Source organism: Macaca fascicularis, chromosome 6 (assembly GCF_037993035.2).
Source record: "Macaca fascicularis isolate 582-1 chromosome 6, T2T-MFA8v1.1".
In the NCBI taxonomy this organism is placed as follows: Eukaryota; Metazoa; Chordata; class Mammalia; order Primates; family Cercopithecidae; genus Macaca; species Macaca fascicularis.
The window spans coordinates 6,854,323-7,142,680 of record NC_088380.1 but is presented as its reverse complement, the minus strand read 5'-3'; the positions used below and the strand labels follow the sequence as shown (position 1 = coordinate 7,142,680).

At 45.3% G+C, this 288,358-nt stretch overlaps 3 protein-coding genes and 3 long non-coding RNA genes across 23 annotated transcripts; 2 read left to right on the top strand and 4 right to left on the bottom strand.

The window, feature by feature from the left end:
* Positions 1 to 5,512: 5,512 nt before the first annotated feature.
* LOC123573919 (uncharacterized) lies at positions 5,513 to 9,552 on the bottom strand. Its single transcript, XR_010587293.2, has 2 exons — positions 8,796 to 9,552; positions 5,513 to 8,308 (listed from the first exon to the last, which is right to left on the bottom strand). It is a non-coding gene; the product is annotated as an uncharacterized lncRNA (long non-coding RNA).
* A 25,673-nt stretch (positions 9,553 to 35,225) lies between these two features.
* Positions 35,226 to 37,464, bottom strand: LOC135971232 (uncharacterized). The gene is made up of 3 exons (XR_010587292.2): positions 37,316 to 37,464; positions 35,634 to 35,707; positions 35,226 to 35,403 (listed from the first exon to the last, which is right to left on the bottom strand). It is a non-coding gene; the product is annotated as an uncharacterized lncRNA (long non-coding RNA).
* An 11,183-nt stretch (positions 37,465 to 48,647) lies between these two features.
* On the bottom strand, positions 48,648 to 92,759 carry TENT4A (terminal nucleotidyltransferase 4A). 8 transcript variants are annotated; one of them, XM_073993127.1, is made up of 13 exons: positions 92,538 to 92,759; positions 67,827 to 67,950; positions 66,735 to 66,781; positions 65,618 to 65,738; positions 62,806 to 62,913; positions 61,577 to 61,705; positions 58,989 to 59,202; positions 57,155 to 57,281; positions 56,017 to 56,117; positions 55,155 to 55,327; positions 54,514 to 54,672; positions 52,658 to 52,822; positions 48,648 to 50,938 (listed from the first exon to the last, which is right to left on the bottom strand). In XM_073993127.1, exons 2-13 carry the CDS (start codon positions 67,914 to 67,916, stop codon positions 50,744 to 50,746), a joined length of 1,629 nt encoding a protein of 542 aa, XP_073849228.1. In that variant the 5' UTR covers positions 67,917 to 67,950; positions 92,538 to 92,759; the 3' UTR covers positions 48,648 to 50,743. The 8 variants fall into 8 exon arrangements, 7 of the variants coding, with proteins under 7 accessions (XP_073849228.1, XP_045249464.1, XP_005556632.2 ...); XM_045393529.2 differs by lacking the exon at positions 92,538 to 92,759 and adding an exon at positions 91,155 to 92,375; XM_005556575.4 differs by lacking the exon at positions 92,538 to 92,759 and adding an exon at positions 91,155 to 92,375 and having other exon boundaries at positions 48,648 to 50,935.
* A 54-nt stretch (positions 92,760 to 92,813) lies between these two features.
* Positions 92,814 to 178,103, top strand: LOC123573918 (uncharacterized). 3 transcript variants are annotated; one of them, XR_006698636.3, is made up of 4 exons: positions 92,814 to 93,706; positions 95,385 to 95,565; positions 153,493 to 153,586; positions 174,069 to 178,103. It is a non-coding gene; the product is annotated as an uncharacterized lncRNA (long non-coding RNA). The 3 variants fall into 3 exon arrangements; XR_012413576.1 differs by lacking the exons at positions 153,493 to 153,586; positions 174,069 to 178,103 and adding an exon at positions 99,526 to 101,227; XR_012413575.1 differs by lacking the exons at positions 153,493 to 153,586; positions 174,069 to 178,103 and having other exon boundaries at positions 95,385 to 95,705.
* On the bottom strand, positions 143,156 to 180,416 carry SRD5A1 (steroid 5 alpha-reductase 1). 5 transcript variants are annotated; one of them, XM_045393527.2, is made up of 5 exons: positions 179,921 to 180,416; positions 160,487 to 160,653; positions 156,308 to 156,409; positions 149,730 to 149,880; positions 143,156 to 144,169 (listed from the first exon to the last, which is right to left on the bottom strand). In XM_045393527.2, the coding sequence occupies exons 1-5, from the start codon at positions 180,223 to 180,225 to the stop codon at positions 144,103 to 144,105; spliced, it is 792 nt and encodes a 263-aa protein (XP_045249462.2). In that variant the 5' UTR covers positions 180,226 to 180,416; the 3' UTR covers positions 143,156 to 144,102. The 5 variants fall into 5 exon arrangements, 3 of the variants coding, with proteins under 3 accessions (XP_045249462.2, XP_005556631.2, XP_073849233.1); XM_005556574.5 differs by lacking the exon at positions 143,156 to 144,169 and adding an exon at positions 145,781 to 145,935; XR_012413573.1 differs by lacking the exon at positions 143,156 to 144,169 and adding an exon at positions 150,764 to 150,856 and having other exon boundaries at positions 149,745 to 149,880.
* Positions 180,417 to 180,713: 297 nt separating this feature from the next.
* On the top strand, positions 180,714 to 215,307 carry NSUN2 (NOP2/Sun RNA methyltransferase 2). 5 transcript variants are annotated; one of them, XR_006698634.3, is made up of 19 exons: positions 180,714 to 180,894; positions 181,021 to 181,178; positions 181,795 to 181,899; positions 188,747 to 188,852; positions 191,159 to 191,230; positions 192,340 to 192,424; positions 193,828 to 194,020; positions 196,250 to 196,324; positions 197,737 to 197,867; positions 202,384 to 202,457; positions 203,095 to 203,225; positions 204,251 to 204,347; positions 206,739 to 206,923; positions 207,207 to 207,299; positions 208,435 to 208,570; positions 209,169 to 209,249; positions 209,554 to 209,692; positions 211,324 to 211,428; positions 214,315 to 215,307. XR_006698634.3 is itself a non-coding variant. In XM_005556571.4 (19 exons), exons 1-19 carry the CDS (start codon positions 180,799 to 180,801, stop codon positions 214,619 to 214,621), a joined length of 2,304 nt encoding a protein of 767 aa, XP_005556628.3. In that variant the 5' UTR covers positions 180,714 to 180,798; the 3' UTR covers positions 214,622 to 215,307. The 5 variants fall into 5 exon arrangements, 3 of the variants coding, with proteins under 3 accessions (XP_005556628.3, XP_073849231.1, XP_065402157.1); XM_005556571.4 differs by having other exon boundaries at positions 211,324 to 211,363; XR_012413572.1 differs by lacking the exon at positions 192,340 to 192,424.
* The last annotated feature ends 73,051 nt before the right edge of the window (positions 215,308 to 288,358 follow it).

The window sequence follows — 288,358 nt, the reverse complement described above, 5'->3', positions numbered from 1 at the left end:
CAAAATGCACTGACATTGCTTTCAAGATCTAGTTCATTTTGCAGATGGGAAAAGTTAACTTTCCCTAGGTCCAGCAAGTAAAAGCAGAGACGGGGATTTGGGGCTAGGGAGGCTGGGTCCAGAGCCCATACTCATAACAAACATGTTACCCTCTCCAAACTGTACCACCCGCGAGTACAGTTAACAGCTCATTCGGAACAACTAATATTCTCACGTGTTTCAGGAGCGCAAAGGTAGGCGAACTCGCTTCCAACTGAGCAGGGGATTTTAAGATGCGGGATCAGCACGTGTTTCAGGAGTGCAAAGGTAGGCGAACTCGCTTCCAACTGAGCAGGGGATTTTAAGATGCGGGATCAGTTACAGCAAGACAAGTATGTCAGAAGCAGAGAAATAATTCCCATCTGAGGAGTCTGTGCAAGCACAGAGGAAGCTTCCCAGGTGCCCTTCACCTGGTGCATCCCATTAGCATCCACCCTGACCTTTTTCTCCTCTCTTAGGGGAATCAGAGCTTCCCTAATTTCCAAAACAGGAGCCACTTCACTGTACCTTGCTGTAGCGGCCACACACCATCAAATGGGACTTGTCCCACTCCAACTGTCTTCTTCTCTTCCATCCTAAAAGAAGCTTCTACCCTCTTTCTCTTCTCTTCACTGACAACCTTCCTGAAAATGACGAGTTACATGTTCTCCTGGATTACATAACTAATCAAACAAGGCTTTCATTTGCCTGTGACACAGGTAATGAGAGCAGCTCTTCTTGACATATAACTGAAACAGAAAAACCCTTTATTTATTTTTTTAACTGTTATTTGAAGTTCAGGGGTGCAAGTGCAGGTTTGTTACATAGGTAAACTGGTGTCATGGGGGTTTGTTGTACAGATTATTTCCTTACCCAGGTATTAAGCCTAGTAGCCATTAGTTATTTGTCCTGATCCTCTCCCTCCTCCCACCCTCCACCCTCTGACAGGCCCCAGTGTGTGTTGTTCCCCCCATGTGTCCATGTGTTCTCATCATTTAGCACCTACTTACAAGTGAGAAGATGCGGTATTTGGTTTTCTGTTCCTGCGTTAGTTTGCTAAGGATAATGGCTTCCAGCTCCAACCATGTCCTTACAAAGGACATAATCTCATTCTTTTTATGGTTGCATAGAATTCCATGTACCACATTTTTTTAATCCAATCTATCAGTGGAAACCAAAATTAAGAGTGTCATATGCTGGTGCCTCAACGATCCACCTGAAGACAGAAAAAAAAATTAAAGGAAAAGAAAACCGGATCAACATAGAAAGATTGGATCAACATAGAACGCTTGGGCAGACTTGGATCTGACTCCCTCTCCCTCTCTTCCTTCCCTAGCCTAATACTTAATCCCTCACCAATCTTAGTAGGTTACACACACCAAGAACCCAAAACTCCCAGTTGAAGCCCTCCTTCACCTTCATGCTTTAAAAGGAAAAAACTCGGCCAGGTGCGGTGGCTCAAGCCTGTAATCCCAGCACTTTGGGAGGCCGAGGCGGGCGGATCACGAGGTCAGGAGATCGAGACCATCCTGGCTAACACGGTGAAACCCCGTCTCTACTAAAAAATACAAAAAAAAAAAAAAAACTAGCCGGGCGTGGTGGCAGCGCCTGTAGTCCCAGCTACTCAGGAGGCTGAGGCAGGAGAATGGCGTAAACCCGGTAGGCAGAGCTTGCAGTGAGCCGAGATCTGGCCACCGCACTCCAGCGTGGGCAACAGAGCGAGACTCCGTCTCAAAAAAAAAAAAAAAAAAAAAGGAAAAAACTCCTAAATGCCAGGAGTTGCAGTAATCAAAGGACACTGCCCTGATAGCATACTGTAGCCACACCATTACTTTACAATGGCATAGAGAATCTTTAAGAAATTATGTCCCAAATTTGAGCTATAAGTGTCCAAGAGTTTGAGAATTCCATCATAATTGCAACGAAGTTAGTTACACAGTTTCCATTATTTTAAGGACTACTCAGCTAAATGAGGAAATGTTCCAGCCTGGGGCCACTGAAGATGCCTCTGATGCAAAACGTCTAACGTTTGCAAGTAAAAGTGTTAAATCCCGAGTGATTCCATAGGGTAGCAGTCACCAGTCTTTTTGGAACCGGGGACCAGTTTTGTGGAAGATAATGTAACATGGACTGGGGGCAGGGGTGATGGTTTCGGGACGATTCAAGTGCATTACATTTATTGTGCATTTTATTTATATTATTATATTTAATATATAATAAAATAATTAGACAACTCACCATAATGTAGAATTCAGTGGGAGCCCTGAGCTTGTTTTCCTGCAGCTAGATGGTCCCATCTGGGGGTGATGGGAGGCAGTGACAGATCATCAGGCATTAGATTCTCATAAGGATCGCGCAGCCTAGATCCCTGGCATGCACAGTTCACAACAAGGTTCGAGCTCCTGTGAGAATCCAATGCTGCTGCTGATCTAACAGGAGGCAGAGCTTAGGTGGGAATGTGAGCAATGGGGAGTGGCTGTAAAGATGGATGAAGCTTTGCTTTCTCACTCACCTCTCGCCTCCTGCTGTGTGGCCCAGGTTCTAACAGGCCACGGACCATACCAGACCAGTCCTTGGCCTTTGGGGACCCCTGCCATAGGGTACAGGGTGTACTGATGTCGAATCAAATCATCAAACTATGAAAAAGAAAGTCAAAACATGTGCCCCGAACTTCCACTTCTAAGTGGTAGGTCACAGCCAATGCTGCTGATCTCAGGAACTAAAACAAAACAAAAGAATAAAAAATCATTTTCAAAGCATTGGAGAGATGTGGAATCAACGAGGCCTAAATAAACTTTCAGAGAGAAAAGCCAGTAAGAGGGAGATGATGGTTGGTATCTATTTTTCCCTGGAAACATCTTCCTATACTGTTAAATAGGTAGAAGACCAATGATCAGATTTGGGTCAGGTAGAAGATGCCGCTGGAAGAAGGAAAACCAGAAAAACTTTCAGTGGTGCCGTAGGGCTAGGGTGACAAATCATATCTCAGGCGAGGGCCCTGCAATGCATAGCTGATTTAACCCACAAGACATTTGCTGATTTTTTTTTTTTTTTTTAGCTGAGTAGTCAGGGGAGTGGAGGCCTTTAAAGAGCTAGGCCAAAAGTTCCTGAAAGGCAAAGTAAAATTTCTGTCAATATTTGTGACTAGTAAACAAAAAGCTTCCCAGGGAAGGGACCTGAAAAGAAATCCAGCACAAGCTGAAAGTGAATTCACACCAGGATCTGCAGTCACTCTTTAGGGGGCACCAGACAAATGTGGGTATCAAGGCTCAGCCACTGGCAAGAGGCTGCTGGTGCTGGAGACAGAAAATAAAGCAAAGACTTTAGTGTTTGTGAAGGACAAAATTTGCGTGTAGGGCATCCAACCCAACCATTCTCTCCATCAAGACCTTTGCCAAATTCTGAAGACGAGGTCAGGAGTGTGAGTGCTGAGCTTAAACTTCTCTAAGGCAAAGCTGAATCACCCACAATCATTCAGAACTCAGCATGCAAAGACTTTCCAAGCTCTCAGATGAAGCCCTGAGAACAGAGGTAGGCTGAGTCTGATCAAAACCACACCAATTCGTAATGGCTGGACCTTGGGAATCAACCTCCTCTGCCTCAGAGAAGAGACACAAAACACTTTCGTATGGACAATAATGTCATTGGAACCTCTACAGTCTTTTATACAAAATATTCAGCTTATAAGAAATTACTAGATCTGTGAAAAGATAAGACCATAGGCTCAATGTGCTTTAATGTTTTTAAAAGCAAACAACAGAATTAGTTCTCAAGTGACCCAAATTCTAGATACAACAGACAATTATTTTAAAGTAATTATGATTAACATATTCAAGAAAATAGAGGAAATGACAGGCAATAAAAATAAATAATGGCAATTTGCAAATAAGAATTAGAATTATTTTTTAAATAAACTATAGAACTAAAATCATAATATCCAAAATTAAGAATGCAATGTATAGTTTTAACAGTAGATTGGACATAAAACTGGTGAACTGGAAAGCAATGCAACAGAAAAACACCCAAACTGAATGAAAGAAACTAAAAAGAAAAAAATGGTTTTAAGAAATTAAGAGAAATATGGGATATATTCAAAATGTCTAAACAATATATAATTGCATTACCAGGGAGGAGAGAGAATGAGAAGCAATATTCAAAGAGATCATGACTAGGCCGGGCGCGGTGGCTCAAGCCTGTAATCCCAGCACTTTGGGAGGCCGAGACAGGTGGATCACGAGGTCAGGAGATCGAGACCATCCTGGCTAACACGGTGAAACCCCGTCTCTACTAAAAAATACAAAAAACTAGCCGGGCGCGGTGGCGGGCGCCTGTGGTCCCAGCTACTCCGGAGGCTGAGGCCGGAGAATGGCGTGAACCCGGGAGGCGGAGCTTGCAGTGAGCTGAGATCCAGCCACTGCACTCCAGCCTGGGCGACAGAGCGAGACTCCGTCTCAAAAAAAAAAAAAAAAAAAAAAAAAAAGAGATCATGACTAAAAACATTCCAAACTGATGAAAGACATCAACCCACACATTCAAGAAGTTCAGCAAACTTCAAGCAAGATAAATATAAAGAAAATCACACCTAGATATATCATTGATGTCAGCTTTCTAAAAATCAAGGACAACAAGAAAATATTAAAATCAGCCAAAGAAATAACATATTCCCTTCAAATGAGAAAAAAAGAAAAAAAAATTAATAGCTGACTTATCAAAAGAAATCTTAGAAGCAGAAAACAAGCCGGGCATGGTGGCTCATGCCTGTAATCCCAGCACTTTGAGAGGGCAAGATGGGCAGATCACTTGAGGTCAGGAGTTCAAGACCAGCCTGGCCAACATGGTGAAACCCCGTCTTTACTAAAAATACAAAAATTAGCCGGCCATGGTGGCAGACACCTATAATCCCAGCTACTCAGGAGGCTGAGGCAGGAGAATTGCTTGAACCTTGGAGGCGGAGGCTGCAGTGAACCGAGATTGCATCACTGCATTCCAGCCTAGGTGACAGAGCAAGACTCCATCAAAAAAAGGAAAAGGAGGGGGAGGGGCAGGGGGAGAGGGAGGGGAAATCATGGGAAAAGAAAACAATGGGAAATTTGTAACTTTATATGCTTTATTCAAGAAAAAGGAAGAAAATTACAAATAAAGAACAGAGCAGAATTTCAGTAAATTTTTAAAAAATCTTTAAAAATCAACAAGATCAAAAGTTATGCTTTGAAATGATAAATCTCTAGTAAAATAGAACAATAATAAAATGCAAACTACCTAATAAAAAAGAAAAAATGAACTATAACTACAGATCCTACAAACATTAAGAAGATAGAAGAATATTATGAACAAATTTACTCCATAAAATGTGGCAATCTGAATTACATCAACAAATTCCTCAAATACAATTTACCAATTCTAACAGAAGAATAAATAGAAAATGTGAATAGTCTGGTATACATTAAAGAAATTAAATTATTATATAATTTACAATAATTAATTATTCAGCTTATTCAGTAGATTATTGAATTTATTATTAATATTTCCACAAAAAACGCCCAGGCACAGGTGGATTTTTCATTTCACAGGAACAATTAGTAAGTAATGTATTACACCATTAAAGGACTATAAGGAGAGGAAATACTTCCCAACTTTTATGAATGAATCTCTCTCAGAACATATACTCAAAAATTTTAAAATATTAACATAGTAAGTTCAGTGATATATAAAAAAGATACCATATCATGAAGACATAGGGTTTATTTCAGGACTGGAAGAACAGTTTTGCTTTTAAAGGCAATCAGTCTAATTCATCACATCATCAGAAAAAATACTGGGGAAAAATCATGCCTTTATGTTAATGCAAAACATTAGACAGAATTCAACACTCATTCATGACTTTTTATAAAAACTCAAACTAGCAATATGGACAATATATATGGACATTCTTCGGGGGAAATGGCAAAGATCTATTTCTTGATATCAGTTATTGCGAGGGCTTCCATCTTGAAATAATTCGCTAAGCTATACATTTATTATGAGTGGGATTTTTCTGTGTCTATGATTTATTTTACAATAAAAATGTAAATAAAAAAGGAAGAAGTTGAAGAAGTTAGCAAGATAATCTGAATATCATGAATCCCATTAAGAACTTATTTTTTTCAGACTGTGATGAGTGTCTGCACCTGTGTTCACAACTGGAAATTCATTATGTCCCACATCATCTTTAAATTTAAGTGAAGCAACACTATGCAGTCTACTCTATTAAAATGACTTATTATCTTTAGATGATTCATTTACAGGTTGAGTAAGGGAAAATGTGTTATATCCTTCAATTGCATGGCTAGAATGCTGAACAAATAGGATTCCAATATCATAAATTTATTTTTGACCTATCACAATGCAATTATATATTACCTTTAATGTTCTCACGGGCCTTGCAATTTTTTGATAGGAGAGTTTGCAATTATTTGAAGAGATGCAAAGGATTGAGGGAGGGAAAGGGTATGGAGTGTATTTGGGGTGTGTATGTATAACGTGATTGTGTTTGTTTCTGGGTGATCTGTTATTATGTGAGTGTGTATAATATGCATTTGGTGTGTGTGAGGGATGTCTGTGCATATTTGTGTATATCTGTGTGTTGTGTATGTACTACATACTGTGTGTATTATGTATGTGTGGTGTGTGTGTATTGTGTGGCACATGTGGCATTGTGTTTCATCGTATTGTACTGTGTGTATTATGTGGTGTGTTTGTAGCATGTGTATTCTTTGGTGTATATGTGGTATGTGTCTGTGTTGCACTGTATGTGTGTTATATGAGTATGTGTCTGTGTTGCACTGTGTGTATGTTATATGTGCATGTGTCTGTGTTGTACTGTGTGTGTGTTATATGTGCATGTGTCTGTGTTGCACTGTGTGTGTTATATGTGCATGTGTCTGTGTTGCACTGTGTGTGTGTTATATGTGCATGTGTCTGTGTTGCACTGTGTGTGTGTTATATGTGGTATATGTCTGTGTTGCACTGTATGTGTGTTATGTGTATGTGTCTGTGTTGCACGGTACGTGTGTTATATGTGCACTGTGCAGTAAGTGAAAGATGTTTGTGCATGTATTGTGTGTGTGATATGGTTAGAAGACTACACATTCATTAACAGAGTTATTTTGAAAAACTTGTAATCAATCCAGGAAATGGCTACCCAGAAGGCTGAGTCTAGAAATCCTACCATGAAGGAATAGAAAGAGCAGGGAAAGATAAACTTGAATAGGAGACAATTTAGAAAATGAAAGCAAGATTTCTTTTTAACTGGCTGAAAATGTCCAAAAAGGAACTCATGTAAAGGGACAAGGCTTCTCCGTGTGGATACAGAAGGTAGAATGGAAGCTTGTTATTTGAAATGCAATTAGACATCTAAAAAAAAAAGCAATTTACTCCTTGCTGAGTGGAGAATTTTCAGTCACAGTGGGTAGTATGTAAGTAGAGGTGAAATGCAGAGCTATTGGGGTTGGGTAACCTCAAGATGCTCTCAACTGCGAAAGGGTTAGAAAGAAGAATAAAGAGAGTGCTAGACCATGCCCAGCCTTGCCCATCCCCATGCCCTTGCTGGCAGGTGCTCAACAGAACCATGCTCTTGGGAAGGCACAGTGAGATTATTGGTGGCTGCTCCTTGGATGGTTCCCAATGAACTCAATGCTGAGGGAATCCACTCTAATACCCTCTCCTTGAACTGGAGAGCTATTACTCAGATCAAGATACAGGCAATCTCATAATTAAAACCTAAGTGAAGAGGAAGGATCATAGATCAAGACCATCAGAAGCCAACACCATGGCATACAGCATTGTCCCAATGGGTGGTGATGGAAGTAATAAGAAGTATGGGGAGCAGAAGAAAATTTAGCTCTGCTCTTGCTTCTAACAAGGTTTCCACATATTTCCTGTGTTAAACAAGTAACTCATCTTAGATTATGGAGTCAAGGCCTATCCACTTTTCCGAACACAGCCACAAGCCCGGAGAAACCTAGAAAATAATAGTCATTAGCTTCAACTACAGGCTTTCAAAAATTATCTGTAAACACGCATGCTATTTTTTCAAAAGGCAAGATTTGGCCTGAGCAACAACACAATTGAGAGTCTCTGGCATCTCCTTTGTGTACTATGGAATACACATCCATAATCCATGCAATTTTTAGTAGTGGAATCTATCTTCTGCTTCCATCCCATTTTACACATCACTTCTGGCTCTATCCCATTCATCTTCTAGGACCTGAGGACTGGGGATGAGACTTGGCAATGCCACAGTTGCTCCTGCCTGGTACAAATTAATTTTTAGGTAATTCAATAGTGGCCAAGCATATCTTTACAACCATCCAGCTCAAGTCAGTGTGAATGCAGTGATCATGCATTCTTCAAATTGCATCAAAAACAAGCAGGTATCTTGTAGGTCCATTTCCTGTACAATATTCCTAAATGTTCAAATCTGCATTTTAAAGGTCTGATGAAACAAATTCAAGTTAATATTACTTGCTAAAAATTAGAAATGAGCACAACAATTTCCTAGCAGCTTTAAAATACCCCCAAACTGGAAACAATCCAAATGTGTATCAATGAAGAGAAAGGATAAATCTCCTGTGCAATGGAGTATGACACAGTATCTAGGTCAGTTTAGGCTGCTATAACAGAATATCATAGACCAGGCAGATTATAGAACAAATATTTATTTCTCACTGTCAGTTCTGGAGGCTGGGAAGTCCAAGATCAAGGTGCCAGCAGATTCGTGTATGAGGAGGGCTTCTCACCTGGTTTGGAGGTGGCCATCTTCTTGTATCCTCACATGGCAGAGAGAGAGAGAGCTCTACTCTCTTCATCACCTTGTGAGTGCACTAATCCCATTCATAAAGGCTCCATTCTCATGACCTCCTGATACTATCACATAAGGATTTAGGCTTCAAGACATGAATTTGAGAGGAACACAAATATTCAGTCCATCAGTCCATAGCACACAGCACACACATAGCACACATTTTCATGAAAAAGAATGAACTCCTGATGGCTGCAACAACACGAATTAGTTTCAGTGGCATAGCTAAGCGAAGGAAGCCACACAGAAAAGAGCAGATGCTGTGTGATGCCATGTATGTAAAGTTCAAAACCAAGCAAAGCCAATCTATAGTGAGAAGGTATATTGGTCCACTCTCAGGCTGCTATAAGGACATCCCCAAGACTGGGTAATTTATAAAGGAAAGAGTTTTAATTGACTCACAGGTCTACAGGGCTGAAGAGGCTTCAGGAAACTTACAATCATGGTGGAAGGAGAAGCAAACACATCCTTCTTCACATGGCGACAGCAAGGAGAAGTGCCAAGCAAAAGAAGGAAAAGCTTCGTACAAAACCATCAGATGAGCCGGGTGCAGTGGCTCACACCTGTAATCCCAGCACTTTGGGAAGCCGAAGTGGGCGGATCACTTGAGGTCAAGAGTTCGAGACAAGCCTGGCCAACATGGTGAAGCCCCACCTCTACTAAAAGTACAAAAATTAGCCGGGTGTCATGACACACACCTGTAGTCCCAGCTACTCGAGAGGCTGAGGCATGACAATCGCTTGAACCTGGGAGGCAGAGGTTGCAGTGAGCTGAGATCATGCCACTGCACTCCAGCCTGGGTGACAGAGAGAGACTCCATCTCAAAAAAAAAAAAAAGAAAATCATCAGATCTCGTGAGAACTTACTCATTATCACAAGAATAGCATGGGGGAACCACCCCCCATAATTCAATTACCTCCCACCAGGTCCCTCCCATGACATGTGAGGATTACAGGAAGTATAAGACGAGATTTGGGTAGGGACACAACCAAACCATATCAGAGGGGTCAGGGTAAACATGATTCTGGGGGCAGGGGATAGTGACAGAAAATAAGTCCAAAGAGGTGTTCTGAGGTCTGGCAATATTGTGTGTCTTGCTCTGGCTGGCGGTTAGTTACATGGATGCATTTAGTATGTGAAAATTCATGGGGCTGTACATTTGATAAATAGACCCATGGAGCCGGGCGCGGTGGCTCCCGCCTGTAATCCCAGCACTTTGGGAGGCCGAGACGGGTGGATCACGAGGTCAGGAGATTGAGACCATCCTGGCTAACACGGTGAAACCCCGTCTCTACTAAAAAATACAAAAAACTAGCCGGGCGAGGTGGCGGGCTCCTGTAGTCCCAGCTACTTGGGAGGCTGAGGCAGGAGAATGGCGTAAACCCAGGAGGCGGGGCTTGCAGTGAGCTGAGATCCGGCCACTGCACTCCAGCCTGGGGGACAGAGCTAGACTCCGCCTCAAAAAAAAAAAAAAAAAAAAAAATATATATATATATATATATATATATATATATATATAGACCCATGGAAAACAAGCAGTAAATGAGCTCAATAGGAATTTACAAATCTCCTGTAGGAGGATGCTAATGTAACACAGCCTAAATTATAATGCCATTTTGGGGAAGTTTTGTGGCCTCAAATACCATTAGGAAACCCACAGGCAATGGGAAGACACTTGGCTCAAGGCATTGGAATATCAGAATCATGACCCTTTTTGGGACTAGAAGATCTTGGAAATCATATACATCAAGCCTCTCAGTTTACAGATTTGGAAATGAGGTTCCCAAGCTTCCGTTGTTGCAAATATTGTCTGGAAGACAATGCCTTCAATCAATGGAGCTCAGCCCTGGCTACACGACAAAACCACCCGGAGAGCTTTAAAACATATTGATATCCAGGCTCACCCGCAGCCTAATTAATTTATAATCTCTGGAAATGAGGGTCCACATCAATACTTCTACCAGCTCCCCAGGTGAGTCTAATGACTGCATCGAATCATTACAGCACCCATATTTTGCTTAAATTTGTTTCGGATTACTCTGCCAGACCCTTTGCAAAGCCTAAAGCAATGGGCCCAGGAGTGGTGAGTTTTGTTCAGCACAGAGGGGATGTGGGAGGAGGAGAAGCCCAAAGAGAGGCTCAGTGAGGGTGAGGGGCCCCACCACCCGCTCCCCCCACCTTGCCTGTAGTTGCCAACACCACCTGCCTCGGAGCCAGGGAGAAATGCTCTTCCGTTCTCTCTACAAGATTTCCTGTCACTTCCTCCCAACTCACATTCAGTGGTGCCAGTTGCATAACCCAAGGAGCTGTTTTCTTAAAGTTCAAAGTCAAAATGGATCTGGCACAGCAAGAAATTCAGGATAAATTTAGTCAAGATCTCTGTTCTGGCAGCAGAGACATGGCTTTGACTCGGCTGCGCCATGAGTCCCGATGCACAGGCTGGAGGTGCACACCCAGATCTTCAACTGCAGCCACAAATAATGTCAGGTAGCGTCTGGGCCTTTCCCGCCACTCCCAGGAAGTCATTATGCCCCATCTTCGGTTTCCTCTACCTGTAGGAAGAGCTCGACAACAATGCATTTGCCACTCTCACAGGTGTGGACCTCCCAGTGGGATGTGTCCAAGCAGGATCCGGGAGGCAACTGTCAAGTTAGGAAATGAGATTCCTTGGAGGTGGGCAGGCAAACACAAAGTAAGTGCCCACCAGTTACAGAACACTCAGCACTTTATATGCATGCCTTGTTTAAATCCTTGCACATCACACGTGCAAGCCATTTGCTAATATTTTACCATCTAGAGACTAAAGGCTCAGCCCCACTGAGAAATCTCACAGAAGGTTAGAGAGAGCATCTGGGTTTGGACACAGGTCTTCGGGATTCCAGAGACCATGTGTGTTATTAACGACTCTGCTGCTTTCTAGATAGTCTTTCATTAAAATCGTAAGAGATGGAAAACTAAATAAAATATAGGTCTATTTTGCTCATTCACCCTTTCCTTTTTTCAGCCATATTTCAGTGAGGACCCACCATGTGTGAAGCACTAAATTGTTGGGGTTCGTGAGAGCTCATCACACTCACTTTTACCCAGCCAGTTTGGAACTGAGAAAAAGGTGCTGGAGTCATGCGGATAAAGATGGAAGATCCCAGCCATAGTACTGGAAAAGCAGAGTGGGAGAAGACAGCTCAGGTAAGGGAGCAAAGGTGCAGCTCACCCCCTTTTCAGAAACAACTGACCCCCAGATCTGCAAGCCCATCCACTGGGGAAGCACCTGCCCTGTGAAAGTTCTCAGAATCCAAACAGAGTCGCTAATGTTAAGAAAACCCTCACAACTAGAGCCAGGGAAGCCATGAAGAGCAGGTTCTAAAACCATATGCCTGACAACAACAACAACAACAACAAGAACAAACTCCAGAAAAACCACAACTTTGCTCAAAGACCATTGCAACCTTATGCAAATAATAATAATAATAATAATTCTGCAAGGACATCTGTCCAGCAGCTGCCTGTCCAACCTCAGACTGGTATCACCCTTGCTGTTGATCTTTGTAGCCAAGGGTAATTATCTCAAAAGTAATAATTAAGTAATCCTCCTCATTTTTTTCCAAAAAACCTTTGCCTTCCTTTATCTCCCTGAATACAGGCATAGTTTACTGCAATGTGCATATTCCCATTGCAATGCTCTCTTCTCAGATCATCATCTTTGCTTTCAGAGAGCCTCTCTCTGTTTCATGTAGGTGGACAACCCTTGCCTCATAGAAGAACAAGCAGATGGAGCAGGGTGCACCTGACCCATGCACCTTTCCTGCAGTTTCATGTCCCTGAGGTATCTAGAATAGGCGAAGCCAGAGATTGAAAGTAAATTAGAGGTTTCCAGGGACTGGGGAGAGGCAGCTGAAGGGGATTATTTAACAAGTTCAGAATTTCCGTTTGGGATGATTAAAAAGTTTTGGAAATACTAATGATGGGTACACAATATTGTGAAGGTACTTATTGTTAATAAATTTGTACACCTAAAAATAATTAAAATGGCAAATTTTATTTTACATGCATCTTCCCACACAAAAAAATAAATTCCAAATAGACTTCTGTTGATACTCCTTCTCCCCTCCAGCAACCATCCTGTCTCCTTTGAAAAGTGTTATTAGCTCTCAACGCCAGAAATTCATTCCTCCCCTCCTCTTTTCTTTTGAACCTACTTCAAGCAGCCTTTCTTCCTGCTGCTGCACCCACCTGGAGGAGGTGATGGGACAGTGTGGCCAGGGCTGCAGAGAGAAGTGGGGCAGTGATGCATGAACACCTCGCTGCTGCCAGAGTGGCAGGAAACATGGGCAGAATCTAGACAGGGGTGCAGGGGCCAGGAAGGGTTGTTGGTTTTGCAATAAAAGACACGACCGCACGTGTGTGTGCTCCTGGGAAGGATCCAGAGGAGGGGATGAATGAGGCCCTGGGGCGCGAGAAGCAGCTGCAGGTGAGACCAGCACTTCCCCTAAGGGAGGGGAGGGATGAGGCACCACATCCTGCGGCTGGTGCGTTTGGCCCTGGAGCTGCGAGGATTCTATTCTGATTGCTCCTCCTCTCTTTGCAGCAGAGTTATCAGAGCAGAGAGATAGGGTTGTGGCTGCAGAGGTCCAGGGAGAAGGCTGGAAATAGCCATTACTGAGAATAAGTGAGAGGACTGACGATGGAGCAGCAACAAGGAAGGCCCGCCTGAAGATGGTACTCGCAGGTGAAGAATGCCAGTGTTGAAACGCAATCACAGAAATACACAAATAACAAAGTCGAAAATGAAAAATGCCTACTTTGGAGACTTCATTAGTTCCCTAGGGCTGCGTAACAAATTGCCAGTAACTGGGTGGCTTGAAGAACAGATACTTTTTCTATCACCATTCTGGAGACTGGAGTTGGAACTCAAGGTGGCAGCAGGGCTGGTTCCTTTCATGCGTTCTGGGGGAGGCTGTGTCCCAGACCTCTCTCCAGCCTCTGGTGGCTGCCAGCAGGGCTTGGCGTCCCTTGACTGGAGACGCATCAATCTCTGCCTCCCTCTTCACATAGGGTTCTCCTCTCTGGGTCTCTGAGTCACTCTCCCCTCACTTGCCTTTTCAAAAGGATGCCAATCACTGGATTAGGGCCCACCCTCATCTTAACTTGATGGCATCTGCAAAGACCCTATTTCTAAAGTCACATTCATAGGCTCCAGGGCTAAGACATCAAAGTATCATTTAGAAGGACACAATTCCATGCATGAGAGGGGTACAGATGATATATCATGAGAGTGCAGAGGAGAAAAACATGATTATTCCCAACGAGGGCATCAGAGAAATCTCAGAAGAGTTCTGAAGAGAAGGTGGGATTGGTGGCTGGGCGCGGTGGCTCATGCCTGTAATCCCAACACTTTGGGAGGCTGAGGCAGGCAGATCGCCTGAGGTTGGGAGTTCGAGAAGGTGAGATTGGGACATCTGAGGCTGTCTACAATCTTAGCACATTTTTGACACACAGGTGAGCATCATTCTTTAATGCCCATTAGTGGGCACACAAATAAATAGGAATCTGGGCAGGACAAACTTCCCTGCCTGCCTCAAATCCTCGTTCGTCTCTTACTCTGTGACTGGCAAGTTGCTGAATTTCCCGGTGCCTCAGTGCTTCTATTCATGAAATAGGTATTCATGAATAGGTCCTCATGAAAAGAACATTCTCTCGGGGGGAACTTCATAATGAATCTGCTATCAGTTGTGTGTCTTGGTAACTTAGATACAAGGAGTATGTCAAACACACCAAGCAAAGGGGGTGTCTCCACTTCTTTCTGTCACAGTGGAGAGCTGGCATTCACAACAGTGAAAGGGTGTGTTGAATTTCCAGGTCATTGTGCAGCTCCTAACCATGAAGACGCCTACATTTCTCACGTTATAAACAATCTTCCCTACCAGGACAGTGAGTTGGTAAGAAACCAGGTGCCAAGCTGTCCACCAATCAAAGTGGGCATCTTCATGAGTGTGATGCACTTCTTCGTATCTAAGCCAGGAAGCCCTAAAAGTGAGGATGGAAGGCACACATGGAAGCAAACCCTCAGGGAAGGTTACCAGCTATCAAGGAAATCCTCTTCCTTATGCCTCATTGTAATGACTCATTGCTGAAGATGACATCTGTGCATTACACAAAATGCGCAATTACATTACTGAGGCACACACTGTTCACTGCCTGCCCCAAAAACATTCTTAGGCTGTCTGTGCTACTATAACCAAATACATGATAGCTATAATTTATAAACAGAAATAGAAATGTATTGCTCACAGTTCTGGAGGCTGGGAAGTCCAAGGTCAAGGCACTAGCAGGCTGTGTCTGGTGATGAGAAGAGGGGTGAGCTGGGCTTCCTGGGTCGAGCAGGGGCTCAGAAAGCTGTGAAACTCACTCATTTCCTGCATCAGGACTTCGTTCAGTCCTGGAGGAATAATATTGAAGATATATGCTTAAAATATTCCTAACACCCGCATTTCTGCATGTGTTTTCTTCCCCAAGAAAGCTATAAACAGCGAAAATTTTGCTGTAAGTTTCCCTGTGTCCTTTCTCCCTCTCTCCCTTCCTCTTCCCCCCGGAAACTAAAGTAAAAGGAATGTTAATTGCCCTTTTTTCTGTGACCAGTGGACCTTATCTATACTCCTAATTCCAGTTCCTTGTAAACATACTTTGTAAAGTCCTGTGAGATCCCGTCTCCTTTGCCATGCCGCTGCAAGGTCATAAAATAGATAAAACCTAAGTTGCAATTCCGGTTTTCCTCAAGATCTGAAACATGTCATAAATTTGTCTTTGTTTCTCACTCTGGAAACATCTTCTTTAAGGCATATTTCCTGCCTTAAAGAGTTTAAAAGGCATTCATATGATCTAACTCTGGCTACCCGTTCAGGACCCCTTCCACATCATGGAAGCTTTGTACTTTCACTCTGCTCAATAAAGCCTACAGCTTTTTCTCTCTATCGGTCTGTGTCTCTATCACTTGCCGCAGTCAGCCGCCACTCCAATTCTTTGGTGTGGCTAGGAAAGAACCTTAGATGTTACAGTGAGGGCTGCACCATCCGTCGCATCTCCCCATGGCAGCATCCTCACGTGGTGGAAGAGAGAAAATCCACTTTCTCAATCCTTGTATAAGTGCCCTCATCCCATCCATCAGGGATCTGCCTCATGACTTCATCACCTCCTAAAGGCCCCACCTCTTAATACTATTACGTTGGCAATTAAATTCTAACATATGAATTTCAGAGGGGACACATTCAAACCATAGCTCATTTCCACCTCCTCCTTTAGCAACTGAACCCCAATGTGGTTCATCCACCAGACAGGGGTCTCTTAATGGCAGAGAAGGTGGGATCATCCCCAGACGAAGCAGAAACAGGTAAGCAGTTCTAGCCAAGGAGACATAAGGGAATCTTCTAGGGGGAAGGTCTCTGAAATCATCTTTTCCTCTCCATAAAAGAGCTTGTCAAGAGAGACCCTTCTCCGACCAGCTAATTGTCATTTGCTTCTTTTCCTGTGGTCTGATTTCAGGGAGATCATTGATTTGATTGTCAAGTCACTTCAAGAATAGCAATTTCAGCCTGAAATGCAGAAGTAGAGGAGACATAGCAGAAAGGCATCTGCTCATCTGCAGAAAGACACAGCAGCAAGGCATCCTCAGAGGACCAAGGCTGGGTGGTTCTCCCCATCCTGACCCAGCAAACTCCACTGTGTGGAGTTTTCCATTAGAAAAGCCAGGGCCTATTGGCTGCAGGGTGAATGTTAGAAATAGGCTCTTGCTGTTAAAGTTAAGGCATTTACCTCTTCAGAGGTCTTCTTCAAAACCTCCTGCTATCTTCTTTCCCCAACCACACTGTTTCCCTCTCTCCCATCCCCCCAAAATGGCCTTTCCTTCAGCCAAGGCCTTTGACTCCCCTCCCCCTCACCCTCCTCTCAACAAGAGATACCCCTGAGGCCACTGTCCTTGGTTGGGAGTGATAAAAAAGGAAAAAAGAAACCTACTATTCCTGTAAAACTTGAGCTAAGAAAAATGACTGAACTGTTAAAAATCACATAACTACCTGACAAGGTGGTCCTAAATTACAAAACATCCAAAACATTGGCATCTGTTCTAATTTACCGGAAACTGGGAGATTATTCATTAAACTTTAAACTAAGCTGTTTCTATGCCTTTTGGAAAGCAAGCATTTACTGCCTGAAATTTAAGATGCTCAACACGTGCATCTCTAGGCCAACCTACATGTGAAAATACAAATTTATGCAAAATTGGGTTGCAATTATTGACTTTGTAGACTGATTCATATTCTAATTTATTTCCCGAGGGTTTGTGATTCCTACAGCAATTAAAAATACAGATTTTATGTACCTGCACAATGAGGCAACATAGCCTATATATAAGCTGATGAACAAGACCATATTAAAATTTCTCATATAGATGAAGCAACATCTTTATTAAAAAAAAAAACTATAAATCGCTGATAAGATTATATTTAGGTCTATGTTTAAATGATGGAAATAAAAACTTTCCAGTAACCAATGCTACCAAATCAAATACTTTTATAATTATAAAAGGGAATTTGGCACGATAGTTGAGCTCTTTTCAAGGTGGATTTTTATGCATATTACAAAATTGTCAGCCCTTCTTTTAATCCCATGAAACACCCATTACCTTCCAGAACATACTGGCTCCCCTGTACTCCCTCCCCACCCCACTCTCGTGAGTGTTTCTGTGTTTCTGTTGTATGTGAGCACAGGAGTCATAACTACCTGCCAATTTTCAAATCCAGGGGCCCTTTCACACCCACAAGCTCAGTCCTTCTCTCTGAAGCCTTTGTCACTGCTGGGCACCATCCTCCACAAGGGATTCAAGGCTCCTTGCCTTCTCCCTCTCTCATCCTCCCTTTCCTGCATAAGAACAGCTCACCACACCATATTCCCCATAGCCAACTTTGATCTTTTTCTTTCTCCCTGAACATGTCTCCTCCTGTGTGTCCACAGCTTCCACCATTACCAAGCAAGGCTGTAGCTCTGGACCTCTGCCCCAGCTCAGACCATGCTCCTTCTTCTCCTGGGAACACCCGCCCAGCTCTCCCACACTCAGCATAGCCAAAACCATTCATTATGTCCCCAGAAAACTTGAAACTTGTTCTTCCTAGAGATTCCTCACTGTGATTACCGAACCTATCAACTTAATGGGTCTATCATATGTGCAACACACACACACACACCCAAGATAAAGACTTCCCTAAGCAGAGATTGGCAAACGTTTTTCTATAAAAGGCCAGATAGTCCATATGTTAAGCTTTGCAACCACACAGTCTCTCAACATTATATCTTGAAAACAGTATACAAAAAGTAATGAACATAGCTGAGTTCCAGTAACACTTTATAAAAACAGGCAACAGGTCAGATTTGGCCAACGGGCCATAGTTTACTAAGTCATGCCCTAAAATATACCAGTGCTTAACAGTGGTTTATCTGTCAATGTCAGGATTCCAGGTAGTTTTGATCCTCTTCTTTATAATTGTTCTGTATGTTCCAACTGTGCTATAATGAACATGTACATAATATTTATAATCAGAAACAGGATTCAAGCTAATGTTGGAAATTAATGGCTGATATCGTGATCAGCTGTACTGATTTAAGTTACTCCTCCATACAGAGAGCCATCCTTGAAAAACCAAAAAACTGTTGCTAAATAGCCAGTAAGTAAACAGTTAATATTTGGCTTGTTTGAAGCTCCAATGGAAAGATTTTTTCTTTCACATCTTTTCTGTAATCAGTGCAGGCACTTGCGTGCACACGTGCACACACACACACACACAGACACACACACAGTGATTTTCTTGGGGAAGTGGATGAAATTCCTTTTTCCATTACATTTTCCTCAAATGACTTCCTTGTCTCACTGGCAGTATATAAGTCAAAGAAAAATTTTCTATTACTTCTTACAGTACAAACTTAGTGAGAATGGAAAAATGGGCTGAACTGAAATGTTTCTTCTCCTCCCACTTCAGTTTCTTGCACAAAGTGTGATGAAATCCTGCAGACAGGCAGAACTGGGCACACAGTAATACATGAGTTCCGGAGAGTCAGATCCCCACTCCAGCATTCTGCTCACATGTAGACAAAAGGCAATTTACCCTTTCTGTTGGATTTCTTGCTTTCACTTTCAACAAACTGATTCCTGCAATGTCATTGTTTTCACATAATAAGTTTACGCAAATCCTTTCCAAAATAATGGGTATTTTCCTTCAGAGAATTAAAATTCCAAAGGGGCTCAGGAGCCAGTTCCTAAGGGCCCCTTGAGGGGCGCCACTCCCTCCTCCTTGCTGCCAACTGTGCATCTGTGTCAGTGCAGAATCTCTCTGAGCCAGATTTCTCTGCTCTGCCAACCTTTCCTGATGGGCTCTGAGCACATCACCTGCAGCAGGTTAGGAAATCCTGAATTTGGCAGAATATCTAGAGCCCACCAACCACATTCAGTGTCACTGAACACTGGCCTGTGCTTTTTTGGACCACCTCATCTTTAATCACAAATGTCTGGTTTATTGCTCTAGATCAAGGTCTCTCAACTTGGGCACCACTGAGTTTCGGGGCCAGAGAAAAATTGTCTTTTATTGGGGGTGGGGGCTGTGCTGTACATTGCAGCGTGTTTAGCAGCATCCCCCAGTTCCACCCTGGCTGCCGGCAGTAGGCCCCCAGTTGTGACAATCAAAAATGTCTTCAGTATTACCAAGTGTTCCCCCACTGAGATCACTAAGTGTGTTGGTCATGCCTACAAACCTGAGGGTATGACAGCTCTTGTATTTAGGAAGTGTATTTCGTAAGGTCTTAGGGAATCAACTGTTTCCCTGGGAGGGGTCAGTACAGCCTGAGCCATCGGCTTCCTTGGGAGTTCACCCAGTGGTAGGTGAGCGCATGCAGAAACGCTGGGTCATGGTGCACCTGTGAAGATGACCATTCGTCCACCAGAGACTGAACTGGAGTGGCGATGGGGATCTTCACCATCCCTGTCCTCTCACAGTCAACCCCTTGACTCTGATGGTTCAAATTCGTAAGATCCCTGAGGCCAAACCAAGAGTAAACTGTGGTAAATGGGAAACCTGGGGCCAAGGCTGAACTGCTCAGGGTCTGTGAATTGTTTAAGTAGTTGCTAACATTTAAATATTAGAAAAGGTCACTTGAAAATCCAGTCTGGCCACTCTTGCCATGCATTCATACATAGGAACAATGAACTGGAGCTGGGTGGCTGCTGCCCTTCACCTCGGGCATGCCCTTTGCCACAGCCCCCACCCTGCCCTGCAGCCCCCCAAGGCAGGTTCCTCTCCTGCTTCGCTCATTTCCATCAGCTGCCCAGGGACATTGAGGTTGCAGTCCTGGTCTATGGCCTCATTTCACCATTTCTAAACCTGTAATACACATTCTCTTTTGCTCAAATAAGAAAATAAGCAGATTTCCCAGTGGAATTCAAGCCGCAAAAGAAATTTAGAAGAAATATTTGTATTGAGGACATAAAACTACCTTACCCAACTGCCCAACTCCCAAACATGCTCAAAATATAAAATCCAGTTTAATGGTCCAGTGGCCAGGTGAGTGTCCTGCTGAGGCCAGAATGGCAGGGAGGCCAAGAGACCCTGGACATAGATTTACTTGGTGCTGACTGGCGTGTGACCCATGGCATGTCCTCTGTCTGCCCTGAGCTTAGCTTCCTCCTCTATCAAATAAAAGGGCTAGAATATAGGGACCCCAAGGTTTTTTTTTAGATTGAAAAAAAATCCAGTGATTCTCTAAATCATAGATCAACAAGCTTTCCTATGAAGGGCCAAAAGGGAAACATTTGAGGCTTTGCCAGCATCACAACTACTCAGCTTGACTACCAGAGTGAAAAGCAGCCATGAACAATATGCAAATGAACGAGCACGGCCCTGTTCCGAGACTTTATTCGCAAAAGCCAGGGGCCAGCTGGATTTGGAGCTCAGGCCACAGTCTGTGGACCCCTGCTCTAAGTTAAAATGTTCACAAATTTACACGTGATGAAATGACATGTCATTTCTTTGTATATCCATAATAATTAAAAAGAAAAAAGAATTTTAAGAGAAAAAATGGCATAAAACCATACACACACTGTATCAATGTTAGTTTCCTGGTTTTGACATTGCAGTGTAGTTATGTAAAATGTAATCATCAGGGAAACTGAGTAAACAGCACAGGGTGCTTTTCCGCAACTTCCTGTGAATTTATATTCATGTACCTCACACACACTCACACATCAACCCAACACACCCACACACACACACACACCATGCTCCACCCTCATTCAGCCCTCCCCAGGGAGCCCAACCTCTCCCCCAGTTGAGGGTTGGAGGAGTAGCGGGTTGGGGGTTGCAAAGGGAAAAGGAAGTGTAGGCCATGGGGGACCCCTGGCCTCCCTTAACCCGCTCGCCCCCACCAGTCTGGTTTTCTAAGCTGCCCTATCACAAGCCAACTCACTTTCATGCAGCTGATATGTAGGCAAATTGTACATAGATTTCATTCTTTCTAACTTCATTCACACTAAACGCCGCACACACCGGGTGCTTTATTTCATCTTCCTGCCTTTACCACCACAAGTCAGATGCGCCAAGCAGTCATTCTTTGCAACAGAAGGGTTTCCTTGAATAATGTGTCACACCTGTTTCATCTTTCAATTTAATATGTTAACTTAAGAACCCACTTGCAAATTGTCAAAGATAATGCAAATTAAACCAGTATTTGTTAATTTCAAGTTACCTGGGAAGCTTGTTAAAAAGAAAGCTCAGAACTTTGCCCCCAGACTCTCAGCATCATAATCTTTAGGATCAAAAGAGTGAAACCACGTTTTTAGAAAACATTCCAGGGAATTCTTAGCACTCAGCAGAGGTTGAGCAGCCCAGCCTTAAACCCCAATTCCGATGATTGCACGTCACATCCATTGCGATCCCTCCCTAGCTTCCAGCTGTCCTGGGTCAGCAGATTTGCCCTTTCTCAGCCTGGCTCCCTCCTTCTCTAAAGGGACTGGCAACACTGGTCAGTTCTGCTTCTTAGCTCCTCTGGAACCTTAGCCAGACACAGCCACCAACTTGAGGGCTTCCAGATTCCAGAACAGTTGGAAGGAACAGCCCCAATGTCATCTCCATTCTGTCTCCACATTCCTCTTTTGGAGGAAACCTGGACCTCCCCGCTCACACGCCTCTGGTTCTCCCCACTGCTGCCTCCTCCCCTGAGGCCAGGTAGCCACGGCACAGTTGGCTAGCCTGGGGGAGCATTTCATTCCAGCTCTTTCCCAGGGATAAGCAATTTCTGGCTGCTTCTGACATTCACTCTGCAACTTTGTGCAACACTCTTCACTGCACGGACACGCATGATGTTCTGAGTTCAGACTGTGTATTAATCAGGGTTCTCCAGAGAAACAGAATCAGTAAGATATATAACATATGTGGGAGAGAGAGAGTTTGAGAGAGAGAGAGAGAGATTTTTTACAGGAATTGGCTCACGTGATTATGGGGGCCCAGAAGTCAGACTGTCTGCAATCTACAAGCCAGGGAACCAGGAAAGCTGGTGATGTGATTCAGTCTCTGAGTCCAAAGGCCTGAGAAGTGAGGTAGGGAAAAGGGAGGGAGCCAGGAGGTCTGATACCAGAGGGCAGGAGAAGATGGATGTTCCAGCTCAAGCAGAGAACGAATTCCCCCTTTCTCAGCCTTTTCATTCTACTTGGGCCCTCTGTGAATTGCACAATGCCTGCCCACATGGGGGAGGGGCGTCTTCATTTGGCTACAGATTCCAATGCTAATCGCTTCCAGAAATACCCCTACAGACACATCCAGAATACTGTCTTACCAGCTATCTGGGCATTCTTTGTCCCAGTTAGGTTAACATATAAAATGAACCACTGCGACTGCCTCTTAAAAATCTACACAACTGTCTTTAGAAAATAGCACTTAAACAAACTGTCATATTTTAAACACCAGCTATGAACAGCGTGCTAGACAAGATATATACATATTTCTTAGTTTTGTTTTGTTTTGTTTTGTTTTTGAGACAGTCTCACTCTGTCACCCAGGCTGGAGTACAATGGCGTGATCTCGGCTCACTGCAAACTCTGCCCCCTGGGTTCAAGTGATTCTCCTGCCTCAGCGTCCCAAGTAGCTGGGATTACAGGCACCTGACACCATGCCCGGCTAATTTTGTATTTTTAGTAGAGACAGGGTTTCACCATGTTGGTCAGGCTGGTCTCGAACTCCTGACCTCAGGCGATCTACCCACCTCAACCTCCCAAAGTGCTGAGATTACAGGCATGAGCCATGGTGCCCAGCCAAGATCAATATCTTTAAAACCATTAACTTTCCTATACATCTATCTGAAAGAACCAATTAGAAATGCATAGAAAAATCTCATGTGTAATAAAAAACCTATAATAAACCAAGAAAGAAACTTCACAATAAATGTTCAAGATTACAGAGAAAACTATAAAACCTTACTGACAAACACGTTTACAAGACCAGACTATGTTGTGGGAGTTATTGTATTCACAAATGAAAAGATTCAGCAGTGCAAAGATTTTAATGGAACTAGACAAGTTGAGTCTCAGAGTAATATGGAAGAGGAACTGTAGTCAGAACCTATAAAAGAAAAGAATAAAGATGGATGGTTGTACACCCTACCAGACTTCCTAAAAGGTGCTGATTCAGGAAGGGGTGACACCATCTGTGGAGGAGATAAAGCCTAGAAACTCATTTATTTGTTCATTCAAGAATAAATAACAATTGTTGCCAGGCATGGTGGCTCACGCCTGTAATCCCAGTACTTTGGGAGGCTGAGGCGAGTGGATCACAAGGTCAGGAGATCGAGACCATCTAAATATACAAAAAATTAGCTGGGCGTGGTGGCGGGTGCCCGTAGTCCCAGCTACTCAGGAGGCTGAGGCAGGAGAATGGCGTGAACACAGGAAGCGGAGCTTGCAGTGAGCTGAGATCACGCCACTGCACTCCAGCCTGGGCGACAGAGCGAGATTCTGTCTCAAAAAAAAAAAAAAATTGTTAAACTGACCAGCTATGTTTTGGGCATTGGAAGTTTGGCATTGGCAAGTTAAATCCCTACCAGTACAGCATTCACCACAAAATATGTTTCATCTCAATTAAAGTCCTAAATACAAAAAAAAAAAAAAAAAAAAAATGCCAATAAGGGAAAAAACAAAAAAGAGAATGTTGAGATAGAAAAGACATTCTAAATATGGTATAGGCTGGGTGTGGTGGCTCACGCCTGTAATCCCAGTACTTTGGAGGCCAGGGTGGTTAGATCACTTGAGGTCAGGAGTTTGAGACCAGCCTGACCAACATGGTGAAACCCTGTCTCTATGAAAAATACAAAAAAAATTAGCCGGGCGTGGTGGTGAATGCCTGTAATCCCAGTACTTGGGAGGCTAAGGCAGGGAAATTGGTTGAACTCGGGAGGTGGCGGTTGCAGTGAGCCTAGATCTCGCCATGGCACTCCAGCCTGGGCAACAAGAGCGAACCTCCATCTGAAAATAAAATAAAAATAAGTAAAATAATATATAAAGGAGGAGAAGACATCTCAACTTGTCTACTTTGAAATTTAAATAACAAACAAAGCGGGGGGCGGAGCAAGATGGCCGAATAGGAACAGCTCCAGTCGCCAACTCCCAGCGCGAGCCACACAGAAGACCGGTGATTTCTGCATTTTCAACTGAGGTACTGGGTTCATCTCACTGGGGAGTGCCGGAGGATGGTGCTGGTCAGCTGCTGCAGCCCGACCAGCAAGAGCTGAAGCAGGGCGAGGCATTGCCTCACCTGGGAAGCGCAAGGGGGAAGGGAATCCCTTTTCCTAGCCAGGGGAACTGAGACACACAACACCTGGAAAATCGGGTAACTCCCACCCCAATACTGTGCTTTAAGCAAACAGGCACACCAGGAGATCATATCCCACACCTGGCCGGGAGGGTCCCACACCCACGGAGCCTCCCTCATTGCTAGCACAGCAGTCTGTGATCTACCGGCAAGGCAGCAGCGAGGCTGGGGGAGGGGCGCCCGCCATTGCTGAGGCTTAAGTAGGTAAACAAAGCTGCTGGGAAGCTCGAACTGGGTGGAGCTCACAGCAGCTCAAGGAAACCTGCCTGTCTCTGTAGACTCCACCTCTGGGGACAGGGCACAGTAAAATAACAAAGGCAGCAGAAAACTCTGCAGACGCAAACGACTCTGTCTGACAGCTTTGAAGAGAGCAGTGGATCTCCCAACACGGAGGCTGAGATCTGAGAAGGGACAGACTCCCTGCTCAAGTGGGTCCCTGACCCCTGAGCAGCCTAACTGGGAGACATCCCCCACTAGGGGCAGTCTGACACCCCACACCTCACAGGGTGGAGTACACCCCTGAGAGGAAGCTTCCAAAGCAAGAATCAGACAGGTACACTCGCTGTTCAGAAATATTCTATCTTCTGCAGCCTCTGCTGCTGATACCCAGGCAAACAGGGTCTGGAGTGGACCTCAAGCAATCTCCAACAGACCTACAGCTGAGGGTCCTGACTGTTAGAAGGAAAACTATCAAACAGGAAGGACACCTACACCAAAACCGCATCAGTACATCACCATCATCAAAGACCAGAGGCAGATAAAACCACAAAGATGGGGAAAAAGCAGGGCAGAAAAGCTGGAAATTCAAAAAATAGGAGCGCATCTCCCCCGGCAAAGGAGCGCAGCTCATCACCAGCAACGGATCAAAGCTGGATGGAGAATGACTTTGACGAGATGAGAGAAGAAGGCTTCAGTCCATCAAATTTCTCAGAGCTAAAGGAGGAATTACGTACCCAGCGCAAAGAAACTAAAAATCTTGAAAAAAAAGTGGAAGAATTGATGGCTAGAGTAATTAATGCAGAGAAGGTCATAAACGAAATGAAAGAGATGAAAACCATCACACGAGAAATACGTGACAAATGCACAAGCTTCAGTAACCGACTCGATCAACTGGAAGAAAGAGTATCAGCGATTGAGGATCAAATGAATGAAATGAAGCGAGAAGAGAAACCAAAAGAAAAAAGAAGAAAAAGAAATGAACAAAGCCTGCAAGAAGTATGGGATTATGTAAAAAGACCAAATCTACGTCTGATCGGGGTGCCTGAAAGTGAGGGGGAAAATGGAACCAAGTTGGAAAACACTCTTCAGGATATCATCCAGGAGAACTTCCCCAACCTAGTAGGGCAGGCCAACATTCAAATCCAGGAAATACAGAGAACGCCACAAAGATACTCCTTGAGAAGAGCAACTCCAAGACACATAATTGCCAGATTCACCAAAGTTGAAATGAAGGAAAAAATCTTAAGGGCAGCCAGAGAGAAAGGTCGGGTTACCCACAAAGGGAAGCCCATCAGACTAACAGCAGATCTCTCGGCAGAAACTCTACAAGCCAGAAGAGAGTGGGGGCCAATATTCAACATTCTTAAAGAAAAGAATTTTAAACCCAGAATTTCATATCCAGCCAAACTAAGTTTCATAAGTGAAGGAGAAATAAAATCCTTTACAGATAAGCAAATGCTTAGAGATTTTGTCACCACTAGGCCTGCCTTACAAGAGACCCTGAAGGAAGCACTAAACATGGAAAGGAACAACCGGGACCAGCCATTGCAAAAACATGCCAAAATGTAAAGACCATCGAGGCTAGGAAGAAACTGCATCAACTAACGAGCAAAATAACCACTTAATATCATAATGGTAGGATCAAGTTCACACATAACAATCTTAACCTTAAATGTAAATGGACTAAATGCTCCAATTAAAAGACACAGACTGGCAAACTGGATAAAGAGTCAAGACCCATCAGTCTGCTGTATTCAGGAGACCCATCTCACACGCAGAGACATATATAGGCTCAAAATAAAGGGATGGAGGAAGATTTACCAAGCAAATAGAGAACAAAAACAGCGGGGGTTGCAATACTAGTCTCTGATAAAACAGACTTTAAACCATCAAAGATCAAAAGAGACAAAGAAGGCCATTACATAATGGTAAAGGGATCAATTCAACAGGAAGAGCTAACTATCCTAAATATATATGCACCCAATACAGGAGCACCCAGATTCATCAAGCAAGTCCTTAGAGACTTACAAAGAGACTTAGACTCCCATACAATAATAATGGGAGACTTCAACACTCCACTGTCAACATTAGACAGATCAACGAGACAGAAAGTTAACAAGGATATCCAGGAATTGAACTCATCTCTGCAGCAAGCAGACCTAATAGACATCTATAGAACTCTCCACCCCAAATCAACAGAATATACATTCTTCTCAGCACCACATCGTACTTACTCCAAAATTGACCACGTAATTGGAAGTAAAGCACTCCTCAGCAAATGTACAAGAACAGAAATTATAACAAACTGTCTCTCAGACCACAGTGCAATCAAACTAGAACTCAGGACTAAGAAACTCAATCAAAACCACTCAACTACATGGAAACTGAACAACCTGCTCCTGAATGACTACTGGGTACATAACGAAATGAAGGCAGAAATAAAGATGTTCTTTGTAACCAATGAGAACAAAGATACAACATACCAGAATCTCTGGGACACATTTAAAGCAGTGTGTAGAGGGAAATTTATAGCACTAAATGCCCACAAGAGAAAGCAGGAAAGATCTAAAATTGACACTCTAACATCGCAATTAAAAGAACTAGAGAAGCAAGAGCAAACACATTCGAAAGCTAGCAGAAGGCTAGAAATAACTAAGATCAGAGCAGAACTGAAGGAGATAGAGACACAAAAAACCCTCCAAAAAAATCAATGAATCCAGGAGTTGGTTTTTTGAAAAGATCAACAAAATTGACAGACCACTAGCAAGACTAATAAAGAAGAAAAGAGAGAAGAATCAAATCGACGCAATTAAAAATGATAAAGGGGATATCACCACCGACCCCACAGAAATACAAACTACCATCAGAGAATACTATAAACACCTCTACGCAAATAAACTGGAAAATCTAGAAGAAATGGATAATTTCCTGGACACTTACACTCTTCCAAGACTAAACCAGGAAGAAGTTGAATCCCTGAATAGACCAATAGCAGGCTCTGAAATTGAGGCAATAATTAATAGCCTACCAACCAAAAAAAGTCCAGGACCAGATGGATTCACAGCTGAATTCTACCAGAGGTACAAGGAGGAGTTGGTACCATTCCTTCTGAAACTATTCCAATCAATAGAAAAAGAGGGAATCCTCCCTAACTCATTTTATGAGGCCAACATCATCCTGATACCAAAGCCTGGCAGAGACACAACAAAAAAAGAGAATTTTAGACCAATATCCCTGATGAACACTGATGCAAAAATCCTCAATAAAGTACTGGCAAACCGGATTCAGCAACACATCAAAAAGCTTATCCACCATGATCAAGTGGGCTTCATCCCTGGGATGCAAGGCTGGTTCAACATTCACAAATCAATAAACATAATCCAGCATATAAACAGAACCAAAGACAAGAACCACATGATTATCTCAATAGATGCAGAAAAGGCTTTTGACAAAATTCAACAGCCCTTCATGCAAAAAACGCTCAATAAATTCGGTATTGATGGAACGTACCTCAAAATAGTAAGAGCTATTTATGACAAACCCACAGCCAATATCATACTGAATGGGCAAAAACTGGAAAAATTCCCTTTGAAAACTGGCACAAGACAGGGATGCCCTCTCTCACCACTCCTATTCAACATAGTGTTGGAAGTTCTGGCTAGGGCAATCAGGCAAGAGAAAGAAATCAAGGGTATTCAGTTAGGAAAAGAAGAAGTCAAATTGTCCCTGTTTGCAGATGACATGATTGTATATTTAGAAAACCCCATTGTCTCAGCCCAAAATCTCCTTAAGCTGATAAGCAACTTCAGCAAAGTCTCAGGATACAAAATTAATGTGCAAAAATCACAAGCATTCTTATACACCAGTAACAGACAAACAGAGAGCCAAATCAGGAATGAACTTCCATTCACAATTGCTTCAAAGAGAATCAAATACCTAGGAATCCAACTTACAAGGGATGTAAAGGACCTCTTCAAGGAGAACTACAAACCACTGCTCAGTGAAATCAAAGAGGACACAAACAAATGGAAGAACATATCATGCTCATGGATAGGAAGAATCAATATCGTGAAAATGGCCATACTGCCCAAGGTAATTTATAGATTCAATGCCATCCCCATCAAGCTACCAATGAGTTTCTTCACAGAATTGGAAAAAACTGCTTTAAAGTTCATATGGAACCAAAAAAGAGCCCGCATCTCCAAGACAATCCTAAGTCAAAAGAACAAAGCTGGAGGCATCACGCTACCTGACTTCAAACTATACTACAAGGCTACAGTAACCAAAACAGCATGGTACTGGTACCAAAACAGAGATATAGACCAATGGAACAGAACAGAGTCCTCAGAAATAATACCACACATCTACAGCCATCTGATCTTTGACAAACCTGAGAGAAACAAGAAATGGGGAAAGGATTCCCTATTTAATAAATGGTGTTGGGAAAATTGGCTAGCCGTAAGTAGAAAGCTGAAACTGGATCCTTTCCTTACTCCTTATACGAAAATTAATTCAAGATGGATTAGAGACTTAAATGTTAGACCTAATACCATAAAAATCCTAGAGGAAAACCTAGGTAGTACCATTCAGGACATAGGCATGGGCAAAGACTTCATGTCTAAAACACCAAAAGCAACAGCAGCAAAAGCCAAAATTGACAAATGGGATCTCATTAAACTAAAGAGCTTCTGCACAGCAAAAGAAACTACCATCAGAGTGAACAGGCAACCTACAGAATGGGAGAAAATTTTTGCAATCTACTCATCTGACAAAGGGCTAATATCCAGAACCTACAAAGAACTCAAACAAATTTACAAGAAAAAAACAAACAACCCCATCAAAAAGTGGGCAAAGGATATGAACAGACATTTCTCAAAAGAAGACATTCATACAGCCAACAGACACATGAAAAAATGCTCATCATCACTGGCCATCAGAGAAATGCAAATCAAAACCACAATGAGATACCATCTCACACCAGTTAGAATGGCGATCATTAAAAAGTCAGGAAACAACAGGTGCTGGAGAGGATGTGGAGAAATAGGAACACTTTTACACTGTTGGTGGGATTGTAAACTAGTTCAACCATTATGGAAAACAGTATGGCGATTCTTCAAGGATCTAGAACTAGATGTACCATATGACCCAGCCATCCCATTACTGGGTATATACCCAAAGGATTATAAATCTTGCTGCTGTAAAGACACATGCACACGTATGTTTATTGCGGCACTATTCACAATAGCAAAGACTTGGAATCAACCCAAACGTCCATCAGTGACAGATTGGATTAAGAAAATGTGGCACATATACACCATGGAATACTATGCAGCCATAAAAAAGGATGAGTTTGTGTCCTTTGTAGGGACATGGATGCAGCTGGAAACCATCATTCTTAGCAAACTATCACAAGAACAGAAAACCAAACACCGCATGTTCTCACTCATAGGTGGGAACTGAACAATGAGATCACTTGGACTCAGGAAGGGGAACATCACACACCGGGGCCTATCATGGGGAAGGGGGAGGGGGGAGGGGGGAGGGATTGCATTGGGAGTTATACCTGATGTAAATGACGAGTTGATGGGTGCAGCACACCAACAAGGCACAAGTATACATATGTAACAAACCTGCACCTTATGCACATGTACCCTACAACTTAAAGTATAATAATAATAAATAAATTAAAAAAAAAAAAAAAAAAGAAAAGGAACTGGGCACATAAAAAACAAAAACAAAAAACAAAAAAAAAAAACAAAGCTTTAAGACATGGGACTAATCAGAGATAGTATGTGTGATTCCTATCACAGGCAAGAGGCTAATTTCCATAGTAAATAAAGAACAGCAACAAATCCACATGGCAGATGTTCTTTCACCGCACCCAGGACTCCTGTGTTGGTGTAAACAGCTGGTGTCCATCCTATGGGGGCAGGTGTTTGGGCATTTGAAGATCCAATGCCCTCGTGGTTGCCAAATATTTTGGACATTTTCTCTGAACATCAATAAGAAGAATAGACAAATAGACAAAGACACTGAATAGGTAACTCATACTAAATGAAATTCAAATGACTAATAAACATGGAAGACATTTAGGTAATAATTAAGAAAATCAAACCTAAAACTAAATGAGATGCCCTGTCTCAGCCATCAGCATGGCCGGTAAGTATGGTGATGGTGTGAGAAATGTCTATCTGACATTGCCTCCTGGAATGTGGAATGTGCCCAGCCCCTGAATGACTGTTCAGCATGTGTATTACACTCAACATGCATTCCCTTTGTCTTTGTCCCTTTTCTGTTATTTATAACAGAATACCTGAAACTGGGATATTCATAAGAAAATACATTTATTTCTTGCAGTTCTGAAGGCTGAAGCGTTCAAGGTCAAGGAGCCACATCTGGTGAGGAGCCTTCTTGCTGACGAAGAACTCTCTGCAGAGTCCTGAGCTGGCCGAGGAGACCACATGGCGAGGGGCTGGGTGTACAAGTTCAAGTTCTCTTCTTCTTCTTATAACTCCATGATAATCTATTAGTTCATTAACTCATTAATCCATGAATGAATTATTCCAATCACCTCTTAAAGGCCCCACCTCTCAATACTGACACTGTGGGAACTAAATTTCGACAGGAGTTTGGGAGAGGATGAATATTCAAACCATAGCACCTTTTGACTCATAAATCTCACTCTTGGCCAGGCACAGTGGCTCATGCCTGTAATCACAGCACTTTGGGAGGCTGAGGCAGGAGGACTGTTTGAGGCCAGGAGTTTGAGACCAGCCTGGGCAACATAGCAAGATGCCATCTCTATAAAAAATAAAAAAAGAATAGCCGGGCATGGTGGTGTACGCCTGTGGTCCCAGCTACTGGGGAGGCTGAGGTGGGCGGATCACTTGAGCCCAGGAGGTTGAAGCTGCAGTGAGCTGTGATCATGCCGCTGCAATCCAGTCTAGATGATGACAAATTGAGACCCTGTCTTAAAAAACAAACAAACAAACAGACCAAAAAAAAAAAAAAAAAAAAACGCCTCACTTCTTTCATCTATCCCAGTGGTTCGGAACAGTCGGGAAGGCCAGTTTTTCCCCCAGGGGATATTTGACACCATGTGGGGACATTTTTGGTCGTGACAAGTAGTGCACACTACTGACACGTAGTGGGTGGAGGCCAGGGATGCTGCTAAATGCTGCTAAGCATTCTACAGCACACAGGACAGCACCCCCCAACACTAAAGAATTATCTGGCCCAATGTGTGGACAGTGTTCAAGGTGGAGACCTGATTCTGAAAAAATCCTCACACGTACACAAGAAGCCACAGCTAAGGATGGTCACTGAAGCATTGTTTGTGGTGGTAGAAAACTGGAAACAATCTAAACATCCATCAGTGATGGAAGAAGGAGGTACAGAAATGGATGCGGGCACACTGTAGAACTCCGTAGCGTTCGGGAGAGAAGGCACACTACCCAGGCTTGGAAAGGTTCAGTAACTACAAACCCAGCCTTCCATGTAATCAAGCATCAGAATGCTTACAATAGAGCAATTATGCCAGTGACTGCCCTCCAGTAGCCCAAAGGGGTGAGCTTCCACCCTAAGGAGGACTCATCACCACTCCTACCACCCTCTGAAATGTTGATGCCCCCTTAAAGGGTCAGAATGGGCATCTTGCCCCCACACACCATGAACTGAGATTTCTAGACACTCTGTTGAATGTAGAGTGACCTTTCTGCAGTTGTAGGCATTGACCACTAGGTCAGCTACGTCCATAGCGGCTCTGCCGCAAGCCACAGGTACCTCAGAGCTGAGAAGAGGACCGCGAGACCAGTTCTGAGGCCCCCTCCAGCTTCCTCAGGCACAGATTCTTAAATTGTAGTCTGGAAAAGACTGTTGATTTAGAGAACAGATGTGACTGTGCTATTATGCTCTTGCCCATTTTCATTAGCCCCAGCACCTGCAACCACAGTCCCCAGCCAGAATCCTGGGCAACACAGCAAGACGCCATCTGTACAAAAAATTTTTAAAAATAGCCAGGCATGGTGGCACGCATCTGTGGTCCCAGCTACTAAACCAGAGTTCCACAAAATAACCTTCTCTCAGGCCTTGGAGGGGGTGCCTCCAATCTAGCTATTAATGTCTTCATTAAGATCCAAGGGCTTCTGTAACAAAATACCATACTCTGAGTGGCTCGAAACAACAGAAATTTATTCTCTCACAGTTCTGAAGGCCACACGTCCAAAGTCAAAGTGTCAGCAGGGTTGGATCTTTTTGGCGGCTCTAGTGGGAATCTGTTCCAGGCCCCTCCTCCAGCTCTGGTGATTGCTGGCAATGCTTGGTGGTCCTTGGCTTGCAGACGTACACATTGCCCCAAATCGCTCCAATCTCTGCCTCCATCTTCACATAGCATTTCCCTCTGTGTTTCTCAGTACAAATTTCCCTTTTCATTAAAGAGGTCAGTTATTGAATTACAGACCACTTTAATCCAATATGACCTCATCTTAACTTGATTATATCTGCAAAGACCCATTTTCAAATAAGGTCGCAGTCACAGATTCTGGGGGTTAGGACTTCAATATCTTTTGAAGGGAATAAATTCAATCCTTAAGAGTCCTTGACCTGCACACCAGCTAAACTGAACTAGGAACCTGGCTAACACGATGCAACGTTACCAACCTGGTTCCTACCTCACAGACAAGAGGAGCTGCCCCAGCCATACCCAATGGGTTGATGTCAGGTTGACCAGTGTCATTCATATAGGGAGCCCATCAGTCTTAAGAGACAGGGGAAGACCAGCCCTAATGGTAGAATCTCCCTCTTAGCTCCATTCTCTGGGCCCAGAAGGATCCTGAAGAAACTGGAAGAGACACAATCTATGTTCTGTGTCTTAGTCCATTTGGGCTGGTATAACAAAATGCCACAGACTGAATGACTTATCACATAACAGAAATTTATTACTCAGAGTGCTGGAGGCTGGGAAGTTCAAGGTCAAGCTGCAGGCCGATTCAGTGTCTGGTGAGTGCCCATTTCCTGGTTCAGGGATGGGACCTTCCCACTGTGTCCTCATATGGCAAAAGTGGCCAGGAGTCTCTCTCAGGCCCTCTTTAAAACACTCATCCCATTCAAGGTCAGGTGCGGTGGCTCACGTCTGTAATCTCAGCACTCTGGGAGGCCAAGACAGGCAGATCACGAGGTCAAGAGATCGAGACCATCCTGGCCAACAGGGTGAAACCCCGTCTCTACTAAAAATACAAAAATTAGCTGGGTATGATGGCATGTGCCTGTAGTCCCAGCTACTCAGGAGACTGAGGCAGGAGACTCGCTTGAACCTGGGAGGCAGAGATTGCAGTGAGCTGAGATCACATCGCTGCACTCCAGCCTGGCAACAGAGCAAGACTGTTTCACAACAAACAAACAAAAACAAAACACTAATCCCATTCATGAGGACTCCACCCTCATGAGCTAATCACCTCCCAAAGGCTGCACTTCCAAACACGCTCATATTGGCGATTAGGTTTCAACATACTAGTTTGGGGAAGACACAAACATTCAGTCTGATCATTCTGTCCCAGCTTGAGACTGCAGCCAACAGGACAGTGTGAGGGCACACTGAGTGGCAGACCTCCATCTAAAAAGATGTCTAGGGAGCTCTAGCAGACACCAGGAACTCCGGGCCCCCAGGTTCCTGATTATCAGCCTGGGGTATTGCTCTGGTTCTTACATCTGAGTAGCCAATCAGAGGATTGGGGCAGGCTTTTAGAACTGCCAACCAGCCCCATCCTCTGAACTCTGTCAGTGAGGCCAGCAACTGCCATTCCAGGCAGGCAGCTGAGCTGAGGAGTGTGAAGCCACTTCAGGGGCAGGGATCTATATAAGTATGGGAAGCTAATTGTCTTGGATGAGGACAAAGTCTTGACAACTTCCAATGGACAGAATCCTTGACAGACTTTCTTAGGTTGCCATGAGGACAGGATTGGCCCCAAAGTTGGGAATCTGACTTAACTCAATCCTGTGGACTGAGTTGTCATCTAAGAAACTAGTTACAAATAAAGGCAACCATCCAGATCTTTCTAATGGAGCCCATTTGATGAGCTGTTGGTACTCCCCTCACCCTACACATGCATGGGAAGACTTCAAATAGTAGCTACTGTGACACCCTTAGGGGTTTGAAGCAGGGATTTAAGACAGGTTCACTGTGTTGGGGCCACCATCATCAGCTCAAAGGCATTTTCCTGCTAGTTACAACATGTGGTCTAAAACAGTATTAAGTTGCTTACGTTCTTCCAAATGGCAGAGTGGAGAAAGGAAGTGAATAAAAATCAACTGCAGACTCTTTCCCTCCAGCATCTTTTAACCCTGTCATGTTCTGAAGGGTCAGTGTCTTCTGACTTTCACGGTTATGGTCCATCTCACGTGAATGGGCACAGGCGAGGAGAAGGCGCACCTGAGCTGCATCTGCACCAGAAAAAGCAGAAGGAGGAAGAGCTCAGGATGAATTTCATCCTTCACACCCCAGTTGGGCCAAATCAGGAGTCTGTGACATGTTTCAGAGCAATTTTCCCAGCTTGTCCATGTACGAATCGTTTTGGCAAACAGCGAGATTTTTACCTCCTCATTTAAAAAAATACTTCCTAATTTAAAAAAGCACCTAAAGAATGGTTTGATGCATTACTTCCCATGATCACCTGAGCAACCCTTGCAGCAATTCTCTCAGCAGAATCCTTGTCCTTCACACTGTGCATTTCATCTGCTCTGTTTCCTGTGGAGGATAAGAATTTTTAATCCAAAGCAGCAGAAAGAGCTTTGTCCAAGTCACAGCCTCAGGAGTAAAACGAAGGGTACCCGGTGATGCCATGGGATGACAGAATACAACTGCCTTTGATCCCAGCACTCTTGCTGTGTGCCCAATTTGTACAATGAGCCAGAGTCTCTCAATAGTAAAGATTAGTGGAAGCGGACAGCTCTGCCAGCTTCCTGGATGCTCTCCTACTGCCTTTTCCTCCAGGGAGGATGTTTCCTCACCTGCCTGCCAGCACCTCCCCACCATCCCACCATCTCTGAAACACGCGAGAGCATCGACGCTCACTGTGGTGCCAACAAGCGCTATCACCACAGAGCAGCATGACTGTTAACCGTCTGAACACGGTGCACCACCGAGGCCACCAACGCTGCTGCCCAGAATTCAAAAATATGGACTCAGGGCCTCCAGCCTCCCCGGTTTGTTTTCACATACAAGAAGCTGGGACAGAGGGAGAAGGATGGAGCTGCATCCTCTGAACTCAGTCAAGGAGGCCAGCAACAGCAGGGGAGCTGAACTGAGGAGTGAGGTGTTCCAAGTTGAGGGAGCCCCACCTTAAAGGGGCCGGGGTTCCCTCTAAGTATGAGTATGGGAAACTAATTGTCTTGGATGAAGACAACTCCCAGTGAAGAGAGTCCTGGATTGGGTTTCTTGGGTTGCCATGGGGGATAGATTGGTCCCAAAGCTGGAAATTTGACTTAACACCATCATGCGGATTAACTAACCACCTAAGACACCACATGGCTGCAAATCCAGGCGACCATCTGGATCCTTCTGAACAAGTGTTGTCATAACCCGACACTGGAGAAAATAATCTTGTCCTGTGTAGTTGCACTGGGACAGGCTCTTGGGAGCTTGCGCCCAGATCCCCGGACTCCGCCCCACGTGCTTTTCCCCTGCTGGCTTGCTCGGTATCCTTTTATAGTAATGAACCATGCTGTGAGGATAGCACCGCATGATGAGGGCTGTGAGTTCTCCTGGGAAAATCACCAACACTGGGGGTGGTCTTCAGGACCCTTGACACAAGCCCCAGGGCCAACAACTTCAAAAACATCCACAAACTGAAAGCCACTGTAAAGGAGAAAGTGCCAGGCTCCAGGAGCCTTCCCTACACAGACTCTGGGGTAATTCAAGCTCACTCCCCATGGGGCTTTGGGGCAGACAGACCCCATTCTGCCCTCTGGTGTCCACGGAGTCCCCGATGAGCTGAACACCAAATGCTCGGAGGCCCCAGCCACAGGGATCAGTGTCCATCAGCACCCTGGTCCATTCATGGTGGACGCTCTGACCAACGGGTGGGGTGAGAAGCCTTAAAAGCAGCACACCTCAGGCCAGGGCAGGCCACACCCCCACACCCTGACACAGCCTCAGGACTTGGAACCTCCGCTTTTCCAATACCCAACATGAAGGAAAAGCCCGCCTCTGTCTGCCCGTTCTGTGTTTTCTTTGATTCTGCATGTCTGTTTGACATCCACAAGGCCAACTGTTGGCCAAAGAGATTCCCTCCTGCTACGAGGCAGCTTGGTGAGTCCCACTGTATTAGTCCTTCATATTGCTGCAAAGAAATACCTGAGACTGGGTAATCCGTAAAGAAAAGAGGTTTCTTTGGCTTGCAGTTCTGCAGGCTGCACAGGAAGCATGGCACCAACATCTGCATCTGGTGAGGCCTTGGGAAGCTTCACTCATGGCAGGAGGCAAAGGGGGAACAGGCACCTCACCTGGCGAAAGAAGGAGCCCGAGAGAGGGAGGAGGTGCCAGGCTCTTTAAACAATCAGAACTTGTGTGAACTCATAGTGGGAGCTCATTACCATGAGGACAGCAGCAACCACTGCAGAGGCATCAGCCCTCACGACTCAAACACCTCCCAGCAGGCCCACCTCCAGCACTGGCGGCCACATTTCAACATATTTGGAGGGGACAAAACATCCCAACCCTATGACACCCCCACCTCCATATCTGACACATCCAGCAGCACTCCCCGTACCCAAGTCACTCCAGGGCCAGGAAGCAGGCAACTAGAGCCCCGCTGCAGCCTGAAGCCCACCGAATGATTGGTGCTGGCGGATGCTAAGCTGCTCGCCTCCCTGCAGAGGACACCCCCCATGCGGGCTGAGGCCTAACCTCTCCCTGGCCCCCACCTCCTGTCTCCTGGCCACCCTGACACGCCGGCTAGAGAAGAGGGCTACTGTGTAATGACGAATCAGAGCAACTTGGGGACCAAGTTGCTGCCTCGTCCCCCAGCACCAATGCGGAGGCCTCGTGGGAAGGGTAGCCATGGAGCCAGCCCAGCCTGGAAGACACAAGGCGAGTCCCACCTGCCCAGCCCGCTGGTACCTCCGCCTGCAGGATGTGAAATCACAGCAAAAAGGAGACAAAGATTACTCTAAAGAGTGGAGAGAGAGAGGGCCCGGCGTGGTGGCTCACGCCTGTAATCCTAGCACTTTGGGGAGGCCAAGGTGAGCAGATCATGAGGTCAAGAGTTCGAGAACAGTCTGGCTGACATGGTGAAACCCTGTCTAAAGATACAAAAAATCAGTCAGGCGTGGTGGTGCACGTCTGTCATCCCAGCCACTCGGGAGGCTGAGGCAGGAGAATCGATTGAACCCGGGAGGCGGGGATGCAGTGAGTCGAGATGGTGTCATTGCAATCCAGCCTGGGCGACAGGGTAAGACTTCTCTCAAAAAAATAAAAAAAAGAGTGGAGAGAGAGAAAAGACAGTTTTGTGTTCTTCTGTGCTGATAAAATAAGAAATATTTATTCTCCGCCAATGTAGGTTTTGAGTGTCTACTTATAGGTCATTCACCAAAATTGCTGTTCTCTTAATATAGCCATAAACCTAACAACCAAAATAAGCCAGCTCCTAGGACCCATGGCTGGCTAGTTGGCCACCCACTCCCAACCTCTCCCATGTCCGGGAGGGATCCTCCTTGTCACCAGGCATGGCCCTGGCTTCCCGGCCTCACTCGCTCTACCCCACACAGTGCACTGGTTCCCTGAGGGAGAAGTGGTCTCGGGGTGGGGCTCCTGTAGAGTTCAGTGGCTGTTTTGCCCCCAGGGCTTCCGAGGCAGGTGCCTGGGACATTTCCCTGAGGCCTGCATGGCACCCAGCGGCTCCTCTGCATCTGGCCTGGACTCCAGCCTCCAGGGCCAGTCAGAGCCTCGGTCACCTCCTCAGCCCTTGGCGGTGACAAGGAAATGTCTGCTGGCAGTGAGCCAGGGGCCCTCCAGCAAGTCAGTGCCCAGGCAGCCAGACAGAGAGTGCCAGGGAGGGGAGAGGGAGGGAGGGAGCAGCAGAGGAGCAGGAGGTCCTAAAGGCTGCGGGCTTGGAGGGTAAGGAGAGGCATCGGCGAAGCACCAGGCAGTTGCAAAGTGCCCTGCGCCAAGGCCTGCATCTGGGCCCCACCGCTCCAGGCAGTAAGTCTCATTCTCCACCCAGGCAGAGGTCACAGAATGCCACTGCCTCAGCTCACAAGCTCATTGGGGAGTGAGATGGAAACTGGACCCAGGACCCTGCATAGGCGGCTCTCTGCTCCTGTTTCCATTCCTGAGGTTTTGAGGCTGAGCCACAGGCAGATTCCAGGGAAGAACAGACCAGTATCCTCAGGGGGCCCAGCCCCTCCACTCATCAAGCTCATGTCCCCCTCCCAGCACATTGGGGATCCTAATGGCAAAGCGGACACCAATCCCCTGCCCACACCAGAATGTGGCCCCAGAACTTGGTGCAAGTTCTATTGGGTGAGTACAAGTCTGATTTCAGCAATTCTAGCAGCTCCTCTGTGGGAACCGGTAGACTCCCCTGGGGAGCAGGAGGGACCCCAAGATCCCCAAGGTGCAGCATCTGTAGCTTCAACCTCATTGTCACTGTTAAAATTCTACAGGTTTTTCTTTTTTTCAATGGAGTGAAAAATTGCAGCCTCATGTCCCTGGGCCTTTTTTAAACCTGAATAGCTGGGGCTTTAAAAAATATTAATTCACAGTGTACCTTAGCCGGGGCTCGCCTGCTTCATGGAGTGACGTGCTGCCAGCTGCAGCAGGCGGCTGGCAGGGTGGTTTGACCACAGAGAAACTCTGCAAGGCTGAGGCAACAGCGCCCCCTTCTTCTCGAGGGTGAGACTGCGCAGCACAGCCAGAACTCCAAGGGCCTGCACCCAAGCACCAGGCCTGGCAGGCGGGAGGGAGCCCTCAGCCAGACTCCACGTGGAGGGGGTGAGGGGCACAACATGCCCACCCCGGACCCTGGGTCACCGTGCAGTGTTCCCTGCTGTGCAGGAGTGGATGGAGGCCTGGCTCACCTGAGAGGCAAGACAGACTCATCAGTAAGTGTCCTATCCAGGAACTTAAGAACTGAAATGAAACAGAACATTGGCAATCACCTGTCTCATTGTGGCTCCAAGTTGCCTTTCTCCTGTGCTGATGAGCTAGGAGGTACTTTTAAAAAATCAAAGAGGGGCCGGGAATGGTGGCTCATGACACTTTGGGAGGCTGAGGAAGGAGGGTCACTTGAGCCCAAGAGTTTGAGACTACCTTGGGCAACATGGCAAAACCCCATCTCTACAAAAAATAATAATAATAAACTGGGCATGGTGGAACATGCCAGTAGTCCCAGCTACTCTGGAAGCTGAGATGAGAAGATTGCTTGAGCCTATGAGTACGAGGTTGCCATGAGCTGTGATCATACCACTGCACTCCAGACAAAGCAAGCCTATCTTTAAAAGAAAAAAAAAAAATCAAAGAAAATCATCCAGGATGGCAACACTTGAGTGACTTATGTTACAATTAAATGAAGGACCTTAGCATTGTATTAAATTCTATTACAGACAGTGCTTGACTTAATGATTTTTCAACTTTATGATGGTGTGGAAACTGCATGTGTTTTGGAGAAACCATACTTAAGAGTACCCATATGACCATTCTGTTTTTATTTCAGTAAACCATACACTATGTGAGATTGTGTACCCACTGATCAACCTCTCTTCATCCCCCTACTCCCAATCCCTCCCAACCCGTAGTAACACCAGTCTACTCTCTATCTTCAGAAGATCCACTTTAACTCCCTCATACGAGAACAGGCAATATTTACCTTTCTGCTTGGCTTGTTTCACTTAACATAATGGCCTCCAGTTCTATCTGTGTTGCAAATGGCTGAAGAGTATTCCACTGTGTATTCATACCACATTTTCTGTATCCATCCATCCACTGATGGCCGCTTAGGTTGATTCCACATCTTGGCTATTGTCAATAGTGCTGCAATAAACATGGAGTGCAGATATCTCTTCAATAATTTTTTCTTTTGGATATATACCCAACAGTGAGATTTCTGGATCACATGGTAGTTCTAGATCAGTAGGGACACTGAAGTTCACAACAGTCTATTGTATATTTCAAAATAGATAGAATAATTCCAATGTTTTTAGCATAAAGAAATATTTAAGGCGATGGATCTCCCAATTACTCTGATTTGACCTGTATACATTATATGAACATATTAAACTATCACATGTACTAAAATATGTACACATATTACATCAATTTTAATATTAATAGAATCGGCTTGTGTTAGATGATTTTGCCCGACTGTATGCTAATATAAGTGCTCTAAGCACATGTAAGATAGACATTCGGTAGGTTAGGTGTATTAAACGCATTTTTGACTTACAATGGGTTTACTAAGACCTAACCATAAGTCAAAGAGCATCTGTAGATACCTAGATTTCAATTTTCCTTAATAAAGGAAACTTGAGTCTTAACTCTCCTTCCTGCTGCCTCTTTCAAGGTAAAATATTGTTCTTATTCACTAAAGCTCTGTTATTTGCTTGCTACTGACTTTCTTTGGCATAGAAGCACAGAGAAGCATGACTGCCTCTCCACAAGCCAGTGAAACTACATCAAGCAATTTCTACATGCCTGGCAGTGGTGATCCCATAAGGAGCAGACATCCACGCTCACAATATATTGAGTAAAGAAGATAAATTTGAAAAGTTAAATAATGACCCAAGAGAAACATGTTCATATAATGAATAGGTAATTAACTGACAGATATGGGAGCCAACACTAGAGAAGAGAAAAGGAGTCCTCGAGGCTCTCCGGGATGCAGAGCCGCACTGCACGTGGAAGGGGTGGCTACCAGAGCGGGTGGACAGAGGTGAAGGAGGAGGGAGTTACCCGGAGGACAGATGGTCCCCATTCACAGAGGACACTCGGAACAACAGGCAGGGGGCTGTCCTGTCCCTGGGGACATACAACGGGAGACAGAAGCCTCAGTGCCTCCCTACATGTAGGCACGACCCCTTCTGTGCCAGACCAGCCTTGGGTCTTTGACCACTTTGAACAAGCTAGAAATTCAGGACACGTAGAGGGGGAGACCAGACAAGAAATGTCCCAGCCGCCCTTTGTTCTGCACCCAAAACAGTGTTAAGCAGCACGTGGACCTTATCCCTGTGGTGTCACCTTTGGCCAGAGGATGTCTCCTTATCAAAGGGTCAAGCACTGTGGATCCCGTCCTGCCATTGCCTTTGAAAAAGAGTTCTGGGGCCCCCACCGGAAGGAGCCATGCTCTGCCCAGTTCTGAAGTCCCGTTCCAGGCAGGATCGTGGCCATCCCTATCCGTGCTTTGGTGCATGTCTCACGTGACAGGTCCTGTCCACGAGTGGTGGTGAAAAAAATTTCGTGAGTGAGGCCACCAGCATTTTAAAAAAATTAAATAGAACACGAAAGACAAGAGTGACTGTAGCAAGGGAGGTCATGACTTGATAAACATGAACAGTTACACAGTGGCAAAGTAAGATGAGCTCCTCTGGCAAGGCAGCCCTGGCCACGTGAACAGCGATGGCTCCCAACCTGGCCACACGGGAGACTCGCCCGGTGCTCAGAGCTCTCCGGTGTGCAGGCTCCCTCCTGACCGTTTAATTCAGTCTCTGGAGGTGAGCCCCGGCATCCATGGCTCCTGGAAGAGGTGGCACCCAGGTCTCAGCACTTCCTTCTTAAAAGCAGGGCCCTGATGTGTGCCTCCACGCGTTGTCCACAAGAAACAGCCATTGTGTACTAGGGGCTGTCCTGGGCCATTGGGGGTACACTGGCCGAAGAGGACTAAAGGATCAATGGTCCCCTGGGCGGGCCGTGGGAGAAACGGGTGCAGCTGGTGAGGTGAGTGGGAGCAGGCCTGGGTGCAGCTCAGGGAGGGAGCTTTTGGGTCCTGGAAGCACAGCCCCGGGTGCAGTTGGTGAGTGTGGCCTACGGGTGGGCACCGAGGGGCTCCTGCAAGGATAGCTCCAGGTCTTTGAATCCAATAGCAAAACAGTGTGGGCTTTTATTTTGTATATTTTCAGATTTTTTCTTTTTCCATCTCATTTTTCTTCAGTCATTCATTTTTGCCACATTTTACATAACTACTGATACATGACTGACTATTAAAAAATAGTAACAAGCCACTCAGGACAGATCAATAGGGAGGCAAGCATTCCGAGGGCAGAATGTCTCGGAAGACCTCGAATACCAGGTCCAGGGGCCAAGACTTCCACCCGCAGGGGAGCCACAGCCCGCAGCAGGCATCTGTGCACAACCAGTCCAGCCATGCTGCCCTGGGGCTATGTCTGCAGGCTGAGCTGTAAGCTCACCCGATACCTGTCTGTGACAAAGACTTTGGTAACAAAGTGGTGAAACCAGCACCCAGGTGGGGCCAGCGTTCCTAAGGGCACAGGGAAGGGACTCCCCTGAGATCTCCAGCCTGTGCCTTAGCTGGATTAGGACAAATGACCTGAGTGGAGCAGGCTCCCTTCCTGTTTCCTGACGGGCCCTTTCCGCCGTGCACAGCAACCAGGGTGGGAGTTGCAGGGCTCTGGGGGAAGCTCCCGACTCCAGGTATGGGATCCAGGGCTCTGATCAGTCCAGCAGGCATCTATGCAAACCACAGGACACCCTCCTCAACCCCTGCCCAAAAGAGTTGAGAAAATAAAAATGAGAATAAGAGTGGGAAAGAATGGGTGGTTTCCTGGCTTAAAGATGTGTTCCATGGAAAGTGAGGGGTTCCACAGGGCATCCCCCAAAATCTGGGAGAAGGGAAAGGGAGTGGAGCCGAAATTCAAGCAATGAAGCGATGTCCCCTTTTTCCTCCCTACCAGACTGCTTTAACCAGAACCACCCATATGGAGTTTCACATGAGATTTTGTTTGAAATATGCGTTTCCTGTATATATCAGTTAAAATTGTATTCAGCTGAGAGCCCTGAATATCAGTGGCATAAACAGATGCGGGTGTCTTCTTCATGCAAATGTTATATATGAACATATAAAGAAGGCCCAAAGCCTCACGACTCTGGGTCCTTTCCAGCTTCCTGCTCTGTCAGCCTTACTACACAGCTAGCCGCTTCATGATTACAACATGGCTGCTGTGTCACCAGGCATTGCACTTGAATTCCAGCCAGAATCCAAGGAGGGAAGCAAAGTACTTTATCCCAGAAAAGTTTCATTCCAAAGGAAAGCACTCTGTTGCAACCACCCCTAGCTGCAAGGATGTTATACAAGTTATCTTTTCAGCTGTGCACCCTGCTGTCTAAACAAAGTTGAGCCAGATAAAATACAGGACACCTAGTTAAATTGCCCATGCAATATTGGAACATCCACCAAAAAAGTATTCATTGTCTACTTAAATTCAAATTTAACTTGGAGTTTTGCGTTTTCATTTTCTAAACCTGGCAATCCTGCAAGTAATAAAGAAAAATGGATATTGGGTAAGTAACTAGCAGTATCTACCTACCATGCTGCCCTAAAATAGTAACCAGAGCGTCAAATGACAGCATTTATTAAATGACACTACTTTTTCTTTCAAAATGTTCGAAGCTCCAGAGCAAGAATCTTAAATACCAAATAAGCAACATTATAAATTCAAAGGCAAGAAAAAGGGAAAAGGAAAATAGGAAGCCATGTATTACAATATTTTCCCTTTTTGCCTGTCATTAAAAATGAGTTCTTCCTGCCACTCCCCTTTAAATTGACAGGCTTGGTTCCCTGCGCCGGGCCTACCAGGACTAATCACATGAGTCGATGCGGCCCAAATGCTCACGTCGGGCCTGGCACGGCTCCAGGTGCTTTATGTGCGTTTACTCGTTTAGTCTGTACAATGGCCCATTGCGAGGCTGAGGAAACTGGAGCACAGGAGTTGAGTGACATGCCCAGGGACACACAGCCAGGAAGCAACAGAAGCGAGACTTGAAGCCAGTGACGGTCCCTGGAGATCCACCCTCCCTTCTGCTCTGTGAACTGCCTGCTCACTGGTCCCCTTCCGGAGAAGGCTGCCTCTCTTATACCCGACTATTGATGACGATGATTTTTCTTTCACATTTGGAGACACTGAGAGGGAAATACCTATTTTCTAGCAGAAATAACTGCCGAGCGGCAAGATTGGAAAGGGAGGCAAAGGCAAGATCCTGGAAAGCTTTTTAAATCAAATTAAAGATTTGGGGTTTGATTTCCCAAAACAGAGAAGCTGTACTGATTATGTTAGCTGCTTTCAGCGGACACTTGAACCAGCAAGGAAAAGCCTGAAGCACAGTGAGGCTGTTACTCCCTTCTCCCCTGCCCTGCCAAATCCTTCCAGGGCTCTGCGCACCCCAGCTCCTAACTCCAGCCGTTTGGCCCTAGGCCCGGGCTCTCCGCTGGCAGGATCCTATCAATATTGGCCACAAAAAGTCCAACTGGAAGCCTCCCACGTTTCATGAGCCCACGTAGTTCCACCATAACCATTTCAACACACAGGGCCAGGCTGGTGATGCCGCTGTCCCTGAAAGGCTCCCACAGATGTGAGCCATGGGCACAAGACGCATCTTCAGAACCTGGTGAGACTCAATTATAGCGTAAGCACCAGTGTTCTGCGTAAACTCACAGCAATTTCTCTACATGTCGTCAGACAACAAAAAGGGGCCACAGGCCTTTGCAAAGAGCAGCAGCGTGGGAGCCAGGCCCAGCACGCTCTCGGGGGCCTGGCGGATGTGCCACGTGACCTTTAGAAGCCCTTCCCATCACAGGACTTCAGTTTCTCATTTTTGGGGCTGAGCTGCTCTAGCTGATTCTTAAGATTCCTCCCAACTTGAAAATTCCAACAGTGACATGGCAGGATGTGCGGAGGTCTCCTGTCTGTTGAGGAGACCTGGATTCGGTCACAGCCACCTGCACTCATTACCACAAACCTCGCTCAGGACTTGATGAAATACAAGCAGGAATGACAGGAATCTGCCTCGAGTCACATACCTCTCAACCAAGTGTGAGTGACCCCACAGCACCTATGACGACCTGAGCATTGGCTGAGCTCCAAGCGTTCCATCTCAAGAGGCCTGGGCAGAGGACGCCATATCCACACTGGCAGGAAGGAACCCTGGGCAAGCTCACCCCACAGCCATGTGGCTTCCTAGGAGACAGGACTCGACCTCCCAGTGCGACTGGTCCACACCCCCTTCCTTTACCTAAGAACCCATGAAAAGCCTTGGTTTCTTGCCCTTGCCTGGAACTCACTCCAAGACCTCTGAAGTCCTTAGCTGGCCTTCTCTAGGATCAAGTCATGGGGTAAGTAAATCTCACCATGAATGACACCAGGCGGTTTACCCTTGCAACCCAGGGCTAGCAGGACCCGGCCCTCCCAAGCTACCCCTCCCACACAGGCCCTGGAGACACAGTGCAGGCAACATATTTTGGGGCCATTCTTAAACAACAGGCATAGCCCCCGGCGTGGTGTCTGGGATGTGTGTGTGTTTAACAGGAGCCACCGTCCATTCTAGGCGATTACCTTGGACCAAAGGTAGTCAAAGTCACCTAAGGCTTGGCAAGAATCTCACAAGTTAGACAGCAAGAGGATAATGACACACACATGACAAGTTCTCAAGGCTTAGGGCATCACAGGTGACCCAGTCACAACGAAACCATATCTCGATTACAAATGTCGCCACCTCCCCTGCGTACGGTTCATGCCCAGGCCGAGGCATGCTGGGCACAGCATTTACAGAGATCTCTGGGTATCTCACGGGGTAAAGAGGTGGCACTCGAGACCCCGGACAAATCAAAAGGCATGTATAAAAGCCGGTCATGAGGGGGTTACCTGTTACCATGAAATCCAGTCCACGGGGTCCCGAGATGACGTGGTGGGCTTACTGATGTTCACGCAGTGGCCTGGACAGGTTCACTCTGCCCCCAGAAAGCCCTTACCTTCCAGTACTCGCAGCTTCCGAGGAGAGCGGGACCCAAATCTGACACCTCAGATGCCTCTGTGGGGCCTCAGGCTCCCTGGTAACGTGGTTGCTCCAGTGGCTGCTCCTGGAAGCCTCCTAAAGACAGCTCTCCTACAGGCACCAGTGGCTCAGTAGGCAGCATCACCACCCACGGGGAAATCCGGGGCAGGCCGAGAGTGCCCCCCCACAACACCCACCAGTCCCGCCTCCAACAGAGGCTAACTCAGCCACATCTCCCCACTCTAGTGCCCTGTACCTCAGCACTGTCGTGGGCTCCTCCTCCAGATGCCCCTGGCTACAAGCCCTCCAGTTCCCTCGGAGGCCCAGCTCAGCTCCTGCCAGCCCCACCCTGACCATGGCAGCTCATGCAGACCCTGCACAGGGCTCGGCCCCCTGGAGAGGCTTTCGAGTCCCACCCAGCTGCCTGCCATCTTCCCCACAGCACCACTAGGCAGTGCTGTGAGCAGCTTCTGCACCCCCTCAGGAACCAGGTGCCAAGAGGACAGGGCTACTCTGTTCTTTGGGTGGAAGGTACGTGTTTTACCCACAACACCCACCTTGACAACTGGAAGAACTCTAGAGTTGATAGTTCTACAACATGCACTCAGTTGATAGTTCTACAGCTGCACAGGCTGGGACATGCAGTTCTGTCACTTACTGGCCTAGAAGAATTCTTATACCTTTCCTTATAAATTCTAAATGTCGGCAGCGCATGGTGGCTCACACCTGTAATCCCAGCACTTTGGGAGGCCGAGGTGGGCAGATCACCTGAGGTCAGGAGTTCAAGACCAGCCTGGCCGACATGGTGAAACCCCATCTCTACTAAAAATACAAAAATCAGCCAGGCATGGTGGTGGGTGCCTCTAATCCCAGCTACTCGGCAGGCTGAGGCAGAAGCATCATTTGAACCTGGAAGGCAGAGCCTGCAGTGAGCCGAGATTGCACCACTGTATTCCGGCCTGGGCAACAGAGCGAGACTCCGAGACTCTGTCTCAAATAAATCCCAAACGTCAGTTCTCAAATAAATCCCAAATGTCCGTTGCATTTTAAGCTACACTATGATTGTTTGGTTTGTAATGTCTTGTTTGCAAGTGATGCAATGTTGACCTAAAAGAAATGAAGAAAGTAAAATGTTGCCCCTGGGCAGTCTAAGTACACAATATCACATAGCAGCTTGCCAGAAACTGCATGTAAGAACCATTTAAACAGTTTTACTGAATTTGTTAGCATCAGAATGTGAGGACAGAGAGCACGTTTCTGTTACTGTTATATAGGCCTTGTGCAAAGCCTAGAACCTCCACCCACTTTTTGTTTTTTGTTTTGGAGAAAGGGTCTCACTGTGTCGCCCAGGCTGGAGTGCAGTAGCACGGTCTCGATTGACTGCAATCTCTGCCTCCCGGGTTCAAGCATTTCTCATGCCTCACCCTCCCGAGTAGCTGGGATTACAGCTACTCAGTGAGTCACCATGCCCGGCTAATTTTTGTATTTTCACCTCCTCCTACTTTAATGGACCAGTGACAACATAATCTCCCTGCCGCAACTTGCTTTATAGGACTGGGATCATCTGCCTTCTTTTGAATCTTATTTAGAATAACTGGTTAACGTATTGCCCTAATTTAGAAATTCAAAACTGAAAATGTGGAAGCCGCTCTTACCCTTGAAAGCATACACTTGAACACAAACACAAAACTGGTTTCCAAAGTTTATTAAAAATCAAAGAATAGAAAAACTTTACATAAAAATATGTCAATTTTAGCTTCCATATTGTTGTCCACACACAAAAAAATCGAAACATGATATCTTTTGTCAAACCTGTAGCACACAACCACAGTGGTAGCCAGGCCAATTCATCTGCTTCACCATGACGGAAATGGAACATGGTACCTGTGTCTATGAATCGAGCTTTAAAATGCACACCCCACGGGACACTCACTGCCGGCCCCGTAGTGGTTTCCTTAATGTGGGTTTACAGTCAATATTGCTAATGCGTAGAGATTAGTACAGGCCTACAGATCAGTTTTTATAAATATTCTTTATCAATAGGTTCACAATTTAAATATTTTAAATATTTTTGATAACTTTCGGTCATCGAGAACTGCAGACACAGTGTGCTACTCTATTCTGGAATGCCTCCTAGAGAACCTGCAGTCGCAGCCGACAGCTCCCAATGACAGAGTGAGCCAGTCCTGCTTCAAAAGGGCAGACCGCAGACATTTTAAAGCTTGTCCTTGCTGGGCGTCCATCACATTCAGAGATCAATCTAGAACTCCCCACTGCTGCACATCCATCAGATGTCATGGTAATAAGTATCTTGTCTCGACATTCTCCACTAGTGGACTTCAAAGACCAACCTACCTGTAGTGTTTAGCAAGACCAGACCCCTGTTTTAACAACAGGAAGTCAGATGGCCTACAAGATGCAACCAACTCCCAGGACAACTGTGGTGCTCCAAAAACTCAGGGTTAGGCAGGATGGATATATTCTTGTTCAAAAAAAGGTAACAAAGACAGTGGTTGTTGTGGCAGAATACACTTGCATAGTATACCTGTATGCTTCCGACGTCGGGCGCCAGCGGTCCCGGCCCCAACGCTGGGCTGTGCTCTCCTGCGACATGATCCATTAAAACACTCCCCACGGCGCACTGGGCAGCTGAAGCACTTCTCCTAGATTTGCTCTTAACAGAACGAATGCATACGCTACAGATTCCTCAATGGAATCAACAGAATTCCTTTCTCCACATTCCTAAAACTGGGTACCACGGTCCGCAATAATAGTCACCAGACCCATCATCACAGGCTATGTCACTAAAACTGACTGAAACATTTTCCAGTTCACATTTTCCTAAAGATTTTATAATGTGACAACCCTTCTCTCCTTAGAAAGTTATACTTCTGGCACTTGAAATGCTGGATTTGTTGTCCAGTTTAAAAGAACTGAAAACCAAAACATTAAAACTCTGTGGTCAGAGCAAGACAACGGCCTGGGGCCCGACAGCAGGGCCACGGGCAGTCCGTCAGGTGGCTCTGGAGCCGAGCCCTCTGGAAAACCGTCAGGGCGACCTGACTCCTTCACTCACTCCGACCAAAAGAAAAGAATCAAAATAAAACCCCAAACCCCTCATCATGGTGTTTGTAACGATGCTCGTCAGACAACCAGCCGACACGATGACCCAACTTAGAAAATGCAGCTCGGGAAAGGACCTAAGCTTGTTTAAAAAAAATTCCCTCCTCCCTTAAATATAACTTATGTGAAAATAGGAAATTAAATAAAAAATATCTGAGTTATTGCACAAATCATAGGTTTTCAATATTTACATAGAAAAACAGTTCTGAAATTTCAAACAAAATGTGAGGGCAGTAAAACAATGACCTCCCAAGCCTATCCATGGAGGAAAGACACACGAACGGGGTTTGATCTCCTCTGCTGCTTTGACAAACAGGAAATGAAAATAGCAAACCGCGAAGGAACAGACACGGCTACCGCAAACCGCAAGCGCATGTTCACGTCCCTGCAGTTCCTGAGCCTGACCTGCCTCAGCACTGAAGGAAGAATCCTGGGAAGGCAGAAAACAACGTCCACGTTTAATAAGGCTTCACAGATGAGCACAACGAGCTGTTCTTGAAGATGGACGCGACCACCACACAAAGAAACATGCAGAGTGATCAGCGGCGGGCGTGCCGTGAGCCCGGCTGACGTGCGGGGTGCTGGTCTCGGTTCCCCTGCCGGTGGCCGAGGCCGCGGGGCAGTCTGCGGAGGGGTGGGGGAGGCCGACGCAGCCAGGAGCCATTATCTGCTGAGGCTCACGGGCAGACTGTCCCGCGTGTGTGTGTGTTTTTTCCTCCTCCATCCGGTGCGGTTATACTGGTGGTGTCCCCTGTTGCCCACAGGGGGCCGCACACCTCCGCTACCCACAGAGCTGTAGCCGCCGCCTTGGGTGTGGCCATGAGAGCCCTTCATGGACAGTTTCATGCCGTTGTGCTGCTGGAGAAAGAGAGAGACAGCAATGTTGGAGCCAGACAACAGGCACAATGCCCACGTCCTCCGGCAGTGACCACACTAAGCGCCGACGTGATGTTACGTAGGGAGGAGGGATGGACACCTGCCCTCTGGGACTTTCCAACTCTTCCATTTGACAGAAAAGTATTCTTCCCATTCCGTGACTGACTGAAGGCAACAACCATATACCAGGATCAAACCACACAAATTCAGCAGAACCTCACTTCTAACTTGTTCTACTTATCCATAGAAATAAGAAGGTCCCTGGCCAGGTGCCAGTGCCTTGCGCCTGTAATTCCAGCACTTTGGGAGGCTGAAGCAGGCAGCTCACTTGAGGTCAGGAGCTCGAGACCAGCCTGACCAACATGGTGAAACCCCGTCTCTACTAAAAATACAAAAATTGGCTGGGTGTGGCGGCACACACCTATAATTCCAGCTACTTGAGAGGCTGAGGCACAAGAATTGCTTGAACCCGGGAGGCGGAGGTTGCAGTGAGCTGAGATCACACCACTGCACTCCAGCCTGGGGGATGGAGTGAGATTCTGTCCCAAAAAAAAAGAAATAAGAAGGTCCCGGTCATGTTCTTCCCCCAACTGTGACCTTCTAGAAACAAGCGAGTCACACATGCCAGGGCCTGGTACTCTCGCCCTCAGCAGCCTGTCGATCCCGGCATGCAGCAGCCTGTGCTTGGGCTGCACCCAAAGCACATTCTCCGCACTGCAAGGTCCCGGCCAAGCAGACTGAGAGGAAACACACGCCGGCTTTAGGGAAGTCTCAGAGCAGGACAAACAGCAGGAGGAGGCTGGGAAAGCAAAGCCAAAATGCAACGAAGGAGCTGCTGTGCGAAGTTGTTCTTTCACCCTGAATGTGTCTATGGGGGATGCATAAATCCAAGAGGAAATGTTCTATGACTTAACTCCTAAAAACAACCATCATACAACACAGGGCCAAAGACGCAAGCCTCAAGAATAAAACTTTCTGGCAAAGTAGGATTAGACAAGCAAAGGAGGAGTGGAGTAGAGTAAGAGGTGTGGACACCAATGAAAGTACCGAGCATCCGCACAGCCCAAGGGAACATCACGCATGATAGAGGCTGACCTGGAAGATCCTCGTCATGGCTCTCCCAATCATTCAGGTACTTCAAGAACATAGGAACCTAACGTGACCTGTTTTTTCCGTGCACACAGCTGCACTTGTGAGGAGCCACACGGGCAGGCATGCCAGGATCCTGCTGAGGCCCAGCACACAGCTCTGCCCACCCTGATGCTTGCTCCTACCCCAGGTGGGGATCAGGCAACGTGGGAATGACAGCAGCATACATGGGACATCATGGCAAGATCTGCTCTTGGTTTTATCATTTGCTTCTTAGAAACCGAGGTATTTAGCATATAAATGAATTATATAAATGGGAAAAGAAAAGTCTTCATTTTGAGCCTTATTTCAACTTTTAGTTTTATGCTAATCAGTTCAACAGAGGAATTAAGAGATGTTTGTGGCAACCAATTAAACTGTATCTTACATCTTAAAATAGTTTAACTTTTTAAAGTTTTGTTTGGAAAGACAAGCAAACATGAGGCTGAATGACAAGAAAGCAAATTCCGTTTTCAAATGATCTCTCTGGAATTCTCTTTGGAGGAGAAAACATTCAGCACCACCTCTCACATGGCAGCTTGAACAGGTGAACGCACCAGGAAAGAGCTATACCTTATGATACAGATGAGGGCTCGAGAGCGGGTTGGGGGACGCTGAGGGAATGGCCGGGGAAGACATGTGGTGGACGGCCTTCAAAGACGCAGTTCCTTCTACACCAGCTTGTCTGCAAGGAACAGGAGCAACCCCTAGGGTCGGTGGAGGTATAGTAAACCTGGTCTAGGAAGAAAACAACAGAGACGGCCATGGGTACCAAATCAATCACAGGAAAACCATCCGGCTTCTAAAGCTCAGCACCGCCACAGGGCAGCTCATAAATGGCACAGTTGCATGTGGGCTCCATAAAGCAGTTTGTTTCACTATAACCTAACAATACTGTGCTTTGAATTAGAAATACCTCATATTCTGAAACAGCAATTAGAATATAAAGTATGCCCAGTAATCCAAGTCATAAAGTTTAAAACTCATTGAAGATCAAACGACTCAAAACATTAGCATCGTCAGAATAACAACTGTCACCCCCGTGATGAATCCACGACTCACACACTGAACTCGGGGTCAGAGACCGAGACTGGCCTGACTGGTGGCCCAAGGGGCCGTGGGACGGCCGGCAGATCCATCCTTGCCTGCTGTCCAGGTCCCGGGCTGCTTCTACGTCAGCATCACCCATTACTGTCAGCAGCAGAAGCACACTAACAAGAACCCCTTTTCTCAGACTTGCAACACTGACCTCGTTGCATCTTGGCATCCCATGCATTTACCCCAACCACCTCTGGAGATCGACTGTGGACAAGAGTCTTCTTAGATAACAACCTAGAAACCCTCAGCGTCCCTAGACTTCACGCGCGAACCACACAAGCAGCCGCAGAGTGTGGCTCTGGAGCTCAGCAGCCGCACTGGGCTCTCAAGGGCCCCAAGGCTTGTGGGTGGTTAAAACAAACACCTTTGTGACACATGGCCCAGGACGTCAGGGCCAGTGTGATGACCATAAAAAGGCAACCAAGTTTATCTGTGGTATAATTCATTTTAAGAGTGTAAATGATTGCCTCAGAATTTTACATTTATGCAGTAATTAGACACGTTATGGTGTCTGGCTGGGCCATGGCTCTGCTCATCAACTCTGTGGGTCATTACAGAGCCAGCATTCCAGAAGCTCTGCCAGAATCAGGGTGGATCCTGTGAGCATGTCTTCCCCAGAGCAGAGTGCAAAACTCCAAGTAATGAGTCAAGATACTTTTGCATATACCTACATAGTTTTATGCTCAAATTACACCCCACATTTCAGAAAATGGTTTTAAGTCAATTAACATGTTGGGTTTTATACCCACACATATTCCAGTGATGTATAATCGGAAGTAGATACAAAATTTAGTATTTATAAAATTCTCCTTTAGATTTCTAATTTTATCTAAATTTTAGAAACAGACAGTACATTCTAACAGAAAAAGCCTTAGAAAGTATGCCTAATTTGAAACATGAAAAAAGTCCAATAAGTTCACATTAAAACTTTTAAAAAAGTCTCAACACTGAGATTCTGAGAGGAAGTAGGGACAAGTGTCTGGCGCTGCCTGGTGCCCGGCTAAGTGGGTCGCGACTGAGTCGCTCTCTCAAGATGATCCTCGACAGCAGTCTCATGCTGGGGCAGTGAGGAAACTTATAGGAAGGCAGTCGACCTGGCCCCCGTGAAAAGCCACGGCAGCACTCGAGAACCAGTCTCCTCACTGCTGAAACTCTACATGGTGGGCCTCAACACCACAAAAAAGACAGGATTTCCTAGAATAAGACAGCAATGGCCAAAGACTCAAAAAGTTACTCTTCGAATTCAAAGGACCATGAATCTCTAGCGCATATCACAGCTCAGATGCCCTTCCCGGGGCCACCACCGGGAAGGGCACCAGAGGGCCACGTACCTGGCTGTTGGTTGTCATGATCAGTGTTCTGGAAGTGGTGGGCTGAGGTTTGCCACTGGGCATTGGCAAGGCGGTGGGTAAGCCGGCCATGAGAGGAGCTGGCGCTTGCAGACTGAACTGGTAAACACTAGGCGTTGTGCAGGGCGGTGTGTCTGAATCCTTGAACCCGGTACAAAAAACAACAAGGACAGCTGTACCACAAAGGTGCACTACTACTTCCTTCAAGCTATGAAAAGAAACGCCTGCCTCCAGGCTGGCTATGAAAGGTTATTTGAATTAAGTCTAACTTCTGAACGGGCAGCCCAAATCTACCCAGGCTTCCTTCAAGTAATTTCATCAAAACTGAAACAGAATGTTAAAGGAAATACAGAAGAGATACTTGGATTTAATTTTTTTTTAAATCTGTGAAGAGGATTACTGCCCTCGACAGCCGCATGAGCCAGACAGGTTCAGAAGGTTCACAGTGGGGGAAAGGAAGCCTGGTGCCGACATCACGGGGCTGCCCTCCCACCCACTCCACACACATAAAAGGAAACAAAACCTGAGCAAACCTAAGGGGGAGATTTTAAGCTCACAGCTATGGACATTTACCAGAGACACAAACTGTCCAACAGACACACGGAGGAGGGGAGGGCACTCACAACGTCACTCCCAGAAAGTGAAGACACAGATGAGGCTGAGGAGCCTGAAGACAGGAGCTGGGGGCTGGACAGCGACAAAGTCAAGCGCTGGCCGTAGGGAGACTCGGGCTCTCGGTTCTGCGTCTGCTCCCCATTGCACGTGGCTATTCGCTCTTTAATCTTGATCCTGTTGTCTGTGGAGGGAAAAAGTCTTGGTTAATAACTCCTGAGAACTGTGGCGTGGAGCCGCCCCGGCAGCATCAGTCATGGGTTCTGCTGAGCCGGGAATGCTGCTAATGTGACTGACAAACCCAACATTAGGTTTTGCTTAATTTTAAAAATTATAGTCAATTAGTTATTGGAAAACATTAAACATGCTTGTAACAACTTGGGTATGCAAATCATCTTCAAATGTGAACTTTCTAAAATCTAAATATAGATCAAGTATTTTTTATGAAAATTTGGCACCCATATAAGGATGTACTGTAAGTACAAATAAATACACACTGGATTTCAAAGACTTAGTACAAAAAATGGCTATAAAATATCTCAATCATTTTTATGTTGATTACATGTTGAAATGTTAACATTTTGACTTCAGTTGAATAAAATCTACCAAAATTATTTCACCTGTTTCTTTTCACATTTGACACGGCCCTAGAAACTTTGAAATTCTATGTGTGGCATGCATTTGAAATTCTATGTGTGGCATTGTTTCTACTGGACAGTGCTGCTCTAGATCTTATTGTGTTTTTAATTAATGCTCATCAGAAAAACTAGCTATCTTCTTAATTTGACCAATTTACCACAAAGGAATAGAGACACTTCTGCATGAACACGCCAGCCAGTGGTTAGGATGAACACAAATGAATTAATCTCTCACCCATCCCCGGCGACGGGTGGGCTTTGCTGCCCCACTTCTCTTTGATCCACCTCCGGTAGTCAATTACCTCCTGAGTTACTTTGATGATTCTTCCTAAAGTACTGCAAAGGGACATTGTTGGAGATCAACAGAGTACAACAGGTATCAGGGAGTTAGAACCCCTCTTGAGCAGTTACCTTATACCCCTAACAGATCATCTCACTAGGTGAAGGACAGTAGGAAGGGAGCTAAAATACATTTACAAATATATATGACTTCTAATGATTCAGCTCCAGCACACCCTGGATCGCAGTACATCTACCTACAGAAGACCACTGTGAAAGGCAGCTCCAAGTAGGGGAGCGTGGCCTTCCCACCCTCGATGGTCACACAGTGCTGACATTTCACCTCCCACTGCACAGGCGAGAATGGAGATGGTACTGAGATGAGTGCCCTACACGGGGCCCAGAGCTCCGCCTGAAAACACCGAGCAGACAGCGGCTCAGGAACACACAGAGCTCCAGCACCACCAGCGCCTGCAGCAGCTGCTGAGCCAGGCCTCGAAATCTGTTTATTCCATCATCCACCATGGAACAGATTTATCAAACTGTTTCAAATTCCACTCTTGACGACCACGTTACTCTTCCTTCCCATTCCTATCTCATCTCCCACCCCCTCCAATCCCACCACTACCACCACCACAGCATCATCTGGGTCAGAAGTAAATACATCTGACTACATTTTGGGACTGTAAAAATGGCCCAAAATGTAGAACAAGGGACGAGTGTACATAAGAGAAGATGGTAGGGATTGGGTGATCAGATACATTCACTTAGAAAGTGAATGTTTATGCTTTCAAGGCTGGAGAAAAAGCATCATGTTCCAAAGTTTTGAAAGCTAGAAATCACCTCTCCAAAACAAAAGACCCTGAAGAAAATGTCAAATCTCCAAGAAAGAAATTTTCAACTCTCAACCATGGATGAATCCCATACAGCCATCCCACATTCCTAGAAGGCCTTCCTTCACCAACATATCCAAATTCTACTGAAATACGACAGAACATCCCTTCATAAATTTCATGGAGGTAAATGACACAGGAAAGGGGTAACTACCATCCCACAGGCATGCTGAGCCCAGACACAGACACGCAACCCATTACCTTTCGGCGTCTCTGTTTGGATAGGACCTGGCCAGCGGTGACACGGCATGGCTGAGCACTATGTAGGCATAGTCGAAGACCTGCTTCACCTGCATGGCGCCATAGGAGCTCCGGCCAACATCATTCCCTGCAGCAAAAAGGCTATGTCAGACTCTCCCCACACGCACACCATCGTCCACATTTCAGATCTTGTCATACAAGTGACTCTGAAGCAGGCCCTCACCAGCAAAGCCCAGACAGGCGAACACAATGGGCACGCATGGCAGTTGGCACTAGCAAAGGCCCTGTCAATCACCATACACAGGGCACGGTCTGTGAGTGCCGAGGGGCCTGGTCTGCATCATCATTGCCCACGTGCTCACGGCCCACCTCATGAAGGCAGCTGCCATTCACAGACGGAGCAACAGCTCACAAAAAGCCCGCTCTCCAGGTGGCAGACATACAAGGAAGCCAAAAGCTACCATTGTGCAGACCGGAGCACCGACCCAGTGTGATAGCCGATCTGACAATCAGGAGGCCTCACAAGGCAGTCAGAAGGGCAGCTAGCCCAAAGTGCACCCCAACTCAGTCAACACTAACGGAACCTGCAGGAAGTGAATCCTTTAGAATGGAATGTGAATTCTCATGTGTGGAAAACTGGGACAGCAAATCAAAGAAATCTGTCACAGAAGTCACCAAGGAAGTCAGTCAAGAGGAGCTTACTTTTCATCAGAAAAGCACTGTTTCGAATTTTAATCTACATACAACTCATTCTTCACAATCAGGTTAAGTGTAGATTTTTTTTAAAGGACATATATTCTAAGTACCGGAATTTTATCTTTTCTAGGTTTATATTATATATCTCAATGATTATGTGGGTCTTTGTTTTTTTGAGTACATTTCAGTAGACACTTGAAGACAATGGCAATGTCTCCAATGTGACTGATCCAACAGACAAAAAGATGGATGATACACTGCCACACCGTGCTACCAAAAAAACCACTCAAGAGCCTGCATAAATCACGCCATCTACAAGCAAAAACAAAACACATCAGCCAATGTGTTTTCCCTGAGATGATCTTTAGGAAATAAAGTCAAAAGCCAAGTGACTAACAGGTTTGCGTTGTGGGATGTGTTCAACAAGATAACAATAATAAACATTAATATCCATATACGAAAAAAGTGGAGAAATACATGTCCAAATAAAGGGATTATGGCATCTACTGTTTTTCTATATTACATACTTCTGGGAAACAAATGATTTAGGATGAATACGGAATACTTCTATAATCAGAAAAAAAAAGATTTTCCTTAATTCTGCTTTATTATAGAATGTAAACAGTTGGAAAGACAAAAGTTAATTAGAAGCATTAAATAAGGATTTCTCAAAGTGTCATTATTAACTGGTTAGTATAAGAGAAACCTGTGGCTGGGCATGGTGGCTCACGCCTGTAATCCCAGCACTCTGGGAGGCTGAGGCAGGTAGATCACAAGGTCAGGAGATCAAGACCATCCTGGCTAACATGGTGAAACCCCATCTCTACTAAAAATACAAAAAATTAGCTGGGAGTGGTGGTGGGTGCCTGTAGTCCCAGCTACTCAGGAGGCTGAGGCAGGAGAATGGCGTGAACCCGGGAGGCGGAGCTTGCAGTGAGCCGAGATCACGTCACTGCACTCCAACCTGGGCGACAGAACGAGACTGTCTCAAAAAAAAAAAAAAAAAAAAAAAGAGAAACCTGCATCAAGAGCAAATGAATTGCCCGAGGCTTTCAGAGCCCCAACATAGCCCCCACACCTCCCCCCCAACCCCCGAAGCTGGCCTAGCTCCCAGCAGTGGAGGTCGGGGAGCCCTTACCTGGCAGCAGGGGGTCCTCAATGCACAGCATCGACGGTCTGTACCCGCTGGTCATGGCTTTCATGATCTCCTCTTTGGCAATATAGGCACCTCCTTCTTTGATTCTAATACCGGTTTTCAAGTAATTAAAATTTCTCCCATAGAGTTCAAAAAATTCTACAAGAAGCATTCCAAGGTTTTCATCAGCTCTCCGGGCATCAATTCTTGGATGCAACTGTAAAAGCAATGCATCCACAATTTGTATGGATTCAGGGCATGTTCTAAAGAAAATAGGATGCAACGAAGTCTGCCGTCCAGCAGCCTCTTCAAGGCAATACCAGTGAGAGGCACTCGCTCACTCACCAGCACCACGAGGAAGCCTGAACAGCAGCCTCTTCAATGAGGAGTGTTCAAAAGGAATACAATGTACTAATCTCAATTTTATTGTCGTTTAATTTTTGGAATTGTTAATCCATACAGCAAACTTCCTGCAAACACAGATACTTGATTAACCAAATATTGGCAAATAAGTTGACTATATTCTGCATAACTTAGTTGTGTGGATGGTAGATGTAATTTCAGATTCTCACCATCCTAATTTTGTTATGCTGAAGTACAACCAACAGGGGTCAGTGTTAGACTGAACAGTATGGTGGTATCACATAAAACCAGAAAGTGAAATGACTGATTTCAGCTGAGTATAGGCCATCAGTATTGCATCATAATATCTATAGCAAGCTTCCATCCTGCTTGCACACAGATGAGCACCACTCTCAGTTCAGTGCCATATCGTCTTCAAAAGCAGGCATTGGGCTTGTTCTGAACTAAACCACTGTCCACCACACCTCCTGACGGTCATAATTCTCAGCTGTCCAGACCTGCATTGCCCACATGTCTATTTAAATGAACTAAAACAAATTAATTAAAAATCCAGCTTGTTGCTCTCACCAGCCACACTGCAATACTCAGTAGCCACATGTGGCACCAAGCCCCTTGCCGGACCATGCAGAAGTGGCCGTCACCATCACAGAGAATTCTATCGGACAGTGCCAACTAGAAAGGGATGGACAAGGGCACATGAGAGAAATCCCTCAGAGAAGCACGGTGCTTGAAACTATTTATAACACAGAGTGCCAGGAGGAGCTGCAGCTCGAAAGCATACAAATGTTTTTAAGGTTCAGAAGAATCCCGGAGTTCTCTGCGTATTTCCACCACACAAGAGGAGGATTCCAATTCTGGCCTCACCTTTATTCCCTTCCTTATTCCTTGTCTTTTAGCCAAAATCACATATCCAAGAGCCTGGCCAGTGGCAGGGTGGGCCTCCTCCCCTCACTCAGTCAAGAAACTCAAATGTTGCCACAGTCACACCGCTGAGGCAGGACAAGCTCTGGGCACTGGACAGGCACAGGGATGTGGCAGTGAACCCAGGAATCTGACTCATGCTATGGTGGCCTCCTGTGGGGTCACAGGATCACTGAAAGGACCCCCTGAGGGGGTGGCAGGAGGCCCTGGGCCCAGGCACACATGGCACATGCATGATCAAAGTATTAAGTAGCTGTTGTTACTACAAGGCCATGAAAATAGTGCAAGTCAGGAGTATATTAGTAAAGAACAGAGGCCCATGTTTAGTTCAAAATAATGTCCAAAAACTATGGAAGAAAGGCTATACACTAACGGCCACATCTCAGAGGGGAAAGTGAAAACAGGACAGTGTGACTTGAACTGTAAGAAAACAGACATGGAATTCCATTTTCACTACTCTTAAAGCATCTCTGCAGAGACAGACCAAGGAAGCTGCGATCATCACAGGTGGTTACCCAGTGGTTCTACTATCATAGCATTCACGACAGTGAGAACATTACCAAATCATGAACAGAAACGGCTCACTCAGCACAATCACAAGTACAACATTAATGGTAAACATGGACAAATCCAGTTGTGCAGCTAAATTATACAGGCAAGATTCTGTAAAGAACAGAATTCTTCACTCAAGAAAATATAAACACAATACTGTTTCAATTAGAGATGATTTTAAATGTTTAAAAAGTGTAAGTACAGTTTATCAATACATCACAGCATTTAACAATATTTTTTAAAACACATCTGTTTTCTACTGACAGATTTTCCATGTTACTCAACAAAATAAGGACCACATATAATTTCAGACAAAATAATGAGGTTTCATCAATTGAGAAAGCAATCTTGTAAATCCTTTTCTCATATGTGGTACCAAACTTTATTCTGAGACAATTTTTTTTCAATATAAATCACAGGCAAGCACCAACAAATGTTTATTGTTTACCATGAAATGGACATTTCTGAATATAGAGAACTCCTTGAGCTTGCACTGATGTGCACTGGACCCACAGAACCAGATGGGCACCCCGCACTAACCGTTACACCCAGTACAAAATGAGCTACAAAGGAGCCTCCAGAAAGGTGCATTGATCAAGAGGGTTTTAATATAAGAATCAGAAATCAGCCTCTAACAAATTGAAACAATATAGTAAAAGGAGAGCAAAGGCTGCTGGAACCTACAGGACAACTGGTTGGAAAAGTCTACTCTTACACATGTCTCAACAGAAACGGTCGCAAGAAAGCATACGTACCTGTAGAAAGCTAATGGCCATTAAAATTAGGCTGTATGAGCTAATTCCACCTGTAAAAACTTCATTCAGGTCCCTCTGCAGAAGGAACTGTTTCAATACTAAAATCAAGTAAGGCAGCAATGAATATTTCTGTAAATTCCAAAAGAAAAAGATTTATTGAGTAATTACCATACTTTCAAAGAGATTTCACATAGCAAATTACACAAGACAGAAAGGAACGTTTCCTCCATCCTCTTGCCCATCTGAAGACTCTCAGTAAGTCTCAAACTGGTTGGGAGACGCTAAGAATTAATTTCCTGAGGGGCTTGTGAAAATCGAGACTGTGGAGCTCTCCCTCGGTTATGACTCAGCAGGGGTGCACCCCCACCATGAAGAGTCCACAGGCACAAAGGAACTCAAGGAGAGACCAGTGCGTTCGCTGGAGTGTTTATGTGCTTGCTACGCAGGCCGTGAGGACAGTGGGGGCCTCCGGAGCAGGAGAGCAGAGTGAGGGTGGCAAGGAAGGCAGAGCGGCAGGAGATGACAGGAGGGAGGGAAAGCCTGGCTGCTGCTGTCCGTGTTGTGCTGGGGGCAGACGTGCTCCTTCAGACCAGATGACAAGGGGGAAGGGGGAACCTGAAGGGCAAGGCCCTTGAAAATGGAACAAGACGGGACCAGATTGCAGGGGTGGATTTGCCCCTGCTAAGGACTACAATGGCCTCTACTGTAACAGGATTTGCCCCTGCTAAGGACTGCACAGTCTCTACAGTAACAGGAAGGAAGTCACGACCACCCGGGGGTCGTGAACATGGTCAGAGTCCCAAATACATCAGCTCAACCAAATCTCTCTGCCCATCCTCAGGCACTGAGACCACCCAAAGTGAGTATATCTAAGACACCTCATGATTTATCAACTTCCACTGGACCCCTGCGCAAAACCTGCCAATGAGGCACGCTGAGCTAGAAGCAGTCTCTTTGTAATAACTGGAAACAACATTTTAACAAAGCCCTCTAAAATAGTTGTCAACTTCATAAAACGGTTACTCAAGAAAAGCAAATTTTAAAAACAGCTATGTAATTTCAAAGTATCTCTAGAAATAGTATTGTAGGAGAAATAATGTAAGTGTAGTCTGTATTACAAAAGACCCCTGTGTGCAGCTGACAGCTGTCAACATCTGTAGGAGAAATGCCGCCGAGCATAAGCACTCCAGTCCTGCACTTCCGCTGCGCGAGGTCACCAAGCACAGTACCTTCATGTAATTCTTGATGAACTCCGCTGCCCGGACACCCGTCTCCATGTTAAAGCTGATGTCAACTTTCACTTCAGTCTCCTGATCTGTGAGCTTTATTATTGGTACCTGTAAAGATTTCATTTTAAGAACTGCTTTAATATGCTGGACTCTCCACAGCCAGGCATCAAAATGCTGCCAAAGCTGTACAGAGGTTTGGTGTTTTTTCTTAGTAATGAAAGGGGGTCAGAGAACATTGTCAGCATCAGTAGTCCCTGAATCCAGGACAACTCCCAGGCCCCAGCCCCTCACAGCAAGGCCCACGTTCTGTCCCGCCCCTGCAGCCCTGGATCAGCACCGGAGGTGACCAAGCATCAAGGAGGACTGAGGGGAGGGAGCTAACAGGGAACATGATGAGTTAGTCTCTGCCACGCCCACCCTACGTGCTGGGATGGGGAGAGGTGCCTGGCCCCCAACTTCTATTTGGTCGAATTTTTGAAATAATTTAATGTAACTTCAAAGCCATTTTTTAAATTGTACGTTATACTGATACTGTTTCTCCAAACAATACTGGTATTGTTTATCTACTTTGGGTTTTCACTCTTTAAGATAATTTTACCAAAAAAACCTTTCCCCTAAAAGATTCAGCAAATAAAGGGCTATTTTAGAAATACTCTCCCCAACAAGAACTGTCACCAAATGGCACTCAAAACCTGCCTGAGCAACTGTCCAGGCCACACTCACGCCCCACCGCCCACCCCACCAGTGAAACTGTGTTCTTCCAGGAAAAAAGGCAATGTTTGGTTTCCTTCAGCCGTGAAGCATTAAAAACGGAGTTCCTTTAACCAAAACAATCAGGGTCTGATGAAAGGTTTAAACACCAGTGAAAGGCAACACAGGGACGGGGCATTCAGTACACACCTATTCTGGGCTTTAATGTCTACACTTGAGGGCAAACCACCAAGGACTCAGCGTGTGAGGACAGGCCAGTGGGGCCAGAGTCACCTGGACGCCACTGCAACCACCAGACAGGGTAAGCTCTGGGGGCCAGCACATTCTAAGAAGGCAGAGAAACAAAACACTTTCCCAAAGAACTCATCAGAAACTGCTTTGGAAGAAGTCAACACTCGATGGCTATGCCTTCCCCGACACCCAGAGTTCAGGAAGCAGCTTCCTTTCCATCTCATGGACTCCTCCCCACAGTCACTCCTGGCACTCTCCTGCCCTACTCTTGCACACACTCACTCACCGCAGCAACCCCAAATCCTGAGGTGAGGAGTAACACTGGAACATTCAGTTTTGGGTTGTCCTCCCAAACAGACAAGCTTTCACCTTAAACTCGGCCCTCGCCCCGGGGCTCTTGTGCCCATGACAGACCGGCTGCATGGTGAGGACGGTCCCTGGAAAGGAGCAGTGGCAGGCTCCAGGATCTCCCTGCAGTCTACACTGGCCTTCAGGCAACAGAGGAAGAGGTACTTAGTAGCCAATATGCGACAGTAATGAGGTCACTGGGACGAAGCAGTTACTGCAACAACTGCTCAACCTACTGTGTGTCCTCAGGACAACCGCACCTTAGTTCTCTACTCCAAAGGTGGTCGCCTGGTCAGGATTCCCATCCACCTCCCCGCTGCCCCTTGGCACACACAGAGGAGCAGCAGACAACAGCGGCCTGGGCTAAACGCAGGTGCTGCCTCGCACTGCCGCCAACCCACCTTGGGCTTACTACCTCACCTCTCTGCACCTGTTTCCTCACCTGTAAAATGAGAAGAGCAACAGTGTCTGCTGGTGAGAGTGGCTGGGAGAGCTAAGTGCAATAAGGCCCATAAGCATTTGAGAAAGTGGCCAGCCAGGGCTCGTCTCATGCTCATGAGAAGAGCCAACAGCCCCTTTTGGAACCTGGGCCTGGAGGAAGCCTCTGGTGCTGCCTGCTCTCTCTGGTCCACATGACAATGACGTGAGCACATGTACTTCGTTAACTTTCACCAAGAGGTGCACCTGGTACATGTGCACTTTTCAGTGCATATATCACGTTTTAAAATTTGCCCCCAGTCCCAATCAAAAGCACCTGACAAGGAATCACCTGAGAAGCATGTGAATGCCCCCTCCCCTACCACCGCACAGGCAGGAGGAAGCTCCCGCCTTAACTGACGCTCTGCTAAACACTAGGAGGATGTGAATCACACACTACATAAGTTGACAGACAAATTTAAAAATGAAATGCTAGCCAGTCGCACAGGTGAGCTAAGAACTGTCATACGACAGGCAAGTACCTCCCAGTCACTGGGGGCTTAGAATCTTGAACTGACATAAACTTTAACAAGTACACACCAGACACAGTCTCATCTCCACACTTCCCCCAAAGAGAAGAGGCTTTTCATATATGTATATATTTTGGAACAACGAAGGAACAGCTAAGTTGTTCCTCTTGAATTTAACGTAGCAAATGGTAATCATAAAAACCATGGTTTAATCATTGAGCCAAACACTCCAAAATGGGCAGCACCTGAACGTCAGTGTCCGCTTTCAGATATGACTCTCCTTTCCTATTCATCCTAACATGAGTAGACACAATCATATATTTTCATTCCAAGAACAGTTGAATGGGCTCACAAATCCCAAAAGTTCAGACTCACTAAACACGTTCTCAGTTGGTGATCATGACTATAAAACAAAAACATAAAACACTTGTCTATACCAGAAGCAGATTAATCATCGAAACCGTGGCCAATAACTGTGTAAAATACCACGAGCTCGTGACACAGGCGTATCCTGTAACCACCTGGGATGTGACGAGGCTCCTGCCCAGTCAGAGGGGCCAAAGCCAGGCACTCACCGTAGCCTTGTCAAGGACTTTGATGGAACACGGCTCAGCCACATTGTGCTTCCGCAGGGCTTGCTCCAGCAGCTGTAAAGGAGGACGCTCCCATTTCCCGAAGACCACCAGGTCTATGTCGCTGACAGAAGAAAATGCACGTCAGCCACTGCTCCCCTTACCACAGCCTACACACTCGTGTGGGCAGGGTAAGCACCACCGCACACGTGCCTGCGTCTCCCCCAAAGGCCAAGACACAATCCCACTAGGCTATGGCCCCTAAGGAAGTGAAATGCAGTTCATAAACTACAGCAAATCCTCGCTGAACCGAAGGGAAGACTTCCATAAGATGGAAAGCAAAGGTTAAATGATTCTCCCAACAGCACTAGGTATGTGAGGGGATTCAGATGAAAACGCCTGCCCCCAAAGCAGGCTGAGGCCCTGCTCTCCCAGCACCTACTCCAGCACTACCTACACTGGATCACTCCTGCAGACTCAGGGATTCCTGGATACCCGAACCTGTTCAATTACCCATTGGCCCTGCTAACATCAACCCCCAAATCCTGAGATTAGAGCCTCTTCAGCCTCCAAATGCTAACTAGCAGTGGGTTAACAGAAGGTAAACTTTTAATGAGATAGTGCACTGAAATTTATTTTGATATCAAGAATCCTTAATGAGAAAATACCAGTTTACATTTTAGAATGCAAACTTGTTTGACATTTTCTTATCAGGTAAAAACCCTTAGAAAATACTATTTAAAGAGAATTTTGCTTGAATCTTCATTAAAACATAAGATCAATTTTTCAAACACATGTTCTAAAGTATCAGCAGAATGTTTTCTATTGCGTTTACTTCCCACAGTCCTCCCACCTGTCTTCTTCACGTTTCCAGCACCCAGCATTTTTGCACCCCAACAAATTAAGTGTGAGGCAAAATGCAAAGCAATGAATTCATAACACTAAATTAAATCTTTCTGCCAATTTCCTTCTGTAACCACAGTCTTTTCCTTCAGCTGGCCTTTTTCCCCTTAGACTCAATTACAAAGAATCTATTTGTAGCCCTTAATATCGCCCAGACACCATCCCAGCCTCTAAATAAGCACAGACACTAGCCCGTGCCATGCAGTCTGGTACTCACCTAGTTGGAAGATAGAGACCTGTACTAAAGCTGCCAAATATCTGTACCTGAAAGAAAGGGAGGTTGCTTTAAAATGTATACCACAGACCAAGCAGCCACACTACCATTACTTCTTACTCCAAGAAAGCCCTCACTATACCCTTGGGTAAAAAATAAAACTACCTTGGAAACTGATGGAGGGGACTGTGTAACAATTAACCAGAAAATTCCCTATAAGTTAAAGACGTGCCCCAAAAAGGAATGTTTAAAAACTCTAAGTTAAGAAGTGAAACAAGTTTTGTCTTCACCCTACAACCCTTCAAAGCTGAGGACTTTCCAGAGCTAGCTTTGAACCCTTCAACCTCTTCTTAAACCCACAGCTAAGGCACTGGGGCAGGGCTTTGTCCTAGGGCTCTGAAGTTTAAAGCCAAAAATATGTATCATTTTTAAAGAGGAGCAGAAAACTGGGTCGTCCTTGCCCACCGCCCACCAAGAGCACACATGCCCCTCACAGCTAGAGCACGGCCAGCCCTGCCGGTCCCCTGAGCCCAGCCAGCAGCAGGGAAGGCTGCTGAGCAGAGCCAGCCAGGGGCAGGCTTCACACCGCCTGCACCAAGCATTCCAGAAGGCCCCTCTCCACATGTCAAAAACACTTGTTCCTTCACCGCAAGAGTGGTGTGTGATGAGGGAACACTTCCAAGTTTTACAAAAATGAACACATTATATGCTACCATGTGTGGTGGTGGGGAAGCAGGGGTGGGTGACAGGGTGAAATTTCTAAATTTAAGGTGAACTTAAGAGAAACAATCACATCATTCTCCCCGCTCCAAAAAAAAAAAAATCCCTCAGCCAATGGTCCTCGCACTTGAGTGTGCGCCAGTGTCACACAGACCCGTGGCCACCGCAGGTGTCGAAGGCATCAGGTGCAGGTGGGCCGGGGGCCGTGCATTCCTAGCATTGCAGGCGACCTGGCCTTCTCAAAGCACACTTGGAGAACTGCTTTCTCGGGCAAACGGGAAAAGGTCTGTGTGGATCCAGCCGACCCATCACCACAGGGCGTTTAAATTTACTCGCACATGACTTGCGGCACAGAACCCCAAAGAACATACTCACATCAGCCGTCGGCCAAAGGTCTTTAACAACAGTTTCGATCCGTTTCACCACCTCTCTTCTCATAGCTGCTTCTTCAGGACAAGGGGACATGAAGTTATAAAAGTCAATTATTTCCTCATGTAGTCTAATGGACAAAAGAGAAAACATACTAGAGTTACAATGAAACGTCACCACGCTTTCTGTTCTGTTCTTACATTAGGATGACACTCAAACATATTTCTGGCCATGAAATTCAGTTTCATTTCTCCTCTGAAAGTATAAAATGAAAACTCTGTGTTCAACAAACTTACACAGTATGACTTAGCAACACTAAACAAGTGAATTTTGTCAATTCCAAGTATCAATAAATTTACAACTGGCCTTTAAAGATTTATCCAAAAAAAATCATCTCAGTGATTCTGCACTGAAAAAAATGAGAGAATTCCATCCAGGAAGTGTGAAAGCAGCTTTCCAATGAATGTGGCACAGTCGGGCACAGGTCTGAGGGTGGGACCCAGCTCCAGTGCATGTCCCAAGGCCCCATCAGCACCTCCCTGAGTGCTTCAGCTAAGGAGGATGGGAGGGACTGAGAATGGGCCAAGGTGTGGGGAAGGAACACATGAACAGGTAAAAAGATATGTGAGTCCTCAGGGGCCCAGCGGCCCAGGTCGCCCAAGCTACCTGGTGACCATCCACTAAATCCAGGTTCCATCTGCCAGTCTCAGCAGAGAGAAACAGGGTCCCTGGAGGCAGAAAAGTTGATCTAATTCAATACTCAAGTATTCTCTCCTTAAGAGGCCAACAAGGAGGTCAACAGCCAGATGCCTGTGGGATAGGAGTAAGTAGGGCCTCTGTCTCTCTTAACAAAAAACTAAAGCAGTGTTTTCAAGCACTAGGAGCAAGGCCTGGAAGACGCCTCATGCCGCCACCTCAAAGGTGCTGATGTCCTGTCACCCCATGGGCTCCAAGAGCTGAGGTCAGCCCTGTGGTCAGTGGCACCAGCCTATGTCATGAGTTAAGGCTGAAGCCTACACCGATGACTGCAGGAAAAGTGCTGTCGCCCTCCTTTCCTTTAAGAGATTAATTAAAGATGGAGAGAGGAGAAAGCAAATTATCCAGTCCCCAGAATTATAACAAATCAAACTCATCTGCTTCCTTAATGCTAGAACTCCTAGGAATTATAACAAATCAAACTTGCCTGTTTCCATTCTAAGTTTCACTAATCAAGCAAAGAGCAGAAGACAAAACAGGGCCAACGAACAGCTGGCAAAGTGGAAGCATATAGCACCTCTTACAGGACCCGCCAGGGGTGAGTCCAAAGGTGAGTGGCCCCACGTCAGCCTACAGTTTGGCTCTTGTGTAAAGTTAATTTCAACTGTCTCTCACCTGAAGTATCGCCACTTCCCACCCTGCCAAAAAAGTCATTTGGAGGAAGTATTCCAAACCGCCCACAGAGGGTTTAAGGCTAGGCTGCAAGCACACATGAGACTCCAGTAGCAGCAAATAAATGCTGGGCACCCTTGCTCATGAAGCACCTGCAAATCAGGCCATCCCTGCAGCCTAATTTTATCTATCACATTTAATTTAAAAAAACATGTGTCTGGATGCGGTGGCTCACGCCTGTAATCCCAGCACTTTGGGTGGCTGAGGTGGGTGGATCACGAGTTCAGGAAATCAAGACCATCCTGGCTAAAATGGTGAAACCCCATCTCTAGTAAAAATAGAAAAAAAATTAGCTAGGCATGGTGGCACGAGCTTGTAGTCCCAGCTACCCAGGAGACTGAGGCAGGAGAATCACTTGAACCCGGGAGGCAGAAGCTGCAGTGGGCCGAGATTCTGCCACTGCACTCCAGCCTGGGCAACAGAGCAAGACTGTCTCACCCCAAAAAAAAAAAAAGTAAGAAAACACGTCACCCTAACCATGGTCCCAATTCAGACAGCCACCAGTCCAGCTGTTAATACATCCCAACATTAAAATATTTTTTCCAAACTGAACTACAAGAGCTTTGAAGTAAAGCTTCTATCTTTTCAACAATTACTGAGCACCAACTACATACTAGGCATTTAACTATCTTTTCTACCTGCTCAGTAGGCCACTTTAAAGTCTGAGATGCTACCTAAAATTTCCTACCACTTAGTAATGTAAGCAGGACTAGATACGGCACGTTAGCAGGTTAATATCCACCCCAGGGAAGAGCCACAGGCCAGCCTCTCTCCATCAGCAAGAGCGTCTGGGTGGACCCCTTTACCTTCACCAGTCACTATCACTGTCACTGCAGAGCTAGGCACAGGCCTGGGCTCTCCATGAGAACAGCACTGGGAAGTCTGTCCACCTAAACCACTACACCACGTGGCCTCCTGTACCTCACAGTCCCGTTCTGAGGATAACAACAGGAGAAACTTAGAGAGATTCTAACAAAGATGCAGGCTTGGAATTATGAAATAATTGGCCCAAAGTCATGGAAGAATACCAAGGCTAGGATGCTAAAATTCTATCCACATCCCCCAGATTTAACTCATTAAAGCATACTATAAACAGGGCATTCCAATTTGTCAAAATGCCACTCCAGGTTTCTGCCTGCAGAGTAGAATGTACTGTCAACTTTAAGTTCTACCTGAAGTAACAGCAACATCAAATAGCTTTCAGGCCCTGTGCAGCCACATTCACCACCCTCCGGGGCATCCCCTACTATCAGGACATGCTCAACACTCCAGGAAAGGAAGAGTATGGAGATAACACCTGCTGCAATCTGCCTCAGACAAACAAAATTAGCGTTAACATGGCATCCGTTTTTGTCAAATGTCTGTTCCCTTGCACAGAGAGAAGAGGGGGTGGCCTGGTATTCCTCCCCTAAAACCGGAGAGATTAATGGCGAGGCGTGGCCTGCCCGTGCTCCTAGCAGAAAGGGGGCTCAGGGGAACACAGGGCCTCCTGACATTGGCATTGTGTCCAAACAATGAGGGGCACTAATAACCACACCTGTCTGAAATCTGTAATAAAATGGACCTAAAAGTGAGCAACTGTTGTAACAAATATTAGATAATAAGAGCCAAGAACAATTTTGTTTTGCCTTTTCAGAACAGAAAGGACACAGCCGGCGGCCCTGCCATCCATGCCTCTTGGATAAGGGAGTCAGACAAGAAGGCTCTGGCGAAGCGCCCCACTGGGCCCTTCCTTCCAGGAGAGCAGGGACCAGCGAGGTGCCGCACGACGCCAGGACTGCGCACGAGGCAGAGCGTGAGACTGATGGTGGCCGCAGGACAGTACCAACCATCATCATGAAGCCTCTGGGCTGACCTGCAAAGTCCCCAGCCTGCCTTCCGCTTGGCTCTTTGTGAGGCCCTCAGAAGGCGAGGGGTGGGGGCCAGGCAGCGAGGTGGAACACCGACCAAACTGAGAAACAGTGCGCAGTAAGAGCAGCCCAACAAAACCCACATGAGGGCACTGCCCAGCCGTGCCCACCCAGCGGCCTCCCTGCAACCGCACGATCCTGGAGGCCATCTGTGGATGGACGCAATGGCTCACTGCTCCATCTCCGGTGCCCAGGACAGTGCTTGCCTGTGCATGGAATGAATCAATCAAGTTTTGCTAAGATATTTTGCTGACATTGTCATTGCTCATATACATTCTCTATAAAATGACATCTAAAATTAACATTCTGAAAATATTTTACCTCTGCACTGAATAATTTGATCTGTTAGCAGAAACCATTTAAATGGCCAACTATCCCTTTAAAAATGTAAACAGTCACTAAGTGTTTTGGATTATCTCATTCAATACTAACATTGCCAGGACTTTTCACTGCCTTAGAAAGCTGTGCACATACCTTCACAGAAAAGCCTTGCTGACCACAGGCCATGCCACCAGTGCCAACTACGACATACCTCCTTTATTCATCTATGACTTCAAATACTGAATATACCCACTGCTTCAATTCTCCAAAAATCTGTTACAGAAGTACATCAATGAAAAATTTTAATCATTTCTTCTCAACAAAACAGAAATAAGTTTAGTCTTATGTTCGCACACACCAAACCTCCAGGGAATTTACAACTGGCAGGATGTCCGCATAAAAACCACACTAAAGTCTGCTATCCACAGACCAGTCATCAAAATCTTTTAAGAGCTCAATTTCAGTTCTGCTCACTAGTGTTCAGTCTCTAAATCGAAGAAATTTCTATGCATCGACCATAATAGAATATATCCCTCTACAGTGGATCACAGAGGTGGCATCTCAGAACCAGTAGGACACACTGACAGCCCGAGGCAGCCCCAAGGCCCTGCTGCCCCCCGAGCATGCCATCATCCCCGTCCCCATGAGAAAGGCTGGCGGCACGTCGGGAAGCAGTGCCAGCCGAGAGGCGGCCTGAGCACCCTCAGGCAGCCAGTGAGACCTGGGAAGTGCCTGGGAGGGCTTTCCCAGGAGGCTTCTTAGGGAAGGAGCTGGCACATAGCCCTCTGGCCTCGCCCCCTACTCCTGACACATTAGGCTGGCACTCTCCAGCTGGGGGCTGCGAGTGGCCCAGGAAACTCCTTTATGATACAAATCTCATTCTCGGCGGAGGAGCTGAATGGACAAACTGAGGTGGGGCCGAAGGACACAACTCCAGGAACACTGCCCCCAGAACCGGGGGCAGAGCTTCCAACTGCTCTGCGGTGACTTCCAGCCTCGTCTTAGATTTTGTCACTATTTTGAGTTGGCTGTGGTGTAGAAAAGAAGTAGGATCTATAAATGAAGCAAGCCTCTGATGCTTGTCTCCGCGAAGTGAAATCCTGGGACATCAGCAAGCCTCCTGCCCCACACACAGCAGGGGCAGCTTCCTGACCCATCATCATGGAGCAAACCCTGAATGATTCATTTCCTGGTTATCTTAAGAAAAAAGGAAACGGTGACAGCAGAGTTTTTTTTTTAGTGAATTTTCATTTTAATCAAGAAACTACTAGAAAACAGAATTCTGAAGCATTATTTCCTAGTGTGCTTTACTAAAAATTAGAGAATAAAGTTCATTGAAAAACAACAAAAGATCACTCTTGTTTACAATCACTACCTTGCAAGAGTCCAAACCCATCAAAAGGTAACGACTGACTTCTCCATTTAGTAAATTCCCGATTTTCTGCTTTTAGTACTAAAAAGCAAGATCAGCAATGTTTTCGTATTTATCTGGTATATGCTTGCTGCATGTATTTATGAGACCCAACTTACTGAGCTATTTTAAGAGCAAAAGAAGGATCCTACAGTTAGAGAACAAAACTATATTATTCCATAGCTAATAAAGCTATTGATGAAAACAGATGACCCATTTCAGGGCATGATTTTCGGCTTTAGAAGCTGAGCTAATGGGATTAACTGGTTTTCCAGTTTGTCCAAACTTGAATTAAAGCCAAAGCCAGGGAGGACTGGCTGGTTTTGAAGCTGGGGCCAAAGAGGTGAAGCAACTCCACCCGTCCCCTGCCTCACGCAGATAGGGCGCTTCGTATCCCTCCCAGGGCAGAGCTGGCTCCTCCTCCATCTCAGCCCCAAGGCTCTGCCCTGCCTTCCCCACAAGGCACAATTTCTAAGTTGTTCAAAAGTGACTTCTTTGTAGTCTACCGAAGGACAGGCAGCTGCACTGCAGTAGGTAAAGGACAAAGGTACTAAGGGGCACAAAGGCAGAGGTGACAACCCTGAAGCCAGGATAGCCTATGTAAAATGAAACACTTTAGAAAGAACAGTGGGGCCAGAAGAAGCACACCAAACACTTTATAATCCAGGTCTCTGGGTGGGGAACATACAGGAACATACTATGGGTTTGCTTGTCCAGGACGTTCTCCTAGACTTTAAATCCAGTAGCTTCTTTTAAGCAAAGTGATGGTCAAAGGTCTGATATTATTCAATGTTTAAGGGAAAGGAAAGGTCACAAAAACAAACACGCCCTCCTCCAATCTGGATACAAGTTGTTTCAAGCCAGGAGTGTTGGCCCAGGTCTGCAGTCCCAGCTAGTCAGGAGGCTGATGTGGGAGGATAGGCTGAGCCCAGGATTCAAAGCTACAGTGAGTGGTGATTGCACCACTGCACTCCAGTCTGGGCACCAGTGCAAGACCCCATTTCAAAAAAAAAAAAAAAAAAGGCTTCAGCACCTTAAACCCACTGAACATGAGGAGATGCACTCTGAAGAATGGGCGCTTCCAGTCTCCCAACTCACTGAAATCTCACAGCTCTCGACACTCAGGTATACAGTTCTGTCCGTGTTAATTATGTGCCTCAGTTTACCTTTAACACCCCGTTAAATCTCATCAATCCTGAATGCTAGGGAAAAAGTGATTTTACAAACTGCATGTGAGTTCAGTTCCCAGTTTTTTCCACTAAAACGTAAAATGCGACAGAAAATACTGGAAACTCACTGTTAATTTATTCTCTCCCTCTTCTCCTCCAACTCTTCCTTCAAAACCCTTAAAACGGGTGGTTTCTCAGAAATCGAAGTTCCTCACCTCAGCTCCACAATGTTCACTATGCATTTTTGCCCAAAAAAAAATGTCTCAGTGAAATATTTGGAGTTAACCACTACAATTTTGTAGATTTTATAACATGCTTTGATGCTATTACACCAAAACCACAACTGATTCAGACACTACTACGTTGCACTGATAGGGTCTGGATTAATATTTAACTTTAGGAAGAGTGGGTTGCTAGAGCAAATCTCAAGTACAGCATAATGAGGGAACGACTGCATTGCTTCTGTTTTGAGGGATCAATGATCCTCTTTAAAGCATCCATTTACTGATACAGTTAATGAGCTAATTATAAATCATTTTTATTTATTTTTAATTACATTACAAGGCAACTAATACCTGCACAAATTAGAAAATCCAGAAGCAGGACTTCAAGGCTTTTTTTTTTCCTTTCTTTTTTAAATCAAGGCTCGAAAGAAGGAAAAGGACTGAAACTATAAATGAAACCCTTCGTGTTTCTAGGGCTGCCAGTCAGCTGCTTTTAGTGTCTGCCTCAGTTCCACCCACTCTGGGCAGGGAGGGACCTATCGATGTGCCTGTCTTTCTACACAGCGGCTGTGAATGAAGCTGCAGGCTCACGTGTAAGGAGAAGGCCAGGCAAGGACCCAGGAGAATCTGCTGCGGAGGGAAGGGGCGCCTGACAGCTACCGACAGAGGAGGAGGGCGCACTCCCCTGGAGGAGGAGCAGGAGCTGTGAGCCTCCTGAGACAGCCAATGTTAACTTGGTTAAAAAGGTTAAGACTGACTACCATTCACAAAACAGCCAGGGCAGAAGGGTTCTGCAGCTTAGGAATCAATGTGGAACTCAGACCTACAGGAATTCCACTCGACAAGTGTAAGCCTTTTTTCCCCTTCCCTCTCCCACATCTCTCCTGGGATGAGCCACAGAGGATCCTGGAGCAGGTGATGTCCCAGGGCCAGTCAGAACCTCACCGGAGGGTGAGCAGAGGTGCCTTTGTGAGTGCTGGGGGGCATGATACTCTTTCACCCCAGTAGAGCAAACCCAAGCACACGGCAAATGCCATGCAAAGGTCCTGGGGCCACTCGGAGTGGGGAGAAACACCATAATCTCCTCTTCCCCTCGGAACAGAAAGTAAGAAAGGGCTTAGGTACCAGAAACTTGTAATAATTAAGCCACAGGAAAAATACTTAACTTGGGAATCTGCATTGGTTCTAAGCCCACTGCTAAAGAAGAAAATGAGGCACCAGACCAGGATGAAGCTCCACATCTCACAAACTGAGTCGGCAGATACCCCAGCAGTGGGGCCAGAACTACTCAGAACCACCCCACACTACAGGAACCACCAGGAGCAAACCCAGGGGAGGCACCCCACCTGCTTAACATGTCCTCAACCCAGCTCAGCACACACACACACACACACACACACACAAAAACCCAAGGGGTTCAATCTCCTAATACTGGAGTCTGAAGCAACCCACAGCGCAATCAAGAACCCACAGACTCTGAAAGAGATTAAGGAGAGGCGAAGAAGACGGCACTTCCTGAGCCACATCTGCTCTGGTCCACCTGCCACCCCGTCTGGCAGTGCAGCCACAGCATCACTGCTGACGACCACAGAGCACCTCTGGGTGCTCCGAGGGAACCGCGCCTGCTGTGAAACTGCATAACTGCGCCTGGAAGCTAGCTTGCTTGCTAGCTCAAGCAGCTGATCACTTTTGAAATGAAAGCAGCTATACTTTGTCTTTCCAGATATCCTTACACTGGATGAAAAATAAGAAGCGAACATCATCTTTTGGGGCAACAATACAGAGTAAGAGCCAAGAGGCTAAAAACATTAATATTCTGGGACACTACACAATATCTGCATTACCAACATTCACACTAGATCCTCCCAAATAGTCTTTGAGGCAAGTACTGCTAATTTTCATTTTACAGATGACAAAACTAAGTATTCATCAGACATATGGTAACTGGCCCAAGACTATACAGAACCAGGACTCAAGTCTCCATCTTGAAGTCCGAGCCACTGAGCTGGAAAGCACACTCAGGAAGGAACCCAACACAGAAGTAGGCCAGTCCTTTCCTAAAGAGTGACAAGATGTAAATATAACTCCAATTATTGAGAAAATTGTGTACATCTATCTATACAATATTTTAAAGTTGTTTAAAAGAGCTTTTTAAAGACAGGAGGAAATGCTAGCAGCATTTTTTTTTTAATGCAAAATGATACATTTGCTACATATTTAAAGCAGCATTATAAGTGACAAGAAATATGCTCAAATGTTAACAATAGAAAAATTATAGGTAGTTTCTGTATTTTCCACATTTTCTTCAATAAGTACATTATTGTTTTCATAATCCTAATAAATGAAGCGTAATCATTTCAGTTTTACTAATTCATACTGCAAAAGTCAAAGAGCAGACATCACTGTGCCCGTCTTAAGTCTTCTGTAAGAATTTGGGATCCCGCAGCCTTTACACTAAAGTCACACCAGCAGGGGCTCCCTCCGGGCTCTGCCACCCAGCACCACAGGACCTCGTGCTGCTGACCCTGTGTCAGCTCCTAGCCCCGCATGGCTAAGAGGCCCCTTCGGCCGTCAAGTTCTGGGTCTGGTTTAGAAAGTTATCCCATACCCCAGATTGCAGCAGTACACGTCCCTGCCCTGCCAAAGGGAAGGCCCCTGAAAAAGCTATCCCACAATCGCGAAAAACCTCCAGATGCAAAGACTAAACACCGGAAGAGCTATGTGAGGAAGGAGTTCTCTCAAGTACCCCAACCACACTAGTAAGGCCAACCACGGTCTCTCGACCATGCCAGCTCTCAAAGGCACTGCTGCCAGGGGGCTGTGCTGAGTGGGATTCCGAGGCTACATTACATAGCCTTAGTAGAAAAAATTGTTACTATTCATTGGTGATGAATACTCATTAGCTGACATTCATCATCTGCCTGCTGTGACCAGGCGCTCACTGTATGACACGCTTCACTGAGTCTGATGAAACCACCGTCACCCCATTCTACAGATGGCTCAGAGGCAAAGCACCTGCCTATACTTCGCAGGCGCCATGAGAGCCCAGGCAGCAGCTGCAGCTCTGCAGCCCCTGCCCTCCACACAGTCAACCCCCTGAGGCCCCGCCAAGATGACAGAAAACAACTATTCAAGAAAGGACTAGGGGCCGGGCGCGGTGGCTCAAGCCTGTAATCCCAGCACTTTGGGAGGCCGAGACGGGCGGATCACGAGGTCAGGAGATCGAGACCATCCTGGCTAACACGGTGAAACCCCGTCTCTACTAAAAATACAAGAAAATTAACCGGGCGAGGTGGCGGGCGCCTGTAGTCCCAGCTACTCGGGAGGCTGAGGCAGGAGAATGGCGTGAACCCGGGAGGCGGAGCTTGCAGTGAGCCGAGATCGCGCCACTGCACTCCAGCCTGGGGCATAGAGCAAGACTCCGTCTCAAAAAAAAAAAAAAAAAAAAGAAAGGACTATACAAAAGGCTGGAAATCACCAATTACACAAAGTAAGTATGACTGAGCGAGAGAGAGGGAGAGAGAAAAGAACTCACTGGATCCAAAGATGTAAGCCAATATTAAAGCACAGCAAGTAGATGGGATTCGTGGTCTGCAGTTATTTACCATGAGCCTCTGCGTAGCGCACCCGGTTGATACAGACAGTAGAGCTGTGGGCAGGATGATGATGCGGTCCCTACTCACTGAGTTTATATGGGAGGGACAGGGGGCATGATGGGGGAGATAAGTAGCCAAAATAAACCAAAAAGGTGCTAGGCAGAAATTTAAACTGGTAACCACAGCTGTGAACTTTAGGTTGGGTGCTCAAGGAGAGCCTCCCTGATACCAAGGGGCTGGAACTGAGTCTGAGATGGGAAAGGCAATGAGCAGCCAGTTGTGGAAAGACAAGAGGACAGCACTCTGGCACAAGGGACAGCAGGATGGGGCCCCCAGGTGGGACGGACTAAGAGGACACCAAGGGCACCGGCACAGCCCAAGTAGTGGAGTCTAAGACCAGGCCTGAGTGTACCTGTTCCCGTGGGCCAGCTACAGAGCAGAGAGTCCAAAAGCCTGGAGGAGATTCAAGATGGACCAAAAGGACTAAGCCCTCAGAAAGTCAGGATGCAGAGCCCAGCTGCCAGCAAAGGCCCCACTGCCTCCCGCTGAGCCTCAGCACTCCTGAGATGCCAGGCCCTCAGCCTGCCTGCAGCCTGGAAGGGGAGAAGGTCCCGGGGGCAAGGTGGGAGGTGTTTGGTGAGCAACACTAGGAAGGGCTTGGGTGAGCGACATCCGTGGCATGCCAGCTGTGTGAGGGCAACACAGCAGAAAACGGAAAGGAAGAGGGAGCCCAGCAGGGAAGAGCACAGGAGCCAGGGATCAGAGAGGAAGCCCAGGATGCCCTGCTCCACAGAAAACACCGAGTAAGGACACATCAATAAAGCACAGGGTGGACAGAGACAAGGAGCGGAACAAGAGCGAAGCAGCAACTGCACTAGGGTGGCAAGCTGGGGACCAAGGCAGGCAGAGCCCATATACTAAGAGAGCTAAGGTCACCGCTGGGAGGCTGGGCCAGGCGGAATGCTCCCACTCACAGGAAGATGGGACCAGTAGCAAAGTATCCAAGGCTCAAGAGAAACCCCCTGCCACATTAAGGCCGACCTCAGTCTACATCCGGATCCTCAAGCAAGCAACCGAGGCAGCAGCTGGGCGCGGAAGCGAGGGCGCTCAGGACAGCTGGGCAATCAAAGGCAACCGCCCATCCCTGGGGACTGGGTCTCACCTTTGATTCCACACAACCCTCCAAGCCAGAGAGGACAGGCAACATGTGTGAGTTCTGAAGCAAAGAGTGGTCCAGGCACATGGCAGATTCAAGGAGAATGACCCCAATCAGCTCTTATTTGGGACCCTGACCATTCAACACACATGACAAAAGGCACCAACAGTGGCTCCCACCTGCAAACGCAGTGGAGGACAGTGGATGCCAGGTCAAGGTGGCGCGGCACGAGTCACAGCCAGAGGACACTGCAGGATGCCACGCGGGACCACAGGGCTGAGCTGACCAGAGGCAATGCTGGGTATGTCGCCTCAAAGAAACTCACCAGAAGCATGAACCACGTTAGGAACTTAGAAACCTCAGACAGCAGTCCCAGGAAGCCTCCTGGTGATAAGCATGAGGTCTGTGGAATATGCTGCAAATCGTGGTTTCCCAGGCAGAGGCGAGACTGCAGACCCTTTAGGAGCCCGAAGTGACTGGGGTCAGATCGCGTCCCAAGTACGACATAGGGACGCAGCTGCCCCCACATGGTGCTGTTATGAGGACTTAATGAATCCACACTGGGAAGTGCTTAGCACAGGCCCTGGCCCTCAGTAAGGGCTAGGTGCAGTAGTGGTCATAACTACAAACTACAGATGCTGAAAATTCATGGACACAGAAACACCACCACTGGGCACCACAGGAGGGAGAAACAAAGGCTGAGCCTCCAACCTACACAGCCCAAGCAAACCAAGACTTCATCAAAGATTTTACTCTGATGTTTCTGCACTCAGCCACTTACGGTTTTCATGTTTTATGTTCTTAGCCTCAGCACTATCTCTCAGAAACCAGTATTTCCAACTGAAGTTAGACATCTTTCCCTTTCAAGCAAAATTAATAATTTGGCAAATTTATGTAAAGATAAGACTTTTAATGTAAGTATTTCTACTGACCAATCCATGTGTCCATCTACACGAGCCTAGAGAGGTCCTATAGTGACAGTCACCTAATTGTCCTTCTGGGTGGTGGGACTGAGTGACTTCAGAGCTTTCTGCTTCAAAAAACAAACCATGAATCAGTTTTATAAAAACAATGTCGTCATTTTTTAGTTAGCACGAAGTACTCTTAGAAACAACCTCTAGCTCTAAAGCGATCAGCAAATGGCAGTGTAAGACGGCACACACAGCAGGTGGTCCCCAGCCTCACAAAACAGCCTCTCTCCAACTGGTGATGACAGCACCAGGTCCTCCTGTTGGGTTGAGAGAAGTCACCCTCAGAATCCTCTTGGGAAAATTAGGGCACTAACTGTCCATCCCTGGAGTGTCTGAATCATTCGGAGACTGGGCAGGCCCTCAGACAGCACCAGCATCTCTCCTGAGAAGTCAGATATCACTTCTCTGGACCCAGAGATTACTGGAACTCAGCATAATTGTTTTCCTTTTTTTTTTTTTTTTTTTTTTTTTTTGAGATGGAGTCTCACTCTGTCACCCAGGCTGGAGTGCAGTTGCGTGATCCCGGCTCACTGCAACCTCCGCCTCCTGAGTTCAAGGGATTCTCCTGCCTCAGCCTCCCAAGTAACTGGGACTACAAGTGCGTGCCATCACACCCAGAGAATTGGCCAGAATGGTCTCGATCTCCTGAACTCGTGATCCACCCCTCTCGGCGTCCCAAAGTGCTGGGATTACAGGCATGAGCCACTGCACCCAGCCTGTTTTCCTCTTTATTAGCTTACCTCTTTGGACAATTCTTGCTTTGCTCTACATCTGCGGTGGCTAAAGAGGCAGGCTATGGAGTGAGACTACCTGGACTCCGACGCCAGCTTTACACCTACCAGCTGTGTGACCCCAGGCCAGCTATGCTGAGAACAGCCTCTCCCAGGAGGGTGGCAGGAGACACTGCATAAAGGGTGAGGGCTCAGTCAGGCCAGTAGAGATTACTACTGTGGCTAGGACTGTACACCACTCACTTGATGGCAGCAAAGGAAAAGCTGAGGTCCCCACCTGTTAAGGGAGGCTCTGTGAACAGCAAGTCATCTTCCCCAACCACAGGCCTTATTATTTTATTCTAAAACCAATCCTAAAAGGCTCTTTCTACTCAACAAGTCCGCAAGCTTCAGTTCATTCCATGCTTTCATCTCCCTGGACAGTTCCCATAGGTTCCCATCTTTAGAGTGTGGTCTTGGCGCTCTATCCTTCCACCCATCACACTTGTCCTTCAGCATGAACATCAGTCTCTTGTGAGTCAGAACCACAAACTCTAGATAGATTCACCTTTTGCTTTCTTCCATGAGGTAACTCGTAATGACACTTTAGAATTTCTTTGCATTTCACAGGACATGCAAGGTATCCTTTTCTATGTTTTTGGCCATCATTTCATCGTTGTCCTTCCATTTTTTATAATGTTTTACATAAGTTTAGAGACAATGCCCATAACCAAAATACATTTTACTGTGTTGCGCCACGGGCCCATCTCTGCCCATTCACAGAGGTCTTGCGTGGCTCTTCACTCCAACATACCAGTGCCCTCTCTGAGGGGGTGTGGGAAGGAGCCCAGGTTTGCACACCATGCAGACCTGCACCTGGGCACCAGCACCTTTATTTTCTAGTAGCGGCTTGGGCAAGACGCTTCAATCACTTAATGTTTAATTTTTCTTTCTTGAAAATGAGTTATTGCCCAGGATTGCGAGACTGCAGGTCAAGCCCCCAACGCAGCAGTGCTGACTGAGGCGGCTGCGCTGCCAGTCCTGCTTTGTCTTTCAACTGCCGTCAGATACAACAGCGAGTAAACAGCTCATCAGATGCTCCACTTTTCATAGAATGCAACTTCTAAGAATACTCCAGGTGACAGAAATCCCGCTGCCGCACCGCAGCCTCCCTCCAGGCCAGCTCTGGAACACCTCGAGAAAGCACGAACCCAGAGCGCACTACTGCCCAGGACTGGCTTCCCTCCGAAATCCTCAACACTCCCCAACCCCAGAGCTGTCAACTTTGTCCTGCGGTGGCTGTCAAAGCACTCCGCCACATCTCAATCTAATCTCTTTAGGAAAACAAAGCAAAAGGCCCTGTACCAACATATTTGAACCATACTTGTAGAATGAGTTGCTAGGTTCCATCCCCCACGTTAGCAACGTCTTGTTCACTGAACAGTTAGGAGTAAAGTGTCCAGATGTCAGCCGTGAATTGACATTTCCAAGTGCAGCACCTTTTGCCAGGTCATGTCAGCCTGTCAAGGCTTCAGTTTTCTATCTACAAAACAGGAGTAATATCACTCATTTCATGGGTCAGCTCTGGGAACTCAAGGAGCAAACTCACGTAGAGAGCTAAGCCAAAAGAGCCTCACACACATGAGCCACAGTGGTGCTGGTGACCAGGAAGGCTGTTCAGAGAAGGAAGTGACCGTCTGCACCATCATTAACCTGTGTGCAAAAACGCTGAGAGACCTATCACCTGCATGCTGGACTGGAGACACTCCAGGTCACAATAGTTTCTCCGTGTTGCTCTGTGTTGCGCTGCTATGCACCTATTTTATGCTTCATGTGCTATTAAAACAGCGGCTGTTTGAAAAGGATTTGCATTGGAAATTCAAACAATTTCTAGAGCTTTCACAGTGGTAACTTGCTGAGTAACACAGTTTTTACTGTTGTATGAGTTTCAATTTATTTCAGCAACAGTTACTGAATCAAACGCTGTTTCAAATAGAGTCTAAAGTTACTGCAGTTCAGAGCTGTCTAAATATATGGCCATTTAAATTTTAATTAAAAGTAAATAAAATTAAAATTCAGCTCCTCAGTTGCATTTGTCACATTTCAAGTGCTCAAAAGTCACATATGGCCAGTGGCTACTGTATTAGTGCAAAACTAGAATTATTCCATCTCCACAGGAAGCTCTACTGGACAGTGCTGTTCTAGTTGCCTTCTTAATGTTCCCTGGCCCTTAATTTTGTTTTCTTTCGCTATACACAGAATACTATGTTAAAAGCTGGAAGAGTTCAGAAAACACTTCATTCACTCCTTCTACTATGTGCACAAAATAAAAAAAACCTTAACCAACTTTAAACGAGTTACACAGAGCAGCACATTCACCCCTGACCAAATACATCGAGAGTACCCTTGCCTCTAGGGAGATGAGATTCTTATTTAAAGCTGTAGAACAGTGCTGATGTACCTTCAGAACAGTTAAAAAAAAAAAAAAAAAAAAAAACTAAAACACAAAACTAGAACAGATATTATTAAGGCATTGTTAAAATGTTTTAAAAATAGAAAAGTATCTTTCAATTCATAACACCCCTCCAGCCCCCCACTCCCACAACTCAGAACATTCAGTCTTTAGCAGTTTTCACTTTGATCTGAAAGTGAAAGCTGTATTTTCAAAAAACCAAGAAAAAGGCTTTTCCTGTCCAGCTGGCAAGAAGGACTTAATTTTTGGTTTCAATTTCCTTAAAGAGAGGAGAAAAGGGCAGTGGTGGCCTTTTTAATCTCTTGCATGACAACTCACAGAGTGCTTCCAAGTCTTTTTTTTTTTTGAGAGGGAGTCTCGCTCTGTCACCCAGGCTGGAGTGCAGTGGCGCGATCTCCACTCACTGCAAGCTCCGCCTCCCGGGTTCAAGCCATTCTCCTGCCTCAGCCTCCCGTGTAGCTGGGACTACTGGCGCCCGCCACCGTGCCCGGCTAATTTTTGTATTTTTTTAGTAGAGATGGGGTTTCACCGTGTTAGCCAGGATGGTCTCGATCTCCTGACCTCCAAAGTGCTGGGATTACAGGCTACCCGGCCTCTTCCAAGTCTTTCATGTGCTCTAAGGTGGGTGCCACAGGCTCCGCTTCACAGTTGGGGAAACTGAGGCTCAAGTTAGAAACCGTGGCGAAACCAGGCAAAGCCAGACCTGTGAGTGTGTGACATGGGCTGATCGAGCTAGGCTCTCAAGAGCCAAGCACGTGGCTCCCAGTGCTCAGAAATGGACTCCACCCAGCAGGTTTAAAGCAGAAACATCAAAATAATTCAACTTTTCATTTCCCTTAAACTACTACATTCTACCATTCCTTCAGATCAACAGGATTCTAGAAATGTTACACTGATCTGAAACCTCTTTCAAACGGAAAGATAGAAACCACCTAACACCCACATCCTAGCATTGGGAAACCAATTCCAATCTTAAGCCACGGGAGAGCCTAACTGGTTATGCACAGCAGCTGATTTAGGAAAGAAAAAGATCACAAGCCCACAACAAAAAGGCATGTCATTGATAATCAAAAACATTCCCTGCCAATAGGGACCCTCAGAGCTGCTCCTATCTAGCCCACCCTGTCAGCCGAGAGATAAACTTCTGCAGAGATCCACCCGGCCCAGGCCCGGATGTGGTCCACTCCCTGGCTCACTGCCAGCAAATGCAGTGCACATCACCAGAGTACAGGACACCAGGGACAGGCTCACAGTGCACTCTCTAGGTGGCCCAATGGTGGACAACTCATCTCCATACTTCTCCAGGCTTTCTAACTTTTCATAGTTAGGTATTAATTTTTATAATAAGAGCGAGCAGTTAAAACTAAATGGTGATGTTTTTCAAATACAGTATAGAATTTTCCTGAATGTTTTCTGCTCTCGCATTCTATATTGTAAAAGAGAACATTAGTTTAGCCACTCTCCAGGAAGGAAAGCAGATAAACTGCAACAGACTTTATTTTTTAAAATTCTAAGACAACCAACAAAAGTTTCCCTTAGCATTTGGTTTATGAACACTCCGCAGACTTGCCATCCCCCACCTGCCCTCCTGAGCTGGCAGATCCTCTTTCTGCTCTTCTTTCTTGGGAGATACATACTTAGTGGCTACCGTGTGCTTGGCACTAAGAATGCAGGCTACAATACAGCTCCTCCTTCCCTGAGGAGACTCAGGAGGGCAGTCGGGTCAGCTTTGTTATAGCAGCAGTAACTCCACAAGAGCCAAACACTCAGAGGGGCTCAGGAAGGGACAGAGGGAAGAACCATATGGGAGTTTTCTTGTCCCTCCTAAAGGAGGCACGGTGCTCTGCGGCCAAGGGTCTGGGGAAGCTAACATTCCTACGAACCTGGGCTTGCAGGACAAGTGTCCCCCACACCTTCTGCAAAGATGGACTGCTATGAACATACGAGAATGTTCCAGAGGTGACTCTTGGGTAAGTCATCGACCCCCACCTGCATAGGAATGACCCCTTTCCTAATCCAGCCAATGCAGGACACCTCACAAACAGGACTTTTCAATCACCGTAGTTTCATATATTCACACGGCTTTCCTGCAAACTTTTCTTAAACGACATATTTTAAAGAATGTCCATCTGACTGCAGCACAGAAAGGTTCTCCTGGTTATGGTGGCTGCCTGAGTTCAGCAGTAACCACCAAGCCAGAGGACAGAACCGGCAATCTGCAAGAGTCATTGCGATGGGCTGGAGTCCAGTCAGGGGAAAAGTGTTGGACAAGAAGAACCACAACCTCCTCATCAACCGATTCCACGCCAGGGGAAGTCTACCCACAGAAGAACCTCCTCCCCTCAAGGTCCTACACCCTACTCCTTGGAACCTGTGGCTCTGATGAGGTTATCACACCATGATCATGTTGTATTACTACATGACCTTCAGGTAGGGAGGTTATTTGCAGGAGCCTGACTCAATCACACAAGCCCATAGAAGCAGGGGGCTTCCATGGGCTTCTAAGCAGCTGGCGGGAAACGTCAGAGAAATTCAAAGTACCTTGCTTTGCAGATGGAATGCAGGTGGCCTTAAGAAGCTGAGAGAGCCCTACCCAATTCCCCTGCTGGCAGCTAGCAAGCAATCAAGGACTTCGATCCTGCAAGGAGCTGAATTCTAACAATAACAGGAATGCGCTGGTAAGAGGACCCTGAGTGCCAGCTGAGAACACAGCTGGCCAACACCCTTCAGCTTTGCAAAAGCCTGAGCAGAGAACCCAGCCCAGCCATCCCTGATTTGACACACAGAATCCACAAGACCATAAATGAGTGTTCTTCTACGCCTCTGAGTTTACGCTAATTTGCTACACAGCAACAGAGAACTACCACAACATAGAAATCTCAAAAATAGGATGTTGCATGAGTGTACATCCCCAGTGTTGGGAGAAAAGGCATCCTGGCCACCTCACTCAGGCACATGTTCACAACAGGTCAGGTAATTTGGGCACCTGTCAGCGCTGACCGAGGCCACCTCTCTGCCCTCCCTGAGATGCTCTCAAGGCAGGCTCAGAGTGGCAGCTTTCAAAGAGGGCGAGGCTTGCCATCCAATTCACTGCAGAGAAGAGAAAGCACTGACAAGCCAGCCACACCTCCTAGAAAGGGCCTCTCCACAGGAGCACTGCAGCTTCTTCAATCTTCTGCGAGTCTGGGTGGTCTGACTCCGCCAGCCCTCTCCACCGTTAGTCCAAATTCTGGTTGCATCCTCAAAAATCAAGTTTCTGAATTTGAATATCAAGGTTTTTTGTTTTTTTTTTCTTAAACAACCTTTTTTACTCCACAACTACAAAATCAGATCCTAAACCATATGACCTAACTGAGGCATAAAAAGTTCTTATTTTCCAAGGATAACCATTAACTCTTCTCCCACAGGACACTTACATGAATCCATTTAAAATGAAGACAAAATCTCGTATTAGTGACCAAAGACAGTTTGAGACTTTACCTGGAGACACAAAAATCTTAGAACTTTTTACTTTAAAATATTTATTTGAAATTACTTAAAAAAATTATGTCACAAACATGCATTAAATATTTCTGAGAAAAAGCAAATGACACTGTTGTTCCATCACACGCTCATAGCAGCAAGACAGACAGAACTCACTTTGCTTCACTCTGACTTCCACCGCATGAGCATTAAGCCTTTTTTTTTTTTTTTTTTTTCTTTTTGGAGAAAAGATTAGAGGCCTCTCATTCCCAGCCAGTTTAATACTCCAACCCTCCTTTTCCAGAGTCTGTCATGCCCCCCCGGGCAGCCCCTTCTCCCAGTGTCAGCTGTCCTGACCTGGCCAGTCCTCATCTATCAGTGACCAGACACGTGGTGCAAGCAGTTCTCCAGCAAAACTTTCCTCAACTCCAACACAGCCTGTGTCTTGCACTCTATTTTCAATTTCACCTTGGGGAGCTTGGCAATGGAACAAAAGACAGGAACAAGTGATGCTATTACTAAACAGGAGGAGTGTTGGAAGAGTTGATTTATGAAATTATGAAATTAATCCCTCCTCCTCCTCCAACAGTGCAGGAGCAAGTATCTGCTTAGTGTGATCATGTACACTTCTCTCCACAAGCTTATACCTCTGGGACTCAGACAGTGAAACTCAGAAAGCAAGGTCCACACGTGCCACCGCCATCCTTTACGGCAGGTCTCACGACAGCCTTTCTATGTATCCTGGACACTCACAGGAAGGTATGGGAGGGAAAGGCCCCTAGAGTGATGCCTCCCGTGCTTTGCAGCAGGCCCTGCTGAGCATCACAAGGACGTTCCAGACAGGTCACACCTGCTCTACTTTATGTCAGTGAGGCCAGGCTAGAGGGAGAGGAGGGGATCCTGGTTGCGCCTCCAAGCTCTGACTCCTTTGCAAGAAAGAATCGAAAAAAACATGCACCAAGTTGGAAACGACTCTCACCAGGGGCCTTGTGAGATACGGCTGACCATGTCCTATGCTGACAGTGGTCAGTCTCTCTCATACGTCAAACTAAGAATTTCCTTTGAGTTAACAGAAGATATTAAAAGATGAAATTAAATATCAAGAAACCTGCAGAGAGGAAGCTGCAAACACCTGCTGCACACTGCAGGCACACCTGAGATGGCACAGCCTTCGCAAGGCCAAACTCTGAATAGAAGCTGTTCAAGGCCCGGGACACCTGCACATGTCCTCGTTCAACTACACTCTTCCTGGGTCTCTGTAACACACCAGGAAGGATGTGGCCAAATATCTGAAGGCCATGCTCCCACTCTCACTTACGCAAGACTTTTAACCTGGAGAGGTTTCCAAAGCTGCTAGAATGACCATGGCAAAGTAACAACAGCTCAAAGCCCTGCTGGGTCAGGGCATGAGAGCACGTGCAAGTAACAGCAGCCAGAGGCTGGGATGCAACGGGCCCAGGGCCTGTCCACACACCTGCCCAACATCTCAAGGTCAGAAGCCCAGGTCAACAGCAGAGTTCACGCTAAGCACACCATTCCCAAAACAAAGGCTTGGGATTTCAATCAAACAATGGAGTAAGAACCAGAGTCAAAAGGAGCATTTCACCTCCTCTCCTCTGAAGGTTCTTGCACCAATCCCTGTCCTCTTTCACCTGCTTTTTCTTCATCCTACTTGAGCAGAAGGCAGACTGGCAGTCTCACAAGGCCAAGCCACCAGGCAAAGTGTCCAAGGACAGAAAACTCCTCCCCAGAAAAGGACAAATAGTGCAGGTTGCCACATGGGCTACCAGGCAAAGACCCAACTGGGTTCAGCCAGTGCTCCGCAGCAGGCTCATCCTCCCATGAGGAACGCACACTGCATTTTCAGAAGTGCACGTCCTGGGACTATATCACAACCCCAAGCAGCTTCCCAGCAACAAGATCCTTTACTATTGGTCAGCTCAGGTGTGCCTTTAAAACTCAGTTATTTCCTTCTCTAAGGCACAACTGAAAGACTTTTTGGTGGCCTTTCTCAACACTCTGGGTAAGCTGATGGCCAGAAGAAAGTTCTAGACGGAACTATTTCTTGACACGAAAAGGTTAGTTCATGTAGGACCAACGGGCCATGTGGAAATGATCACTGGGGGGACCTTACCTCCTCTAGTCATAGGCCCAACTCTACCACCGCTTAGGTTTACCTCTGAAAGAGCAGCTTGAGTAGCAGCCCAAGCAGAGGTCAACGTGCCCTTCTAGGCTCATAGCAGGTAGTCCTCACGGGCCCCTTTGGGCAGAGACAGCAGGAAGTGGATGCACCCAGGGCCATACTGGAGGCATGGTACACACCACCTGGAGACAGGCAAGGAGAGGTCTCCAGCAAAGGTGAAAAGGAAGGTTCCAAGAGCATGACTGTAGCATCAAACCAGACCTCCTGACGGGCTTCAGAGCCCTCTCTTATGCCCTACACCATACTGCCTTACAGCTGGGTTCTAACAGGTTGGCAAGGGGTGGGGCGTGGGGCCAGGGGCCAGGACCCAGGGTCATCTGAGTAGCAGAACCCTGGAGGTGTTGCTGAGTTTTAGGCTTTAGACTTTAATGTGGGGGATTGGAGATGGAGGAGGTGACATCAGAGGGTGAAGGGGAACCTGACCAGACCTGCCGGCAGAGAAGATCACCCCATTAGCAGTGATGGGAAAGGACTCAAGCAGGACGAGAGTGCATCGAAGGCACCTCCGGCTGCTTGAGCGATCTCCACAGAGGTAACGAGAGACTGCCTGAGGATGAGGTGTGGAGAGATTAAAAGGGCCAAACGAACAGCATCTGATGATTGATTGGGCGTGGGTGACGAAGAGCGTGAGAGGGGACCTGCACAACTGAGCAGGGTACTCTTATGCTCTAGGCAGGGGGCACTTGTAGGCAGGTTTCAGGGTGGGTCAAGATCATGAGATTGTCTCCATATCGTCTCTGCACCAGATCCCCAGATCCCAACACAGCACCTGACCCTAGTGGGCTCATTCACTAACAAAAGCAACACGACCTACTGAGGCTTACTAGTTACCAGGAGGAAACAGCTTGGGGAGTCCAAGTGAGATGCGTGGGGCCTGATGCGCTACTGCTAAGAGCAGAGGTACAACCCAAGACTTGCAGAGACGACGTGTCTGTTTTTTCTAGTGCTAAGAGACACGGAGCCCATGCCAGTTCCATAACAGGCTGGAAACCTAAAGGTCCTCCCAAGCGAGCCCTGAGGTATACATTACTATACATCAAGAAGAAACCGCTTCCAACCACCTGCTCTCAGAAAGTTCTACAGGTAAGAACTGGAGGGAGAGGAGTCTGCCCTCCCGCCAGTGTCTGCAATGCATGTTTACACCTTCAGGAAATTTAGAAGGCATCACTTGTAGCCCAAGCCAGGTGAAAAAAGTTACACAACATGCGGCTATTACAGTGTATCACACGCTTTAAAGAAGTATCAACTCTGTTTCCCAACATACTTCACATGAGAAACAGAGTTACAAGAAAAAGTGCACTGTAACAACTCCCAACGCCTAGCAATTGTGGTTATTCGTAGGACTCTACTGCATGTAACAACCCTCATACCCCGGCAAATCCTTCTTTTTTAAATTGGGGGGAAAAAAATCGTGCAAGGAAAATTTATCGTTTAAGTCTTAAAATACTGACATACAACCCACACATAAATTATTTCCAGACGCTCAGAAAAGCCCAAAATGGCCAAAGAGCTGCGTCAACAGCATCACACCTGAACAGCCTCACCTGGGGCAATTCCAACCCCACACACACCACCTTTGCTTTCATTCCTTGCCGTCTGTAGGTGCACTAAATATAAGTAGAGCCTCTAATTCCCTCCAGGCGGATGTGGAAGTATTTAAAATAATAATGGCATCTTCCAAAGAATAGATATATATGACACATCTGTTTTTTTCTTTGAATTAAGCCAATATGTATATACTATGCTTATGTTAACTGCAGCACGAAATTAAAGCACACAACCCCCCCCCCAATGAATCACCTCTAAATTGACAGTTAAATTTTTGTTTTAAATGAAATAAAAACGGTTAATATTTACCTTCGACGTGATCTGAGTTCCTGGTAATGCTAAATTATTCTGCAACTTAACTTAATGAAACTCCACACTTATCTACGCCCCACTTTAACAAGGGGTTCCTCACTTGCCCGGAGGCGGGGTGCAGGGGGAGAGTCGATTTCCCTTTCCAGTCTCAAGAGTAAAAAAGACAAATACCTACAGGTCCTATTCAGCAGCCCCTTTCTTGCATTGTTACTTGCAGGATCTGGGCAGGGGATCTGGGCAAGTCACTCCATTATAAAGGAGTTTCATATTAGCAAGAAAAAAAAAAAAAAAAAAAAAACTTTGAGAGCAGAGTCGGGCCTTGGCCTTCAACATGCATCCTCCAAAAGAAGCCCGGGCGCCTGTAACCGGTGTCTGCAACGCGGGCGCCGGCCAGGACCATGGTCCCCGCCCCCGCCCCCGCGGCCGCCCCGTGCACTCACCCCTGGATGCCGGGGCTGTACGCGCGGCTCTTCCACGGGGTGCCGGGCCGCGGCGCCTGGGCCCCGGGGCCGCCCCCTCCGCTGAGAGCAGCCGCGCGGCTGCCGGACAGCAGGTAGTTGAGGCCGTAGGTGCTGGCCTTGTTCTCGCGTTTCCGGCGACCCGGGTGGAACTGGTGCTGCGACGCGGAGCCAGCGGGCGCGGGGCCGCGCGGCCCGGGGTGCCCGTTGGCTGTGCCGGGGGCGCTGGGCGCGCCGTCGGCGAAGTTGAAGAAGGAACCGCCGCGGCCGCCGCCCGGCCGGCCCAGCGAGGCGCTGCTGGAGGACGACGACGAGCAGCCGGGGCTCTCGGTGCCCGACTCCGCGTTGGACGAGGACGACGACGAGGACGACAGCGACGGAGACTTGTGTAGGCGCCGCGCGCCCTCGGCCGCGGGCCCCAGCGCCGTCAGCAACGCGGGGGGCAGCGCGGCGGGCGCGGCGGGGCCAGGAGGCGGGGGCGACGCGGCGGGCAGCGCGGGGCCCAGGCCGCCACCGCCCCGCCCGGCCGCCCCCGCCGCGGCCGCCGTGTCCAGCGCCGGCGAGTTGAGGCAGAAGTAGGACGCGAAGCCCGAGCCGCCGCGGCCCACGCCCTGCGAGGTCTCCCAGATCTGCATCCACAGGGCATTGGCCGGCCCCTTCTGCTCGGGCTGGATCCAGGCCACGCGCGGATCCATCCACGCGCCGCCCCCGCGGGGCCCGCGCGCCCGCCCGCCCCGACGCGGCCCCGCCCCCGCCGCGCCCCGAGGCCCGGCCGCGCGCGCACGGACGGACGGACGGACGGGCCTGGGCTGGCGGCGGCGGGCGGGCCGAGCCCCCGGCCTCCTGCTCGAGCCGCGCTCCCGTCGGGCTCCGGCGTGGGGCGGCGGCGGCGGCGGTGATGGGCCCGGGCAGGCCGCGGCGGGCGGCTCCGGCGCTTGGCGCGTCCCAGCGGGCGGCTGCGGTCTCGGGGCTCCCGCTTCACGCGGCGCGGGGCGGGCGCGGGGGCCGCGGCGGCGGCGGCGTTCCACTCGGGCCGCGGGGAGAGGCCATCGGAGAGGGGCGGGCGGCGGGGCCGAGGGGGCGGGCCCAGGCGCCGCGCGGCTGAGGGACCCGCGGGAGGCGCCGCCGCCCGTGCGCCCAGCCCTCAGTCACGCTCGCGCCGCTGGCTCCGCGTTCCTGCGGCGGCGGCGGCGGTGAAAAGACACTCTCGGCGGCGACAGCGCGGGGGAAGGAGGGGGCCGCCGCCGCCTCCGCTCCAATGAGGGGCGGGGGAGGGGGCGGGGACGGGGGCGGCAGGAGGAAGCGCGGCCTCGGTCGCCGGGCCGCGTCGCCAGTGCGCACGCGCGGCCGATTTCAAATACTCACTAGACACCGCCGCCGTGGTTACCGCGCCTGCGCGTTGGGGTCCTTCGGCCGCGGGCGGGGTGAGGTCGGCGTCAGAAGCTACGCGACTGGGAGGGGCTGGAGGGAGCAGCGGCGGCGTTCAGCCCTTCCAGACTAGGCCGGGGTTGGGAGGAACAGGCAGCCGCTGGAAGGCCCGCACGCCGCCCTTGGCCCGCCGCGGCGTGCAGACCTGGGCGTGCAGACATGCGCGCTAGGGCTGGTGTCTCCGGGCTGCCGCCAGTGCTGCGCTGCGCGTGCGCAGGGGCGCATGGCGGTCACCGCCAGCGGTGGAAGTTTCCGCGCAGCCAGGCGAGGGCCGCGGACGACACCGCAGGCGCCTCCCCCAGCCGGCGGGCCCTGTCTCCTGACGGAAGGGCCGGCCTGGGTCACAGATCCCGCCGCAGGCTTCTCATTTGAGGGGCCGTGCAGCAGTTCACGCTGCGCTCTCCGGGGTCCGCGCGCCGGCCCACGTGCTCCCTGCACCTCGCTGGGTGAGCGGCCCACGTGCAGTGCCCGGTGACTGGCTCCGCCGCTCCGGAGCCGGGAAGGACGGGCGGCGGAGTCCTGCTCTCTAGCGGGTCTGCTTACAGGCGTTTGGTTTTCTTTTTTAAATGATTTTTTGTGTGAAAAGTGAAGTGAAAACGTCCAAGTTAATTCCCTGGGCAAAATGGGCAGTGCTAGCCGAGGAATGGCTCGTGGGCGGCGCGTCCGGCCCCCGGCTTCGATTTTTCCAGCTGCACGGAGCAGACAGGAGTCGGTAGGAAACCGCCCGCCATCCACAGCCTGCTGTTTGTCATCCCGGTGTTCCGAGCGCGATGGAAGCCGAGTTGACAATGGCACTGGAATACAGCGTCAACCACACATCCTGTGAGGTCCAAAGCAAACGCCAGTGTCGTTGATCATCGCGGTGCCCCGCGAGCCTGGGCGACGTGAGGCCCCGCGGCTGCCGCCCTGTCTTCAGGGGGAGTCTCCGCAAATGCACTCCCGGGCCAGGGCCCTGAAACCGCCTTAGCCCAGTGGCGCCCGGGCTCCAAGCCTTTTAAGTAGAACCATACTACCGGCGTGTTGTAAATGCTACCCCCTCGTCTCCAGCACAGATCAGTAGACATTACTAAGCACTTGACCCTCCAAACATCGCTCCAACAGGAAAGGTACGTGTGTTGCATACAAAGGCTTTGGGGCAAGTGGGGGTGTTTAATAATAAAAATGAATGTTTCAGACGTTTTCAAGTACCTGCGTATTGTACATGTAGAAATCATGGCGAAGGATTAGAACGTGCATTCAGTAAACTACAGAAAATCACAGACAAGTCAAACAGCCGTTATTCGGGAGCTCTTTGCTTCCCAATGGCTCAGTCCAAAATCCTTGGTCATGCCTGGCTCCTCTCGCTGTCCACAATGAACACATACTCTTGGCTCCACTGCCAGAAACATCCAGAACCCGACTGCTACCCCTCCTCCTCCCTCCACCCCTCTTTACGCCCTTTCCCACCACCTGTCCAATTTAAAGCAGTGCCTTCTAGCTGGTTTCCCACTTTCTGCCCAGCTGCTTGTGTGATCCTTTTTAAAAAAGAAAAAAGATGTTACTATTAAAAATCAGGTCATGCTACTCTTAGAATACTATGCAGCCGTAAAAAGGAATGAGATCATGTCCTTTGCTGGGACATGGATGAAGCTGGAAGCCACTATTCTCAGCAAACTAACACAGAAACAGAAAAACCAAACACTGCATGTTCTCAGTAATACGTGGGAGCTGAACAATGAGAACACATGGACACAGGGAAGGGAACAACACACCCTGGGACCTGTGGGGGGTTGGGGGAAGGGAGAGTATCAGGGTAAATAGTTAATGCATGTAGGGCTTAATGCCTAGGTAAGGGGTTGACAATTGCAGCAAACCACCATGGCACACATTTACCTGTATAGCAAACCTGCATGTCTTGCATGTGTATCCCAGAACTTAAAATTTTTAAAAAATCACTTCATGCCACTCTGCTGCTCAAAACCCTCCAGTGGCTTTCTTTCTCACTCAGCAAAATGGAACAACCTTGCTATGACCTGCAAGTCCCTTATCCCCCGGTCCTTCCCCTCTTCCCCCGACCTCACCTCCCAGCGCTTTCCCTAACCCAAACTATAGCAGCCAAAATCACAGCTGGCACCCTCCTGCCTCAGGGCCTTTGCACTTACTGTTCCATCTGCCTGGCGTGCTTTCCCCCCTCCCCATCTTAGGACGTCCGAATGGCTCTTTAGTCTAAAATGTAAACATAACCCTCAGCAGCCCCTGTTCCCCATTCGCTTTTTCTCCATTAGTTTCCTGGAGCTGTGTAACAAAATATCACAGACTGGATGGCTTAAAACAAGTGCATCATGCTCTCACAGTCCTAGAGGCTGAACGTCCAAAATCAAGTTTGAGGCCGTGTGTCCTCCGAAGGTTGTAAGGGAGTCTGCCCCATGCTCTCCTCTCAGCTTCTCGTGTTGCTGGCAAACCATGGCATTCCTTGGCTTGTTGGTGCGTCACCCAACTCTCTGACATGTCATCACATGATGTTTCCGTGTGTCATTGGCTTGTAGATGCATCACTCCACTCTGTCATCATCATCGCATGGCATTTTCCCTGTGTCCGTGTCTCTTCTAGAAAGACACCAGTGGCATTGGATTAGGGTCCCCCTTGTGTCTTCCTCCTAACCTAATTACATCTGCAAAGAGTTTCCAAATAAGGTCATATTCGCAAGCACCCAGGGTTAGGACTTGAACATATCTTTTTGGGGGATACTATACCACCTCGTTTATATTTTATCGCATTTATCATCTGTGTCCCCCACCCCATTAGAATGCATGCTCCATGAAGAGAGGATAGGAATGGCCTGTCCCTGCTGTGCACCAGCTCAAGGATTGTCTGACACATCAGTCCTCGGTGAACATTGGCAGAATGACTGGCAGCTGATTGATTGGCCCAGCAGGAATGGACACGTGCAGTTGCCCTTGTCCAGCTTCCAGGATCTGTTACACAGGTTGTCATTGTTTAGGTACTTTAAGTTTTTCTTGATTGCCTCATACTCTGTCTTAGCAGTTTGCCTCTAGCTAATCCTCCTTAATTTGGTTCACCAGCCACCAAACAACATTTTGTAATTAAAGCCGAGGTTTTGTTATTTATATGATTATAAATATTTTTATGTAAATTAAAAACAGTATACACACACATATATATATATTTAGAAAGAAAGAGAGAGAGAGACTCACTCTGTCGCCCAGGATCAAGTGCAGTAATGCAATCCTGGCTCACTGCAACTTTCGCCTCCAGAGTTCAAGCGATTCTCGTGCCTCAGCCTCCTGAGTAGCTGGGGTTACAGGTGTGTGCCACCGCAGCTGGCTAATGTTTGTGTTTTTAGTAGAGATGGGGTTTCACCGTGTTGGCCAGGCTAGTCTTCAACCCCTGACCTCCAGTGATCCACCCCCCTCAGCCTCCCAAAATTCTGGGATTACAGGCATAAGCCACTGTGCCCGGCTGCAGTATATTTCTTAATGCAATCAAGAAACAATACTGAATGTAAAATGCAGTTTTTGAGATGCTGGGCGAGGGAGATCTTTCTCTTTATCAATTTCTACAGATAAGTGCAGCCCATTCTCCTTTTGGGCCGAAACCCTCTCCTCGCTCTCTTCTGATATTGGAGGAGGAATAATATTAGAAATTACACAATGGTTTTATTGATTTGTTCCCATGAAAAAAATGGTTTACAAAGTGTATTCCATGGACTACCCATGCCAGAATTAGCAATGCTGGTCAAAATGCAGATACCTGGAGCTCACCCAATCTACTGACACTATCTAGGAGCAAGCCCAGGAATCTCTATTTTAAGTAAATTTTCTGAGTAATTCTAAAACACAGTGAAGTTTGAAAACCTCTACCTAAACCAGGGAGCCCAAATTCAATTGCTCACAGGTGCCAAATAACTGAAAGTGTGTAGGTATTAGTCAGCTACCGCTGGGTAAGAAACCACCCCAAGCTTAGTGGCTTAAAATAAGTGTTTGGTATTGCTCACAAGGCTACAAATCAACTAAGTGGTTTTGCTGCTCTGGGTCAAACACAGCTGATCTTGCTCCACTCAGCTGGCCGATCAGCTGAAGACTGGCTGAGCTACAGTAGCCTGGCTGGCAGCTGGGACACCAGAGTTGACAGAGTTGACAAGGACCATCAGTCTCTTGTTATCCAGCAGGCTGACTCAGGCTTGTTCTCAGGTGGCTGAACAGGGTTTCAGGAATGCAAATAGACATGCATGAGGCTCAGAACTGGCATGCCATCATTTCCTTACCATTCTGTGAGCCAAAGCAAGTGGCAAGGCCTTGACAAGTCAACAAGTGGGAAAGAAGCCTCCACCTCTTGGTGGAAGGAGCTGCATCACATTGCAAGGGGCGTGGGGCACTGGAAGGGGGAGAATGAGGAGGCTGAATTATGCTAACCTCTACGTTATCACATGACATCCTCCCCTGTGCATCTCTCTATGCCTTCTCTTCTTGTAAGGACATCAGTTATTGGATTTGGGACCCACTCTAAATTCAGGATGATTTCATCTGAAGATTCTTAACTAATTATACCTCCAAAGACCCTATTTCCAAATAAGGTCTTGTTCTGACATTCTGAGGACACTAGGAGGTTGCATAGTGTCCTCCCAAAATTCACCCAGAATTTTGGGAAGACCACTGTGCAATCTACTCTAGAGACTTAAATAAAACAAGAAAGTTATTTTGCTCCCATAATAAGAAATCCAGCAAGAGAGGGCCATTGGCATGGTGGCCCAGTGCCCCAGGATGTCTGAGCTGACCTGTCTGACATTTCCCTGGGTCTTTACCTGATGGCTGCTCTGGCTCCAGCTCTCATGTCCAGAGGAAGGAGGTAGGGGAAGAAGGACAGTGTCTGCTGTCTATGACCCTTTGTATCAGAAAAGCAAACTTTTTCCAAGAAACCTCATGTTAGATTTGTCCTCAAATCTTGTTGATTAGAGCTGGTTATAAGGCCACCCAGACTGCAAGAGAGTCTGAGAAATTGAGACACAGGATGAGACACAGAATGATCATGAATGACCTAAACCAGTCATGAGTATTGTTCATGCTGCACTTATGACCATGTTGAAAGAAACTGGGTCTGTTAGTAGAGAAGCAGGAAGTGGGTCTCATATCAAGCCAATGTCTGCCACCCACAATCTCATCTGAATTCAGTCCATACGAGTCTGTTTCTGAGAGCCTGCAAAGACCCTGTTTCCAAATAAGGTCTTGTTCTGAGGTTCTGGGTGAATGTGAATTTTGGGAGGACACTTTTTGGCCTACTACAGAGACTTGAATGTTCTGATGAAATCCAGTTTTCAACCTTGAATAGAACAGCCCCACCAAGAGAATACAACCCACAAGAAATGCCTCTTCTTCCCAACTACTCTAGAGCAGGATTGTCAACCAGAGCTGACTGTGTCTCCCAGGGGACATGTGGCCATGTCTGGAGACAACTTCGGATTGTCACGACTGGGGTAGTTGCTGGGCCCTGGCGTCAAGCACACACAGATGACAAATTCCATCTCTGAGTGAGGGCCCAAAGAAGCTCCCAGCTCAACAAACGGAGAGGTGTGTGATGTACACGTGTGTGCAGGGTACCAGTGGGAGACAGGGCCAGGGAACCCAGAGGTGTTGCCGGACTGATCCTAGAAGATGCAGAGTATTAGCCTAACAGAGGAAGGACATTCCAGGATGAGAAATGGCCAGAGACACAGCCCTGAGGACAGAAATTCCCCAGGGCTCTCAGTGGCCAGGGCCCGAGCATGGCAGCAGAAATCCAATGTGAGGCTGTTGGCCAAGGCCAGGCACACGAAGGGTGTGCCATGTGACAGCCCTTTTGGGGGTACCATTAAAAGATGTACCCTAAAGAGGGGTATGGTCTGACATGCATTTTAAGAAAAATTCACTTTGTCTTAACAGATGGAATTATGAGAGGGCACGATTGAAGATGGAGGTAAAGGTTAGGGGGATGGCCTATTGAGAGAAATAGAAAATCAGTAATGGGCACAGTATTAGGTATGGAAAGGATTGTTTAGGAGAAAATAAATTAGGGTCAGTCATTGTTGCTGTAAGAAACGATCTCAAATCAGGGTGGCATGACATGTTAAGAGTTTATCAGAGTGGTATGACATGTTAAGAGTTTATTTCTTATTCACTTCCCAGTCCACCACATGGAGCCTGGGGTATGGGGAAGGAGAACTCTGCTCCACACAGTCATTCAGGGATCCTGGCTCTTTCATGCAGAAGTTCTGCTGTTCCCTTGGGCCCTGGAGTTTTCAGCTAGTTCTCTGCAGAGGGCCAGCAAAGGGGTGAGAGGAAGAAATAGGATGGAACATACTGCAGGAGGTTTAGGGTCCAGGTCTGGGGGTGGCCAGCACATCACTCACACGCATGTCTTGGTGATCAGAACTCAGATATGTGGCCCCATCTAACTTGAGGGAGGCTGGAATATATAGTCCAGCTGAGAGCCCCAAACACAAAGGAACTGGGTCTGGCAAACACACCACACTGACTTTGCCACAACATGTATAGGAGGTAAAATCTTTGGGGTTCTGTAATTGATTCAATGTGGAGGAAGGAGAGAGGAAAGATCAGAGAGCTTCCAGGTTTCCACCAAGGAGGTCGGAACAGGATGCCTTAGATGTGAACACAGGAGCCACTGCCGGAGCAAGTAAGATGGTGCATTCGTTTTAAAATCACTGTGTAGCTTAACACTCACTGCCTGTTTTAATATGTGTCCTGCATTCCAGTTACTGGAGAAATGTTTCCTTTTCTTTATTTTTTTAAATGAATATAATTTACAATGTAAAAGGTCAAATAACATGAAAGTGAAACAGAAAAACCCTCACTTTTCAATATTCCTTTCTCGTCTAATGAAGACCCCTTCCCTTCTCTGTTTCTCCTGGCTCCCTGCCTTGGGCCTAAAGCAGCAACAAGAAGCTTTCCTGGGTGTTTACATTACAACACACCAGACTGCAGGCACCGCCACCGCAGACACTGCCTGCAGCTAAAGTCACCAAGTTTTCCATGCCCCCTAACTGAGGTCACTGGCAGCCCAGCACCAAGCCTCACTGTCACCAAGGGCAATGGGTTAGTAAGCATGGCTCCGCACAGGTAAGCAGTTCTAGGAAATGGAAAGAAACCCAGACCATCTGTCTCAGGGGAAGTTTGCTGGATTTTCTCTCTGTTTTAAGAGTCTTTCAACAGGGCATATTCTCAAATTTAGATTTCTGTTTTTGTTAAGAACAGTGGCTGTGGAACCAATTCACCTGACTGCCGTCATTCTGCCATTTCCTAGCTATGTGGCCTCAGGCAAACTGATTAAACTTGCTGGCCTCAGAATGGGGAAAATTGTTGTAACTCATGCTTGGGATTATGTGAAGATGAAAGGCAGGCATGGCCATGAAGTGCTTACAAGAGTGACCGGTGCGGTGTACCTATTCTGTGCGTCCTACCTGTCCGCTGTTACTTCTCCGTGATTCTTAAAGGAGCTGGAGTTTTCTTTCAGTCTTCTGCTTCTCCCATTGCTTCCTCTAACTGAAGAAAGAGTCAGTCCGTGGCTCTGCTCCATGCCTTCTGCTCTTGGTTCGGGCTCCAACTTCCCCATTAATGGAAGAGAATGGCTCTCCTGCTCCCGCTCTAATGAGCTAATTAATTTTTCTATTTCTCTAATCGTTCTCTATTCCCTGCCAAACCCTCTGGGTGTCTGTTTTGTTCTATTGTTCAAGCCCGGACTTTGAGGGTAGGCTAGGGGCATCGCTAGTCCCCATAATTGCTAATCCAGGCACTTGAGTCATTATCTTCTACACATGACACTTAACAACCAGAGGGAAGCGCAGCCTCGTGGGCCTCAGAAAGGAAACCACCCACAGACTTGTGCGCCTTCATCGCAGGCCGGGCCTTCCTTCCCCCATGGTAAGAAAGTGAAGACTTGGAGATTTGTGAGTCAAGCGATCAAGGTCAAATTGACATACTCTAGAAGATTACATGCCATGTGGAACAGTACCGGGCAGGGGACCCATTGGGACAGGGGCTCAGTTAGGAGGCTATGGCAGTCCCGCAGGAGATTCTGGAGGTGGGGGTTGAATGGGGAGCAGCATGGATTTGAATGCAGCATGGATTTTGAAGTAGAGCCAGCCATGGGGACTGAGTGGGGAGGGAGGCGAAGAGTGAACAAAGCATCCGTTTGGGTCGGTGGCCTCAGCCATGGATGAAAGTCTTATTTCCTGAGATGGGGGCCAGTGGGTGGAGCAGGAAGCATCCCTCTTTAGGAAACGCTAGGTTGGAGACGTCCCTCCTACATCCCCAGAAGACAGTTGGACACAGAGGCTTGCATTTAGAAGAGAAGTCAGTCTGGAAAGGTCCGTCAGGGAGCAAGCCCTGCCTGGCTGGCACGTAGCAGAGCTGCATGGGGTGAGCTCACCAGGGCGGGGACGGGTGTGGCAAGCACAGAGAAGCAGGGTAGGAGCAGCCTGAGGGCGTGGGGGGAGGTGGATGGGTTAGTGGGCTTGTCATTTGTCTTTGAGAATTCTCTACATGGCATTTTAAACCTGTTTAAATTTCTGAGTAGGTTTGAGGTGTGTGTTGTAAGTTTTCAAGGCCCTATTCAATAAAATATCTGGGTAATTACTACACTCAGGAAACTGGCGCAAGTCCACTGAGGCCTAAAAATAGCAAGTTTACAGACCTGTGGATTCTTTTCTCATGACAGTGAAGCCTCACGGGCCCTGCCAGGCAGCCCGGGAGGCGCAGGCCCCCCTTAGAGACACAGACAGAGGCTGGACGCAGAGCCTGGCTGGCCGAGACCTTTCCAGTGAATTCTGTGCCACCAGAAGGACAGGCGTAGGCAATGGCTGGTGCCCTCACTAGGTCACCAGTGGTCTGTTTGTTGAGAAAAATGCTGCTTGTAATTTTACTTTCCTTCTGAATTTTAGCCATTTTCTTCTGAATTTTAGCCATTACACAGATAATGGGCACAGCAGCACAAAGGCCATGGGCAAGGGTGGGGAGAAGCATGGGACAGCAACATTCTAAACTTGGTGGCATCCTTGAAAATGAGTGAGTGACTGAGGGAATCCATTTCCAAGGTTTTAATCACATACATTATCACTGGTTGTGAAAAAGTGTTTCAGCACCAGCAAAGACATGACCACAAAACCAATGTTTAGAGAAAAATACAAGAGAGGACATTATTTACGGCTGTTGCCCATTCATTTACTTCCTTTAATTGGAAGAGTGGTTTTAGCTGTGAAATGCCTCCAAGCAGCTGGGAGAACGGGGTCTCTTCCATGGGATTATTTGAGGATCTCAACCCTAGGTCCGGACTCTGGTTTACAGTTGTAGTTCAAGATGTTCATATTGGAAGGAGGGGCCAGGAGAACAAATCCTCCTACACGAAGGGGCTTGCAGTAGGTGTGTTACTGCCAGGGGGCTGTCCACAGTGTACTTAACTTCTCCTTGAAGACACCTTGAGAAAGGACAGCACATACTGGTGGTGGTCTTGGCAACCTGTCGGGCCAGGCACAGAGGCTGAGATGGAGGGTCACTTTTTTCTTTTTTTGTTTTGTTTTTGTTTTTTTGAGACAGAGTCACACTCTGTCACCCAGGCTAGAGTGCAGTGGCACAATCTCGGCTCACTGCAACCCCCACCTCCTGGGTTCAAGTGATTCTCCTGCCTCAGCCTCCTGAGTGGCTGGGATTACAGGTGTGTGCCACCACTCCTGACTAATTTTTTTGTATTTTCAGTAGAGGTGGGGTTTCACCATGATGGCCAGGCTGGTCTCAAACTCCTGGCCTCAGGTGATCTGCCCGCCTCAGCCTCCCAAAGTGCTGGGATTACAGGCATGAGCCACCGCGCCTGACCTCTTTTTTCTTTTCTTTTCTTTCTTTTTTTTTCTTTCTTTTTTTTTTTTTTAATAGAGACAGGGTCTTCCTATGCTTTCCAGGAGTTGGAGACCAGCCTGGACAACGTAGGAAGACCCCGTCTCTATAAAAAAAAGAAAAAATATTAGGTGTGGTGGTGCACACCTATGATCCCAGGATCAGGAGGCTGCAGTGGGAGAATCATTTGGGCCCGGGAGGTTAAGGCTGTGATGAGTTACGATGGCACCACTGCACTGCAGCCTGGGCAACAGAGCAAGGCCCTGTCTGGAAAAAGAGAAGGGGGGGAAGGGGAGGGGAGGGGAAAGGGAGGGGGAGGGGAGTGAGGGAGGGAAAGGAAAGGAAAAAGGAAAGGAAAGGGGCAGCCTGCCTAGCATTGCGGAAGATCCCATGCACCTCTCTGGAAGGTGGGAAGTGGTCATGATGTGTGAAAGAGCATGCTGGCCCAGGGCGTGCTTTGTTTGGCCCACTGTACGTTTTTTTAAATGTTTAAATGTTAATCTCTTTATTAGTTAGCTCTTGCTCATTTATGCTGCAGTAACAGACATCCCCATGACCTCAGTGGCTCATAGGAACAACATGACACACATTGGTGGTGGCTCTCCTCCCAGGCACTACCCCACATCTTACCTTCCGTGTTTGGGCACCCAGGCAAGAGTAGCAACCCATCTCAGTCAATGGCAAAGGAAGGTGAGACATGGTGAAACTACACATTTGCCCTCAAGATTCTGCTGGATATAGCAGTGTCATGCCAAATTCCATTTCATTGGCCAAGGCAATGTCAGGGAGCCCTTCAAGCCACATGGTGAGGGTGGGATGTATGGACCTTTGACTAAGAGGACAGACAGAACACTTGAGAATAAATGGGAGGCTCTATTTTTCTTTTTTTTTTTGACATCTTCATGCAGCAGGAATGGGAGGTTCTAATACCATCTCATGCATCCTTTGGACCAAGGACGCCTCTCCCATGCCCCATGCCCCATGCCTCTCTCTCACCATGGCCCAGTGCACACAGGGAGGTCCCAGCTGGTGCTCAGGTTCGCAGCCCCACATTAATAAATGGAGTGCTGTTTACCGCCCTCAGTCTGGCTAGCTTTAAACACAGCCACTAATAAGGTGATTGCTTTTTATCATAAAAATGCTTAAAGAGCATTGGATATTCTGACTTCAAGATGTCCAGAAACGAGGAAAAAAACTTTTCAACACTGTCAAAAAATTTTTCCCTGTCTTTGTGGCCAGCTCCCTCGGTTCTTAGATGGTTAAGTGCATCTCCTCGTGCATTTAATATTCAGGTATTCAGTGACTCTACCTGTGGTTCTCCCCATGTAGTGGGTGCAGGGTGCATGGCCAGCAATGGATGGCAGGAATCCAGCCCTAGTGCGCTTCCCATCACGGGTTCAGAATCAGGACTCATGGTCACACTCCCCGACAGCCCCAGTGTTATTCCTGTACCTGAGAGCAGGCACAAAAGCAAGGTTTTCAGGGCAGGTGTTCAATATTCTGTGTAAAAACTGTCAGTGTTACTAACAGAGGGAGCAGTGGGGAGAAGGTGAGTCACCTCGGAGGGATGCTGGTTTTGTGTTCTTCTCAACTGTTCTGTAATAAAAGAGTTTCTAGAGACCGGAAACAGCGGAAAAGATGCACCGTCGACACAAATTGTCATGTGCATTGCACACACACAGTTTCTCATTCAGGGGCATTGTCTTTTTTTTTTTTTTTAATTATACTTTAAGTTCTAGGGTACATGTGCACAACGTGCAGGTTTGTTACACACGTATACATGTGCCATGTTGGTGTGCTGCACCCATTAACTCGTCATTTACATTAGGTATATCTCCTAATGCTGTCCCTCCCCCTACCGCCACCCCACGACAGGCCCGGCATGTGATGTTCCCCACCCTGTGTCCAAGTGTTCTCATTGTTCAATTCCCACCTATGAGTGAGAACATGCAGTGTTTGGTTTTCTGTTCTTGCGATAGTTTGCTGAGAATGATGGTTTCCAGCTGCATCCATGTCCCTACAAAGGACATGAACTCATCCTTTTTGATGGCTGCATAGTATTCCATGGTGTATATGTGCCACATTTTCTTAATCCAGTCTGTCATTGATGGACATTTGAGTTGGTTCCAAGTCTTTGCTATTGTGAATAGTGCCACAATAAACATACATGTGCATGTGTCTTTATAGCAGCATGATTTATAATCCTTTGGGTATATCCCCAGTAATGGGATGGCTGGGTCAAATGGTATTTCTAGTTCTAGGTCCTTGAGGAATCGCCACACTGTCTTCCACAATGGTTGAACTAGTTTACAGTCCCACCAACAGTGTAAAAGCATTCCTATTTCTCCACATCCTCTCCAGCACCAAGGGCATTTTCCACAGCCCCTACCTCACCATCAGTGGTCCAGCCCCTGCCTGGACACCTCTGTTGGGTCCATTTGTTATGATTTCACTCTCTCCTCCCTCTCTAGGTTCTAGTATTGTCATCACCTTGCTGGCACTCTTCCCTTGGCCACCCCGAACCCCTTCAGACCCTCGGCTGCAGCCTGCTTCCACGCAGCAGAGCCTGAGCACTGCCCTCTCTGTCTGGGAAAGCTGTCCATGAGCCGCTGAAGCCCCCTCCCCCCACACACTTTCTGTCACCCCTGGAATCTGGCTCAGCTGTCCTTGGGGAGGCCCTCTCTTGTGTCTCTAGTCCTTTGACACATGGTCAGCTCATTGCAGGTTTACTCACTTATATCCCTTCATTAGCTGCCTGTACCTGGGGACAGCAACGATGCCAACTCTGTCTACTCTTGTATGGAAAAGCCCAGCAAAGGGCCTGGCAGACAGCTGTGTCCAATGCATAGTTGTTGACTGAATAAAAACAAAGCTGCTGACCCTCCCTAATCTTAGACCCTCATCTCCAGACCAGCCTGATTTTTAGCCACTCACCTACTTGCTGAAGCCTGGAACCTACCAGAGCTGGTTTGCCCAGAGGCCTTGTGCCAGCCTCGGGCTGCCTTGTCTCTGACCTGTGCCTCAGGGCGCACTGTTTCCTGGACACTCCCCAAACATCACCTTTGCCTCTCCCAGCGCAGCGCCAGCCTTCCAGGCTCAGGTCCAACCAAAACCTCTGTAAAGCTTTCCTGACCACATCGGCCTTAAAGTAATGAAATTAGGAGAGAGAAATTTGTAACAATTGTGAAAATTACTGTGGCGATTGTGAAAATGAATGATAGGGCTTTTCTTATTGCCTTGAATTAAGTTAGCTCTTCCACTTTTTAATTTCCACCCTTTTGCTCAGCATCCCCAGTGGACTATAGGCTTTGTCCCAGCAGGAGCCTTGCCCCCCAGAATCTGAGCCCTTCACTGGACCCAGCTCCACGGCCTGCAGGCAGGAAGCCCTCAGTGAACACAAGCTGGCGTGGTGTGAATTCACCCACCTGCCTCTCCACTCCTTCATGCTTCCCAGGAGGGGCAATGCAACGGGCATTGCAGCAGGCACCCCCAGCATCACAGGGCAGAAACTCTCCGCAAAAGTCTCAGACGAAACTGAGAGAGACATTATTCACTTCCAAATGCTCCAAACAGCAAAAGAGTAAGGCTGAGGACAAGAAAAGTATTGCGGACTGTAAATATTTAAGGAGTAACCAAGTCAATGCCAAGGATGCTGGGCTCTGAGCCAAACCACATTCAGGAAGAGATCAACACAGAGCACAAAAGACGTAGGTTTTCACATTTACTTGAAAATGTAAGCAGTTACTAAGTAAAAATTAAAAGATTGGCTAGGTGTGGTGGCTCATTCCAGCACTTTGAGAGGCCAAAGCGGGAGGATCACTTGAGGACAGGAAGTTGAGACAACCTAAGCAATATAGCAAAACCCTGTCTCTACAAAAATTTTTTAAAAATTAGCCAGGCATGTTAGTGTGCACCTGTAATCTCAGCTACTGGGGAGGATCACCTGAGCCCAGGAGGGATAGGCCGCAGTGAGCTGCATTTGCACCACTGCACTCCAGTCTGGGTGATAGAGCAAGACCTTATTTCAAAAGGAAAAAAAAAAAAAAAAAAAATTGAAATGGGTTGCTTGATTAGGAAAGTCATATTCATGGTCCTAAAACTTTCAGAGAAACTGTCACATATGGTACGGGAAGAGATATTCAATTTGCTTTGTCTTCCTCTTCAGATCAATCACATAATCTTTGTAAAATTCACTTCCATTCCTTTTGAATGGGACTTGTGCTTCTCATCTGGAATGATACTTCTCATCGTAAAGTTAGAAAGGGATCTTGGCTGATGTTTTTTCCAGAGAAGCTGACTGTTTTCGGGACAAAGCACTCAGCATATTTTAGAGACACAGATCATAGCACGTGTTTTCCAGAAGGCACACAGCTATTGGAGGGAGATGGGAGAAATTTCACCTCTTCCTTTTACACTGATTCTAAGCAAGAGTTTGTGAAGTTTGGAGTGTCATAAGAAATACATGCATAAGTGCTGTAATTATATTATTAGTTAAAGGCTTGATTAGTAAGACAGATGAATCCATTTCAAGTCTAAACAGTAAAATGACAAACCATAAAGGTGATTCTCAAATTATTTCATGGGGGAGATAGAAAGCTGTGTTTTAAAAGTATTGTGTTTGCAAAATGCCTGAAGCAAACAAAACATGCTGCCGAGGGAAAGGCATTTCCAGAATTCAAATTTTTGAAAGCGCTATGAACAGTTATTGCCAACACCAGCACATTATTTATATCCTGCTAGCTTAGAAGTTTTTAAAAACTAGATAAGTTTAATTTCAAATTGTAACTTCTTAGGACTGAAAGTCTCCTGATGTCTAAAATGTGACTTATAATTTCATGGAAGAAAAAAATGGTATTTATGGTAAATGTAAGCCCATTATTGGATAAATCTTCTAAATATATAAGTTTTTTTATGAGAGAAAGATATGAAGACAAAAAAAAGTTTCCAACTAGCAGATCATGAAACATAAAACAGTGGTTCAGTGGGTTAGTATAATATTTTAAGAATAATGACCAACCACTGTGAAGGGGAAAAATATTCATAGAGTACTTTTTCTGACTGTGAGTCATGCTTAGAATTTCCTCACCCAATCAAATACATATATTCATCATCTGCCTTTAAAATTCACATTTAAAACATTAATGCAGGCTGGGTGCAGTGGCTCATGCCTGTAATCTCAGCACTTTGGGAAGCTGAAGCAGGAGGATCACTTGAGTTCAGGAGTTCAAGACCAGCCTGGGCAACATAGGTGAGACTGCATCTTTACAAAATAAAAATTAAAAAATTAACCAGATGTGATGGCATGTGCTTTGTAGTTCCAGCTGTTCCAGAGGCTGAGGTGGGAGATTGCTTGAGGAGTCTGAGACTGCAGTGAACTATGATTACACTGCTGTACTCCAGCCTGGGCAACAGAGCGAGACCTTGTCTCCAGAGAAAAAACAAAACAAAACAAAACTTTAATGCATTTTGAATTTATTTTGTGTAAGACATGAGATAGGAAATTTATTTTTTTCTAAATGATAATTCATTCCAATATACTATTTCTCCAATTACTGAGATAATGATATCATAAATTCTTACAGAAACTTGAATACGTTTCTAAAGTTTCTATTGAGTTCCAGTGATTGGTCTATTAATTTATTGACCAAAAAAATACTGTTTTGATTATTAGACTGTAAATTGATATGTTTACTACCTAGTAAGAGGATACTTCTCCTCAAAAATTTAATGTTATTTTACTGAAAAAGTTTTGTATATTCAAACAAATGTATTATTCTAGATAAATCAGGATAATTTTGGTAAGTTCAAGAACAAAACCCCAATGGAGTTCTATAAATTTAAATCTATTATATTACATTTTTAAATTCTATAAATGGATTTTATCAACTTGGGCTAACTACGCATAAGAATTAATACAGGAAGTCCTAGCCAGAGCAATCAGGCAAAAGAAAGAAAAAAGACATTCAAACTGGAAAAGAGGAAGTCAGAACTGTTTATTCATGATATGATTATGTACCTAGAAAACCCTAAAGACTCCCAGATCTCATAAATAAACTCAGTAAACTCTCAGGTTAGAAAATCAGTGTAGGCAAATCCAAAGCAATGCTATACAACAACAATGACCAAGCTGAGAATGAAATCGAGAACTCAGTTCCTTTTACAATAACCACAAAATAGCTAGGAGTATGCTTAACCACAGAGGTGAAATATGTCTACGAGGAGAACTACAAAATGCTGCTGAAAGAAATAATAGATGATACAAATAAATAGAAGTACATTGCATGCTTATAGATTGGAAAAATCAATATTGTGAAAATGACCATACTGCCCAAAGCAATCTACAGATTCAATGCAATTCCTGCTAATATACCAGCATCATTTTTCATAGAATTAGAAAAACAATCCTAAAATTCACAAGAAACTAAAAAAGAGCCTGAATTGCCAAAACAATGCTAAATGAAAAGAACAAATTTGGAGGCATTGTATTACCTGACTTCAAGTTATACGACAAGGCCTATAGTAACCAAAACAGCTTGTTATTGGTATAAAAGTAGATGCATAGACCCATGGAACAGAATAAAGAACCATAAATAAAGCCAGATACTTACAATCAATTGATCTCTGACAAAGCACACAAAAACATAAACTGGTGAAAGGACACCCTATTCAATAGACGATGCTGGGAAAATCGGATAGCCACATATAGAAGAATGAAGCTCGAGCTCTGCCTCTCACCATATACAAAAATTAACTCTAAATGGATTGAAGACTTAAATCTAAGACCTGAAACCATAAAAAAGTTCTAGAAGAAAACCTAGAAAAAAACTCTTCTGGACATTGGCCTAAGCAAAGAATTTAAGACTAAGATCCCAAAAGCAAATGCAACAAAAACAAAAATAAATAAATGGGATGTAATTAAACTAAAAGGCTTCTCCACAACAAAAGAAATAATCAACAAAGTAAACAGACAACCTACACAATGGGAGAAAATATTTGCAAAGTATTCCTCTGACAAAACTAATATCCAGAATCTACAGGAACTCAAACAAATCAGCAAGAAAAAATATAATCTTGTTAAGAAGTGAACAAGTGAACAAGTGCCATTAGACAATTCTCAAAAGAAGACATACATGCAACCAACAAATATATGAAAAAATGTTCAACCTCACTAATCATCAGGGAAATACAAATTCAAACTACAGTGAGATACTACCTTACCCCAACCAGAATGGCCATTATTAAAAAGTCAAAAAACAATAGATGTTGGCATGGATGTGATGAAAAGTGAACGTTCATGCATTGCTAGTGGGGATGTAAATTAACACATTCTCTATGGAAAACAGTTTGGAGATTTCTCAAAGAACTAAAAGTAAGTCTACCATTCAACAGAGCCATCCCTCTATTGTGTATCTACCCAAAGGAAAAGAAGTCATAAAATCAGAAAGACAGCTGGACAAGTATGTTTATCGAAGCACAATTCACCATTGCAAAGATATGGAGTCAACCTAAGTGCCCGTCAAACAATGAGTGGATACAGAAAATATGAGAGAGAGATATATATATGTAAATACTACTCAGCCATAAAAAAAATGAAATAATGTCTTTTTCAACAACTTGGATTGAACTACAGGCCATTATCCAATGTGAAGTAACTCAGGATTGGAATGGAAAACCAAATATCGCATGTTCTCACTTATAAGTGGAAGCTGAGCTATGGGTATGCAAAGGCGTACAGAGTGGTATAGTGGACACTGAAGACTTAGAAGTGGGGAGGGTGGATGAGCATGAGGGATAAAGATCTACCTATAAGGTACAACATACACTACTTGGGTGATGGGTACAATGAAATCTCAGACTTCACCACTGTACAATTCATCAGTGTAACCCCAAACCACTTGGACTCTTAAAGCTATTGAAATTAAAAATTTAAAGTTAAAATTAAAACATAAAATTCAAAAAATAAACATAGGTTTGGTACCTATAATATGTAAGTAGCTTTAATAAATTAAAAGATTATAAACAATGCATTAGAAAGGAAAATATGTAAATAAATCATGCATATCCATACTATGAAATCCTATGTAGGAGTTAAAAATGAGATATAACTATACAACCGTAAAAAGAATTCCTAAATGTGTTCTTGAATGGAAAGCAACCTGGGGAATAACATGTTCAGTATGATTCTATTTTTATGAAAGCTATATGTTTGTGTTTAGATGTAAATGTACAACTAAAAGTATGTGAAGTTGCCGATGAGTGTGAGCATGAGAGAGGCTTAAAATTATATTTTATTACGTAAATTTGTGGTTCTATCATTCAAAAAAAGTAATTAATACAAGTCTCGAATCCAGAAGAATGCTGTCTTATTCAAAACTTTTCTGTCTTGAAGTAAAGTGTTAATTACTTTGCAGTAACTGCATATTTTTTAGGTTTATTGCTAGTATTTATATATTTTTTAAGGAAAATATGTAGTTTTTTTAGCTTTTCAAGTTATTGGTGCTATGTTGGAAAAATACTGATTTCTGTGTCTTGGATAGCTAACCAACCATCCAATTAGAATTTATTATCAATTAAAGTAGTGTTAATCAATTGATTCCCTTGGATTTTCCAGATAGCCAATCAAATCATCTGTAAAGACAGAAAATATCATTGCCTACTTTGCAGTATGCAACTTCATATTTTTCTCACTGCATTGTCTAAAATCATTAGACAATGCAAATCAATGATGAACCATATGAGTAATAGTAGGCATTTTCTCTTGTTCTTGATTTTAATGAAAATAATTATATTCTGTAATTGTTAAATATTCTTTAGTTGCTGGTTCCAGTAGGTTATTACATTATTAAGAAAATGATATTCTATCCCTAGTTCTAGAAGCTTTTTAAAATTCAGAAAGAAATACTCTCAAATACCTTTTTTATATTTACGAAAATATCCTATGGTCTTTCTTGACCTTTTTATTCATTCAAGAATTATAGAGAGGCTTCATTTATGTTAAATCACATTCACGTTCAAGCAATAAAATTTGTTTAGGTTTGTTATATTATTACCAGACTATACCACTAGACAATATACACTAATATTTTATTAAAGGTTTTACTTCTGTGATACTCTGTAGTTTAAATCATGGCATTTGTTTCTTAAAGATATCATCATGATTATTTGTAAGAATTATCTGGCCATTCCAACATTGAAGACAGATTTTTGATAAATTTTAAATTTTCAAGAGCCGTTTCTGGTGTTCTATTTCTTAACAAATTCATTTGAATTATTTGCACCTTCATAACAAAATATCTATTTCATCAGAGAGTTCAAGTTTATATAGCAGCTAGCATGTTAGCTTAGGGAAAATAAATGATACAGATATTTGATTAATGTAAAAGAAGTCATGAAAGGAGGATAAAGGAACACAAAGCAGGTGGATCAAAATAGTAACATGGTAGATACAAACATAACTATATCAGTAATTGTGTTAAACATAAATTGTCTAAATGCTCCAAGAAAAAGATTTAAGATTGTCAGTTGAGGCTATTAAAACCCAGCTATATGCTGCTTCCAAGAGATAATGATTTAAATATCAGGATACAAAAAGATTGAATGTAAAATGATGAGAAAAGATATGCCAGGAAAACCAAATCAAAGCTAGTATAAATATACATTATATATATATATGCTTTTTTTTTTTTTTTTTTTTTGAGATAAGGTCTTACTCTGTCATCCAGGCTGGAGTGCAGTGGTGCAATCTCAGGTCCCTGCAACCTCTGCCTCCCAGGCTCATGCAGTCCTCCAACCTCAGCCTCTCAAGTAGCTGGGCCACAGGCATGCACCACCACACTCGGCTAATTTTTTGTATTTTTGGTAGAAAAGGGGTTTCACCATGTTGTCCAGGCTGATGTAGAACTCCTGGAATCAAGTGATCCACCCACCTTGGCCTCCCAAAGCACTGGGATTATAGGCGTAGAAAGCTAGTATATTTATACTAATATCAGACAGAATTGACTTTAAGGCAAGAAGTGTTACTAACAATAAACATTTGAAAATGATAATGGGGTCAATTCACTAAGAAGATATCATAAATTTTAATCTGCATGAATCCAATAACAGAACTTGAAAATATATGTAGAGCAAAACTAACAAAATATGAAGAACAAGTAAATAAATTCACAACCATAATGGTAGATTTTAACACAAATATTTCAAAGCAGATAATTTGAATAACACAATTAGCAAGTTTGGCCTAATTATCATTTATAGAATACTGCACTCTAAATCCATAGTATATACATTCTTTTTAATTGCACATGAAACATTTACCAGAATTGATTATAGCTGGTCAGTAAATCAAGCTCCTAAAATTTCAAAAAGTTTAAATAACGAAGATCATTTTCTCTGGCCACAGAGAAAGTTAGCTTGGGAAAAAAGAAACTGGAAAATCCCCACTTGTGTGAAAATTAAGCTCTACAGTTCTAATAAGCTATGGGTGAGAGAAGATATCAGAAGGAATATTAGAGACTATTTCAAACTGAGTGATAAAGACTGTTGACATAGCAAAACCTGGCAAAGATTTTAAGCCACTGATATGGTTTGGCTGTGTCCCCACCCAAATCTCATCTTGAGTTGTAGTTCCCATAATCCTCACTGTTGTGGGAGGTACTTAGCGGGAGGTAATTGAATCCTACTGTTCTCATGATAGTGAGGGACTCTCATGAGATCTGATGGTTTTATAAGCTTCTGGCATTTCCCCTGCTGGCACTCATTTCTCTCTCCTGCTACCCTATGAAGAGGTGCTTTCTGCCATGATTGTAAGTTTCCTGAGGCCTCCCCAGCCATGCAGAACTGTGAGTCAATTAAACTTCTTTTCTTTATAAATTACTCAGTCTCAAATATTTCTTCATAGCAGTGTGAGAATGGACTAAAACAGCCATTCTTAAAATAAAAATGCGCAACCTGAATTCATATATTACAATGGAAAAAAAAAGACTGAAAAGTCGATTTTTAGTTTTCATTATAACCTCGAGAAACTGGAAAAAAAATAACAAATTTTTAAAAATAGAAGAGGCCGGGCGTGGTGGCACATGCCTGTAATCCCAGCACTTAGGGAGGCCAAGGCGGGTGAATCACAAGGTCAGGAGTTCGAGACCAGCCTGGTCATAGTGAAACTCCATCTTTACTAAAAAAAATAAAATAAAAAAATACCTAAGCATGGTGGCGGGTGCCTGTAATCCCAGCTACCTGGAGGCTGAGGCATGAGAATCGCTTGAACCTGGGAGGCGGAGATTGCAGTGAACCAAGATCCAGTCACTGCACTCCAGCCCGGGTGACAGTGCAAGACTCTGTCTCAAATAAATAAATAAATAAATAAATATAGAAGAAAGAATGCAATAAAAAAACAAGGGCAGAAATCAATTAAATAGACGGCAAATATGCAACAGAGATAATCAACAAAGAAAAAATGCTCATTCTTTGAAAATGTTAATAAAATTGATCAAGAAAAAGAAAAAAGGAAAACTATATATAACCAACATCAGGAATAGAGAAAGGGAAATTACTATACATCCTACAGCCACCAATCTTACACAAAGTCTTTCAGAGAATGAAGAAGAAGATGCAGCTTTCAAGTCACATTTGAAGCCAGTGTAACCTTGAACCAAAATCTGTCAATTATGTTACAAGAAAGGAAAATTATGGGCCAATGTCTTTAAGGACTATAGATGCAAAAATCCTAAATAAAATATAAGCTAAATCTAGCGATATATAAAAATAATGATACATCAGGTCTAATGTGAGTTTATGACAATATAAGATGGGTTTAATATTTGAAAGTCAATCTGTGTAATTTCTACATTAACATAAAAAGGAGAAAAAATATGATCATCTAGGTAGATACAAAAAAAAATTTTTAAATAAGATTTAACACCTATTTGTGATTAAAAAGAAAACACAAAAAACTAATGGAAATCAGAAATAGAATGGCAAATTTGTAGTTTAATTTAAAAATTAACAGAAAACTAAAGTAAACCTGTTAATGATAAAATATTAAAACTTTTTCTCATGAAATTAGAAATGAGACACAGATATCCATTATCACACTTCTATTTGCCCTTATATTGGAGGTCCTATCCAGTGTGATAAACCAAGAAAAATGAGTAAAGGCAAAAGAATTATAAAGAAATAAATAAAACTCATTATTTGCTGATAACTAATTGTATACATAGATAATCCAAAGAAATCTACACAGTATTCAAATCAATAAGCAAATTTATAAAGGGTACACAATACAAAGTCAGTACACAAAACAATCAATTGTATTTCCATATACCAACAGTAAATAAGTAGAACATGGATTTTAAAAAATATATTATTTACATTATCATAAAAATAAAATACAAATAGATATATCAAAAGATATATAGGACTTTTACGCTGAAAACTGCAAAACTCTTCAGAGAAATTAAAGAATATTTATGTAAATGGAGGAAGACGTCATCTCCATGGATTGGAAAAACCAGTATTGCAATCTGTCGCCCAGGCTGGAGTGCAGTGACGCAGTCTCGGCTCACTGCAACCTCTGCCTCCTGGGTTCAGGAGATTCTCCTGCCTCAGCTTCCTGAGTACCTGGCATTACAGGTGCCACAATTCCCTCAAATTGATCTGCGGGTTAAATGCAGTCCTAAGTAAAACTCCCACATTATTATTGTGGAAATTAGCAAGCTGATTCTAAAATGCATATAGAAATGCAAAATGCTAAGATTAGCCAAGAGAATCTTGAATTAAAAGAACAAAATTGTAGACCTCTGTTCCCAGTATCTTCCTTCAACTTCCAGCCCGTTAGTATCAGATTTTGTAGGCATAACTCATAAATGGCACTTGCCTGCGTGTGTATGTGTGTGTGGTGCTTTTTGTTTGTTTGTTTTTTGTAGAGATGGGTCTTGCCATGTTACCCAGACCAGTCTCAAACTCCTGGACTCAAGCAATCCCCCTGCCTCAACCTCCCCAAATGCTGGGATTACAGGCATGAGCCACTGCTCCCAGCCAGTTGCTTGTGCTTTGTTTTAAGGAACTTTCTGAAAGTTTTCTTTCTTACATGGATACTTGTACCATCTATTTTTTTAAAATCTTATTGATAAATTTTTGCTTACTTCTATTATCTTGTTCTTTGGATTTATCTTCCCTTTCCTTATTGTTTCATCCTTTGTCTTTTAATTAATTTTTTGCTGTTGTTGAGGAGGCATTTTATATTCTCTACTACTTTGAAGTTGTATATCTTGGCTTTTAATTCTAGAAATGGTTATATTGGTGATTTTTAAATATAAGTGCCTTCCTTAATTTTCAGAGTTAAAATTCAAATGCTTTTTAAAATTACCACCCAGTGCCCCAATCCACCCGATTTGCTGTTGTATAACTGCACGCACACACACATACTCCACAAAGATTTTAATTGTCTTCTCCTTGCCACTTCTCCACACGATTAACTGAATCTGGTATCTCATATGCAGTTTTTTAATTGCACTGTTATTTTATTTGACATTCCAAATCTTCTCTTTTGAGAATAATTTTGTTCTTTGTATTCTAACAGTCTTGTGCTCGCTCCCAGCCTTGTCTATAACTTTATCTTTCTCGGTGCTGGCTTTGCTTTGTCTCAACCGGCAGGAGCACATTTTCATGTAACTCCTTCTGCTGAAAACTTGAGTATTCATTACACATAGGCAGAGTCTGTTATGGGTTGTTTTGGCTACCTCCATTGACTAAAAATTAAAGTGAAATAAACTAAAAACATAAAATAATATAATAACTGTATTAAAACATTCAAAAAGTTTTAAAAGTAAAAAAAGAAAAATAATTAGGGAAGAGTTTACCTTCTAGAGATCCAAAAATACTGTAAGAGTGTTGTATTCCCAGAATCTTATATCTAGTAAATTATTATTATTATTATCATTATTATTTTGAGATGGAGTTTTTCTCTTATCGCCCAGACTGGAGTGCAATGGCACAGTCTCAGCTCACTGCAATGTCCACCTCCCGGGTTCAAGCGATTTTCCACCCTAGCCTTCTGAGTAGCTGGGATTACAGGCACGTGCCACCATGCCCAGCTAATCTGTATTTTTAGTAGAGATGAGGTTTCACCATGTTGGACAGTCTGGTCTCGAACTCCTGACCTTAGGTGATCCACCCGCCTCAGCCTACCTAAGTGCTGGGATTACAGTAATGAGCCACCATGCCTGGCTTCATATATAGTAAATTAATAAGCACAAAGAGAACACTAAAACAGACCCAGATAGCTGTGGAACCTAGTAAATGAAAAGAGGTAGTATTTCAAATATCTGAGGAAAATACAAATGATTAGCTTTTCTTTAAGAAAAAAAAAAAAAAAAAGGTTGTATCTCTGTTTCCCAATGCACACACAAATTTCAGATGTATTAGAGATTAAGATATTTTAAAGTGAAACTACAAAGTTTAGATGTAATTATAGGAGGGTATTTATTAGAAAATCTTTTTCTGATAGACTTTTGGGTTTAAAAAAGCCTTTTTCCTACTTCTAAGACATAAAAACTGAGCACATTTTCTTGCCGAAAGGAAAAAGTTAAAAGACAAACACAAAGAAGGAAAATATTTGCAACTTATCCAACATATAAGTAATATATTTAGTATATAAAGATCGATATCAAATCAATAAGAAAAAACATTTCCAACAGAAAAAAGTGGGCAAAGGATGATGTTTTCTATTGTTGCTAAGATGTGGGTAAGTGGCCACTCTTGTGCTGCAGTGAGTGTGAAGTGCATTCAACAGTGTCTATCAAACTTAGACATCCTTCTACCACCAGGGATCTATCCTATAGAAACACAGCCGTATGTGGCCAAAGTGACATGGATATGAGTATTCATTGATCATTTCTAATAGTGGAAATGCAAAGATAATAAGTATGCATATATTGATAGTAGACTAAATGTAATATGTTCACCCATACAAAGGATTACCAAAAAACTCTTAAAAAAGATAATGTTACAGGAATTGGTATCTTTTTTTTTTTTTTTTTTTTTTTTTTTTTTTTTTTTTTTGATGGAGTCTTGCTCTGTCGCCCAGGCTGGAGTGCAGTGGTGTGATCTGAGCTCACTGTAAGCTTTGCCTCCCGGCTTCATGCCATTCTCCTTCCTCAGCCTCCTGATCAAATTTTTAAAAATACATACTTTACATAATTTCATTTGGCCAAAAAAGTGGAGTACACACACACACACACACACACACACACACACACAGAGTATAGAAAACATTTGGTGTATTAATTTTCTATTGTTGCTGTAACAAATTACCACAAACTTAGTGACTTAAAATCACATAAACTTATTATGTTATAAGTTCTGGAGGTCAGAAGTCCCGAATGAGTTTCACTGGGCTGAAGTCAAAGTGTTGGTAGGGTTGCTTTCTTCTGAAGGTTCTAAGGAGAGAGTCCCTTTCCTTGTCTTTTTCAGCTTCCAGTGTGGCCTGTATTCCTTGGCTTGTGGCCTGTTCCTCCCTCTTTACAGCGCAACACTTAGTCCTCTGCGTCCAGCATCACGTGGCCTTCTCCTCTCTGACCTGCCTGCCTCCCTCTTAAAGGACACTTAAGATGACACTGGGTCCTCCTGGAAAATCCAAAGTAATCCTCAATCTCGAGATCCTTAATTTAATCATAGCTGCAAAATTTCTTTTGCCATGTAAGGTCACAATCACAGGTGCCAGAGATTAGGACAATGACATATTTGGGGCCATTTTTCAGTTGAGCACAGTTAATAACTACATAAACAAACCAGCAACTATCTCAGAGGTGAGAGATTTGAAGTCAGGAGAAGTATTTAAAACCCTCCCTTAAGTCTTTCTCTCTCTCTCTCTCTCTCTCTCTCTCTCCCCCTGTCCCCTCCTCAGCTGCAATGAGCACATGTCATGTTTCTAATAAAAATCATAAAACTAAAAAAAATAGAAGAAATAGAAAATGAATAATATAATAATGTGGTCTAGAGGCAGAGGTCTCTCACATTTTCCACACGTCAATGCCTGAAGCTCTGAGCATAATACCTGAGATGTGGGAGAGCTAGAGGGGCATCTCAAATTCATCTGAGCCTGCTGTGTGTGTGTGAGGGTGCATGAGTGAATGTGTGCATGCGTGTATGCAGGAATATGTGCGTGGGGAGTGTGAGAGTGTGCAGGTGGGTGTGGCTGGGTGTGAGTGATAGTGAGTATAGATATGAGTGTGTGAATGCTTGTGAATGTGATCGAGTGCATCTGCGAATGTGTGCAGGTGGGTGTGTTTTTGTTTGTATTTTGGGTGTGGAGAGAAGGAGGAAATAGCTCCACTGAAGAAGCATCATATTTTTTAAAAAGCTTTAATGAAAGTGGTGAAGGGAAACCTGATTGCGTATTTAAGTGGTCCTAAAACCAAGGGCAGCTTTCTGCTAAGGCCTTTACATGTCAAGCTTCCAATCTTCGGAAACTCCCGCTGGAGCATCCACATTTCACAGGCAAGAGGAGCAAGGTTCAGGGGGTTAAATACCCGTCCCAGCGTTTTGGATACAGGCGGTGGGAGCCTAAAGCCCGCCCCTCACAGCTTTGCAGCGCTGGCTCCTTGCTCCCTTTGCCCCGGCGCTGTCCTACAGGTTAGCTGTTCCGCTGTGCTGAGCGTACAGATGAATGCTATCAGTAGAAATGGGCATTTAAACGTTAACGGATGCACTTTCATCTTTTCTGTACATTTCAGTTGTTAGAGTGTGTGATCTATTTTTAAGTGTATTCACATATAATAGTTATTCTCTTGAATGTGGTGTTTCTGAGCCTGTTTTGCTGAAATGCTTTCTAGAACCCGGAAGGCCGTTTTATTAGGCCGGTCAAAGAACCAGGGGCGCTGTCCATGGTGTTAAAACACCTCGCTCAATACCTCAGAAAGTTTTTCTGCTTTTCAGAGGGGCTGTGTGTGAGCAGTAGGGAACAACTTTCAGCTTATCATTTGGGACTCACAGGAAAGAGAAGAAAATGTCTACTCTCCTAAGAGAAATCTGATCATTTGCCGGCATAAATGTTGGTTGACCTCGACTCTTCTGTTTGAATGTCTGAAAACCTGAACAGGGCAGTTGGGGCCAGGACAACCCAGCAAGGCAGGTTTGAGTGGGGGCCTTGGCCTTTACAGAAACATTTTAGCGTCCATGGTGATCTTACCGGAGAGCCAGTGTCAAGAACCTCTGAGCCTCAAGACCCGGGTTTCCTTGCCTCTATCAAGATACAGGCCCCACCACAGTACTGCTGAGAGCAAGAAATAGAAACACTGCAAGACAGTGCAGCCCTCACAAGCTAGACATTTGATGTCATGGGAAGAGGTGCACCCAGGCAGTTGAGTGCACTTGTTCAGCAGACCTGCTGGGGATAATGGGAAGAGGGAGCAAGCATATCTGACTGACCTTCAGGAAAGAAAGGAACTCTCATCAAAATTACTTGACCAAGAGAACATTCCAGGTGCCCAATTCTGCCAAACATAATAGCAAATATCTACCAGGAAAGTAAGAACAACTTGTGGGTTAAAACTGTGCCGAGTCCTCCCTTCATTTCCATCAAGCTTGGCCCAGAGCCCTTGCAGTGATCCGGCAGATCTGGTGTGGCTCCCTCTCCAACCCTCCACTTTGGAGCGCTGTCAATGCCTCCAGAAGGCAGGCTCCTCCTGCCTGGAGCACCGGGCTATTATTTCCTGTCTGGAAGCACTGGAGGGATTGGCTCCTTCCCACCTTTCTCACCTGTCCTGCCTCACCTTTGCTATGATGTCATCTTCTTGGAGAGGCCTTCTTTGGCCCCCCTGCCCCTCCCAGCACTGTGCCCCATGAGGTTCACACGTGCATGAATTGGATTCTAATCACACATTTCTTCGCAGGTACTGGCTCATTGGCTTTCTCATCTAGGAGTTGCCCACGAAGAGGGGCTTCCACTGCCTACCCAGCAAGTGGCTCCATAAATAACTATAGTGTGGTGGTGAGGCAGTTAATTTCCTTCAGATATAAGGGCTCAGACAGTAAATGTGCACTCAAAAATACTCCTGTTGGGTTAGTCCGTTTTCTGGTTCCTGAACACATCTTGATTGGTTTTTCAAAGGCACGCATGGCAGCCATCTGACCTGCTTCACCCTTGCAATGGGAATTTTCATCCCTTTTGGAAATGGGAAATGCCATTGTTACTTGTTTGAGTTTTAATCACTTTCCCCTAACATGCTCAACTTTAAGCTGCTTTATCACACTACATATTAAATATGTGTGTTTTGGAGTGGTTTTTATGGTACCCCAGGAGATAATTTCTGATGACCCTGTCAGAAACACAAGAATGGGGAGAAGGGTGAGCAGCCAGGGTTAGGAATTCATATTTTTATAATCTATGTATAGAAAAAGTCTTCAGGATCAGTACCCATCTTTCCTGAGACTACTTGCAGCAGTTCAAAACTGTCACAAATAGCCCTGAGACATGTGTGGTTTGATCTTTATTTATGATGTTGTTGAAGGATTCTCAAAATTGTTCAAGGGTCACCTCCTCCAAGAAGCCTTTCCTGACTTTCCTGGAGTGTAGGAAGGCCGTTCCTACCTCCCCAAAAGCCAACCTCAGAGCTGCCAGTGCCCTGCCTCCAGGCTAATGTATCTCCACACTCATCCCTCCACCCTCAGTCATGGTTTCCCTGGCAGCCTCCCCCTTCAGACTGTGGGCTCTGTTGGAGTAGAACCCATAGTTTCCTCATCCTCGCATCTCCAGGGCCCACAGCAGGAGTGGCATGCAGAAGGATGGAGTGAATCCACCTTGAAAGGGTGGGCAGCACAGGCACAGGGGCTTGGGGGCAGGAGCACTAGCAAATGAACAGTTAGCTTCTCTCCTGTCCCACCCCAACACATGGCACAGGTGGAAACCCAAGAACCCATGTGGTTCACCTGGCCGTGGAGTCATGCTCCGAACACAATAGAGTAGGCACAGGCTGTGTGTCCCACACTGTCTGCTATGTGGGAAGAAGCACGTCTGCCTCCCCAGGGTCACCTGCGACAGCGTCTCCACAGTGTCTGTGCCTCCACCTGCCCAGGAGGGTCTTTTTGAGATGGAGTCTTGCTCTGTTGCCCAGGCTGGAGTGCAGTGGCGCAATCTCAGCTCACTGCAACGTCCGCCTCCCTGGTTCAAGTGATTCTCCTGCCTTAGCCTCCTGAGTAGCTGGGATTACACGTGTGAGCCACCATGCCCGGCTAATTTTTGTGTTTTTAGTAGAGACGGCATTTCGCCATGTTGGCAAGGCTGTTCTCAAACCAGGAGGGTCTTAAACCCTTTCTATGAATTACTCTCCATTGAAATTGGTAATTTTTTGTATATGTCCTGATATTTCCCAATTCCAAGTCTTCTAAAAAGGGTGGGACACTAACTTGTACAGGTTGCTGTGATGGTAAATTTTATGTGTCAACTTGGGTAGGATACAGTGCCTCTTTGTTTGGTCAAACACTAATGTAGGTGTTGCTGTGAAGGCGTTCTGTAGATGTCAGTAAAGGAGATTACCCCTGATAATGTGGTGGGCCTCATCCAATCAGTTGAAGGCCATAAGAGCAAAAACTGAAGTTTCCCAGAGAAGAAATTCTGCCTCAGGATGGCAGCATCATCTCCTGCCTGGGTTTCTAGCCTGCTGGCCTGTACATTCCAGACTTGCCAGCCCCCACAGCTCAGTGAGGTAATGCTTAAAATATATACATTTATCTATCCATCTATCCATTCTATCGGTTCCATCTCTCTTGAAAACTCTGAGTGATACATGTACATATTTGAAATATAATACAGGTATCAAAACACCTGCATTAGGAATAGATGAACGTACCCATATAAAGTATAAGCTTTTTGATAGAGGTATCTGGTTTTCTTTCTGTATCAATCAGTTGAATAAAGTCAATTGGGAAATTTCTGTCACTTTTGTTTTTCTTATGCCTCAAGAATCTGGCTGAGATGAAATCAAGTCACTAATGTGTGATTAATGTTACTTAGCTACATGTTATGATTGATATAAAAGTATCGATATATGACATTTAACTTTACGTTGCCTATGCATATGCAACATCCGATTACTACTTGTTTTACAGAATAGTGTCATTTTGCAGGGAAAATTTATATCCAGCTGTTGTTATTGTAGAGGGGATCTAATACCTGGGGATAAATCTCCTCTGTGAAAGTGAAACTAGGCAGAATCAAGAGGTGAGACCCGCTGTGAGTGGGTACCTCACATCCCACACATCTATACCTGAGCTGCTGGTCCTCTCCAGGAGCCAAGTCCCCACCACTGCAGCCTTCCCCACCTCCGTTAACAATGACATCTTCATCCTTCCAGTTGCTCAGACCTAGGACGTTGGAGTCATCTTTTATTCCTCTCTTTTGGCTTTACCCCTTCAGCAAGACCTGCTGGTTCCCCTTCACCATGAACCCTGGCCCAGCCCCTCTCAGCAGCCCCACTGCCAGCATGTTCCAGCTGGCCTGTCTCCACAAGCCCAGAGTGTCAGGAGGCATGCACTCATCATGACAACGGTTACCAAGCCAGATGTCTTGAGATAGGGTCCACTGAGTCCCAGTTACTTAGGGGGAAGCAATTCAAAGCCCAGTTTCTGGTAGCCAAAAACTCCAGTGATTTGTGAAAGTGAAGATTTTACTTTGAAGTGCAAAAGCTGTTCCATTTGTTGGTCATAAAGACATTTTTAGGCAAACAAGTAAATAATTAATGAAAAGTTTTGTTTTAATTTAAGAGAATGATTCTATGCCTTACATTTGTATAAAGCAGTGAAAAACAATGCCCTATGTCCCCCTTAAGAGAACCAATTAAAAAAAAAACACAAATGTTTATGCAGTTCACATTTTTATTCAGAATGAAAATGCTTTATTAATTCCCATGGGAATAAAATGTAGATTCTTACAAATTAGGTGATTTATTCAATGAATACAAGAGTATCATTGTCAAAATAAGCAGTGCAATGTTCCTTGTGTAAGGGCAAATGAAAAGTTATTGCAGAAAAGCAGGTTTCCAATTTCTTGCCCTGTTGTGTTGCACAGCGTTTCATACACCATCCAGTGTGTGCGTGTTCAGAAGTCGACACCCAGCACCGTCTTCAATGTTATAAGTCTATATTTCAACAAATAAAACTTACTAGAAATTAAGACAAATTTTATTCTCTAGTCAAAACTTAGTAATTTAACTATTCTGTAAGATACATAGTAATACAGCTTTTCTGTAACTGGCACTGAATAGCTTCACATTTCATACTTGATGTTGGCAATAAATAATTACTTTATTTGAGATAAGTTAGCACACTGTGTTCCTTTCCTTCTACCTTTTTGGACACAGAGCAGATGTCACTGGAGCTTTTGGCTCGGACTGTGGCTAGCTCCAGGCTGCCCACCTTGGGTTTGTCATTAACCCTGCACAGGGGTAAGCTTGCCTTGAGGCCTCAGTCCAGCACACTTGACACATGGTCATTTGCATTGTATGCTTCCAGCACACTTGATACATGGTCATTTGCATTGTATGCTGGGCACGTGTGGCCTAAGGGCAGAAAGGCTCTGTAAAATCTTCGGAGAGTGGGGAAGTGGCCAGACTCCATTCTGCCGTAGAGTCTCGGGTGGCTACCGGAACTGGGGTACTGCCTCACACAATCATAGAGGCAAAGTCCTATGATAGTCCAACTACAAGCTGAAAAACCAGAGAAGCCAGTGGCTCAGTCCAAGTCCAAAGACTCAGAACCAGGGAAGCTGACAGTGCAGCCCCCAGTGAGCCCTAAGAGCTCCCGGCAGGCTGCTGGTGCCAGGTTCAGAGCCCCAAAGCTGGAGAACCTGGAGTCTGATGTCCAAAGGTCAGAGGAGAAAAGTGTCCCTTTCCAGAAGAAAGAGAGAAAGCAAAGAGGACCAATCTTCCTGCCTGTTTGCTCTAGCCTGGCGCCAGCAGCTGTAATACCCATACTACATTGCTCAAAGCCAATCGCCCGGCTCCATCCATATGCAACAGGATTGGGGAATGTGGTCTCCCGGAGCGGGGGAGGAAAACAAACAGTTTAACGAAGGCATACCTATCGACCATTCTGGTCACCATATTGTTTTACTTCTCTTCCCATATGATAAAACTTGCTCCCCCTCTGCCCCACAGAGAGAAAACAGGTGCCCACCCAGTCATGGTATGCAGTTGGAGCCTGGGATCCCTGAGCCGTTCAGGACTCTCCACTGGAAACTGAACTGCTCCTGTTGGTCTGAGTATGATCTGAGTGATGTGCTATCTGCCACCCTGCTTTCTGATAGACAGTGATGATTCGAGAACAGAACTGTGTGTAATTCTTCCTTTTGGAATGGAGGAATGGAAGTCTCACATCCATCTCTAGCCCATAGCCATGCTTGAGTCCTGTCGATGTTGCCCTGTAGTGATGTTTCCCTGTTCTTAACGCTGGGAAAACTCTGATTAGATCCTGTTCTTGTGGCTTCAGAATTCACCCTCTGGAGGGTCTCTTCCTTCCTCGTTATTATCCACAGTCACCTAAGAAGAGATGTTGGCCAATGTGTTTGGCTTTGGGCAGTGCAGCTTTTGGAAGTCACTTTCTGTTCAGGAAAGATTGGGTACTCAAAGATTGTTTTTAAGTCTCCAATAGTCAAAGAACTTTTTAGTCCAGGGTTATGGTATTTTTGGCAGTGCAGCTGTCTCAAAATCTTAGTGACTTCTGATCTATTTGCTTCCAGTCAATTCCATATATCAGTAACCATACTTAAAGACCTTTTCTGGACATTGTTCTCTAATCTCCTTTGGTTCTCACCTCTTCTCCACGGTGTTCCTCCTTCTCAGCAGAATGGCAGCTTCTTTCATGCCACTGGGCTTGAGTGGGAAGTCTATACCCTTACTCACATATTTGCCCTGAGTTACTTTAATGAGCTTAGAGAAAGTTCACTAGACCTTTGTCAGCTCAAATAATTTTTTATTTTCATGTTTCACTGTCTGGGGACCAAAAGCGGTTACCTCTTACAACCCTATAAGGCCCTAAATTTCTGGCCTGTTACCTTTGGTTTTCTGTTTCCAAAATAGCCAATTACATCCGTGCTCATCTCTTTCTTGTATTTCTTGCCTTTCCAAAGAGAATAAATTCCAATTTGTACACATTTCTAATATTCCATTGTCCAGTAACTGCCATGAACCTATAGTGATGGATTCAGCCTTCCAAGTCTCTGCACATGACCATTTGCCAGATGTCTTGACACTATGTAACATAGATGTACAGTCACCCAGCATACTGTTTCCACCCCACCTCTTGCTCAACTGCTAAGAAAATGGCCACATATTTTTGTTAATGCAGCAACCCACTTCAGAATACCAATTTCCGTAGTATTAAATAAATCATGCCAGTTGTTGCAAACGACCTCCAAATTTTAGTGACTTAACAAAATAAAAGTTTATTTCCCACCCACCTGTTGTCCAGTGAGGATGTTCCAGTTGAGTCATCCTTCTCCAGGCAGTGGAGTGACTCAGAGATCCAGGCTCCTTGCTTCTTGGGATACTGCAATCCCCAACATGTAACTTCACATTTGCCACAGGAGGATAAAGGACTGGATGTTTATGAGACAGTTCATGGGATAGCCTGGAAGTGTCACACATCACATTTGCCCATATATCCACCTTGGTCAGAATTAGTTTCATGGCTCTACTCAGGTATAGGGTAAATGTGATCCTCCTGAGTGTCCAGGAAGAGAATTAAATGGTTGGCCATAATTAGAGCTATTTCTGGATTATTTCTGCCATGACTGTTACTGGCGGCAAGTCTGGATGAGCTCCCCTTAGTCCTTGATCCTTGTCTTGGGAGAAAGAATTCAGCCAAGAGACAGAGGTAGATGTAAGGCAGACATGACAGTTTATTGAAGCAAAGTGAAGTACACTTGGAAGGGATCAAGTGGACAACTCAAAAGATTTGAATGCTTCACCTGATTGTTGGCTCAGGGCTCTTATAGATTTATAATTTCTCAGTTTCTCCCAATCTCTTCCTCTCGTCTTTCCCTTTGGGTGGGCTGCTGGCTAATTGCCAAGTGCATAGTGACTTGCTAGTGTGTGAGGGACCACAGGTGCCATTTGGTGGTTGAAGCTATGTGCATGCTGTCTTAGGGCAGTTTTCCCTTACTGGTCTAGCACCCCTAGAGGAAGGTCGTATACAGGTCCAATGCTGCCATATTTGCTCCTTACTGTGCATGCTTAGACATGTCCCAAAGGAAGATCAAACTTCACCATTTTAAGTTTTTGTTGGGAAGTTGTTGCCCACAAGCTCAACATGTCTCCTGTTTGTTAGGAAATGTTCCCCTCCCATTGCCAGCTCCCTGGCTGTCAACAACCACCCGTCAGTCACCTGACAGTCACCTGATGTTCTTTGGGGGCCCTATGCTGCCCTGCTCATATCTGCCCAATTACCTATTCTACAATGACCATCTCAACTGTCACCTGATTTCTTTGGAACCCCCATGCAGAATCAGACATTTCCCTCTCCGCTTATATGTGTATTGTACATAATTTGTATCATAGCACCTACCATGTTGTATTAAAAATTATTTTTTTGTTTATGCACTTATCAGGCCATGAGCCCCTTAAGGCTAAGATCTCTCCTGTATTCATCTTCATGGCACCCGTGCCCCAGGCTCTGTGCTGAATGAAAGCTGGTGGAGCAAATGCTGAGACAGGAAGGAGGACAGGCTTAGAGTGGACCTAAAGAGTCAGTCCTCACCACAGGGCAAGATGCGGTTTCTCTGTTAGTAAGAGAAAAATTGGGATTTTGTATATGATATACTGTCTAATAAAAATGAAAGCATCATTATTTTATTTTTCACTTAATCAAGATGGAAGCCTGTTCCTCCTCCCTGCCCCCATACTTGCTATTCACTAGGTAGTTTAGCATTTTCCAATGCATTATTCTCTACACAATGTAAGTCCTCAGTAGAGGCCATTATTTATGTATTTTTGAATAACCTCTTGTCCTAAATGAAACTGTTACATTTAGTAGACAAAAAAATCCCTAAAATATGGGTATTGGAAATTCTCAGGACCCAAGCTGCTATTCAGTACTGGAAGGGTGGCATGTGGGCTCTCTGTCCTCTGAAGATTTAGGATTGTGCCCCAAAGCTTCTCTGTTCAAGAAGCCCAAGATAGAAAAATTTCCTATTCAGGCAGAACCATTTCCAATTAACCGATGGAAATACATGGAAATGAGGCACAACGGCACATTTGTTTGCTATTACCCTAAGGAACAAAGGGCTCGTGATGAGCCTGCACGAAGGGATTCTGCACGTCATCTGAGATGTCGCCCAGCTCCCAAGGACAGGGCATGTGGGTGTGGAGAAGGATGCTTCCCAGCGGCCTGCCTGTCCTAGTGGATGGAGGGAACTGGCCACCAGGAGCTCAGATGGGCCACCTTCTGACAATAGGTGGAGGAGGACACCATGTCTAAGGGACATCATCAGAGGTACAGACATCACAGGCTTGTATTTATCTAGACAGTTTTCTAGCAGATGAAAGTGAGTTGTCTGAAACATCAGAACAGTGTGACAATTTTCTGACAGGTAGATGTGAGGCATCTTGAAGAAAAACATCTTTTTAGGATTCTCCCCAAGGTGCCACCTGAGTTTCCTGCAGCCAAGGGGGCAAGCCCTTCCCACCAGTCCTAACTCTCCCCTCTGGCAGGGCTCAGCCTGGGGAGGAGATTACATTGTGAGGAGGAGTGATGCATGTGGTCTGAAATCTGACTCCAGGGAAATTGGCCTCTGGTTGTAGTTGACACACCTGCCTTTGCGAAATCTGTCTGGTGCAAAGGCACCAGAAGCAGTTCATGGAGTTACTGACCACCTCTCACTGGAGGCAACAGAGCACAAACCCAGGAAATCAGAGCACGGGAGGGTGGAAACCTCAGGGGCAAGGCTGGCAGAGCCTTCTCCCACCTTCTGCAGGTTTACACCCAGCCAGCTGACTCCATCACATGGAGGACAAAAAGTCTGTCCAATGAGCAAAATGCTCTTTTTCCACTCAGTTATTTTTTTTTAATTAATAGATTTTATTTTTTAGAGCAGCTTTATGTTTACAGAATAATTGAAAAGAAAGTACAGAGTTCTCACATATCTCCCTCTCCAACACCATTTCCCCTATTAACATCATGCATTAGTGTTGTACACTAGTTACAGTTGATGATGTTAACATAATAATAATAAAGCAAAAATTAAGTAGCATCTAAATTTAATAATTAAATAACATTTTAGATAATAATGAAAATAAGTAAAATAAATCATTTTAGTTAATAATATATTATTATTAATGAAAATCCAGAGTTTACATTAGCATTCCTTCTTCATGTTGTATATTCTATGTGCTTTGAAAAATGCATAATATTCTATGTCCATTACAGTATCATAATAATAATCACTGCCCTAAAATTTGTTTGTATTCTGCCTGTTCATCCCTCCCTTCACCCAAAACTCTGATCTTTTTATTGTCTCCATAGTTGTACCTTTTTCAGAATGTCGTACAGTTGGGATCGTATAGTATGTTGCCCTTTGCAAACTGGCTTTTTTCAGGAAGATAAGGAAAATAAGTTCTTCCTTATCTTTTCATGGCTTGATAGCTCTTTGTTAAAAAAAAATCTCTGACACTAATATTCTATTGTATGAATAGATTTTCCTTATAGAAATAGAATTGGATACAATTTCTTTATCCACCCACCTATTGAAGGACATCTTGGTTGCTTCCAATTTTTTGGCAATTTTGAGTAAAGCTGCTATAAGCATTCATGTGCATGGACATGTTTTCAGCTCCTTTGGGTAAACACCTAGGAGCAAATCTACTAGATGGTATAGTAAGAGTATGTTTACCTTTTTTTTTTTTGTTTTTTTTTTTTGAGACGGAATCTCGCTGTGTCTCCCAGACACTGCACAGGAGTGCAGTGGCGCCATCTCGGCTCACTGCAAGCTCCGCCTCCTGGGTTCCCGCCATTCTCCTGCCTCAGCCTCCTGAGTAGCTGGGACTACAGGCGCCCACCACCACGCCCGGCTAATTTTTTGTATTTTTAGTAGAGATGGGGTTTCACCGTGTTAGCCAGGATGGTCTCAATCTCCTGACCTCGTGATCCACCCACCTCGGCCTCCCAAAGTGCTGGGATTACAGGCGTGAGCCACCGCACCCGGCCTGTTTACCTTTTTAAGAACCTGCCAGACTGTCTTCCCAAGTGGCTCCCCCACTTTGCATCCCCACCAGCAGTGAATGAGAGTTCCTGTTGCTCCACATTCTCACTAGCATTGGTGATGTCAGTCTTCTGGATTTTGGCCATTCTGATAGGTGTGTAGTGGTATTGTTGTTTCAGTTTGCAAGCCCCTAATGTGCTATGATGCTGAGCATGTTATCATATGCTTGGCACTCAGCTTTGTTTCCCTTTCCTTCATGGGTCTACTGGAGCCGTTTCTGATTCAAAGCAAAAAGAACTGGCTTATTGTTATAGGAGAAATATGTTTCTAGACTGATTGCGCCAACATTCCCTTCATATATCTTTCAAAAGTGATGGAGAATGATACTAATGCTAAGTGTCATTTCCTTTTTTGGATCCTTTCAAATTAGACAGAACAATCAGTGCTAAAAACAAGAGGAAATAATTGATGCCCTCCCCAGAGGATCTGAATTGGGAACAGAGTTTTCCCAGCCACGTGAAGCCTTTGAGAGCAGATTTTGCTGCTTTGCAGTGGGGGAAGCAACCAACTCAGACTGTCAAATACCTTACAAAGAGCTAGACGCCAATTAATTTGAGATATTTCTACAATCCCACCTCCCACATGTGTATTTTAGATCAGATCAGCTAGATTTTAAGAAAGAAAAGAAAGTATTATTTCATTGAGAGAACCAGCTAGTTTTTTAATTCTGTTGAATAAAAGAAGTTAAACATACTGTCTTTACTTGCTCCAGCAAATTCTCCCTAAGCCAATATTTATTAAGACATAGGAATTAACACATATCTTAAGGTATACCATGTCAATCACAGCAAGATGTGCAAGGAGTGATGGCTCACTCCTCACCTTGAGAAGTTTACGGCTGTGTTGGGTAGACAGAATTGATATATAGACAACAGCAGGGATAGCCAACATCTGCAAATAATAATGCAACAGTTGGGCCGGGAGGTGTGGCTCATGCCTATAATCCCAGCACCTTCGGAGGCCAAGGTGGGTGGATCACCTGAGGTCAGGAGTTCAAGACCAGCCTGGACAACATGGTGAAACCCTGTCTCTACTAAAAATACAAAATTAGCCAGGTGTGGTGGCATGCACCTGTAATCCCAGCTACTTGGGAGGCTGAGGCAGAAGAATCATTTGAACCCAGGAGGCAGAGCTTGCAGTGAGCCAAGATTGCACTATTGTACTCCAGTCTGGGTGACAGAGTGAGACTCTGTCTCAAAAGAAAACAAAACAAAAAACAAAATAATGCGACAGTCAGGAGTATCAACAGCTAGCTTGACCAGGATACCTGGGCTGTTTCAATATCTAGTTTGACATTGATTATTGGAATTATTGCTCAGAGGCATGCCACTCCAAAGAAGTAACTGCCCCCAGAGAGACTGCATGAACAGAGGCTGGTGGCTGTTGGCCCAAGATCCTAAATGGGAGCCTGCAGTGGTCAGTGGATTGTTCAGCATGGTCCCTAAAGTCCCGCCCAGCTCACAACATCAATTATTTTCTTCCTTAAGCACCAGGAAATAATGAACTTTCATATCTCAAAAATGTCTCTATAAGTCAACATTTTCAGGAATCCAGGTTACACTTCTCCTAAGTTCTCCCAAACTTTTGGATCTCAACTATGGGTTTTGTTTCTCTTCATCCTAATTTTGGCCAATCATGACTACCATCACTTAAGAAGCAAGATTGGGAAAGGAGATTGCTTTAACATTGTCTAAAGTTTGTCTTTAGTCCCAAAGCCTGTCACCTACTACCATTTTCACTCACCTCTGAGTGTTACATAAAACTTTCCCAGTATTTCCTTTAAAACATAGAGTTTTAACAATCTCAGTTATTCTTTTTTAACCAGCTCATCTGTAGACATTGAAGAATCGATTCTCCCAGTATAATCCATAAAGTAATCTGGTTTCCAGCATCTTCCCAGAGGGAATGCAAAGCTAAGGAGGCACAGTGGAAAAGGGGGGCCCATAGGTAGGTTCTTTCTTCTACTGCATACACACGGTCCTTGAGAGATGTAGACTACCAACTCCTTTCTCCATTTGAAGCAGAAATGATGCCTCATAACAGGACTAGTTGTGCAGATGATGCAAACCCCAAATCCTCAGCTCAATGCTTATGGCCCTCTTTCACCTACAATGCTCCTCTCCAGCTGAGCCAATCTTGTCTCCTAACCATCCTGGGATGCCCTTCCCTTTTATTTCCTGTGGGATGAAGAGGCACACCAACCTTCTAACATTCAGGGAAATGATGTTTAACCCTTCATATTCTGCTCTATAGGCAGGCATTTGTTCATTTGCCAACAGATGGTCTAGATAGACCACTAAATGCTGAATAATATTTATATTGCTACATTAGATATATATTCATTTTATGTTAAAAACTTACTGCTTTAGGAGAACCAGGGATTGAAGAAGTAATAATACAATATTTCATTGGTATTATATTTGACAGAGATGAAGTTTTCATAAATGAGAGGTGAACATTATAAAATATTACTCAGATTCTGTTAGTCACTAGTGATATAAACATGTCTTCCCAGCTCTATTTTATTCAGGGAAAAGTGGAGAATGTAATTTAAGAAAAAATAAAACCTGCACAATTTTTAAAATGGTCCACAGTTCATACTGTTAATTAGATTCTTTCAATGTGGAAAAGGTTCTAGAAGTTCAGAAAAACTATTTTGCTGACTTAGCATTTCCATTTAGTTTCCTCTGACAAGTCAGGTTTTTAAAAGACCTAAAGCAGCTAGAGTAATGTGACAGTGCTCTACTGCACTCACCACCACAAACAAGTAGACAAAAGGTAGTCTTGTAATAAAAGTGGTCTGGTTCTTTGTGAGGGACAACTGATGTCCTGACATGTGGATATTTGTCTTGGCTATCTTGAAAAGTTTTTTTTTTTTTGGTCTCTAGTCAATTGTAGTTTTCAGACAATGCAAGCTATGATACTCTTCATTATTGCATTATTTACTTATGACTGCATAACCATAGTACCATAAACTTAGAGGTGTAAGACAACACACTTCTGTCAGCTCACAGTTTCTGTAGGTCAGGAATCTGGGGACATACAGCCTAGTTGAGTTCTCTGCTCAGGGTTTTACCAAGCTTCAGTCAAGGTATCAGCTGGGCTGTGGTCTCATCAGGAGTTCAACTGGGGGAGTTGCTGTTTCCTCACTCATGTGGCTACTGGCAGTATTCAGCCATTGTGGTTCCGGAGTTAAGGCCTCAGTTTCTTGCTTGGTGTCCACTGGAGGCAACATTCACCTCCTGACTGCATGGTCATCTCCACAGGTAAGTTCATAGCACAGCAGCTGGGTTCTTCAAAGCTGTCTAAGAAGCGTGTCCTCCAGAGACAGGTGTTACAATCATATGTATCACAATCACATACGTTCTGCCACTTTTGCCATTGTATTAGTCTCTTTTTATGCTGTTGATAAAGACATACCTGAGACTGGGAAGAAAAAGAGGTTTAATTGGACTTATAGTTTCACCCGGCTGGGGAGGCCTCTAAATCATGTTGCAGGGGCAAAAGGAACTTCTTACATTGTGGTGGCAAGAGAAAATGAGGAAGATGCAAAAGCATAAACACCTGATAAAACCATCAGATCTCATGAGACTCATTCACTATCACAAGAACAGTATGGGGGAAACCGCCCCCATGATTCAAATTATCTCCCACCAGGTCCCTCCCACAACATGTGGGGATCGTGGGAGTACAATTCAAGATGAGATTTGGGTGAGGACACAGAGCCAAATCATATCAGCCATAAAAAGAGAATCACACAAAACTATTAATGCCAGGAGGTGGGCATTACAGGGGCCACCATAGATTCATTCTGCTGCAATAATACATCTTATAAAGTTATTAGAGCTTTTGGTTATATGTAGAAACATGTCACTCTAAGAGCATGAGATAAGGAGCTAGCTGTACTCATGGACTAAAAAAGAAATTGATACGCTAAGACCATGGGACAGCAGAGTGTCTCTCATAGATGTGATTTCAGAAGTATATGGGTACAGAGTTGAATGCAGTGTACTGAGGCATTCAGTATGAGGGTTGAATGCACCAATAATGAAAAAATATATATATAAACATTTATTAAGTACATTCATGTGCCAGACAGTATCTGATAACTTTCCAAATGTTATTCATTTCATGTTCACAACTGCCCCATGTGGTCCATGCTATTGTTATTTTTGTTTTGCAAATGAGGAAACTAAGGTGCAGGACATTTAGGTAGGTGACTTACTCAAGGTTGCATGGATATGAACCAGTGGAGCCAGGACTTGGGGCAGTCCTTTTAACTACTCTGCGTGTTCTACTGCTCTACTCTAAGTTGGAAGCTAGGGCTGGGAGTCAGGGTGGTGGAAGAGGTCTTCTCTAATTAATCATTCATTCATGCCACCTGAAACTCAGAATCTCAGGGAAGGTTGGGACATAAGGAAAAATCAAGGGAGTGATCTGGTGGCAGGAGAAGTGTTATGTCAGGGCTGAGAGAGGGACTGTTGAAACACAGTGAGGAATAGCATGAAGATGTGCAACTGGTGCTGGGAGTTTGAACAGGTGCACCAGGATCCTGGGTGCCTGGAGAGAGTGGCCCCATTAGAATGAGAGGTTTATGCTGGTTGTGGGACAAAGGGGACAGTTATCAGTGCGCTCGGTCACAAAAGCTCCAGCAGAATGTCCAGGGTAGACAGCAAGGCACCTTTTCTTGTGACGAATTTGGCTAATGGCGCCGAGAGGTGTAGCCTCAGTGGGCCAGCTCATCTCGTTCCTTCAAAACAGCCCCCAAATGTCTCCAGAAAAATTAAAAAGGCAAGATGTGAGTTTATCTCTTATGAATTCATCTTTTTATTTGCATCATCTCTGATGTCTTTTTTCTTCCAGTTGTTCTAAAATATACTTGGATTTTCAAATGCATGATTGCTTTTGGAACCCGAATTTCATAAAGACTTGGTTCACGTGACTGTTTTAGAGCCAAAAGTCCTGTTTCTGACTCCCAGTGGTGACTGCAAGTCTCAGAGCACAGGTTTCACGTGGGTATCAGGGGTGAGCTTGGTCAACAGGAGTCTCCCTCCCTACCAAGGTTGGCCAGGGGAGAGTGAGACTGCCCTCTGGTGATGACCTCCCTGTGGGAAGGGGCCCATCCAACATCCAGCCTCCTGGCATTCCTCTTCTCTAATCTGTAATGTCAGGAGCATCCTACTCAACAGGATAGGAGGTTCCAGAGATGGGAGCAGTGGGGTAGAGCTATCCAGCCTGCAGTGTCTTGGAATCCAGGACAGAATTCTACCCTGGATCCACGACAGATGGAAGTTGCTGGAGGAGTTCAGAAGGGATGCACTGTGACGAAGCCTGTACCTGCTGTAAACAGGCAAGGGGAACAGGGGAGGGCAGGCAGCTATTTATGTCCCCAAGAGGCTCAGTGGTGGAAAGAGGGCCTGGAATAGGTTGATCAATATCTTTTTTTTCCCCCATAAGTTATTGGGGTACAGGTGGTATTTGGTTACATGAGTTAATTCCTTAGTGGTGATCTGGGAGATCCCGGTGCACCCATATCCTAAATGGTATATACTATAACATAAATGTTGTCTTTTATTCCTCACCCCCCCAACTTTCCCCCCAAGTCTCCAAAGTCCATTGTATCATTCTTATGCCTTTGTGTCCTCATAGCTTAGCTTCCACATATCAATGAGAACATACGATATTTGATTTTCCATTCCTGAGTTACTTAACTTAGAATAATAGTGTCCAAAAATAAAAACAAAGATAAATAGACGGGAGTTAATTAAACTAAAGAGCTTTTGCATGGTAAAAGGAACAGTCAGCAGAGTAAATGGGCAACACACAGAGTCAGAGAAAATCTTCACAATCTATACATCAGACAAAGGACTAATATCCAGAATCTACAACAAGTTCAAACAAATCAATGAGAAAAAATCCCATCAAAAAGTGGGTTAAGGACATGAATAGACAATTCTCAAAAGAAGATATACAAATGGCCAACAAATGTATGAAAAAATGCTCAACATCACTAATGATCAGGGAAATGCAAATAAAAGCCGCAATGTGATACCCCCTTACTCCTGCAAGAATGGTCATAATCAAAAAATGAAAAAACAGTAGATGTTGGCATGCATGTGGCAATCAGGGAACACTTCTACACTGCTGGTGGGAATGTAAACCAGTACAGCCACCAGCCACCATGGAAAACAGTATGGAGATTCCTTAAAGAACTAAAAGTAGAACTATCATTTGATCCAGCAATCCCACTACTGGGTATCTACCCAGAGGAAAAGAAGTCATTATTCAAAAAAGATACTTGCATGCATGTTTGTAGCAGCACAATTCACAATTGCAAAATCGTGGAACCAACCCAAATGCCCATCAGTCAGCAAGTGGATAAAGAAACTGTGGGATATATATATACACACACACACACACACACACACACACACACAATGGAATACTACTCAGCCATAAAAAGGAATCAATTAACAGTACTTGCAATGACCTGGTCGATGAGTATCTTAAGAAAGGTGGGCAAGCTTTGGTTACATCAATGGCCTATGGAGAAGATTATGGCTATATCAGACACAAAAGAGGGTCCCTTCCCTTTTCCTTGCTTTTATTCTTGTCATTTTTTCTGCCCATTTTTTTCTATTTTAGCTACTTACTTGTTTCTTACCTGTCACTCCACCTGGGCCAGGACTGTTTTGCCTACCCATCTGTCCTCAGCACTCACTGCTGTGCTTGACATATAGTAAGTGCTTGGCAAATATTGTTGAATGCACAAATGCATGCACCACTGGCCTTGGAGATTAAGGAGGAGACGGGTACAACTATTGTTCTCTGTCTCACTGGATTTTAGCTTTGGTCATGATAGCAGTTGGCTGTGGTCTTCCTACAGATAACAGCAGACAGGGTCTGGATGGAAGGAGAGAAATGGGCTATTGGGTTCTAAGTTCTGTCAGTGTTGGGTGACTGAAGTCATGCACAGAGGCCTCACTGAGGGAGAAGCCTAGCACGGAGGTGGTTTGAGTCAGAAACAGGTAAAAGGTAGGAAAAGAGAGAAGCAAGCCTTGGCAGCCCTGACGTCTCCACCAGGGAGAGGGCCAAGTCAAGCTGGGAGAGGCTTTAGGGTTGCTGAAGGGGATTTTCAGGCAATAAAGGCAGAGGGCCATTAGGGCTGCTGGGAAAGTGCTTGGTTTAAAACAAATAAGGCAACCGGCCATCGCAGCATGGCTACCATTTCTGAAGTACTGCCTGATTCAAAGCCTCTCCTGCTAAGCCAGTTCTGCCTCCTCTACTGCACCCCACCCACCATCAAGGCTTAACCACAGGTTGAGGTCACAGAGACCTTAGAAAGAAGTCCCAGCTAGGCAAGGGAGACCCAACAGAGACGCCTGCCCCTCGGGGCCCTGGGGTCCTGTGGGGAGGAGGAAGGTGCAGCTGGGAGATGCTGGGTTCTGCGCTCCTCCCTCCAGCCCCTGGCCCGGGGTAGAGAAGAGGCTTAGACAAGCTAAGGAGAGCACTGTGGGCTGGGGCTTTTGCCGCTATACCAGCCTGGGGTGGCCACCTCAGAGCAATCCCATCCCCAGCATGGAGAGGAGGAAGGGGACCCAGTCTGGGGAAGCAGTAGACCCACTGGTGCCCACAGACACCCGAGGGCAGTTCAGAAGGAAGCTGCGCTGTGGCAAGGCTGGGGCTCACCATGCTAGGCCAAGGACTGGGGCAGGGTGCCTGGGTGCAGTGAGCTCCCTGAGAACCCCAAACCACAGAGGAGGGTGGCAGAGGGCAGAGCGAGCCAGGGGGCACTGGCCCTGATGGGTTGGAGAGAGGCTAGACCCCCAGGTTCCCTGAGGAACAGGCTTCACAACCCCAGCACTGCAGGGCCATTTCCATGGGATGGGCCCCTTGCCTGGGACGGGGGTGTGATGGTGGGCAGTGGCACAGTCCCCTTGCTGAATTCCTAAGGACTGGCCACTGCCGGCATGGGCTGGGGACGTGTTCAGATAGGAAAAGCAAAGCCAGTAGGCCTGCAGCGTCCCAGTGTTTGTGAGCCCCAAATTCAAATGTTCGAACCTAGCCCACAATGCAATGGTGTTAGGAGGTGAAACCTTTGGGAGATGATTAGGTGATGAGGGTGGAGGCCTCATGAATGGGATTCGTGTCCTTAGAAAGAGACCCACAGAGCTGGCTAGCCCCTTCTTCCAGGTGAGAGCACAGGGAGGTATCACCTATGAACCAGGAACAGGGGCCTCACCAGACACTGAATTTTGATTTTGGACTTTCCACGCTCAAGAACTGTGGGCAATACCTTTCTGTTGTGTATAAGTCACCTAGTTTATGGTATTTTGTCAGCAGCCGGAACAGACAAAGGGCCCTCACCAGGAGACATTAGAGGAGGGCTGGAGGGACCCAGGACATCCAACCAGGGTTAAGCTACAGATTCTGGAGTCACGATTTATTTGGCAATCTTGGGCTTCATCAGAACCCAGAGATAACCCAGTATCATCAGTGGTGATGCTGGCCAGCTCTGAGCCAGCACATGAAGAAGATCAGATAACAGAGTAAGTGGAGAAGCAGATGTGGGAGCCCCAAACTGGCCTGGGGGGCTTTGGCTTTGAAAGTTGCTTCTACCCAGAAGTGGTCCCAGGAGGGACACCCTCCCAGGCTACCTTGGGCACTCACTAATTTGCTTTCAAGGACACAGGGTTACGAGGACATCCACAAATCTCAAAATGCACAGATTAGTTGTGTTTGGGCATGTGGACCTGAATGACCTTTAGCCGGGAACAGTAACTGGCAAACGTTTTTCCAGCCTTCCCACTGTACAGGACACTCATTTCAGGCATCTCTTCAGGATCCACACCCCTGGCTGCATTTCCCTGTGGTCTTTCTACCTTGGTTTTCTGCTTTGAGTGAGAAGCAATATGTGAGTCATTTTGTTGTTGTTTAGCAAATGTGTTTTGAGCCCTGATTACGTCCCAGGCCCCCTACCAGGTCTTAGGGTGGATGGCAGCGAATGGCTTAGAGTTGGTTGCTGCACTCCAGCAGGCCACAGTCTAGCGCAGCGCTTCCGGAAGAAACGGAACGTGAGCCTCATCTAGCTAATGGGGGCACGTGTGTGCCCATTCCCCAGCCTCCACGGCCCCAGTCAGCCTGGGGAATAGGAGGCTCCTGAGCTTCCAGTGACCTCCTGCTCATGGTGGCATGAGCATGCCGTGCAGGCAAGGTTTCTAAACATAAAGGCCTCGCCTGCAGAAAATGGAAAGAAAGGGGACCCTCTGGACATTGACTAGGGTAGTCTCCTGGCTGCTGTTTATTTTTATGTGGGTGAAGCAATTAATGTCCTAAGTAAAGATTCAGCGGGTAACCATTTATTAGCTGAATGTCTTGCTATGGTGACCAGCAGTGACCTGCTTTTGTTAATGTGTATCAGACAATTAGCATCACACTGTCATTACCCTAATACCATTCTACAAATGCTGTTCTGGTGTGCTGGAGAGCAATTTTGTGAGGGAATTCCATAGCAAGTAATAGAAAGTAAAGTTGAGAAGTACTCGTCTTTTTCACTGCGATTTGGAAAGATGCCTCTTTGTGGAATGAAACCATTTTTAGACTGGATTTTTTGTTTAATTAATAAAAAAGGTTAAATTTTTATTAGTCAAGGTCTTTGCAGCGCAGAGCGGTTTGGTCTTTCGTTGGAGAAGCGTCGGTTTTTCGCTCCGCGACTGTGGCCTCAAACTTCGGCGCTGGGGAAAAAGAAATAGCCCGAACCAAGCCGACAGCTTGTAAATCCCCCAGGGGAAAGCCCTCGGCAAGGAGCTGGCCACGAAAGCCGCCAGGACAGCGCCCCTCTCTGGGGGCGGTGAAGAAAACTCATCCCTACAGGCCGGGGGCCGGGGGCCGGGGCGCTGCGAGAGATTCGTGGTTATCAGAAGTCGGCCCAGCTGCTCATCTGGAAGCTGCCTTTGCAGAGCCAGGTGCAGGAGATCGCGCCGGATTTCAAAACCGACCTGAGGTTTCCCAGCGCAGCCATCCGTGCGCGGCAGGAAGCTAGGAAGCTACCCGGTGAGTCTGTTTGAAGATACTATCCATCCACGCTGAGAGACACTATCTCATCCATGAGAAGATACTATCTCATCCAAGCTGAGAGAGTCACCATCATGCCCAAAGACATCCAGTTGGCTCGCCGGATACCGGGAGAGAGAGCTTCAGTGAAGGCAGTTTTTATGGCGTTTTGTAGTAAATTCTGTAAAATACTTTGGTTTGTGACTTTTGTAAGAAATTGTTTATAATATGCTGCATTGGTACTTAAGTCATTCCATCTTTCACTCCAGAGGAATGTGGAAAGTGAGTGTCCACTGACCTCAGGGATGTGAGCACTGTCGCTAAGGAGTGACAAGCTGCTAATATGCAGAAGGGATGGATGATATTTCTTGCTTCTCATGATGCATGTTTCTGTATGTTAATGACTTGTCGGTTAGCTATTAAGGTACTAGAATTGATAAATGCGTACGGGGTCCTTTTGCAATAAAACCGGTTATGACTTGATCCAAGTGTTTAACAATTGCGGCTGTTAAGTCTGACCATACATCGCTGTGATAGAATGTGGGCTTTTTCAAGGGTGAAGGTACAAGTCTTAACCACAGTATAACTTAACAGTTTCCGTAAAAAAATAAAAACAAATAAAAAAAAAAAAAGTAAACTTGGCAGCTATAGAATACACTGTGTCCATTTATGACTATTTAATACATTGTAGTGTCAACATTTTAAAATTAAATGTTTTACCTTCACAAGTGAAAAAAAAATGGTTGATATAGTTTGGCTGTGTCCCCACCCATATCTCATCTTGAATTGTAGCTCCCACAATTCCCACGTGTTGTGGGAGGGACCCAGTGCGAGGTAATTGAATCATGGGGGTGGTTCCCCCATACTGTTCTCACGGTAGTAAGTCTCACGAGATCTCATGGTTTTATAAGCGGTTTCCGCTTTTGCTTGGCTGTCGTTCTCTCTTGTCTGCTACCACGTAAGACGTGTTTTTCGCCATGATTGTGAGGCCTCATCAGCCATGTGGAATCATGAGTCCATTAAACCTCTTTTTCTTTATAAATTAGCTAGTCTCAGGTATGTCTTTATCAGCAGCATGAAAACAGACTAACACAATCATATTCTTAGTTAATAATGTTTGCTTTTCTCTGGTCAAACGGGTTTGAACTTTAACTGAAGAACAGGCTGTTTGAGCAAATGCATAGTTTCTAAGGAGTTTAAAACTATCTGAAGTAAATGTAACAATATTTAATGGAGGAAAATAAGTTATGGCTTACAAGTGTTATTGGGAAAATGTTCATATTTTGGGTACTATCATATGTAGAAGTGTTAAAGTAAATTAGAATGGAGACCAGACCTGAAGAATCCCTGGGCGGACAAAACCAGTTAGGCCTCATAAATGACCTAACCCTTGCTTGCTTTGCAAACATAAGCAAAACTTAACTTGAGCTATTTGTTGTAAATACCTATACTGAAGAAAAACAGGATTTAAGTTCAACTGACCAGGACAGGCACCAAACTTATATAACCAGGGATCTTCCAACGGAACAGACCAAATGAGGTAGCTGTGCAGCTGGAGCCACAAACTGTGCTGCTTTCCTCTGTGTCCATCCTATGGAACCCTTCTCCTTGCTCCCCCCAGTGGAGCTCCTTAACCATGTCTGGTTTGGAGCTGCCTAGTTCATGAATTGTTGTTTGATCAAATAAATTCTTTAAAATTTATTTGTGCCTCAGTTTACTGTTCAACAGAATGAGTTTTTATAGATTTTAGCATTCAAATCAGTTTTGTGAAAGGCTCATAGATATGTACTGATACCTTATTAATGTTTCCCCAGTGACCAAAGACATTAAGCATCTTTGCATGTACTTATTTGCCACTGTATGTATTATTTGGTGAAGTGTCAGATCATTTGTCCATTTACAAAACATATGCTTTATTACTGAATTTTGATAGTTCTTTACATATTATGAATATTAAAATCTTTACCAGATATGTGATTTATAAATATTCATCAACAGTCCATTCCTTCACATTGCTGAGTAGTATTCCAGTATGTGATGTCCCACAGTGAGTGATGTCCCACAGTGAGTGATGTCCATACCTCTGTGGATGCTGAATCTCCCTGAAGTTACGATTTCTTTTTAAAAATTCCCTTTGATGCCTAGGATCATGTTTTCTTGAAGAGGCTTTCATTGTTCTTTCATGATGCAGATTTTTCTATGTACCAGGCGCTTCTTGCTCACTGGTTCACATTTTCTAAGAAGGACCAGAAAGTCTGAGCAGGAGAGTTAATTGCAGGGGCACCACGCCACCCCCAGCTTCCCTGCAGCTTGAGGCAGGAGGTAACCAGCCATTATGGGGCAGGATCCCTGAAGACCAAAATGTGGAGACTTTATTTTTTTCCTGGGATGCCAACACCTAGTTCTCCGTTTTTCCCCACTTAGTTAATTTTTGTGTTAGGACAGACCACCACCTCAGCCTACCTTTCTCTTCCCCGGCAATGGGCACATGGCTCATTTCTGGGCTCTCTGTGCTGTCCGTGGGGAGTGGGAGTGCAGAGGACACTGCTTTCTGCTGCAGGCACCATGTTTAGTTGGTCTCACTTTGAGGTGCTCATATCCCTCTGCCCTCTGTCAGCCCAGGTGTGAGGACCCAGGGTCTCGGCTGGGTGCGTGCTGTCATGGCCTCTCTGCTCTGCCACATCAGGCCCATCTCCACCCGTGCTGTGATCTGTCTGCAGTGATGACTCTCTCTCACTCTCTTTATGGGGCCACTCGCCCACTTAAACTCCTTTTAGGTGATTTCAACTGGGGTCAGGATAGAGAGGGGAGAAGGAAAGGTGTATGTTCAGCTCATCGGATTTAACTGGAAGCTCTCAAGGCTACTTTAAAAATCATAAAAGCCATTCCCAATAAGCTTGTTTGTTTTAAAGGAAATCTCCTTTCCAAATCACTGTAGATAGTAAACAGAAGAAGTTGAAAAAACCAAATAAAAACAGGAAACACGATGAAAGAATGTTTCGATGTAACAATTAGTAAAAGAATTTGAGCTACCTTGTTAAATGGCAAAGTCTATTTATTATGTTGTTGAAGACAACTAAAACAAATGGCATTTAAAAACTCCAGATGAGACGATAAAGCAAAGAAATGCCAGATGAATTCATCAAGATAAAAAGCAGTATGGCAATGTTTTTATCAAAGTAGAATTCAAGTCATGAAGCATTCAACAGGAAGATTATTTTATACTGATAACAGGTACAGGCTATGAGGGAAAAGCTTTGCAAAGCAGCAACAGCAAAACAGAGAGCAAAAAACAGAAGAAGATTAGCTATGGAAGAAAAAGAAGGCTGTAGAGAATCTTAACAATATAATTATTATGTTTCAATCGACAAAGAACAGGATAAATCTTAAAAAGTGGTCTTTTTATTGTTACAGAAGGTAATCATTCTTTACACTACAACGGAAAACTCAAAATCCACAAAGGAGAAATTTCACAGACAATAATCTCTACTATATCCATACGTGGAGAACAGAACAAAAAACTAGGTCTAGACTAGAGGACAAAGAGAAACCATGTCAGACCAGAGCATATTGATGGCTCATGGTGAGTGACCCATGGCCTAAAGGTGCCTGTTTAGGGCCCGGGAGCCACTTGCACAGGCAAAGCAACTTACTCCGTCTAAACCACCACCAGCACCCCTCCCTGCCTGGTGATGTCACCTGGGGGGCTGGGCTGGAACAAGTCCAGATGCCTTTGCCCCTGCCTTGGAAGAGCCACCAGGAGCTTCCTCCTCTATCCCCAAGTTCTCCACTTACACACAGCACCTGACAATGAAGGTTGGCAAGTTTCCCCTGGGCCATGACTGCACAATGGCTACCCCCGGCCTCTGTGGCCTCCGAGAGAGGGCTCCAAGACATATCCCAGCCCTACAGGGGGAAAGCAACACTGCTGTTGACCTTGAAGGGATCACTGTAGGGGGCTATAGAAGGGATTGTGACATTTATTGTTCTGAAAATGCCATCAAAGACAGCTGTAAACTCTAGTCTTAGACACACTTGGCAAGACATAGCCAAAAGAGGTAAATTCGAAATTAGAACAAATGTCAGCAGTTATTACCTGGAGTTTGAAATTCTGATCTGTTACACAGTAGGATACTTCAACCTCCATTTCAGTTTATTTAAGTACTTATTAGGTAGCTTGCAAAATTACTAGAAAAAATATTTCTAGAGGACATCTTGAAAATGATGAAGTAGCAGGAAAATTACAAAGATATAACTTATTTACGAAGTCCCTAGAGAAACACCATTGGAAAGCTTCAACTTGAAGATAATTTCGTTGAAAATGCACTTAAAACAAAAATGGAATTAGAATTTTTCTGAACTTTGGATACTCTTCAAATTTCTGGAGGTACCACCTAAAAATAAGAAAAAAAAATTTTAAAAGGGAATAATTCTGTCACTTAGACATTTAACAGATGCTAACAAAAGTGACAATATTTTTCATGACAAAAGACTATTCAGTTTTTAAATGTAGTAACAAAAACTTTGGCATTTCATACTTATAGTTTAATTTTGCCTATATCACAAAGAATTAAATATATCTAATCATAAAGTGTGATTCAGAAGAAGTAGCCCATAGAATTCAGCTTTCTATCTGGAAGGAAAATTACTGACATTTGATGAAAATACTGAACAGCACGTTGTGGAGCTGTCTTTTCAGCCCCTGGGGAAAGCATGCAGGCTGGAGGAGGGGCAGGACCAAGTAGGTGCTTCTGAATATCTGCTGGTAGACTCTTAAGAGTTTTCTCCAGCCTGCAGTCGAGAACTACTGGCCTAGCCCAGGGTGTATAGAGTGGGCACCCAGCTGTGTACCAGGAGGCTCAGGAACAGCTCTTAGTAAGGATTCAGTGAAATCTGGGAAAATGTAGTACGGCGTTGTCCACAATTCAGCCTTGTGCTCAAAACAAACAGTATTTTCAGTTTTGATATAAATTGTATCAACGAAGGCATGCTCATTTGTTTTGGGGGTAATAGCCAGTTGGGAAAGGTGGCAACTAAGTGGATGGAGTAAAAATTAGAAATAATTTGACAACATGGAGAAATAGTCATAAAAAGGGAGTTTCTATAAACACACAAAGATTAACAGGCTAAAAATCATAAGAGAAAGCAATTAGCTCGCTGTTAATGTGGTAGAAACATATGAAGATGAGAAACTGAGAGGCAGTTGGCAAACCCTTGCTGGTCTTAGCTAAGTTTAACACCGGAATCCACAAATAGAGAATTCGAACATACTGGGAGGCCACGTTTACTTTTTTATGTTCTGTGTCCCCAAAAACACATGTAATAAGAACAATTCTAAGAAGTCGGTCAGGACTTCCAGGTCAAGTATCACTTCCCCTGGTATGAGGCCTTTAGACTGCAGCCTTTCCAGCTATGTGGCTCAGTGGTGGCACATGGACCCGAGTGCCCAACACACAACGTGGCCAAGCCCAACAGCTGGTGTGAAACCTGTGAAAGTGGACTGCAAACATGTTCGCTGGTTAGAGGCTGAAGGTTTTCACAGCTGGTGTGAAGCCTGTGAAAGTGGACTGCAAACATGTTCGCTGGTTAGAGGCTGAAGGTTTTCACAGCTGGTGTGAAGCCTGTGGAAGTGGACTGCAAACATGTTCGCTGGTTAGAGGCTGACGGTTTTCACAGCTGGTGTGAAGCCTGTGGAAGTGGACTGCAAACATGTTCGCTGGTTAGAGGCTGACGGTTTTCACAGCTGGTGTGAAGCCTGTGGAAGTGGACTGCAAACATGTTCGCTGGTTAGAGGCTGAAGGTTTTCACAGGCCTGCTGGGATCCAGGCCATCCACCCCTTGCAAGTGCCGGAGAGCTTCCCCACGGGCCAGCGGCACTGGATGCCGCACAGGGACATAGCGGGTGAGCTCCTCTCTCCCAGAAACTGCCCATGGAAGATGGGCACCCTGGCCCGAAAAGTCAAGGGCAGAGTACATGACAGCAGGAGAGCCTGAAATGAGCAAACACGAGAGGGCAGGCGGGAGACAGGACACACAGGACTGCCGCAGGACGCCGAGAAAACGGTCCTTCCAGCCAGGCTGGGCAGCAAGGCTGGGCTCCGTGACATCAGAAAGAACACGTGTGAGGTCAGGATGTTCTCACATAATGAAGGGATGTTGGCTGAAGAGGTTAAATGTATTTCACAGAAACCATTATATGGAAATAAAATATTTATTGTTAAATGATTAAATTTTTCTCACTCCTTAGAATACCTTTAAATTTTGCCTTTAAAGAGAATATTTGTTAGCAACCCAGCACAGTTGACTGTTTCTGACCTAGAGTTTAACTATCAATGCAATCATTTATGAATTTAAATACTAATTATTTTAGAAAGAATTTCATTGTAATACAGTTTTGTTTTTAGAACATTATAATCCGGCCAGGCATAGTGGCTCACGCCTGTAATCCCAGAACTTTGGGAGGCCACGGCGGGTGGATCGTGAGGTCAGGAGATCAAGACCATCCTGGCTAACGCGGTGAAACCCCATCTCTTACTAAAAATACAAAAAAATTAGCCAGGTGCCTGTAGTGCCAGCTACTCGGGAGGCTGAGGCAGGAGAATGGTGTGAACCTGGGAGGCGGAGCTTGCAGTGAGGCAAGATCGCGCCCCTGCACTCCAGCCTGGGCGACAGAGCGAGACTGTCTCAAAAAAAAAAAAAAAAGAAGAACATTATAATCCATCAAATGGAGTGCAAGGAATAGATCCTTGGCATGGTTTCTTTTGGAATACGTTTATTTGATGGCTTGATTAGTTGGGTTTATGAAAATATTTTTTAAAAAAGAGTTTTTATTTTATTCTCAGCTTGTAAGTCCTACATTTCTGAACATAATTCTGCAAAACTGAATTGATTAATTCTTCAGGACTTAAAACTGGTTTTACACTGACACCAATTTAAACAGCAAATGGATGACAAAGAGCTCTTTCAACTCATGAATTCTTCTGCAAAGAGTATCTTTGGGTTTTTATTAGCAAAGACTTTCATTTAGATAACTGAATTACTTATTTTCCATTTCTATATGTTTCATATTCATATACTGAGAGGGGTTTTCCTGTTTCCTGATTTCTTTTGAGGAAACATCTTTACCACTGACTTGGTGTGCCCGTGTTCAATCTTATGCTGATCCATGTTTTTTTAAATGTCAGTGTTATCTCATTTGTTTAAGAGAAATGAGACATTACTTGCTTCTTCACATCAAATATTAGGAATGTAAAAGGATGGCATCTTCACCGGGAAGCGTGGCCCAGGCCGGGTGCAGTGCTGGGGGCAGCGGGGGCAGCGGGGGCAGTGCTGGGAGCAGCGGGGGCAGAGGGGAGGAAGTCACACTCTAGAATGTATATTTAGAGTGATGACGTAGTATCTCAACCAAACCTGTGACAACAAAGTCATGTGGCAGAGGAGAAAACAGAAGGGTTCACAAATCATACTCCTGCCCTTACTTTCCCAGTCAATTTTAAATGGCCGGAAAGCTGGTGTATCAGTTCCCTGTGGCTGCTAGAACAAAGTTACCGCACGCTGGGTGGCTTATAATAACGGCCATCGAATTCTCTCCCAGTTCTAGAAGCCAGAAGTTGGAAATCAAGGTGGCAGCAGGGCTCCGCTCCCTCTGGAGGTTCAGGGAAGGTTCCAGTCCCATCTCCCCCAGCTCTGGTGGTGCCACGTGTTGTTCCTGGGCTCGTGGCTGCATCGCCCCTGCCTCTCTGTCCATCTTCCCGTGGCCTTCCCACTCTGTGTGATCACCTGGTGTATGTCTGTATCCACGTTTCCCCTTCTCATCTCAACTGAATACGTTCCCCAGTAAGGTTGCTTTCACAGGTACCAGGGCTTAGGACTCCCATATGACTTTTTGGCGAACACAGTTCCCAGCACAGAAGGCCCATTCCTGGCCCACAGTGTTTCTGCCATGCCTGGCATCGAGCCTCCTTCTCAAACCCTCTCTGCCTTCGGCACTCACTCAACTTTCTGCAGACCCCTCTGTTTTTCTCAGCAGCTACAGGATTTAGGTAGGTCCTGGCTCTGATTTTGTTCTCCTCACTCTCTATGCGTGAAAATACCAGGTCCCTGGCACAATGGAGTGTCTCGAAAGAATGAAGGGTGCTGCCCTGAGAGCTCTCATCAGCTCTCACATTTATGCTATCACTTCTTCAAGTATTAGACAAAGAGGCCAGCCACGTTGGCTCACACCTCTAATCCTAGCACTTCAGGAGGCTGAGGTGCGAGGATTACTTGAGTCCAGGAGTTCAAGACCAGCTTGGGCCATATAGTGAGACCACAATTCTACAAAAAATATAAAAAATTAGCCAGGCCTGGTGGCGTGTGCCTGTAATCCCAGCTACTTGGGAGGCTGAGGTGGGAAGATCGTTTGAGCCCAGGAGGCAGAGGTGGCAGTGAGCTGAGATTGTGCTACCGCATTCCAGCCTGAGTGACAGAGCGAGATGCTGTCTTTAAAAAAAAAAAAAAAAAAAAAACTAGACAAAGAGATACTTCAGATATGACCTTTCTTCTTATTATCTCCAATAATCATCCTTTGCATCTGCAAACACGTGGTGAGGCTGGGAAGTACACCTAGGTACTTTTCCCACTATACCATGCTATCAATCTATTCTTCTTTTAGCTTTTTCTCTCTGTCCTCAGTCCCAAAAAAGATGATAAACTCCATGAAGAAGGACAGAGTTATACATTTTTGCACACCTCGTAGCACTGGCAGCTTTGGAGATTTTGGTTAGATGTTTTGAGTGGATGAAGCGAGTGGCTCAGGGCACACGGTAAATGTGCATACCAGGCTGGCTGCTTGCTAAGCCCAGTCTCCATCATTTATTGTCAGGGACACACGCCCATGTCAGGGCAGGTAAAGATTCCACGCTGTGGCTGAGATCTCTTCCTGTCAATGAGACGGGGCCCCTGGCAGGCCTCAGACTCTGCTCCTTGATCCTCAGTTTCCTCAACCATTGGATTAGAAAGGTGTTCTCTAAATTCACTTCAGCCTTGACATCCTTTGATTTCTTTCTTTCTTTCTTTCTTTCTGAGACTGAGTCTTACTCTATCAACCAGGCTAGAGTGCAGTGGCACGATATCAGCTCACTGCAACCTCCACCTCCCAGGTTCAAGTGATTCTTGTGCCTCAGCCTCCCGAGTAGCTGGGATTACAGGCAACCGCCACCATGCCTGGCTAATTTTTGTATTTTTAGTAGAGATGGGGTTTCACCATGTTGGCCAGGCCAGTCTTGAACTCCCGACCTCAAGTGGTCCACTGGCCTCGGCCTCCCGAAGTGCTGGGATTACAGGTGTGAGCCACCGTGTCCAGTCCCTTTGATTTCTTTATGAGTGTGTTGGTCAAATGGCTCACAAGCCCTTTGGGGGATCAGATGAAAGGCAAGGACCTGGTCTCTGGAAAATGTCATTTTAGGGGGCACATAGAGCCTCTGTAGCCCATTAAGGACCCCAGGTTCAGAGCCATGGCCTGAGTCACCACATAGCTAGAGAGCTCTGTGTGCACGAGTTCTGCCAGTGTTGCCGGGCTCTGGGCTTCACCTTCCTCTTCAGAATTCCTCAACCTGCAGCATTCGCAAGCTGGCCATTGGCTGTGCTCAGTCAGGGTTCTGTTTTAATCAGTGTTTCCCACTCAGAGCCCCGAATCCCCTGCTTGGTGTCCAGCTGCACCACTGAGTCCAGCAATGTCAATTCAGAGAGGCTAAGGGCGTGGTGTAGAGAACAACTCTGCTTATGTGGCTCTGACAGTTCCTTAGAGCTGGGTGATTCTACAGCTATCGGTTTGGTTTTGTACTTGTTTGGTCAAAGCACAGAATAAACTGGAATTCAGCAATTTAAATGAACACTTCAAAAATCTATCCTGAAAAAGAGTAATAATATAGTCAAAGAACAAATTACAAATGGTAAAAGTGTTTCAAAACTTACCGATGATGCTCTTTTGCTCTACCAGATAAAAAACAAAATGTGAAGAAAGCAAAAGCTGCGCCTTGGACAGACCAGCTGGCCAGGGCATAGCCACACCACTCCATGATTTCTCCAAAATAGTTGGCTGCAGTTACGTATTCAAATAAGCCTCCTAGAAGAAAACACAGACCAAAGTAGTACATTTACTACAAAATGAAATATAGACTTCAGAGATGCTAGTGAATACTTACCTGGAGAACATAAATTCAAGAACGGAAAAATATTTCCCTTATAGGATGTTAATCAATAAGACATATCCAGCATTACATGGTTTACTAATTCATATCACAGCTTCTGATCATCAACTACATATATATATCAATACCCGTCTATGTGAATACATGCATGTACAGTTACAGTGGAAGACACCACTAAACCACTGCACCTGTTGATGGATCATGCAAGCAGAGAATACAGAGTAACAACTAACAATGAACTAGCAAGTAAAATGGACCTAAATAGAACCCTAGAGCAATGAGTGACGAAGATATTCACTTTCAAGCACAGATTCGTTCATTCATTCATTCATTCATTCATTCATTCATCACATCTTCACAAATGCGCTGAGTCAGTATTATGGGCCAGGCCCTGCCCAGGCACTTGGACAGACCCCCTCCCCACATCTAGAACCATAAACCCCAGTGTCATGAACAAAGAGAGCATGCAGCACATGGAGGGGGAGGAGTAGTGAGGGGCAGGGCACAGTAGTGAGGGGCCCTGGAACTGGGATGGGGTGGAGGAGGTCACCATCACAGAGTGGCTGGGAACAAGCCTCAAAGGGAAGGTGAAGGTCGATTCAAGGCTTGCAAGTGAGGGCCAGCCTGGCAGGTGCTGGGGGTGCTCTCAGGAGTGCTCCAGGCAAGAGAAGAGATGCAGCAAAGGCCCTGAGGTGGAGAGCAATGGCTGGCACACTCCAAGGACCAGACGAGGGGCAGGGAGAGGGGTCCTAGCAGAGAAGGAGGGCAGGAGGTCCCTCCTTGGGACTTGGGACTCACCCTCAGGCTGTAGCTTTGTGGCTACTCAAGTGTGTTCTAGAGAGGCCTGATGTATTCTGCCCTGGGTTCCAGTTGGGCACTATGTCTGCAGAGCTGAGAAAATTCGGAAGGCATATAAGGACAGAGCATTTTTTAAAAAATTAGGCCGGGTGCGGTCGCTCACGCCTGTAATCCCAGAACTTTGGGAGGCTGAGGCAGGTGGATCATGTGAGGTCAGGAGTTCCAGATCAGCCTGGCCAACATGGTGAAACCTTGTCTCTGCTGAAAATACAAAAATTAACTAGGTGTGATGGTGCACGCCTGTAGTCCCAGCTACTCGGGAAGCTGATGAATAAGAATCGCTTGAACCCAGGAGGCACAGGTTGCAGTGAGCCGAGATCGTGCCATTCATTGCACTCCAGCCTGGGTGACAGAGTTAGACTCTGTCTCAAAAAAAAAAAAAAGACAAACTGATTACACCCGAAGTCATAAGACCAATTTCAACAAATACTGCAGCGTAGGGTGGAGACTAGCTCTCTGAGCACACTGCAACCTACGTGCATGAGGGCTTTGGCTGGAGCTGAGATGATTTTTTTTTTTTTTTTTGGAGTTTTGTATTTTTAGTAGGGATGGGGTTTCACCGTGTTGGCTAGGCTGGTGTCGAATTCCTGACCTCAGGTGATCCACCTGTCTCAGCCTCCCAAAGCGCTGGCATTACAGGTGTGAGCAACGGCGCCCAGCCTGAGATGGTCTATTTTTTAAAAAGAAAGAAAATGGTTTTGCTGAGCCCAAGACAGCAAAGTGCTTTTCTTTTTCTTATTTAAGGAAGGTGGGGGTGTGTAGATGCTTGCAATATTGAGCTTTCTACTACTTTTCTGTAAGCTTGAAATAATTCATAATTATAAAATAATACTGATATGGTTTGATTTTGTGTCCCCACCCAATCTCATCTTGAACTGTGATCCCCACAGGACAAGGGAGGAACCCAGTGGGAGGTGACTGGATCATGGAGGCAGTTTCTTATGCTAGTGAATTCTCATGAGATGTAATTGTTTGAAAGTATGAGGCAGGTCCCCCTTCACTTGTTCTCTCTCCTGCCGCCATGTGAAGGTCTTTGCTTCCCCTTCGCCTTCTGCCATGATGGTAAGTTTCCTGAGTCCTCCCCAGCCATGCGGAACCGTGAGTCAATTAAACCTCTTTTCTTCATAAATGACCCAGACTCAGGTAGTTCTTTATAGCAGAGTGAAAACAGACTAATACAAATAGCAACATTCATTGACAAACAAACTTTTTAATGACAATATAATACATAAAAATATCAAACTTAATGCCCAATAAATAGAATGTCATTCACAATGTGTGGGCATATGCACCTGCAGAAGCGCCTGCAAGAATGGACCCAAAGCATTCACAGCGCTGTTCCCTCTGAACCGTGGAGCTTAGTCACTGTCACTTTCTTATTCACCCATTTCTGTAACTGCTTCAACTTTCTACAAGATGACATTAACGATCATCTGTATTTCAACAGAGCCCTGGGCAGCTGAATCCCAGACATGGAAGGACCTTTGCACCCCGTCCTGCAGATGCCAGTCACCCAAAGGGCAGACAGCCTGTGGGGAGGGCTGGGGCCATGATGCCTTCCCGCATGCAGCCTGCTCAGTGAACCTTCTCTCAGAGGGTCCAGTGTGGGGCACATTATTTGGTGGAACCATATGGGTGGACCAGTAAGCATGTAATTAGACCGGAAAACCTGGAGATGCCAATCTGCCAAAAAATGTCTTGAGACACAGGCTGCTTACAGATGCCGCATTACAAAACCACAAACTGGTCGTCACACACAGCCCACAGCACTTGCCCTAAACCCTAGTTCAGCCTGTATGTACCGACTATGGGCATCCTATCTGTGCACCTCTCTTTATCTCTTTATTTGTTCGTTTTGTCACTTGCTCTTTTGACGCTAACCAGTTACGGCACCATTATTAACAGAGTCCTGGGAAGCGTTTCTGAAAGACCTCACGTAATCACTGGATGTAGACGGCACACCTGTGTATTAGAAACCATGAGTGTGTCACGTAAAAACACCCTGCAAATTAAGAGTCTGCAGTGAGGGGGGCCAGTCACAAAGCCGACCATGGTGGAGTCCTCATGGGGCTCAGCACCCAGACTACCTATACCTGTAGTCTTCAAAACATGACAGATTTTACACGAGGGACTCCAAAGCTAGGATAAAATTTTGGCTTCCACATTCCTTGGGCCTCTCATGGTGCTGCCTCTAAGGCCTTGGCACTGAATGTTGCCCTGAAGAATCTAACAAACTTTCCCTTATGAGCCACTCACAGCATGTGCAGATGATCATCACTGTTTCCTGTCGACTTTCCCTGGTAGAGGGTGTGCACTTGCAAACGGCAGACGCTCTTGCGTCTTGTTTTACTTCACAAAAGCTTTCTTGAATTAGTTTTTAAAATATGTTCTGTTCCAATGCTTTGGATTTCTTCTTCATGGACTTCAGCGTGCCTAGGATGGATGTATTTTCCCTACTTCTCCAGCTATCACCAAAAACGTCATTCACAATAAGAATTTTTTTTTTTTTTTTGACAGGGTCTCCCTCTGGAGTGCAGTGGCGTGATTGAGGTTCACTGTAGCCACGAACTCCTGGGTTCAAGTGATCCTCCCACCTCAGCCTCCTGAGTGGCTGGGACTACAAGTGTGCACCACCATGCCTGGCTAATTTTCTTTCATTTTTCTTGTAGAGATGGGGGTCTGGCTATGTTGCCTAGGCTGGTCTCAAACTCCTGGCCTCAAGTGATCCTCCTGCCTCAGCCTCCCAAAGTATTGGGATTACAGGTATGAGCCACTGCACCCAGTCTAGGTATCATATTCTTTGCTTTTTCATTTCTATCTTCTGACATACTTCTGTGGTGTTTTGTTGTTTTTTTTTTCCTGGTCTTGTGGGCCTTTTAATTTAATGATTAGAAATAAAGAATTTTGATCTTGTCTGATCTTGAAAGCTAAGCAAGGTCGAGCCTAGTTAGTACTTGGATAGGAGAAATTAAAAATTTTAGAAGCATTTTCTTTCTTAAGTCTCATGTGTCCCATGTCACCTGCACCGACATCTGGTGCTACTTCCTGCTGCCTGAGAGTCGCAGCCAAGCTTCTACATCTCCTTTGGCCTATCTGTTCTCAGAGATGCCATTGATGGCCATAGGCCGTCGGGAAGCTGGGTTGATTACTAGCTGCAGGAAGGAGGCTATGCACTGTAGGGAAATGTGGCAGGGAGGGGTCTCCCTTTACTGAGACAGAAAATAAGCTAAGTTTGTAGATTGCAGGTTCATTGCAGGTGTTCTTCAGCTGACGGGTATAGACCCTGCAACTGCTCCATTCACATTTTATTTGTATTTTTTACGTTTTTGAGACAGAGTCTCACTCTGTCGCCCAGGCTGGAGTGCAGTGGCATGATCTTGGCTAACTGCACCCTCTGCCTCCCAGGTTCAAGCGATTCTCGTGTCTCAGCCTTGTCTCAGCCTCCTAAGTAGCTGGGATTACAGGCATGTGCCACCACACCTGGCTAAATTTTGTGTTTTTAGTAGGGATGGGGTTTTACCATGTTGGCCAGGTTGGTCTTGAACTCTGGACCTCATGTGATCTGCCCAACTCGGCCTCTCAAAGTGCTGGGATTACAGGTGCAGCCACCACGCCTAGCCTCCATTCACATTTTAAAACTCATGTTGGAATTTTGATTACAATTTTCCCCTGCTTTGTGAAACATGTTTCTGCTCAGGTAAGTTTTGCTGCTTCTTTGCTGTCCCAATGTTATGACTGCACAGATTTGGGGATCATACCTTTTTTGTTCTTCAGGTTTCAATATGTTGGATTAGAACAAGGATCAGACATGAGAGCAGGAAATGGAGGGAAAGAGGCTGAAAAGTTTTTGTGGCATCTCAACTACTGTGGGACAGTGGACAGGACCCTCTGTATGAGGCATGTCAGGCCTTTCCGTGACCAGCCTGGCCCAGGAGGGCCCTCCCATGGGATCCTGCCATCTCTGGGGATGCCCTTTCTTTTGGAAGTGGTGTTTCTCAAATCTGCCAGTCTGTGGCTTCTGGCATCTTCTGCACCTTTTCATTCTGCCTCCCCTAGGACTGTGCTCTCTCCCTTCTTTGTCTGGCTCATGGCAGCCCCTCCTTAGGACAGGGCCCTCTCCTTCAGGGGACAAACACTTGCCAATGAACCTGGAATCATGCTGTTCCCCATGCAAGGGTGCTGGGCACAAAGCGAGGGGGCCACCATCCAGCTTACATTGCACTTTCTCAGCCACTGTACCTGCCAGAGGAAGTGGCTCCTTGGGATGACCCCATGAGGGTGCAGTTTGCTTATAAGCTCAACACCAAAGAGGGGATTCTTCCCCAATCCACCCAGGGGCTGAATGGGTGAACAGCAGCCTGTCTAGGACTCTGTCATGTTTTCTCTTCTCTGCCGCTTCTATCACACTACCATCACGTGTGGAGCTGGCTTTGCTGATTCCAGGTTCTCAGGATCACAGTTTTAGTAATTTGGGATTTGGAGCATTGTTTGTTTTTGTTGCTATTCTCATATGGTTTCTCAGAACATAAGTGGAAGAAGTTCAAACTAAGTGATGTCATGCCCTTTCTCCATTAAAGTTTTAGATTTCTGTACTTTAAAAGTTTTTTTTCTGAAACTCTGTTGGTTTCTAGTCCTTTTTATGGTACATTGCTTCTTTACTCCTAATTGTAATTACTCGTTATAAAAAGCATTTAAAGTACTCACTTTATAATGTTTCCATTAATTCTAACATCTGAAATCTTTCACGTTGAATTACATTCTCCCTCATGGTGCTGTACTTCCTTGTGGGTTCTGTACCTTGTGACCGTACCTCTTACTCTGTGGAGTGTGGCACATTGGGTTCTTTGAGACTCAGGTTGAATGCAGATCCCCTTGGGGATCTGGGCTTTTGCTGGCCAGGAGAATCCACCACCACCCTAGGCCACGGAAATTAATTCACGGCTTGAGATTTTTCATACTATACAAGTAGTGCGAATCTGGGTTATAAACCAGCATGCGGGTTGGTGCCTCGTCACAAATTCTCAAAAGACACGCTCCAGATTCCATCATTCACCTAGATCTTGTCCTCTGATGATTACTTCCTTTCTTGATAGTATACTGATGTGTTTAAGAAGATTTTCAAAATATTCCAACATTTTAAAATGTTTTCAGAGGAGGGTCAAAGTATCTATTTCATTATACTGCTAGAAACAGAAGTGTCAGACACTCCTTGTAAATCATACGTTCTTCCTCATCCTCTCTTTCCAAGCACAGATATAACTGGACTTTCTGCTTTGTTTAATAACTGTTCAGTTAGCCAGATTTGGTTCTTTTGTTATTCTAATAAGACAATAACAACAGCACTTGTTATTAATAATGATGATTTACACTGAAAACTTGTAGCTAATAAATACCATGCTACTACTTCTTAGAGCTGGCAACACTAAAATAGACAGGCACCATGGCACCCAACTTTCACAGAAATTCTTCACTTTCAGTACGTACCCCTTGGTATTTTGTATCCAGTGTCTCCTGGTTTTCTGAGATTCCTTAGGATATGATCTGAATGGATGTTTATCAACATACCCGCTAACCACAAGCCAAAACCTAAAGGAAAAAAATTGCAAGATGATTATGGCTAATAAACCATAAATTTTCACTACGAGCCCCAGCCTGACTGAACAGTATTATTGCAACCCTTCATATTACCATTGTTAGTGCAACGTATTAGCCATAACTGATAGTAAAAACCATCAAGCACCTTTGTCAGGTATGCTAAGCAGGGCTTTGTTTTTCTAATAATACACATACATCATCTAATGTATTCAAAATATTTTGACCTGATCATCATAATGTACATTTTCAGGATGACAGGTATGGATAGAAATCTGACTTGGGCACAAGGTTCCTTTCCAGGGAGCATCAGGGAGTCAGCCCACCAAACAGACTCATCCCATTTATTTCTCACAAAATCTGCATGAGGCAATGCTACCATCTCCACCACATGGATCAGGAGGGGTGATGCTTCTGTGCTGCTCTGTCACCACTGGCTGTACACTGCCCCTTGAGGGGTGGCAGTTCCTAGGAGCCGATCTCTGGTCTTCTCTTATTTACAACCTCATTTGAACAAATTAATGCACATCCACGTTTCCCCTACCGCAGAATTCCTACAGGCTCATCAATCAGCATTCCTCGGTCAGTCCTTCTTCCTCGGTTCCTACAACAGTCTACCATGGCTGGCTGCACGGCTCTCCCCAGAATCCCACGGTATCCCCAGTGTTCTCTCCTATTCTAACAAATCTGCAGGGATTTTTCATCACTTAAAGGAGAGTTCTTAGTATTACATCAATTAATTCCATCAAGAAAACGCTCAAGGCCAAAACAGTGCTTTATAAAAGAAATATTGATAAAAAGGGGTTAACTTGATGGTTCTGATATACTTTTTTAAAATGTGAAAGACAGATGCTGCTTAATGCTGGCATTTAGTTCAATATTAAATCAATGTACACGTGGGGTATCATTATTATTTGAGTTATCACATCAGTGACATTGAACACTTTTTCACAGAACTAGGACATGGAAAACCTTCTGGTCTATGGCAAGGGTTTCAAGATTTCTTCCTTCTGATTTTGCCACTGTAATCAGCTTTTTTTTTTTCTAAGCAGTTCATACCACGTTTTATAATAGGTTTTGTAAGTCATTTATTGGATCCATACATTTATAGTTGATTTGCTACCTTTTGGGGATTTTAGTATTTCACTCCTAGGTAATTGGGCTTCCAATACGAGGTTCTAGAAAGAAATCATTTTGTCTAAATAACATGGCTACTTTATGTTTCTTCTAGGAGACAAGCTCCCTTTATTGCTTAGATTGGAAGAAAACTAGTACTTGTGTTCATCTAAGCTAAATATTTAATTCCATTTATAAGAATCTTAAAATCTAGCTAGGCACAGTGGCTCACACCTATAATCCCAGCACTTTGGGAGGCCAAGATGGGTAGATCACTTCAGGCCAGGAGTTCAAGACCAGCCTGGCCAACATGGTGAAACCCCATCTCTACTGAAAATACATAAATCAGCCAGGTGCGATGGTGCACACCTGTAATCCCAGCTACTCCAAGGCTGATGCACAAGAATTGCTTGAGCCTGGGAGGCACAGGTTGCCATGAGCCAAGACTGTGCCACTGCACTCCAGCCTGGATGACAGGCTGCCTCAAAAAAAAAAAAATTCTTAAAATCTTTCTATAAAATATTTTAGATTAACCACTTTTGCTGTTTTGGAAAACCTTTTATTAGAAATTCTTTGCATGGTGGCTGACACCTGTAATCCCACCACTTTGGGAGGCCGAGGCAGGTGAATCACCTGAGGTCAGGAGTCCAAGACCAGTCTCGCCAACATGATAAAACCCTGTCTTTACTAAAAAAATACAAAAATTAGCTGGGCATAGTGACATGCACCTATAGTCCCAGCTAATCAGGAGGCTGAGGCAGGAGAATTTCTTGAACCCAGGAGGCAGAGGTTGCAGTGAGCCGAGATTGCACCACTGCACTCCAGCCTGGGCGATAGAGTGAGCCTCCATCTCAAAAAAAAAAAAAAAAAGAAAGAAAAAGAAAAAGAAATTTATTATTATTTGGTTATGACTTCATAGTAACTACAGTAGGCATAATTACTTATTTATGTAATTTCATGTCTGTTCCCTCATAAAAACAACTCTAGGCAATAAATATAACACACAAAACGTAACCTAGATTGTCTTCCAATTGGCATATTTTTTCCTTTTCAAATCCTTCTGTTTAATTGTAGAGAAGTCAAGAGGTCTGTATTTCTTGGTGTTTGGAATCTCTGACCAGCTTCACAGTCACCTCTACATGATGCGAACCATCCGCGGAGCTACTTTAAATAGGAGGGTTCTTTTGTTGTTGTTCATCATAGAAGTGAGTTCCACGAGACTCTCTAGTAAACATTTAAAATCTATATCTTCAGTTAAAAAGAAATTCCCTTTCCTCTTATTTCTTGTTGCCACTTGTGGACACTCAGCTTGGCGAGGCGGCAGAAATCACCACTCTGCCATTCACTGCGTCTAGATATCTTGGGCCAGCTGTGTAACTCTTCTGACCTTTCACATCTTATGGGCATCCTTTCTGCCTCAGAGAACATAGGGAGGCATAAATCGTGTGATTTGCATAGGAACTCAAAAGTCTGTTCTTCCTCTTGACAGGTAGGGCAGAAGAAAATAAAGTAGTCAAAAAGCAGGTAAACCAAGAAGATATTTGGGGGTACTGTACAACAGTTTAGTACCAAACAATTTAGCCTAGCATTTCATGGAGGCACAGATTTCTGGGGCTAGAAAAGGATCCTGAAACGCCTTCTCAGCCAACCCTCCTTTTGTAGAGGAGGGACAGGTGTCTCACTGTAACGATCCTCAGGTATGGTGAAACCTTGGAATAAAATTCGAATTCACCGACAAAAAACATGACTGAGAAATGTGAAAGGGACCTCTCAGCAACAAAGTGCTATCCAAGTGTTAGTTTATTTCTATGATTATAAATTAATACTCATGGAGAAGCAGAAAAATGCAATGTCAGGTTATTTTATGTAGCTTAAGGGGAAGTACTGCAGGGTAGTTTCCAAATCTGACAGACTATAACTTTTAGCATGCTGTCGTTGTGAGTAAGCTACACCTCAGCATGGTTTAATATCTAAATGCTAGGATAGACTAAACAAATACATAGAAGAATCTTTCTTATATACAAGACTCCTGAGTTGTTTTTTTTTTTTTTTTTTTTTTTTTTTTTGAGACACAGTCTCACTCTGTCACCCAGGCTGGAACGCAGTGGCACAATCATGGCTCACTGCAGCCTTGACCTCCTGGCCTCAGGTGATCCTCCCACCTCAGTGCCTCTGAGTAAGCTGGGACCACAGGTGTGTGTCACCATGCCCGGCTACATTTTTGTATTTTGTGTAGAGATGCAGTTTTGCGACGTTGCCCAGGCTGGTCTTGAACTCCTGGATTCAAGTGATTCTGCCCACCTCAGCCTCCCAAAGTGCTAGGATTACAGTGGGAGCCACTGCATCCAGCCAGATGATGAATTTTTAATGCTCTTGAAAATATCGTTGATGGCTGTTTTATTTTCATTTTTGCTCAGAACTTATAAAGTTATAATTAGAGGTTGAAAATGTACATTAATTCACATTAACTGATACAAACAAAAAAATTCATCAACTTCATAAACCTAAAAGTTGATTCAAGTTCATAGAATCACAAAAGCTGCACTGTAGGAAGATAACCCAGACTGGGTTTTTCTCATGTCACAGAAGGAACCACAGGAGGTTTGGGTCCTGTCTTAGATTAAGTGGTCAATGAGTGGCCAAAGTGTCTCAATCTTTAGTCCCTGCTCATTCTGCTACAGTGCGCTGCTATTTTTGGGTTCTTGGCCTGACCAGGCACCTGTGCTTCAGCGCCTGCCCATGTGGGGGAAGGTTCCCATCACCTGCATCACCTCCCTGCCCCGAGCTGTGCTGAGACAGCTGGGCTGTCCCATGGGGACTCCGGGGTCCTGCTGCTCTCTCTGCTGTGAGTCTTTGTTCTCACAGGAAGCTTGGACTTCTCATTAGAAACCACTGGGACATCAACATAAAAGCAGTGATGTGAACAAGGCGGAGTTCACTGCTGTGGACACTCACCTATTAGAAAACGGGGATCTGTTACCCAGTCATCAGCATACACTGCCCAATGGCTCAAGTATCTGCTTTGCAAATAGCCGTTAAAGGTACAGAACATAATCGCCATTGTACACGCCAACAGTGGCATAGGCTTTCCTCCTCGCATCAGAAATGGGTAAATTAAGCACCTTAGGAAACAAGAAACAGGCACAAATTTTTAAAAAATTAAAGATAATCATTTCTGTAATCCTGTCTTAAATGATTTGGGTTTTAAATCTTACTTTCTTGTACAAACGTCATCCTCAGTAACATTCATACTGATTTATTATATCTAAGCTAAAAGTGGATTTTGACTTTAATTTTATTTTTTGAGACAGGTTCTTGCTGTGTTGCCCAGGCTGCAGTGCAGTGGCATGATCATGGCTCACTGCACCCTTGAGCTCCAGGGTTTAAGCAATCTTCCTGTCCCAGCCTCTCGAGTAGCTGCGACTACAAGCATGTGCCACCACACTATTATTATTATTATTATTATTATTATTATTATTATTATTATTTTGTAGAGACCAGGTCTCACTCTGTTGCTCAGGCTGGTCTCAAATGCCTGCCTCAAGTGATCTCCCTGCCTTGTCCTCTCAAAATGCTGGGATTATAGGTGTGAGCCACTGTATCCAGCCAAAAAGCAGACTTTTAAATAAAGCATTACCACGTTTCAATTATGTTCACCACAGTGTACAAACTCCAGATTCTACTTACATACAATATAAAACAGAATACATTGAATTTAGGTAAACTAGGGGCTTCAAGAGGCTTTCAAAATTTCCACTATTCTAAAACCATTAACTAGTCCTAGTCTGAGCAATAAGATTTGGAACACATCATCACATCATCCATCACCACTGCAATGGCTTCCATTCACTGAGCACTTTCACCTGCTAGCCCCGCCCCCCATTCCCCCTGTGACTCCTTGCCCCCCCACCTCAGCTAACCCGGCAGAGGCACTCTTATCCACATTTGATAGAGCATAAAATTAAGACTCAGAGTGGTTAAGTAAGCTGCTCATGGCCACGGGCTAGTGAGTGGCTGAGATTAAACGTAAATTGGGGCAATTAAAATATCATGTTCTGTTGTACCACACTGGCTTAGATGCACTTTAGTAAAGGTTTAACGGGTGAAAATAAAAGGACAAGAAATTAGAAAATTATAAAGAGAATGCAAAATGTTATTCTCTGTTTGAATTTTCTTTTTAATATCAGTGTATAACACACTGAAAGAGGGGACATCACTACATATGCTACAGACCTTAAAAGGATAATAAGGAACTCTTTTTTTTTTTTTCTTCAAGACAGGGTCTTTTTCTGTCACCCCGGCTAGAGTGCAGTGGGGCAATCATGGCTCACTGCAGCCTCAACATCCTAGGCTCAAGTGATCCTCCTGCCTCAGCTTCCTGAGTAGCTGGGACCTCAGGCACATACAACCACACCTGGTTAATTTAAAAACTTTTTTTTGTAGAGACAGGGTCTCTCTGTGTCTGGTCTCTAGTTCTGGTCTTGAACTCCTGGGCTCACATGATCCACCCAGATAATAAGGAACTATTATGAACAACCTTATACCAATAAATTTGACAACTTGATGAAATAGACAAAGTCCCTGAAAGACACAGATGACCAAAACTGACCCAAGAGGGAAGACAACATGAATAGCACTGTTACCAATGAAATAAATCTAGTTTAGACTTAGGAAATTCTAGAAAAGGCAAAATGAGACTCAGGGGAGAGGATTAACTACAAAGATTAACTTTCCCTTTTTGGGCAATATTACTGCTCTCTGTATATTAATAGATTGTGAAGGGTGGGCAGGCAAGATGGCTGAATAGGAACAGCTCCAGTCTGCAGTTCCTAGTGAGACTGACACAGAAGGTGTGTGATTCCTGCATTTCCAACTGAAGTACCTGGCTTATCTCACTGGGACTGGTTGGACAGTGGTGCAGCCCAGGGAGGGCGAGCTGAAGCAGGGTGGGGCATCGCCTCACCCGGGAAGTGCAAGGGGTCGAGGGATTTCCTTTTCCTAGCCAAGGGAAGCTGTGAGAGACTGTACCAGGAGGAATGGTGCATTCTGGCCCAGATACTGCGCTTTTCCCACAGTCTTCACAACCAGCAGACCAGATTCTCTCCAGTGCCTGGCTCAGCAGGTCCCACCCCGATGGAGCCCAGCAAGCTAAGATCCACTGGCATGAAATTCTCGCTGCTCCACAGCAGTTTGGGGTCTACCTGGGATGCTAGAGCTTGGTGGGGGGAAGGGCATCCACCGTTGCTGAGGCTTGAGTAGATGGTTTTACCCTCACAGTGTAAACGAAGCCCCAGGAAGTTCAAACTGGGTGAAGCCAACCACAGCTCCCTGGAACAGAGCACCTGGGGGAGGAGGCAGCTGTGGGTGCAGCTTCAGCAGACTTAAACGTCCCTGCCTGACAACTCTGAAGAGAGCAGCGGTTCTCCCAGAGAGCAGCAGTTCTCCCAGCACAGCGTTCGAACTCTGAGAAGGGACAGCCTCCTCAAGTGGGTCCCTGACCCCCTGTGTATCCACACTGGAAGACTCCTTCCCGTAGGGGCCAGACACCTCATACAGGAGAGCTCTGGCTGGCATCTGGCGGGTGCCCCTCTGGGATGAAGCTTCCAGAGGTAGGAACAGGCAGCAATCTTTGTTGTTCTGCAGCCTCCACTGGTGATACCCAGGCAAACAGGGTCTGGAGTGGACCTCCAGCAAACTCCAGCAGACCTGCAGCAGAGGGGCCTGACTGTTAGAAGGAAAACTAACAAACAGAAAAAAATAGTATCAATATCACCAACATCAAAGACCAAAGGTAGATAAATCCACAAAGATGGGGAGAAACCAGTGCAAAAAGGCTGAAAATTCAAAAAACCAGAACGCCTCTTCTCTTCCAAAGGATCACAACTCCTTGCCAGCAAGAGAACAAAACTGGACAGAGAATTAGTTTGATGAATTGACAAAAGTAGGCTTCAGAAGGTGGGTAATAACAAACTCCTCTGAGCTAAAGGAGCATGTTCTAACCCAATGCAAGGAAGCTAAGAACCTGGAAAAACGGTTAGATGAATTGCTAACTACAATAACCTGCTTAAAGAAGAACATAAATGACCTGAAGCAGCTGAAAAACACAGCACAAGAACTTCGTGAAGCATACACAAATATCAATAGCCAAATTGATCAAGTGGAAAAAGGATATCAGTAATTGAAGAGCAACTCAATGAAATAAAGCGAGAAGACAAGATTAGAGAAAAAAGAGTGAAAAGAAACAAACAAAGCTTCCAAGAAATATGGGACTATGTGAAAAGACCAAATCTATGTTTGATTGGTGTACCTGAAAGTGACGGGGAGAATGGAACCAAGGTGAAAAACACTCTGCAGGATATTATCCAGGAGAACTTCCCCAACCTAGCAAGGCAGGCCAAGATTCAAATTCAGGAAATACAGAGAACACCACAAAGAAATTCCTACAGAAGAGCAACCCCAAGACGCATAATTGTCAGATTCACCAAAGTTGAAATGAAGGAAAATATATTAAGGGCAGCCAGAGAGAAAGGTCGGGTTACCCACAAAGGGAAGCCCATCAGACTAACAGCAGATCTCTTGGCAGAAACCCCACAAGCCAGAAGAGAGTGGGGGCCAATATTCAACATTCTGAAAGAAAAGAATTTTCTTTTCTTTCATATCTGGAATTTCATATCCAGCCAAACTAAGCTTCATAAGTGAAGGAGAAATAAAATTCTTTACAGACAAGCAAATGCTGAGAGATTTTGTCACCATCAGGCCTGCCTTACAAGAGGTCCTGAAGGAAGCACTAAACATGGAAAGGAACAACCGGTACCAGCCACTGCAAAAATATACCAAATTGTAAAGATCATCGACACTATGAAGAAACTGCATAAATGAACGGGCAAAATAACCAGGTAGTATCATAATGAAAGGATGAAATTCACAGATAACAATACTAACCTTAAATGTAAACAGGCTAAATGCCCCAATTAAAACACACAGACTGGCAAATTGGATAAAGAGGCAAGATCCGTCGGTGTGCTGTATTCAGGAGACCCATCTCACGTGCAAAGACACACATAGGCTCAAAACAAAGGGATGGAGGAATATTTACCAAGCAAATGGAAAGCAAAAAGCAGGGGTTGCAATCCTAGTCTCTGAGAAAACAGATTTTAAACCAAAAAAGTCAAAAGAGACAAAGAAGGGCATTACATAATGGTAAAGGGATCAATGCAACAAGCAAAGCTAACTATCCTAAATACATACGCACCCAATACAGGAGCACCCAGATTCATAAAGCAAGTTCTTAAAGACCTACGAAGAGACTTAGACTCCCACACAATAATAGTGGGAGACTTTAACACCCCACTGTCAATATTAGACAGATCAATGAGACAGAAAATTAACAAGGATGTCCAGGACTTGAACTCAGCTTTGGATCAAGTGGACCTAGTAGACATCTACAGAACTCTCCACCCCAAATCAACAGAATATACATTCTTCTCAGCACCACATCACACTTATTCTAAAATTGACCACATAGGTGGAAGTAAAACACTCCTCAGCAAATGCAAAAGAACGGAAATCATAACAAACAATCTCTTAGATCACAGCGCAATCAAATTAGAACTCAAGATTAAGAAACTCACTCAAAACCACACAACTACATGGAAACTGAACAATCTGCTCCTAAATGACTACTGGGTAAATAACAAAATGAAAGCAGAAATAAAGATGTTCTTTAAAACCAATGAGAACAAAGACACAACATACCAGAATCTCTGGGACACATTTAAAGCAGTGTGTAGAGGGAAATTTATAGCACTAAATGCCCACAAGAGAAAGGAGGAAAGATCTAAAATCGACACCCTAACATCACAATTAAAAGAACTAGAGAAGCAAGAACAAACAAATTCAAAAGCTAGCAGAAGACAAGAAATAACTAAGATCAGAGCAGAACTGAAGAAGACAGAGTCATAAAAAACCCTTCAAAAAAATCAATGAGTCCAGGAGCTGGTTTTTTGAAAAGATCAACAAAATAGACAGACTGCTAGCCAGACTAATAAAGAAGAAAAGAGAGAAAAATCAAATAGATGCAATAAAAAAACAATAAAGAGGATATCACTACTGGTCCCACAGAAATACAAACTACCATCAGAGAATACTATAAACACCTCTATGCAAATAAACTAGAAAATCTAGAAGAAATAAATAAATTCCTGGACACATACACCCTCCTAAGACTAAACCAGAAAGAAGTCAAATACCTGAATAGACCAATAACAAATTCTGAAATTGAGTCAATAATTAATAGCCTACCAACCAAAAAAAAGTCCAGGACCAGATGGATTCACAGCTGAATTCTACCAGAGGTACAAAGAGGAACTGTTACCATTCCTTCTGAAACTATTCCAAACAATAGAAAAAGAGGGAATCCTCCCTAACTCATTTTATGAGGCAAGCATCATTCTGATAGCAAAACCTGGCAGAGAAACAACACACAAAGAAAATTTCAGGGCAATATCTCTGATGAACATCGACGGGAAAATCCTCAACAAAATACTGGCAAACCGAATCCAGCAGCACATCAAAAAGCTTATCCACCACAAAAAATCAGCTTCATCCCTGGGATGCAAGTCTGGTTCAACATGCACAAATCAATAAATATAATCCATCACATGAAGAGAACCAATGACAAAAACCACATGATTATCACAATAGATGCAGAAAAGGCCTTCGACAAAATTCAACAGCTCTTCATGCTAAAAACTCTCAATAAACTAGGTATTGATGGAACGTATCTCAAAATAATAACACCTATTTATGACAAACCCACAGCCAATATAATACTGAATGAACAAAAACTGGAAGCATTCCCTTTGAAAACTGGCAGAAGACAAGGATGCCCTCTCTCACCACTCCTATTCAACATAGTATTGGAAGTTCTGGCCAGGGCAATCAGGCAAGGGAAAGAAATAAAGGGCACTGAATTAGGAAAAGAGGAAGTCAAATTGTCTCTGTTTGCAGATGACATGATAGTACATTTAGAAAACCCCATCATCTCAGCCCAAAATATTCTTAAGCTGATAAGCAAATTCAGCAGTCTCAGGATACAAAATCAATGTGCAAAAATCACAAGCATTCCTATACACCAATAATAGACAAATAGCCAAATCATGAGTGAATTCCCATTCACAATTGCTACAAAGAGAATAAAAAACTTAGGAATACAACTTACAAGGGATGTGAAAGACCTCTTCAAGGAGAACAACAAACCACTGCTAAAGGAAATCAGAGAGGACACAAACAAATGGATAAACATTCCATGCTCATGAGCAGGAAGAATCAATATCGTGAAAATGGCCATATCGCCTGAAGTAATTTATAGATTCAATGCTATCCCCATCAAGCTACCATTGACTTTCTTCACAGAATTAGAAAAAACTACTTTAAATTCCATATGGAACCAAAAAAGAGCCCACATAGACAAGACAATCCTAAGCAAAAGGAACAAACCTGGAGGCATCATGCTACCTGACTTTAAACTATACTACAAGGCTACAGAAACCAAAACAGCATGGTACTGGTACCAAAACAGATATATAGACCAATGGAACAGAGCAGAGGCCTCAGAAATAACACCACACATCTACAACCATCTGATCTTTGACAAACCTGACAAAAACAAGCAATGGGGAAAGGATTCCCTATTTAATAAATGGTGTTGGGAAAATTGGCTAGCCATATGTAGAAAGCTGAAACTGGATCCCTTCCTTACACCTTCTACAAAAATTAACTCAAGATGGATTAAAGACTTAAATGTAAGACCTAAAACCATAAAAATCCTGGAAAAAAAACATAGGTAATACCATTCAGGACATAGGCATGGGCAAATACTTCATGACTAAAACACTAAAACCAATGGCAACAAAAGCCAAAATTGACGAATGGGCTCTAATTAACTAAAGAGCTTCTGCACAGAAAAAGAAACTATCATCAGAGTGAACAGGCAACCGATAGAATGGGAGAAAATTTTTACAATATATCCATCTGACAAAGGGCTAATATCCAGAATCTACGAAGAACTTAAACAAATTTATAAGAAAAAAACAAACAAGCCCATCAAAAAGTGGGCAATGGATATGAACAGACACTTCTCAAAAGAAGACATTTATGCAGCCAACAAACATATGAAAATATGCTCATCATCACTGGTCATTAGAGAAATGCAAATCAAAACCACAATGAGATACCATCTCATGCCAGTTAGAATGGTGATCATTAAAAAGTCAGGATACAACAGATGCTGGAGAGGATGTGGAGAAATACGAATGCTTTTACATTGTTGGTGGGAGTGTAAATTAGTTCAACCATTGTGGAAGACAGTGTGGTAATTCCTCAAGGATCTAGAACTAGAAATACCATTTGCCCCAGCCATCCCATTACTGGGTATATACCCAAAGGATTATCAAACATTCTACTATAAGGACACATGCACATGTATGTTTATTGCAGCACTGTTCACAGTAGCAAAGACTTGGAACCAACCCAAATACCCATCAATGATAGTCTGGACAAAGAAAATGTGGCACATATACACCATGGAATACTATGCAGCCATAAAAAAGGATGAGTTCATGTCCTTTGCAGGGACATGGATGACGCTGGAAACCATCATTCTCAGTAAAGTAACACAGGAACAGAAAACCAAATACCACATGTTCTCACTCATAAGTGGGAGCTGAAGAGTGAGAACACATGGACACAGGGAGGGGAACATCACACACCAGGGCCTGTCGGGAGGTGAGGGGTCGGGGGAGGGATAGCATTAGGAGAAATATCTAATGTAGACCATGGGTTGATGGGTGCAGCAAGCCACCATGGCACATGTATACCTATGTAACAAACCTGCATGTTCTGCACATATACCCTAGAACTTAAAGTATAATAATAAAAAAAATTTTTTTTAAATAGATTGTGAAACTGAATTTAGATTTATGAAATCCAGACAAGGCGAAAATAGAGTCAGGGTGGAGACTGGCTGCAAAGACACAAAGGGAGTTTTTTTAGAGGAATACAACTGTTCTATCTCTTGATTTGCAGTGATGATTATACAACTATATGCCATCACCAAAATTCATCAAACTACAGACTTTTTTTTTTTTTTTGAGATGGAGTTTCGCTCTTGTCGTCCAGGCTGGAGTGCAGTGGCGTGATCTCGGCTCACTGCAACCTCCACCTCCCGGGTAGAAGCGATTCTCCTGCCTCAGCCTCCCGAGTAGCTGGGATTACAGGCATGCGTTACCACACCCGGCTAATTTTGTATTTTTAGTAGAGACGGGGTTTCTCCATGTGGGTCAGGCTGGTCTCGAACTCCCGACCTCAGGTGATCCACCCGCCTCTACCTCCCAAAATGTTGGGATTACAGGCCTGAGCCACCGTGCCCAGCTCAAATTAGACTTAAAATCGGTGAATTTTATTATTTGTGAATTATACCTTAATAGAGCAGGAAAAAGTTTAAAGCTTGTTATTTGTTTCCATTCTGACCATTTGCACCAGGGTAAAATCATAATTAGTCATTAGTTACAGTTATGAACATCGACAGTAATCACGTGATAATAGTAGTGTAATGCTGGCTGTGCATCCTCAAGCCACTCTCTCCCCAGCACTCCTACTCAACTCCTGGGGAAGACATTCACATAAGTCAAAAGCAGCCTCCAAGGTTCTCATCTCATTCAGGCCAGGATCCCTTCATACTGATTTACAGCAAAGTACGTGTTGGCCAGTAAGTGTGCATTCAGACATTGTGTCGTCAGTGAGGTAGGTATTCTGGAAGCTGTAGTGTTTAGCCAAGCAACGAATAAGAACAAGGAATCCCAGCAATTTCTCTCTGCGTCTTGGAATCATGATTTAGATCCAGGCAGACAATGGGTACCGTGGGCTGGCATTTGGGATGCAGGCACACTGCAAGTGCTTGCATACCAACATTTCCTGTAGAACAAGCAGAATTTGGTTTTGATGGAGATAAGTGTGTGCTTCTTGGACTGTCATAGGCTCCCTTAAAAATAGGAGGCAATCTTGACTTGTGATCAGACATCCTTCTTGCCTCTGCCCATTTGTCAACCAGAACAGGAGGCCTTGTGTTAGACCCGGATGGACAGAATTAATGGCAGAAGACAGAGTGGCACTCACTCTACCCTTCAGTGTACCCTTCAGTGTACCAAGCTGAGAAGCACCAAGAGCTGGCAGCCCACTTCTGAAGTCAGCTTAGGAGATTCTCAATGTGGCATAGAGCAGAAAGGACACCGGTATGAGAAAGTTGAGAGAAAACTTCCCTGACAATTATGGCCTCAAGATATTACCCCGTAGGCAAACTGCAGGACAGAGCTGAGAAAGTGTTCGAATTCTAAGTCTGAAGAAATACAGAAAAAAAGAGCAAGACATAAAACTTGTGGGGAATATAAGGCCTGGATTTGGTTTAGAAAAAAGTCTGTTGAAATAGACAGGACTCAGTTCATAAGAGGTCGGGCCTCTGGACCTGAAAAAAATCCATCCTAAATTCAATAATGGATAACAGGAAGGCAAGGTGAAAAAGAGGAAGAGAAAATATTAGCAAGCTTGAAATGCACAGAATTGAAAATGGTCTAAGACACTTCTGCATTGGATGTCACCCATTTAAACAATGGACAAATGCATGAGAGAAGCAACGCCCAGGAAACATTCTGCGTATGTGGTGGACGTTCCCACCGGGAACCTCGTGGGTTGAATACTGACCTGAAAAACGTCAGCTGGCAAGGACACTAGAACTGTGTCAAAAGAATATAATAGAGGATAATATTACCAGACTCTGCACTCACCAGCCTATTCCCAACTCACAGAAAAGCACTGGTTAGAGGAATTAGAACATTTAAGACAGGGAGGTCGAGGCAGCAGAATTTCTTCACAAAACAAAGGAAAAGGAGGCTGCAACCAAAGTAGGTTATTGGGCGGTTCATGGGTTAGTGAAGGAAGGAAAGCTGCGCATCGATGGTGAGTTAATCAACACGGCAGCCAAAGAGGCGTGTCCAGAGATACACACTTGTTTCTCACAATTAGCCTTTCGGGGAGAACACTTGCTAGAGGAGTTAAGGACACTGGGAGCAACCTTGACAGTCAATTTAAACAAGGCAAGACCCGGTGCCGTGGCTCATGCCTGTAATCCTTTGGGAGGCCAAGGCAGGCAGATTGCTCGAGTCCAGGAATTTGTGACTAGCCTGGGCAACATGACGAAACCCCCTCTCTGCAAAAAATATGAAAATTAGTTGCGTGTGGTGGGACATGCCTGTAGTCCCAGCTACTTGGGAGGCTGAGGTGGGAGGATCATCTGAGCCTGGGAGGTGGAGGCTGCAGTGAGCTGAGGATCATGCCACCGCACTCCAGCTTGGGTGACAGAGTGAGATCCTGTCTCAAAATAATAATTATATAAAAAAAAAAAAAGCAAGGCAGATGATGAGCATTTTTGTTGGCTCTGGGTGAGTCTATGGATGTTACTGACACAGCTCAGTTGTTTATTTGAGGAGTTCACATCAAGGCTGAAGTGAATGAAGGATTAAGCTCTTTAGATAGTCTGTGTAGAACAACTACTGGTGAGAATATTTTCAAAGATGTTGAGAAAACACAAATTCAGTAGAATCCAAGGTGGAATCTGCTAAGCCGTTACAATTGATGGTGATAAAAATGTATGGGACAAAAAAACAAACAAATTACAAACTTACAAAGCTTGTAAAAATGTAAGGTGTTTCATGCTATTCTTTGTATCAGCAGGTCTTTTGCAGAAAATCTATTGTGTGTGATTGAGCCCATAGTGTCAACAATGAATGACAGTCCCTCTCATGGACTCAACCATCATCCGTTCTCTTAACTTTTTGTCACAAATAAGCTGACTATGCTGATTTGTCCCACGTAAATACACAAGTTTGATGGCTTAATAAAGTTTTACCGCATTATTTTGAACTCAGAGCTGAGACTGAAACTTTTCTGAACAAGAACTGCCCTCACCACCATTATTGACTTCTGAAGGGCTTTGGAAAGTAGCTTTTACTGAAGACTTGATAATAAATTCAACCTAAAGCTGCAAGGCAAAACAGCACTCGTGCAAAACTCATACTGTGTTAAAGTCATTTTGATGACAACTGACATTGTTCCAATCACAAGTCATATCAAACTGCGTTCTGTACTTTCCATGCTATTAAAATTAAAAGAAGTGAGATCTCCATGCTCACATACATTTGCAGATAATATAAATTCTAAGTTTAAATACAGTGTGTTTGTGAACCTGGATTTCCATATTTCAAAATCCATTCAGCTGTGCAGTGGAAGAGTTGCCATCTAATCTTCCACAGGAAGATATGAATCTGCAATGTAATACGATAAGGAAAGGCAAAGATCAAGAGAAGAATCTAACGGGATTCCATGAGTGCCATCCAAGAGATGACCGTGCTCAGTGAAAATCATATACATGTGGACTGATGTTGATGCTTCCATTTACAGAGATAAAATACGCACAGTCTCATTACAGATCAACACTACGAGAGGAACATTTACAATAGATGTTGATAATAGGAAACACTAACTTTGAATCCTAGTAACTGAAATGTTATCCCTACCCAAAAGAATTCTATTCTTCTCATTAGACATATATTATTAAAAAAAATGCACTAAGATAATATATTTTGAATTTACCACTGAAACTTTTTGTGAAAATTTGTTTTCTCTCATCATAAATACCTACCCAGTATCTTGGCCCACAAAGCTTAAGATATGTACTACCTGGCTCTTTCCAGAAAAGCCTGCTGACAATTAGTCTGAATTAGCACACGTGTTATATTTTGGAGACATCAACTTGACTTCCTTAGAAAGTGCTCTTGCTCAGGGCACTGGTGCCACACGGCTGGAGCTGCTGCAGTCTAGGTTTGGCTGTGCTCTGGAAGTGTATCTGCATTTTTGAATGACTTCTGCTCCAGCACATGCCCTGGATAAGACATTCACAAAGAACCTCAGGATAAGATTTGTCCCTCTTTTTTGTCTCATGTGAATGTCTCAGAGCTGCAAGGACTGGAAACCAAGCCTTACAAAGATCGACACCAGTCTTTCCTGGTGTTCTCTGATTCCTGCCCTGGAAGGGGACACCAGTAACCCAGGGATGCCTATAGGCCTGTCATAAAACCGCTGAAGTCAACAAAGCGGTGCACAGGGGAGGGGAGGGGAACGCTGCCTCCTCCAACCGCTAGGAGAAGGTGAGATCTTCCTCCCACTTCCCTCTCTCTAGAGAGCTGACTTGGACCTAGGCACTCCGCTCCGAGGAAGCACTCTGCCCCTCTCAGCACCTCCCGGAAGGCTTTTCTCGTTTCGGGCCATTCTCTTTAGCTTTACTCAGTTTCCTTCCTTGGAAATCCATTGTTGTCGGCAAAGATTTTCCTTTGACTGTGGCCAATTTGGAACTCGCATGGGGTAGGGTCGGGAAGAAGGTGTCTGGGCATGGCTTTCACCCGAGTCTTTGTCTAGACACTAGAGGGACAACAGCACTTCGGAGAGGGCAGTGGACTCCAAGCATAAATGACAGGGTCCTACTTAGGGCCATGGGGCCAATTTCAGATAGCAAGGAAGGTGGGCGCACCTGCCTGGATATAAATTACTCATGGAACTCACAGCACATCAGTGTGCGGCCCAGACTACCCCAGTTAGGACAGGCGTGGGCACTCACAGCCCTTTCTCCTACACCGTCCCATTCGCACACAAAGTCACCATTCCACAGAGGAACAATGGGAAACAACTATCCTCTGTCTTTGAGAAAATAAAGGATTGAACAAGGTGACAATCCCTTAGGATGGAAACCATATTAAAGAGAAACTATGAAGCACTTGGATTAAAAAGAACGTTAAGTAATGGGTTATAAATCTGTTTTCTGTTCTGATTACAAGCTAATGAATACAAAACAGTCAGGTCTGGGAAGCTACACAGAGATTCTGTTTGCCGATTCATCACAGTAAATGTAAGATTAAATCTGACACTTCGTTCTCCGTCATGTTAGTTTTCCTATTTTATCTTATCTCTTTCCATGTAAAGAACAAGACTTTGGCCTGGTGTAGTGGTAATGCCACCACTTTAAGAAGCCAAGGCAACAGGATTGTTTGAGCCCAGAAGTTTGAGACCGGCCCAGGCAACACTGGGAGACCTCATCTCAATTTAAAAAAAAAAAAGAATGAGACTTGCTTTTCATCCAAGTTGTTTTTATAACCCATGGAAACTGCAAACCTTGGTGTCTGTGAGGCCACCAGGGAGACATGTTTGATGATGGAGCTGAACTGAGAGCATTAATGAGCCAGAATTTCTTTGGTGCTTCAATGGCCAGGATGATTTGCAGTTGCCTTTTGGTTGAGTTTACAAGCTTAGATATAATATAAAAGTGCATCTTATAGTTCCTTATAGAAGTGTTTCTAATAATTCCTAATCCTATACTAAATGCCCTTTTTTTTTTTAACACTGCAAACCTGTGACTATTATCCCTATTTTACAGATCAGAATATGGAAGCTTGCAGGAATATGGTGACGTGGCCGGACAATATCACAGTGGCAGGGCTGGCTGGCAATGTCCCCTTCCCAGGTGCTCCAGCCACCACACCATGAGGACCCATTGAGACGTAGGAATGTCTGGTTCGAGCATATGAAATTGTCACTGTCAGTCATTTTCACTAAGTGTTTCTATTAAGTCAAAAGAAATACCAACTGCCAAAAGTAGGTTACAAGATGTTGTATGTGTTTGTATGTGTGCATTTCCACTGCTTAGAAAAAAACTTATTAAAAACAATGAAAGATACGGGAAAAAGATAATACCACAATATTGTCAGCTTTATCTCTAAGATGAAATTATAGGCACCTTTTATTTCTTTCCTTGAATTATTTTCTAAGTTTTCTACAACAAGCATATATTTCACCTGTAAGTTTGTTCACATACAATATTGACAAGTGTCTTAAGTCCTGGCACCTAGCATTCAGAACAGATGGAATGAGAGACATGGAGAAATTCAGTTTCCTGGGCTAAATTCAATTTCCTAAAAAGGCTCAGAGAGAATCTGGCGAAATTAATAAACAAGCAAACAGATTATCCATCTAGGGAAAAAGAAAGTACCCTATAAGCACCCAAGAAGAAAAATGGATTATCAAAAAGAACAAAATCATTGGGGCTGCTTCCCTGTCCATTCTTACTCTCCGCGAGGACTGTGGGGTGGCACCCACGTAAGGGGCACTGAGAACTCCGAGCTTCTCAAACGTCTACTCCTAAGCAGCACTTGAGTGATTTCTCCAGTTATTCAAACCAGCAGAATTACCCATACAGTATAAACCCAAGTAACTGGTAAAATAACTGTTCATACTCATCTGCTCGATGTGATCTCCTCCAAAGGGGAAAGACTCAAAATATGATACAGTATGCATTCCGGGGATGAAAATGCAAACTTGGAATGACTATTCTTTCAAACGTTTAAAGTAAGATTCTTGGGTTTTGTCATCTTGGAAGCAAGTTCTATGCCTATTTAATTCACACAGTGAACTAAAAAAGTATGTCTTGAAATATCTTCCCAACAAACTGGGAATAATAATCCCTTGGTTGACTTGTAACAGATAGGCATTTATTCAGCAAATGATTTGACTCTCAGAGCAACTGGACGTCATCTTTCAGGACAACCTATAATGTTGTACCCCCAAGTTTGGGAACAATGAAATAGAGAATTTGGTTATATGGGAGTAATTTAGGCCATGGTGGACTTAATCATTTTTAAATGTTTAAAACTGAGAGTGGTTAATTTTAATAATTGACTGTATTGCTTTTTTCCCTGAACAACTTGAGACCATTGAAATCTATAGCACTTCTTAGATTTGGGTCTGTTCCTTTCGCCTAGCCTTTCCTTCTGTAAAAGACTTTTGAAATGATGGCCAAATTGCACAGCTGCCAACAAAGCATGCTTAAAATAAGTACTTGGCTATCATTATTTCACTTTTCATCATTCTACACTTTCGAATAGAAGTTTCTATTTTCTCAGATTATTCCAATCTATGAGACAAGGGCCAAGGATTCAGTATGCCCTTATTAAAACAAATTAATTAGAAGGCCATTAGGCTGAGATGGTGTCTTGTGTCTTACATAAGCACATGGAAACCTCACAGTGGAAGGAAACTTAAACCAATTAGAAACTGCCAAGTGACTTCTAATGAGAGATTGTGCCAATCAGAAACCACCCACTAATCTCCGGGACTTTCCACTCTGACCAATCAAATGCTTCCTTTGTCTTGCCTGTGCAAACACATCTTACAAAATCGCTTTCCTACACGCCTTCTAGGTGGAGCTTACACTGCTTGTGGTTTGGTGCTGATTCATGAATTAGTCTGCTCCAAAAAAATGCTACAACTTTTTTTTTTTTTTTTTTTTAAGATGAGTTTCGCTCTTGTTGCCCAGGCTGGACTGCACCTCCGCCTCCGGATTCAAGTATTTCTCCTGCCTCAGCCTGCCAAGTAGCTGGGATTACAGGCATGTGCCATGACACCCAGCTAAATTTTGTATTTTTAGTAGAGACAGGGTTTCGGCATGTTGGTTAGGCTGGTCTCGAACTCCTGACCTCGTGTGATCCACCTGCCTCGGCCTCCCAAAGTGCTGGGATTACAGGCACGAGCCAGTGTGCCCAGCCTAAAAAACTACAATTTTAATGCACCTGAGTTTATCTTTTAACATACTTCACCCTCAAAGTTCCCTGCTGTGTTTTAACATTACCCACAACACATTTAAAGTGAAGCTGGGCTAGGCTCCCCACAAGAGCCCATTAATAGAATTACATGCGAGGAACAAGGAATTAAAGTAGGTGCAATTTTTTGAGGCACCATCGTCAGAGATAAAGACAGAAGCAAAGTCCCACAAGGTCATGGACCTGGCTGAGTACAGACCTGGGGCAGGTGTCAGAAAGAGGAGACCTCAGGGCACCTGACTGTCTGCACTCTGGGCACCACTTGGCCACCAGTCCTAACAGAGGCAGTCACTGAGGGCTCCCGTGGCAAGCAGCACCTCCTGCTCAGGCTACTCGGAGTTATTTGTTAAATGAACATACAATGAAGAGACAATCCCCTAACTCACTGCTGATAGTGGCGAAGGGAAATCCATGAGCAAAGCAGCCTGGGTTCAGGGAACACTGAACAAACCTGCCTGGGTGGAGAGAAAGAGCCTGAGGTCAGGCAGCAGTCTGCAAAGCCACCCAGCAACTCCAACACAGTCCAGAGCTAATGCCCTTGACTCCAGGAGACTTTTGCTGTGTCTAGCAAAGCAGGATTCACAAACGAGGGTAAAGAAAGACCAGTGGGGAAGAGTGAAGAAGCCCAACAAGAACCTACACAGGCGACGAGGACCTGGGTTACAGCACCAGCCCAGGGAAACAAAATAGAGGGCTAGGGAACAGGGTAGATGCAGTGGGGCGTCACCGTAACCACGGAGCGGAGGGTAAAGGTGACAGGAGTAAACACAGGCTTCGGAAGACCCTAGGGAGGCCTGCCAGGAGGCTGGGGAAGGCACCTGCCTCCAGGGGCTGCCACCGTGCCAGACGACACTCCATGCGCTGCATGACTAAGGCCCCAGTAAGACGCTGCTGCCCCTGCCCCCAAGAACCCAAGCGCCATGGGATCAGAAGGAGGAGGCCTCAGCACAGATAGGATGCAGGCAATCGTTGTTGCCACTGCAAGCCCTAAAGATGTTCCTGAAAATGTCCTTTGCCCTCCTGGGGGAACTGGTCAGGACCACAGATCGTCCTGCGTCATGGCTATCGCCCTACACCAGCCCTGTCCCCTTCCAGGCAGCCTGTCCTTCCTTCCCTGGTGTTTGTGTCCAAAAGACCCCATAGATTCTCCACAACCTGTCTTTTACTCCTGTCTTTTATAGTGACAAGGGAATGTCTTGTCACTATATCCCCAGCATACCACCAGGTCCAGAAATCCTCACTGGCACGTAGGTCCTCAGTGTTTGCTGAATAAATACATGAAAGTGCACTATTCCCTCTATCCTTTCCTGCACTTTTCCTCCCTCCTGAGCTGACTGTCCCGTACTCATTGTTCCTGAAACTGTCAGTTGCTCTGGCAAGAGCTGTAGCTCTGCTCCTGCCTTCAGGCCTCATGGACTGTGGAAAGTCCCTGGACTGGGCTCTGGTCCTCGCCACTCCCAAAAGAGGCTCTAGCTCCCCAGGGCAGGGCCCAACCTCATTCCTGCGAAATCTCACAGCTCAGCACGGGGCCTGTGTGCATACCTGTCAGGTTTTTTAAGGTGCCACTGGCTCTGCCTGGCCAGCACCTCCTCAGGCTCACCTTTCTCCTGCCTCTGAGTCATCCTTGTACCCACAGCCTCCTCCCACTGGGTCTGGTGTTCTCTGCAGGGCCCTGTGCAAGTAAGGGGCTCCAGGACGCTTCCAGGGGCTGCTGGGATGGTTTGTGCTCAGTGCTAAATGCTGTTTCCACTCTGGTTCTCTTCCAAGTGCTCATGACTTAGATCAAATGACTGTTTAATAAATTAGTTGCTTGGGTAGAATGGAAAATGTTTATCTCTTCTATTTGGAAAGCGTAATGTCCCCAAACCACATCGGCTATGTACACAATAACATGTACAACCCTGCCCCCTCCCCCCCCAAAAAAAAATAGCCTAGCAGTTTAAAAAAACTATACCTGACCCAGCCAATCCTCTTGGAGCAGCTTTTAAACTATTAGTATAGGAAGTGCGTTTTCGTCCTAGCAGCTCCTCATCCAACAGCCTCAGGGAAGACAGCAGCATGCTGTGTCTCCAAGCTTTCCTCTGTATGAAGGAGCTGTTCAAGTTCTATCATTCAAGGTGACCCTGGCCCTTTGGGAGGTTGCATTCATTTTTTTGCTTGAGTGAATGTAGGTACAATTAAACATGATATCTCAAGTTAAAAAGCTTCCATTTGGGATGTCAGGCAAAACTTTGTAAAGTGCTCCCTTCATTTCCAATGCCACAGTTTTGCTGGCACATGAGGCTGGCAGCAGTGTACATGAATGACACACAGAGTACATGTCTGGATGTGCATTCACACATGTGTCGCAATGGTTGATCCTATTCCAAAAAAAAATTCTTCACTGGAATGCATGACACCAGGAAAAGAACAGAGGCTTATAAAGACACACTGAGTTCTTCCTGTCTTGGTGGGAAGTGGGTGTTTTAAGGTAGGACCCCAAATCAGAAAGGTTGGGTAAACGGCCCACAGTCACAGAGCCAGTGAGTTCAACTTCCTTGGGTGCTGAGACATCCTTTTCAACGGTGAAGCTCTCCAGAGCCTGAATGAAAACATTTAAAATTTGATTTTGAACTTTTGACCTGCCGTTTGCTTTAGCTGTGTAAAAGCCAAAAGATAAGACCTGGAGAGAACCCCAACTTATTAGAAAACTTGAAGATTTCAGACACAGCCAGTTTTAAAATATTCAAAAAAAAAAAAAAAAAAACACCTTGAAAGATTTAGAAGTCATCTTTAAGACTTGATTTGTTTAAGGTTTAAGGTTGTTGCCTGGAAAGCCCCCCCACAATCCTGGGGTCCCTTGCATAAGGTGGAGATGAAAGTGTGAAAGTGATCAAGCCTATATAGAGAAACTGCTAGGCAATTTTAGCATACTAGGTTTCCAGTTGCAGCTGATCACTTGGCTCAGAGAAAACAGCTCCACCATCACCAAAGATACCAAAGGGGGAACCGGCAGAAAGGAGTAGAAACCAGTAGCCCTCAAGACTGAAGACCATCAGCATTAGACTCTAGGTCACCCCCCCCCCCCACACCCCCGCAGACGTGATCTAAGGGAACAAAATCTAGTCTTCATTTTAATTTTATATTTTTACTTTTTAATTCTTTATTTTTATTTATTTAATTTTGAGACAGAGTCTTGCTCTGTCACTCAGGCTGGAGGGCAGTGGCGAGATCTCGGCTCACTGTAACCTCCGCCTCCCGGGGGTTCAAGCTCTTCTCCCATCTCAGCCTCCCGAGTAACTGGGATTACAGACAGGCGCCACCGCACCCGGCTAAGGAAACCAAACCTAGGACCACCGAGTGGCTCTTTCCAGATCAGTTTCATCATGATTTTTTCCATCACTCCCTTCTAGTCCTTCGCTTCCCGCCCTTTCTAGACGAATCCCTTCTGGTTTCCAAACTCCCGGGGCCGGGGGACTCGGGGAGGGGACCCCAGGGGCGGCAGGGGAAGGGGACCCGTGCAGATGGGGGACGCCCCGGGGGTTTGGCAGGGAGAGGGCATCTGGGTGGGGGAGGCTTCGGGGAGAGGGCACCGGGCAGTGAGGGGAAGGTCGGAGAGGACGCCGGGCCGAGGGTCGGGGGCCGGGGACGTTACCGATGCCCGTAGTGGACGAGGAACATGGCCAGGAGGATGCAGTTGGGCGCGCTGCGGAGGCGCCGGGCGGACTCGCTGGCATACTGGTAGAGCGGCAGAGCCAGCGAGGGCAGCTCCTGCACCACCCAGGCGGCCCGCGCCGGCACTCGGACCCTAAAGCTGGGCGACGCGTGGCGGCCGTACGCCAAGTTCGTCTCACGATTCCGCGCTAAGACCGCGCAGCCCACGGCGCACTGCAGGTAGGCGAGCGCGGCCAGCATGCGCTCCTCGGCCAGCAGGAGCTCCTCCGCCACCGCCGTCGCCATCGCCGGGGCTGGGTAGCGTGCTCCATGCCCCAGAGGCCGCGGCAGGCAACATATAAGGCGGCAGCGCGGGGGCGGGACGGGCGGCTACCCGAGTTCGGCACTGCCGGGACACTGCAGACAGGGTTCTCAATCCAGGCTTCTCCAGGGCAGCCGGGGCTGTGGGCGCGGCCCCGGGGGCGGGGCGAGCACCTGCGCGGGGAGGGACCTGCAAGCGCCCCGCCCACGCCGGGCCGCCGTAACCCGGCGCCGCTCTGCGGACGGGCGGCCTCAGGCTGTCCGCGGAGGTCCCTGAGACCGCGTGGGAAACCCGGGCGCTTCGCTTGGAGACGCCTTCATGGCTGCTTCCTGGAGGCTTTTTCCGCCTCAGAGCTGTCCGCGGTTTTCCCTCTCTCGCTGCTTTTAGGGAAGACGGGTTGTGCGCTTTAGGCTTATTCTTGGACGGTCCCCAAAGGTCCCCGAAAGGACCAGGCCCGGACACGTGGGGCCTTGGTTTCCGGTCGGAAGTCCCGGGAGCTGTAAGGTCTGGCTGTGGCCGGCCGGTTTGTGCGTGCTGCGTGTGCGGCCGCGTGGGCTATGGGGCGGCGGTCGCGGGGCCGGCGGCTCCAGCAACAGCAGCGGCCAGAGGATGCGGAGGATGGCGCCGAGGGCGGTGGAAAGCGCGGCGAAGCGGTAGGAGCCGGGACCCGGCGGGCGGGCCAGGGGCTCCTCGTGGGCCTCCCGGACCCCGAGGCCTCCGAAGCGGCGGCGAGGGGCAGCTCCTCGGGCCTCGGGGTAGACGTCGCTTTCCTTTCTCAGGGCTGGGAAGGAGGCTACCCCGAGATCGTCAAGGAGAACAAGCTGTTCGAGCACTACTACCAGGAGCTCAAGATCGTGCCCGAGGGCGAATGGGGCCAGTTCATGGACGCTCTCAGGGAGCCCCTCCCTGCCACTTTAAGAATTACTGGTTACAAAAGGTAGGGGGGCAGTGCCTGATTTTTTGGGAGTTGGGGCCAGGATGCTGGCGGTTAAGGGCGATGGTGTTTTCTCCGACAAGTGTTACGATGCCAGAGAACCGTGGCGTTTCAGCGGTTCGGATTCAGGAAGCATTGAGGTGGGAGCACAGGGTCCAATGAAATGGTCACGGAGGTATTGCAGGTGCAGGGTTAGAAGAGGAAATGAAAATGGGATCTGAGGAAGATTCGGTTCCTGGGGAATCTTCCAGGAGGGAAGCTGAGGGTCTTACCTTTTGGAACGTAAGAGAATATAGAGAATGCATAAAACTCCTTGGTCCTTCCCCCCTCCGTCCCACCCCCCATCTTTGTAGTTACATCTTTCTAAATGAGTCGCAAGTGAAACTAAAACTGTAGGTATACTTAGGAGAGAAGGAATGCAGTGTTGCTCTTAGGGATGAACAGTGTGGATTGCTTAAATTTTGAAGGGATACAGTGTAAAAGTAGTGACTGAAGAATGTTTACTTTGCATGCAAAAGTTGGTTTTAGTTTTAAAACACTTGTAGTCTTAAATTTAAAAAGATACAATGTATTAACTTAGCTTTCTAGATCAGTTTGAAACTTTCTTGTTTTTCAATAGCCATGCAAAAGAGATTCTCCATTGCTTAAAGAACAAATATTTTAAGGAATTGGAGGACCTGGAGGTGGACGGTCAGAAAGTTGAAGTTCCACAGCCACTGAGTTGGTAGGTACCACAATGCTTCATGCCGATTATTTGCTTGGGATATTAATCTCTATCACTTGAATTATATTTCTTGGTACTGCGTTTGCTGTTAACATGAAAGAGCCTGGGTATACTTGGCAAACATCCTAATGTTTTAGTACCTGGTGCTTCTATCAACATTACATTGGTATCCAAGTTTTCAGGCGATTTGCAGCTTTATGAGTCACTGAGTTCAGCCAACTCTTCCTAGTACATCCAACCTCTTCCTTTATGTCACCACTTCTGCCAGCTCCATGCTACAGCCCTTGTTTTCTCATCAAAACTGTTGCAGAGTGGCTTCTTTGCCTTCAGAAAAAGGACAGACTTAGCTTGACAACAGTCTCCTGGTAGGTGGTCTCTTAGTGTTTTCCATTACAGACAGGTTACCACTGTCTGCTGTCCGGTTGTCTCCTGCTACTTCCCAGTACAGACTGCACCAGCCAGTGTAGCATTTCCGAGTGTTGGCACCCATGCGTACTACTACTCCGGGAGCCACCTCTTTCTTGACTTGTCCTGCAGGTGCCCTCTGGGTTACCTATTCCTCATGGCTCAGTTCTAGTCTCAGTTGTGTGAAGGTGATCCCTTGTGCTGACAGCATCTTGTAGAGATGCTTGGAGAACTCCGGAGGCGCCAGTCCTTCGGTTAACTTGTAAGTGGAAAAGCCGTTATTATTAGCTTTGAGGTATTGAGTTCTCAGAAAAGAAAGTAATGCGTGAAAAGGTGAATTAAGCCTTTGTTTTGTCACCCAGGTTGGAGTACAGTGGCATGATCTTGGCTCACTGCAAATTCCACCTCCTGGGTTCATGCCATTCTCCCGCCTCAGCCTCCTGAGTAGCTGGGACTACAGGCGCCCGCCACCACACCAGGCTAATTTTTTGTATTTTTAGTAGAGATGGGGTTTCACCATGTTAGCCAGGATGGTCTCGATCTCCTGACCTCATGACCCACCCACCTCGGTCTCCCAAAGTGCTGGGATTACAGGCGTGAGCCACTGCGCCCTGCCGAATTAAGTGTTTTGCATCAACTTTTGAGGTTTTGACTCTTCCAGTATGTAGTGTTATCTTTCCTTTCTAGATAACCTCTAGTGTTCGCAAATCGAGGTCAGATTTTCATTAATCATGGGGTACAGATTTGCTTGCTTTTCTTTCATTGGCTATTTGGATTTTCATTGTCTATCACAGATAAGCTTATACATTCACAATGAATGCTGACTGGCCAAACATTAAGTCAATATTCAACCAGTATGAAGACCAAATATCACCATCACGGAATGTGTTTCTGGGATATAGGAATAAATATGACCAACATCGTGAAACCCCATCTCTACTAAAAATACAAAAATTTGACCGTCATGGTGGCACACACCTAAAATCCCAGCCACTAGGGAGGCTGAGGCATGAGAATCGATTGAACCCAGGAGGTGGAGGTTGCAGTGAGCCAAGATCATGCCACTGCACTCTAGCCTGGGCCACAGAACAAGACCCCATCTCAAAAAAGAAAAAAATAATAGATATGCCACATCTCAGATGTTTAAAAGCTTGAAGGGTACAGTGTAGGAAAATGATTCAGGTGCTAGGTTGCTGTTAGTGGTCACTAATTGTCCACTGTAGCGAGGTCAGTGGAAAAGGTAGGTATTTTTCAGCCTCTAGTTATGGCATTGCTGAGAAGAGGTAGCCTTCATGAGATCAAGCTTTTCTTCCTCCTAGTAACTAGTTACTAGGTTGTAGACTTTTCTCAAGTCGTTTGAAGATTACATTGACGACATTGATTATGTTCTGCTTGAAGTAGAGGTCTGATACTATAGTAGTCTGTTTTCATGCTGTTATAAGGACATACCTGAGTAAGTGTATGCAAAAGAAAGAGGCTTAATTGACTCGCATTTCCACATGGCTGGGGACTCCTCAGGAACCTTAAAATCCTGGCAGAAGGTCTCTCTTCACAGAGTGGCAGGAGAGAGAATGAGTGCCGAGCAAAGGAAGAAGCCTTTTATAAACCATCCGATCTCCCCCCCGGAAAATAGACTCACTGTCGTGAGAGTGACGGTTCACTGCAGCCTCACAACGTGAGGGAAACTGCCCCTGTGATTTAATTATCTCCACCTGGTCTTGCTCTTGACACGTGGGGAATATTACAATTCAAGGTGAAATTGGGGTAGGAACACAGAGCCAAGCCATATAAAATATTTTAAGAAGACAGGATTATGATTCTCCTTGGGCATGTTTGTATATTTAACAGTGGTGGATGTATGTGCTGCTTCACACAATCACCTGGAAACGTTTGTTTCTAAAACCTTGTGTATAGAAGCACAGAGATGGGATAAGAAATGCTTTTCAGATGAAGCTCCTGTCCAGGAGGAGGGTTTCAGCACGCGTCTGTAGGGAAGAGGTGTGCTCTCAAGGCACGCCAATGTGGGCATTTTCTTCTGCAGGCGCCAGCAAACTAGGAGAAACCATGCGATGTTAATAAGCCTTGCTAGTTTTTTATTACTCTCTGCAAACTACAGTTAAACTTTGATTCGATCAGCCGTTTTAACATTTAAGAGCTGCTTTTCCACCTTGTTTGTTGAACAACGTGTCTGGGTATGTGACAAGGTAATTACCAAACTCTTAGAATCTGCAGGTTGTCTGTAGTTGAAGAATGAAAGTGAATCGCTTTCTGCCAACAGCCAGTTATGTTTTTGTTTGCTTTAGTTTTCGGAACACACAGCTGAAGGGTATGAACAAAACATTGTATGATTTGGGTTTCTAATACTTGGCTTTTTCCAAGTAATGTATGTATTAATATATGTATCAATAAATTTCCAATGATAATGTATCAATGATGGTTTCTGTATTTTATTTTGAGACAGGGTCTCACTCTGTCACCCAGGCTGGAGTGCAGTGATGTAGCCTTGACCTCCCAGGCTCACGCGATCCTCCCACCTCAGCCTCCCGAGTAGCTCAGACTACAGGTGCATGCCACCATGCCTGGCTAATCTGTTTATTTTTTGTAGAGATGGAGTTTCACCATGTCGCCCAGGCTGGTCTTGAATTCCAGGGCTCAAGCGATCCTCCTGCCTTGGTTTCCCAAAGTGCTGGGATTACAGATGTGAGCCACCATTCCTGGCCAGTGCCAGTTTCTTGGCAGCTTTATTCTCTGAACATTATTTATTCAAATTCACCTGTCAGTTTTAGGGTACTAAATCTCTCAGCAAGTAAGTAAAGCAGAAGCTTTTCAGGACTTCTGGTAGTTTTCTGTATTGCTCAAGATGCAGAAATAGATCATGTAATATTCTTCCCAATCCTCTGGTACATAGTGAAATATAATTTAGGAAAGTGTTTTTTGGAACTACATTTTCTAGAAGGAAAGTTATGTATAGTACCATAGCTTGGGCCAATTTCATTTTTTTTCTTATATTCGTAGACTCAGAACAATGAGAAATTATCCTAAAGCATTCTTTAAAAAGCATTGTTTTGACAACCAATTGTTCAGAGTGCATCTTATTGTCATTCTATTTATGTGCTGTTTGTGTATTTATTTTTTTTTTGAGATAGGTCTCTGTCGCCCAGGTTGGAGTGCAGTGGCATAACCTCAGCTCACTGCAAACCTCCACCTCCTGGGCCCAGGTGATCCTCCCACCTCAGCGTCCCAAGTAGCTGGGATTACAGGCCCATGTCACCACACCCAGCTGGTTTTTCATATTTTTTGTAGAGATGGGGTTTTGCTATGTTGGACAGGCTGCTCTTGAACTCCTGACCTCAAGTGATCCACCCACCTTGGTCTCCCAAAGTGCTGGTATTATAGGCATGAGCCACTGCACCTGGCAGATTTATGTGCTTTTTAATGTCTAGATTGAGGATGGTTTTCTTTCTTTTTTTTTTTTTTTTGAGACGGAGTCTCGCTCTGTCGCCCAGGCTGGAGTGCAGTGGCACAATCTCGGCTCACTGCAAGCTCCGCCTCCCGGGTTCACGCCATTCTCCGGCCTCAGCCTCCCGAGTAGCTGGGACTACAGGCGCCCGCCACTGCGCCCGGCTAATTTTTTTCTATTTTTAGTAGAGACGGGGTTTCACCATGGTCTCGATCTCCTGACCTTGTGATCCGCCCGCCTCGGCCTTCCAAAGTGCTGGGATTACAGGCGTGAGCCACCGCGCCCGGCCAACCGAGGATGGTTTTCATAGGTGGTGTATATATTTACAGAGTTCTTACCACTTGAGAATTGTTGACGTGCAAAGATGACAGTGGTCCTTTTAATTTATCCTTTAAGGGGCCCAAATAAGATTTTTTCTTAAAAGATACGAACTAAATTTGAATTAAGTAACTAAAAAATATACCTCTTTAAGATCATTTTGTTTGATGTTAAAATCTATACAAAGATTCGATAAACATTTTTTTGGCTCATAAAAAGATGATGCTGTTCCTCAAGCTATATAAGAAACATAATTTAAAAAAATTTCTTGTAGAAACAGTGTCTCGCTTTGTTGCCCAGGCTGTTCTCTGTACCCAGGAGAAATGTACATTTATCTGTTAGTTTTTTTTTATTTAACTATTAAAGAGTTCCTAAGGCTGCTTTCTATTCATAAGTTCAGCAGCCTTCACAATTATAAATACTGTAAAATTTTAATCTTGTTATAGTACACTTACATTTTGACTATCAGAAATTTGACGAATAAGACATGTAAGGGTATATTTGTTCAAAGTGTATCTAGACTGCTTATCTATATTTAAAAAGGAAAATTCAGCTCTTTACAATAAATCTAAATGGCATGTGGTATTCATATTGATGTTTTGGTGATTTGGTAAGGTAATAACTTACATGATCATACTAGCTTTGACACAGACAAGTTCAGGAAGACCAGATATTGTATGAGCTGGCATTTGGCTGTTTACAAATAGAGGTTATAGTGGCACAGCAGATATTTGCCCAATATGACAGCAAATGCCAAATTTGCATGTAACCTACTATTTCGCCTCTAATGAGTCCAAAAGATTATTTAAAACAATTCTTTTTTTAAATTGCCTTATGAATATGATTTTATTTTGGCTTTATATTTTTGAAACACAGTAAACGTTGAGGAGGGAACTGGGCTATATGAGATAGAATCAAAGCACTGGGGACCTTTGGAGGGTGGCCGTGGACAGATTCAACCAGTTTCATCTTCATTATTTGGTAGAAAATGCTTTTCAGATATATCTTGTAATATTATGACTTGAGCAGTGTCTTAGACTTTTAAGTCCCGAGTTTGTTTCCATCAAATAATCGAAGTTTAAAAGCAGTCAAATATGTTTGTGTTTTCCAAACATTCCAATTTTATTTTCATGGTTTTCACTCTGGCTACAGTTTGACGCATGGAAACATTGTGAGCCTGCATTGTTAAATTGAGTGTATTACTGCATCTCAGATTTAGTGAGAATTGCTGAAACTGCAGTAAGATTTATGGCCGCGTGACATGTTACACTTGGTTTGGCACTGGATTGAGCATGGTGCCGTGTGACATCAGTGTGCTCGTTTGTACAGTGCAGATTCCTGTGTAGGTGCAGGCCAAGTTTAAAAGCACATCACCGCTGGGTACAGTGGCTTACGCCTGTAATCCCAACACTTTGGGAGGCTGATTCGGGCAGATCACTTGAGGCCAGGAGTTCGAGACCAACCTGGCCAACACGGCAAAACCCCATCTCTACTGAAAATACACGTCTGTGATCCCAGCTACTCAGGTGGCTGGCTGAGGCATGAGAATTGCTTGAATCTGGGAGGCAGAAGTTGCAGTGAGCTGAGATAACACCACTACACTCCATCGTAGGTGAGAGAGTGAGACTGTCTCAAAAAAGAAAAGGACAATGTCTTTAGTATCCCCCATTTCTCCCCCAATTAAAAAAAGTAATAATAATAAAAACATTGATGTCATCATTTATAGAAAAGTTCAAATATATTCAAAGAAATGATGGCGGGAAATGCTTTATTCTTAGTTATATATAGGTAACAGCCTAGGAGCTCAAATTAATACATTAGTGGTTTCCAAGGTAGGGATTTTTTTGGTATGTAAAATATTTTAGTACATTATAGAACTGGTATTAGAAATAATGAGGCCGGGCGTGGTGGCTCAAGCCTGTAATCCCAGCACTTTGGGAGGCCGAGATGGGCGGATCACGAGGTCAGGAGATCGAGACCATCCTGGCTAACACGTTGAAACCCCGTCTCTACTAAAAAAAATACAAAAAACTAGCCGGGCGACGTGGCGGGCCCCTGTAGTCCCAGCTACTCAGGAGGCTGAGGCAGGAGAATGGCGTAAGCCTGGGAGGCGGAGCTTGCAGTGAGCTGAGATCTGGCCACTGCACTCCAGCCTGGGCGACAGAGCCAGACTCCGTCTCAAAAAAAAAAAAAGAAATAATGAAAAATATATTTTAAAAAAACTCTAATCAGATGTTTGTGGAACACTGACACTGCACTATTTTGATTCTGTGCGATCTGCACATTAAGTAAGTCATCTTGTATCTTTTTATTTCTGATGACCTTACTGTTGTTACCTTATACTGGTCAAGAGCAGAGGAGTGTCCACTGTTCCATCTGATCTTGAACGTTTCATCATTATAATTTTGCGGTAATATGCATATGTCTTATAATCCCCCATGAGTCTCCTGTTTCTGCTTGGCACATGGTGTAGCTAGAGCCATGTTCCTTATGCCTACAGGGACATGTCTGAGTGTTGCTGACTGTCCTTAGAGGATTGTGAACAGCAACAGGGAGAACAACATTTGAAGTCTCTTTTGGCACGTGACTGATAGAAGCACAAAGTTGTCAACAGAGGACTTCACTGTTTATAATCCATACATGTTTTGCTTTCTTTTTGGTCAGGTATCCTGAAGAACTTGCCTGGCACACAAATTTAAGTCGAAAAATCTTGAGAAAATCGCCACAGTTGGAAAAGTTTCATCAGTTTCTAGTTAGTGAAACTGAATCTGTAAGTTGATTCCTTTAGATTTGCTAGTTTCCTTAAAGCTGTGAATGCATAGATGTAGCATAGTTCTGTTTTTAGGTTCTTGTCACTAGAAGCAATGCAATAGGTGGACATCACAGTAAAGATATCTGCAGTGCTTGCACCACCTGTGATTTCTGACTATTTGTATATCCGTTGCCTTGTTTGGTTTATCTAATCATGAAGTTTAGTAAGGATATCAGTCCCAGCTAGTTAATTTCTTGTTTCCTCTTGCTCCTCATGTATTTGGATGGCTGTAGGGTTGGGGATGGCTGTAGGGTTGGAGTGAGCACTGCATTGTCATTTCCTTCTTAGGTTCACATTTCAGATGCCTATTGTCCATAAAAAGTAATATATTTTTAAGGCCATCTTGGTGGGGAATAGGTTTTTGGTTTTGTTTTTTAAAATCAATTTATTTTACTAAAAATGAAGCTTTTGATTTTACTTTTTATACTATGTATTTTTTCTTACCATACATTCTTCTTGGTAACCGCAAAACACCTAACAGCCACAAAACACCTAAGCCCAGCTTTGGTCCTCACAGGACGGCATCTATTTTCACCTTCTCTATTGCCATCCACATTCCTTGAGTGCAGTTCGGGTGCTGAGATTTTTACCTTTAGCGGCAGACCATCCCCGCAAAACAGCTATTTGCTCATGAAGTAAATAATTCAATGAATGCCCGTAAAGTTTGGGTATTTGTTTGTTTTTTTTGGAATTCTTACTCTCACTTTTAAAATCAGAAGCTTCTTCCTTCCTATTTTCTAAACTACTACTTTCTAGTAAATCTGTGTGTCACCAGATTATGGTTCTTTGTCACTTTGGCTTTCTATCATTTAGGTAACCGGCTAAACTGGGCTTGTGTCTGCCTGGCTTTTCCTTCCTGAATAGTAACAAGAACCAGGAACTAAGTGCTGCCACATACCCCGTTCCGTACTTGAGACCAGTGCAGGAGAGGATTCTCTTGCTCAACTTTTAATGTAGATGGAAGGCCAAGTAAAGATCAGTAAGCTGCTAGAGAACAGCTCAGGTTTGCACTTGGAAGAGAGCAGGGGGTTTGTGGGGTGTGATACACATGGATAGGTTGGAAGAGCCAGGTTTTGGCGTGTTTGGAAGATGGAGGAGATGGGAATTTAGTGTGGGGAATTTAGTGTAGTCCAGATGTAGTCCAGATGTAGGGAACTAGTGAAGGTTTTTGATTAGGAGTCAGCGTGATGAGAGTTCTTGAGATGAATGGCAGTAACCTCTGGGTTATGGAAAGCTGGCCACAAAACGTCTACATGGGGTGATCCTGAGTCTGGTGACTGTCTGCCGGGATGTCCCCATCTTACTTAATGCTTTAATTTAAACCTTGGATGGAGACAGAAGGCCACCATATCAGGATCATACGTATAACTCAGAAGCTTGGAATCAGTGTGCCTAGTGAGTGAGTCATTACAGACTCATGCTGGCCAGAAACCCATGAGGTGAAAATTAGCAGCCATCAATGTGAAAGCCTGTATTGACAGTCACAGCCTGAGTGATGGCTGCCTGGGTGGCTGGTCATTTCCAGAAGGCCCAGCTTTTGTAGGGTTGTGATGGAGCAAAGCCTTAGCTTCAAGGTGGTTAAAATAGAGGCGTGGTTGAGGCTAGTGCTGGGCCAGGGCAGGAGGATTTTTGTCTGCACCTGAGCAGTTCTGCCTTGTAACATACCCTGGCCCGCTGGAGAAGACGGGGCAGGGAGTGTAGTGAGGGATTTTAGATATTGATGGTCTAAAGATGGAAAGATGGAAGCAGTGGTTGATGTCTTCATCTGTTTGAAGGGTAGTTGTGAGAAATAGAAAGTGGACATGGGCTATGTCTGAAAATAGTGGAGGACTAAGAAACAGAATTTTAGGCAAGAAGTAAAAACCATCTGACAGTCACTTTCTGTCCTAAGTTGATGCTGTCTGCTGTAGAAGGTTTTTGTTTAAATATTTAATAGCATTTCTGTCTTTGAGAGCTGCCCCTCTAGCTTCTGTGCTCTCCTGCGATGGGGAGTTAGGATTCTGTAAGCTTCAAGTCCCTTTTCTTTCATAAAAGTTGATATTTTACCTGAATTTCTAATACTTGAATGGTAAAGCTACCATTTGTCCACTAGTGTACAGATCCATCCTCATTTAGTGTTCTGTGCGATAGTATGAGTTCTCTTGTTCTATGTAAGATTTTGTGCTGTTTTCCTGTTGCCTTTGAAACAATGACAAAGATTGAAATTCTCTGCGTTTTTTGTTTGTTTGTTTTTGTAAATGTTGCTGCCTTTTTTTTTCCTCAAGGGAAATATCAGTCGTCAAGAAGCTGTTAGCATGATCCCACCACTACTTCTCAACGTCCGGCCTCATCATAAGGTAGCGTACAGCAGCTAGAAGCGTGTGGGCGGGCAGCTTGTTAACAGTGTCATGCCTGTTTGTTTTGTTGAAACCATTTTTTCTTAATATAATTAGTCCTTTTTTTCTCCTTTTCACTTTGGATAAAAAGTGATATGTACATATCTTAGTTTCTTTTTTTTCGTTTTTGTCCTACTTAATTTTTATGGTTTAGAAAACTATTTTCTCCCCTTTAGTTTTATTGATTTGTTTACTATATGGATTGTCTTCAGTGATGGTGATTGGCTAAATTAGGTTGAAAATGGTAGTGAACATGTATCAAGAGCTCATCGTATGGCAAGCATCACTCGGTGCTCTTTTCTTTCCTTTTTTTTTTTTTTGAGACAAAGTTTCACTCTCGTTGTCCAGGCTGGAGTGCAATGGCGCAATCTTGGCTCACCGCAACCTCCGCCTTCCGAGTTCAAGCAATTCTGCCTCAGTCTCCCGAGTAGCTGGGATTACAGGTGCGCGCCACCACACCCGGCTAATTTTGTATTTTTAGTAGAGACGGGTTTCTCCATGTTGGTCAGGCTGATCACTAACTCCCGACCTCAGGTGATCCGCCTGCCTCAGCCTCCCAAAGTGCTGGGATTACAGGCATGAGCCACTGCCTCTGGCCTTGCTCTGTGCTCTTTAGGTGAATTAGTTTGCTTTATCATTCACACAGCCATCCAAGGGCAGATACTGTCACCATTTCCATTTTTCCAGATAAGGAAAAGGAAGCAAGGAGAAGTAATTGACCTGATGTTATGGAGCTGATAAGTGGCTGAGCTGAGATTTGAGCCTAGGTAGCTCTGTTCCTTAGCATTATATTCTCATAATTCTTACTCGTTCATCTCTATAATTAGTGTCACTGGCTTCCAGTTTCATTCTGCTCCCATCCTCTTTGGAGACTGGACCTATATCATTCTGTGATTTTGGGGCAGTGTATATTATGGAATCCCTAAAAGTAAAATATGTCATTCTATAGACTCTGTAAGGAAGTATATTTAGATCTGGGAATAGAAATTGAAAAGCTAGAATTGCTTTAAATTAAATGCAGAATATTTGGTTTTTTAAAAACATGAAACAGTTTCTTGCTTTGTTAATAGATCTTAGATATGTGTGCAGCACCTGGCTCAAAGACCACACAGTTAATTGAAATGCTACATGCCGACATGAATGTCCCCTTTCCAGGTATGCATTGGACTTGTGTTCGGAAGGGTAGGAATGCCACTTTGGCAGATTGTAGACAAGGAAAAGACTCTAACTTTGCCTGCTCATTTGGCCCTAAAGTCTCCTGTGACAAGCAGATGTGTTTTCTGTCTACCGGAAGTAGACCTGGACATCTTGCCTGCCACCGTCAGTAGTACTCAAACCAGCACACTCATGCCTTGGGGGAGCTTTATTTTAGAATTATGTGTGTTTTCTATAAAAGCAAATGGTGTTTCTTTATCAAGCCTCCTTATGGAAGATAGATTTCACTCTTTGAATTTTTAGTAACAACTTCCCCCTTCCCCCACCTTTGCTCATTATTATTATTATTATTATTATTACTTACTGCCTTACATGAAGGGCGGTAGTGTATAGTTGTTGAAAGCTACTGTCAGACTCCCTGGGTTCAAATCCCAATCGGCAAGTTACTTACAGTGTTAGACATCCCATACGAAATGGGATGCATCAGTATGTAGCTTGCGAGGTGCTCAGGAAATGGCAGCTGTTATAGTGACACCGCGCCCCTTTCTATTGAGTGGAAACAAATACCTCTCGTGATGTTTTAGAGTCAGCTTTCTTCTCGTCCTACCTTTGTTCCAGCAAACTTCCCTAGTTCTGTTTTAATAGGCATATTTGTTAGGTCTGTTTTTTGAAGTCTTCTTTTTTCCGTTATTTAAAGATAATGCCTTGGCTAAAAGGCCTGCTTCACTTTTCCCTGTTTTTAGTTATTTTCTCTACATTGGCAGTAAAGAGCCTTGGTGTCCCAGCAGCAGCAGGTTCTCCTCTTTGTTTTGTGGACGTTTTGCGTTTTATACTGTTTTGAAGAGTGGCTTTGATCATAAATGTTGTCGGTATATTTGCCTTTTTGCTGGGGGTGTGAGAAGAACCAGAAATGAGCAGAGGCACACCCAGTAGAATTCTCAGCCTGCAGAGCCTCCCAGGAAGAGCTTCCACGTTCAGGTGCTTGGGGCCCCACCCTGGGAGCCTGACTCACAGTCAGAGCAGAGTCCCGGCTCATGTTCAGGATTTTAAAACATTTGTAAGGTGATTTTGTTGTTTCTACACCTTTCTCCTCATCTTTTTTTGGTAATTAATTGTTACTAATAATAGAAAAGACATTTTTGGTATGGTAATTGGCACAAAGTGAATAATTGTTGAATAGATGACTTCTGAGGCTTTCAAAATTCAAGTGTCCATAAAAATCCATCCAGAGCCACCTGGTTCGTTTTTTTGAACCACTTAACATACTTCTAGAAAACCTTGACTGTGGGTCTTAAGTTTGGTGGATTGCTGCTTCTCACTGGCTGACCTTTAGAGGTCACATATTTCAGGATGTGACTCCGTTAGGCTCTGTTTCACCTGACACTGCAATTCTGTGCCTCCAGAGGGATTTGTTATTGCTAATGATGTGGACAACAAGCGCTGCTACCTGCTCGTCCATCAAGCCAAGAGGCTGAGCAGCCCCTGCATCATGGTGGTCAACCATGATGCCTCCAGCATACCCAGGCTCCAGATAGATGTGGACGGCAGGAAAGAGATCCTCTTCTATGATCGAATTTTATGTGATGTCCCTTGCAGGTATGTCCCTTATTGGCCAGAAAGCCCAAATCCACTAAAGATACCAAGTCAAATAGAGACTAAATGAAGTTGTGCATGAACATGACACATTTGTACGTGAGTCTTGGGGTGCAAAGAAAGATAGCGTGAGCCAAAACCAAAAGATGGACACGTAGAGTGTTAATGAGAAGCAGCACAGCAGATGCTGGATAAAGAACAGAAAGGGGTGGTTGCGATAGCCTGCAGAAAGAGAAAGAGAAAAAAAAACTGAGAAAATACCTAAGAGGAGAATAGAATCTTAGAGTCATTGTGGTGTGTTTTAGGATGTCATTGCTTGGCACAATTTGTGCACCCCTACTATTTTGTATTAGTTCTTCCAATGAGTACAGTATATAAAAAAAACTTTGTCGTAGAATAATATGCAATCACATTGGATTTTATGGTATTTAGTTCAATGAGAGGAATTTTGAGCAGGGTGCAGTGGTTCACGCCTGTAATCCCAGCACTTTGGGAGGCCAAGGCGGGTGGATCACAGGGTCAGGAGATGGAGACCATCCTGGCTAAGACGGTGAAACCCGATCTCTACTAAACAAAATACAGAAAATTAGCCGGGTGTGGTGGTGGGCCCCTGCAGTCCCAGCTACTCGGGAGGCTGAGGTGTGATCCCAGGAGGTGGAGCTTGCAGTGAGCCAAGATGGTGCCACCACTCCAGCCTGGGTGACAGAGTGAGAGACCCCATCTTAAAAAAAAAAAAAAAAAAAAAGACATTTGGAGTTCAAGCCCTTAAGAAATTCATTTTACTTGTGTATTTATACCTTTCTTGAGATAATACGTCAACATTTTAGATACTTAGTTTATATTTATAAAATAGTTTATTATTTTTTAAGCTAGTTTTGTTAATAAACTAAAATAGTTTATTTAGTATATTATTATAAAATAATACTCATGGTATAACTGAGTAACAGTTTTTTTAAAAGGAAAGAAACACAAGTAAAGACGTCATCTGTTCCGTTCCCATAGGAGGTGCACAGATGATGATCCCAGGTGATAATGCCTTCTGAATGACATAAGTTTGTCAAGACCAGAATCCAAAAGCTGCCACAAAACTTGTTAGCACAGAATGCAAGGTTTAAATACGATACCACATTATGGAAGAATGCCATTTTGTTTCAGTGAGTGGCAGAGTTACTGCTCATGGCAGAACTCAGTATGAAACTTGCAGCTGGTGGCTCTGAATATAGCCGAGTGTTAAAATATCTGGAAAAAGTCCTCTTGAAAGTAAAATTTAAAATAGGTCATGAACTGAAGTTTTATTTCCCCTAGGTTGCAATTTTTCAGTATTCCTTTGGGTCTCATGTTTTCCCACACCTGTTTTTTGATCAGAAAGATAAACTTGTTCCTTGTATCATATTCTGAGATCTGAGAACACAGTGACCTTATGAGCAAGAGGTTGCAAGCTGGGGAAATTTCTGAAATTGTGGTGGGATTTCTACCATGCAAGCCACTAGTGTACAGCCAGGAATGCCATTGTAAAGTGGGGATTACATCTCATGGGACACTTCCATCCTGCAGACCTAGTCCCTCCTGTACATGGGGCTAGACCACCAAGGAAAATCAGCATTTACAGAGGAAGCCAGCAGAAATGCGTTACCTTCTGGGAAAACAGGATAGATAAAATTAGGCACAGAAAGTAACAAATCCAGTCTTTATTATGAAATACACATGGAAGTAACTTCCATTAACAAAAACGTGAAAATAGCTTTCATTAAATAAAAGTAGAAAGTCAGAAATGTTTAACTGTGATTGTAGGAAAAATTTAACTAATATATTAGCCTAACTGTGGAAAATTTCTTACTAGTCATTATTCATGTCATTCGGATTAAAATATCGTTGATTAACTGAGGTTTTCAATAGTATTTTAGGGTCTGTGTCCTAGGTCTGCAAATTAGTCTTGCCTAGTATTTTTTCCAAATGGAAGCACATTAATATCTCTTTAGATAGCAAATGGAGTTTGCTGTTCAAATCCATTATTTTCTGTTTGAAAATTGAAGTATAATTTAAAAGTATAATACATCAGAAAATCCCGAAAACAAAAATGGAAAGTTAATTGTAGTTGGTGAAAATGGAGATTGTTTCCTAATTGGTATTTGTAATGCTTGTTTTGTCACTTAGCTTGAATGTGACATATCTTTTAAAGTGCAGTCATCCACCTGTAGGGAGCTTTACACTCTTAAATACCTTTTTTTCCAGTGGAGACGGCACTATGAGAAAAAACATTGATGTTTGGAAAAAGTGGACCACCTTAAATAGCTTGCAGCTACATGGGTAAGTAAAACTTCATCACTGCTGACGCTGTGTGACAAGTAGATTAGCACAGATTTATTGTTATGCAACTGAGCATCCAATCTTTCATTATAGAGCTGTAAGCATCAGAGGATGGGCAATGGCCACCGTCAGCAGTTTGATCAGAAGTTATTTGAAGGCCGGGCGCGGTGGCTCAAGCCTGTAATCCCAGCACTTTGGGAGGCCGAGGCGGGCGGATCACGAGGTCAGGAGATCGAGACCATCCTGGCTGACACGGTGAAACCCCGTCTCTACTAAAAAATACAAAAAAAACTAGCCGGGCGAGGTGGCGGGCGCCTGTAGTCCCAGCTACTGGGGAGGCTGAGGCAGGAGAATTGCGTGAACCCGGGAGGCGGAGCCTGCAGTGAGCTGAGATCCGGCCACTGCACTCCAGCCTGGGCGGCAGAGCGAGACTCCGTCTCAAAAAAAAAAAAAAAAAAAAAAAAAAAAAGTTATTTGAAAACCTTTCAGGAGCAGTAACTGCACATTGTAGACCTTTCAGATAACATGTTGATGAAAAATGCCTTCTGTAAAAATTTCCTGCAACACTTCAAACATGTATTTTTCCATGAAATGACCATTTACCTCTTGATATATGTGTTACTAATTTTTTCTCTCTGTTTTTGTTCTCTTGTATCATTGTTTTGCTAAGAGACATTTTGATCTCTTAGAAGTATTTTTCGGTTGGTTTTTTATGATGGGGAACTCTTCGTTGAAGAACATTTGGAACATTCTTAAAGAGAAATCTCATAACAATGATCGTGTCTGTTAATGTTTGGTGTATTGTATTGTTTTTCTGTTTATAGGGATTTTTTAAGTACTTTTTTCAAATACTTTTGATTATGCTGTCTATAGAGCTTTGTATTCTTTTTTTCATTTGACATGACAAATGCCATGGTCTTGCATGCAGGACTGTACTGTGCCTGAGCCAAAGCATACTAATTAGCATCCACCACAGCCAGTTATAGCAGGAGGCCTCACCTCCGTAAAATACTGTCTACTGTTTTGTGACACAGAGACAAGAGTTAGGACTGGAATGTATGATACCAATTTTTCGTAGAAATACCACATATTTAGAAAGTATGGAGGTTTTTTAAATAGTGAAATTTCATCTGATACGTTGAATTCTGTTGTTACTGAACTTTATGCTTTGCTGGTTGACATATTGGGAAAGGTTAACAGACCAGTAAGAACATTTATATAATACATTTTTTTATTAACATGAAATACTTCATATAAGTTTACTCTAACTTCACTTAGATCCCTATAAGATTTTTTTAAAGTATAATTGTGTTACAAAAACTTGTAATGAATATGTGACGTAAGTAGGTGCTTCTAATATGTGCACTTTATGGATATGTTTGGCCTTACAGTCACCTGATATCTCCCCTTAGCTTACAGCTGCGGATTGCAACGCGCGGGGCTGAACAGCTGGCTGAAGGTGGAAGGATGGTGTATTCCACATGTTCACTAAACCCTATTGAGGATGAAGCAGTCATAGCATCTTTACTGGAAAAAAGTGAAGGTAAGCACACTAGATGGATCTTTTTTTAACAGCATACGCTTTTCAGAAACGCTGTTTTTCTTTGTGTTTTGTATTCATGTAGACCTTTTCCTGGGAATTTGTTTATATGATGAACCTCTAACTTACGGTTATGGGTTAAGGAGATGTCCTAGTTAAAAACACGTGGATATGTGGATTTGCTGTATTTTGTGAATTGATTGGAATTTGGAGGTTTGGAAACAAAAGGAGTTTTGGCTATTCTTTCCTAAGTTTGAAAGATTGTCAGATCCTTATCACTGTTTTTTAAAAATTTTTAATTGTACTGCAATACACATAACATGAGGCTTACCATCTTAATCATTTTTGAGCCTGCAGTTCAGTCCCGTTAGGTATATTCCCATTGTTAATCATCACCACCGTCCATCTCCAGAAATCTTCACGTTGCAAAATTGAAACTCTGAACTCCTTTAAACAGTAGCTGCCGTCTCTCTTCCCTGCCCCTCACACCACCATTCTATTTTTTGTCTGTGTGAATTTGACTACTCTAGACCTCACAGAAGCGGAATCATACTGTATTTGTCTTTTCGTGACTGGGGGCTTATTTAACTTACTGCAGTGTCCTCAAGGCTCACCTGTGTTGTAGTGTGTGTCAAAATTGCATTTCTTATTCAGGCTGAACACTATTCTGTTGTTTATGTAAACCGCATTTTGTTTACCCATCCATCCGTTGATGGACATCTGGGTTTCTTCCACTTTTGGGCTGTTGTGAGCAATGCTGCTGTGAGCACGGTATACAAATCTCTCTCCAAGACCTTGGTTACGATTCTTTGGATATACGCTCAGAAGTCGAATGGCTGGATCATAGGATCATATAGTAATTCTGTGTTTAATTCTGGGGGGACCCCACCATGCTCTTTTTCACAGTGGCTGCATCATTTTACGTTTCTACCCCCAGTGCACAAGGGCTCCAATTTCTCTACACATTCAGGGACACTTCTTATCTGGGGCTCTTTGTTGTTAATAGCCATCCTAGTGGGTGTGAGGTCACCTCATACAGTTTTATACTGAGGGACCGACAGATAATACAGAATATTCTGAAACAGCAACGTATTTCTACAGTGTATTGATAGAAAGTATTTCTCCTTTTATGTTTTGCCAAAATGTTAACTTTTCCCATCATATTCTCCTTAGAGTCAATAATGAGAAATTTCAAACTTACCATGTTTCCTGTACCCATGTGTGTGAAGTCAGTTGGTGCGTAGCCAGTGAGACAGGCATTTCCTGTGCAGTGCCCACCCACTGCCATCCTTCCAGTGAGGCTCCCCTCGGCGACTGGCTGGTCTGGGTTGTGCCCTCAGCCCTGTGGTTGTGGATGCCTTCACAGTCCTTTAAGCTGGAATTTACTGTTGTGTTTATTTTCCTGTGCTTACGTAGACCGCTGTAAAGATGTCATTTCTGGATGATGTGTTTTGCATGGTCATAATTGCCATGGTGTTGGTGATACTTTATTCCAAAAGGTGTGTGAGGGGGAGCGTGGGGGACATAATGGTTTAGTTGTAGTGAAATTACTCCTTCAAGTGTGATTTGGGATCGGTTGTTAGGACTGTTGAATCCTGCTCAGATTTTTGTGTTCATTAGCTAGGAATTTAGAAAACCATGATTCCAGGCACCTTGAACAGCACAAACACCTCCTATTTCCCTTGCCACAGTCTGCTTTCAGATGCCTGAGAAAGAAAATGGATTGCATTTATTAATTTGCATGCCTAGTTGCCATTTACAACTCAGACTTGAGGACGAGCCCCAGTTCCTGGGCGTTCTCACTGCATTCTTTGCTGGTGCGCCTTGTCTTTTTTAAAGCAGCTTCTCCCGGTTTCTCGGTGAGCGGCTTTCTTAACTTGGGGTGAGCGGTCACAGTCCATCTTGTGCTGCTTAACTTAAAATGTTTATAGATTCTTTAAGCATTTGCTACTCTCCTAAGTCTCTGTTGCCTAGTTAAGTACTCTAGGTGGTTAATTTTTCCGCTTTTTCTGTTGTAAGCTTGTAGCTGGGACCAAAAGCCAGGTCTCCTAAGTTCTTAGGCGAGAGAGGCTCTTGCCCGCACAAGCCTGTCCTTACTCATGGCTGGAATCATCCGTTGCAGGCAGGACTTGCTGACCTGAGTCCACCAGGCTTTACTTTCCTCACATTTGAGATACTTGCCGTTTGCCTGTCTCATTACCACGAAATTGTCACCGTTCAGAGAACACACTGTGTGCGCTTTAGGCTGGCTGTGCTGTAGGACTGGGTTACTTGCCTGGAGCTCTGGATGCTGTCTGCCACCCTCTCCTGTTTCCTGAACATGCCAGGGTTTGAAGGAGTGGCTTCGTGAGGGGTTGTCATCTGAAAGCAGGTTGAATCAAAGTTCTAGTTCTCATTCCCATGGGTCTCTCTTTGCAGCAGCAGTGGGGAAGCATCATTCTCCTGAAAACCCACTGATCTCTAGTCGGGGAAGAGTGGACAGAACCTCACACACAGTGCACCGCATCTGAAAGTTAAGAGTGAGCAAGTGTGACCCAGGCACGGGGCAGTGAGGAAGAGCTGCAGGGTGAAAAAGAAAACGGGAATGCTAGTGATCAAGATTGTGAGGAGGGACGAGCAGATGTGGGATTGTCCTGGTTCGTCTTCATCCGGTCTGAAACTTTCTTGCTTATGGATTTTCATTGGTCTTTCTGCTTTTCAGACTGGCTGGCTGGTTCCTTTTCTTGTATTTATAATGTTACTGCTGGTTTTCTGAGTGAATGCTTGCCAGTGTTTTCAGACTTCACTAAATTTGTGGCTCTAGCTGACTTTATGTCTGTCTGTATGTGTGTTTGCAAGGTGGGAAGCATTTTTTTTTTTTTTTTTTTTGAGATGGAGTCTTACTCTGTTCCCCAGGCTGGAGTGTCTGTATTTTTCTTGTATTTAGAATGTTACTGCTGGTTTTCTGAGTGAATGCTTGCAAATCTTTTCAGACTTTTCGGCCAGCTTTCTGCGTGTGGGGGGCTGGTGTACAGTATGATGTCGCGGCCAGCTTTCTGCGTGTGGGGGGCCTGTGTGCAGTATGACGTCACGGCCAGCTTTCTGTGTGTGGGGGGCCTGTGTGCAGTATGACGTCACGGCCAGCTTTCTGCGTGTGGGGGGCCGGTGTGCGGTATGACGTCATGGCCAGCTTTCTGCGTGTGAGGGGCCGGTGTGCGGTATGACATCACGGCCAGCTTTCTGCGTGTGTGGGGGGCCTGTGTGCATATGACGTCACGGCCAGCTTTCTGCGTGTGGGGGCTTCAGACCGCATTGGAGATGCTTCCTTCCGTTCCTCTGTCAGAGGCGGTGTGCGTGGATATGGCTCTATCCAGGAAGGAGCAGACCTTGGCTGAGCCTTAGAGTAGGTGGTTGCTGGTGATTTTGACTGGAGTGGGGTGCATTCCCCACCTGAAAGTGCTCAGCAGCTTTACTGGAGAAAGGGCAACATGGGGCAGCACTGGCAGCTTCCAACCCAGGTGCTGGGATGGGGAGGTAACACCTGATGCCTGCCCTGCTCGTTTATGAGGCCCCTGGACAGTGTTTGATGGAGAAGCCCGTCAGTGTTTGCCTGCACTGTCATTTAGTGTTAGCTTTTAAAAGGAAGAGAATGCACAAATGATGGCAGCAGTCAGTCCAGTGCTTGCTTCAGAGGTTTCTTACTGCCGCGCTCTGTCTTGGGGATTCTTCTGCTTTGTTTTTGTCATTGTCCCATTTTCGTGTTTTCTGGGAGATTTGTTGAATTTTCCTCTGCTGAGAGGCTGTCACATCAGTATCTGTGCTAGTAGCCGGTCTCACCAGTTTCCTGTAATGGCCTCACCTTATAGCTTCTTGTTGTGTCACTGGTATGGACACTTAAGGCCAGTGTGTGTTCACAGCTATTATTGCATTGTTTTAAAATCGGGCTGACTGTGTCCTGATGGGCAGTTTTAGGAAACTTCCTGGGACCACAAACTTGAGGTTTAAAAATTCCCACAGTTCATTTTCAGCATTGTTCTGGGAGGTTTGTTAGACATGCCTGCATGAAAACCCACAGCATCGCCCTGGTGTGCACTGGAATGGGGAGACGGAGCAGGCGTCCTGCAGCCCAGCCTCCTGTTTCTCTTCTTGCGGAGTTAGTCTCGCGTTCGTGACAGGACTCCTCAATGCCCTGTCATTGGAACAACTTAGAGGTGTCGTTTACATATTGTTAACATTCGCTCGTTTTAAGTGTACGGTTCAGTGATTTTTAGTAAGTTTACCTAGTTGGCAGCCCCTTACTACAGTCCAGCTTTAGGCCATTCCCGTCACCCTAGCAGACCCTTCCTGCCCAACAGCACTTGCTCCCAGTTCCATCCGAGCCACGTCAACCACTCATCCACTTTCTGTCGATAGGTTTGCCTTCCCTGGACATTTTCTGTACATGGATTCATAATATGTGATCTGTGTCTGGTTTTTTCACTGGGCATAGTATGTTATACTTTTTTGAAAAACAAAAGACGTCCATGCTTTTGCTACACAGGTGCTTTGGAGCTCGCTGATGTGTCTGATGAACTGCCAGGGCTGAAGTGGATGCCTGGAATCACACAGTGGAAGGTAACCTTTCCTCGAGAACTTTCGTTCTAAAGAGTAGGTGCAGCATCACCGAAGTAGAGTCAAGTTTGAAAGCATTCACGTGTGCGTAACTTGAGTAAATACTACATCTGCTGTGCCAATTAGAATCCATTTCAGAGTGTTATTTCATGACACATTTCATGACAAGTGGCATGTTTATTCCTGGCGGTGGAAAAGTTTTCTTTACTCCATGTTCGGAAATAAACTCCTCTACTCTCATTCCTGTAAGGGTAGCTTTGCTTTTTTAAGTTTTTTTTTTTAAATTGGGCTGGGATTCAAGCCTTGTTTGCAATATGAAATAATTCATTACAATTTTAGGCCAGAAACAGCCTGGGGCTTGTTTAAAAAGAAATCACTAGATGGAAAATGTTATCTTATCATGCTTGTACTGGTTTTTAGAATAAATGTATTTCATCTTTGTTTTTAACAGAATTTATGTATTAATAATTTGGGGATTTTCTGTAAGGATTGTTTTGTTTTGTCTTGGCAAATAATCTTCCTGTCTTTGGAGCGAAGGAGAATGACCATTTGTTACCTTTGAGAGAATGGAGACTGCTACCCTGTGATTTTTGTTACTGGATAGTGCTAGTAATCTGGAATGTACCCTGTGGTTCTGCAGGTAATGACGAAAGATGGGCAGTGGTTTACAGACTGGGACACCGTTCCTCACAGCAGACATACCCAGATCCGACCCACCATGTTCCCTCCGAAAGACCCGGAAAAGCTGCAGGCCATGCACCTGGAGCGATGGTGAGTTGGTGGGCCTCCAGGTGTGGGGAGGGGGAAGGTTAAGCCCCGTCCCTGGTGAGCTGGTGAGTCTTGTTGGGGTGAGTTGGAGGCAGCAGGTGACATTGCTGTGAGGCTTGGGCTATGCCACATGTGTGTGAACTTCCCCGCCAATATGGCTCTCTTGCCTGTTAGTTGCTGGCATTGAGCATTTATTAATAGTGGAATTGGCTAGAATGTAAATGGTAATGCTTAGGATATGTCAGGAACTTTTTTTTTTTTTTTTTAAGACAGAGTCTGACTGTCACCCAGGCTGGAGTACAGTGGCTCGATCTTGGCTCACTGCAACCTCCCTCCTGGGTTCAAGCAATTCTCGTGCCTCAGCCTCCCAAGTAGCTGAGATTACAGGTGCCCGCCGCCATGCCTGGCTTATTTTTGTATTTTTATTAGAAACAGAGTTTCACCACATTGGCCAGGCTGGTCTCGAACTCCCGACCTCTGGTGATCTGCCTGCCTCGGCCCCCCAAAGTGCTGGGATTACAGGCATGAGCCACTGTGCTCAGCCTTCATGAACTTTTTAAAGATTACAAAGTGGGCCAGGTGTAGTGGCCCATGCTTGTAATCCCCAGCACTTTGGGAGGCCAAGGCTGGTGGATCACTTGAGCTCAAAAGTTTGACACCAGCCTGGGCAATGTGGCAAGACCCCATCTCTACAGGGAAAAAAAAAAAAAAAAACTGGCCAGGCGGAGTGTTGCATGTCTGTATGTAGTCCCAGCTCCTTGGGAGGCTGAGGCAGGAGGATCGCCTGAGCTCCGGAGGTGGAGGCTACAGTGAGCCAAGATCATGCCACTGTGCTCCCACCTAGGCAACAGAGCCAGACCTTGTCTCAAAAAAAGAAAATGTAAGTTTACATATTGACCATTCTATAAGTGAGGGTTGAAGACATGGTTTTTCTCTTGCATCATCTTTGCAGTATTTGTCTTAATAGTAAAAGAATGCATTTTTGATTAGTTCAGAAGTGTGAATTTTATATATGTATATATATTTAGCCTTAGGATATTACCGCATCATCAGAATACTGGAGGGTTTTTTGTGGCAGTATTGGTGAAAAAATCTTCAATGCCGTGGAATAAACGTCAGCCAAAGGTGAGTTTTTCTTTTTCCAAAATGACATAACATTTGATCTTATACATTTAAGGCAAAAACTAGCCGGAGTGTAGTAGAAGTGCAGAGGAAAGAAGAGCTTCTTCCTGTGGGCAGCAGGAGAGCTGAGCCTGAATGAGGGGGAAATTCATTTAAATATCAAGTTTTCCAAAAAGCAGAAATTTCTCATAGGTGATAGTTACGTGGAGAAGTCAGTGTTTGGGGGAATGTATTCCTGCCACACTGTAAATCCAGTTATTTAATAAAAGTTGAAAAGACACGAAAAATTGCTCGGTAGCTCTGAATCGGAAGCCCCAGGTGTTTGTGCTCCAGTCCTTGTGAGTGGCTCATTTCACCGATTACAGATAGCAGAGCTCTGCTGACCTTGGCTGCGAGGAACGGTGACAGCCTTGTCCAGACCTGGCTAGAAAGATGCAGCCCGGCCTGTTTGCGATGGATCTAAACTGCCTGCTGGTTGCTTTCCAGGGCGGGCCAGGAAGCAGAGTGGTGAAGAAAGAGTGTCCTAACACACAGTCCTTTGTAACGCATCCTGTCTCACCTGTATCACGCCAGCATTATTTATTCATAAATCTGCCTTCCGTGATGATAGAACCTGGCCTGGAATCAAAGTCTGGAAGTCTCTATTTCTTTAAGATCCATGCTTGAAAATTAGGACAAAAAAGCTCAGCCTATGGAGGAACAAAAAGGAAACAGTTCCGCAAAGAGCTCCAGCCTTTTTCTGGGGCACAGTTTATGCAGATTAACGTTGGAATGTACAGCCTCAGACTGGCAAAGGGGGCGACTGCACTTCTTCTCCTGCCGTCACCAGGGTTTTTCTGTCCGGTTAGAAAGTGTTTCACTTGGAGGCTAAAAGTCTCGCAAGGTGTCTTAATTCTGATGGAATGTTATTTTCATGGAATCAGTCTAAGAAATTATATTGTAAAGTATTAGATACTTTGCATTCACTCATACTAGGTATGTGTTTTAGACTTTGCACTTGTCACATTTTAAGTGGTCGGTGCCCACAGGCTCATGACTGCCAGCTGCACAGCACAGTGCGGTCACAGGGGAGCCTGTCCTAGAGACGCATGCTTTAGGTTGGCCTGCATTGGGAATTACATTGACGTTTCTGATGTGTTAATACTTATGTAGAAAGGTTTTTGACATTTTTTTCAGTTCGTCCCTTACGTGTAATCTTACTTTTTAGAACAACCTATTGTCATTTTCTTATTTAAGTAATATGAATACTTCTCTCTTTCTGTTAGGGTGTCAGTTTCTTATTCATTTAGTTCAACAGATCTAGTGCTAGCATGGCCTGTGCTGCTGTTGGTCCTACTGGGAACGCAGGTAGAGTCCCCGTGGTCAGGACGCCGTGATCTTTTGTGGTGCTGAGGCCTGTAAGCACTCGGCTAGAAGTCAGGCCAGGGAGGCTGACACTGACCTTGGTATTTGAAGGTCCAGAATGAGGTTGTTGAGGTAGAACAGAGATGGGAGAACATGCCCTTGGACTCAACAAGAACGCCCCTCTGGGAGAAGCTAAGGTTGGATGGGAGGGGTGTGTGCCCTCATTGACCTGCTCACAGGCTTGGGGTTCATCTGTTTTGTTTTTTGCTTTTTTACATTATATTAACATGGCAATAAAATGTGTTCCCTGGGATGCTCCCGGCTTCTCTGCTTAGTAGCTTTGTGGCTCTGAATAAAATGAACTTGCCTGTGCTGAAATAATCCTATTTTTAAAACTTACTTCATAGGGACTGAGGAATTACGACTTTTATCAGTTTTGTGACTTGTTAAAAAGGACACGTATTTTTAAAAGATCTTTAATAAAAGTAAAACATTTTGCTCATTCCCAAAGCCAAATTTAAATTATACCGTGGCCCTGATTCAGAAGTTCATTCTTTGGCAGGTGTTTCCTTGGTGCCTGGGGCACTCTGTCTTCTAGTTCCTGTGGCAGTTTGTCCAGGTGCCCAGAAACAGTTCCTACCCTCCTTTCTCATTATATATATACTTGTCTTTTTGCCTCGCCGGGTATTTTAGAAATCGTGCTTGTTGCACTTTGTGTCCTTCAGTGTGCCTTACCCAGAGCAGAATGCACGATAAGCATTTTTACATGAGAATAAGCTGGTGTTGTAAGCCTCTGCTAAGGAACAGGCTATATATGCTCTTTGTGGGATTAAGGTAGAATCAGCTTTAAAGAAACTGTCCATGAATTTTGTTTATAATAGCAAATAGATTTAAAATGACACTTTAAAAAAAATCTGTTGTCTTTCTCTACATATAATGCTGTAGGAAACATAGAACTGATGGATTTTGTGAGCTTGTTATTTTTAACTTTTCGTAGCAGCACAAAGAATGCTGCTCTTTGTGTGTCAATGAAATTGTTCTCTATGACAGCTGCAGGGTAAATCTGCAGAGACCAGAGAAAGCACACAGCTGAGCCCTGCAGGTCCCGCAGAAGGGAAACCCGCAGATCCCTCTAAGCTGGAAAGTCCGTCATTCACAGGAACTGGTGACACAGAAATAGCTCATGCAGCTGAGGATTTAGAGAATAATGGCAATAAGAAAGATGGCGTGTGTGGGTAAGAAAGGGGGTTATGTCTTGATCTAACACTCTGGTGTCTTCACTGTCCTTTTGGATTAAATGGGATCTCAGAGCCACTGGTGGGTTTGAGGGGGCAGTGCATGTGTGGTATCAGGTTTATGCAGTGTGAGGGACGGACGCTGTGGAAGCTGGAAGGTGTCAGCATCTGCTGCCGCAAACTCCATGTTGCACAGAACTGATGGAAAGGAAGAATGTACTTTTGGTATCGAAGGTTACCACCCATTACAGATTGATTTGTCTCATCCTGATTTCCTTTTTAGTCCTCCTCCATCAAAGAAAATGAAGTTATTTGGATTTAAAGAAGACCCATTTGTATTTATTCCTGAAGATGACCCATTATTTCCACCTATTGAGTAAGGATTCAGCCTTTTAAATTACTCATTTAAAGAAATTTACTATAGAGTATCAAATGCACAACTGATCACATGTAACCATTGTTTTGTATGTAGCTCTGTCTAGCTTCTTTTTTTTAACCTTTTAAACTGCATATTAGAGTAGGATGAAACTTTAGAGGTTATTTACTCAACCTTTCAATTTAAGGAGAAAGTAAACTTTGTGAACATGATAGATAAAAAAAACTGATTATTTAGATTATGAATCTAAATTAGTTGTGATCCTGAACCTAAATTGCTGAGTTGACTATATAGACCAGTGGCCAAGGCTGTCTAGTTCAGTTTCTGTAGAAAAATGAAGAGCTGCGTGTGTGGGGGCTAATTAGGGACGACATAGACAGAACATAGAGGAAAAGGGTTTAGGATAAGTCTGACATTCATTTTGTTCTTACTCATTGAATTTTAGAATCTATTTACCAGGGCGGTCACTTACTGTCTTTTGCATAACTGGTGCTTTGCATCCATTTGTAAAAGTCTATTAAAAAGTAAGTCTCGGCCAGGCGCGGTGGCTCACGCCTATAATCCCAGCACTTTGGGAGGCTGAGGCGGGCAGATCATGAGGTCAGGAGATCGGGACCAGCCTGACCAACCTGGTGGTCTTTACTAAAAATACAACCCATCTTTACTAAAAATACAACCCGTCTTTACAACCCGTCTTTACTAAAAATACAAAAAAAAAAATTAGTCAGGTGTGGTGGTGAGGCAGGAGAACCACTTCAACCCGGGAGGCAGAGGTTGCAGTAAGCCGAGAACACGCCACTGCACTCCAGTTTGGGCGACAGAGCAAGACTCCGTCTCAAAAAAAAAAAGTCTCGGAAGTAGTGTTATCAGGTCGTTGTTATTGGAGTAGCGGCCGAGGGAGAGAAGTTGCACTTGTTAATTTAGGTTTCTGATCAAGTCGTGCCCCAAATGTTGCGTGGGGGTTTCAGGTAGAAGTGGATGAAGTTTAGAAGCTGGAGTCCAGAACAGAGCGCAGTGCCCTTGAACCACACTGCAGTTTTAGGGATTGAGTTCTAGAGGAGGAGAATAAGGTGTTTAGAACAGTCTACCAGATGTTGAAGTCCTTGTGTGTAAACAACACCGTTTCTGTGTGCAGGAAATTTTATGCTTTGGCGCCTTCATTCCCGAGGATGAATTTGCTGACTCGGACGACAGAAGGGAAGAAGAGGCAGCTCTACATGGTTTCTAAGGAGCTGCGGAACGTGCTGCTGAACAACAGCGAGAAGATGAAGGTGCCTGCCGCGCAGACGCCGAGTGCTGTGTGATTCAGGATGCGTGTGGCTTCTCACAGCCGCTTAGGTTTCATTTGGAGCAGACCCTGGCATCTGCCCTCCCCACCTGTAGTGACGGCTCTGGGTCCCTGAGCCTGCCCTGTGATTTCAGAGCTGTTGACTGGCGCAGGGCTGAGTGGTTCCTATCAGAGTCCCGCATCTGGTGGCCTGTGTCTTCTCTGTGCCCCATTCCCACAGCCGGGTGAGCCTTGGTGTAGTTCTCACAGCTGCCCTCCTGGGCAGAGAAGGTACCGAGGGCCTAGAGGCTGCGAGTACTGCTGCCTCGACCCTTGGGATTTGTCCCTTGAGACACTTCCCTTAGAATTTGGCCATTTGGGGGCCCTTCTTTCGTTTGCTTTACTGTCCTCTAAACTACGTAAACACAAGTTGCGAGTATCAGGTGGTTCTTACCGGGGTTTCTCAGTGGGTTTCTGCTTCTCCTCTCCTCTCCCATTCCATGACGGCTGCTCCATGTGGCCCAGCGTCCTTGCGGGAGATGGTCCTGTGTTCACCTCTGTGTGCTTCATCTTATATTTACTCATCTTTTTTTTACTTAAAGGTTATTAACACAGGGATAAAAGTCTGGTGTCGAAATAACAGTGGTGAAGAGTTTGACTGTGCTTTCCGGCTGGCACAGGAGGTAATTTTGGAAGTGGATTTGAACAGCAGTAGCCACAGATGACTGAAGCAGTTGGGAGTAGATGGGCTTTCTGGTCAGCCAGATGGTCTGAGTGGCTCAGGGCTTGGCTGGCACCTACCAGCCACTTGACCCTCAGAGGTTATTGAGCTCACGCAGGGTGCTGGTTTCCCCTCATAGGGGGCGGGTTCCACACCTGTCCAAGGGGAGGGGCCATAGTGAGGGCTCGACAGGCCACCATAGCCGGAGAGTAGGCTATTGTTGTTGGTGAATGACATCATGGTATCCCTTCTCTTTGTTCACACAGGGAATATATACATTGTATCCATTTATTAATTCAAGAATTATTACTGTATCAATGGAAGATGTTAAGATACTATTGACCCAGGAAAATCCCTTTTTTAGAAAACTCAGCAGTGAGACGTACAGTCAAGCGAAGGACCTGGGTGAGTAGTTTGAAATGCATAGACATATAGCTTGTATTCCCTTTTAAAAGGATGGCAGAAATACAGGTGGTGTACTCTGGGGCATATTTATCAGTCATATTTTTCAATTTATTTATGGCTACATCAGTTTCCAGAGGGCTCTGTAGATCCCTGATTGACAATTCAGAATGCTAAGGGTCAAAGCCATCTTGGGGTTGCTATACTTCCCCAGGCCCTGGTGGTGCCCCGCTGCTGCCCAGCAGCCTGTGGTGTGTCTGTGTGGCATGCAGGGCTGGCCTTCGCTCACCTTGCTGGGCCAGAGTTCCGGGGAGAGGAGGGGTCGGCCTGTGAGCAGCCCTAGCAGGGCCCGCAGCCAGAGCTCTTGACCCACTTGCCTGTCAGCAGGTCGGGGGTGGGTGGAAGTAGGTCTCTGTGCCTGGGTAAATCTGTTTTTGTTTTTGTTTTCCCGGAGACGGAGTCTCGCTCTGTCACCCAGGCTGGAGTGCGGTGGTGCGATCTCGGCTCACTGCAAGCTCCGCCTCCTGGGTTCAGCCATTCTCCTGCCTCAGCCTCCTGAGTAGCTGGGACTACAGGCGCCTGCCACCATGCCCGGCTAATTTTTTGTATTTTTAGTAGAGACGGGATTTCACCATGTTGGCCAGGATGGTCTCGATCTCCTGACCTAGTGATCGCCCGCCTCGGCCTCCCAAAGTGCTGGGATGACAGGCGTGAGTCACCGCGCCCGGCTGGTAAATTTGTTTTTTAACGTACACAGCCTCACAAGACTGGCTAACATGCGGATTTTAATCGCCTGTGTTAGAGCAAAGTCAGAGTCTTGCCAGCGGTTCTGACTTTTCTGCTAGCCAGCCGGAGTAGATTATTGGTCGTATTGCTGCTTTTATATGTCATCAACTTCCACTTCACATCACTCCAGTGACCTTTTCCCCTAAGCATAAAAATCACTTCTCCAGGCTCTTCTAATTTTGTTTTTCTGTTGTCTTCATTCTTGTTTATTTTTTTAAATAACTTGCTGTTTAATATTTTTGGGTCAATTTGATCAAAAGTACATGAATCACTTCTTGCAGTTATGTCTCTTACTTGCGTTTAAAACTTTGCGTTCCTTCGGGATATAAAACTTGCTTTGTGGAGTCTGCCTCCCGCTGCCGTCTCCAGGCAAGAACCACAATTTAAAGTGGAGATTCTTGTAAAGGATAAGGGAACTGTTTATACTGGTTTTGTTTTAATCCTGCACTTAGATGATTGCAATATTGTTTTAGACAGTTTTTATGTATTTCATGCCATTCTGGGAGTTGGTGTTACATTTATTTAATCTTGAATTTTGAAGAATGAACCAGCAGTTAATCCCCGGCCTCCTTGCTTCTCAGAGTGGCTTGTCAGGTGACATCCCTTGAAGGCCCTGAATGGCTTTTGCCTCGGTCCTCTTCCAGATCGTCCCTACTGCGTCATTTGGACTTGGTTCATGTGTTCAGATGGCCTCTTTTCACCATCTAGATCCTCGAGGCCAAGAATGTAGAGTATTTGTTGTTCTCTTTCTTCGGAATACCTAACACATCACTAGGTGCAGAAACGTGCTCAGCGCACACATCCAGTCCCTGGAAAACTCGGCAAATGTGTATCTGTTTCTCTTGCAGCAAAGGGAAGCGTCGTGCTGAAGTATGAACCAGATTCTGCGTAAGTCAGTACAAGCCCTGTCCTTAGATGCACACGCCTTGTCATTAGCTACAGTGTTCCCATTGGTGAGGAAAGTGACTTGGGAAGGTGGGGACCTTCTTCAGGCCTTTTATGATTGTTCCTCAGAAGTAGCCTTGTGAAAACTTCAGAACCAAAATATTCCTATCATGAAGATACTGTTTCATAGAACACTCAGCTCGGGCTAAATGAAGTTTTACTTACAGAGAATAAAATGCATAGTACTTATTTTTTAAGCATTAGAAACCAGTGAAAATTTCTGTCTTGTACAGAGTAAGTGTAAAGATTGGACAGTTGAGTGAGGTTCTCTTCTTTCGTCCTCATGGCTGGTTCAACTGTGTATTGCTGACATGTTATTGCATCAGGAGTGCTAGGGCTGGAGCATGGGATTTGCTCACGCTCGCACTCACGGTCCCCACGGGACCACTGCTCCATGCTGCTTGCATGTATTCACCCTGCAGCCTCATGGGGGGCCTTGGGGGAGCAGGTGCTGGTTTTGGCAGCACTTGCCAGAGGAGGAAGCCGGGACAGCAAGTTACGTGGCTTGCCCAGAGCTTCTCAGCTCATGAATGGCAGAATTAGGATCTCACCTGCAACAGCTCCTTCTTGGTGACATGAAACACCATTTCTGAGAGGAGGCAATAAAACGGGGTCCAGGGCTGACTGGGATTTGGGGGAGTGAATAGGTAGAACCACTGTACAGATTTCTTTGGGAAGTTAGTGTTGGACCGGGGATCCAGTGCTAGCTTGAACGAACCACCACAGTGCAGATCCTGAGCAGGAGCAAGCTGGGGGTCGGGGCGGGCCCAGCCAAGGAGGGAAGGAGGAGGGACAGGTAAGAGGTTGGCAGGGAGGCCGAGGGGCCGTATGTCCTCAGGGTTCAGGCTGTCAGGCTGCCAATGTGGAGAGAGGACAGGTAGGGGCTGAGGTGGGAGGGGCAGGCACTTGGTGAGGGAACAGCAGATGGATGGGCTGTGGAGGTCAGCGAGGCCATGCGCATGGGCACCCTGGGGACCTGCTGGATGGATGGGCTGTGGAGGTCAGCGAGGCCATGCGCATGGGCACCCTGGGGACCTGCTGGATGGATGGGCTGTGGAGGTCAGCGAGGCCATGCGCATGGGCACCCTGGGGACCTGCTGGATGGATGGGCTGTGGAGGTCAGCGAGGCCATGCGCATGGGCACGCTGGGGACCTGCTGGATGGATGGGCTGTGGAGGTCAGCGAGGCCATGCGCATGGGCACCCTGGGGACCTGCTGGATGGATGGGCTGTGGAGGTCAGCGAGGCCATGCGCATGGGCACCCTGGGGACCTGCTGGATGGATGGGCTGTGGAGGTCAGCGAGGCCATGCGCATGGGGACCCTGGGGACCTGCTGGATGGATGGGCTGTGGAGGTCAGCGAGGCCATGCGCATGGGCACGCTGGGGACCTGCTGGATGGATGGGCTGTGGAGGTCAGCGAGGCCATGCGCATGGGCACCCTGGGGACCTGCTGGATGGATGGGCTGTGGAGGTCAGCGAGGCCATGCGCATGGGGACCCTGGGGACCTGCTGGATGGATGGGCTGTGGAGGTCAGCGAGGCCATGCGCATGGGGACCCTGGGGACCTGCTGGATGGATGGGCTGTGGAGGTCAGCGAGGCCATGCGCATGGGCACCCTGGGGACCTGCTGGATCGATGGGCTGTGGAGGTCAGCGAGGCCATGCGCATGGGCACCCTGGGGACCTGCTGGATGGATGGGCTGTGGAGGTCAGCGAGGCCATGCGCATGGGCACCCTGGGGACCTGCTGGAGGCGGATGCTGTCTGGATGGTGAAGGGGCAGGAGCATCTAGTGATTGATGGCTTCTGGGTGTTTTTACAAGAGTTTGAGTAAAGACACATAAATGGTTTTTAAAATAACAGTCCCATGTGGCCCACATAGAAAACATTGGGATATTTTAAGGTGTGGATTCACTTTTCCATATTCAAACTTTTCTACTTGGTAAAATACACAGGTGAAAAGTCAACTTCAGGAATAATGAGTTTTTTTTTTTTTTTTTAAAGAAGATGGGAGTTGGGAATTTCTTATATTTTCCTCTCACCTCTTGAAACCAACGTGTAGTGCCCCTGCTTTACATTAGGAAAAATGGAAAGGTGATTAAACATGGCCGTTAGGAACCTAAAATCTAGCTCAGAGTCCCGTATGAAAGAAATTAGGTAACTTGAGAGAGGTTGGAAATAGTGGCTTCCATCTCTGTTGGGGCATTGATGCCAGCTGGCTGGACAGGTGGAGCCCGGAAGGTAGGGAGGGTCGGAGCAGGTTCAGAGAGGCGGGGATGTTTTTGACTGTGGGTAACACTGCATGCTGGGAACGGAAATGAGCACTGTGTGCCCAGCAGGGCTCAGATTGCCATGTGGGGTCCCTACAGAGCAAATCACGCAAAACGCTGAGCATCAAAAGGATGGGTGGTCCTGGGTCCTGCTGTGGCAGCCCTGCTAGGGGCCGAGTCTCCCAGCCTCTCAGGAGCCTCAGTTCACTTAGGAAACTTAGAGGTGAGCTGCGAGGAGCCTGTCGAGAAACGCTTCTCATTTAGTGGGGTGAGGTGACACAGGGCGGGGGGACAGTAAGTTAAGTTTGAGCAGGAAGTATGTAGAAATTCCAGCACTGAAAGTGTGTGAAATCTGTAGATTTGGGGCCTACTCCATTGTGAACTTAAAGAGGCAAGGTGAAAGTGAGGGTGAGAATCTTATTCAGGACATGAAGAAGGAAGCTAATCTCCTTTTGAGAAAACCTGCCCCTTGGATCACAGATGAAAATGTCCTCCCAGTAGTTTTGGGAGTTTTGTGGGTATGGGTTTTCTGTGGTCTTCCTTTTTAAGCACTTGCATGTTATATCTCGTTCGATTTAGTTATGGGAATGTTTAATGTTCTACATGAAGCCACTTTCACTTGCAGGAATCCAGACGCTCTGCAGTGCCCCATCGTCTTATGTGGATGGCGGGGAAAGGCCTCCATTCGAACTTTTGTGCCCAAGAATGAGCGGCTTCATTATCTCAGGATGATGGGGCTGGAGGTGTTGGGAGAAAAGAAGAAGGAAGGGGTTATCCTCACCAATGAGAGTGCAGCCAGCACTGGACAGCCAGAGAATGAGGTGCCTGAGGAACAGAGAGCAGGAGAACCCAACAGCCCCGATGCAGAAGAGGCCAACAGTCCGGACGTGACAGCAGCCTGTGACCCTGCGGGCGTCCCCCCACCCCGGTGAGCAGGCCCAAGGCAGTGGGGACCCACATCCCTCACACGCAAAACTGGCCTCTTCGTGTCACTGGTGTCTGAAACCGAATCCAGAACAAGCCTGTGGCCTGTGAAGCGTCTGTTTCTAATGACTGCAGACTGGTGGCACAATAGGAGGCTTCTGAATGACCAGGACTGCTTTCTTGTGGAGCGGATGAAAACATATTCTTTTAGCGTGTTAGAAATCACTCGTTTTACTTTGTTTCTTTGGCCAAGCTGGGTCTAGTCTTTCTGTTGCTGGGAATAGACATTCAGAAGTCGTACTTCTATCAAGAAACAGAACTCCCCTTGCGGAAATTTCAGGTCTCTTGTTAAGCCTGTATTGGTCTTAAGGTCCAGTATTTTTTTAATTATTACTTATAGAAAGAATCTATAAATTCCTGGGGAAGTGTGTTATAAGCTTTAATAATTACATTGAGTTACACATTAGTGGTGTGACATTAACATGCGGTGGGGTTAATATCTGAGGCCTCAGATGACTGTGCCTTTTGGAATAAAGGGTAAAATAAACTCCAGAGTAAGAGCTGTATTGTGAATTGTCATACTTATTATTGAGGGGGACTTATGTGCTTTTATTGAATGGAGTGCTTTACAATTTTTATTTTTAAATGGGGTTGGGATCCTTGAAATATTTAAATAAAGTCATTAATGATAAAACATATACGTGTGATTGTTGTTTTCGCTCTTAGGAAGCAGAAAGAACAAACTGACTCTGGCTCAATGGCAGTGTTAGAATACATCCTTGTTTTCTCGAGTGAAAGCAGTTTTACTGTGAAGGCTGCCGTCTCCCTGTCTGCCTCATTTTGTGTGTTGGTCTGTACAAACACCGACCACACACTGCCTTTGGTGGGTTTGTCTCTAGAGTCTCCACTCTGAAATACTTTGAAGCTCTGTGTCGTGAAGAGCTCCTGTTTCTTTTTCGCCCAAATTCTCCACTGAACATTTCTCTGCATTTGCGTTTGCATCTTCTGGTGTGTCTGCATGTCACTCATTTTTTTCTGAACCCTTTGACAGTCAGTCGCAGACGTGTTCCGTTACCCCCTTGCTCCTATGGTATTTCCTGGAAACAGAGGCCCTCTTTGCAGCTCGCAGCATAGGCGTCAGAAGTGCAGATGCAGGTCAGCCAGCAAGCTCGCTCCGGCGGCCCGGTAATGTCTTTTGCAGTCACAATGTCCAGTTTTTGTCTGGGGTGACACCTGTTGCCTTTGGCGGTCTTGTCTCGAGTTCAGTCCAGTCTGAAACAGTTCCCAGTCTGTCTTTTATGACTGAGACAGTTTTGCAGGATACCGGTCAGGTAGTCTGAGTGTGCTTCAGTTTGGGGTGGTCTGACGTGTCCCTGTGATTAGTGCATTTTTGACAGGAATGCCACAGAGGCGTGCTGTGTTCTTTTCGCTGCATCATGTCAGGAGGCTGATGATGTTGGTTTTTCTCTTTACGGTGCTGGTGAAGTTTTTGTGGTGTTTTTTGTTTTATTAATATGGTGTCTGCCTGCTGAGTTTCTCCACTGAAAAATTTGTAAGTATTTTGCAAGGAGACATTTCAAGACTCTCTTCCTCTCTCATCAAACTTTTAGCTGCCAGCTTTAGTGTTTCTTGATAATTCGCCTTGGCCAGTTTTTACTGCGATAGCTACAAATGATTTTCCCCCGTTTTTCCTCCCTTCTACATCATTAGTTTTCATTCTACATAGAATAAGCACACCTCTCTCTTTTACTTCTTTATTCATTTCTATCAGTATGGATTCAAGGATTCCATTTTATTCCGTCATTTGTTTATTTTTACTGTCATTTATTTTGGTTCTCGGGTTGTCCCGGAATTGGCCAGTGGGAAGTGTTTCCAGTCAGTTTCAGTGTCCTTGTACCTGCCCCGTTATCGATAAAGGATACTTGCTGGTCCAGGCCCTGGACTGGGGATACCGGGCACGGTGGGGACCTGGGGGCCACACAGGTGTGTGGGGATGGGGTTAGTGCTCTTGGCATCCTTGTCCTCCCTCAGCCCCCAGAACGTTTAGGGGAGTGAGATCTTGGTCTATAGAAGGAGATTGTTGGAAGATACTTCTCTGGGGAAACTGTCCAGCTCCAGAAAAGCCGTAAGACAGCGGCCTTAGGGTTCCTGGGAAATGGCCCACTCTTATCACCCTGTAGCTACGCTCAAAGCAAGGAGTCACTTCCGCACAGCACTGCCTGTGAGCACCTTGCCTTGTTAGAGTAGACAACCCCGGGTAACCAGACCTGAGGGCAACCAGACCTGTGAGCACCTGAGGGCAGCCTCCAGCATTGGACACAGAGGTCAAAGACAACAGAGCAGCAGCTAGCAAGCACAGACCACACAGGGAGGAGAAAACTTAAAACTTGATAAATAAGGTGGACAGTTACGGTGCATGGATAAGCCTGAGGAAACATTCAGGAGAAGACTGTTCCTAACATGAAGGGTTTTCTTTCTGTAACTTTAATCAGCATTTTGATAAGGGTCTTCCGATTCCCAAAGAGTGCACTGCAGAAGAAAAGACACTGGCTGAAGAAGGATTTTTCGCTTCCGCCCAGGCAGGCTTGTCTGTGATGAGGGCCTCTCTGAAGTAGCCAGCCCCATGGGCTGGGAATCGCGGTTGCCTTCTGGTAGGGGTGTTTAAATGGGAGAAAAACTTTTTACGGAAAACTCTTTGTTTCCTTTGAACTTTGACATACCTGTAGAGTAGATGGATAAAGTAAATTTCCTAAAAAAAAAAGGACAACTTTGAGCCAGCAAGTCCACTTCACAGGCCCGCAGATGAGTCAAATGCATCTGCAGAGTCATCTGATGCAATGTTGTTGATAATAGCAGAAACCCAAAAGCCCCTCAGCATCCACGACGAGGCACTGGGATACAATGGTGCAGAGCCCCCAAGTGGACACTGGCCAGCAAAGGGGCTAAAGCAGCTCACTGTGTCCTGGAGTCCAGTGACCACGAAGAAAAAAAAGCAAGGTGTAGAGAAGAATGTGCATTCTGATGCCATTGTGTAAAGGGGGAAATACGCAGGCTTAGAGACAGACGTGCTTTTGAATTTGCATAAAGTAACTGGAAGGATACAGAAGAAATTGACGGTATTGGTTGTCTCTGAGGAGGGGATCTATGTGGAGTGGGGCCAACGTTAACAAGATTTTAAATACAGATGCTCTTCAACTGACAATGGGATTATGTCTTGATAAGGCCAGCATAAGTTGAAAATGTCCTACATCAAAGTGCATTAAGTACACCTAGACTACCTTCAGCATGCTCAGAACAGTTCATGCCACAGTTGGGAAAATCATCTGGTAACACAGTCCCCTGCAGAGGGTTGGTTGTTGACCCTTGTGATCACGTGGCTGATGGAGCAACTCAGGACCACGGCCCAACGTCACAAGGATATCGACTCCAGATCACCAGCCCAGGTAGAGATCAAAATCCAAAGTACAGTTTCCAATGAATATGTGTTGCTTTCCTACCACCATAAAGCCAAAAGGTCATGAGTTGAATTGTAAGGCAGGGGCCCTCTCTATTAAAACGTGGTAATCTTAGATCTCTTCAGTTAGGAAGTGAGTAAGTGCTGCAAAAGAGATATCTGTGTCTCTGTGAGCCCAGAGGACAAAATTCTTACTGGGCATCCACAAGTCTGGGATTGTATATATACACGCTTCACCCTAGCAAATGGCACTCCATTCTCTAGCACTTCTCAGGAAGTGGGTTTGGGACGTCTCTGTTCTTGCTCACTTTGGCAGATGCTGAGCAGCCTGGGGTGGAGGGTGAGGGGCTTGACTGCTGGCTCTGCCGTGGTGGCCTGCGGGCCTCCACAACAGCCCCTTTGACCCGCGCCTCCGGGGTTCATGTCCTGGTGCATTCTCCTATGTGTGTGGGCTGCACCTTATGACTTGCTTCTAATTCATAGAATGACGATGGGGTGTCACTTCCAATGAGATTATATAGAAGACTACGACTTCTGTCTTGGTGGTGATACTCTTGTGCTGTGTTGGGGTCCCCAAGACCCACCCCTGGGTTTGGTGAGGACTCCCAGGACTCAGCACATAGTCCTACTCTGCTATGATTTATTACACAAAAGGCTTGTGAATGAATGCAGCAAAGGGAAAGGCACATGGGGTAACATCTAGAAAAAAACAGGTGCAGGCTTCCGAGAGTCCTCTCCCAGAGGAATCAAACAGGACACGCTTGATTCCCCCAGTGAGTTGTGATCACACATGAAAAGTGTTGTCTTTTAGGGAAGCTCATTAGAGACTCAGTGCTCAGGGAGCTTACAGGGGTCATGTGGGCACCTTCTGTCTCGCACCTCCAACATTCCAGACCCTGGCAGGGAAAGCAGGCACTCAGCGTATTGTTTGCATAAACAGTTTAGGTACAGTGAACCACTTATCAGTTGGGATGGTGGGAACACTCCCAAAATCCAAGTTCCCAGAGGCCAACTAAGGTCCAGTCTTGCATTCAGGCCTTTTTAGGGAGCGTGGCCTTGGGCCTGCTGGGAAAAGTCCTCACACCTGCCTTACTGCGATGAAGTAAGGTGTGGCATTGGAAAAGCAAGGAACTGGGGCCCTTAGTCCAGCAACTGCCTTGGACCCTAATCCAGCCAACAACCCCTTACGTGAGCTTGGAAACAGATCCTGCCCTAGTTGAGGCTTGAGTTGACCCACTTCTTGAGAGATGTTAACTTTAAAAATACAAAACCACTGTATTAGCCTGTTCTCATGCTGCTAATAAAGACATACCCGAGACTAGTAATTTATAAAGGAAAGAAATTTAATTGACCCATGGTTCCACATGACTGGAGAGGCCTCACAATCATGGCAGAAGGTGAATGAGGAGGAAAATCACGTCTTACATGGTGGCAGGCAAGAGAGCTTTTTCAGGGGAACTCCCATTTATAAAACCATCAGACCTTGTGAGACTTATTCACCACTATGAGACCAGTGTAAGAAATCACCGCCCTCATGATTCAATTACCTCCCACCAAGCCCCGCCCACAACACATGGGAATGATGGGAGCTACAATTCAAGATCAGATATGGGTGGAGACACAGCCAAACCATATCAACCACAATGAATACATTTAGAAAACAGAGGAGACTTTATTTCTTGCAAAGGTTTCAGCCTGCAAGGTGGCCATCCTGCAGCCTGGGAAGCACAGCCTCCAGCCAAGACCAGAGAGAAACACGTTGGAGGAAGGGAAGCTGGGACAGGAGCTTTAAGGTTGAACTGGTTGGCTAAACATGCATATTGAACAGGTGACAGGAGGAGCTATGAATATTCGTGATATTCATAGGATGTGTGACTGGCACATGTGTACGGGACAAACATGCGTGTAACATACCACCCATGTTCACTTTGGGATGGAGACTTAACATTTAAATGTACTACAGTTAGACCCTATATGTCAAAAGGTCTTTTCAGGACATGAAGGCGTCCAAGTGTGCAGCCAGCCAGGACCAGTTCATGGTCAGGAGAGTTACTGAAATCAATCTCTTTGTACTACAGGCTCTTTGAAGTCCTACAAAGAGATTTCAGTAAGTTCAAGTCAAAGCTGCAGTTGTGGCCGGTGGAACGGGGTCAGTTAGTCAATGTCTCCGAGCCGGATGAGCTGGAATTGTTTAATGTATCTCAAGGCCAGTGCTTGTTTAGTTGCTAGAGAAAAAGAAAAAGCCATGGTGGTTAGAAGAACGGGTAGGGATGTGTGACTTAACCCTTGCCTGGCATGGCTTTGGGTCCTGTTTACAATCTGGTCTCTTACTGCCACAGAGTCCATTTGCCAGTCTTACGTTCTCTATTTTAACATTAATGTCGGTCAGTTGTGTCTAAACCACAAAAGGGAAGGGGTAGAATGAGGTGTGTCTGACCTCACATCTCATTATGGCTGGGAGCTGAGTTTTAAGGTTTTTCTGGGGTCCTCTTGACCACAAGGAGTCCATTCAGTCAGCAGGGGGCTTAGAAGTTTAGTTGACAGAGACTTTGAAGCAGAAGACCTAGTTAAGCCAGCATTCCTGACTGCAGAAGTTGTGAGATATTAAGTATTGTTTCAAGCCACTACATCCTGGGGTAATTTGTTACAGAGCCATAGATGACTGATACAGTCCCTTTCTTCTTGACTGTATGGCCCTGGGCAAGTTTCTTAACATCTCTGGGCCTTTATTACCTCATTATAAAATGGGCAGATGGTAGCACCTACCCGAAAAGGTGTGCTGAGGCCTGAGTTAGTGAATACGTGTGTTGGGAAAAAGCTGAATGTTGGAAGAAGCTGAGGCAGGACTTGCATGTCCGACATAATGTAAATGAGTCTTGGAACATGTCTGGGGTCCAGGGTCTAAAACCCCTTTTGGCCTTTGGAACACCAAGCTCTGTGCTAAAGGGTAGAAGGCTACCCTGATGAACTGTAATCTAAGCCCAGGGCATAAAATCCCTGGTGGCTTGGATAGAATCCAGGGCTCATGGCTCTGGAATGTGTCTAGACTTGCTGGCTCCTTGCTCCTTGCTCTCTCAGGATGGATTGATTGTTGAGTTAAAAGAACCTGCTCTCCATTATCTCAAGTAGCAGAGCAAATGCTAAACCATCCGCACCTGTAAATCATGTGCTTTATGCAACGCGCCCTTTGACCCCCACGTTCTCGCTGCCTGTTTCTCTGTTGGATTACCAATAAACAGCGTGGGCTCCCAGAGCTCGGGGCCTTCGCAGCCTCCACAATCGCGATGCCCTCCTGGTCCCAATTTACGTCTCAAACTTTTTCTCAATCCTTTGACTCTGCCAGACTTCGTCGCCCCCACGACCTGGTGTTGGATCTGATCACCCCAACAAATGTGCAGTGCACTGAGAACGGCACCCGACAGCTAGTGTTTCAAGGTGGGGGCTGGTTGGGGTGCGAGGTGCAAAGACTGCACATTTACTGATAATCATTTATTTATCTATTTGCTAGCAAATAAAACTTTTTGATTGGGGGATCCAAAGATGAGGTGGGTGAAGCATATAGAACTTAAATGTCGTCTTTGCTCACATATTCGGCTGCTGCAAAATCTTCAGTACTAGCAGAAACTAACATAGTCATTGAATCACAGCCCTGAGAACCAAAGAGCATCACATAGTTCATATATTCTTGTTCTAATTTCCTTGTGTCAGTCTGGGAAGAGGTGCCTCATGCCCTTCTGTTGAGCTGTTAGTGGCAGGGCACCCCGGAGCTGGTTGCAGCAGGAAACAGAATTGCATTACTGCTTTTTAATGTCAAACACGAATTTCTACTACCTACCTCTCACTTCCTCAATGCCAAGCTTCAACATCAAAGATTATGTTAAAGTACCTTATGAAAAACTAATAAAAACTAGAAAACATTGGCCCTGTGCTCCAAGTATCCAGGCACCTGGCAATTGATGCAAATTTGTGTTCTAATTAGGTAATTAGGTTATTTATAAGATCACTGTTGGTATCAAGAGAACGACTTCCCTTTTTACAATTAAAATGGAAATATCTGTGGTATGCTTTTCCAGGTGGATTTTGGTTACAACAAATGACATTTTCCAGTATCAAGATCTCTAAAATTTCAACCCATTTTAAACAACTACTACTATATAAAGGGTCCAGAGAATGTACTAATGGGATATTACCAGAACCAATATACAGATAAGCCTCTTTGTATCGCCTTTCACGAGCGGCACTGCCCATTTGTCTGTAACGGTGTGTGTTAGAACTTGTCGGAGAAATCAGTGTTTGGAAGCCAGGTTCCCTGGGAAACGCTCCTGCTAGAGATGTGCGTGCAGGAAGTTTGGATCATTCCCGGCAGCCGAGTGAAAGAAGCAGAGTTGGGTGGATAGGGCTCAAGGAGACACGGGGCTGTGCTGCAGGCACGACAGGCCCCAGCGTGTCCCATGGGGTGCTCTGGAGCTGCATGACTTGGCAGAGTTGGGGTGAGAGTTGACACCGCACTTCTAATATCAACCAGTCATTAGATGTGGGGTGTGGGCTGCCCTGGGAAAGATCACGACCTTAGGCGGGGAGACTTTCTTCAGCTGGGGGAACTCTGAGTGTCTCAGCTCCCAGCTGACACTGTCTCAGCTCCCAGACAGCTCCAGTCCGGAATACCTCCTTACCTGCTGCACCACTTCAATACATCTGTTCACATGGTTGAGTAATGAGGAGAAAGACAGAAACAGGAAGTATAACCTCCAAATCACTAGAAAAGAAAAGTCACAAAATTGCATCAGTCTAGGGAAAGAGAAGAAAGGGAGAAAAAAGGATCGAAGGCAGTGGGTGGGCGGTGGCTCACGCCTGTAATCCCAGCACTTTGGGAGGCTAAGGCGGACAGATCATGAGGTCAAGAGATCGAGACGAGACCATCCCGGCTAACACAGTGAAACCCTGTCTCTATTAAAAATACAAAAAAAATTAGCCAGGCATGGTGGCGGTCTCCTGTAGTCCCAGCTACTTGGGAGGCTGAAGCAGGAGGGCAAGAACGCAGGAGGCAGAGCTTGCAGTGAGCTGAGATCTCACCACTGCACTACTCCAGTCTGGGTGACAGAGTGAGACTCCTTCTAAAAAAACAGAAAAAAAAAAAAGGTTAGAAGGTTAGAAATAGCGAGAATACATACTAAACAGAAAATGCAAAACAGCTCACAAAATGGAAATGAAACTGACATACATAGGCAAATGCTAATGCAAGATGCAGGTGTGGACACTTAATTTTAATTATGTTTTGAATAGTTAAACACGGAGTTCAATATTTGAGAGATTCAGCTCTGTGAAATGCTCCCTCCTACCCCCTTCCTCAGCCGCATCCTCTGTGAGCAGCCAACAGTAACTGTCCCGTCCATCCCTCGAGATATTCTGTGCAGATAGGTAGATATGATTTTCTCCTGTTAAAACTTTTTTTTTTTTTTTGAGAAAGGTTGTCACTCTGTTGCCCAGGCTGGAGTGCAGTGGCATGATCTTGGCTCACTGCAACCTCCGCCTCCCAAGTTCAAGTGATTATCCTGCCTCAGCCTCCCCAGTAACTGGGATTACAGGCATGCACCTCCACACCCAGCTATTTTTGTATTTTTCATAGACGTGGGGTTTCACCATGTTGGCCAGTCTGCTCTCAAACCCCTGACCTCAAGTGATCTGCCTGCATTGGCCTCCCAAAGTGCTGGGATTATAGGCATGAGCCACCTTGCCCACCTCTGTTAAACAAATATTGACATCTGTTCAGAATGTTTTGTTCCTAGGATTTGTTTTGTTTAATCATAGGTCCGACAGATCATTTCCTATTGGTACATAACTAGTTTCATTCTTTCCAGAGTGGCAGAGGGTCCCTTGTTTATCCAGACCCCTGTGAATACATATGTGGATTTCTTCCAATCCTTTGTTATTACCTGCAAAGCCTGCAATGAATAACGTTGTACCTTTCATTTCAAATATTGCACATGTGTGTGTGTTCGAATAAATTCCTAGGAGTCATATTTATTGGTCAAGGAGTATGTGTGTTTTAAATTATGATAGGTATTAGGTATGTCAATATATCAAAAAACCATACTTCATCGCAAGGCACAGTAAATGGGGGAACAGAGAAACTTTCTACATTTGATATTTATAAAAGGAATAACCTGTCAAGAACACGTGACAGCACTTAACCTTAAAGCACCTTACAACAATCACCACGAATACAAAATAATTCACAAAGAACGTTAAAAAGTACCGTACAACAATCACCACAAATACAAAATAATTCACAAAGAACGTAAAAAAGCACCATACGACAATCACCACAAATACAAAATAATAAGAAAACACCTTACAACAATAACCACAAATACAAAATAATTCAAAAAGACCTTTAAAAAGCACCTTACAACAAAATATTGGAAAAAGCAAAAACTGTTACTTATAAAATAAGAAATAGACAAATCTGTGATTATATAAAGAAATTTTAATACTAGCATCTAACAGAAATTGACAAAATACACAGATTTGAGTATCAATTAACAAGCTTGAGTAAACACAGAATAATGAGATAGAACACACAGTAGGGGTGATCAACCTCAGAAGCATATTCTTTTGAAAAGACCAATAAAATAGAGAAATCTTTGTTAATTGCTCAAGGAAAACAGAAAGAGAGAAGGTCATTACACTAATGGAGAGACTCTTACACTTGTAAGAACATACTAAGTCCACTTGCACACCAATGGATTTGAAAACATACAAGAAGTAGAAATATCCAAGCAAGCACAAGTTAGCAGCATTGTTCCAAGAAGAGAAAAGCCTAAGTAGGAATAATAATCATAGAAAAATGGAAAAAGCATTTGGAGATCTACCCATTTTCATACCATTTATCCCCCAGAAAAGAGGCACTAGGCCAGGGAGGTTTCCAGGTAAGTGTTACCAAATTTTCAAGGAAGATCTAGTTTCTATGTTAAACTCATTCTATAGAAAAAGCTGGAAATGTCCCCCTGCCATTCTGTGATGCTAGCATATCCAGGAGACTCGTGGTAGATGAAGGTACCCACAGACGAAATGCTAACACTCTTACCATCGCCGACATAAACAGGCCTCATAAAACATCAGTGGCACAAATTGAGCAGTGATTAAAACAATGAGCCTGTCACGATGCCTTCATGAAACATAAGGAAGTATACTCTCATATGATGACATGCTTACACATTTATGAATCATTTGTATGATAAAATAAATAGGAATTTACACCTTTAATATGACATAAGGAATTATAAGGAATATTATGCAGTTAAAGAAGAACTAAAATATAATTATTGATACACTAAAATCCAAGATTCGTTCCTTATTTTTAAAAATAATGAACAACAGCCTGTAATCCCAGCACTTTGGGAGGCCGAGGTGGGAGGATCACGAGGTCAGGAGATCGAGACCATCCTGGCTAATAAGGTGAAACCCCATCTCTACTAAAAATACAAAAATTAGCTGGATGTGGTGGCGGGTGCCTGTAGTCCCAGCTACTCGGGAGGCTGAGGCGGAAGAATGGCGTGAACCCAGGAGGCAGAGCTTGCAGTGAGCCGAGATTGCACCACTGCACCCCAGTCTGGGTGACAGAGCAAGACTCTGTCTCAAAAAGCCAAAAAAACAAAACACAAAACAATAAACAAGAGTAAAAGGAAACCTATTTAACTTGATATCTAACAGTATGTACCGGAAATCCTTTATCAAGCATCATACTAATGGTAAAATGTTTTAATTGTTAATATTTTAAATGTATTTAAAAATAGAGACAGGGTTTCTCCATGTTGGCCAGGCTGGTCTCGAACTTCTTGCTCCAAATGATCCACCCACTTCGGCCTCCCAAAGTGCTGGGATTACAAGCGTGAGCACTATGCCTGGCCTTAACAGTGAAATCTTAAAAACAGGAACAAGGTAACAGATATTGCTGTCAACATTCCACATCTGAGGTGCAGCCTTGGGAAGATAAGACTAACACTGTCCCTATTTGCACGTCAGATAATTATCTATGTACGAAAATAAACTGAAAAGGCATAAAAGCTCCCAATAGCTTAATAATTTTATAAGGATGAAAGACATCGTAAGGAATTTTTTTAAAAAGTGACACACTGGGAGAAAGTATTTGCTGTGTATGTTAGATACTCCACATCCATAATATGTAAATAGCTTCTGCAAATCAATAAGAAAAAGATGACTCATTTGAGAGAAAATTTGGCAAAGAGGTAATTTGCAAAAAAAAAAAAAAAAAAAAAAAAAAGGACATACAAATGGCCAATAAACAGCTCTACTTATACTAAAAACTAAAAAATGATAATATGAATGAATTTAAACTTTTACTCTTCAAAGTGGTACAAGTTTAAGGAGTAGTGACATGCAGCCAAGAGGATGCTACAGGGATATGGGTACTTTTGGATTAGCTGGGTCTTCTTGGAAAGTGGGCTTTCCATGTGCTTCTGATCCAGAGAAGTGGTGGTGTTTGTCTTTGATCAAGCTGCTGACACTGCCGTGCTGACATCCGGTGAAGTGAAGGTCTGAGTACAGAGAAGGTGGCTACTCTTAAGACTTCGACCGCAGTAGTGGCAAAAAGCCAGCAAATCAGATGGATGATGACCTTCACTTACAGCAGCTGGTCCTCCCATGGTGCTGCTGGATGGTGGCCAAGTTCATCCCTGGTCACGGCTGTGCTGGCTGTGACATCTCCAGAGGTGGCAATCATGGCAGAATCTTTCACTAGTGCAAGATGCACAAAGAATCAGGACAAAAACTGCAACTATGTTCTTTAGCAACACCTGAAAGTCCGAGACCAGGTTTTTTGCCTGCACTTTCACCAGCTGAAATTAATTCTTGGAACAATATCTTCTGCTTGTTCTAAACTCACGCAAGAGGGTGGCATCACACCTTTTCTGCACCATGCTTTATATTGATTTGATTGTTTTGTTTACTGTCTGCCTCCTTCCCTTTTGAAAGCAAGCTCCATGAGGACAGGGAAGTTTGTCTCTATTCCCGGTGTTAGCCTTAGTAAGTGTTTGTTGAATGAATGTTTGTGAACAAATCCCCAGCATCTAGTGTTCTGTATGATCCCAGACTAGTCCCAGGCACAGGAGACTTCTCCGCTGTGCTGATCTGGGTTGCAGTTTGGAAGGAAGGAGGTGGGACCAGCGCTCTGGCCATCCATGCTGGAGGTGCGTGGGGGTCTTTGATTTGCCTCCCTCCCTCAGTGGTCAGGGAAGGGCTTTTGGACCAATCCGCCGGGGACACCTGCGTAACCAGAGTAGCGAACTCTGATTCAGGCAATGCTTGTTCACCGTCTTCTACCTGAACCACAGGTCCCGTCTTGGAGCCCCCTTTTTTCTTAGCCAACATTTGCCAAGGGCTTAGTGTCTCAATTCAACATGGAAACATGCTCCCTGGTGGTATCATGACCTGGCTCGTCTTCCGTGAAGAAGCTGAGGTGCAGGCAGAGGGGCTTGCTGGGGGGTGGAGCTGGAGTTTCTTGCCTCACAAGGACAGCATCTGGAGTGGCCATCACTCTCCTTGGATGGCACTGTGGCTTTCCCAGCGGCTTTCCGGCTCATCCTTTAATGTTCACACAAGATCTGTGAGGCGCTTTGGGAAAGGAGTTTTCATCTACCCCAAGAAATTAGGGTCACTTAAAAAGATTTGCATTTAGGGGCAGCCCAGTGGGAAACCCAGGTTTCCTGATTTGGAGTCCACATTTTTCTACCAAAACGTGGTGAAGCAATTTTTTTTTTTTTTGAGACGGAGTCTCGCTCTGCCGCCCAGGCTGGAGTGCAGTGGCCGGATCTCAGCTCACTGCAAGCTCCGCCTCCCGGGTTCACGCCATTCTCCTGCCTCAGCCTCCCGAGTAGCTGGGACTACAGGCGCCCGCCACCTCGCCCGGCTAGTTTTTTGTATTTTTTAGTAGAGACAGGGTTTCACCGTGTTAGCCAGGATGGTCTCGATCTCCTGACCTCGTGATCCGCCCGTCTCGGCCTCCCAAAGTGCTGGGATTACAGGCTTGAGCCACCGCGCCCGGCCAGCAATTTTTTAAAGATGAGGACATTCCAAGCAAGCTCAGGCTCCTTGCTGTGGCCAAGAAACCCCCACCCCGACCCCAGCGCCAGCGATGGCCCTGCCCACACGACTGGCCCCGCCCACTCTTCTGGTGCCACGCCCCCAGGCCGGTCATAGGAGGGGTCCTTCTGACTCCAAACCAGGGACTTTGCACATGCTGTTCCTGTGCGTGGAAGGATCTCATCCCCTCGCTCCACCCTTTGCATCCCCAAAATCACTTCGCCAAGCCTCCAGTCGCTCAGGTCTCAGTTTCAGTTTCCCTTCCCCCAGGGGCCATTGCTTAACCCGTCCACACTGAGCTCCTCAGGTTCTTTCCATTTGGCAACTTGTTGGTTTCATTCATGGGACTTACCGCAACTTGCAGTCCAAAGTCCCTGTTTGTGATGACCTTCTAAGGCATCTGTCCTGTTAATGGAACACCAGCTCCATGAGCACGTTCTGTCCACGGAGGCTTCCGGGTGCCTTGTGCCTGGTGAGGTCGGCACGAGGTGTTCAGGAAATACTTACTACATAGTAAAGAAGAGGGTCCCTGAGGGCTCCCACATGGATGTGATGAACGCTGTGCTATTGCTGACGGTTTCTACGGGAGTGAACGAAGGTGGCCGAACGCAGAAGTAAAAAGACAAGAGGATCTGTTTTAAAAGAAGGGGTCGGGGGCTCCTCGCTTCTAGTGAGCAAAGGCAGCTCTGAGCTTCCACAGCCCTTCGTATTTATTAGAGACAAAGAGCAGTGAGGGAGAGGTAATGGTTGGTCAGCTGCTTAATTAATCACAGGTGCACATAATTGCGTTCTTCATACAACAGGTGTCAGATGTTTCTATAGGTAATCAGAAGGAACAGGGCCTGACTGCCCTCAGCCCTCCCTCTGGGGGCAGATGCAATTGTCAGTTTTCCAACATCCTGCTTTCATGAGAACATTTTTCCATTCACTGATAGAGCCTCCAGTGGTATACTGAGTTGGTCATGACCCCCATTTTCTTGGCCTGTAACACTCTGTAGGCTGGGGTTAGCTGCTGGGCTGGGCTGGGCTGGGAGCCCGGCCAGGCTGGTTGTGATGCTGGCTGGTGGCAAGGAAGGAGGAAGTGTTCGTGCGCCCAGCAGATGTATTTATGTGGCCCCTGCTGTGCGCCAGGCACTCTGGGGTGCAATGCTGAATCCATCTTACCTGGTGAATACAACGTCTCCAAGAGGCCAGCGTTAGATGGCGCTCAGTGCTCTGAGGGACAGAGCCTTGTCCTAAGGGATCCACAGCACCTAAGGGAGCTGACGAAGCTGAGGCGCTGCCTGGGGAGGGAGGGTAGAGAGTAGAGGAGCAAGGCTGAGTGCTAGGGAGGAGGAAGGAGGGGGTGGAAGAGAAGATACGGGTCTGCCTGAGGGCTGAGGCCAGGTCTGAGGGAGAGGGAGGGCTGGGTAGCAAGCAGGGGCGAAACACCACTACCCACGCCCTAGCTCCACTCCGCTGAGTCTACACTAGGACACTCACCCACTCTAACCCTGCACACCTGTGGATGTCTTAGAGGCACTTTTCATGCTGTTCACATGTGAGGAACCTGGGATTCAGGATGGGCCCCGTGTACTGCAGCCACCTCAGCCAGCTCAGCGGCAGAGCTGGAGTGAGCTGCGTGTAAATACCTCCAAAGTCACCACACGCTGATCCGGGACATCATATTCTGTCTTCACCACCCAAAGCAAGGTTTGGCCAAACAAGCTTCTCTAGAGTGAACTTTCTGGATTTCCTACGAGTTGTAAAAAGTAAAAAAATAAAACCTCACTAGCACTGTCTGAAATCATTCCTTTTTACATTCTGCTTAAAATCCACATTTTTAAGCAATTCCAAATTGAACTGGCTTGATTGCATCCCCTTTCAGGACGCTCCTAAGTGGGTGACGAGTGGTTGTCTTCCCTGTGAATTTCAGGGATGGATGGCTTTTCTCCCATGCCCTTTGGGGACTGGCCAGTACTTGGGCACAGTGTCTGGTGTGAGCTGGGACAGCAGGCGAAGGTGGCCACCTCTCAGGAAAGGAAAGGGGAAGATGACTCACTTTGAAGCTGGCCTGGGGTGGGCCTGCCCTTTTCATTGCCTGCTGGCTCATTGTTTCGGTTTCCTGGGGCTGCAATCACAAAGCAGCACAAATTAGAGGCTTACACAACCGAGATGGATTGTTTCTCTGTTCCGGAGGTGGGAAGTCCAAAGTAAAGGTGTGGGCAGGGCTGGTCCTCTCTGAGGGCTGGGTGGGGAGGAACAGTTCCAGGCCTCTCTCCTTGGCTTGTCCATGGCTGTGTCCATGGTCACACTGTGTTCTCCTTGTGTGTGTGTGTCTCTGTCGCCACATTTCCCTTTTTCTGTAGGGACACCAGTCACATGGGCTGATGCCTCACCCTAACAACTCGATTTAATTTGGTAAAGACCCTCCCTCCACATGAGCTCCCATTCTGAGGTACTCGGGGTTAGGACTTTAGCACATGCACTTCAAGAGGGACACAGTTCAGCCTACTGCACACATCCTGGGGCCAGGTGCAGGCAGCACACAGTGTCAGATGGAGGATGGACCTGGCCATCCTGAGCAGCTGGGCGGGGCGCTGTGGAGAGCCCAAAGGCCAGGCTGATGGCCTCTGGTCCAGGACAACTGCATGGGGCTGACGGGGATTTGTGATGCTGACTGTTGTGATGCTTTATTCACAGGAGGCTGGGTGACGGTAGTGAGGGGAAAAGACAAGGTTAGCTATGAGCCCAGCACCTCAAGAAGGAACTGACCCAGGGATTTTTTTTTTTTTCATCATCTCGAAGAAGAAATTGCTTATCATGATGTAGCAGGACGAGCCACAGACAAAGCTCCTCAGACACCGGATTAAAGAAGGAAGAGGTTTTTTATTTGGCCGGGAGCTTCAGCAGACTCGTGTCTTAAGAGCCGAGCTCCCCGAAGAAGAAATTCTTGGCCTTTTTAAAGGCTTACAACTTTAAGGGGTCCACGTGAAAGGCTCGTGATAAATCGAACAAGCGAGGGAAATGTGACTGGGGGGCTATATGCATCAGCTAACAGAACAAGAAGTTTTACAATGCTTTTTTTCATACAGTGTCTGGAATTTACAGATAACACAAGTAGTTTAGGTCAGGGGTTGATGTTATTATTATTACTTTTTTTTAACTCCTAGGGCCGGGTGGTGGTGCCGAGGTTGTCTGGCTATTTATCTTACTTTTCTTTCTCTCTTTTTGCTTTCTCTTTTTCTTCCTGTCTTGTGAACTAAGCAAGGTAGGGGGAGGAGGGCAGCAGGAGTAGCGTGGTCTCCTTCCTTAATGAGGGCCAGGTGCTGGGCTACCTTGTCTCTTGACCTTCCAGATCCTCACTGCGACCTGGAAATAGAGCCACTCACTGTTGCCATACCCTTGGCTTTCCCATCATCAAGGTGGGCAGAGTGGTTTGGCCTAAAGTTTTGATACTTAGGACAAAATTAAAGCCCCAGCTCATCTTCTTATCTTCCCCTTCCAGGGAGAACACGGAGAGGATTGGACCTGGAGAGAAGAAGCCGACCAAGCATGTTCCAGGTGTACTGGCCATAGCACCCCAGGGCTCACCAACAAAGGGGAACTGCAGGGTAACAGCTTCGTGGAGAAACTTCCTCCCTCTTCCTTTTTCCCCTCCTTCTCTCCCTGGGTCCTTCCCTCCAGTCTACCACTGCTCTCTTTTGCAGCACACAATCTGGATACTGGCAACATCCTTAAATAAGGGCTTGCCCTGGAGTGGCTCCCTGGGTAATCAAACTAATTCTCAAATCAATGTCATGTATCATGTGCATACTATACCACATATGACATGTGTGATGTATATGTATATGTGTTAGGTAACATCCAAGATATCATGGAAAGACAAGTCCCTCACTCCCTGCTCAAATTTTTAGCTGCGATGTGACCTCAGCAGTGCGGACTGTGCGGCGGGTTCGAATTCCTCAGGGGAGAGATTGCCTTGTACTTTTATTAGGGGGTAGAATTTAAAAGCATATGTATTTAGCATTATGAATATAAATTCTAGCATTATGAATATAAATTCTAGTTCTATGAATATAAATTCTACGTTTGGAAGAGGAAATTACAAACTTAGAAAAAATAACAAACTGCAGAAAATTAAACAACAGATTTTTTGTCTTGTGGAGCATAGAAAACCCACCTCCAGCGGTGACGGCACCCCTTACCCTCATTTACCCCCATCCAGAGTCTATGGGGGAGGTCAGCGTGGGGAAAGAGATGCTCAGCTTCGTCCAAAGCGGTTTCCAAAGGTCCCAGAACCCCGGGCTGTAGACGCAGAAGGCGGGGGCGGCGTCCACACTCGAGCACCGCAGCCCATTGGCTCTCAGGGCCCCACCAGGCGGGACCCTTCCCTCTCCTCTGCCACCTAGAAGGGACGGAGCACCTGACGCGCGCATCGGGGGCAAACGTCGCAAGTTTCTGTGACGTGAGGTCTTTGCAAGCTGCCGGGGCTTTCTACCCACAGGGACACGCGGCCTGCGCCCTCCTAGGCGTGCAAGTGGGGCAGGGAACTGGCGCCCTTCGAAGCCCGGGTGGCCCGGAGCTGACAGCGCGCAGGGGGAGGAGCCGCAGAAAGGGGCCCACGCCGCAAAGGCGCTGTTGTCGAGGACCCCGCGGGGTTCCAGGGCTGGAGCTGGCGAGCCCCAGCCGCGCCGCCCCATCTCTAACGCGCACCCCGGCCGCTCCGCCCCCTCTGCCGCTCACTCCGGCCAGCCCGGCCCCCGCGGCCCCGCGGCCCCGCGTTCCCCGCTTCCCGCGGCGCCTCCGTCCAGCAGCCAGCAGGGGGTGCTGCCCGGCTCCGAGGCCCGGGCCCTGGGCGGCGCCGCGGGGAGAGACGCGAGTCCCGGGCTGGGCGCTGTCGTAGGTCGGGAGGGTGTGCAGCGTGACTGCGGCGAGCCCCGACGCCTGAGAAGCCGGGACCTGCTCTCCGGGGAGCGGGAAGGGGGCGGGGCGGAATTCTTTGGAGATGGGCCTGGGCGCTGGGGAATCCAGCGGGTCCGCAGGACCCAGCTCGGCCCTTGAGGCTCTCGGGCCTAGTCCAGGCCATACAGGTGTGCAGGGCGGGGACCAGCTGTAGGCCACATGCACCTTAATATGCAGTGAATAAAAAAGACCAGACGGACCCGGGGTTCATGACTCCATCTGAACAAACCGTCCCCGCCCCACATACCATTCGCCTCTCCTGGGTCCGTCCTGTCCCGTTGGTGGGAGCAGAGGCAGAGGCAGGGAGGATCATAAGGACTCTCCCCTCCAAGGCGAGGACTTGCCTGACCTGCTTAGGCAGCACCAGCCTCCCAGGTGCAAGTGGCTTCGCCCTCCCCTAGCTGGAGTTAGAGTGTGTGTCCATGCTCCAAGTGCTGGACACTGGGAGGTACCCACCGTGTCAGCAGAAGGACGCGTGAATCTATTTGAGATAAGGTACCAAAGAGCTGCAGAGCATGGCTCCTTGATGCAGAGGCATTAGGAGGCGAGTTGTTTCCTTGCGATGGATGATGAAGGACTCCATTTTACAGAGGAAGAAAGAAAACCTCTTGCCAGCAAATCAGCCACCTTCCAACTCCAATCTAATTGACCAAAGTTAGGTTATTGATGAGGTTATTGATGGACTGGACACCAGTGAGCTGAGAACAGGCAGTAGTTAATCCCCAGTGTCCACAAAGAACCTGACGGCCACTGTCCCTCCATGTCCCCTCCCAGCCCAGGAGCCAGCCAGGCACCTGGGCACCGTTCACCGGGTTTCCCAGCAGGGCTGTGTAGGGGTGAGCACAGGGTGGCCCCTCTCCTTCACGAGCCCTTAATTTCTTATTGTAACATGTGTCCTTCTCACAGGGAAAACTGAACCCAGGGTGAGCTTATTAAAAAATGTGTTTTTCTATTCCCCTCAAAAGAAATTGGCAGTAAATGTGTTTCTCTTTTTTACTCTCTGGAATTTTATCTGTATTTTGAAATTCCTGCCAAAACCCACAGTCTGAGGCGATGCATTATTTAAAAATCAATTGACTTTCAACTAGAAATGGAATTTAAACATTATAAAGCAGAAGCTACTCTTCAACTCTTTTCCTGGTTTCCCGGAGAAACCAGGCAAAGAGATGATGTGGCGGTTGGTCAGAATCTGGGGGAGACAAAGGGTGGGCTTCCTGGGGCCTGTGCTCCCTAGGGCCAGGTGGCTGGGTGACCTCAGGAGACACCCGACGGTGTCTCAATTCTGTCACTGCTGAAACAGGAGGGTGGGACCTATGGATTGTCCACATCCCTTCCAGCTTGGATCTGTCATTCCACAGGTAGGTGCTGAGAGCCTACAGGTCCCACTTGGCAGCCTTCTGAGTTATCTGCTTGGGGAAGGTTTCGTGATACATGGTTTGTATCCTGTCCTTGAGTAAAGGGTCTTCTCGTGAATCCCTCAAATCTTCTCGTAACCTCATCCTACTGTCAACGTACAGATCAGTATGAAAAAGGACACTGATTTATTTCTGTTTTATTTATTTTTATTTTTTTGGAAACGGGCTTTGATCTGTGGCCCAGGTTGGAGTGTAGTGGCATGATCATAGCTCACTGTAACCTCAAACTTCTGGCCTCAAGGGATCCCCCACCTCAGCCTCAAAAAACTCTGGGATTACAGGCATGAACCAGTGCACCAGGCCCTGATTTGTCTCTGAATCATGAAGTTTTGCCAGTTGTCTTGCAGATAGAATGCTTTAGCCTGTGTTTGTGTTGTAATCTGAAGCTAATGATTGTAACCTCTTTGGGACATCCTGGTACTCTCCGATGGAAAGGACAACTCCAATGTAAGGAGTGCCCTCCCCTCCCTGCTCCTAAACTTTCTCATAGAACTATTTCGACCCTGGAACAATCCTCACATTTGGCTTCCAGTAAACCTTTCTCAAATTATTTCTGCCTCAATAGCCTTAATTTTGGCTGACAGTATTTAGCAGTTTAGCTGCAGTACAGTTAAATTTTATACAGTGTGTGTGAGAAGGGAAAGTGTGGGGATTTCAAGTCAGCAGACTTGCAGTCTTGGAGTGGGGAGGCTTTTAAAATTTTGATCCCAAATCCAGATGTGTATATATATACATTTATATATATATATAAAATAAAATCAACCACACAAAAATCTTCTGAATGAAAAAAGACCCATAAAATAGTAATGACCAAAAAAAAAAAAAAAAAAAAAAAAAAAAAGGAAAGTTATCCCAAATCAAGGGACTAATTTCTTCTTTAATAAACAAAGAGTGCCTCCAAATCAAACAGAAAAAGATCAACAGAGAAAGAGGTAAAAATATATATCTCTATATATACACTAATGGCCATTAAACATGTTGAAATATGCCCCATTTCATTAGAGGGTGCAAAGTTGAGCAATGAGCTTTCTCCCATAGCTGTATTGACCAGGTACCCTCATATATTGCAGATGAGGGTATGCATTGATTAAACCTACTGGCTGGCAATAATTATCGAATTAAAAACACTCATACCTTTTGACTTAGGAATTGTATTTCCAGGAATTTATCCAACACATCTTTTGGTAAGTGTTTGAGGCAGACTCGCAAAGTTAATCACACAGCATTGCAAGAGTGAAGGATGGGAAACCACCTGCTAATAGGGAACTGATTGAATAAATTACCAGGTATCCACAAAAGGAAATGGCATCGCACACTTTCTGAAAGAGTTAGGCAGCTCTGTATTTGCCGATGCGTGTTTCTAATACATCTCGGTGAACACAGAAAATCAAGGTGCAGATGGGCAGAATCTCTGGTGTCTGTCTACTTTACATGGATGTCTCTGGAGAGACATGCAGGGAACCTGATCCAGGACTCATCTCTCGAGAGGAGACTGAGTGCCTCGTGGATAGCAATTAGAGGGGAACACATTGTATACCTTTAAATTTTGTTCCACATCTGTGTATTACTTGTTAAAAATAAATAGGGCACTTAAAAACAGTAAACTCCTATGGGAGAACATTTGTGTGGTCAGAATGAAAGCGTGGTGGCTTTTGCACTAGAATTGGAGTGGATTTCCTTCTCTAAGTCAGCCTCTGATGAAGGAGTGGCTTGTGGTGAGGAAACCCGTCCTCAAACTCTGGCTGGGAACCAAGACTGCCCGTGCATAGCAGCAGAGGTTGCCCATGCCACGCTCACCACGGAGCCCTGCTCATGAGTACCATGGTAGAGGGAATTGCCTGCTCTGTGGCACTGGTTCCCATGCCTTTTAGAGGGATGTTGAATGTACACAGCAAATTCATGTCCTGTGTATCTACGACGCCATCTGGGCCTCACCGAGTTCGCCTGAGGAACCGAGCTCCCGGCCACCGGGGCCTGGCTTGAAGCACAGCTGCTCATATGGTTTGGCTGTGTCGCCACCCACATCTCATCTTGAATTGTAGTTCCCATAATTCCCAAGAGTTGTGGGAGGGAGCCGGTGGGAGATAATTGAATCATGAGGTGGTTTTCCCCATACTGTTCTCATGGTAGTGAATAAATCTCATGAGACCTGATAGTTTTATAGGGGGGAAACCCCTTTTGCTTGATTCTCATTCTCTTCTCTTGTCTGCCACCATGTGAGACGTGCCTTTCACCTTCTGCCATGATTGTTGTGAGTCCTCCCCAGCCACGTGGAACTATGAGTCCATTAAATCTCTCTCTCTCTCTTTTTTTTTTTTTGTAAATTGTCCACTTTCGGGTACATCTTTATTAGCAGCATGAAAACGCACGAATACAGCTGCCTAAATTTATCCACATGCTTCAGGGCTCCTCTGAGTTCCCTGTACAGCCCCGGCAGGAGGTGTCATCCACAAAAAGTGGAGGTTGGTGCCTGCCCACTGAGACTGTAGGCTGGTAACACACTGTCCTGAAGAGAAAAATGTGGATGGAGGCCACTGGAGAGACATTAGAACCTGCACATTCCAAAGGCATGGCCTCCACTTCGGCCCACTTAGGTGATTCCCGCAATCTCCTGTCGATGGTCACCACCAGCCCTTGCACAATATCTCCGTTTGTGCCATGTACCCGGTACTTTCAGGACACTTTCCTTCGTACGGTGGGAGATAACTTTGGCTGGAATTTGCATTTCTCCAAAGAAAGAACACATTCCAATATTCTAAAAGCCTCCAAGACACGCGGGAAGTACCAAGAGGATTGATTTCTTTGGAAGCGAGTGCAGTGGTTTATGAGATGTGCTTGCAAATATATGGAATGCCCCCTTTGGTCACCCCACCTCCCCACCGTGGCGTCTGTGGTGACATGGAGGTGACTCGGAGGCAGTGTAACTTTGGGGCCTTTCTTTCTCTGGCCTTTCCACACCTCTGCACCTTCAGGACCATTGCTTTAGGAAGCCACGGGTGGCAGAGAGCTCTCAGATGATCCTCCCGACAATCACAGAAGCTCTTTCACCAGGCGACAAGGATGGATGAGGTCACCGACACCACAGGCATTGTGTAATGCATTTCTAAAAACTGCTTTGGAAAGCAGGCAGCATTTTCCCAAAGGAACAATGGAAGTAATGGATAGTATAAAGTGATCGGGGATCGCCTGTCACACCAAGGACGTGGCAGCAAATAAGTCATGGCTAAAACCAAAGAGATGTCATGGACAGAAAAATATAACAACTATAAACTTCCGTAGTCACAGAAGAATGTCATTATCTGCCAACACTCAGAATTTTAGGGCTCAATTAGCCCTCCCTGTTCATTTTAGAGGATGGATGGGGAAGGGCGTTCATCCTGAGTCACAGAGCTGGGACTGCAGGGCAGCAGCCCATACTTGGGTCGCCTTCCAAAGCTCATGGTACCTGGCTCCCCAGTGAAGGGTGGGGCACAGCAGATCCGGGGGCCCTTGTGCCACTCCCCTATACACCCCACCTATGCACAGAGACACTGTTCCTGAGGACTGCAAATCTCAACTTCTCTGAAATCAATATCCTGCTATAACACATGAGAAACGTTCGATGGATCTTTTTTTCTTGATATGATATGGACAGGTTTTGAGATGAAGGGAGGTGGGGGATTATTTGAATAATCCTTGTCCCTTCTAACTGAACCAGGGTAAAGAGGAACTGGTGGCTCTAGTCATGTGGGGTTTGTAGTCACGTGGACAGCAGCGTTTTCAAATAGAATACATGAGGTGGGCCTGATGGCCAGTCCTGCATCCTCTGCTACTTGGGAGAGTCACATGGACGCCTGCTCAGGCCTCCACTTCCCAGCCATACATGGTATTGGACAGGGAGCGAGAAGAGCTGAAACCATCTCTTGAGTTCTAAACCTGTGGTCTCTTACTTTGGTTGGGAGTTTTGGAGGACAGGTTTCTCATTTTTGTCCATGTATATTCAGAGGGCCCATGGGCAGAGGGTTGAGAGCTCACTGTGTGTGTCTTGCTGTCTGGGGATGACTCAAGCACCATTGCCTTGTGTCTCTCGAGATGCCAGTCAGTGTCGCCTGTCTGGGCAGCCCAAAATGGCAGGAGAATGATGCACACTCTAGTTGGAAGGTTAATTTTTCCTTTTCTATTTTTTGAGACAGGATCTCACTGTGTTGCCCAGGCTGGAGTGCCATGGTGCAGTCACAGCTCACTGCCGCCTTGACCTCATCGGCTCAAGAAATCATCCCCACTCAGCCTCCCAAGTAGCTGGTACTACAGGTGCGCATCACCATACTGGAAGGTTAATTCTGTATTTTGTGATCGTCAGTTTCATGGGTCAACTTGGCTAAGTTCTCACATCCACTTATTTAATCCAACACTAATTCAGGTGTTGCCTCAAAGGTATTTTGTAGCTGAAGTTAACATCTGCAGTCAGTTAACATCTGCAATCAATTAACATCTGCAATCAATTGGTTTTAAGTCAGGAAGGCTACCCTCGAAAATGTGGGTGGGTCTCATCTCATCAGTGGAAGACCTTAAGAACAAAACAGGTTTCCCAGAGAAAGAAGAAATTCTGCCTCAAGGTGGCAGCAACAGCTCCTGCCCCGGAGTTTCCAGCCTGCATTCCAGATGGCCTGCCCTATGGATTTGAACTTGCCAGCCCTGATAATCTAGTAAACTAATGCCTTTAAATAAAGCTCTCTGTCTCTGTCTCTCTGTCTCTCTCTCTCTCTACATGCCTTAAGGATTCTGTCCTGTGTTTCTCCATTGCAACCCTGGATCATAGAGTGTTCCCAAACTGATGAGCATTCAATATCCACTTGTAATTTAAGGTACATCCTGTTTATTTCTTTTCTTTTTTCTTTTCTTTTATTTCTTTCTTTTTCTTTGTGTAGCATTTGGCATCATTTGGGAGGAGAGAGATACAGGAAGGGCAAATGCTTTTTCTTTTCTTGTTGCCATGAGTCACAAGAAATTTTGCTCAAGGAGGAAGTGAGTGTAGAGAAAAAGAAACATTGCAGGGCATGCTGGCCCTTGAAGGATGCCAGGGGTAGAAGAAATGAAGCGACTGGGTGAGGCTTTGAGAAGAAACTTTACTCTTGAATGTTGGGTGGCTAAGATCTGTGAGAAACCAGGACTTTCTTGGAACACTATTGGGCTCTTTGACTAATGGTTTTGAGGGATAACACAGCTTTGCTTCTAGGAATTTTGCAATAGACTCTCCCCCACAGCTGGGTCTTACAGGTCCCCTATCCACCTGCTTTGCTATTGAGGGAGGGCTAAGGTGAGGCTGGAGCCCAGGTCCCCTGCATTCTCCATGAGATGACTGCCTGGCTTCCCCTCACATTGGGTCCCCCCTGGAGACACTCCTGTGGGCTGCCTCCTTTCCTGTCCAAATTAGGGTTACCTGAGAGGACCTGCTGCCATGGCTACTCCCCATAATAGCGCTGACTCCTCTGGGTTTTATAGATATGGAAATGGCACTGTCACTGGACTTGAAATGTGAAACACGCCCCCAGTCAGCCTGGTGGTGTCGCTCAGGACACCAAAGCTGGTGGTAGCCTTCCCAGAGGGCGGGGTTCCAGTGGCTACTGCCTCGATGCTGGTTGCTGTTCTAACAAGCTGTTTCCTTCCTTCCTTCCTTCCTTCCTTCCTTCCTTCCTTCCTTCCTTCCTTCCTTCCTTCCTTCCTTCCTTCCTTCCTCCCTCCCTCCCTCCCTCCCTCCCTCCCTTCCTTCCTTTCTTTTTCTTTCCTTCTTTTCTTTTTTTTTTTTGTTTGAGACAGAGTCTTGCTCTGTCACCCAGGCTGGAGTGCAGTGGTACAATCTTGGCTCACTGCAACATTTGCCTCCCGGGTTCAAGCAGTTCTCCTGCCTCAGCCTCCCGAGTAGCTGGGATTACAGGTGCGCACCACCATGCCTGGCTAATATTTTGTATTTTTAGTAAAGACAGGGTTTCACCATGCTGGCCAGGCTGATCTCGAACTCCTGACCTCATGATTTGCCTGCCTCAGCCTCCCAAAATGCTGGGATTACAGGCATGAGCCACCATGCTCAGCCTACTTTCTTTTTAAAGACATAATGTTGGTATTAGAGGACAAGACACATATTAGTCTATAGATAAATCATAATGCCAGACTTTTACTGAATAATATTTTTTTTAACATGACTTGATTTGCAGTGTATGCAGAACATGGTAAACACAAGCATGCTATCACGGGACCTGAGTATAATTTTAAAATATAGTGAAGTGTGGCCAATGATTCATTGAAGATTCATTTCACTCAGCAACGAGGGGAGCAGCAGGATGGTGGAGCTGGTTTAACGGGCATTTGATTTATGCAGCCCATCAGAAAAGAGACGCTGGGATATCTTGGCTGTGGACGTGCAAAATTGGGCCATCACCTACTGAGCGTAACAGCGTGGCCTCTGGGGTCATCCTTTCTCCTGGACAAATGTATTTGCAGTTTATCAAGTTAATAGCTGTCATCACAGAGTGTGGGCTCTGATCAAGTCAAAAGCATTCCTTGAGCACAAAAGACCACCCTTAGCAGGTGTGCCCAACAACACTTGGCATTTTCCAGCTTGGGGTCATTCTCAGCAGGTCCCTCCCTGACTTCTCAGCTCATAGCCCTTGATGCCTCAGGACAGGAGAAGGGAGAGAGTCACTTGCTCTCTGTAATTTACTCAGTCTGCCATACAAGGGGAACACCCAACCAAATGATGTGGCAGCAGCACGGGTCCAGCCCAGCTGTGTGTCCTCAGCTTCCCATCTGAAATGAGGAGGAAAGGGGAGCACACAATGTTGCTATGAGAATCTGATTCATGAGATGTATGTGACCGTGGGGCCCTTCAGCAGTGGTCAGGGCACCTGTCTCCAGCTGCGGTGGCTTTTGGAGAGCACAGATGTGGTGCACATTTCCTGCCAGCTTCTTGAGCTGGGTCTGCCTTGGGACCCCTCCTTTGGCGGCCCGTGGTGCGTGTGCGCCCTGAGCACTGCAGCAGCTCCCTGACCCTTCACTCCCCCTTTGACATCTTGAGGATAGTGGCCCTGCTGCCAGGAGCTATTCTTTCATCATCCCTGGCCTGTGGGTGAACAATAGCTCTTAACATGCCTACGAGGAAACCAGGGGAGCGCCAGGAGGAGTGACTGTGAGTGACGCACAGAGAAGGCTGGGACAGAAATGCTGACAAGAGGAGTCTGGATGTGGCAAACGTTCAGCTGGGGAAGCCAGGGGTTGCCAAATTTAGCAAATACAAATGCAGGGTCCCCAGTTCCGTGTGAATGGCAGATCAGCAATGCAAATACAGCTTTAAAGCATAGTATGTCCCATGCAATATTCTGGGCACACTTTTGCTAAAAAAGTATTCATTATCTGAAATTCAAATGTAATGCCCAGCCTGTATCTTATCCGACATCCCCACCTGGAGAACAAGTAAGGGCAGAAAGAGGAGTAGAGCCACGGAGCAGGGAGGGGAGAAAGGGACAGAGTGCTTTGAGAGGATTCCCCAGGGTGGGGGCGTGGGGCACAGGGTCAAAGGACAGTGTGACCTTCAGAAGAGCAGCAAAGAGGGCAGAACAGAGCAGTGCCAGCCAGGGCCGCCCCCTGGCATGTGCAAGGCTGGAGGAGAGCAGTCTGAGAGGCATAGTTGTAGAAATAAATGAAGATCAGCCATAAGAGAGGAGCTCAGGCTACTGACACAGAGCTTGCTGTTGATAGAGCTCAGCCACCACCACTTGTGTTTTAGCAGACACGCCAGGGATCCTGTGGACTCACGTCTCGCTCTGCATCGCACGTGCCACGCGAGGCACTGTGGGACTTGCTGGGAACACCAGCAGAGAAGCCCACCAACCAGGCTGGAGACATCTGCAGCTATCTCAAGCTTTCAGATTTCATAGACCAACACAGTTCTCAAAGGCCACTGTGGGGACCAAAATGTGACTGCCAAGAAGGATCATGAAACACAACCTTTCTGGATCATCAAGATCTTCAAGAGAGAAAGGGCCATTTAACGCCAAGAGAATAAGAAGTACTTAACCTGGAAATCCAGGGCAGATCTTCCCCCAAAAAGGACAGTGTGCAGCCCTCCTTGTCACCTATCTCGGTCTTTATTTATCTGGTCCACGTCAAAGGCGGTGGTTCCCCACCAGGGACGATTTTGCCTCATGTAATGTCTGGAAACATTTTGGTTGCTACAACTTGTGGGGAAGGGTACACTTGGTATCAGGTGGGCGAAGGCCAGGGGTGCCCCTGAATGTCCTCAGTGCACACAGCAGACCTGTGGCAGCAGTGCCCAGGGTGAGAAACCTGCTCCGAGGCCAGGAATTGGGAACCCCGGCTCCACTCATGCCCGGTCTCAAAATGTGACGCCTTTAACCAGCCATCCAGGCTGTTTCTCCAAGGCCTTTGGAGCCCGTAGAAGCAGAAGCAGTGTGCAGCAAAGTAGGATTGCAATGAGCATCGCTAAATAAAAAGAATCTGGGACGGCCATCTGCCCTGAGCCAGGGACGCTGCCCTCACGTACTCAACTGTGTCTGGCAGAACTTGGTGGAGCGCAGGAGTGACAGGTCAGTGCGGTGACCCAGGACCTCAGCCGCTGAGGTCAGTTTAGGCCGAGGGATCCCCCGATTTAGTGGTTGTCGGTCAGACTTCCATCAGAGAAGCTGACCGTGAGTGGGGATTTGCTGCAGGGACTGAGCCTGTGCCATTGAGAGGCTAGTGATGAAGCCCACAGGGAGGTGATCAGGCAGGGAACCCCCTAAACACAAGGGGAGACTCCACGAGGATGAGCTGGGCCCCCGCAAGCCAGGACCTCCTGAGGATGGACTGGGACCCGCATCCGTCCTCACTGCCTCTGACCTCGGTGAGAGGGTGTCCTGCAGAGGCTGGGCCTTCATCCCGGGGCTCACACAGCCTGCTGCGGGTGTGGGAGAGCCACAGGCCAATGGGGAGGGGCGCCGAGGATAGAGCAGATGTAGATCCGGCTGCTGATTCATGCAGCAGACCTTCCAGGCTACAGAGAGGTTGACTCCCTCCCCTAAAATTCTCAGGAGAGAATATCCATTGCTGTCCGCCCCACCAGGACCTCAGGGGACTGAGCATTTTGGGCCGTGTAGTTCAGCCCAGCCAGCTTGCTCACCGCAGAGCCATCACCCCAGGCTTCTCCTGTGCGGGATCGCCCTGCACACACTGGGGGCTGTTGGAGGCCGATACCTGTTTCCCTGTGAGACCAGGAAGCCGGCACTGTATAGCCCAGTCGCGAAGCCTGGAACTGCCACCTCGGGATCTTGGCATCCCCCTTCAAGGCTCGGGTCCTCCCCGCTGATCTGAGTCCTGCATTTTCAATGTTGCAATTCAATGTTCCAAATCCCAAAAGGCTTTGTGTTTTCTTTTGAAAGTCTCCTGTGAGGATCTCTTGAGCTCAGGAGTTTGAAACCAGCCTAGGCAACATAGCGAGGCTCTGCCCCTGAGATGTGTACTCAGGATGGCTGGTGAGAAAACAGGCAGGACCTGGGCCTGTGAAGATGTCACTCAGCAGGGGTCTTCAGTGCATCTCTAATGTGGCTTATCCCCTGTTTCCAGAAGAGAAACCCACTTGTCCTCCATTGGGTGTGCTGTGGAGAAGCAGCTGGGGCCTGTACTGTTCCGCCTACCCTGGCCTGTGCCTCTGCTGGTAGCCTTGGCTAAGGCCTTTCTTCTTGACTCTGTCCAATGTGTTCTTTGGAAATGTGGATCCCCAAACAGGAAACATTTTCCACAGGGGCTTGACCAGACTTGATACGGGGAGAAACAGTGCTTGTGTTGATTCATTTCCATTTTGTAAATAACTGTTGATTTTTCAGGCCCTCTCTGGGCTGCACACTGTACCGAGGGCTGGGGGTTCAGGCCTGTGGGCCCTGAGGCTGCTCCCCATGCATGCTCTAAGGGAGGCAAACACCACAACAGACAATTTCCATGTCATCAGTCAACAGGCTGTGGCAGGGCTTGCAGCCCGAAATGGGGTTTTGCAGAAGTCTGCTTTCTAGACTTGTATGTGTGCCAGGTAGTAACGTGCAGAGTTTAAAAAGTTCAGTATTGCTAAGGGTTTTATACAACAGTTCTCTGCTCCACTTTGAACTCTCAGCTTTTTTTTTTTTTAAATACACCTTTAAAATTTTAATTGCTATGTGTATTAGGGTTCTCTAGAGGGATAGAACTAATAGGATATATACACACACACACATATTATATATATATATACATATAAATATAAAAGGGGGAGTTTATTAAGTATTAACTCACATGATCACAAGGTCCCACAATAGGCCGTCCACAAGCTTGAGGAGCAAGAGAGCCAGTGCAAGTCCAAAAACTGCAGAACTTGGAGTCCGATGTTCGAGGGCAGGAAGCTCCCAGCATGGGAGGAAGATGTGGGCTGGGAGCCTAGGCCGGTCTCGCCTTTTCCCATTTTTCTGCCTGCTTAATATTCTAGCCACGCTGGCAGCTGATTAGATGATGCCCACCAAGATTAAGGGTGGGTCTGCCTTCCCCAGCCCACTGAGTCAAATGTTAATCTCCTTTGGCAACACCCTCACAGACACACCCAGAAGCAGCACTTTGCATCCTTCAATCCAATCAAGTTGACACTCAGTATTAACCATCACAATATGTTATTCTTTTGTCTCTTGATTTATTAATTTTTAATTTAGTTAAGTTTCTGTCATGGAAAATTTCAAGCATACAAAAGTGGGGAGAATGGCACAATGACCCTTCCTCATGCAGCTGTCACCCAACTCCAACAAGTGACAACTTTGGCTAATGTAGTTATGCCTATGCGGACAGGTCCCCTGATGCACGCACACATACACACACACACACACACACACACACACGACACTATCATTTCATTCATAAATTTTCAGGATGTGTTTTCTCCTAACACAACTGTGATGTGATTTTTCTCACCTACAGGAAACTGTAAGGCAGAGTTGAATTCTGCTGCGCTCCAGTTTAAAAACAAGTTCAGGATCTTAGCAGCTTTAAGGACACGCTGTGTTGCTAATGTACATTTCCAGGAGACTATCAGCTCCAGGAGGCAGGAGCTTGTGCACAACTTTCTGTGTCTTAGCACCCTGCGCTTGGGAGTACTCCATGAGCACTCATAGAATGCGTCTGGATGTCCTGAAAGAAGCTATTTCCTCCCCATTTGCACGAAACCAATTTCTTTCCAAAATGCATTCCACTCCCTGCAGGGCTCTACTTCTTGCTCTAATAAACTGAATCCCCTTCAACAAAGTCAACTGCTATTTTAATTTTCATCCTGTGAAAAGTTGTTTCCCAAATGATTATCCAATCTAGTGGTTCTCCACCCGGGCTGGCCATTAGAATCACCCGAGTGGCTTTGAGAAAACCTTGGGCCCATCTTAGAGAACCTGAGATGATACGTCTGGGTGGGTGGGTCCCTGGGTGGTCTTAATGGGCAGCTATGGTGGAGAAACTACAGCCCAGCCCATTCTCAAAGCACTGACAGTATCCAGAGGGCAGACAGGCTGGTTAGTGGAAATAATGGCTCTGGATGCCTGAAATCATTTGCTTGACCCAGTTTTCTTTCTTTCAAGCCCAGGCAACAGCTGGGGCTGGACTATTAAGCCAGTGAGCTCAGCCTAATTGGAAATCACCAGGGGCCTCATTGTCCAGTGAGGTGGAGCAGCTCGCGCTGGCCCTTCCAAATGCGCGTGTCTTACAAGTGATGCTCCCCAGGTGTTACACACAGGCAGGGCCCTCCGGAAAAGTCAAGACTCAGCTTTATTCCTTCAGCACCCCAGACTAAAACCTTCTTTCCCCCGAGGCTCCACAAGTGAAGTGGAGAGCCTCAGTGTGCATCGGTCATCACCTGGGTACTTTCGGGTACATGAGATGATGTGAGATGTCTAATGTGCAGGGGAAGGTGTGATGGGCAGAGTTCTAAGATGGCCTTCAGGATTCCCGTTCCCTGGTGGGTATGCCCTGGGTAATCCCTTTCCCTGGGTGGCAGGCAGCCCTGCAGAATGTGATGGAACATCACGCCCATGAAAAGGCTGCCAGTCAGCTGACTTTGAGTTATCAGAAGCGAGACTACCCTGGAGAGCCCGACCTGATCAGGTGAGTCCTTAGAAGAGACAGTCCCTTCCTGGAGCCAGAGATGGCACATGTGAGGGACCCTTGCCAGGGGCCACATGGCAGGGGCCTGCAGGTGGTCTTTAGAAGCTGAGAGTGGTCCCTGGCTGGCAGCTAGAAAGACAACAGAGACCTCCATCCTGCTAAATTCCCTATAACCCCAAAAAGATGGAAGGTGGATCTTTCCCCGGTGAAGCCTCCAGATGAGGACAATTTACTCAAACCCTCATTTCAGCCTGGTGAGTCTCTGAGTCCCAGGCTCCACAGACACCATGAGATAATAAATTTGTGGGATTTTTTGTTTGTTTTAGTTTTATTATTGTAGTTATATATATATATATATACACACACACACATATATTTTATATAAAATTTATCAGTTTAATTTTTTTTTTTTCTGGAATGCAGTGGTGTAATCTCGACTCACTGCAACTTCTGCCTCCCAGGTTCAGGTGATTCTCCTGCCTCAGCCTCCTGAGTAGCTGAGATTACAGGCGTGCGCCACCATGCCTGGCTAATTTTTGTATTTTTAGTAGAGATGGGATTTCGCCATGTTGGCCAGTCTGGTCTCGAACTCCTGACTTCAGGTGACCTGCCTGTCTCAGTCTCCCAAAGTACTTGGATTACAGGTGCGAGCCACCATGCCCAGAGCAGTTTAATCATTTTAAATGTATAATTCTGTGGGATTAAGTACATTCATGATGTGCAACTATCATTACTGTTTCAAAATATTTTCATCATCCTAAACCAAAACTCTAGGCTATTAAACAATAACTCCCCATTCCCATCTTTGCCCAGCCCTGGTCACTGCTATTCTACTTCCTGTCTCCATGAATTTGCCTATTCTAGGTCTCATATAAGTGGAGTCACCATATTTGATTTTTGTTTGTGTAATTGGCTTATTTCACTTAGCATAATGTCCTCAAGGTTCATTCATGTTGTCGCATGTGTTGGAATTGGATTTCTTTTTATGGCTAGGTAATATTCTATTGCATGCTGCCCTCGACCCAGAGCGACTCTGCAGGTCCACAGGCACCATTCATGCCCAGGTGGGCCGTGGTCCTGGGCTCCCTGTGCCCTCGTGCTGTGGACATGCTGAAGCTTGGTTGCCCATCTTCAATAAGTAAGGACACAAACATTTTATAGTGAACATTTGGGGAAAGTTTTTGATGCAACAGGTACTTTGCTAGAAATATCATTCTCAAACATATATTTGAGGTTGTTCTATTATATCTTTATTTGTACGTGACAAACTAAGTCTTGGGAAGATGGAGCAACTTGCCTAAAGGGATGAGCACTGTATCAAAAGATCATGTTGCCATGGCGACAGTCTGGGTCACTCCACGGCAAGTTACACTCTCAAGCTAACTAGACTTCTAGGGAGACTGAGGAAGGAGCAGACTCTTGAAGAGAGGAGCCCAGTGAAGGCGCTACACCTGAGTTTCTGGGTTCTAGTTCTAGGCTAACTGGACTTTGTTCAGTTCTTAATGTGAAAGTTCCATATAAAACCCCTGCTCCTCAGCGCTAGAGCCAAAAGGAGCAAAATTTTTGTTGTAACAAAAATGACTTAAATAAAATAAACCACCTTGTAACTGTCTCTTGCTATATTTTGCATTTTTTTATTGCATAAGAAATTCCAATGCATTGCAAAGAGGCTGGGAAAAAATAAAAGCAAAATGAAATAATTCCTATTTTCTTATTTTATTTTAAATTGACAAATAATAATTGTATATATTTATGGGATTCAGTGTGATGTTATAATATATGTATACATTGTAGAGTAAATAAATCAAGCTAATTAACGTATCCATCACCTCACATACTTACCTTTTTTTGTTACGAGAACATTTAGCGATTTTGAAATATGCAATATATTATTATTAATAGATCACAAAAACTTATTCCTCCTGCCTAAAACTTTGTACCCTTTGAACAGTTTTTCTATTAAACACAGGGCAATTAATACTGTTATTTGTTCCTTATTCATTTAACTTTTTTTATATCAAGATATGTTACAAAATGTGATTATTAGCACCTACAGTTTTGTCATCTGCGTGAACACTAGTTCATTAACATCTTTTTGTAGTTGACTAGGTTCATTGAATAAATGAGCCATAATTTATTCAATAGCATATTGTCAACTGTCTGTGTTTATGCTGTGATCAGCTTCATTGTTAATGCACAGATTGTTTTAATAGATTGTTCTCTAACGGAAACCCAGGTGGTCACTCTTTCTTCCCAGTGCACCTGTACATGGAGAAAAGAACCATATCACACCAATTCAGTTAAGCCTGTTGTGTTTCCAGAAATATGTCAGCAGTTGGCAAATGCTCGTTGGTTGATAAACTGATGGACCAGTTCACTATAAGGTGCATCATGCTGCTACAAAGACACATGCACACATATGTTTACTGCGGCACTATTCACAATAGCAAAGACTTGGAATCAACCCAAATGTCCATCAGTGACAGACTGGATTAAGAAAATATGGCACATATACACCATGGAATACTATGCAGCCATAAAAAAGGATGAGTTCGTGTCCTTTGTAGGGACATGGGTGCAGCTGGAAACCATCATTCTCAGCAAACTATTGCAAGAACCGAAAACCAAACACTGCATGTTCTCACTCATAGGTGGGAATTGAACAATGAGATCACTTGGACACAGGAAGGGGAACATCACACATCGGGGCCTATTGTGGGAGTGGGGAGGGAGGAGGGATAGCATTAGGAGATATACCTAATGTAAATGACAAATTAATGGGTGCAGCACACCAACATGGCACATGTATACATATGTAACAAACCTGCACGTTGTGTACATGTACCCTAGAACTTAAAGTATTAAAAAAAAAAAAAAGATGACAGAGAGTACGTGAGATTGCCACATGGAAAAATGTTTCTAACCCTGGCTACAGATTAGACTTATTCAAGGCGGCTCTTCATAATTACAATGGCTTGGCCCAACACCCCTGAGATTCAAATTTAATTGGGCTGATAGGTACCTCATAAGCATTTTTATAAAAGATCCCTAAGAGATTTTAATTTGTGTCCCAGCTGAGGAACACTGACATACTCAGTCTCCAAAAAACATTGCTTGTGTATATATTAACAACTATAAAGTGCCCCTCTTGTCCCATTTTGAATTCCTTCCCATCTTGCTCACTGGGATGAACAAGTTTGTTTGAGGAGGCCAATAAGTGGATTTAGAAAAGTTAGTTTATTTGAGAGAATTTTCCTCCCTCATTTGATGAGACAGGTCTCACCTTAAAACCAAAACTAAACAAAGACAGTACAAGAAAACCGAATTGTAAGCCCACCTCGCTTATGAAGATGTATGGAAGGATCCTAACAAAATAGCAAGCTGCACCCTTCAGTGTAGAAAATTGAAAATTAATATCTAGAAATTGCCTAGAAACTCAAAGATGATTTAATATTGGAAAATGTAAAAATCGTTACTGTTTTGAAAGAGGAAATCATCTCAGTAGATATAGAAAAAGCATGTGATAAAATTACCCAATCGAAATGAGAAATAAAAACCTTCTTTTAAGACTAGGAGTAACAAACAGTAAATGTTCCTAACCTGACAAAGAATTATCTAAAGATACACACAAAGAATCATTGTAATGATAAAATATTGGAAGCACTTACTTTAAAAATAGCGAGATACTGATGTCCTATATTACTATGCTTCTCTTTGACATTATATAGGAAAAGGAATTAATAGCATATGATGGAAAAAGAGAGAAATTTGTCATTATTTGCAGGTGATATGATTATCTATAGAGATTACCCAAAATTCTATACATTATTATAAATGAAATATGTTTAGCAAGGTGGCTGGATATAAAATCAATATACAAAAGTCAATAGCAAAAAAGTTATAGAAAAAAATTATAGAATAAAATGCTGCAGATTGTCTTGAAATAAATCTAAGAAACCATTTGTAAGACCCACACAGAAAATCCGTATACACAAAGACTTTGAAGAAGTGCCAAATAAATGGATATATATCCTGTGCTTATGAGTAGGGAAACTTAATATCATAAAGATAATTCTCTTCCAACAGATCTCTAGATTTAATGCAGTGTCAATAAAAATCACAACAGTGTTGGATTTTAACATGTGTAGAGAAGATCAAAAGGATAAGAATAGCCTAGAATCTTCTAAAAATGAAATACGGAGGAGGATTTGCCTATCAAAGTTAAGACCTATTTATTAAGCTGCAGTAGTTAAGACGGTGTGGTGTTGGTATAAGGATAACAAATTGAGCAGTGACTCAGAATAGAATACTAGAAACAGAACCACAGAGTAGGACTACTTGATATATGACATCAGTGGGATGAAAGATCATTGGCTGAAGGGGAGACAGTGTAGTCAACTGTGTGGGAAAAGTTAGTTTTCCATTGCTTACGTAGAAAAAAGTAAACTGGATCTCTACCTCACAACATATATAATAAAAATTTGAAACAACAAAAGCAAAACATAAAATTTTTAGAGGCAAATAGAGGTGGTTATTTTCCTGAGCCTGGGATAGGAAAATATTTCTTAAAAGAGGCACAAAAAGCCTAAACTCTGAAACATTGATGAATTTTGCGAGTTAAAGAAAACACATTTCTGGCAGAAAGTACCAACACAAACTATATGAAACAAACTTCTAAAAATTAATAAAAAAAGACAATCGAATTTAAAAAAATCTGGTAAAAAATATGAACAAGCATTTCTAAGAAGAAATACAGGAAGCCAATAAGCTATGAAGAGATGATACATATCACTGGTAATCAGGGACATTCTAGGGACACGCTAATATAGCATTGCATACCAATTTTGATTGGCAAAACCAAGAAATCTGATAGTACCGAGTATTGGAGAAGAATGGATCAAGAGTATATTTTATACTTTACTGGTGGGAACTTCAATTAGCACAACCATTTTGCAAATCAATCTTGTAAATTTGAATGTTAGCATACCCTGCAATCTGGCAATTCCATTTCTAGGTATATGTACCTAAGAGAAATGCTTGCAAATGCATGTAAGCTATGAAGAAGAATGCTTGTGGCAGCTCTGATTTTAATAACAAAAACCTGGAAACATCCCAAAGTCCCATACAGATTTGAGTCTATTCATATAATAAACTATTATACAGAATTGGAAAGGAATGAACTACAGCCAGATTCAACGCATGGATGCATCATAGTAACATAATGTTGCATGAGAAAGCAGGTCTCAGAAGACTCATATAATATGATATTCTTTTATATAGTTTTAAAAATTGTGATAAGAACACAACATGAGATCTACTCTCTTAACAAATTCTTAAATATACTATACAATGTTGTTAACTATAGGCACAATTCTATACTGCAGATCTCTAGAACTTAGCCATCGTGTATAACTCTAACTTCATACCCATCACATAGCAACTTCCCATTTCCCTCTTCCCCCAGCCCCTGGGGGTTGCCATTTGTCTTAGAACATTTTCTGTTGCTTATAACAGAATACCTGAAACTGGGTAATTTATAAAGAAAAAAATTTACTTCTCAGAGTTATGGAGGCTGAGAAGTCCGAAGTCCAGGGGTCGTATCTGGTAAGAGCTTCTTGCTGGAGGGGGCTCTGCAGGGTCCCGAAGCAGCACAGGGAATCCCATGGCGAGGGGCTGAGTGTGCTATCTCAGGTCTTTCTTCCTCTTGTTTTAAAGCTACCAGTTTCCATCACATCGTAACTCATTAACCCATTAATCCATTCATTCATGAATGGGTTAATCCTTCATGAGGGCCAAGCCCTTATGATCCAATTACCTTTAAAGGCCCCACCTCTCAATATTAAGTTTCAGCATGAGTTTCAGAGGGGATGTTCAAACCATAGCACCATTCTACTATAATCATCTATGTGTTTGACTATTTTAGATACATTAAATAAATATAATTATGCAGTATTTGTCCTTCTGTGACTGGCTTATTTCACTTAGCATAAAGTCATCAAGTTTCTTTCATGTTGCCTCACATGACAAGATTTGTTTTTCAAAAGGCTGACTAATATTCCATTGTGTGTATTTGTATACATATAATTTCTTTTTGATAAACATTTAGGTTGCTTCTACATCTTCGCTATTGTGAGTAATGCTGCAGTGAATGTGAAAATGCAAATATCTCTCTGAGATCCTGATTTCAATTCTTCTGGATACACGCTCAATCGAGGAATTTCATATGGTATTTCTGTTTTTCTGTTTTTAACTTTTTGAGAAACCTCCCTGCTGTTTCCCATAGTGGTTGCACCATTTTACATTCCCGTCAACAGGACACAAAGGTTCAAATTTCTCCATATTCTCATCAACACTTGTAATCTTTCATTTTTTAAAAATGACAGCCATTCAAACAGGTGTAAGGTGATATCTCATCACGGTTTTGATTTGCATATTCCTAATGATTAATGACATTAAGCATCTTTTCATATACCTCTTGGCCATTTGTATATGTGCTTTGGAGAAATGTCTATTGAAGTCCTTTGCCAGTTTTAAATTGGATTATTTGTGTTTTTGCTATTGAGTTGAAGGAGTTTTTTATATATTTTTGATGTTAATCTTTATCATATATAACTGTTTACAAATACATTCTCCAATTCCATAGGCTGCCTTCTTACTCTCTAATTGTTTCCTTAGCTGTGCAGAAACTTCTAGTTTGATGTGAGTTACGCAGTTTTCCCAGCACCATTTGTTGAAGAGGCTATCCTTTCTCCATTGTATGGACACTCTCGACAAAGATCAGTTGACTGTATAGGTGGAGTTTATTTGGGGTTCTGTACTTTGTTCCACTGATTTACATGTCTGTCTTTACGCCAGTACTATACTGTTTTAACTACTGTAACATGATAATATATTTTGAAATTAGGAAGTGTGATGCCAGCTTTGTTCTTTCTCAAGATTGTTTTGGCTATTCAAGATCCTTTGTCGCTCCAAATGAATTTATAATTTTTTCTATTTCTGTAAAAATACCACTGGTATGTCCATAGGGTTGCACTGAATTTGTAGATTGCACTGAATTTGAATTGGTAGATTGTAGGTTGCACTGAATTTGTAGATTGCATGTTTTAGCAATATTAAACCTTTCAACCCATGAACATGAAATTCCTGCCCATTTATTTTGTCTTTTCTTTAATTTATTTCATCAGTGTTTTGTAGTTTTCAATGTACAAGTCTTTTACCTTCTTGGTTATGGTAATTTTAAGTATTATATTCCTTTTTGGTGCTATTGTAAATGGAATTTTCTAAATTTTCTTTTCAGGTAGTTTACTGTAAGTGTATAGACATTCAACTGATTTTTGTATGCTGATTATATATTCTGTAATAAATTTGTTTATTAGTACTAGTAGTTTGTGTGTGTGTGCACGCACACACGCCTGTACATGTGTGTGTGCACACAGTCATTAGGATTTTCTTCATATAAGACTGTGCCATTTGCAAAAACAGATAACTTTACTTCTTTCTTTCTGATGTGGATGCCTTTTATTTCTTTTTCTTGCCTAAATGCTCTGGCTAGGATACATGTTTTTGAAAATGCACAGCTAAACAAAATATGCTTAAGCATATTGACATATATCATAATGCTTTTTTTTAAAGCAAAGAAATAATAATCCCCAAGTTCAAGATAGTGGTTGCCTCTGGGGAAAGAGGTTAAGTGATCAATGGGAAAAATGCACATAGGTGTGAATTATCTGCAATGTTCTCATTCTTGAATTGGCTGGTGGGTTCAAGAATGTTCATTATGCAATACAGATAGACAGATGCACATACCAAAGAGAATAATAATGAACCAATGATGATATCATAACCTGAATTAAGGATTATGTCAACCTAATTCTGTGCAGCTGAGGTCCAATTAAAAAAAAAGAAGAAGAAAAAAGAGAAAAAAAGCCCCTTATTTTAATAGAGCTGTCAAGAAGTTTAGGAGTAAATGATGCACTGTTTATTAATCCGGTGAACTGCCTTTACTTTCAAAATCCATCTTCCAAGATCGACAGCCACTCTTGATTCAAGAGGTGTATGACAAAAGCTGTAAAGGTCTTGCAATATAATGCTATGTAAATCTTTTAAACAATCTTGATTATCCCCACCCCAAGCAAATACATCTTTTGTTCCATGCTACTCCTAAGTTTAGATAGAGAATCTAGATAAAGCATGCAGCTGTCTACAACTTCCTTGAAACTCTTGTAGTTTTGTGTTTCTGGCAACAAGAAGGAACACTACATTCTCCAGGGCTTGGTATAGTTGAGGCCCAGTACTCTTGCTCTGTAAATGCTCACCGTTTGAGGAAGAGACTGCTGACGTGCAAAGAAGTTCTTCCTTTCCATACAATAAAGCTGTGCTTTGCCTGTTCCCTGGTATTGGGTGACATGTTCTGACCCCTCTTTAAGGGGTTTTGAGGTGACTGACTTCTTGCCATGCAAACATTAACCTTCTTGGTATCAGGAGGTCTTTTCCACAGTGATGCTATTAACCTAGTTCGTTTGTATTTGTGTGTGCATGTTTCATTCTGACTTACATTCTGTATTGAAGTTATTTCATGATTAATTATTAAAGTAACCCTGTTCATGCTCAAATATTGGGTCCTTGAGCAAACAGTTTTATGTTGCTCGAACAAAGAATCTGGCAGAAAATACTGCATTAATGAACAAAGTGAATAGACTCACTTAGATATTTATTATGAGTGGCCTTTAGGGCATATTTGCAAATGGACATTTTAAAATTTAAAGACTCTTTAAATGGTCTAACTTTTTTCCACTCTAGCACACAATATTGGTGATACCTAGTGGTATCTCTCAAAAGAGATTCAAAGTGATTTTTCAAAAAAGAGTAGAGTGGTTTTCCTAAGAAGAGGTACAACCTATTTGTATGAAAGTGGAATGCTTGAGTAGTCTTATTCAAAGAGGGACAAGTGGTGAATTCTATTTCAGTTTAAACAATGCTTATTAGTCTACCATTTGTACCACTTCTTATTGCTGAATATCTCATCACCCCAAACTTTGTGGCTTAAAGCAAAACATTAATTTTATCATTATTTTTACTCATATTATTCCCCCTCCTCCTCCTTTAGGGAGTTTACTGAGCTCAGCTGGTTGGGCCTTGCTTGGGGTCTCTTGTGTGATTACAGTTGCATGATAATTAGGGGCAAGCATCATCTCAAACGTGTCCTCACTTGCACGTCTGGTGGCTGGTGCTGGCTGTTAGTTAGGCCTCAGCTGAGGCTGTTGGCCAGAGAACTTCCGCATGGCCTCTCCACGTAGCCTGGGCTTTTTCACAGCATGGCTGCTGGGTCCCAAGGTACAGGAAATGGAATCTTGTTTTTTTCAAGTCCTGGGCTTAAAAACTGGCCCAGAGGTCATGCCATGGCTCCCTTGACAGGAAGTGAACACAGAAGGAAGGGAACAAGTGCACTCCAGGGAATGAACATTTCCACGAGGTCTCAGGTGGGAAGTGGCTTTGAAGTGGGCAGTGAGGGGGCCTCTGCTTCTGTCTGCTGAGTAACTTGAATGCCTGACATGGGGGTCAACTGCTACACCTGCCCCTTTTGAGGCTGATTCCTAGTCACCTTCTCTCCAGCTCTCTCACCTGTCTCCTGCTGAGAGGTCAGAGACCCCCAGGTGACAGTAGGAACAAGGAGACTGTCATGCAATTGGGTGTTGAGGGGGTCAGTTAGGACAATGAGCCACACTGAAAGTGACCACCAATCCTTTATGCACTTACTCTGACAGGCATCGGCTCCTGGGGTTCATTCCTTTTCCCCAAGAAATGCACCAGGTGAGGGTCAAGGGGACCAGCACAGATGGGAAAGTTTTCTCACAGCCCAGGGACCCAACACTGAGGACTTCTCCCTCTTTATGGACCTGGTGGCGGGAGAGGGGAGGGGAAGGGGCTAGGAGTGGAAAAGTTCCGAGTCAGCTTGGAGAAAGTGCCTCAGCCAAGGTCTCTGAGGAGGAGGTTTTGGGTGGAGGAGCTCGGTCAAGGAATTTGGGTCTGTATGTGAGTATGTCTGGCCCCAGGGGGCTTGAGTCCTTGGCTGCTGTGACCCCCAGGAGAGTGCAATGCACTTAAACTCTGCACCAAGCTCCACAAGGGGAGGGCAGCTGCCCCCCAGGAGAGTGCAATGCACTCACTGTGCACCAAGCTCCACAACAGGAGGGCAGCTGCCCCCAGGAGGCTCCTGGTGAAGCTGTGTCACTGCCTGTGGTTGGGCCTGAAAGAGCACACATAGGGTTTTGGCCTGAAGCTGGACTACTCAGGGCCCAGAACAAGCCCCACCAAGCTGAGGTTGCATAGGACAGACCGGGAAGGGGCTCCAGCTCCGAGTGACTCAGCAGCACTCACCCCTTCCTCAGGCAGGAACTGGAGGCAGGTGGGCCACACCCTCGGTCCTCGCCAGCCACCCGTTGTCTTCTGGGGTGTGGGCTTAACAGCCCCACTATGCTCAGGATTTTACTCACAATGTTCCACCTCCCCAAACCCTTTTGAAGGATCTTCCCCTAGCTTCCTCCCCTCACCAAGTTACAGTGTCCACTCCTCACCATCCTAAGAAGACAAATGCTTCTCCCTGTCCTCGAGCTCTTGCTCTTCCTCCCCTGGCAACGTGATAGCATCATCTGCTTTTCCACCCACCCTTGCTGGCCACATTCACTCCTTAGCTCATGAAGCCCAGCGCCCCTGGCCCCCATTGCAGTATCAAGGGTCCCCAGCTCCTTCTGATGGGGCGTCTTCATGGGCAGGGCAGACACTGCCTCAAGCCTATGCAGTGTGCACTCCCCTGCCTTACAAATGGACACCCAACCTCATCGGAGGCAGCACTATGTCCTGTGAAAAAGGGAGTGTGTCTGGTGCCCCTGCAGCTGGGAGGGAAGGGTGCTGACTCCATGATGAGCAGCTCCTCGGAGGAGCAACAAGGTTTGCCAGGCTCCCCCATGAATGCCACCTGGCGCCTGCTCAAGCTATCACAGGTTGGGAGCTTCAGCCCAAGGGCCCTGATGCAGCTGATGCCTCCTGAGAACATCCCTGTCTGTTTGTGCAGCCCCAGTCGTGGAGGAAGTTCGGCAGCCAGGTAGGGTTCACCTCTTCAATCTGTTGCCATCATGGACTGTCAAGGCCAAGGCACGGTTCCCAGGGAAGCCCAGCTTCTGAAGACTGCTGGAGGGAGGCCCTTGGAAGTGAGTTTGCAATGTCAATTGCTCTTCGGAGCATTTCTGAGCTGTGCTGCAGAAAGGCCGTTCTTTTTCGTCTTTGCCAAGAAAGCCACAAGCTCTTTTGGAAAAACAGTTTCCGAAAGGCTCTTCTTGGCCAAAGCCCTAGTGTCTAGACAGCCAGCTTGCCAAGACCCAGAGCCTGCAGCGAATGAGAGGGAGATGGCAGACGCAGGCTGGAAGGCTTAGGGAGCTGGTCTAGGTGCTGACTCACTCCTCAAACTCCCCAGGCAGAGAAAACAATAATCTAAGTAAGTACTAAGGAAATAAGATTGAAGTAATGAAATCAAGAACATTAGCCTTTACACTTAATGAGAGGGCAGCAGTTTCTACCATTAAAGGTACCACTAGAGGACAGATTATGTGACTGTGTTAAAAAACAAAGCCCAAGAAACACACTTAGAATGATAAAATTTTGACCAGCCGTGGCGGCTCATGCTGTGCACTTTGGGATACCAAGGCAGGAGGATCACTTGAGCTTAGGAGTTTAAGGCCAGCTTGGGCAACATGGTGAAATCCCATTGCTACAAAAAAACACAAAAATTAGCTGGGTGTGGCGGCATGCACCTGTGGTTCCAGCTACTCAATGGGCTGAGGTGGTAGGATTGCTAGGAAAGTCCAGCTGAAAGGAATCAGAAGTGATAACATTAATAACCAGTGCATAATCCAAAATATCAAATTTAAGGTTAAAAGTGCTACACATGCAAAGATAAACACGAAACATTACATAAAGATAAAAGGTTTAGTTGATGAAATGATATAATCATGTATTTGCATGTACTGAACAACAGAGCAGAAATACATAAAGCAAAAACACTTAAAGATGCAGAAAGAACCTGATGAAAAAATACAATGGTGAGGAATTTCCATTTACCTTTCTCAGAGTTACATCTAATTAATATCAAAAATAACCAGGATATCGAGGATTTGAAGAATGCCATTAGTAAACTTGATGTAATAAGTAAAAAGGAGCCACAGATCTGTTGAAAGACAATGTACATTTTCTCCCCCTAGGTCCAAGGAACACTTATAAAAACAGTGTTTTTCCAGCAAGAAGATTTTAATACATTCCAAAAATTGAAGCATACAGGCCACAGTCTCTGATCATAAACCAATGAGGTTGGAAATAGGTAGTGATAAATAATTTAAGATAGTTGGAAATAAGAAACACATTTCTTGATACTGCTTAGGTCAAAAAAGAATTAAAAGGAAAATTACTACGTAGAAACCATAAAAAGAGAAAAATTCTTTCTAAAATCAGTGAGACAGAGAGAGAATAACGCTTTCAGGAAATGTGTCATCTCTAATTCCTTCATGATTAAAGAAGAAAGAGGAAAAACAAGAATACTTAGAATTCATTTCACAAATTTTGCAAAATAACAATGTAAACCTTAAGAAGTTAAAAGAGAGAGGGTTAATATAAAACTTAAATGAATGAAATGGAGAACGAGAAAGACAATTCTGAAAGCTGTGTGGGACTTTTTTCAATACGGCCCAGTCTCTTCCATGCAGATTTGTATATTAATGCTTTCCACGTCTGATGTTCTGTGGGAGGCAGTGTGGCCTGGCTGCCCATAGGAGACCCTGGCATTCCTGGGCTCCTCTCCCACCCTCTGGATCTGAAAAGGAGCCAAGCTCTCCCCAAGTGTCTTAGGGCAAGCCAGGTGAGGGGCCCTGGTCCCACCCTGGAAGGGGGAAAAGCATCTGGTATCTGTTGGGCATCTGTAACTGAAGCAGAACTTGTGGATGCCCAAGTTTCTAGTGGAGGAGTGCTCCTGGGGGAGTTGAATAGTCTGATTCATTCACAGCACTGAGCTTCCCAGCCAGAGAGGAGGACAGGCGCGGGGCTGGGCTGGGGTGGGTCTTGCCCTGCTGTAAGGAGTGTCTGCAGATCTAAGTGTGCGGCTCTGCTCTGCTCACTGGTGAGGAATGCGGAGATGCCGTCTTCTCCTTCAGCCTTGAGGAGATCCCGGTCCTGCCGTGTGAGCTGTGTGAGGCCAGGTGTCCCTGCGGGGACTGTTCCAGCAGGCCTGATCTGCTTACCTCCCTCCCTCGTCCTTCTTGGAATTCTTATTTTTACATGTGCACTCAGGTCTGTATGATTCTATACTGATTTATAAACGCGATCACATTGTGCCTATTGCTGTGTGTGTGTGTGTGTGTGTGTGTGTACACAAAATCTCCCTTTCACACTTTGGGAGGCTAGGAGTTCAAGACTAGCCTGGCCGACATGGCAAAACCTCATGCCCACTAAACATACAAACAATTAGCCAGGCGTGGTGGCGCATGCCTGTAATCCCAGCTACTGGGGAGGCCGAGGCATGAGAATCACTGGATCTGGGAGGCAGAGGTTGCAGCGAGCTGAGATTGTGCCGCTGAACTCCATGCTGAATGACGGAGGGAGACTATCTCCAAAAAAAAAAAAAAAATCTCCCTTTCAGCTTGTCTTCTCTCCCCTTCTCCCTCCCCAGTGCCAACGGCCTCCACATGCAACCAACATTCATAAGATCCCTCTCTCCCTCCCTCTGCTTCCTTCGTTCCCTCCCTTACTGACTTCCTGCCTCCCTTCTTATCCCCTTTCTGCTCTCACCCTTTTCCTTTCCCTCCCCATCTCCCTCCCTCAACCCTCGCAGGATGACAGCGTCACTCAGCCCAAAGGTGCCAGAGGGTTAGAGTCTCGGGATGATGAGTACCTTCTCTCCTTCTCTGCATTTTTGCCAAGCCCTCTGGAATGACACTTTCCTTTGTGTTTATTTACGAACTGTCATTTACCAGCGGGGGAATCGTGGAGAATTGTGCAGGTATTCAGGGCCCGTGGCTGCTGGGGACTGGCTGTGTCACTCTGCCCGGTTCCCCGCTGTCCCCATGCCACGGTGGCACAGGGCTCTGTGCACAGGATACGGCGGATAAATATTGAATACGTTTATTGACTTCTCTCCCTGGCCAGACAAGAACAGCTATTTGGGAATTGCGTTCATTTTTCTGGATAGGAAATGTAGAAACGTTCCAACTGTGGAGTTAGGGGAGCTCTAGAGCCTGTCTGGCCTGTGGCTTCTAACCCTGACTGCATGCTGATGCTCAGGCCCACGGAGCAGGGTCTCTGGGATAGGAATGCTCATACATTCCCCGGGTGGTGACACGGATCAGAGGTCATGGGAACTGTGGATGCCCAGAGACCAATGCTGATGTCCAGAGAACTCTGCTCCATGGCGTCCCAGAGGGTCGACTCTGCCCTGTGCAGCCCTGGACACAGGTCTGGAGTCTCACGTGCAGCCCTGGGACAGGTGGGTACCAGAGCACCCCTCTCCCTGGACATCAAGGCGAGCATGCCAAACAAAAGAGGTGTCTTCAGCCTTGGCTTCCTTCTAGCTGACTGCAGAATGCCGGCTTATAACCAATGATGAAATGAAAATGCATCATGGGGCCAGAGCTGAAAGATGGCCCAGAGCTCTGAACATGCAATTGGATGATGTTGGCTGGGATCAGAATAAAGGCTGGGGATGGCTTTCTGAGCCCTTTTTATTTTTCATGCGTTCACGGATTTTGCAAACAAGGAGGCAGATGGCAGAGACCAACGGAGAGGAGGCTCGTTGCAAAGGGGCCCACCTGGCTTTGAACCTGGCTACGCTGCCTGCTTGCTGTGTGATTCACTCAAGTTTCAATCCCCTCTGTGCCTCACTTTCCTTATTTGCAAAAGGGGACTAAAGTGAGTACTGCACAGGGTCACTGCCTGGGTTGAATAAGTTAATCTGTGTGAAGTCATGAGCAGTCGGATGGTGGCATGCCCTTGTGACCGTGGGCCATGGCCCAAGCCACTCCTCTGCTCCCCATCAGCTCTTTCTGCTTCACTTCCGGAATATTCCTGCCAAGAAGTCCTATTCCTGCAGCTGTTGGTGCTGAAGGTCTCCAGATGGCAGAGTACGACTGGTTTCCTTCACAGACTCCATTATTTGACGCCTGCTGTATGCAGGTGCCGGAGGTGCTGTGGATATGATGGTTATGGGACACAGATGAGGCCCGGCTTCCGTCGAGGGGCTTCCCTTCAGCATGGGGGCGGGGGCGGGGGGAAGTACGTGAACACATAAGAGAAAAAATCACATCATGCCAGACACCATGCAGAGCCCAAACAGCGGCCATTTCAGCCAGGCTGTTCAGAAGCCTCTCAGAGGATTTGACCCTGCACAGAAATCTGCAAGGCCAGGAAGGATGGCCCTCATGCAGAAGGCACAGCCTGGGCAAAGGCGTGGAGAAGGGACACAATTTGTGTATTTAGGGGACTCAAAAGGAGGCGACTTGGCTGGTACAGAGGAGGCTAGTGGGGCTTGGGCAAGATGTACCAGCCAGACGGATCATGGGGGCTTCCTGGGCTGGCAGGGGGGGCCAGCACAGTGTTCTGAGCAACCTGCCAGGGAATAGGCAGTGAGCTGAGGCTACCAGCTGTTCAGCTTTGGATGAGTCACCTGCTGTGTAACCTGGGCCAAGCCTGTGGTCATGTTGGGTCTCAGTCCTCACCATGCTATGGGAGGGTGAAATTGGGGCCACGGACCCCTCCCACACCCATACGCCATGCTTCCCATACAGGCATGTCTTCCAGATCATCACCAACCTGCCTCATTAGCTGCTGAGCTGCTCCAACTGCAACACGTAGCTCACTGCAGTGGAATGTAACACAATAAATGTCTACTGCAGACATTACTGTATTACTATATCCACTTTCCGTCACCCTGACAGGGGAAAAGTATCCATAGGACACCATCATTACCCCCCAGGGGGCCACCATGATCTTCAGGACACCAAAACCTATCTTGGCATTGTGACCTATTTGTGCAATACTATTTAAGGACATGTAATGAAAAGCCCAACGGTGCAGTAGGAGTTTAGGGAGGGTAGTTTTGTGAGTTCTCATGGATGTGGAATGGTGTTCACTAAAATGATGAGGGGAGCGGCCCTTGGTAGGCAGAGAGGAGAGCAGACTCATCGAAGGGAGTCAGTTAGGGGCTGGGGCCGGAACAAAGCTAAAGAAGCAGCCCAAAGAATGCACACCATGGTGACCAGAACCCCCAACCCCATAGAGAGCAAGGATGTTCTGGGGAGCGGGTGTCGAGAAGACATGAGAGGCTGCTGAGAGGCTGAGAGTTTCTTGCCCTGGGGCATGACATGGGGACCTCAGGCATGAGCTAGAGGCAGAGTCTCATGCTGGGGAGGAGGTGAGCTGGGAGGGGAAGGTTTGCAATGACTGTGGCCGAGTCTCAGCCTGGATGATGGAGGCTCACGGGTGTCAGCAGTCGCTCTACACTGAATATTATTCAGGGGTTGTGTAAATGTTGGTGTGGGGCTGGTGGGACAGCAGCTCTGCTGCTGATGTGGTCTTCGGGGGAAGCCCAGAACAGCAGTCATGAGGTTGGAGGGCCTGGGCTTAGATAGCGGCATCAAGAATGAGTATTTGGTATAGTTAAAAGTCACTTCACACTTTGGGAGGCCGAGGCGGGAGGATGACTTGGGGTCGGGAGTCCAAGACCAGCCTGGCCAACATGGTGAAAACCCATCTCTACTAAAAATACAAAAATTATCAGGGCGTGGTGGTGGGCGCCTGTAATCCCAGTTACTTGGGAGGCTGAGGCAGGAGAATCTCTTGAACCTGGGAGGTGAAGGTTGTAGTGAGCTGAGATGGTGCCACTGCACTCCAGCCTGGGCAACAAGAGTGAAACTCCATCTCAGGGAAAAAAAAAAAAAAAGTCATTTCATGGAGAAATTGGACCTCATACACTGATGGTGGACATGTAAGATGGTGAAGCCACTTTGGAAAACTGTCTGGTAGCTCCTCCAAGGATTCAGCACAGTTACCATATGGCCTAGCAGTTCCCCTCATAGGTATTTGCCCAAGAGAAATGAAAATACATGTCTGCACAAAAACTTGCACATATTACAAGTTACAGCAGCATTATTCATAATAGCGAAAGGGTGGAAGGAATCCAAGTGTCTATCACCTGACGAGTGTATAAACAAAATGTGGTCTACCTATACAATGGCATAGTATTTGGCCTTGAAAAACGAAATACTGATACGTGCTACAATATGGACAGATCTTGAAAACATTACGCTAAGCGAAAGAAGCCAGTCAGAAAATGACAAATATTGTGTGATTCCACTTGTATGATGTGTCCAGAAGAGTAAAATCAATAGATCCAAAAGTAGATTTGTGTTTGCTTAGGAGTCTGGGGGCAGCTGAAGGGCTGGGGGCATGGCTGAAGATAAAGAATTTCTTTCCTGAGGTGATGAAATGTTCTAAAATTGATTGAGGTTTCACATATCTGAGTATACTGAAAACTATTGAATTGTACAATTTAAGTGGGTGAAGTGTATGACATATCTCAATAAAGCTGTTTTTAAAAAGTCCTTTCAAAGGAAGCATTCACTGAATTTTTGGACAGACTTGATATGGGAGATGAAAAAGAGAGAAGAGAAAGCCCATTGGGCTATAGGTGTAGCATGTTGCATGTAGGAATTCACCCTGTTCTTCTTCCAATTCTCCTCCCTTTTCTTTAGGATGGGTTCCAAAGTAAATGGTGGCGTACAGAGCGAGAGGAGAGGGAGCCCAGCCCAGCCAGGACACACACAATCGTGAAATTACCGCTGAAAGGTAATTGTGAGACTGAGGCTTTGAAGGGAGAATGCAAGCATTTGAAAGCTGGATGGGGAGAAGGCATTCCGCCTCCGCTCTGAGTATTGCTCAGTGTACATATCTCAGGCCTTCCCCATTCGTCTGAGATGTTTTCTAGATTTGGGCAGGAATACACTTTGAAAGTGGCAGTAGATTAAATGGCCTGGAAGGGATGGAGCCCAAGTCTAGCTTTGTTGCTGCTTGCTTTATGACTTGGAACAAGCCATTTCATCTTCCACCCATCGCTTCTAGCTACATTGGAGGTCACCGACATCATAGATTTCTTTGGAAACTTGTTCGTGCTTAGAATGCAATAAAAAAGTTGTTGTATTTATATCCATCAGGTCTTTGAAAAATGCTGAGTGCTGATAAAATGGCGATGTCAAGGTTATAAAGGTTCCTCTCTGATGATACATTTTACAGAATAGCCGCAGAAGAAAAGAGAGAATGCTTTTATTAAAAACGAGACTCTTAAAGGAACATGCAGGGAATTTTCCCCCAGCGTTTTCCAAATTGCAAGTTTTCCTTCCCTACTGCAGCTACGAACAAAGCCCAGTAAGTGAAGTGAAGAGATTTTCTTCTTGGAAAAACAGAGTTTCCTTCTGATATAATCTTCTTATTTCTCTAACATCTCCTTTGATGCTGGTGGGGTGGAAAGGCTCAGTAGTAATCAGTGTTCATTGGCGCCGCCCCCTTCTACAGACAGAAATATTGAGAGAGGCAGGAAAGTAGAAGCCCTCACTCATCTCTCTTGTTTCCTTCTCATGCACCTTGGAGCAGGGGTCTACTAGGCTGGCGTATTAGTTTGTTCTCACACTGATGATAAAGTCATATCTGAGACTGGGTAATTTAAAAAGGAAAGAGGTTTAATTGACTCACAGTTCCACGTGGCTGGGAAGGCCTCAGGAAACTTACAATCATGGCAAAGGGAAAGGAAGACACACATCTTACACGGCAGCAGACAAGAGAGAATGAGAGCCAAGAGAAAGGGGAAACCCTCTACAAAACCATCAGGTCTCGTGAGACTTATTCACTACCATGAGAACAGTATGGGGAAAACCACCTCCATGATTCAATTATCTCTCACCAGGTCCCACCCACAACACGTGGGAATTACGGGAGCTACAATTCAAGATGAGATTTGGGTGGGGACACAGCCAAACCATCTCAGCTGTGGTCATTTGGCAGGTGTCTGCCCTAGGCCCAGCCTGTGGGCCGCCTTCCATCTATGTTTAATGTGACAAATGAAAACCAAGAGAGAAGCCAGATGCAAAATTTCCTTCACATGCATTGGCCTGGGCAGGGAGATTAGAGAAGAAAAATGAAACTTCAGATTGCCAACCAACACAATCGCGGCGAATGATTCTAGAGTCAACGAGGGTCAGAAAAGATGAAACTTACCCGAGCCATTCAGTTGACCCTTCTGTGCCATAATGTACCTCACGTCGGATCTGCCTGGCTTTCCTTTCCTCCTCCTGCCTCCCTCTTCCTTTTCTTCCCAGGTTGCTTGTAAATGACCTGAAGCCCCCCAACAATGAGGACGCTAGGGAGACTGCAATCTGTGAGATGGGAGTGCAAACACCGTGCTAACTGTGGTGGCTCAGACTGGAGTTTGGGAGCCTTGGGGTCGGGAACCTGAAAAGAATGAGGGTGAAGTAATTTAGGAGCTCTTAGGAAAAGACCAGAGTAGCTATAGTAGACAGGTGGGAAGATAAGGAAAGACAACCTCCAAGGACTGAGGCATCGGGCCCTGCACGTAGCAGCAACCTGGGGGTTCGTAGAGTGAAGAGATGGTCCTCAGCCTTCATGACTGGAGGTGGCAGTACTGGGGGAGTCTATTTAGGTTCCACGAACTCAAAAAAGAGAGAGGAAGGAGCAGAGTCTTCTGTGCCTAGGGGTAAAGATTGGAGCTGGAGGTCAGATTCTGAAGTACCCGGGTCCAGACTGAAAAGTGCCCAGCTTCCTCAGGGACGAAATGGCTGAGATGGGCTGGAAAGGCCGTGTGCCCCAGGTGGCCTGGAGTGGGAAGAGAAGGGCCTGTGGCTGCTGCATACAGTGAAGCCTGCACTGCAGGGAGCTGGAGTGGAAAGGGAAGGGAAGGGGTAGGTTTGGGACTCAGTCATCCCAGCCCCAGGGCTCAGTCACCCCTGCACTGAGTCTCAATTGGCCCAGTGCTGAGGCTTGGCGATGAGGTGAAGTCTTTGGGTGTAAAAGAGGAGGTGGCACTTTGGGAGGCCGAGGTGGGTGGATCACCTGAGGTCAGGAGTTCTAGGCCAACCTGGCCAACAGGGCAAAACCCCATCTCTGCAAAAACAAACAAACAAACAAACAAACAAAAACCCAAAAATTAGCTGGGCATGGCAGCAGGTGCCTGTAATCCCAGCTACTTGGGAGGCTGAGGCAGGGAGAATTGCTTGAACCTGGGAGGCGGAGGTTGCAGTGAGTAGAGATCACGCCACTACACTCCAGCCTGGAGTCTGGGCCACAGAGTGAGACTCCGTCTCCAAAACAAACAAACAAAAAAAAAAAAAAAAGAAAAGAAAAAGAAAAAAAGAGGAAGAGAGGAGGTGGGATCCCATGCACAAGTGGCACACAGAGAATTCAGCCTCCTGCGTGGGAACCGAAGGCAGGGAAGGGGCACACAGGCAAGTGGGTTGTCAATTCTGTGGCAGGGTCAGTTTTAACGAACAAGCGGGATGGTCAGCTGAGAGTGAGAAGAGATGCAGTGGAGACAGGAGGCTGAGGTAAGGAGAGGCATGAGGTTGGGTGCTGGGCAGTGCCAGGGCCCAGTGGATGTCCCCGGCCGTGAGGTTGAATGAGGCTGGCGTGGTAAGTGCTATTTTTCTAGCTATATTCAGCTGCCCAGACGTAGGAGCAGAGTTGGGGAAATTGGATTTAACTGGCTTGGGGATTTGCCAGGAGCATGGACGTGGGTGATGACGTGGGTGCTGATGTCCTCAAAAATTGTGGAGTTAGAAGCAATGTGTGTGGCGCACGGTCTGCAGGTGCAGACCACTGGAGACCTTGATAAATACGGGTTCTGATTCTCAAGACCGAGGCGGGGCCTGAGTCTCAGCATTTCCCACAGGCTCTCGGGGAAGGCTGCTGCTGCTGGGCCCAGAAGCCCACTTCACATAGCAGGCTTCGGGAATGACAGTGGTAAGAGGGCAAAGCACAGAGCTCTGAGGACCTGGGCAGGGGAGCGGTCTTCGGGGGCAGCTGTCGCAGTGAAACTGCAAAAGAACTGACATAACGAACTCCATTTTTGTTTAAGGGATCTCTACCCCCATTCCTGCATGTAGGCTAGGATAATTTTAGAGCACTGAGATCATATGCAAAAACAGCAGTCGAGGAGTTCTAAAAACTAACTCTGGGATAAAAGGGAAAGTATGTAAACAATGATGTTTTGTTTAGGGTTTATAGGAGCACGGCCACCTGATCAAGCACAAACACATTCCCCACCTGCTTTGACTCTCCCTGGTGCCCCGGTGTCTGCAATTGTCAGTTTCCTTTTGCTCCCAATCCCCGTTTTTCCTCCTGCCCTTAACCTACAAAAAGCCTAAAATTTGAACTGACTTACGATGGTGCTTTAGGACGCTAGTCGGCCATCACCTTCGTTTTCTGGCTCTCTGAATAAACCTGCTTTTCCTCCCACCAACTCTTATCTCTTGACTTTTGGCTTTTGAGTGGTGAGGAGCTGAGCCTGGATTCAGTTACACAGTGAGGAGTACAGGGGACTTGTCCCACTCCCCTTAGCACTGGTGGAACTGGGTGTGAGAGAGTACGAAGGACTCAGGGCAATGCGACGCCTTCTGGGAATGGTCAACTTTTCACGGGACAAAGGAAGGAAAGATGCTTCAGAGCAGAAGGGAGGTGACAAAAGGTCCTGCTGGAGGCCTGGGGGGTCCTAGGCTCAGGGAAGGAGCACTGAAGAGCCCACAGGAGGACCAGAAGAGTGCAGGCTGCTGAGGCCACAGAAGCAGGGTGTGGGCACGACACTGGCCTCCCTAGACTCCCCAGCTTGTCTGCAGGATGCGCCAGTGCTGGTGCTGGGATGCCCATTTCAGCTCCTTTGGAGACAGGTGTGGGCAGTGGTGGAGACGAGTTAAGGGAGGCAGTCCCGGTCAGGGAGTTGGATGAGTTGTGTCTGGGAGGTGCTGGCACTGATCTCGTGGAGAAGGAACCAGGCCTCACAGGATCACAGAGCCCTGTGCAGGGGACCCAGTGGGTATAGTGATGGCTGGGTGAAGGGACCCCAACCGCGGGCACAGAGCCAGCACAGGTGTGGTGTGGGTGGCATGAGGGACGTGGTCTCAGGGGAACCAGAGGCTCTACGTCCCCAAAACGTTTCACCATTCCCATGTGACTTGCTCTTTGGTGACGGTTACTGACGATTCTAATGAGCGCACCAATGATGTCACGGAGCGTGGATTCGTTTCCTGGGGCAGCTGTAACCAATCACCATAAATTGGGCGACTTGAAGCCACAGAAATTTGTTCACTCGCATTTCTAGACACCGGAAAACTGGGATGGCGGTGTCGGCAGGCCGGCACCCCCTCTGAGGGTGGAGGCAGTGGTGGGGTTCCTTCCTCCTCCTCCGGTTTCTGAGGGTGCTGGCTGCCTGTGATGTTCCTTTGCTGTGGCCGCAGGGCTCCAATCTCCACCTCCATCTTCATGTGACTGGCGGTCCTGTGTCTCTGCCTGCAGACCTCCCTCTCCTCTTAGGACACCAGTCATTGGATTACGTGTCCGGTATGATACCTTAATTTCATGACATCCACAAAGACCCTATTTCCTAAAAAAGGTCACATCCACTGGTAAAAGGGGCTGGGGCTTCAGCGTATCTATCGGGGGCACAATTTGCCCCCTGCAGAGGGAAGTTATGTGAAGTAACCATGACTCATTCGCCCCTGAATTCACCGCCTCCCCCTTTAGCTTTCCCGCTGGTTACTTAGAGCCCAGGCAGAGGGCCCATTTGGAAGGGCTATGGGATGAAGGCAACCAGGGCCAGGGATGGAGGCCAGGAGGGCACTGGAGGGAACGGGGCTGGGGCTGGGATTGGGGTCAAGGACCAGACCAGGGGGAAGTTTCATGGACCAGAAAGGGGGTGAACAGGTGCTAAAGATGCCTGTGAACTCCATCCTGGTGGACTGTTTGCCCTTTTGGTGTTTCTGGAATGCAGGCACCCAGGGATGCCTGGAGCCCGTGACCGTTTTATGTTCTGAGGAGCAGGGAGTGGATACATTACAGAGTGGATAAAATAATTTTCTGCATGGCCGAGTTCTGGTGAGGGCCCTCTTCCTGGCTCGTAGATGGCCTGTGTCCTCATGTGACCTTGCTCTCTCTCGTGTGTGTGTGTGTGTGTGTGTGTGTGTGTGTGTAAACATGGAGTTAGGGAGAGAGAGAGACAGAGGACGGATAAAAGAGCTCTCTTGCTTTTTCTTATAAGGGCACCGGTCTCCCTATCAGGGCCCCACCTGCACGACCTCATCTAAACCTAATCACCTCCCAGAAAGCCCCACCTCCACACACCGTCACACTGGGGTTTAGGGCTTCCACATGTGAACTTTGGAGAGACACAAGCAGTCCATCCATCACAGGGCCCAAACTGAAGGAAACACTTAGTCCCATTCATTCCAACCCTCTTCTGTCCCTTTTTGAAGATGTCATGGTGACTTTGACAAGATCTAAGTAGAATAAGCAGAAAGCATCCAACGTCCAACCACAGCAGAGGGCGGGTCCCTGAGCCAGGATGCTGTCGGGGATGTGTTGCCATTTCAGTGTGCTACTCCCTAGGAGGGGAGCTCTGTGCAGGGAGCTGGTGAGGAGGGACTGCCCTTCCAGAGGCCGTTTTTGACATCACCCCCAATAAGTGAGAGTAGGTGAGCTGGGGTGGGGGCTGGGGCTGGGTTTGTGACCCTTGGCTTGGCAGACTCTCCCCGCTGAGCCCCACCAGGGCTGTGGGGGCAGAGCCACACTTCAGGATGTCCTCCTTTTGGCAGAGCGGTGTCGGCCAAGTTCCTTACATAAAATTCATCTTCCTACATCTGCGAGCCCACTGAGGTGCTCAGCGGTTGCCCACTTCCCACCCTAGGGTGCCCACCTGTGCCGCTGCACATAAAGTGACACCCTCCCACTGTGACCTCTGTGGCACTGGGGCTCCCTCTGCTGTGCTCCATGCACTCTGAGGGAACCATGGAGCAGTCCAAGGACCAAGGGAGGACTTTGGCACAGCCAGCATCTCGGGTCTTCGGTAGTCCTGTCCGGGGGGCCCACTGTGCATTTGTTGGTAAGGATATTCCTGCTTTACCTGCTGCACAGGGCACCTGGCCCTCACGTCTGGTTGGGAATTTCCAAAGTGGGCAATTATAAGACATATGCCGCATTTTCTTTTGGCCCTAACTGGGAAAACTTTTCTTCCCTGTTTCCTTAACTGAGCCTGCCAGATGGTCCCACCAGAATGCTCTGAATGGCTTCATGTCTCCTCCAGAAGAGGAGCCAGTTGGAACCCAGAGTGTCTGAGAGCAGCTTGCTGTGCTGAGCAGGTGTGGCTGAAGGAGCTCTGTGGGGTGGGGCCCCACGCAACTGGAGAAGGGGCGAGGTCAGGACTGCTGAGATGAACTAACAACCCCAAGGCCATCTTTTCTTACCTTGGTGAGCACTGGCCATTGCAGAGTCTCAGCAGAAAGACACCATTCCCTTTAGCCACCTGCATTTCCACTGGGATCGCCCCTGCTTCGCCGTCACCTGGCCTGACACGGGCAGCTGGCCAGGTGAGCTGATCCACACCCATCTCTCTGAAGGGGGGGTGCAGAGGCTCACAGCCCCAAAGGGACTCCCCCCGAGGCCTCCAGGCCATGGTTCTGGTTGAGGATCTATTTGGACATAGTTGGGTCTAAACCATTGGTTCCCAACCAAGGGCAATTTTTCTTCCCCAGGAACATTTGGCAATCTTTGCAGATATATTTATTTTGCTTGGGGTGTGTGTGTGTGTGTGTGTGTGTGTGTGTGTATATATATATACCTATAAATTTTTTTAAATTGAAGTGAATTCATTCACATAACATGAAATTAACCATTTTAATGTGAACCAGTCAATGGCATCGAGCACATTCGAGCACATTCACAATGTTGTGCAACCACCACTTTTTATTTAGAAGGAGTCTTGCTCTTGTCGCCCAGGCCAAAGTGCAGTGGCACGATCTCAGCTCACTGCAACCTCCGCCTCTTGGGTTCAAGCAATTTTCCTGCCTCAGCCTCCTGAGTAGCTGGGATTACAGGTGCTCGCCACCACACCCAGCTAATTTTTGTACTTTTAGTAGAGATGGGGTTTCACCACATTGGCCAGGCTGGTCTCGAACTCCTGACCTCAGGTGATCCACCCGCCTCGGCTTCCCAAAGTGCTGGGATTACAGGTGTGAGCCGCCACGCCTGGTGCAACCACCACTTTTATCTAGTTCAAAAACATTTTCAACTAAAAGAAAACCCATTCCCATCAAGCAGGTACTCTGTGTTTTCACTCTCTCTAGTTCCTGGCAACCTTCAGTGTGCATTCTGTCTCTATGATTTACCACCTTGGATAGCTCATATAAATGGAATCACACAGTCCACACTTCTGTATCTGGCTTCTGTCATTTAGCATTATATTTTCGAGGTTCATCCCCATTACAGCATGTATCGATGTTTCATTCCTTTCTATGGATGAATCATATTCTATTGTATGGATAGACTGCAATTTGTTTCCCCACTTATCCATAGATGGGCATTTGAAGTATTTCTTCCCCTTGGCTATTGCAAATAGTGCCGCTATGAACATCTATGTACGTCTGGAGATATTTTTGATTGTCATAATTGGAAGGGAGATGTGCTACTGGCAGCAAATGGGTAGAAGCCAGGGATGCTGCTAAACATTGTACTGTGCACAGGAGAGTCTCACACAACAAAGAACTATCCAGTGCAAAATGTAGGCAGGGCCGGGGTTGAGAATTCAGTCCTGGCATTTCCATATAAAGGTTATAACTTATTGGACCCCAAATCTGCTTTGTCGAGAAGGTTACTTTGGTAGAAATTCGTATCCTTGAGTCTTCTTTGTCTCCACTGGCAAATCCTGTTGACTCTCCCTTCAAGGTATGTCCACAGTCCCACTGTCCCTCCACTTCCATTTGCTGCAGTATCCAAGCTCCAATCATCTCTTGTCTGGATCCAGCAAAGGCCTCATACTTCAGCCCCCCACACTGATGCCTTCAGTTTGCACGTGGCTGTGCAATGGTGGCCCAATTCCCTAGGTGGCCCCCAAAAACCCTACGTGGCCAGGCTGTCCCTTCTGCATGCTCTTCCCCTGTCCTCCTCACGTATCCTGCTGTAACACACTGGCCTTCTTCATGGTCCTGGAACATGCTCTGCGTCTTCCAAGGTGGATTCTTTGCTTTTGCTCTTCCCTTGGCCTTGAAAGCTGTTTCTTCGAACATTCACATGAGCTGCCATTGCTTTCGTTAGTGCAGTCCCTGCTGACGTGCTGCCTTCTCAGAGAGGTCTCCCCTGTTCAAGCCTCTCTCTTTTTCCCCTTGCTCTGTTTTGTTTTTCAGAGCACTTATGGTTACCTAGTTATAAACTGTTATATTTATTTGTGTATGTTTCACTCTTTTGTTGTCCTTCCTGCTAAAATGTAAGTTCCATCATGCAGGAACTTTGTCTTTGCAGGGCTCTCAGCTCCTAGAATAGTGTCTGCCACATAAACACTCAGTGAATACTTGTAGGATGAGCGAATGGTTATATTTTGTGAATGAGTTCAGGCTCCCTGAAACATTACACTGTCAGGGATTATGATCTGCTGGAATACAGTGTTGAACTCAAAGGTGTGTGCAAAAAAATTCTCAAGCAAGTAAACTAGAGGTCACAGTGTCCACCTGCTAATGCTTGTTTGTGTGTGTATTTTTAATGTAGAAGAGTCTCTCCAACTCTTACTCAAAGCCTGTTTAAGACTGTGACTTTTGATAAATTTCCAACAAATGTTGCAAACTGCGTTTCCAGGCTGCCACAGGCTGGATATAAAAAATCAGAATGGATCAGACTTGGTAGATTAAGACCTAGGGCCGCAACAAGAGATGAGAGCAGCTCGGAACTATCTAATGCAGGCCAAGAACTCAAAAGCTCATAGCCATCTGCATGCTGAGGAAATTGCTTGGCACACACCAGCACATCACCTGCAAGGGGTCTGGGCAGTGCTAGGACAACTCCCACTCCTGAAGCTCACACTGAGTTACTATGGTGTTTATAACTAAGGCAGAGTTCTTTACTCAAAAGTATGGTAATGTGCACCCATATTTCAGTGCTTTTATCAAAGATGGCTAAAATTCTTAAAGTTTTGTTTAAACTTTAAGATTTTTGTGGACTGGAAAACAACTTCTGTGGATCAACACATCCTACAATAAAGCTGGAGAACAAACAGTTGCCATAAGTGAGCTCATAAGTACTCGTAGACCAGGATAAATCTAAGGCTGGCCCTGACTAGTATTTCTGCTACTGGGGATGTCCAAGACTGGGATCCCTCAGGACTAGCTTCTGATAGGTAGGAGAACCAGGGAAGTCCTAGGAAAACTCAGCTGCTGAGAAGCTCTCTTCCTAGCTAGACTGGCTCAGAAGAAGGTCTACACCAGAAAATTTCAAATTCTGTGCTCACTTGCTTAGAACTGTGAATGGAACATGGCCCATGTCCAGTCTCTGTTCACCACTTCCCCATCCTCACTCTATACTATAAACTCAGGCACTTGTACAGGTATATAGCAGCACATGTGCATGACAATCACTACTCTTATTGACAGGTGCCAACTAGATCTACTGGGGATCACAGTGTATTGATTTGAAACACCAGAGTATGATGAGAACATATAAAAGAACAAGGGTACAGAGTAACCAGCTTCATTGAGCCACTCATCCATTCATCCAGCCAACCATCCATCCAGCCATCCACCCACCCAATCATCCATCCATCTATCCATCCATCATCAATCCACCGAAACATCCATCCAACCATCCATCCATCCATCATCCATCCAACCATCCATCCTTCCGTCCATCATCCATCCACCCAAGCATCCACCCAAGCATCCATCCATCCATCCATCCATCCATCCATCTCTTTATCCAATCATCCATCCATCTATCCATCCATCATCAATCCACCGAAACATCCATCCCACCATCCATCCATCCATCATCCATCCAACCATCCATCCTTCCATCCATCATCCATCCATCCAAGCATCCATCCAACTGTCCATTCATCCATCCATCCATCCATCTATCCATCTCTTTATCCAATCATCCATCAATCCATCTATCCATCTCTTTATCCAATCATCCATCAAAGTATTCCTTCCTCTATTCATTAAACAACTTCTCGCTGAGCACCTACCATGGCCAGGCATTGTGCCAGCCACTTGATAATAGGCAGTGGACATGACAGACCAGGGTCCAGCCTTAATGACACTTAGATAAAATGCTAGAAATGAAAGGACATGAGGAATTATTTCTCTCACTCTTTCCTATTAGTGATGGAACAGTGAGGCCCAGAAAGGTGATCACCCATCAAGAAGGAGGAGGTGGTGGAGCTGGATGAGAATACACATGTTTTGACTTCCCACCCAGCATTCTCAGAGGCTGCTGTGAGCTCACTGGCACTCTGCAGGCCATGACCCAGCCTGAGTTGTTCTGAAGCCATGTAATGAAGAGATTGCCGATGCTCTCTATTAGGGTTCTCCAGAGAAACAGAATCAAAACCAATAAGATATATATACATGTATGTGTGTGTGTGTGTGTGTGTGTGTGTGTGTACAATGAGGGGGTTAGGGGAGTCAAACTCTGAGAAGCTGAAGATCTGTTTATAACTGTTGACCTTCCAAAACTTTTGACTCCCAAAAAACTTAACTATTAGTAATGTATTTTTGACCTGAAGCCTTACTAAAAACATAGCTGATTAACACATATTTTGTATGATACATTTGTTATATATTGTATTCTTACAATAAAGTAAGCTAGAGAAAATTTTATTAAGAAAATCTTAAGGAACACAAGATATATTTACTATTCATTAAGTGGAAATGGATCATCATAAAGGTCTTCATCCTCATTGTCTTCACATTGAGTAGGCTAAGAAGGAGAGAGAGAAGGATTAGTCTTGCTGTCTCAGGGGTGGCAGAAGTAGAAGAAAATCTGAGTATAAGTGAACCCATGAAGTTCAAGCCCATGTTGTTCAAGGGTCAAATGTAAGGGCATATGTGTGTGTACACATAGAGCTTATATGTATTTAATGATCTGCAGTTAGCAAGCTGGGCTCAGTCCAAAAGCAAGAAAAAACTGGCAACCCAGTTTGAAGGTCATCGGGCAGGAAAAATTCTCTCCTACTCAAGGAAGAATCAGCCATTATGTTCTATTCTGGCCTTCAGTGGATGAAGCTCACCACATTAGGGAGGGCAATCCCCTTTACTCAGTTTATTAATTTAAATATTAATCTCATTCCAAAGCACCCTCATAGACACACCCAGAATAAAGTTTGACCAAATATCTGGGCACCGTGTAGCCCAATCAAGTTGACACATAAAATTAACCCTCACACACTACAAGGAGCTGCAGACCTGTCCAGCAGGAAGAGGTCATAGGAAATGAGAGGCATTGTTATGATGAGGGAGGTTTGGGAGCTGTGCTGTAGAAAAGCTAAATGGTCACCCTGAAAACCAAACACAGCATCCTTCCCTTCCTGGTGGGTAATGCTGTGAGCATCTGGGATAAGGGAGGAACCAATTTTCTTTTTTTGTTGTTGAAGGGAGAGCTTTTGGGTGAGTTTTATCTTGTGTGTATGGGCTATTTTCTATTGTTCCTGAGCAGAATTCTTTGAGAACCTGCAAATCCATCACTAGACGATGACAAACGATACACACTGCAGAGGGAAGAGAACATTTCACATCTGCACACTTTTTTTTTTTTTTCTTTTTTTGAGACAGGGTCTCACTCTGCTGCCCAGACTGGAGTGCAATGGCTTGATCTTGGCTCACTGCAACCTCCACCTCCCAAGCTCAAGTGATTCTCCTGCCTCAGCTTCCTGAGTAGCTGGGATTACTACCACCAAGCTAATTTTTGTATTTTTAGTAGAGACAGAGTTTCACTATGTTGGTCAAGCTGGTCTCGAACTCCTGACTTCAAATGATCCTTGGCCTCCCAAAGTGCTGGGATTATAGGCGTGAGCCACTGCACCTGGCCTCACATCTGCACACTTCTAATGAGAATCTGCTCTGCCTTGAAATTAGGCCTACTAAATTTTTATTTTTTTCTATTAAAGAACAGCAGAAAAAAAATTGCTCTTTGGTGACTCTGGTGGTGACTGAACATCCTCAGTAAGCCTAAATTGGAGGGTTAGAGAGCTGAGAGTGGCTGTTGGCTCTGGCCTACGTCCTTTTCCTGAGGAGAGCAGTAAAATACAGCAGAATGCTTCAGAATGGTCACCTGGTGATCAGGTCAGGGGACCTGTACAGGGGAGAGAACCGTCCTTTGCCTGAGATTGAGTGACCACACTCAGAGGCCCTGGACTATTTAAAGACTGATGTTCTGCACCCTTCCACAAAGGGCAGGAGTGGAGCAGGTCATAATCAGGTGTTGCTAGACATGGTATTCTGTAGGAACAAGATCCAGTGAAAACCATTTAGCTGGTTTTTGCCTCTTGGTAAAATGTCTGCTTGTGGTGAAAGTCCAAGTTTGGAATAGCCCAGAGAAAGGAGAATCCCACCTTTAGTGGATCCTTGAGCCTCAACACGAGTGATGTTGACACAGAGGTATGGTACATTGGAGATGGGAGACAAGAAATCTGGGTCCTGAGGTCCCTGCAGGGGCCTCTTCTGTGGCCCTGGGTTGATGAGTGTGGGCAACAAGTGACAATCTGGACAATCTGAGCTAATAGCAGCTGCACTGGAAGTCTCTGTGGCAGGCTAACATGCCAGGTCACAGCCTGGGTTAGGAGACTTCTTGGGGAGTAAGACACACGGGCATGCCAGCTTCTGAGCCCCTTAGGTTGTTGAGGCCTGCATTTGTAGAGGGCCCACAGACCAGCCCTCTCTAGATTCTCTGGAGGAGAAATCATTTCTCTTGATCACCAGGGAAAGCAGCAGGTCCAGGGAGGAATGGAACAAATTTCTGCTCCCAGCTTGTGGACTCAAAGGAAGACAAAGGGCTTGGTCTTGCCCTGCCCTGGATTGGCCTGTCCCAGCACCATCTTGGTTGCCTTCTTGGCTCTGTGAGTCCTACGAGGCAAAGACTTATTGACAGGACCCTCAAAGGACAAAGAGGCTCTCAGGGTCACCCACAACCAGAGGCAGGGATTAACCTTAACCTGGTGAGATCTAAAGGCATTTAGCAAGGTGGTGTTTGTGGGTAGAAGGCACAGGTGTTTGTTGGGTAGAAGCATTCTATGGGGGAACATTTAAAACATTAGTGACAGATATGTTAGATACTAGAAGTTGATATGAATAAATAGAAAATAATCCCTCTCCAAGCTGGGATGACAATATTTTAAAGAAGATAGTTCTTAAATTAAGTGAGACATCCAATAATTGATTCTTTTGGAGGAACTTGATAAACTTATCATAAGGGACAGGCAGATTGTTGAGTAAAACATGTCCAATAGAAAGCCCCCGGCCAGGGCTGTGGAATGGGGAATGATGGCATCAAAAACCTCAACCACAGCCAGGACGGGGGCCTTGGATGGAGGCAGGATGTGGAGTTGGAGGGCTGAGGCATGGTTTACAGGGCTCTTGTCCTTGGCTGGCGAGGACTGGACAGCTCAGTGCTGAGTTACCTTGCACTATTCAATTTCTTGTGTTTTATCATTTGTCCTTTATCCCTTGTCCAAATTGTCTTTAAGTCTGTTGATATGACTGTGGCTTCTCTTTGATAATAAGTACCCAAGGGAAGGGACCCTGTATCAGATCCAACCACTCATGAGAGAGTCAACAGTCATGTTTGTTTTCTGCTCAACCTAACTTCAAAAATCAATGTGATAGAATTTTTCACTTCCTTAGTGACCTCAAATAGATTCGACACATTCTTCTGATGGTCCGTCATTCACTTATGCATTCGATAAATATTAATTGAACTTCTTTGCACTTTGCTTGGTACTATGGTGTTAAAAGATGGGTCAAGCATGGATTCTGTCTTTCCAAGGAGTTAGATACGTGGATAATTTTAATACAAGATCAATATTTGCAAACTATTCAATCATCTTCCAAGAAAAACCAATAGAATCAACAAATGATTACAATAAAAAGAAAACTTACCAATGTTGATGGATACCTGATCAGTTAAAAAGAATCCAGTGTTTTTGTACGACAGAAATAACCAGCTAGAAAAACAAAGTATAAAATATCTAGAAATCATTTAAGAGTATATGAAACTTCTATGGGGAACATTTAAAACTTTAGTGACAGATATGTTAGATACTAGAAGCTGATATGAATAAATAGAAAATAATCCCTCTCCCAGCTGGGATGACAATATTTTAAAGAAGATAGTCCTTAAATTAAGTGAGACATCCAATAATTGATTTTTTTGGAGGAACTTGATAAACTTATTATAAGATTTGTCAGAATCTAAAAAAACTCAGAAAGGAGTGGGAAAGGGGACTTGTCCTACTTGGTATAAGGACATTCGGTAAAGATGTAGTAATAGAAACAATATGGTATTTTCGAAAGAAAAAAACAGCCAAGGAAACATAGGACAGAGCTCAGAGAGAGAGAGAGAGAGAGAGAGAGAGAGAGAGAGAGAGAGATCCTGGGAATCTCACATGGGAATAGAATATACAACAAAAGTGGTGCCTCCTTAAAATAATAGAAGATAATGTAAGTGATATCTTTGTAATATAGAGGTGGAGAAAGACCTGTAAATCCCAAAATGTCATAACTGAAAAAACTATTGATGAATTTAGTATTACCATGATAAAGATTTCTGTTCAACGCTACCTGGGAGAAGATATGTATAATGTCTAAAACCATCGAATGAAAAATAAGTAGACCATACAAGGAAACATTGACATTAACAAGGAAAGGGCAAGAACCCCACTAGAAAAATGAACAAAGTATGCAAAGAGGCAATTTACAGCAGAAGAAACATCAAAGACTTGCAAAAAGAGAGAGTTGTTTAAACCCACTATTAATTAAAGAATTTGCAAATTGAAAGACACACTTTACATCCATTAAAACTCTCACTTTATACCATTAGGCTTGAAAACATTTGCAAGTTGGATAATAATGTCACTTGTATCTAGGGATAGAACTTTCTCCAGGGTGGGGATGGGGGTGGAGGGTGTGGAGGGGAAGTATAGACTAGTGTACTCATTCTTTAGAGCAATCTGTCAGAATTAGTGACATTAGGTATACACATAGCTATGCCTAAGCAGGTCTGCTCCTACAAATGGATACTAAAGAGACTCTCACCAAGGTTCTTAAGGTAACCTGCATGAACATGTTCTTGGCAGCATTCTTTATGTGGGTGAGAGTCGGCTCTAGGGAACAGATGGGTAGAACATGGAGCAGGCACCTGTGATGGTGCAGTCTTCTCTGTCAACCTGGAAGCCTCCAGTCCCCAGTTACTCAGTCAAGCCTCATGAAGGTGTTGCTCTAAAGGAATTCCGTAGGTGTAATTAAGGTCTACAGTTGTTACTGGAAAGGGTTCCCAATCCAGACCCCAAAAGACGGTTCTTGGACCTCTTGCAAGGAAGAATTTGGGGGGTCAAGAGTAAAGTGAAAGCAAGTTTGTTAAGAAAGTAAACGAATAAAAGAATGGCTACTGCACAGGGAGAGCAGAGGTGTGGGTTGCTTAACTAATCATACTTATAGTTACTTTTTGATTATATGCTAAACAAGGGATGCATTATTCAGGAATTTCCTGGGGAAGGAGTGGGCAATTCCTGGAACTGAGAGTTTCTCTCCTTTTTAGACCAAATAGAGTAGCTTCTGGGCATTGCCATGGTATTTTTAAGCTGTCATAGTACTGGTAGGAGTGTCTCTTAACATGCTAATGTATGATAACTAGTGTATAATGAGCAGTGAGGACAACCAGAGGTCACTTTCATTGCCTTCTTGGTTTTGGTGGGTTTTGGCTGGCTTCTTTACTACAATCTGTTTTAACAGCACTCTGAGCCCTGGCTCCCACGGGCTGCCTCCTGATGCCTCTGTCATGGCCCCCCCTTTTTTTATGAGATGGAATTTCAGTCTTGTTGCCCAGACTGGAGTGCAATGATGCCATCTTAGCTCTCCACAACCTCTGCCTCCCAGGTTCAAGTGATTCTCCTGCATCAGCCTCCCTAGTAGCTGGGATTACAGGCATGCACCACCATGCCCGGCTAATTTTGTATTCTTAGTAGAGACAGGGTTTCTCCATGTTGGTCAGGCTGGTTTCGAACTCCTGACCTCAGGTGATCTGCCTGCCTTGGCCTCCCAAAGTGCTGGGATTACAGACGTGAGCCACTGCGCCTGGCCTATGGCACTTCTTAACACTTCAGCAGCAAACACCAGGCAGCTGTTGCCACTGGCCTCTTAGCTCCTACTATAGGGCTTGGGGGTCAACTCCCCCAGGACTTACCTTCCAAAACCAACTTTCTTCATTTTGTATTCTAGGTACAAGACAGTGATTTACTTCTCTTTTCTCCTTCTTCCTACTGTTCCTCCCCACGTTTTCAGAAAACACTTCTGTCTCCAGTCCCTTCTTGGTCAATCTGCTTTTGGTCAATCCCTGTTCCTGATCGTCTTTTCTCATCTCCCCACGATGCAGAAGGTGGTGAACCCAGGAGCTGAGGAAGGAGGTTTCCAGTTCATTTACATTAAGGGCCTTGGGGGAGAATAAAGCTCAGAGCAGGAGGGAATAAGGAAACATTTCCTTTGTTTGTATTTGGTTGGAGTTTCTCACATTTGAAAACACTGCAGTATCCATGAGTTGGCCTTGCGGAGGGTGTTCCTAGGTAGAGATGAGAATGGGGAGGCAAGCTCCCAGGCACCAGGCAGGAGGTGTCTTGTTAGCTAACTGGGCAGAGGTGGAGGTGCAGGGTCATCTGCGGCTCTGGAACTCTTCCAAGGCCTACTTTCCCTTCACTCAGCCTCTTAAGTAGCGATTCCCCTATTGTGGGGATTGGACCCCAGAGTCCTCCAAGGAATCTTAACTGGTTGCCTGCATCTTTGGCTTCGCTGTGATCTAATTGGAGGAGGGACCAGTTTCTGATACTCAACCTCTGATTTATACATATGCATTTTTCACCTCTGGCCTTTAAATGGCCTCAGCCCTAGCTACCATATGCCCCTGCAGTTTGCACTTTAACTGATCGTAGTTCAGCTGGGGTGCTTGTTTTATGGGAGTTTTGATTGATTTACCTGCCCTCCCACCTTCTTTTTAATTCAATGGAATCTGAGGTTAATATGAGGTTTTGGAGAGGTTATAGATAAAAATACCAGTGGCAGTTACTCAAGTCCAATATCCACTGTTAGCTTCCTTGAACTCCAATTCTTAACCTATATTCTTGCCAACCTAGCTATTGGGTATAGGTTTGCCTTTCCTGGAGAATTAACTGGACAACTGGGGAGTGTCTCAGGATAGCATAGGCCAAGGTAGGGGAGTAAAAAGGAGGTTGGGCAAAAGGGAGGAGTTTTCTATCCTGTCCCAGATTTCATATCCAATTTGATATCCATTACTGTTGTGGGAAGTCAGGGACCCTGAACGGAGGGACTGGCTGAAGCCATGGCAGAAGAACATAAATTGTGAAGATTTCATGAACATTTATTAGTTCCCCAAATTCATAATTGTATAATTTCTTATACCTGTCTTTACTGCAATCTCTGAACATAAATTGTTAAGATTTCATGGACACTCATCACTTCCCCAGTCAATACCCTTGTGATTTCTTATGCCTGTCTTTACTTTAACCTCTTAATTCCATCATCTTCCTAAGCTGAGGAAGATGTATGTCACCTCAGGACCCTGTGATGATTGCGTTAACTGCACAAATTGTTTGTACAGCATGTGTGTTTGAACAATATGAAAGCTGGGCACCTTGATAAAAGAACAGGATAACAGCAATGTTCAGGGAACAAGGGAGATAACCTTAAACTCTGACTGCCAGTGAGCCGGGCAGAACAGAGCCATATTTCACTTCTTTCAAAAGCAAATAGGAGAAATACTGCTGAATTCTTCTCAGCAAGGAACATCCCTGAGAAAGAGAATGCGCCCCTGAGGGTAGGCCTCTAAACAGCCCCCTTGGGGGCGGCTGTCTTTTATGGATCGAAGCCAAAGGGATGAAATAAGCCCCGGTCTCCTGTAGCATTCCCAGGCTTATTAGGACAAGGAAATTCCTGCCCAATAAATTTTGGTCAGACAGGTTGTCTGCTCTCAAACCCTGTCTCCTGATAAGATGTTATCAATGACACTGCGTGCCGGAAACTTCATTAGCAATTTTAATTTTGCCCCATCCTGTAGTCCTGTGATCTCACCCTGCCTCCGTTTGCTTTGTGATATTTTATTACCTTGTGAAGCATGTGATCTCTGTGACGCACACCCTATTCGTACACTCCCTCCCCTTTTGAAAATCGCTAATATAAACTTGCTAGCTTTATGGCTCAGGGGGCATCACGGAACCTGCTGACACGTGATGTCTCCCCCGGACACCCAGCTTTAAAATTACTCTCTTTTGTACTCTTTCCCTTTATTTCTCAGACCAGCCGACGCTTAGGGAAATGGAAAATAACCCACGTTGAATATTGGGGGTGGGGGTTCCCCCGATATCTGGTGCCCACCATGTCTTTTCTACTTCCCTGCAAATAGGTATGATCTTTATTCCCACTGTATAGTCTGTTCTATCTTCTGTCTCCTATCAGGCCCTGTTTCTTTTCTCTTTTGTTGATATCTTGAATTTTGTCCCTCCATCCTTAATCCCCACCCCTCCTCACCATGCAACCAATGGTTTAATCCAGGTACCACTAGGGGCTAGTACCACAGAGGCCTCATTGGGGCGCCCTTATATCATACCACCTGTTTCTGTGGACAGGGAATGACTCGCACTAAAGGTACCTTGCAACTGGCTCATATTGTCAGAGGACCCTGGTCCTTTCTAAATCTCTAGCCTTTCTTCATATCCCTCATCACGTGTTTTAAGATGTCTGTGGGAAGCCATCAAGGCAAAAGAGAACTTTAAGTTCCTTGTTCCAGCCCAGAATTTTGGGAAAGAAAGAAAGAAAGAAACAGAGAGAGAGAAAAAGAGAGAAAGAGAGGAAGAGAGGAAGGAAGGAACAAAGGAAGGAGAGAAGGAGAGAAGGAGAAGGAGAGGGAGAGTCACAGTGATGTAGGATTGGAACCTTTCTGCCATTTTGGCTTGCAGACTGCCTTCTATCCCAGAACAGCTGAGAAATCTATGAAGCTGAGATTCTGAAGGACCCAGCTTAGGTTCGTCCTCTTAGGCCTCAGTTCCCTTCCTTTTCCAGTGGCAGCCTTAGCTCCCATGGCCCTGAAACACACATTTCTCACTTCCTTTCCCAGAAGCCTCTAGTCCCCCAGAGCACCCAATGCATCCTTTTTACAAATGGAAGAACTAGGATGGCTTTCTAACGTCTCTTAGAAATGAAGTTCTTTCTCTGTGCAGCCTTGCCCCATGGAAAAGGAGTGAAGATGTTTCATTGTCTTGAAACATCTTCACTCCTGCACAGTGGGGCTCGGAAACCACTTCTCCAGGCTTCTCCCTCCCCCACCCCCACAGAAACAGGATCTGGTCTTAGCTTCTGGGCGATGGGCTGCCTTCCCTCTACTTCCTACCAGATCTTCTGCCTTCCTTTGAGCTCTGCTGGGCTGGGGATCTTAGTGTTTTTAAATTTCCCAGCTCATTTTTTCCTTCTGGCCAGTTTTTTTGAAGGCAGTGGGGGCAGGGGTGCAGTGTTCTGTTTTGTTGTTGTTGTTTTTGTTTTGCTTCTTTTTTTTTCTTTTTATTTATTTATTTATTTATTTATTTTAATTTTTATTTATTTATTTTTTATTATTATTATACTTTAAGTTCTAGGGTACATGTGCATAACGTGCAGGTTTGTTACATATGTATACTTGTGCCATGTTGGTGTGCTGCCCCCATCAACTCGTCAGCACCCATCAACTTGTCATTTACATCAGGTATAACTCCCAATGCAATCCCTCCCCCCTCCCCGCTCCCCATGATAGGCCCCAGTGTGTGATGTTCCCCTTCCCGAGTCCAGGTGATCTCGTTCAGTTCCTACCTATGAGTGAGAACATGTGGTGTTTGGTTTTTTGTTCTTGTGATAGTTTGCTAAGAGTGATGGTTTCCAGCTGCATCCATGTCCCTACAAAGGACACAAACTCATCCTTTTTTTATGGCTGCATAGTATTCCATGGTGTATATGTGCCACATTTTCTTAATCCAGTCTGTCACTGATGGACATTTGGGTTGATTCCAAGTCTTTGCTATTGTGAATAATGCCGCAATAAACATACTTGTGCATGTGTCTTTATAGCAGCATGATTTATAATCCTTTGGGTATATACCCAGTAATGGGATGGCTGGGTCATATGGTACATTTAGTTCTAGATCCTTGAGGAATCGCCATACTGTTTTCCATAATGGTTGAACTAGTTTACAATCCCACCAACAGTGTAAAAGTGTTCCTATTTCTCCACATCCTCTCCAGCACCTGTTGTCTCCTGACTTTTTAATGATTGCCATTCTAACTGGTGTGAGATGGTATCTCATTGTGGTTTTGATTTGCATTTCTCTGATGGCCAGTGATGACGAGCATTTTTCCATGTGTCTGTTGGCTGTATGAATGTCTTCTTTTGAGAAATGTCTGTTCATATCCTTTGCCCACTTTTTGATGGGGTTGTTTGTTTTTTTCTTGTAAATTTGTTTGAGTTCTTTGTAGGTTCTGGATATTAGCCCTTTGTCAGATGAGTAGATTGCAAAAATTTTCTCCCATTCTGTAGGTTGCCTGTTCACTCTGATGGTAGTTTCTTTTGCTGTGCAGAAGCTCTTTAGTTTAATTAGATCCCATTTGTCAATTTTGGCTTTTGTTGCCGTTGCTTTTGGTGTTTTAGACATGAAGTCTTTGCCCATGCCTATGTCCTGAATGGTACTACCTAGGTTTTCTTCTAGGGTTTTTATGGTATTACGTCTAACATTTAAGTCTCTAATCCATCTTGAATTAATTTTCGTATAAGGAGTAAGGAAAGGATCCAGTTTCAGCTTTCTACTTATGGCTAGCCAATTTTCCCAGCACCATTTATTAAATAGGGAATCCTTTCCCCATTTCTTGTTTCTCTCAGGTTTGTCAAAGATCAGATGGCTGTAGATGTGTGGTATTATTTCTGAGGACTCTGTTCTGTTCCATTGGTCTATATCTCTGTTTTGGTACCAGTACCATGCTGTTTTTGTTACTGTAGCCTTGTAGTATAGTTTGAAGTCAGGTAGCGTGATGCCTCCAGCTTTGTTCTTTTGACTTAGGATTGTCTTGGAGATGCGGGCTCTTTTTTGGTTCCATATGAACTTTAAAGTAGTTTTTTCCAATTCTGTGAAGAAACTCATTGGTAGCTTGATGGGGATGGCATTGAATCTATAAATAACCTTGGTCAGTATGGCCATTTTCACGATATTGATTCTTCGTATCCATGAGCATGGTATGTTCTTCCATTTGTTTGTGTCCTCTTTTATTTCACTGAGCAGTGGTTTGTAGTTCTCCTTGAAGAGGTCCTTTACATCCCTTGTAAGTTGGATTCCTAGGTATTTTATTCTCTTTGAAGCAATTGTAAATGGAAGTTCATTCCTGATTTGGCTCTCTGTTTGTCTGTTACTGGTGTATAAGAATGCTTGTGATTTTTGCACATTATTTTTGTATCCTGAGACTTTGCTGAAGTTGCTTATCAGCTTAAGGAGATTTTGGGCTGAGACAATGGGGTTTTCTAAATATACAATCAGGTCATCTGCAAACAGGGACAATTTGACTTCTTCTTTTCCTAACTGAATACCCTTGATTTCTTTCTCTTGCCTGATTGCCCTAGCCAGAATTTCCAACACTATGTTGAATAGGAGTGGTAACAGAGGGCATCCCTGTCTTGTGCCAGTTTTCAAAGGGAATTTTTCCAGTTTTTGCCCATTCAGTATGATATTGGCTGTGGGTTTGTCATAAATAGCTCTTATTATTTTGAGGTACGTTCCATCAATACTGAATTTATTGAGCGTTTTTAGCATGAAGGGCTGTTGAATTTTGTCAAAAGCCTTTTCTGCATCAATTGAGATAATCATGTGGTTCTTGTCTTTGGTTCTGTTTATATGCTGGATTATGTTTATTGATTTGCGAATGTTGAACCAGCCTTGCATCCCAAGGATGAAGCCCACTTGATCATGGTGGATAAACTTTTTGATGTGCTGCTGAATCCAGTTTGCCAGTATTTTATTGAGGATTTTTGCATCAATGTTCATCAGGGATATTGGCCTAAAATTCTCTTTTTTTGTTGTGTCTCTGCCAGGCTTTGGTATCAGGATGATGTTGGCCTCATAAAATGAGTTAGGGAGGATTCCCTCTTTTTCTATTGACTGGAATAGTTTCAGAAGGAATGGTACCAGCTCCTCCTTGTACCTCTGGTAGAATTCAGCTGTGAATCTATCTGGTCCTGGACTTTTTTTGGTTGGTAGGCTATTAATTATTGCCTCAATTTCAGAGCCTGCTATTGGTCTATTCAGGGATTCAACTTCTTCCTGGTTTAGTCTTGGAAGAGTGTAAGTGTCCAGGAAATTATCCATTTCTTCTAGATTTTCTAGTTTATTTGCATAGAGGTGTTTATAGTATTCTCTGATGGTAGTTTGTATTTCTGTGGGGTCGGTAGTGATATCCCCTTTATCATTTTTTATTGCATCTATTTGATTCTTCTCTCTTTTCTTTATTAGTCTTTGTAGAGGTCTGTCAATTTTGTTGATCTTTTCAAAAAACCAACTCCTGGATTCATTGATTTTTTGAAGGGTTTTTTGTGTCTCTATCTCCTTCAGTTCTGCTCTGATCTTAGTTATTTCTTGCCTTCTGCTAGCTTTCGAATGTGTTTGCTCTTGCTTCTCTAGTTCTTTTAATTGTGATGTTAGAGTGTCAATTTTAGATCTTTCCTGCTTTCTCTTGTGGGCATTTAGTGGTATAAATTTGCCTCTATACACTGCTTTAAATGTGTCCCAGAGATTCTGGTATGTTGTATCTTTGTTCTCCTTGGTTTCAAAGAACATCTTTATTTCTGCCTTCATTTCGTTATGTACCCAGTAGTCATTCAGGAGCAGGTTGTTCAGTTTCCATGTAGTTGAGAGGTTTTGATTGAGTTTCTCAGTCCTGAGTTCTAGTTTGATTGCACTGTGGTCTGAGAGACAGTTTGTTATAATTTCTGTTCTTGTACATTTGCTGAGGAGTGCTTTACTTCCAATTATGTGGTCAATTTTGGAATAAGTGCGATGTGGTGCTGAGAAGAATGTATATTCTGTTGATTTGGGGTGGAGAGTTCTATAGATGTCTATTAGGTCTGCTTGCTGCAGAGATGAGTTCAATTCCTGGATATCCTTGTTAACTTTCTGTCTCGTTGATCTGTCTAATGTTGACAGTGGAGTGTTGAAGTCTCCCATATTATTGTTTGGGAGTCTAAGTCTCTTTGTAAGTCTCTAAGGACTTGCTTGATGAATCTGGGTGCTCCTGTATTGGGTGCATATATATTTAGGATAGTTAGCTCTTCCTGTTGAATTGATCCCT

Coding starts and splice junctions, on each gene's coding strand:
- TENT4A (XM_045393529.2), bottom strand. CDS start 91,867: ATGGATCCGCGCGTGGCCTGGATCCAGCCCGAGCAGAAGGGGCCGGCC. Junction 56,118..57,154: donor CCAAACAGAGACGCCGAAAG/GTAATGGGTTGC, acceptor GTCCCTTTGCAG/TACTTTAGGAAGAATCATCA. Junction 54,673..55,154: donor CACTTTCTGGGAGTGACGTT/GTGAGTGCCCTC, acceptor ACCGGGTTCAAG/GATTCAGACACACCGCCCTG.
- SRD5A1 (XM_045393527.2), bottom strand. CDS start 180,225: ATGGCGACGGCGGTGGCGGAGGAGCTCCTGCTGGCCGAGGAGCGCATG. Junction 160,654..179,920: donor CTCGTCCACTACGGGCATCG/GTAACGTCCCCG, acceptor TTGTTTCCTAAG/GTGCTTAATTTACCCATTTC. Junction 144,170..149,729: donor AGAGCAAAAGAGCATCATCG/GTAAGTTTTGAA, acceptor TCTTATTTTTAG/GTGGTACCTCCAGAAATTTG.
- NSUN2 (XM_005556571.4), top strand. CDS start 180,799: ATGGGGCGGCGGTCGCGGGGCCGGCGGCTCCAGCAACAGCAGCGGCCA. Junction 194,021..196,249: donor TTATGTGATGTCCCTTGCAG/GTATGTCCCTTA, acceptor CTTTTTTTCCAG/TGGAGACGGCACTATGAGAA. Junction 202,458..203,094: donor CTGGAATCACACAGTGGAAG/GTAACCTTTCCT, acceptor GTGGTTCTGCAG/GTAATGACGAAAGATGGGCA.